This window comes from Dasypus novemcinctus, chromosome 4, assembly GCF_030445035.2.
Source record: "Dasypus novemcinctus isolate mDasNov1 chromosome 4, mDasNov1.1.hap2, whole genome shotgun sequence".
Lineage (NCBI taxonomy): Eukaryota > Metazoa > Chordata > Mammalia > Cingulata > Dasypodidae > Dasypus > Dasypus novemcinctus.
This window is the reverse complement of record NC_080676.1, coordinates 68346398-68634755: the sequence shown is the minus strand read 5'-3', so window position 1 is coordinate 68634755 and position 288358 is coordinate 68346398. Positions and strand designations below refer to the sequence as shown.

General features: G+C 40.2%; 2 protein-coding genes across 3 annotated transcripts in view; both read left to right on the top strand.

Annotated features, from left to right (window-relative positions):
- The first annotated feature begins 59939 nt into the window (after window positions 1-59939).
- Window positions 59940-180072, top strand: MB21D2 (Mab-21 domain containing 2). Its single transcript, XM_004460850.4, has 2 exons — window positions 59940-60473; window positions 175931-180072. Exons 1-2 carry the CDS (start codon window positions 60263-60265, stop codon window positions 177193-177195), a joined length of 1476 nt encoding a protein of 491 aa, XP_004460907.1. The 5' UTR covers window positions 59940-60262; the 3' UTR covers window positions 177196-180072.
- Window positions 180073-245704: 65632 nt separating this feature from the next.
- FGF12 (fibroblast growth factor 12) overlaps window positions 245705-288358 on the top strand; it is a 593543-nt gene continuing 550889 nt past the window's right edge. The window contains exons 1-2 of one of the 2 annotated variants that reach the window (XM_004460848.5): window positions 245705-246137; window positions 246305-246447. In XM_004460848.5, the coding sequence (XP_004460905.1) occupies window positions 246435-246447 (13 nt within the window). In that variant the 5' untranslated portion in view covers window positions 245705-246137; window positions 246305-246434. Of the gene's footprint in view, window positions 246138-246229; window positions 246448-288358 lie in introns of both variants that reach the window. The other variant, XM_004460847.4, reaches the window with a different exon arrangement.

The window sequence follows — 288358 nt, the reverse complement described above, 5'->3', positions numbered from 1 at the left end:
CATGGTATATTTTTTCCATTTTTTCATTTTCATCCTGCTTGTGTCTTGGCATTTAAGGTGAGTGTCTTGTAAACAACATATAGTTAGATCATGTTTTTTGTATCTATGTTGCCAATCTCTGTCTTTTGACTAGATAGCTTAATCCATTTGTATGTAAAGTAACAACTAATAATACAGGACTTTTTTTTGACATTTTGCTGTTTAGTTTTTGTAAGCCTTATAGACCTTTGTCCCTTAATTCTTCCATTAATACCTTCTTCCATATTTATTTGATTTTTTTATCATGTGCCATTTTGAGTCACTTCTCATTTTTCTTTATGTATTTTTCATATATGTTCTTTGTAGTTTAACATCATAAATCTGAAACAATCATGTTTGATTTGCTACCAACTTAATTTCAATAGCATATACATACACCATTCCTATACCCTTCCACTACCCCACCTTTTTGTTGTTTTTATTACAAATTATATCTTTATACATTTTGTTTCCAAAACCATAGAAATATCATTATTTTTATGTCTTTGCGTTTTAGAACACGTAAGAGGCAAAAGGTAGAGTTGCATACCAAAAGATACAATGCAATAAACCTGACATTTATAATTACCCATGTGGCTGCCTTTACTGGTCATCTTTTTCCTTTAACGCCACTTACATCCACTGTCTGGTGTTTTTTTTTTCAGTAGGAAGGACTTCTTTTAGCATTGCTTGTAGAGCAGGTCTAGTATTGATGAAGTCTCTCATCTTTCATTTTTCATGGAATGTCTTAATCTCTTCATTTTTGACCAATTGTTTCACCAAATATAAAATTCTTGGTTGGCAATTTTTTCCTTCTGCATTGTAAATATTTTGTTCCACTGCCTTCTTGCCTCTGTGGTTTCTGATGAAAAATCAGCTCTTAATCTTTTGGGGATTATTTTATACAAAACTCATTGCTTTTCTCTTGTACCTTTCAGACATCTTTCCTTGTCCTTGGCATTTGACAGACTATTATGTACTTGGGCATGGTTTATCCTGTTTGGAGTTCATTTGGATTCTTGAATAGGTATATTCTTGTCTTTGGTTAAATTTGGGGAGTTTTCTGCCAATATTTCTTTGAATATTTCTCTGCCCCTTTCTCTCTTTCTTCTCTATCTGGCTCTCCCATGACACCTATATTGGTATGCTTGATTGTGTCTCATAGGTCTCTTGGGCTCTGTTCACTTTTTTTTTTAATGATTTTTTTATCCTCCCCCCCCCCAAGATATCTTCCTCATCTCTTTGCTCATTGTCTGCTCTCTGTGTCTGCTCATCTTCTTTAGGAGACACCAAGAACAAAACCTAGGACTTCCATATGGGAGGTAAATGCCCAACAACTTAAGCCACATCCACTCCCTGCTAGTTGCATTGTCTGCTCATTGCAGTATCTGTGGCATCTGCTGATTGCAACATCTGTGGTGTCTGCTAGTTGCGGCATCTGCTCATTACAGCATCTGCTTGTTGCAGCATCTGCTCATTGTGGTGTCTGCTCATCTTCTTAAGGAGGCACCAGGACTGAACCCAGGACCTCCCATGTGGGAGATGGGTGCCCAACTGCTTGAGTCACATCCACTTTTTTCCTTCTTTTTTCTGCTACTCAGCCTGAATCCTCTCAATTGTCTTATCTTCAAGTTCATGGATTCTTTCTTCAAGCTCCATTCTGCTACTGAAAATTTTGAGGGAATTTTCCATTTCAGTTTTTATGGTTTTCATCTCCAGTAGTTCTTTCTGTTTCATTTCTTTTTTAAAAATGTCTCTTTATTTAGATTCTCATATTGTTTTCCTCTTATTATATGAGTCTTTCTCTGTAGTTATCTTTATCTCCTTGGGCATTTTGAGTATCATTCTTTTTAAGACTTTGTCCAGTATACCCATATTCTGGTCTTTTTCACTTTTATTTTATTCTTCAGGATGGGCCATCATTTGCTGTTTGTTTGTTTTATAGTCTTATTGCACACTGTACATTTTTAAATTTTAAGGTGTTAATTCAGATTTGTTCTCTGAACTGTCTGTTCTTTAAGTTTATATCCAGAGATTTCCTTAAGTGCTAAGAGCTAACAGAAACAAAACCTATGGGGAAAAAAAGGAAAATAACACCTTTCAGAAAGTGGATTTGGCTCAATGGATAGAGCATCTGCCTACCACATGGGAGGTCCAGAATTCAAATCCAGGACCTCCTGACCTGTGTAGTGAGCTGGCCCACTTGCAGTGCTGATGTGCACAAAGAGTGCCCTGCTATGCAGAGGTGTCCCCTGCATAGGGGAGCCCCACACGCAAGGAGTATGCCCTGTAAGGAGAGCTGCCCAGTGTGAAAAAAGTGCAGCCTGCCCAGAAGTGGCACTGCACACATGGAGAGCTGACACAGCAAGATGACGCAACAAAAAGAGACACAAATTCCCGGTGCTGTTGACAAGAATCCAAGCAGACACAAAAGAACACACAGAAAATGGACACAGAGAGCAGACAATGGGGTGGGGGAATATAAATAAATTAAAAATAAAGAAAATCTTTTAAAAAAGTACCTTTCACAGGCTTGGAAATTGTCTCTTGGCTGGTATTGTCTTTCAGAGTTGAGCTGTCTTATCAAGATCGGTCTGAGGTAAATGTGAAGTCGAGAGTCCTCTCCACCTTTTCTAAGCCTGTGTCTTGCCCTGTGCTTATACTTGCTGCTCTTGGCTTTTGAATTTTCCCATTTACAGGAATTTGAATGCCTCCTCTACTCACTATGACAGACTTTCTCCCCTACCCAGGTATTCTATTGACTTAAAGTGATTAATCTTTCTTTCAGGCTGCTTTAACTTACTATTTTATTTTATTTTTCTTGCACTGCTTTAGCTGTTAAGCTGCTAACTTGTCCTGCCTGCAGGACAAGTTCTGGAAGGGTGAGCCCAAGAAGAGTTTCCCAATCAGTCTTTAGGCTGCAACCTAGTAAGACTGGCACCAAGATACAGGCACCCCAGTATGCATGGAGGAGTTACTCTGTTCCCTCTGGAACAGGACCCTGGGCTCACAATGGGAATATATGCTGGCTCCACACTGCACAGGAGAGGGGGCGGTAGAGAGGCCAGCAAGGACAGCACAAGTTTATCCTACCACTTTTAAAGCAGCATTTTCTTGATTTAGCACTTGTCCAGTTACTGCAAGTAACTGTTTTCTAGAGTTTTGAGGAAGATGACTCTGCCAGCTTAGCTACTTATTCAAAGACTCTATGTGAGACTGGTACCCTGGAGCATCTTTTGCTGCCATTTTGGTAACCCTTACCTTTTAATAACAATCATATCTTACCTTAACTACTCTTCTCTCTGAGAAGTCTTTCATGAGCACTAACACCCTCTCCAGACTAGCTGAAGTTCTTATTCAGTCTCATATCTCCATAGCCTTCTTTCTCATTACATTATTATCTACTATTATATATCTATGATGATTAATGAAACTCTCCTCTACTAGATGATAAGTTACTCAAGGAACTGACCATTCTATCTCCAAGACTTAGCATATTGCCTTGCACAAAAAACAGTTGATCGGGAAGCGGCCATGGCTCAATCAGTTGGGCTCCCATCTACCATATGGGAGGCCCTGGGTTCACATCCAGGGGCCTCCTTGTTAAGGCAGGTTCATCCACACACTGCGGAGAGCCACCCCGCCCATAAGAGCCGCAGAGTGCCGCCCAGCCCACAGGTGCCACAGAGAGCCGCCCAGCCCGCAGACGCCTTGGAGCACCATCTGGCCCACAAGTACTGTAGAGCACCACCCAACCCACAAGCGCAGCAGAGAGCCGCCTCGGCAAGGTGATGCAATAACAAAAAAAAGGGGGACAAGCAAAAAAACAAACAAAAAAACCACAGGAGAGAGGGCACAGCAAATGGACACAGAGAGCAGACAGCATGCAAAAAAAACCAAGGGGGGGGGGGCAGGGGGGAGGAACAGTTGATCAAGTATTTACTAAATTAATGCTTCTTTACAATTCTTTACTCCTCAGATCAGATTGGTAAACATTCCTCACTTGACTCCTTTATGAGTTATGCCTTATCTCAGGCAGTGGTTGCTAAAGTGTGGTCCCTAGACCAGTAGCAGTAGTAGCATCTGGAAAATGGTTAAAAATGCAAATTTTTGGGCCCTACCTATACCTACTGAATCAAAACCTCTGGAGTTGTAGCCCAGCAATCTCTGTTTTAAGAAGATCTCAAGTGATTCTGATGCCCACTAAAGTTTGATATTACTGCTCTAGGGGATTAATAGCTTCAGTTTCCAACAAATCTCCAAATCCTCCAAAAAGTTTATTTCTCACTTGTATGAAAGTCCAACATAGGTGCTCCATAAAGTCATTCAACAACCTAGACTGACAGAGGCTCTTCCATCTTCCATATATGGCTTCCAAGATTGTCCTAAACTTTGAAATCCAGTGGAGGAAGGAAAATAGAGAGCATGGAGATGGTGCACTGGATTCTTAAGAACCATACACATCAAACAGAAGTGTCTTTGATGTTTATTGTTTTGAAATTTTGTTTATTGTTTTAAGATGCTAGCAATTTAGTAATTACCCAAATTCTGGCATACGTGCTCAAGGCACTAACTTGAAAGATAATCTCAACAATCTTCTGATTGTTAACCATTTTCCTTCAATACAGCTAGTGTGCCTGTCCTCTCTTCTCTCAGGGAAGTCTTCTTCTTTCTCAAGTATTCTGTCAGCAGCCTAAGGCATACAAGGGGAAGCCTGTCACTCACTGGTGAAGACTAGCCTCTGACTCTGGTCTACTCAGTTTCTATCCACCCCATAAGCTCTTTAACCCAAGCTTCATTAAAAGTCCCCTTGTAGGATGTATGTGTACACAAAACTAAGGCCCTGCACTGGGACAACTGGATGTCCACATGCAAATTAACTCAAAATGTACCAATGACCTAAATGTAAAATCTAAAACAATAGATCTCTTAGAAAAAAACAGGGATAAATCTGCATGATTTGGATTTTTTTAAGATTTATGATTTATTTATTTATTTATTGTCCCTCCTTCTCTCCTCCCCTCCTCCCCCACTGTTTTTGCTGTCTGTGTTGTCTTTTCTTCTCATTTTCTCTCCTCTAGGATTCACTGGTATTGGATCCTGGAGACCTCTGATGGGAAGAGAGGTTCCCTGTCAATTGTGCCACCTCAGTTCCTGGTTTTTGCTGTACTTCACCTTGACTGTCCCCTTGTCTCTCCTTTGATGCATCATCATCTTGCTGCGTGACTCACTTGAGCAGGGCACTGGCTCATGCTGTCACTGGCTCACCACACAGGCACTGGCTTACCACATGGGCACCGGCTCACCATGCAGGCATGCTTTTTCTTCTTCTTTTTCACCAAGAGGCCCCAAGGATCAAACCCAGGTCCTTCCATATGGTAGGTGGAAGCTCTATCACTGGAGCCACATCCACTTCCTGGCAATAGATTCTTAAAGATGATACTAAAAGCAAGAACAACAAAAGAAGAAAATTGGTAAATTGAATTCCATCAAAATTAATAACTTCTATACATCAAAGGCTATTATCAAGAAAGTAAAAAGACAACCAGCAGAATGGGAGAAAATATTTTCAAGTCATACATCTGATTAGGGTGTAATATCCAGAATATATAAAGAATTCTTGCAACTCAATGACAAAAAACAAAAAAATCCAATTAAAAATGGGCTCAGTTGATGTGGGAAAAGTAGGGGGTGTGGGGAGTGAGGCATATGGGAATCTCCTATATTTTTTAATGTAACAATTTATGTGATCTATGTATCTTTTAAAAAATAAATGAAAATATATATATGTTTTTTAATGGGCTAAGGACTTGCATAGATGTTTCTCCAATGAAGATACAAATGACCAACAAGTACATGAAAAAACTCAACATCATTAGTCATTTAGGGAAATTGTAAATCAAAACCACAATGGGAAATCACTTTGTACACTAGGATGGCTATAATTAAAAAGTCAGAAAATAACAAGTGTTAGAGAGGATGAAAAATTGGAACTTTCATACATAGAAAAAACAGTTTGGCAATTCCTTAAGAAGTTTAAGAATGTTATGACCTAGCAAGTTTCCTCCTAAGTTTATTCTCAAATAAATTGAAAGCAGGTGCTCAAGCAACTACATGTACATGCAGGATCACAGCAGAACTATGCTAGTCACAATAGCCAAAAGATGGACACAACCCAAATCTCCCTCAATGGATGAAGGGACAGACTCTGATATGTGTGTGTGTGTGTGTGTGTGTCTATAGGTGTAAATACATGTATATATAATGGAATACTGTTCAGTCATAAAAAAGAATGAAGTCTTGAAACACGCTACAACATAAGCAAACTTCCAAAACATGCTAAGTGAAAGAGGCAAAGCACAAAGGTCACAGATTGTAAGATTCCATTTATATGAAATATCCAGAATAGGGAAATCCATAGAGACAGAAAACAAATGGAGGTTGGAGACAGAAGCAAATGGAGGGCTAGGGAGAATGGGGAATGGGGAGCTATTGCTTAATAGGTATGGCGTTCTTTTTGGAACCATGAAAATGTTTTGGAACTGGACAAAGTGGTGGTTTGTACAACAATACGAATGTATTTAATGCCACTACATTGTTTACTTTAAAGTGATTAATTTTATGCTATATGATTTTCACTCAATTTTTTTAAAAATCTAAAATATCTGAGGCCCATACTCCTACATCCCAACTACATTTTTAAGAACCTCTAATTAATCATTGATTTAAAAAAAAGAAAAGAAAAATAACAAATCGAAACCAAAAAAAATTTTTTTTTAATAAGTTAGCTTGTTAGCTGGTGTTTTGATCTGGCTCTTCTAAATTAAGATCTGGTGCTAAAAAGCAATGAGAAACATTTCCAAGCAAAAATAAATAAAAATGCATTTGGATTTTAAAAATCACAAGCTAAAAAAACTTCCATTCTTCTTAATAAATATTGTAAAGATGTTTTAAAAAATAAACTTACAACTTATTACAAGATACTGAGATATGCTGAGACCCTATCTCAACATGTTGACATAAAATTCTAGAAGACTGTGAAGAACTAAGGAAAGTCTATTACAACAGACAATGTGGGGCCATGTTTGGATAGCAGAGGTCTATCATAAACACAAAGAAAGATCTGAATTATTGGAGGGTTCTTGGGTGTCCTGCGAGTGTGTCTGAAGGATATTATAGTCAAGGTCTGCGCTACGGGAGCCAGTAGTTCTGCAGTGATTAGTCACATCGGTAGCTTAACTGGCAAATTTGATGCCTACCTATTTGTCTGCAATAATTAGCTTTTGGCTACAACTGGACTAGTGATTGATAAGCAATAATGATGCCCATTGATTTGAACTCAAAAGGATGACGCTTCCTAGAAACTGGTACTTTTTCTCAAATCCTTACTTATTCTCAGTAGGGATACAACGTAGTTGACCTCAAAAGAAATAATCATTTATTTTTATATTATCTGCAGCCTTTTGCAGAACATCTTCGCCACCTCCATTTATTTTTGACCTTAGACTAACAGAATTGTTTTCTCTTTCTTTGTCCCTTTTCACTTTCTTTCTCCTTTTTCTCTTTCTCCTCCCTCAGATCCTTTTGATGCCAAGGCTTGGGGAGGTTGTGTACTGGCTGATACCAACTGATCACAAAATCAGCCCTCAGAGGTAGTCAGCTACATGAAACCGTGCTGTTGTTTCTTCCCTACTAAATTTAAGCTAACTTTTGGTATTCTGTGATAACTGATAAACGTAGGCACTGATAAAGAAAACCTGAAAGTTACTACTAGAATTCATCTTAGGCTCTCATTTCTATATTCTCACTTCCAAATGTTGAAATGGATGAATTTTAGAGTTTACCTCTTTTTCAATATCTGTGAGAAATATAAATGAGGTGTGAAATTAAACCAGGATCTGAAAGACCCAGACTGTACATTTTGTGCTCCTACTTTGAGACAGACAGTGAGCTAGACACCTGGAGTGGGTGGGACAGGGGTTGCCCAAATAAGTAAGGATGAATAAATCATGGCCAATGCACTCTGAGAGAGAGAACTTGCGCGAGGATTTGAAATCTGTGATTTTGACAGTCAGTACATGAAAAGTGGTTCTGTCACTCAGCAGCAGTAGTAGGCATATAATACCTAGACCCTTAAAATTTTGTTTGACTCTTTCTTATTTAAGGGCTGATTACCCTATCTGTTTATAGTCTTTAGTCATCATACAATTTAAGCTTTTTCTTTCACTGTAACAGATTTTCATCATTCCAGGTTTGTACATATTTTGGAAATTTAGTACAATCTTAAGCACTTGCTGATTACAGCTAAAACTGATTCTCCCAGGCAAAATACTTCACTCCCTCCTCTGGATTCCCATAGCATGCTGTTCACACCTTTATCTAACACGGATTACACTGTATATTAATTATCTTTTCCTTATTTTGGCTCCTTCGCCAGAGTGAGAACTTCTCACAGAAAGTGATCATATTTTGTTGAGACGTGAAAACACAGTGGTTAAGCATTTGGGCTCTCAGCTCCTTCAGCCCAAGTCAAATCCTTGCTCTACCTTTTCCAACCTGGCTATAGAACCTTGGACAATACAAATATATATGTGTTTACCTCTTTCTAATAATAATAAACCTACCTCATAAGGACATATTGTGAATCTTAGGTTATATAATATATAAGGTCAGTGCTTGGCACTAAATGGACTTTCTTATCCTGTAGCCCACAGTTCCTAGCGTACAGTAAGTATTTCATAGAAGTTCATAGAAATAGTAAGTGAATGAATAATTTACAACAGCTGCCTTGGTTGGGCTATAGTTTTAGCCTATTTTCCCTGACCCAAATTTACTTCGGATACAAAAAGAAATCCCCTTTCAGACACCCCATGATGCTGGGGTGACTCATTCATTTCCCTTTGGCGTGGTGGGGAAATGACGGTAACTGTTTCTTCCTCATCTTTCCCAGAAACTTCTGGACTCAGCTGAGAACTGAAGACAGGGAGAGATTGTCAGGTTCAGCTGAAAAGGAGGCCCTGGTCCTGCAGTTCTCTGAGGGCCACTCTTGACCACCCTCATGGAAAGACCATACTGTTTCTGTTAAAGGACTTCAGGTTCTCTACAAGAAAAATGAGATGCTAAAGGAGATGGTATTACTATACGTACTGATTTGTTAAAAGAAGTAAGTTTTCATCTGCTTCCAAGATGAGAGAGTGTTCCTCTTTTGTGTTAATATCCAAATAACAACAAATTACTAACCTTCACTGAGCACACAGTGCATGCTGGATGCCGAACTAAAAACTTCACATATATTAACTCATTTAATTAATGCAACAAATCTTTGAGGTAAGAATTATACCCCATTTTAGAGATGAGGAAACTGCAACACCCAACTCGTAAATGACAGAGCTGGGAGGTACACTGAGGCAGTCTACCGCAAAGTTCATGCATGTGAACAGTAGGTAAGATTGCCTCCCTGACTACTTTCATGTCACTTAGTCCAAACTTCTGCACAAACCCTGTAATTGCAGTTCTTCCCATCTGCCTCTCCAACCACAGTACAAGCTTCTGGAGAGCATGGCCTGTGTACTTATTGATTCCCCAGCTCCTGCCATAGTACCTCACACATCGGTGGTTAGAATTAATTGAGTAAATGGATGACTGACTAGATACATTGAAGGGTAGGGCTTTTGGCAAGGGCTATTTTGTTGGATTTGAGGAATAGTTGGAAAGCAGAGGATCCGGCTCTGCATCAGGCCCCTCTCATTGACCAAGGTCTTCTCAGAAGAAGCCTCAGCTTTCCCAGATTCAATGGCTCTGAGATGGTGAGACTAAGCTCTCCTCCCAAACCCTCATCAAAAACATTTTTAGCAATCATCAAATAGGAATATTTAACTTACCTTTCCCCACATGGGCTTCAGACTTCTACAGAAATGCTTCATTGTAAACTCAGAACAGTCCCTTGGTCCATTCAACTCTTCCTGGTGTGGTCCAATTTCCCCAAACTTTATCTGGCATAGTAACTGAGACTCTGCACATTTGCAAAATTCTCCCAAGGGAAATAATCCTCTGTGGCTGAAGATACAGTGTGTCCAATAAATGGATTTTTGAAAGTCTTTGAAAAGAAGTTCTTCAGGCTTCTGTCTTCCTTTTGTTACATATTTATCCGGAAGCTTGAGCTGTTTCTTCTGCCTCTGGTGCATTCTCTGCACACATGTCTGAGCAGAGAATTTGATTCTTCTACTGTGCTACCCTGTTGACTAAAAAATTCATTAAAATTTTAATGAAGATTAAAGACCCCATGGTATTTTCCCAAAGAAAAAGCTTGGTTTGTAGCCAGGAAGTTGAGTGTTTATAAACGACTTAAACTAGATTTTTCTCAGCAAACTCTCTCACTTCCATCTAGGAAAGATTGTCTCTTCTCAGGTTGAAGTTCCCTTTCTTTACAACTTCCTATGACCATGTGCCTGTTAAATAGAACTCCTTTCCCCAAGCCATAAAAATACACACACAAATACATTCACACTCACACTGTCATCTGTTCCAGAACAGATGCATCCAGGTGCTCATTCAGATGCTCATTCAAGTGATTTTCATTTATTTATAAGTAAAGCAAAGAAGCAAGGCAAATTTAGTAGTGTATGCAATTTCGAGTACCTTCATAAAACATTTTTTATCATCAACCTTTATAAAATTGAGTTAGTTTAATACATTCTCAGAAAGTATGCCAGTGCTACTTAATTTGTAAATAAAAAAGAAAAATTATCAATTCACTCTTTTTTAAAAATTTGTCCTTCTCCTTGGTGGTGTATTGATAGTAACAACAAAAATGATTTTTCTTTCACCTTTTCTTTCATATTTATTGCCCCTCAGTGTGTAGAACATGGTACGCTGTAGTGGTTCTTTTACCCATTATTCTGAGTAGCCAACTTAGAGACACGACTAAAAGTGAATTCATATTAATAAGGAACTAAAACTAATTTATGGGAGAGGTAGTACTCTCACAGGGACATTTAGAAATACTCATAGAAAACATTTTTACCAATGGCGTCCTAAAATTTTCTTTAACTTTAAAAACTCTTCACAGGAGTAGTGATGTCAGCAAGACGGCAGAGCAAGAAACTCCAATCACATACCTTTCCAGAGAACATCAAAAAACAAGCAGAAACTGCTGGAAAAAAACTTTCCCAGAACTACGGAAAACAGCCAAATGTATACAGCAACCAAGTGAACACTGAATCAAGACAACAACAACTGAAAAGTGGTAGGAAAGCTGTGTGGCACTTTTACGTGCCCTGGCCCTTGCCCTAGCTCTGGAACATGGAAGCGCATGTTCCCAGTGCAGATCCTTGGTATCTGATTATGGAGGGAGCAGAGCACACCTAATTCACAAATTTAGTATGCATATATCTGTTTCATCCCTTATGGCAGCTTCCTGAAATAGAACTCAAGATGTTCCTCTTTTTCATCTAACCCAGAACTCACGCAGGTAGAGAAGCAATGCTGTGTCAAACCGCAGGTGCCTGGGGTGAAAGATCGTGGTTGAGACATACAATGCCATGGGGCCTCGAAATAGAAGCTGGTGAGATATTTTGGGGGAAATTAGGACAGCAAGGTATATTAGTGCATACTGGGGAATTTTGAAAGCTACTATGTATGCCCCAGGCAAGACACCTGCTCAGAAATAATCAGGCACTGCTGGTGTGACTGTAAAACAGACAGCCTTTGTGGAAAGAAATCTGGCAACACCTAGTGAAGGTGTATGCCCTATGACCCACCAATCCCACTAATGAATATACCCAGAGAATTTCTTCCGTGAGTTCAGAAGTGGACACTTACAAAGATGTTAATTATGGCATTGTTTGTGGAATCAAGTATAGAGGATACCTGGCATCCATCAACGGGGAATCATAACTAATATGTGGTACAAGAATATTTTGGAACACAAGGCCATGGTTATTAGAATTACTAACTAACTAAACATATAGCCACATGGATAGATCTAAAATATAGCTTTGAATGAAGTTTTATAGCACAATGAACATGTAAGTTAAAAAAACATACATAAAAAGTATTTGCTTATTGAAGGACACTTCAAATATAGTAGAGCAAATCCAAAGGGAAGAAAGAACTAGGAATGAGAATTATGAATGAAGGAGAAAAAAATTGTATAATGAAATAAGAAATAGTCTGTACATGGACTAATGATGATCGTGTTCTATGAACCAAAGTGTAGTGTAGTTAAATAAATTCTGGGAACCTGGGGTTAAAAAGTAGAAAACAAAACAAAACAAGTTGAGCTATTGTTGGAAAGGTGAAGTGACACAGAGAGGAGTAACCTGTCCTTTCAGCACACCTGGGTTCCAGTCTGACTCTGCCTCTCATTTCCAGATACTTCCCTCTCTAGACTTCCATTTCTCCTTTAACGAAATGAAGATATTAGACTAAAATTGCTAAGAACCTTTCCATCTTTGTGCTTTGAGTACTTTTCTTTTTCCATTAATAACTTTTATAATGAGTACTTTTCTTTTTCCATTAATAACTTTCATAATGTCATAAGCAACAACAAAACCATATCAAATATTTCAGAACATTTTTATTCACATTGAAAAACAATCTAGCTTATATGAAATGTATTTTTCTCAAGTTTGTTTTCATACACCTGGCTGAGAGACTAATGTCCTTTCTTAAAATGAGTAGGTTTTGCCATCTCAAAGCAACAATTTCCCTCTTCTCTTCAAGGATCAAAGAACAAAGGGAGAAAGTAAAAACTGGCTTAAATAAAACTCAGGAAGCCTGAAGATACTATGGGACCTAGGAGCCCTTCTTGGACACAAGAGCCTGTTTGATGAGGCGGAGGACAATGACAACAATGATAGCAAACTAGATGAACATAAATCCAGGGAGACTTCCTTTTGTCTCTGCAGACGTCACTAGGCTCTTGCAGTGGGCCCTACTTTCCTTCAGATTCCACTTTAATTTACTCTAAAATATACCCCTAAGATATGGTATGGAAAGCATTATGAAATGAAGAGAGCTACTTTATTGGCCTGTGGACTCCATTTGCAAATTAAAACAACAAAATGGAAAAATATACACTACCATAGAAAATATTTTCTTCACCATGCTAGGAGGGATCCTTTTGCCCTCTTAAGAGCTCATTAAAATGCAATGGTTCTCATTTCAGCCAATTACTATTTTGACAATGAGTAGGAAAATATATGTGAATGACCAGTTCAGGACAAACTAAAACATTTGCATAACATTAGCTCCATCTTTGATTACATAATTAGTCATTTGGGATTTGTAAGAATAATTTTTCATTGTCAGAAACAGTGCTGTTTTACTTATTGAAACATTCTAAATCATAATTATAGCTATCATTTGTTGAGCACCCACTAAGTACCAGGCTTTATACACATATTAATTGTTATACTCACCACAACACAGCAAAATGAAGATTATTATACTTGTTTTTGAATTAATAAACTGAAGTTCAGAGAGGGTAATTAATTTGCACAAGATAATTAATGGTTCAAAGCTAAGTGTGGGGAGCAGAGGCAGCTCAGGCCATTGGGTGCCTCCCTCCCACATGGGAGATTCCAGGTTTGGTTCCTGAAGCCTCCTAAGAAGAAGACGAGCACACAATGAACAGACGCAGAGACCAGATAGCAAGCACAAACAACAGGGGGTGGAGAAATAAGTGAATAAAATAAATTAAAGCTAAGTATGACTGACTATAGAGCTCATGTTCTTTTTTATCATGACATGCAGCCTCTTCTAAAAATACTGACCTCCAAATAAATAATATTTTTTCTTTATTAGAGAAGTTGTGGATTTACAGAACAATCATGCATAAAATAGAGGATTCCCATATTGCCTGCTCACTATATGCTACTGCATATGCAATTTTACATTCCTTACCTCATGTATTTCACCACACATCCCTGTGAGATATGGATACCCTTATTATCTGCATTTAGGTAATGAGAACAGTCAGATTTAAAGAAATTAGTATCCGGTCCAATACCACACAACTAAAATAATGGAATTGGGATTTACACCCAACTCTCAGGAACCAGTTCATATATTTTAAATTTTATTTTGTAACTTGGTGTATAGTCCTTCTTGGTGTATAGATTTTTGAATTTTAACACGTAACAGAGTCGTGTAATCGCCACCACAATACAGAATGGTTCCTTCACCCAGAAAAGCTTCCTTATTTTACCCTTTTGTAATTATACCCTCCTTTCACACCAACCCTTGGCACTCACTGATTTTTCCTCATTTGCTCTAGTTTTGTCTTTCTGAGATTGTGAAAGAATTGAAATCATGCACTATGTAACTTTTTTAAACTACCTACTTTCGTTCATTATAATGCCTCTGAGCTGCTTCCATGTTGTTGCATATAACAACAGTGTGTTCATTTTTATTGCTGAATACCATTCGATCTTATGGGTGTATGACATTTGTTTATTCATTCACTTGTTGAAAGAAATTTGGTTGTATTCAATTTTGGTGATTATAGTTGAGTTTCTATAAACATTCATGCATAGGTTTTTGTGTATTACTTTAGGGTAAATACCCAAAGTGGGGTTACTGGGACATAAAATAAAGTTTTGTTTTACCTATCAAAAATGGCCAAAGTGTTTTCTAGAATGACTGTACCATTTTGCATTCTCTTCAGCAATATGTGAGAGTTTCAACTGCTCTACATTCCACATCAGCACTTGGTATTGTCCAATCCTTTTTTTTTTTTCAATTTTAGTTATTGTAATTGATATGTAATGGTATTACATTGTGGTATTAATTTATACTTTCATAATGGCTAATAATTTGAACATCTTTTTATGTGCTTACTTGCCATCTATATATCATATTTATTGAAATTTATTCAAGTTTTTTGTCCATTTCTTATTGGGTTATTTATTTCTTACTATTGAGTTTTGAGAGTTCTTCATATATTCTAGATAAAATTCCTTTGTTGGAAATATGATTAGCAAATATTTTCATCCAGTCTGTAATTTGTCTTTTCATTATCTTAACACTGTCTTTCACAGAGGAAAAGTTTTTCATTTCTGTAAAGTCCAATTTATCATTTTTTAATTTTATGTATTATGCTTTTGGTGTCATTTTTAAGAACTCTGCCTAACCCCAGGTCATAAAGATTTTCTCCCAAATCTTTTCTTCTAAAGGTTTCATAGATTTATGTTTTATATTTAGGTCTCTCATCCATTTTGAGTTATTTTTGATATAAGGTATGAGGTTTGATTCAAGATTCATATTTTTGCATACGGATGTCCAATTGTTCCAACATCTGTTTTTGAAAATGACAACAATACTTTCTTCATTGAATTACATTTGGAACTTTGTAAAAAATTGGCTATAATGATATGACTATATTTCTGGATCAATGTGTTCTATTGATCAACATGTCATCCTATCACCATACCACATCGTCTTGATTATTGTAGCTTCTTTTTCAGTCTACAAATATGGTCATTTGTGATTCTTAACGAACAAACTATATGGCACAAGTGGGTCTGCCTGAATGTCCTCTTTTATTAACATCTTGGTAGGGTGTATTTGTTTTTTTTGTTTTTATTTTACAGCAGTTTTATTGAGATATATTCACATACCATACAATCTATCCGAAGTATATAATAATGGCTTTTAGTAAAATCGCAATGTTGAACATTCATCACCCCAAAAAACTCTAGATCAGTTTCATTATCCCAAAAAGGAAAGCTTAATAAGAGAGTTTTTTGGTGTACAAAGGGGTGGAAAAGCAACGTATCTAACCTACTTTCCAGGTCAAGAGTGAGAAAAAAAAACTGTCTTTTGCACCTTCTACATTGGAAGCCTCTGCTAAATATACTACCACTAAGTATTCACATATTCACATAACATATTTATTCAGTGTGTCTCTATGGTGGGAAAACACAAGAAAACAAGACAAGGAAGAACAAGGTTTTTCCTCCTGCACCATATAACAACTGGTAAACAAGTAATATCTAAATAAATAACAAAATCAGATAGCTATCTTTCAAAAAACTAAAACTGAGTGAAGTTAATAGAGTATCTTGGTTACCTCAGATTGGGTGGCCCGTGGCTGTTTCTTTGAAGGAGAGACATTTACACTGAGAGCTGAATGACAAAAAGGTTGAGGGGATGAGTATTCCGGGCCTTGGGAACTATTCATCTGAAGAGTCTTAGGTGAAAACAAGTTTGGCAAACGACTAGACTAGTATAGCTAGAAAGTAGTGATCCAGGAAGAGAGGTATTTGCAACCCTGAAGAGAAGTTGGCTTTAACTCTGAATGCAATGGGAAATTATTAAAGGTCATTAACCAAGGTGGGTTCTCTGACCAAAAAACCATAGAACTGGGCTCCTGGACAATTGAGTGGGGATAGAGACCAGAGTGAGTGTCCTCAATCCCCATCCTCACAGAAAAATGTTCCTTGCCCACATTAAGCTATTTGCTCCTCAGAGGTGATAAGGAGGGGAGTGGATGTGGCTCAAGCAGTTGGGTACCCACCTCCTACATGGGAGGTCCCAGGTTTGGTTCCTGGTGCCTCCTAAAGAAGACGAGCTGACAAATAAGCAGACACAATGAACAAACACAACGAGCAGGGAGCAGATGTGGCTCAAGCAGTTGGGCACATACTTCCCACGTGGGAGGTGCTGGGTTCAGTTCCTGGTGCCTCCTAAAGAAGATAAGTGGACACACAAGCAGAGACAATGAGTAGACACAATGAGCAGATACTGAGCAGACAGAAAAGGGAGCAATCTGGGGTGGGGAGAAGGTGGCAGGGAATGTAACTCTGTAGAAGACAAGATCTCATAATTTACTTACTGCTTCTTCCCACATGGACCTTGTGGGGGGGTGAAGCAGCCTAGCCTCTCACTAAGCTGGTGATGTGCAGAGGAGATAGGGTCCTGAGTGTAAGTCAAAGCAGCCCCTAACGTGAGAGCCCCGTCTCCCTAATCCCTAACCCCTGTCTTGAATTAGCTAAATTAGATTTTAAATTTAGGTCCAGGTGGAGGTAAGGTACTAGATATTGGAGATCTACATAATAATGGATGCAAAAAAAAAAAAAGTTTATTATTTACATACCCCAGGGAGAGAGGGGTACAGCAAGGAGTTAATGGGAAGCACTATTGGCTCAGGTGGCTCAACCAGTGGGTGGAGAGGGCACAAGCAGAGCGAGGGGACCCATGGGCTTGTGCCTTTATTGGAGTCCAGAGGTAAAGATTAGTAGATTTCCTGTGGGAGTCAAGGATTGGTTAGTGTAAAGCCAACTAGCCTGAAAAGGGAAAGGGACTTGGGGCTTTCGGTGGTAGGAATGGTTAGCTCACCACTTGGGGTAGATAAGCTAACAGCTGTGTGGGTTGGGTGTGTGCTGTGTGAGGCATGTGGCTGGTGGCCACAGATGTGGGTTTGAGCTCTGGGGAACTTTATGCCCAAAGGGTAGAAAGTTGTTTATTAACTAGGCCAAAGTAGATGCTGAGGCAAGTGACAGACAAAGTGAGATGGATGCAGAGGCAGCACACAAAATTTTAGTAGTTGGAATACCCATGAAAAGTAGATGTAGAGATCCCTGTTTGTAAGAAAAGTGAGTCATATAATCACAGTTACTGCTCTATGGTTTCCAAACTTCATAAACAATAAATTAAAAGAAAACTGCTTTAAATTGTGGTATAAAAAAGAACTGTCCTGTGTGGGAGAATTTTCCAATTATGAGAAACTCTAAGCACCGGATTGGATTTCTGAGCAGAGGTGTATGCAGTGTCTCCATGAGACTGTATACATTCTTTTTTTCTTTTTTTAAATTTCTCTCCCCTTCCCGCCCCCCCCCCCGCCCCCACAACGCACCATTGTCTGTTCTCTCTGTCCATTCACTGTGTGTTCTTCTTTGTCCACTTGCATTCTTGTCAGCAGCATCGGGAATCTGTGTCTTTTTGTCGCGTCATCTTGCTGCATCAGCTCTCCGTGTGTGTGGTGCCACTCCTAGGCAGGTTGTGCTTTTTTCTCACGAGGCAGCTCTCCTTGAAGGGCACACTCCTTGCACGTGGGGCGCCTCTACCCGGGGGACACCCCACATGGCATGGCACTACTTGTGTGCATCAGCACCCATGGGCCAGCTCACCACATGGGTCAGGAGACCCTGAGTTTGAACCCTGGATCTCCCATATGGTAGGCAGACGCTCTATCAGTTGAGCCAAATCTGCTTCCTAGTATATGCATTCTTTAAGTTAAACTCCACTTTCTATTTTAAAAAGCCCTCTCTGGAAACAAACACAGCATCTCTTCTCCAGTAAAGAGTCACAATTTCTAACTCTGCCATCCCTTGTATCATCAGTGTATATGTATAATTTTTATGGAGTTATAATCCATATCATGCTTTCTTCCTAGTGTTCTATGTTTTGTGTTTTTGGCTTTAACATTATTTCACCTACATTTTTCCATGTAACAACACAGTGTAAATATTTACCATTTTACAGAGCTACATAGTGATATAAGAATAATAAGAATAGCTCACACTTATAAAGTAATTATTATAGTATAGTAAACTATAGTATAATGTAGGTAGAATTACTATATTCTAAGCCCTCTATACATTTTTACTTATTTAATGTTTCCTCACTACACCCCTCTGAGGTGGATACCATCTGTCAGTCTAACTTCAAAAGAAAGCAGAGCCTGAAGTAAAGGTTCTGTGTGACTACTATTTTATTCAGGTTGTGATCCCAGGGAACCGGGAGTGACGAAAAAGTGAAATGAGGCAGAGAAGGAAGAGGAGTCAATCGGAGCATATATTCTTAAACGAGTTACCACAAAGTGTGATGGATTGCTCCCTTTCACAAGACCATCCTTCCCCAAGGCCACCCTTCAAAAAGCCACATAAACTGCAAGACAGTCATACACAGAAAAAGGAGGAAGAGTTTATCTGCCAGCTCCTACCTGGCTTTTCAGTGCCTCCCCACCCTGCTGCCACACACAGGCACAGGTACACACTTCCGTGCTGGTACAATACGGCAGGGGAACCTGGTACAGCAGGACAGCCTCGGGGTAGGAAGCAAAGGCCAGGCACGAGGGCTTGAAGCTAGGTTCTCCGTAGTTTGTCTGAACAAAGTCGCAAAGTCATCAGAGCTCCCATAATCTGGTTGTGGCAGCAATGACTGAGACATTTAAGAGACTGAATTATGCTTGTTTGACAAGTGAAGCACAGCGAGATGAAGTACCCAGTCCTAAACTACACAGCTAATAACCGATAATGCCACAGTTTGAACATGGAAAGCCAGACACTTAAAATTAGACTAAATGATCTCTTTGATTTGGGTAGATCTGATTTTGTTTTAGTTTTTCAATAAGACACTTCAAAGTATAACAGAAAGATCATTGGACAGGAAACCTAGATTCCTGTTCAGGCAGGGCCCTGGGAAAACCCCATCTCTATGGGCCTCAGTTTGCTCATCTGGTTCTGAAGGAGCCACACTATATGACCTCAGAGGTCTCAAATCCTGAACAACATTTTTCTAAAAATATTTGAACAATACTGTTTCTTTAAAAAAAAAAAAAGAAAAGAAAAATATATATATATATTTCCTTAGGATTTATGTCCATAAATTAGATCACTGGATTATAAAGTAGAATCATTTTTATGATTCATGGTTTAAATTAATAGATTGCCTTTGAAAATAATCATACCTTGGGAAGTGGACTTGGCCCAGTGGTTAGGGCGTCCATCTATCACTTGGGAGGTCCACGGTTCAAATCCCGGGCCTCCTTGGCCCGTGTGGAGCTGGCCCATGCACAGTGCTGAGGCGCGCAAGGAGTGCCCTGCCACCCAGGGGTGTCCCCGTGTAGGGGAGTCTCATGCGCAAGGAGTGCACCCTGTAAGGAGAGTCGCCCAGCACGAAAGAAAGTGCAGCCTGCCCAGGAATGGCACCGCACACACAGAGAGTTGACACAACAGGATGATGCAACAAAAAGAAACACAGACTACCGTGCTGCTGACAGCAACAGAAGCGAACAAAGAAGAACACCCAGCAAATAGACACAGAGAACAGACAACTGGGGTGGGGGTGGAAGGGGAAAGAAAGAAAGAGAGAAAGAGAGAAAGAGAGAGAGAGAGACAGACAGACCGAAAGAGAGAGAGAGGGAGAGAGAGAGAAAGAGAGAAAGAAAGAAAGAAAATAATCATACCTATCTAATGCATTTATAATACCTTCCTTTCAGGAATATGTTGCTTTCATTGCAGCCTGACCATCACTGGAATTAAATAAAATGATATACAAAATATTTAATTTTCGGTAATTTTATAGATGTGAAGCAGTGTCTTACATTGTTTTTTTTTTTTTTCTTTAGTGATGGAATAGGCCAAGCATCTCTCCAAGCTTTTTTTCATATGATTTTCCTCTTGTGTGAATTTATTTTTAGGAATTTATTTCCCCTTTCTGGGCGATCCATTTTATCACTTCTAAAATGAGAAGGTATAATGAGAGGGTAGGTTGATGATAAAAAATGCTTTATGAAGCTACTCAAAATTATGAAACATTTGACACATTTGTGCTGAACTTGTGGTGACCTACTTCTAAATTTCAATCTTTTAGCAGATGAGATTAAAAATGGCCAAAGAAATGATGTCATCATTGTCATCCTTTGGAGATTTAAAATGAACTAGGACAACACTCTTGGAATTGCAGTGGAGTAAAAGGGGCTGGGGAACTGGGACTCTGCAAGCAGATAACCATGTTTCCATTTGGGACCCAAGTTAAAAAGGCAGGGCCTAGGGGAGGGGGTGTAGCTCAGTGGTTGGTCACCTGCTTCCCACGTACTAGGTCCTGTGCTCAATCTCCAGTACCTCCTTTTAAAAAAAAAGGTATACTGAGATCTCGAAGGTTGTACTGAAGGTTTAGTGAGACAACAGACTGGTAGGTACCTACCACAGTGCTTTAATGTAAGGTAAATGATTCAATAAATAGAAAAAGTGAGGGCTTTTCTATCTTCAGCATTTCTTTTGAGACTACAAACTAGCAAGCATGTCTCTTAACCAAAGACTCTAAGAAATACCTTCATCAACCAAATTCTCTTCTTTTTGGAATGGTTCATATTTTAACCCTTCCTAAAGGAATGGGAGATGAACTTAAATGACCTGCATTTTTTTTCCCAATCCAGTTATGTAGTTAATATCACTGAATGATGATAAACATATTCAATGCCTCTCCTAAGGTATCATCAATCTATGTTGGCTAACACTTCTAGTCTTGCTCTAAGGCTGGAGCTTCTGAAACATTTAATACATTTGTGCTGAACTTGGGATGACCTACTTCTTCTAAATTTCAATCTTTCAGCATATGAGATTAAAAATGGCCCAAGAAACGATGTCATCATTTTCAATCTTTGGAGATTTAAAATGAAATAGGATAATACTCTCAGAACTGCGGTACAGTAAAAGGGCTGGGAACTGGGAATCTGCAAGCAGATAGCCATGTTTCCATCTGGGGCCAAAGTTAAAAAAGCAGAGCCTAGGGGAGCGGGTGTAGCGCAGCAGTTGAGTGCCTGCTTCCATGTATGAGGTCCTGGGTTCAATCACCAGTACATCATTTTAAACAATGACAAAACAGGCAGGGGCTGATCCTCAGGGAACTCCTGTCTCCTCCCCCCTTCCGTGGTGCTTTTCCTCTTCACTTTTACTCCCCCTCTGTGAAAATCTGTTTTCAGATAGGTTCAGGCTCAGTCCTACCATTTATAGCTCTTCTTATTTTAAGTGAGTCTCATTTTCTTCACCTGTTCCCATGATTATAGTTCCTTTCACTGTTCACAGTCTCCACTAAGTAGTATGTGAGATTCTTGAATTAAGAGCAATGCCTTATTTATCTCTGTGCCATCCACAAAGACCCACCATAGAGCTTGTCATATAAAAATTCTCTCTCCTCAGTATTCAGAATTTTTATGAATTTCTCTTTACCCTGAGGATGAGAGCCACCATCCGTTCTTTCGAAGGTGCCAGGGGACTCTCATTACCCTTACTCCCCCTACACCATAGCTCCAGACCTTGTCTCCTGCCTTTCTCATGAAGAATCCTTTCCCCAGAATCAGACCCTCATTAGGGTCATGAAGGTCAACTTCATTATTCTGCTTAAAAATAACCTCTTCATCCTCTAACCTCTGTTCTACAGGAGACTGTCATCAGGCCAAGCTTGCAAAACAACAGCTTGGATCATTTCACTCTCCTTCTCAAAAACTTTTTGATGGCCCCAATTGCCTACCTACAGCATGATTCCTCAGAAAAGCATCCACAGACTTTTTCATATCACCCAACTTACCTTTCTATGCCTATCTTAGGACTCTCCTCCAGGCATACTTGTGGCTGTCCTTTAGTTCCATCACCTGCCCTTTTCCACCTCCGTTCTCAAATTCCTCCCTCCATATGGAAAGCCATTCTATCTATCACAGCATTTAATATTCCCACTATTTTATAAGCCCCTCATTTCTGAAGGCTGCCAATATCCCCTATCTCTACCCATTAAGTATTCATGTCCACTGCATACAACTTTGTTCCTCCCTTAAGAATTTTCAACTTAAAATTTAATTGTGATTATGCCTTGTCTCCTTTTGTTAAAATGTAAGCTCTTGCTTCCACAGGAGGCCCACACATACCATTGTTGCCGCCATCTTGTCTCTAGTGATCCCCAAGAATTTCCAGCACATTTTGAGATGACTCAACACCAACATGGAAGGGCGACAGAAATTAGCCTTTGCCATCACTGCCATTAAAGGTGTGGGGTGAAGGTATGCTCACGTGGTATTGAGGAAAGCATACATAGATCTCACCAAGAGGGCGGGAGAGCTCACTGAGGGTGAGGTGGAACACGTGATCATTATTATGCAGAATCCATACCAGTACAAGAGCCCTGGCTGGTACTTGAACAGACAGGACATCAAGGATGGAAAATACAGCCAGGTCCTGGCCAGTGGTCTGAACAACAAGCTCCATGAAGACCTGGAGTGACTGAAGAAGATTCAGGCTCACAGACAGCTGTACCCCTTCTGGGGTCTTTGGGTCCGAGGCCAGCACACCAAGACCACTGGCCACTGTGGTCACACCATGGGTGTGTCCAAGAAGAGATAGGTCTTGTCTATTAATAAAATAATTTATACACCAAAAAAAAAAAAGTGAGCTCTTAAGAGCAGGATCCCTTTATCATTTTCCCAATTTCTGGTTCTTTTTTTAAATCAATTTTATTGATACATATTCATAAAGCATGCAATCCTTCCAAAGTGTACAATAAATGGTATCTCGTATAATCACACAGCTGTGAATTCATCACTTCAATCATTATTAGAGCATTTTCATTATTGCAAAATAATAATTAAAAAAAAAACTCTACCCCTTAGTAATCACCACTCATTCTCTCTCTGTTTCCCCTGCAGTACATAGCTGCTATTGCTTCCATCTTTCTAAATTATTTGTTTTTATATTTTATATAGATGCAGTCAAACAAAATGTAGTATCTTTTGTCTAATTTCTTTCACTTAGTGGATTTCCCTTTTTATACCCTTAATGGAAGATTATTAATATATTACTATATATTACTATCCATATTTTGCTTTGGTTATATTTTTGCCTGATATTAACATCTAATATCTCAATGTAGGTTTTTGTTTTTAAGATTTATTTTTACTTATTTCAACTTCCCCCTTCCCCCTGTTGTCTGCTCTCTGTGTCCACCTGCTGTGTGTTCTTCTGTGTCTGCTTGTATTCTCATTAGGCAGCTCTGGGAACCGATCCTGGAACCTTCCAGAGTGGAAGAGAGGCGATTACTCCCTCATCCCCCTCACCTCCCTGTTCTGCTACATCTTATTTTCTCTCCTCTGTGTCTCTTGTTGCATCATCTTGCTGCACCAGCTCTCCACATAGGTCAGCACTCCTGCACTAGGCGGTTTTCCTGTGCAGGGTGGCATTCCCGTGTGGGCCGGAGCTCCACGTGGACCAGCTTGCCACACAGGCCAGTTTGCCCTCACCAGGGTGCCCTGGACATTGAATCCTGGGCCTTCTATATGGTTGACAGAGTCCCAATTGGTTCTGCCACATCCATTTCCCTCAATGTAATTTTTATTTTCCTAATTGCTAGTGATGTTTGAACATTTTTTCATGTTTTTTGTTGGTTGTTGTTTTTTGTTGTTGTTGTCTTTGCTATTTGTATTTCTTCTTCGCACAAGTCTTTTGCCCATTTTTTAATCGGGTCATTTGTCTTTTTATTGTTGAATAGAATATCTCTTTATTATTTTATTTTTTAATTTTTTTTAAGATTTATTTTTTATTTATTCCTCTCTCCTCCCCACCCCCCACCCCATTTGTCTGTTCTCTGTGTCCATTTACTGGGTATTCTTTTTGTCCGCTTCTGATGTTGTCAGTGGCACGGGAATCTGTGTTTCTTTTCATGCATCATCTTGCTGCGGCAGCTCTCCGTGTGTGCGGTGCCATTCCTGGGCAGGCTGCACTTTCTTTCACGCTGCGTGGCTCTCCTTACGGGGCACACTACTTGCTCGTGGGGCTCCCCTACGTGGGGGCACCCCTGCGTGGCACGGCACTCCTTGCGTGCATCAGCACTGCGCATGGGCCAGCTCCACACGGGTTAAGGAGGCCCAGGGCTTGAACCGCGGCCCTCCCATGTGGTAGACGGACACCCTAACCACTGGGCCAAGTCCGCTTCCCAGAAGTGTCTCTTTATACATCATGGATATTAAACCCTTATCAGATACGTGATTTCCAAATATTTTCTCCCATTGAGCTGGCTGCCTTTTTTCCCTTTTGACAAAGACCTTTGAGGTACAAAAGTGTTTAATTTTGAGGTTTACCTATTTTTTTCTTCTGTTGCTCAGGCCTTGAGTATAAAGCCCAAGAAACCACCACCTACCACAAGATATTGAAGATGTTTCCCTACAATTTCTTCTAGTAGTTTTATGGGCCTAGCTTTTACATGTTGGTCTTTAATCCATTTTGAGTTGATTCTTGTATAGGGAGTGAGATAGGCATCCTCTTTCATTCTTTTGCGTATGGCTATCCAGTTCTCCCAGTTCCATTTGTTGAAGAGACTGATTAGTTCCAGGAATGTGCACTTGATAGGTTTGTCAAAAATCAGTTGGCATTAGAGGTAAAGGTCTACTGCATGACTCCCAGTTCTATACCAATGCTCAGTGTGTCTATCTTTTTGCCAGTGCCATGCTTTCTTGACCACTATAGCTTTGTAATATATTTCAAGGTCAGGCAGTGAGAGTCCTTAAAACATCACTCTTCTTTTTTAGAATATTTTTGGCTATTTGGGTGTCCTTTCCCCTCCAAATAAATTAGGTAATTGCTTTTTCTGTTTCTATAAAGTAAGATGTAGGAATTTTGATTGGTATTGCATTGAATCTATAAATCAGCTTGGGTATGATTGATATATTCACAATATTTAGTTTTCCAATCCATAAACACAGAATGTCTTTCCATTTGTTTAGTCATCTTTGATTTCTTTTAGCATTGTTTTGTAGTTTTCCACATACAGATCCTATACACCTTTGGTTAAATTAATTCCTAGGCATTTGAGTCTTTTTGTTGCTATTACAAATGGAATTTTTTCCTGATTTCCTTCTCAGGTTGTACAGTATTAGTGAACAGAAACATTACTGATTTTTAAGTGTTGTTCTTGTGTCCTACCACTTTGCTGAACTCACTTATTAGCCCAAGTAGTTTTGCCATAGACATTTTGGGATTTTGTAAATATAGGATCATGTCATCTGTGAATAGAGAAAATTTTACTTCCTTTTTTCCTGTTTGGATGCCTTTTATAATTTTTTTCTTCTCTGTTTGCTCTAGCTAGAACTTTTAATCCAATGTTGAATAACAGTGGTAAAAGTGAATATCCTTGTCTTGTTCCTGATCTTATAGCAGACATTCTTAACAAGGGATCCATGAGTTTGAATTGAAATTTAAAAAAACATCTTTCTGGTGGAAATGTGTTGTTTCGGGTGTGATATATTTGTTAAATAATACACAGTATAGTGTGGACTTAATGAAGGGAGCATGGTTTTCACCTGACTGGCAAAGGGGTCCATAGAAAACACAAAAGTCTAAGAACCCCTGTCTTAGAGGGAAAGCTTTCAAGTTTTCCCTATTGAGTATGATGTTGGCTGTGGGTTTTTCATATATGCCTTTATCATATAAATATATTTTTTACAGCCTTCAGGGAAAAAGCATCATCTTTTTTTTTTAAGATTTATTTTTTTTATTTCTTTCCCTTCCCCTACCCTTTACCCCTACCCCCTACCCCCCCCCCCCACCACCCCAGTTGTCTGTTCTCTGTGTCCATTTGCTGCATGTTCTTCTTTTTGTCTGCTTCTGTTGTTGTCAGCAGCACGGGAATCTGTGTTTCTTTTTGTTGCATCACCTTGCTGCGGCAGCTCTCCGTGTGTGCGGCGCCATTCCTGGGCAGGCTGCACTTTCTTTCACACTGGGCGGCTCTCCTTACAGGGTGCACAACTTGTGTTTGGGGCTCCCCTATGTGGGGGACACCCCTGTGTGGCAGGGTACTCCTTGCGCGCCTCAACATTGTGCGTGGGCCAGCTCCACACGGGTCAAGGAGACCCGGGGTTTGAACCACGGAGCTCCCGTGTGGTAAACAGACGCCCTAACCACTGGGCCAAGGCCGCTTCCCCCTTTATCATATTGAGGATCTTTCCTTCTATTCTTATCTTTCGAATAGTTTTTACCAAAAAAAAGATGCTGGATTTTGTCAAATGCCTTTTCTGTATCAATTAAGATGATCATGTATTTCTTTTTCCTTCAATTTATTAATGTGGTATATCATGTTAATTGATTGTCTTGTCTTGTGTTGAACCACCCTTGAAGGTTGTCTAATTTGTTGGCACACAGTTTCTCAGAATATCCTCTTAACGATCCTTCCTATTTCTGCGGGGTCAGTTGTAACATCCCCCCTTTCATTTATGATTTTATTTATTTGCATCTTCTCTCTCTCTCTTTTATTTTCTTTTTGTTAGTTTAGCTACAGGTTTAGCAATTTTATCAATCTTCTCAAAGAACCACCTTTTGGATTGTTTTATTTTCTCCTTTTTTTTTTTTCAATTTCATTTTTTCTGTTCTAATCTTTCTTATTTCTTCTGCTTGCTTTGGGATTGGTTTGCTCTTCTTTTTCTAGTTTCTCCACTTGTTCAGTTTTCTAGTTTCTCCTCCTCCTCCTCCTCCTCCTTGTTTAGAAGTTTATTTCTGAGTTGCAAAGATTTTTTTCCCCTTCCCCATATTTTTAGAATTTCCCCTCTGTGTCCTCAACAACTAGTCACAATCAGTAGGTCGGGTATTTGACTGGTACCCAGGGTGAACAGTGCTGTGGCTCTACCTGGCCTGGAAGGGCTCATGGGACACAGCAGTCCAAATTTGTTGGCCAAAAGCAGAATCAGCCTTAGGCTGCATCCCTCTCTCTCCCCTTTCTTGGAAAGGGGGACCCATGTGGCCTCTTCTGTCCATAGCTGTTTGTCAGAGGCCAGAGGATTCAAAGCTGTCTGCTCCAAGGGTGGGGAGATGGCACCAGCAGCTGCAGCTGCAGCTTTTACTCACAGAGTTTTCCCCTCAAGAGTCTTTTTTTTTTTTTTTTGCCCTTCCCTCTTCTGGGTGGTGTCCAGCCTTTCCCTGGTGCCCTAAACCCTAAAACATTTTTTCCAGGATGTTTCTGTTTTCTAGCTATTTTTCTGGGAGAGAAGTGTATCTCTCTATTCCTCCATCTTCCTCGAATTCCCCCCTCCTCCCCAGTTTCTGGTCCTTAGAACATGTTTGATACCTGTTTCTAAGGATAGGAGGAAGGACAGAAAGGAAATTAGGAAGCAATTACTTTTCAGAAGATGCTTCAGGGGATGTACAAATATTTTGTATTTCATGAGTGGTCAAGCTGCTTGTGATAGTTTGAAGCTTTTGTGGACCCTAGAAAATTAAGCTCTTAAACTAATCCAATCAATGTGTGAACCCATTGTACATGGGAACTTCTGATTAAATTATTTCAGTTAAGGGTCTTTAATTAGATAACTTAAATTATTGCTTTCACAGACTTTAGCAAACTGGAACACTGGTAAAAACTAAAACTGTCATCTTTACCACTAAGTTCAAATTTTCATATTTATCAAACAGCTCCATCCTGTATAGTAAGTGAATATTATACACTTAAATTTACCAAACAAATGTATATTAATAAAATGTGTTTCCACTAGAGAGATAGAAACAGAATAGCAGCTCTGTAAGGCAGGGAAGAGATTGAGAGGTAATGAGTTTTTGTTTGGTTTTTGGTTTTTTTAATTATTATTATTGTAAAAAAGAAAATGTCCTAATAATGATTGAATTAATGAATACACAATTATGCAATTATACCCAATATCATTGGTTTTTCACTTTGGATGGATTGTATTTTTTATTAATATACATCAGTAAAATTGATTTGCTTAAAAATGTGTTTCCATTTTGTAGGTAGATTATGGTAAAACTTTGTTTTTCAAAGGATTTCATTTTTTATTATTTTTTTTTAATGTGAAAACACTATCTTGGTTTTCTTTATTGAAAACTAAGTATTATACAGTAAATACATGCTTTATTCAATGCTATGTACTTATTTGGACTTATAATGTTAAAGCAGAGGACTCACATAGCAAATGTGAAAATAGTGTCTTGATCAGTTTGGATTTCATTTTTAAAAAATATGAAAACCACCATAGCGGTGAGGCCATGTTTTACCCCTGGCCAATGAAGTATTTGCATTTCTTCTTAGACTCTTTTAATCCTCAGAGCCATAATGATGGTTAGGGCTTTTTTATCCAGTGGATGAGATTTAAAAGAGAGAGACAGTGGGAGGTCAGATAGCATAGCAGAAAGGTAATGCGCTTTGGAATCACAAAGACTGTGTCAACTTTGCTAGTTATTAACTGAGGAATTTGGGGGAAATTACCTAATTTCTCAAAACTTGTTTCTTTTTTGTTAAAAGAGGGATTAGCACTAACTCATAGGGTTGTTGAAAGGATTAAATAACACACTTAAAATGGCTAACATATGAGACAATAAATGACAACTACCTCAATTTTAAGGACTTGTTCTGGTGAGAAGTACCATGTTCTTTTGGCCATGAATTGCGTTGTAATTCTAGCAGGAGCTGAGAAAGTGGATGAGTTGCATCTTAGCCTCTAAATTGCCTCCAGGGAGTTAGCTAATGAAAAGCCAGAAGAGTGAATTATCTTCTGACTGCACTCCTTTGCAGAGGTACAAAATTACTTTTGTATAGATATCCAGTTTGCTAATTATCTTTTAAACATCAAATGGGAGTTCTTCCTATAGTCCTGGTGGTAACTAAGTAGATGTATTAAAGGAAAAAGCATCTGATTTTCCCCAAGAATCAAGAAAAACTCATTTGAAAATAAAATAGGGACTTAAATACATAGTGTTTGATAGGATTCTGGAGAAGATAAAATACTGTCTTGATTGTGATACCCTCCCCTAAGATATGGAGGAAAAAACACATTTTGAGAGACAACCTCACTTTCTTAATTTGGATCCTTAAAAGGAAGTCAGTTACTGATTTCTTCTCTTACCAGTTTGGTTTCAAATATCCTTTGTCTTCTTGCATGAGATTGCCCTTCCTTTTATTTTGTGGGCATCAGTGATCACTGGATGTAGAAATCAAAAGTAATGTGTGAAGATGCTTTGTCTTTTCCTGTGAGGGACTGATTCTAGTTTGACCCATTAGCCACACAGCTGGCAACATCCACATGCCGGTGGATGTACTTTCACTTTCATTTCCAGAAAAACTAGATTCATGCCTTTTCAGCCCTTGTCAGGAAACCCTTATTCCATGGGTGTGTTTCTAAATTTAACTTCCAGGTCAATTTCTCAGACAGAGGACCTCTTTATCTTGGTTGCCTTAGATCTTAAGAATTTCATCCACTGCCTATCCCCTTATAAAAGTTATCACCACTTCCCACTTCCCTTGGACTAGCCACCAGGACCCTAATTTTAAGGGTTTTATACCAATCAGAATAGGAAACAGATACTACCTAACAGAAGTTTCTAGCTTCTTACAAAGTACCTAGAATCAGTGGGCAGAGCTGTATTGAGTTTCTCATCTCCTTTTTTAGGAGCTTCTATCCTTTTCTTTCATTATTGCCTTTAAGTATTACCCAATTTCCAGTCTCCACACAGGGGTTGCACATACCCTCAAGTGCATACATACTCTGACACAGACACCCTCACCTTACATATATACACTCTGATGGGCAAAATTAAGAAAAACTAGATTTTTTTTTTCTAATCTGTGAACTCCAGACAACTGGGCATCTCTAAACTTTTCATAGGAATGGTTGACATGGGGCATTCTCAGTATTGTGGAAATGACAAGACTAAAATAACTAGGGGATCAGATTCTTTGGAGACTCTTCATCTTGCTCATTTTTACTACCCAACCTCTGGTCATCCTGCAAATCCCACTAGGAAGTTTGATTCTGAATCAAACCTGCCCCTTCCTGGTGGTTCTTCAGCTGCCTGGCTTCATGTCTCTGAGAGGTTTTTCTCCCACCCTTTAGACTGTATTTATAGCCATAGGCTGCTCAAAGCCACAAGCTAAACATGACATAGCTTCCTGGCCCAAAAATTCTACTCAGTAATAAGGAATTTAAAGCCCTATCTTTATATTGAAATAAACTCATGATTATTGAAAACAGAAAGCAAAGTTCTTATATTGGGTTGAACCTCTTAAATTGCCAATATCCAACCATTTTTGACCTGCAAAAATGACAATTGCTAATACATTTTAACATTCCAAAAACATTTTTCTTTGACCTATATCCCCAGATCCAAGAATAGGCCTTCTCTTTCTACTGACATTAGGGATGCTGCAAATACAAGTTTGAAAGCAACACTTTGCACAGTTAAATTTATTCAATTAAATTTAAATAATGCCTGAAACTGGGAATATTGGTTCTAACACAGAAATGGCTATCTTTCAAGCTAATTAACACTGGATTCTGGAACACTGGAAGGAAAATTGATTGGTTTCACTTTTTAAATTTTTCTTTAAAGCATCAGCTCTTTCAGAGCCCATTGTTCTCTCACCCATGGCAAAATTTTCCTTTTTCTTTTTCATATAGATTTCATATAGATTTCATATTCATATAGATTTATTCCACTTTTCTGACTTTTTTTCATTCCATTATCCATAGCCTAAGAATTAATAAAACATACAAGAATCTACATCATTTCCTAAACATGGATGGATATTTCCCTACTCATTCTCCTGTGAGTGAGGTAAAGACAGTATTTCCTTAGTGGAGAGAAACAGAGGAGAAGCTGTGCTGGTGAAAACAAGGTGCCTTTATTAAAAGCAGATGTGCGGAGCAGATGTAGCTCACGTAGTTGAGCATCTGCTTCCCTGTATGAGGTGCTCAGCTTCCCATGTATGAGGTCCTGGATTCATTCCCCAGTACCTCCTTAAAAAAAAAAAAAAAAAGGTAGACAGGGAAGACTGGAGGAAATCTGTAAAACCTATACTAAATTCTGTTGTTTTCACCCTCGTGATTCTGTCATTCTAATATTCCCCAACTTAAGTTTATTTATACATGTTAAAAACATGTTAAGAACAAAGGGAAAATGTGTCAACTGGACCTTTCATCAAGAGGGGACCTCAGCTATCGTCCTTGGTCATGGGTTCAACATATTTTTTTCATCTTTTACTGCATGTTTGCTTTATACACGTTAAGGTTTATCTGTTTTGCAAAGATTATTAATCCATAATATCTAATAAATGCAAAAACAATAAAGTATGGAAATTACTAATAAAAAGAGGCATATCATAATCATGTAAACAAAAATAAGGTATATTTAAAACATAAAGTGTCATTATTCACTAGACAGCAGGAAATTTTCTGAAGATAAAGAAGTATTTATAAAAACTTCCAAGAAGATGGCAGACTAGAAAGACATAGAACTCTTCTTTCCCAGAAAAATAGCTAGAGAACAGGCAGAAACAGCATGGGAAAAAATCTTCTAGGATTTAGAACACTAGGAGAAGGCGGGACAATGCCCAGAAAAGAGAGGGAAAACTGTGAGTTAAAAATAGCTGCAACTGCTGGCACCTTCCCCCACACTATATTCTCAGGTATCCAGGCTGGTGACAACAAAGGTGGCCCCAGGGATCCACCTTTCTAGGAAAGGGAAGAGAGAGGGATACAGCCTAAGGCTGGCTCAGCTTTTGAGCTACAAATTTTGTCTGCTGTGTCCCACAAGCCCTTCCAGGCTGAATGGGGCCATGCCATTGTTTGCCTTGGGAGCCAGCAAGAAACTAAAGAGATCTGACACTCACAATCTCCCTCTCTACCAACTGGGACTGGTTGTTGAGGATGCAGGGGAAGTGGAATTACTTCCTACCTGAGAAAAGGAAAGGGGTTTCCAGCAAAGGTTAGAGAACAGCCTCTGAGAATGTTTGAATTACAAGGCTCTTAGCCTCTAGGCAGGAAGTTCTGTCACATTGATCCGGTCTGTATTGCAGCAAATACACTCAACTAGGCATTGAACTGAGAGGGCTGACAAAGAGCACCATCTGTTCACAGATCAAAGAAGTACACATGAGGAAATTAAGAATAAATAAGTAAGAGAGGCTTTTTCTGGCCTTTGCAGCCTCTCTACCCAAGGCCCTAGGAAGCAACTCTGCAACCCATTACTAAGTCAGAGGCCCAGATATGAGGCACTAACAGGGACAATCCTAAAGATCCAGAACAGCTTGATCCAAGAATCAAATAACAGCAATAACAAGAAGACACTGAGCAAGCACAAAGAAGAATTTGAAAATCTGAATTAAAAAGTAAAACAGTAAATGGGACTGAAAGACATGATAGGTGAGATTTTTAAAAATTTACAACAGTAGACTCTAAATGATAGAAGAAAGAATAAGTGATATTGAAGACAGAACATCTGAAATTGAAGGGAGAAAAGAACAGAGGGGAAAAATGGAAAAAATAAAGCAAGGTCTTAGGGAATTGAATGATAACAAAATGCAGCAGCATATGTCTCATGGGAATTACAGAAGGAGAAGAGAAGGGAAACGGGGCAGAAAGAGTATTCAAGGAAATAATAGTTGAAAATTTCCCAACTCTCATGAAATAAATGAACTTATATGTCCAAGAAGTGCAGCATACCCCAATCAGAATAAATCCAAATAGAACTACTCCAAGACATGTACTATTGAGAATGTCAAGCACCAAACATAAAAAGAAAATTCTGAAGGAGCAGCAAGGGAGAAGCAAATCATCACATACAAGGGATGCCCAGTAAGACTTTGTGTGTCTTTCTCCTCAGAAGCCATGAAGGTGAGAAACAGTGGTATGATACAATTAAGATATTGAAAGAGAAAAACTGCCAGCTGAAAATGGTTTACTTGGAAAAATTGTCCTTCAAATATGAAGGTGCATTTAAAACATTCACAAATGAACAGAAACTAAGAGGGTTTATAAAAAAGAATCTACCTTTGTAGGGAATATTAAAAGAAGCCTTAAAGCCTGAAGGAAAAAGATAGGAGAGAGCATCTCAGAGGAGAGTATAGAAGAAAGAATAGCAGAAAGAGTAACTAAAAGAGTAAAAGAGGGACAAAAATAAGATATGATATATGAAAATCAAAGAATAAAATGGTGGAAGTAAATAATGCATTTATAGTAATATTATTGGATTTGAATGGATTAAATTCCCCAATCAAAAGACATAGATTGACAGAATAGATTAAAAAAAAACAAAAAATCATGAGCCATCTATATTCTGCTTATAAGAGACATACCTTAGAACCAGGGATACAAAGCAGCTGAAAGTGAAAGGTTGGAAAAAGATACTCGATACAAATAGTAACAAAAAAGAGCAGAGGCAGTTATACTAGCTTCAGACAAAACAGTCTTTAAATGCAAAAAAGAGTTATGAGATATTAATAAAGGGACAATCCAGCAGGAAGAAAAAACAGTCATAAATATCTATCCAATGAACCAGGGTGCCCCAAAATACATGAGGCAAATTCTGGCAAAACTGAAGGGAGAAATAGACTTCTCTACAATAATAGTTGGCAGTTTCAACACATTACTTACCTCATTAGATACAACAACTAGACAGAAGCTTAACAAGGAAACATAGAACTTGAACAATATGATAAAAAAAAAATTAGACGTAACAGACACATATAGAACATTATACCCAAACTCGGCAGATTATATGTTCTTCTCAAGTGTCCATGGAGCTTTCTGCAGTACCACATGTTAGATCACAACACAGGTTTCAATGAATATAAAAAGATTGAAATTATACAAAACACCTTCTCAGATCATAATGGAATGAAACTGGAAATCAATAATAGACAGGAAAGGGAAGTGGACTTGGCCCAATGGATAGGGCATCTGCCTAAAACATGGGAGGTCCACGGTTCAAACCCCAGGCCTCCTTGACCCATGTGGAGCTGGCCCATGTGCACTGCTGATGCGTGCAAGGAGTGACCTGCTACTCAGGGGTGTCCTCCACGTAGGGGATCCCCACGCGCAAGGAGTGCGCCCCGAAAGGAGAGCTGCCCAGTGCGAAAGAAAGTGCAGCCTGCCCAGGAATGGCGCCGCCCACACTTCCCGTGCCGCTGATGACCACAGAAGCAGACAAAGAAACAAGATGCAGCAAATAGACACAGAGAACAGACAACTGGGGGAGGGGGTGAAATAAAATTAAATAAATAAATAATCTTTTTAAAAATAAATAAATCTTTAAAAATAAATAAATAAATAATAGACAGGAAAGAGGTAAATTCACAAATGGGTGGAGGCTAAACACACTTCTAAATAATCACTGAGTAAAAGAAAAAATTGCAAGAGAAATAAGTAAATATATTGAGATTAATGAAAACGATAGTGCAACTTTGCAAAACTTATGGGATACAATGACAGCAGTCTTGAGAGGGAAATTTATAGCCTTAATTACCTATTTTTAAAAAGAAGGAACTAAAATCAAAGATCTAACTAAATAACCAGAGAAACTAGAAAAAGAATAGCAAACCATTTTGAAAGCAAGGAGAAGGAAAGAAATAATAAAGATTAGAGCAGAAATAAATGAAATTGAGAAGAAAAAAACAAGAGAGGAAGTCAACAAAACCAAATGCTGGCTCTTTCTGAAGATAAATAAATTTGATAAACCCCTAGCTAGATTAACAAAGAAAAAAAGAAAGAAGATGCAAATAAATACAACCAGAAATAAAAGGGAGGAAGTTACAACTGATTCCACAGAAATAAAAAGAATCATAAAAAGATATTATGAGAAACTGTATACCAACAAAATAAGCAACGTAGATGAAATGGACAAATCCCTAGAAATGCACAAACAACCTACAATGATGCTACAAGAAATACAAGAATTTAACAAACCAATCATATTTAAAGAGATTGAATCAGTCATCAATAATCTCCCAACAAAGGAAATTCCAGAACCAGATGGCTTCACACATGAATTCTACCAAGCATTTTGAGAATTAGCACCAATCCTTTTTAAACTCTTCCAAAAAACTGAAGTGGAGGGAAATTTACCCAACACATTTTATGAAGCCAACATCATCTCAATACCAAAGCCAGATAGAGACTATAAGAAAAGAAAATTGCACACCAATCTCTCTAATGAAAATAGATGCAAAAATCCTCAACAAAATACTTGCAAATTGAATCCAAGAGAATATCAAAAAACTTAAACAGCATGACCAAGAGGGATTTATTCCTGGTATGCAAGGCTGGTTCAACATATGAAAATCAATCAACATAATATATCACAGTAAAAAACTGAAGGAAAAAAACTAAACAATCATCTCAATGGACGCAGAAAATGCATTCAGCAAAATTGCATCCTTTCTTGATAAAACACTTTGAAAGATAGGAATAAAAGGAAAATTCCTCAATACGATAAAAGGCATATATGAAAAACTCACACCCAATATTATACTCAATAGGGAAAGGTGGAACAAGATTAGGAACAAGACTAGGATGACCACTGACACCACTGTTATTCAACATTGTACTAAAAGGTCTAGCTAGAGCAATTAGACCAAAAAAAAAAAAAAGGTGCCTAAATAAGAGGAAATAAAACCCTCACTATTTGTGGATGATATGACCCTATATTTAGAAAATTCTGAAATGTCTACAAAGCTACTTAAGCTAGTAAACGAATTCAGCAAAGTGGCAGGATACAAGATCAACTCACAAAAATCTGTAATGCTTCTGTACACTCATACTGAACAATCTGGAGACAAAATCCGGGAGAAAAATTCCATTTACAATAGCAAAAAAGAGATTCAAATACCTCAGAATCCATTTAAACAAAGAAGTACAGAACCTGTATGCAGAAAACTACAAAACAATGCTAAATGAAATCAATGAAGACCTAAACAAATGGAAAGACATTTTGTGTTCATGGATTGGAAGGCTAAATATCATGAATATGGCAATCTTACCCAAACTGATTTATAGATTTAATGCAATACCAATCAAAATTCCAACAGCCTACTTTACAGAAATAGATAAGGCAATTACCAAATTCATTTGTAAAGAAAAGTGCACTCAAATAGCCAAAAGCATTCTAAAATAGAAGAGCAACATGGGAAGAATTTCATTGCCTGACCTAGTACAAAGCTATTGTGGTCAAAACAGCAAGGTACTGGCATAGAAATAGATATATCAATCAGTGGAATAGAACTGAGAGTCCAGAAATAAACCCTCACTTCTACAACCAACTGGTTTTTTTTACAAATCTAAAAAGTCCATGTTGATGGGACAAAACAGTCACTTCAACAAATGGTGCTGTGAGAACTGGGTAGCCATAACCAAAAGAATGAAAGAGGGCCCCTATCTCACTCCCCATAAAAGAATCAACTAAAAATGGAACAAAAACCTAAATATAAAAGCCAGGACCATAAAACTATTAGAAGGATATATAGAGAAACATCTTAAAGACCTTGAGGTAGGTGGTGGTTTCTTGGACCTTATACCTAAAGCACACAGAACAAAAGCAAAAATAGATAAATGGGACCACCTCAAAATTAAACACTTTTGCACATTACAGGACTTTGTCAAAAGGGTGAAAAGGCAGCCAGCTCAATGGGAGAAAATATTTGGAAATCACATGTCCAACAAAGGTTTAATATCCATGATATATAAAGAGTTGCTACAACTCAACAATAAAAAGACAAACAGTGATTTAAAAATGGGCCAAAGGGAAACGGACTTTGGCCCAGTGGTTAGGGCGTCCGTCTACCACATGGGAGGTCCGCGGTTCAAGCCCCGGGCCTCCTTGACCCGTGTGGAGCTGGCCCATGCACAGTGCTGATGCGCGCAAGGAGTGCCGTGCTACACAGGGGTGTCCCCCGCATAGGGGAGCCCCACGCGCAAGGAGTGCGCCCGGAGGGAGAGCCGCCCAGCGCGAAGGAGGGAGCAGCCTGCCCAGGAATGGCGCTGCCCACACTTCCCGTGCCACTGACGACAACAGAAGTGGACAGAGAAACAAGACGCAGCAAAAAGACACAGAAAACAGACAACCGGGGGAGGGGAGGGGAATTAAATAAATAAAAATAAATCTTAAAAAATAAATAAATAAAAATGGGCCAAAGACTTGAATAGGTATTTGTCCAAAGAAGAAACACAAATGGCAAAAAAAACCCAAAACATGAAAAACATGTTCAACATCATTAGCAATTAAGGAAATGCAAATCAAAACTACAAGGAGATATCATTTCACAACTATTAGAATGACCACTACTAAAAAGAAAACTACAAGTGTTAGAAAGAACATAGAAATATAGGAACATATTCACTGTTGATGGAAATATAGAATAGTGCAGTCACTGTGGAGGACTCTTTGGCAGTTCTCAAAGAAGTTGAATATAGAGTTACCACATGACCCAGCAATACCACTACTGGGTATACACCCAGAAAAACTGAGAGCAGTGACAGGAACAGACATCTGCACACTAATATTCATAGCAGCATTATTCACAATCACCAAAAGTTGGAAACAATCCAGGTTGTTTCCATCAACTGATGAATGGATAAACAAACTGTGGTATATTCACACGATTGAATATTATGCAGTTATAAGTAAAAATGAATCATAAAGCATATGACAACATGAATGAACCTGGAGGACATTATGCTGAGTGAAGCAAGACAGACACAAAAGAGCAAATACTGTACAAAAGGGCACTACTATGAACTAAATATATTGTGTAATCTCATGGAGTTACTACCTTGAATATGAGTCATTAGAAAATGGAGTTTAGAGAATGGAAAGCTGAGAGTTAACTTGTTCAGAATTGGCAAAAAGGATGTGTGTTAATCTTTGGAAATGAATAGAAGAGTTGAAAGTACAACATAATGTTTGTAACTAACAGTACTTTTATGGTGGTATGACAGTGGTTGAATGTATATTACTAAAAGGAAAGCTAAAAAATGTAACATGGAACTCTATAGCATAGTAAAACTGCATGTGAAATATGAATATGGGTAAAATTTGCATATATAAGATTGGGCTTTTTTGAAGCTGAATAAATATATGTTAATACTATAAAATATTAATATTTGACCAGAAAAAAAACACATTATGCTAAGTGAAAGAAACCAGACAGAAAGTACTGCATATTGTATGATTCCATTTATATCAAATGTAAATATAAATGAATTTATAAAGATGAAATTAGATTAGTAGTTATGTACATATGGAGAAGGAATGCTAAGGGGTATAGAGTTTTTCTTTTTGGGATAATGAAATGTTCTAAAATATTTTGTGGTGATGAATGCATGACATTGTGATTATAGTAAAAGCCAATGATTATACACTTTGGATATATTGTATGGTATATGAATATATCTCAGTAAAACTGCTTAATGAATAAAGAGCATAGAGAAACTGAGAGGTGAAGAATTTTCTTCTTTGTCTGTTTTTATTCATTATTGTTACTGAAATAATGAAAATAATAATTACTGAAGTGATGAATGCACAACTATGTAATTATACCAAATACTATTGATGGTATACTTTGGATGAATTGTATGCTTTATTAATATGTAGCAATAAAATTAATTTTTTTCTTAAAAAAAGAAAAGATCTATCTGTACCTTTGCAATCATCAATAATCATTAAGAGCAAAAGAGAAGTGATTGACGAACCAGAATTTCATTCAAAAGAAGGCTTGGAGTTTGCTAAGGAATTCAAAGGCAAATCATGGTCAACCTGCTGCTAAAACTTGTCATGAGCCTTGGATAGTTTTTGGGTTTCAGGAGCCTAGTAAAGAGGGAGTGTGCACAGTCACAGTCACTGCTGGGGGTTCCTATGACTCTCAGGGAAATTATCAAAGAGGGAGGTAAACTTACTTAACAGATTTTCAGCATACAAAATAGATTGGTTGTTTTTATTTTTTCAAGAGGCTAGAGAAGCATATAGGTAATAAGGAGACAAAGTAAGTATCTGATTTTAAAGCTTTGAAGGTCATAGGTAAAGTTCTATGTGGTGGAAATTAGAGTGTAGACTGTAAGATTAAATCCCTCTGGGTTGGTTAAGATGATACTAATTCTCATCAGCCTAATAAGTAAAGGTTACTTCTCACTCATATAAAAATTCAACATGTGTGATGCTGGATGGGTGGCATTTCAGGTGCCCAGTCAGGAAGCCAGGAACCCTCTATTTTGTGGCTCAGCTTTCCTGCAGGTACTTAGAGTCCTTTCCATTCACCTAGCAGAGAAAGGGGCAGGGACAGAAGGCCCAACTGCTCTTAACCATTCCAACTAGATGTAACACATCATGTCCTCTCACATTCCATTAGCAAGAAATAGCCACAAGCCCCTGTATCAGCCTGCCAAAGTGGTGCTGATGCACAGTACCAGAAATCTGTTGGTTTTTACAAAGAATATTTATGTGGGTTAAAAGCTTACAGTCCCAAGGCCACGGAAAGTCCTACTCTAGGTAACATAAGAGGTGCTTTCTCTGGGAGGTGGATGTAGCTCAGGATAGGGCTTCTGCCTACCGTATGGGAGGACCTGGGTTTGATTCCTGGGTTCTCCTGGTGGAAGGGAAGAAGAGAAAGCATGCCAGAGTGGCAAGCCAGTGTCCACGAGAGTGCCCATGTGGTGAGCCAGTGCCCACAGGAGTGCCTGCATGGTGAGCCAGTGCCCGTGCAAGTGAGTCATGCAGCAAGATGATGACACAACAAAAGAGAGACAAGGGAAGGGTCAAGGTGAAGCACAGCAGAAACCAGGAACTGAGGCAGCACAATTGACAGGGAATCTCTCTCCCTATCAGAGGTCTCCAGGATCAAGTCCTGGTGAATCCTAGAGGAGGGAGGATGAGAAAAGAAGAAAACACAGACAGCAAAAACAGTGGGGTGGGAGGAGGAGCATGGGGGAAAATAAATAAATCTTTGAAAAAAAGAGGTACTTTCTCACTGAAGTCAGCTGCCATGTGTTGAAGGAAGATGGCAGGCAATCACTGCTGGGTTCAGCCTTCCCCTCTGGGCTTCCTCTTTTCAGCTGCAGGCTGGCACAGGACTTGTCTCTAAGGGCTTCTACTCCCTCCTGGCATACGGCTTGTTGCTTTCTGGACCTTCTGTATCAGTCTCAGTTGTTCTGTTCTCTTCCCAAGGTCATCTGAAAACTATCAGACGAATGACTCATCTCTTCGCAGGCCCCAGGATCAAAAATGACAGAGCTCTCTTTTCTGGTATGTTTTCTTGAGTGAGGGTCTCTTTGTATCCACCCACTAAGGGTGCGGGGACTAAACCTGAGTCAAGTCTTACTGATGTGGTAGAATCAAAGCCCTAATCTCAACAGGTAATTTAATCAAAAGTCCCTCAATTGAATCCAATCTAATCGAAGGATTATCACACCTGGAAGAATAGATTAGTTTACAAACATAAACTTTCTCTTTTTGGGATTCACGAAAATAATCTCAAACTGTCATAGGCCCTACCCGAATGCAGGGAATGGGGGACAGGAAATGTAATCTCTGGCTGGATTTCACTTTCTAACAACAGTCCTGTGGAGGTCTTTGTTAGTCAGCTAGCCATCTCCACCACATCTTTTTTTTTTTTTTTTTTTTTTTAAGATTTATTTATTTATTTAATTTCCCCCCCTCCCCTGGTTGTCTGTTCTTGGTGTCTATTTGCTGCTTCTTGTTTCTTTGTCCGCTTCTGTTGTCAGCAGCACGGGAAGTGTGGGCGGCGCCATTCCTGGGCAGGCTGCTCTTTCTTTTCACGCTGGGCGGCTTTCCTCACGGGCGCACTCCTTGCGCGTGGGGCTCCCCCACGCGGGGGACACCCTTGCGTGGCATGGCACTCCTTGCGCATCAACACTGCACATGGGCCAGCTCCACACGGGTCAAGGAGGCCCGGGGTTTGAACCGCGGACCTCCCATATGGTAGACGGACACCCTAACCACTGGGCCAAAGTCCGTTTCCCTCCACCACATCTTTTTAGGAGAACATTCAGCTATGAACAACAGAATTTATAACTAATATTTCAGAGCCTAACCTGTTTGCATGTAAAAGAATAGAGAAACATCTGTAGTAGGACTTCAGAATAATAGGTATGACTCAGAGCATGGAGTATCTATAAAACTAGTGAATAATTGTAATTTTTAAATAAAGAAAGAAAAATGAGGTGCTTTAATTGAGATTATAAGAATGTTAAAATCAAGCTTGGGGAATTACCTTTGTGTATGTATATGTTAGCCAGCATCTCTTCCATTGGGAACTATTCCATCCTCATTCTATGAATATCTTACTAAATTCTTGTGGTTAAAGGACACTTGTATCTTATATTGATATCTGGTTTTAGTCCATTTCTGTCTTTACCTATCTCAACCTCTAAAAAACCATATGTTAGCCCAGCTTCTTTGAAAATTATTACGGCATTGAGGGTAGGAACCATGTCTTATAGACACTGGTATTTATTTAACATTTATGCTCACACCTCTACCCCTTGTAACAAGCCAATTCTTAGCATTGTACAGAACCCATAAAACACTCGGCAAATGCATGTTGAATTGCATTTCCACAGTGATATTTCTCTGTGAATCAGACTTTAATTTTGAACAGTCTACTTTTTTTTCTTTCTGAGAGAGGAAAAACAATCTAAATAGACAATTTGGGGAGTGAATTTATAGCTTGCAAAAGGTGCTGAACTGACCAAAATGTTCTTGGAAGCCAGCATTAAGGTCACCTTTTTCTTTACTTTATTTTAAACACTCAAGATGCAATTCAGAGAGTGTTTCCCAGTAACTGGTCTAAGTGGTAATTTCTTTTAAATGTGAAAAAAATCAAATTCTTCACAGATCAGCTATTGTGAAGCTGTCAAATACCTGCCTTTCATTGTTTCAGGCACATGGAAATGTACAATACTTGTCGAATGAATGAAGAATCTCCTCCTTCTCTCTGGTTCTCTCCCCCAACCGTAGACCATATTAATTGCTAAATAATATTAGGAAAACATAAAATTAGGTCATAAAAATTTCTCATATCTGCACAGCGTTTTTATAGTTTTCATTCACCTACCATTTTCTACATTTCCTCCCTGACAACTTTGAAGCTTAGAGGGCAAAATAATGGCCATTTTGAAGAGGAGGAAACTGAGGCTCAGAGGGGCCAGAGAACCTAACATTCATGCAGCTGGCAAATGACAGATCCAAGGGGGCTGGACTCTTGACTCAGCTATCTCATTCCCCACTCACTGTCTCAGCATACCTTCTGGCAGGTGACTAGGAGGGCAACATAGATTTAGACTTAAGCAGACACAGATAAAAGGCCAGGTTTGCTGCTAACTGCCATGTGGCATTGGACAAGTTGCATGATCAATTCAAACCTCAATTTCCTACTCTGAATGTGGGAATGATATACAACCTCCTAAGATTATTGTGAGGACGGCATGACGTAGTGTCTGAAACTTGACTGCTCATCAAATACTAGCTATTAACAGCAAATTTGTTGGGGGTTCGGGTATTAGCCATGTGCAAGATGGTTAGCACAGGTCTAAAAACTGGACTTTAGATGTCCATCTAGTTCAAATAGGTTAGTTATCATGTCATTTTAATACACTTTGAAGGTCTGCCACTGTGGGAAGTGCCTCATCAAGAAGAGAAACCCTTCCATAATTTGTTAAGCTGTTTTTTGTCTGTTATTTTATTTTTTGAAGTTGAAATAAAGATTTGAAAAATGAAGAGAGACCTGGCATGCAGCTGCAACTCCTTGGAAGTCCCTGAAATATCATCCTATGTGAATATGTGAGGGAATCCACCAATTTTGTTAATAAACTCAGACTAAGCTCTCCCACTCCGTGGCAATGGCAGGATCAGAATCCCGGAGTGGAGGGGCTGAATCTGTGCTCTTCCCGTACCACCTGGGATTTCCTTTTCCCAAAGAAATGTCTTGCTTAAGCACTTGTGCACTCTCCCATATGACAGTACTTTCTCTTTTAATGATGACATTTGCAGTTCTTCCCACCACTCTCTGTGTGGCACAGTTAAGCTCTGAGAGACAAAGATTACTCACCCTGCTGGTAACACTCCCACCCACCCCATGGTCGGCCTCCGTGGAAGCAGGACTTCTTTCCTTGCCCATCTGAAAGTGACTCTAACTCTTCATGCTCTTCAAGGTCCAGCCCCAAAGGAATGAGGCTTTTTTCTCTCCACCTACTTCTGAACTGCCTTTTCTGAGGCCCCACCTCTGCCCTGGATTTCCCTGATGTTGTCAGCTCTTTTTAGGAGAGACTTTACCCTCAATCCAAAGGGATGTGACCTTATCCTAAGGCTAGAGTGAAACACAATGTACTGAACCTTGTTAAAATAGATTAACATCCACAGTGATCACCACTTTTTTAAATCAATTTTTTTAAAAAAATTTTAAATAAGCTTTAGATTATGTAAATGTTACATAAAAAATATAGGGGAGTCCCATATGCCCCACCTGCACACACACTTTCTCACATTAACAACATCTTTTATTAGTGTGGTACACTTGTTACAAGTGATGAACACATGTTAAAGCATTGCTACTAACTGTGGACTATAATTTATGTTATGACAAAATGTATAATAGCCAGTATCTGTCATTGCAATGTCATGCAGGACAATTCCAATGTCCCAAAAGTGCCCCCCCTACCCATTACACCTTTTCTTCCCTCTCCCTCCCTTCAGAACCTCTGGTAGCCACTGCCTTTATATCAATAATAAAAGTTCTTTCATTGCTAGAATAATAACAAATCTATAATAGAATAATAAGTCTACTTTAGTAAAATTCCCCAGTCTTGACAATTTGGGGGTGGTAATGCCCACTCTGTATCTAATTAAGAGGAGACTTAGATCCCATGGGGCAGATGAATGGAACTACTATGTTTGCAGTTGCAGACACTGTTCCTTGGGATGGGCATTGTCCATCATCATGTCCTTGTTAGTTGTGGCTGAGTCCAGTGACTGGAGAGTAGATGTTGCAACTCTGCTGAGATTCAGGGCTCAAATGGCACATGGATGAACCAAAGATTTAAGTCTCTGAGGCATATATTTAACAAGTAGACTATTTATTATAGTTTCAAATAAAAGGGGCAGAAGAGTCATGTGTAGGAAACTATTAATATAAACAAGTCTAACTATTACACTGGGGAGCATAAATTCCAAAGTAAGGGCCCACTGACGAGGTGCCTAATTCCTGAGTTTATCTGCCCTGCCTATAGTGACTGGATGTCTCTAGAGCCCTCGGGTACCTTGCTGTTTGAGGCACTGTTTACTGTGGCAGTCAATGAGATCCTGCTAAGACAAGCATAAGCATTACCTCTGGAATGACCTCTCTACTCACTTTGAAATCTCTTAGCCATCTTTTTCTGGATACATTGCTAGTTGGTGCTTGGTAATCTCTCAGGGTCAGGGAGGCTCATCCCTGGGAGTCATGTCTCAACTTGGGGAGAAAGTAGTGCATTTATATGCTGAGTTTGGCTTAGAGAAAGGTCACCTTTGAGCAAAGAGGAGGATTTCAGGAGGTAACTCTTAGGCAATATAATTTTACAAGGAAAGGTTCGTAAGTATAATCATCTATCAAGAACCTGCATAATGGTCTGTCTTCCTTCACTAGGTACTGCCCTTGTACTTGTGGGATTCTTGCTGTCCTGCTAGAGAACGTAGACATACTCCCAGGATGGGAATCTAAGATTATTTCTGTTATTGTGTGGGTCTCCACCCACGGAGACAATGCCCCAGGAACACTTGAACATATTCATACGCCTTAGAGGCATGTGCTAGGTGCACCCCTCCCCATACATCCCCACATCACCAATACCCCACGCAAGTGATCCTCCCTTGCCACAGCTGTGACCCTTCTATGATGCAAAACCTCTCCAAAAATGAAGCCAACAAAATAACCAAATAAAATTAATAAGAAAAATGAAATAAGTTTTTAAAATAACAAATATAACACAAAAAATAACAATTTAAAATGATATAAAAAATTTTAGACATTTTGTCTTTAATCACTGTAAGATCTGTTGTCCTATATGTACAGCGACAATTTTTTCTGTATATTCTCCCAGTGTCTAATTTTTTTCAATTTATCTTCAAGAAAGGTTTAGGTTACACTTTTATAGGTTTTGATAAAATTTAATATGGCTTGTATCCATTATTGCAAGATCATGCAGAACAATCCCAATGCCCTAAAAATGCCCTATGTTCCATTTATTTATTATTCTGTTCTTCCTTCCCCCTCTGGGACCTATGGTAAACACGAATTTAACTTTTGAAGAATAAGATTCATAATTACGTGCAACAATATTGAATGCTTGACACATTGGTCTGTTTTCTTTTATTAGGCACTGCCTGTGTTCTTGAGGGATTCTTGTCCCTCTAATTAAGAACATAGCAGGATGGGAATTTAATATTTTCTTGTTTATTGTGTGGGTCTCCACCCACTGAGATAACACACTATGACAAGATAAACACTTACATATTCCACAGAAGTATGCTCCAGGTGTGATCTATCCCATATACCCCCTGACACCCGACACCCTACACTAGTAACCCTCTCCTGCCATATTTGCCAAAAGAACATTCTCACCATTGTTTTTTTTTTTTAAATTTATTTTTTTCATTGACTTTGTAATAATATTACATTAAAAAAATATATATATATGAGGTCCCATTCAACCCCACCACCCCCACCCCACCTCTCCCCCCCCCCCCCAGCAACACTCATTCCCATCATCATGTCACATCCATTGCATTTGGTAAGTATATCTTTGGGCACCTCTGCACCTCATGGTCAATGGTCCACATCATGGCCCATACTCTCCCCCATTCCATCCAGTGGGCCCTGTGAGGATTTACAATGTCCGGTGATTGCCCCTGAAGCACCATCCAGGGCAGCTCCATGTCCCAAAGGCACCTCCACCTCTCATCTCTTCCTGCCTTTCCCCATACCCATCAGCCACCATGTCCACTTTTCCCAATCCAATGCCACCTTTTCTATGTGGACATTGGATTGGTTGTGTCCATTGTACCTCTATGTCAAGAGGAGGCTCAGATTCCACATGGATGCTGGATGCAATCCTCCCACTTTCAGTTGTAATCACTCTAGGCTCCATGGTGTGGTGGTTGTCCTTCTTCAACTCCATCTTAGCTGAGTGTGGTGAGTCCAATGAATCAGATTGTAGGTGTTGGAGTCTGTTGCATTCTCACCATTGTAGTTTTAACCACAGACCTGAAAATCTCCAGAGTTTACCTGCTCCTTCCTCCACCCCTCCCCCAGTTCCATGCATAGTCTAACCCCTCCCCCTATGCTACTCCTCCACACTCCAGCCTCACCAAATCCAATCACATCACTGCACCACTCTCATGCTCACCCACTGCCCAACCACACCTTTGTACCTTATTATAGACTTTGTCCATGTGGACATTGGCTTACCAACCTCTTCTCCCTTTCTGTCTTCTGTAAACCTATCTTCCAGACTCTAGCTCTGTGAGTCTGCTCAATTTATTTAAGTCATATCAGTGAGGTCACGTAATGTTTGTCCTTCAGTGCCTGGCTTACTTCACTCAACATAAAGTCTTCAAGATTCTTCCGCTTTATCCACTTTAATACTGCATTCCTTCATACATCTAAGTAATATTTCATTTTATGTATATACTACAGTTTGCTTATACTTCATCTGATGATGGATATTTGGGTTGCTTCCAACTTTTGGTAATAGTGGATAAAGCTGCTATGAACTTTAGTGTGCATGTATCTGTTCATGTCCCTGCTTTCAATTCCTGGGTAAATACCCCACAGTGGGATTGCTGGATCATATGGCAGTTCTATAGTTAGCTTCCTGAGGAACTGCCAAAATGCCCTCCACAATGGCTACACCATTCTACATTCCCAGCACAGTGGATAAGTATTCTCTTTCCTCCACATCCTCTCACACACTTGTAGCCCTCTCTTTTTTTAATAGCTGCCAGTATAATACATGTAAAATGATATCTCTTTGTAGTTTTGATTTGCATTTCCCTAATAGCTAGTGATATTAAGCATCTTTTCATGTGCTTTTTAGCCATTTATATTTCTTCTTTGGAGACGTGTCCATTCAAATCTCTTGCTCTTTTTTTAAAATGGGTTATCTGTCTTTTTATTTTTGAGAAGTAGGATTTCTTTATATATGCTGGATATTAGGTTCTTATCAAATAGATAGTTATCAAATATTTTCTTCCACTGAATAAGTTACCTTTTCACTTTCTTGATAAACTCCTTTGCAGCATGAAAGTTTTAATTTAAGATTTATTATTTATTCCCTCCTATTGTTTGTGCTTGCTGTCTGCTCTTGCTTTCTGTGTCCATTTGTGCTCATCTTCTTTTTAGGAGGCAGTGGGAACTGAACCTGGGACCTCCCATGTGGGAGGGAGGCACCCATTGGCTTGAGCTACCTCTGCTTCCTGCTTGTTGTGTCTCTTCATTGCGTCTTCTTGTTGCATCAGCTCGCTGTCTTGCTTGTCTTCTTTAGGAGGTACCTGGAACTGAATCTGGGACCTCCCGTGTGGTAGGCAGGAGCCTAACTTCTTGAGCCACGACCATTTCCCCACGAAAGTTTTTAATTTTGAAGCGGTCACATTTATCTATTTTTTCTTTCATTTTGCACTTGGGGATTACTACTTTTTATCTTTACCAGTACCTCCCTGTCTATCTCCCCATACCTGTCCTTCTGGGGTACACATGGGCACGATCCTAGACACATTCCTCCTCAGGTTTATTGGCATGATGTGGAGGATTGAACTCTGACCTCCAAAATGTGATCCAACAATGTGTGAATCTACATTTCCTGTCCTACAGGATTGTTGTGGGAATTAGCATTAAAATGAGACAGTATGCAATAAATCTAAAGCATTATGTAAAGTATTATTATGATTCTAAGGCTCTAGACACTTTCTAGGTCTTTCCATCCTTGGAAAAGAAAAGAAGAATGTCACCACATGTTGAATGAACACCACATGTTGAAGAATGTCACCACAAGACGAATGTTCAGTTACCCACTGAGGAAGTTGAACTTTGATCACCCTTAAGCATTCCACACATCTGCTAACATCCACTCCCCTGTGATATTCATTATTTTAATACCTCTGATCAATAACCTCATTCACCCTCACCCCAAGTACCCCTTTGACTAGTCTCTTTTACAGATTTCATTAGAGTAATGCACTTTATGGGGCTATGAAAGCAGGCCCTTGATGATGTCACTTCCTGATTGAGGTCCACTGCTTCCCTTTCATAAAGTGGAAAGTAGGATGGGCAGAGTGGGCAGGAGAAGGACTGTTTGTTTCTGCTCAATTCACAGTAGTATGATGCTGAACCAAGACTGGTCTGGAAGGTATCTTTTATCCTGTAATTTCTATAATTAATTTTTTTAAATGTTTTAAATTAACCTCAAAGCCAGGCACATTGTTTTGAGTGCCACAAAACCACCAGTTTTGGAAACAAACCCATGAGTGGTAAGTTCATTGGTAGAAAGTATGAATTCCTATATAGGCAAAAGGATGATTGAATTTAATGCAAGGATGGGAGAAGCAGGTAGTGGAGTAAGGCAGAAAACCTGTCTATTCAATAGTGATTTGCTAATTCACCCTGTTCTTTGAAAATAGGGAGGGGCTTGGGGCCTGGAAATTACAAGGCTGAAAACACTGTGACAACACAGGGGTCGTAGATGAATCGTACTTTCTTGTGAACCCCGTGGCTGTTGTATATATAGTCTGTCTGTGCACACTGTTCTTCTGGTCAAAGCAGTTTATTGTGCAAAATTCAAAACTAGCAACAAAACAGCCAAAAAAAAAAAAAAAAAAAACACACACACAAGGAAAACACCCCAGATGTGAGTGATGAGGGCAAGAAGGTTTTAACTTGATGATATATGAATCTCTGAGTATGTAGTTTGGGGCCTCAATAACTATATTTTCATTAAAATTTTGGGGCCTAATTAATTTATCATAGAATAATGTGACTTTTTCAAAGATAGCTAAATTGAAACAATAGAAGGATAGTGTTCCTTCCTCAGATATGGTAAAGCTCATTTTGAACAGCAGTATCTAGCTTCTGTAAGAAATGGCATTTGCTTGAGTTGTGAGTATAGGGCCCTAGGGGTTTTCTGTGTGACTTTGGAGGGGCCCTTGATCTCTCTGATTCATCTGCAAATGTGTTCATATCTTTGGAATGAATACATGAACAAGCACTGAGTAATCACTGGCTAAATAAAAGAAGTTTTAATGAATGCTCTGATATTTACAGCCAAACTGAAACACTCAGTGTTTCTATATACATCACACATTTTCCTGACTCCACACTTTTGCTTATGCCATTTCTTCCACTAGGAATGCCTCTCTCCTGTTTTCCTATGTTCTCATTTTACGTATTCTGCAAGGACAAGATCTTTTCTGTTTTCAGCTTTTCCTGATTTCTTTACTTGGATGTACTGCTGTTTCTTCCAAACCCACCAGGACAGCACTGTTCTTTACATACTAGTTTGCATTAATTTAAATAAATGATTTAGGGCCTTTCTTCAGAGGGTAGAGAGAATGCATGATTTATCTCTGAACTTGGCACATGATAGGCTTTTAATAAATGTTTATTGTGTAGGTGGAGAGGTTAATTTTTGTGCTTACAATATAGTAAGTTGATTTAAATTAAGAGACTTACTTGAAATGTAAGCTCCAGGAGGACAAGGACTTTTGCTTTGTTCACTGTGGTATCCCCTAGAATAGACCCTTCTGATACACAATAGGGGATCAATAGATTTTTTTTTAATTTACTTATTACCTGCCCCTCCTTGTTGTTTGTGCTCACTGTCTGCTCTCTGCACCCATTTGCTGTGTGCTTTCTGTGTTTCCTTGTCTTCTCTCTAGGAGGAACCAGGAAGCAAACCTGGGAACTCCCATGTGAGAGAAACGTGCTCAATAGCTTGAGCCATCCTCAGCTCCCTGCTTTGTTATGTTTCTCCTTGTCTTTCCTCTTTGTGTCTCTTTGTTGTGTCATCTTGTTGCATCAGCTTACCATGCCTGCCCATTGCACCAGCTTGCTGTCTTGCTCATCTTTTCCAGGAGACACCAAGAACCAAACCCAGAACCTGCCATATGGTAGGCAGGAGCTCAGTCCCTGGAGCCACATCAGCTTCCCAAAAAATATTTGTTGAATGAAGGAAGGAATAAAAGACAGCGTTATGGAAAACACTACTTTTGGCTATTTACTAATAGCTGTAATAACAATACAGTTTTTGGTTGATGATTGATGCACATGCCCTCACATCTTTTGACTCTTGCAGCAATACCTGTGGTGGAAAGAATGTGTGTTTCCATTGGCAAGTCACTTCCTTTCTCTGCACCTCATCTTTCTCATGTGTATGATTAAAATGTTAAATTGATAGAGCTCTGAACTCCCTGCTACCCTTTTCTAATATATGTGATTTGTAGGCATGGCCACATACCTAATTTTGTGTCTATTTTCTTCATCGTACACACTTTAATGTGATTTATTGCATGATGATTGTTATTTCTTTCATTACTAAACACACTCTCATCAATTGCAACCTGAGACTCCAAAAGACTTAAAGAAAACAGCAACTCAGATGTGTAGGACTAGGCTTCTTCCATATCTCGGTTGTGAAGAAATGAAAGGAACTCCTTAAGACTTTTCCCCCCAAACCACAGCCCCCTTGTCCTCAGATAATTTATAAGTCTGCTTTCCGTATATAAGTTTCTCCTGCACCTCAGCTTCAGAACCTCAAACCCTGGCTTCTAATTTTATAACTATTTTATAGCCTCTTGTAAATACTTCCTGGGGTTCTTTCTTTGGGCACTTTTTGTGTCCTCTCATCCTGTTAGGAGAAAGATTTCTGGTATCTGAAAGCACCTGCTGGGTGGGGGATGGGCCCTAAGGACCCAGAGGCCGCATATCCACACCCCAGGGCCAAACTGCTGAGTGAATTTCAGCAGCTGGCTTTGCTCCATTCTCCACCAGTGGAGAATAGGGGCAATAGCCAAGATGTGCCAAGGAGGGGTGTTTTAAAGCACTTGAAGATTGTCTTCTCTTTTAATTTCAGTTCACTTCTTTTAAAGTAATGGTCCTTAAAAAAATTCCCAGAATGTTCAACTGTGGAATGTCAAGCTGTGCAAGGATAGACTGGGGAAAAATAAACGAATGAATAAAACGTATGCCAAGAAAGTGTACCAAACGTAAGAATGCTTCATTTGTCTTTTCACATAAGAGTCACAGTCTCAAAATGGCATGCATCTGTGACACCTTATTCTACACACAAAGAGAAAAGGAGGTTTGAAGAAGAGGAGAGGCTGTTCCTCTGATCATGGAACTAACTGATGGCGAGAGTAAGACTAGCACAGAAGTGTCCTGACTTTCAGCCTACTGCTTTTATCTGAATGTATTTATTCACAATGTATATCCACCACTCCCTCAAATATCTAAGACGGTTCATAATAAAATACATATCTTCCTTCCTCCCACCCTCCCGCCTTCCCACTCTTGCTTCCTTTCTACTCTTCCTTCATTTCCTTCCTCCCTTCTTCCCTTCCTCCCTTCTTTCCTTCCCTCCACTCTCTCTTTTCTCCTTTCTAGCTTTTCACCAGACTTCGTGGCAGTGCTGGGGAATGTAAGGGGTTTAAGGTTGATTTTTTCTGCCTAGAAACTACTAATAGAAAAAACAGAATTAGAAGTCTTGGTCCAGAAAGTATATTTACGGCTGTATGTGATAATGTTGTCAGAGCTGAAGGAACATCAGCACTTTCCTCAAATGCTCTCTCTCCAGGTTTTGCAACTTAGAATTTAAAATGAGCTTTGGACCACAACTCAACACACCAGGTCTTGGATCAGGGGAAACAACTGCTTCTATTAATGTACTGCACTGAGCCATGGTTGGAAGAAGGAAAAAAAAAGCCAAGTTTTCAATAAACTTGTTGCAGTGCGGGAGAATCATTCTTTGACAGGTTTCAGAAAACAAAACAGGCAGCTCTACAATTCCCTTGTCAATTTTATAGGCCTGCTCAGGGAGTCAGCTTCTATGATTATAAGATGTGGGTGTAAATTAATGGACAATGCTGTTAAAGGAGGATCCTTTCTTTTCTTTTCCCCTAGAGCTTCTCCAGATGTGAATTTGGGGTGTGGAATATATGCATGATTATATGGTATGCATCCCTTCCGTAGAACTTCTTTTTACTAGGTGGAATGAAATAACCTGTTAGAGTTGAGTGTATTTCTTTCTTTTTTATTTTTTTAGGAGACACTGGGGCTTGAACCCCTGGACTTTGTACATGGGAAGCTGGCACTCAACCACTGAGCCACACCCAATCCCCTGAAATATGTAGTTTTAGCCTTAAAGAGAAAAGACACAATCTCTTATCTTTGGCTTTCATGTGAAAATGGATGTAAAACACCCCGTGTTTAGAGTACAGAACATAGTTTTGTCAGGAGATGTGGCTTTGTAGGAAACTAGTTCTCAGTTATTCGGTTAAAGTTCACCAAGATGGTATCTTGGGGGTCGTAGCTTCTCAGAGAAGAGGGACACCTCTGGGGTCATCTAGTCTAAGCTCCTTACCAGCTCAGGAACCTCCTCAAGCATAACCCTGACAGATGTGCTACTCGGCTGTGAGCACTTCCCATGATAGGACTTTACTAATTCATAAGGCAGCCTATTCTGGGCAGAGTGGCTCTCACTGTGAGAAAATGCTCTGTATACTGACCTGAAGCCTTTCTTTCAGTAATGCCAGGCTCTCTCCTAGTTCCACCCTTTGTGGATACTCCTTCTATACCCCACCCCCAATAATCAAATCATTTCCCCTGTTAGAGCCCTTCCTTTAACTGAGCACAACCAGGCAAGCCAAACATTTCCAGTCTTCACATTGTTGGAAGAACGCACTGTGTTCTGGGCTTCTAGGTTTTTGGCTTATGTCACATAAAAGAATTTAAGGACATGCCATGGGTAGGCAAGGGAGTAAAGAAATTATTAAATATCCTGCCATAACCCACTGAATGGACTGGGAGAGAGTGTAAACTACAATGTAAATATTAATCCATGTGGTGCAGCAGTGCTCCAAAATGTATTCACCAAATGCAATGAATGTGCCACAATGAAAAAAAAGAAACAAGAAAAGAGTACACGATCCAGAACAGGGACTCTCAGCAAGGTGCAGGGTGAGATTTATGCTGGGATCCCCGGTTAGGCCTTTTTAAGATTTTTACTCCTCCCCCTTCATAATGTTGGGGTGGGGCCCCAGCTGTTTGCTATTCTGATTGGTTGCTCCACCTGTCATTTCCCAGGGGGCCAATGACGAGGCCTTTTGTTTGAAGGTGTTTGGGGCTTCCCCTTGACCCTGGAAAGAGCTCCAAATGGGCTCTCATGGCCCTGGCTGTGAGGAATCTTTCCACAGCCTTCCCCTCAGGAGGCTTTCTGGCAGGGTCTTCAGGCCATGTGGTCCAGCAGCGGTGTTGTCTGCTAGACATGCTCCCTGCCGGGACTCAGGCGCCTTCCCTGTTTCCTATACTAACCTGCCTCAGCATAACAAGGTATCAAGACTCCTGCCTACAGGTCAGCCCCGAACTACAAAGAAAGTAGGATATGGATTGCCATGGAGGTCCTAGAGCTGGGCCTTTTGGGAAGTTCCAGGGCTACTTTGGTGGTGTGACTGTGTCAACAGTGTGTGGGGATCAGTATGAGGGCCCCACAGTTTCCCCAAAACAGTTGATGGGGTTAAGGCATTCACATAGAAAGAGGATTTCTTTTTTTTTTTTAGATTTATTTTATTTATTTATTTCTCTCCTCTTCCCCCCCACCCCAGTTGTCTGTTCTCTGTGTCTATTTGCTTCGTCTTCTTCTTTGTCCGCTTCTGTTGTTGTCAGTGGCACGGGAATCTGTGTTTCTTTTTGTTGCGGCCATTCCTGGGCAGGCTGCACTTTCTTTTGTGCTGGGCAGCTCTCCTTCCGGCGCGCACTCCTTGCATGTGGGGCTCCCCTATGCGGGGGACACCCCTGCATGGCAGGGCACTCCTTGTGCGCATCAGCACTGCATGTGGGCCAGCTCCACATGGGTCAAGGAGGCCCGGGGTTTGAACTGCAGACCTCCCATATGGTAGGCGGATGCCCTAACCACTGGGCCAAGTCCGCCTCCCAGAAAGAGGATTTCTAAGGTAAGTTCTTGCCTAATGTGGAGAGGTCAGATAGATGGGGTTTCCTCTATAGATAGAAAAGCATTGCCAATTTGGAATTAATTTTTTAAGTTATTTTTTATATTATAAAGTTTACTCAGCAAATGATCTGAGATTAGATTTTAAGGTAGAGAGAAGAGGAACAAAAAGTGTTGTTTGTAGCAATGAAATTTGAATCAAGTTTTGGGTTCAGATTAGAAATGTGAAATGCTGGGTAAAGTGTAAAACTGTCTATAAATAGAAGAGATTAGATATCCAATGGTTGCTATTAATAGTCAGTGAGGCTGGAGGAAAGATGTGAGTTGGGGGCCTGATTCATTCATTTAATCTTTCATTTATCAAACATTTATTGAGCACCTATGCTTTGGTATTCATAGGCAGGGGTGTTTGGTGTTTGATAGGCAGGGGAAAACATCTGGGATTAGGATAGACAGGGTCACTGCCCACATGGAGTTTACATTTTTGTAAGGAGACAGATAAGTTATCAAGCAGCTGCAATGCAGTGTAAAGAAAACAGAAGATAGAAGTCCATAAGCAAAGAGAATCACTTAGTACCCTATCTGACCTAGACTTGGGTGTGTGGGGGTGGAGGAGGTTCAGGAAAAGCCATTTGCAGGAAATGACATCTAAATAAAGCACCGAGGGATGACAATTACTAGCTGGTGATTTCACCATCTCCTTGAACTTTAGTTTGCCTCTAAAATGGGATTTTAATATCTTAACTAGCATACATGAATCAGAGGTTGTGAGGATGGTAAGGAATTGTTAATAATTATTATGAGATATTGTTATCTCCTTTCCTAGAATTTGTTTTCTTCTACTCACATGTACAGAGTTGGCTCCCCTGAGTCTAGCAGGGGCATAGAATAAAACAAGGCATTGGGTGGAGAGTTTTATATTGCTACAGTTTATTGTAAGGCTAGACCACCCAGGACCTTGACATTACTGGGGACCCATGGTTGGTGGAAAGGGTAGGAAAAGGCCCTTCCAATAGCATGGATGTATAGGAGGAGACGGGCTGCACTTGAGGCCGACTTTGTAAGAACTGAATTCTCTGAGTGAAGAGGGTTATCCATACTACTCGGAGGCCCTCAACAACATTTCAATGGCCTAATTTCACCAAAGGCAAAATTGCCTAACTTGCCCCAAGCAGGGGTATGTGAACCGGAACTATTTTGTTTGTGAAATCCCAAGGAGGTTCTGCTGTAGTCCCAATTATCCACTTCTTGCCTTGAAAAAGCAGTAGCCAAGTAATTCCAAATGTCAGTAATTCCTGGTTTATTGAGATTTAACTTTCAAGTGCAGTGCATGTATTTTGCTCAGGAGCCACTCTCTTCTTTTTGTTTTATCATGCTTCTGGTCAAAACTGATGATTTCCCATGTATCCTTTGGCAGTCTGGACTTGATAACTGTATGTCATAGTTTCCCAGCAAATGGATAAGCCATGGTAATGGGAAGTTAACTATGGCAGTAGTGAAAGCTTGTAGAAATAAGAGCTACCACCTCTGCCATTGTTTTTATGAATTTCCTGCTAAATTATCATCATTTTTAAATGTTATCAACAGAAATATAAAGAAAAAGCATGTTTTCTGCTTTAGCTAAAAACATCAAATTGTGGTTCTGGAAACACAATGAATACTTACTAAATTTGTAGTTGGTATGAAAACTAGAAATAGCACTGTCTCTCTTACTTAGGCAAGTCTCTTTGCCCTTTCTGTGCCCCAGTTCTCCTATCTACAAAACAAGGATGATGAATGGGTTTTATCTCCCAAATCCCTACTTTATATATCTGTGATATTGGTCTATTTCCTGCCTACATTTTCAAATCGTAGGAAACCTGGGCCACTTTCATTTGTTAGACTTTTCTTGAAAATCTAACTAGCCCAGGAAGCCCAGATCTTAAAACCCGGACTGCTATTTAAACCACATCTATTGTGTGGATATGGTACTTGCTATTTTTAATATATGCTCGGCACAGCCCAGTTTTTCAGCCAAGAGTTTGCCACAGAAACTTCAGAGCTGTATTTAAAAACAAACTACTAAGGAGAAGCAATAGGATGTTTCTTTTTCACAAGCTGATGAAATTTGAAAGTGGAGGCTGGGGGCAAGTTCTTCATGTAAGTGGGACAGCAGTTTGGAAACCCAGGGAATTTTTAATGGTCTGTTGGATGATGCAGGAACAGGTGAAGGAAGGTCCCATATTAATGCTTATTTTGATGGTAGACTCCATTGCCTTTCCTTGAGTAATTTGTTAAAACTCTAGAAATAAGTACTTTTAATACAAGGCTCAAACACTCTAACATTTTCTGATAATTACTCTCTTTTTTGCCCACCTTTCTCTCCATCTCCCTTCCTTCTCTTAGGTCATGTAAAATGTACAGAAAGAAAAAATCCATGAAAATAGAAGCATTTAGTTAAACTCAAGCAGGAATATCTACATTCATAACTCTTGAGTGATAGTTGGGGAACCATGGAAAGTTTATTTCGATACATTTAATTGTAGCAATAATCATCTCAATACTGACTTCCCGGACTTTGGGGGATGATATTAGTTTATTCATTTATATATATTAATTAAGTTCATCAAATGAGCAAGGAACTACATTAAATGCAGAGTTTACAAAGGTGATGAGACACAGCTCTTGCCCTCAAGAAACTCATAGGCTATTAGGATTCAGAGATTAAAAAGCCTCCCAGGAGACCAATCTAGGAAATTATGGTTCCTGACCCATTTTTCAATTTTGTCAGTTCAATGAGGTATATTTATATCATCTTATCAGAGTTCTACAAAAGGTACTTATTTTGTACTAGTCAGCTAAATTCTCTAAATCTAGTTTCACTGAGGGCCAATCGTTCACAGAGCTCTGATGTGGCTGATAGAAAGTAGAACACACATTGTAGAGCAACAGAGAGCCTATTCATTGACACTCATCCAAAACACCCAAGGCCCAGAGTTAAGGCTTAAACAGAGCAATTCTTGTTAATTACCTGTTTTCTCTTCATGAATATAAATACCACAAGGAAAGGTAGTCACAAAGGAAGAGCAATGGCTCTTTCATGTTTTTGGAAATTATGAAAAAAGTGTCTTGACTTTTGGCTTGACTTTTTCTAACTGTACTTGGGAGACTGGAGGGTGTTGCTCGCCAGGATGAACTAGGCCCATTTTGGTCCATGGGATGACTGGGTTTTAGCCGGCTGTCTCTCAGATGCCTGCAGTGATCCTGAGAAAAGCACTGGCAGACAGGAGTGAGGCAGTTTGTGGTGGAGTGGAGGCCCAACCTCTTGCAGAGTTGATACCACTGTCCAGGTGATGGTGACTCCCTGTTAGGATGAGAAGTCAGCATAGCACAGCACAGTACTGCAAAACTGCAAAAGCCAGAGGTTTTAAGCAGATTCCTTATGGCTCCAACAGTATTTTTCTGGGCATGTAAACTCCATCTTTAATACTGAATGCCTGAGAAAGCTTGTTTTGCAGAGTAGGACACCAAAGCAAGGGAAATTAACTGACCATGCCAAAGTTCTTTACATCATTACTTGATTCAGTAAACAGAGGCCCCTCCTGTGCATGGGCAGTACTGCCCATGAATAAGATGTCATCTTTGATGAATAAGATGTCATCTTTGCCCTCAAGGATCTCATAGTCTGAAACCTGCATAAGCAATGATAAGGCCAGGGCCAGATTGCCAATGTCATACATATGAAAGGTCCTGAAAGGCTGCAAAGGGGAGGGAGAGGATGTCACCAGCCTATGGGGAGGGTAGGAAAGGCAGGTATGGAAAGGGGTTTGGTGTAAGGCTGGAAGAGGATGAAGAGAAGAGGAATTCCAGGGAGGTGTCAGTGACCAAATCTGTGTTTTATAAGATCATAGTGGCAACAGTGTAGAGACTAGCCTGGAAAAGGGAATGAATTAAGTTTATAGCAACAATAGCAGCAGATGATAATAGCTAACATTTATTAAGTGTTTATGTCAGGCATTGTACTAAGTGCTTGATCGGTTTTATCTCATGTAATCCCTAAAGGCAGGAATTATTATATTATATTATATCCATTTTACAGGGGAAGGCATGGCAGAGCCTATACTTTTTTCCAGGTCTAACAACACAATTTGCATTCTTGGCCATGAGGCTCAGGTAGAAAATACATAATGCCTAATCTAATCCAGGGACTGTGGAATAGAGAAGGGATGGATTTGGGGGAATTAAGGAAGAAGACAACCTTTGTTTCTAAGAACCAGTGGGTCTCCTGAGTGTTTGTGTCAAAGTCTTCATAACCTCTAAAAACACATCTGAGATCTTATTCTGTCTAAAGGTCTGTGACTTAGATGGAGTCTGCCTTTATCTAAGTGTAAGTCCATTGCAGGAACCATATCCTTTTGCTTTTCACTATCCACCAGATTCTGGCACTGTGCCAGGCGAATAGTGGGTACTCTCAGACTATTGGTCGAATGAGAGAATTTTCACCTCATTATTCAACCTTCAGTGGAACCTGAAGCAATTCACATTGCCACCCTCTCTTCCCCCTCCCCCCTCCCTTACTCTTCGTTTTCTGATCTTTATCTAAGAGCAGGTTGGAGCTGGTTAACTCGTATATTCTTTAAGTTGAATAGGCTGTTATCTAGAAAAATTAATTATAGGGAAAAAAGGTAAGGATACCTTAGTGGCTAATGGGAGTGTCTACATGGGGCGAGGTGGGTAGCTTCTTTTTAGATATGCTTAATCCCATCGTACCTGGCAATCTATATAAAAAAGGGCAGACGATAGATTTCATATTCCTTAAGGCAGGTTCCTGGACCATCTAAGGGCACTGGAGTTCTTGGGGTAGAGATGGAAACGCTCAACATTCTCGCCCAGGACACCGCCCTTAAAATCAGATCGAGGGAGACTCCCTTCTCTTTGAATGCGTTTAGCAATCCCTAAACCAAAGGTATGTAGATGGACAAAAATACGACCGCACCTCGCGCGTCTGCCCGAGTACAGATCGGCGAGTGCAGAGACGCACAGACCTCTGTCATTTATTTATTTTTCTTTCCACTGGGTGCGCTGTCCCTTTAAATGGGGACGCTGGTGCTGGTTCCGTAGCAGGGGAGCCGGCAGCTTGTTGATTTCAGAGCTGGTGAATTTCACATTGTTTCCACTTCACTTTCCTCGCCCGGGTAGAGGCTCCTGTGGGCTCTAGCACCGCTGTCGCTGCTGCCAGCCGGGGCCGGGGAAGCGCACAGGACCCGCAGCATCGCGGCCGGCGTGGGGCCGGAGGAAAGGGTGTCGGGGCCACACGCGCACCCTCGCTGCAGTCCAGCTCCTCCCGAAGCTCGGACGCCCGGAGCGCCCGGAGCCGCGCACCGCCCGCCTGGACGCCCGCGCGCCAGCCCGCCCACGGGCCGGGGCCCCAGCCCGGCAGCCTGCGAGGGGAGGAGGCCCAAGGGGGCGGGGTGGGGGGCGGGGGTGGGTGCTGCCGCCGCCGCGGAGCTGCTGCTCGGCGCGTTTTGCATGAAGATGGCGGCTCCCACCGCCAGCAAGGCAGCCTCCGTGGGCTGTAACAACAAGCCTTCGTTCCCGGAGCTGGATTTCAGGTCGGGAGCTCGGGTGGAGGAATTGAACAAACTCATCCAAGAATTCACGAAACATGACCAGCGGGAATACGACGACCAGAGAGCGCTGGAGATTCACACAGCCAAGGATTTCATCTTTTCCATGCTGGGTAAGGAGGAAAAAGGGGCAGATGTGTGTGTATGTTGGGAAAGGGGTAGACAACCATTCCCCTTTCTCGCGCTCTTTCCTCCTGGGTTTCTTTCCTGGAGCCGGGTGCCTGGGGTGGAACGTACCTCCATTCGGTCCCTTCCCTTCTTTCTCCGTCGCGGGCTGCGCTGCCGCCTCTCCTCTGGTTACTATACTTGCCCTTCCCTCCTCGTTACTATACTTTGCTCCGGGTCCCTTCTTTCCCCTTCGCTGGCTCTTTTGTTAATTTCTCCCCGGCGGAGTCTCGCGGGCCGGTGAGGTGTAGCTGGTGAAATGTGTCGGGGTTGGGTGAAGCCCCTGGAAGCAGCGCGGTCCAGGTGAGACCCCGCGGCGCCCGCAGGGATTTGGCTCCCGGAGGCTGGGACTTGCGCCTTCCCGGGCCAGCTCTCGCGTCCTCTCCTGAGCCGAGGCGCGGGAGGCAGCTTGGGGCTCTGGCTCGGAGCCCGAGCGACAAGTTGCTTCTTTAGTCCTGCGGCGCGGCGCTGTCACGCCGAGCCCCCGGTGGCCAAACTTGTTGGGTGTTCCAAAGTAAGCCGCTGAAGTAGGCTGGGCGCCCGGAGTTCCTGCAACTTTGATTTGCAAATCGACTTCCCTTTGAAGCGGTCGGAAGCGTTTCCGGTGCTTTTCCCGGGCTCTTGCTGAGCTCGGAATTTCTAATTCCCTGTTCGAAGATGTCCCCTCTCAGAGCCCTGACCCCAAGGAACGCCGGCCGCCTGCTCTTTGTGTATTGTGTGTGAGGTGCCCTGCGTTTAGAATGCGGGAGACATCCGAGGGAAAAAAAATACGCGTCTCACCCCTACCCCCTAGCCGAGCAGAGAGAGCCTTCAGCTAATTGCTGAATAAGCCTGCCCTGGGAGATCGAGCCTCTCCCCAGGTGTCCTGTTGGGATTATTGCTCTTGAGGTTTAGTGCGAGTGACCGCTTGTGGGAGCCTTCGGTGCAGCTTGCGGGCAACAGTGGAACGGGGACTGTCATGCAGTACGTGGCTCGTCGTTAACATTCCGCGGAACTAGAACTCTAGCGTGGCGCTGCCCCTACGCGCGTGTCTTTGCGCTCCCTATGTAAATACCTCTTCAGCCAGTTTTCCTGGTAGTGGAATAGGTGCTTGGAAAGGGTCTTTCAGCTTTTGCCTTCCTTCTGCCACCTACTTTGATTCAGCCAGTTGTTGTGGCTCTTTTCCTGGGATGCATTCTTCCCTCTAGATTTTCTTCTCTCCCCTCAGCTCAGGCAGGGGTGATACAAACCGAAAGGTTAGGCCGAACGTAGTAGTTAACGCTCCGGGAAGTTGGATGAAACAAGTTAAAGCTTGGGACTTGTTTATTTACTTTTTGCTCTGGGCTCCCCAAGAACATCCTGGGTTGTGTATGGGGTTGACAAGCTCTCTATTGAGATTTTTGAGCGTTCTTTAGATGTTTATAAATCTTTAACCTGGTGGAAGTGAATTTACAAAGGTTACAAATCTGCTAGATCTGAAAGCCAGGACAGGTATTGCCAGGAAGGTGGGGACACGTAGAGAAGGTTCCCGGGGCAGTTATTTAAGTTGCTTAATCATGGCCTTTCTCTTTGCCTTGAGTAATGGAAGTCTGCCATTGTATTATTATAGCCTCTACATCACTTCTCGTGTCTCCTGTCCTAAGTCATTCACTGGAAAAGGCACTGGGTCATGTAGTCAGGATAGTCATGGCTCAGAAAATGGGAGGATGGGGAGGAGTGAATTTAAATGCGGAGCTCATTAGGAACTTCTATGCTAAACACACAGCTGACACACTGAATTAGCAAAACCTTTATCCCCATATGAAGGATAAATTATTCTAGGGTACTTAATTTATTCATGTGTTTAATGTCCTTGGTGGTGGCGTTGTGTTGACAAGTAAACTAAATTTGCATTATACCCATTTGACCTTGTAAAAAGAAGTCTTTCTTGCCTCTTGGGGATTTGGTGTTTCCCACCTGCAGGAGAGCATCCTTTAAGGCTCTTGCGCCTCTGGACACTAGAAGGCAGATGGAGAAATAAGCTTGCCTGTGTGTGGTGCTGCATTCATTTGTGAGTTCCTTGCTTTTCTTTAATGAGGTGCTGGCGGGTCTAGACAAGTGAGAGTTTGGCAACAGCAAAAAAAATCCTATGTGGATTTACTTTTTCTAAAGCAGAATTTCTTTTTTTTTTTTTTTTATTGACTTTGTAATAATATTACATTAAAAATATATATGTGAGGTCCCATTCAACCCCACCCCCCCACCCCCCCTCTCCCCCCCCCAACAACACTCGTTCCCATCATCGTGACACATCCATTGGATTTGGTAAGTACATCTTTGGGCACCTCTGCACCTCATAGACAATGGTTCACATCATGGCCCATACTCTCCTCCATTCCATCCAGTGGGCCCTGTGAGGATTTACAATGTCCGGTGATTACCTCTGAAGCACCATCCAGGGCAGCTCCATGTCCCAAAGACGCCTCCACCTCTCATCTCTTCCTGCCTTTCCCCATACCCATCGTCCACCATGTCCACTTTTCCCAATCCAATGCCACCTCTTCTATGTGGACATTGGATTGGTTGTGTCCATTGCACCTCTATGTCAAGAGGAGGCTCAGATTCCACCTGGATGCTGGATGCAATCCTCCCATTTTCAGTTGTAATCACTCTAGGCTCCATGGTGTGGTGGTTGTCCTTCTTCAACTCCATCTTAGCTGAGTGTGGTAAGTCCAATAGATCAGATTGTAGGTGCTGGAGTCTGTTGAGGCTCAGGACCTGGCTATCACATTGTCAGTCCAGAGATTCAAATCCCCTAAATATATCTTAAACCCCAACATTAACTGCACCTCCAGCACATTAGCATGAAAGTCTTATGAAGGGAGATCCCATCTGAGTCCAGATTCATCACACATAAACACCATTTCCAAAGAGGGGCCATCTGCCCTGGTAGTTAACCCCATCGGCCATGACCATAACTCCCATGGGTCTCTTTAGCCCTCAAAGGAACCAATATCTGGGGGTTGTATCAAGCAGAATTTCTTTTGATTTTAAAAAACAAAATCTCTTTTTGTGTATTTTGTTTCACTTACCACAGCCTTGGGTCTTTCATGAATATTCGAAAGCAGTGTCTTAACGAACCTACCAGTTAAGGTGTCACTCACTGGAGGGGCACCAGGTGCTCATTTCTGGGCTTGGTGGCGGTGGGGTGGGGGTGGGGGTGTCGCCTGGGCTTTTTCCTACCTCTGCTGGAGCTGCACCTGAGGATTGCCAGCAGCTTAAGAACATTATCCCCTCACACAGAATAAGATGGTACAGGAATTTGGTAAAAGCTTTTTTTTTTTAAATGTTACATTCAAAAAATATGGGAGGTTCCCATGTACCCCCCGTCCTCCACCTCCATGAAGCTTCTTTAATGGAGCTGTGGATAACGTTGCCTCTATTTTCAGGCAGTTGGTGGGGAGGGGCAATCGCTCTCTTTCTGTACAAGATTGTTGACCTGGATGAAGCCCCTCCAGCTTTGCAGGGCCTTTTCATTTGTCTAGTTTGGAGGCAACTTTACATAAAAGAGCAAAGTAGTGGTAGACAGTTATCATAATCAATGACCTTTCAGCACCAGGAAACTCCATTGTCCTACCAAAATCTGGGTTCTGCATAGGCTGTGGTGCCTACGGGAACCCGCTGGCTGTATACTGTGTTCTCCATGCTTTTTTTGTACAGAGATTCTGATTCCATTGGAGGCAGGTTTTAGCTGGAGTCACCTGGACTCATACCCGTTGTTTATCTATACCTTGGTTTTCAGGAGAATGATTGCTGTTATTATCTAGTTAATATTTGAGAGCCTAGATTGTGTGAGAGGCTGGCAGTGCATAATAAACAGCATTTATCAAAATTCAGGGAAATTGCCAGAGTTCATTAATGTTTTAATAATATTTGGTATTTGCATAATGTCTCTGCCAGCTCTTTTGTTATCTTTATTCCCTGGCAGGGTTGGCTGGAGACTGGTTGTGTCCCCATTGAACAGATGCAGAACAGGGGGTATTCAGAACATGAGAGAAGGTGGGAAGGAGACAAGCACAGTTGCTTAATCTACAGACTAACTGGACAGCATTACCGTGTGGTTATTAGAGTAGCTATCATTTACTGATCACCTTCGCATTCAGTGACTAATCTTCACACAGCTTTAGGATTGATTAGGTATTACTTTCCCATTAGTCAGATGAAGATGTTGAATTTCAGTGGAATTAAGAAACATCCAACGGTAAGCAGATGGGGCCCAAGTGGTTGAGTGCCTGCTTACCATGTATGAGGTTCAATGTCCTGACCTTCTTGAAAAAAAAAAGAAATATCCAGGGTGGTTACATGGCAAATAAAGGTAGTGCTGTTACTAAAATTTAGGGCTGCCTGACTCTAAAGCCTGTTTCTTTTCTCCTGCTTGGGACTGTTAAGAATAGAGGCATGAAATTCAGAGAAGGTGCTTTGTTTCCTGTTCTTGCAGGATTAGTTTCTGATTACAGCTCTATATGTTAGTGTAGTACAAAGCATTCACGGTAGCTTCTGGAGCAGCCTGAGTTCAGGTATTTTGTTCCAGAATAACATCACCTTTTCCAATTTTTGGCTGAAAATGATGGATGCTATGATAAAATGTTGAAACCTGTAGCTCCAATTCCAATGCCGCCTTTTGCTGATTGTTTGGTCTTAGTTTTCCCATCTATTAAACATGAATCAACAGTAATACCTCATTTAAAAATTGTTGTGTGTGAATGAGAAATTATTTTGTAAATGGAAAAAGAGTGTATACGTGATTTTATTGTTTCTTTAAGGAAATGTACTTTATTAGAAATGCTAGTAGATTTAAGCTGAACTTGTTTCTGTAGCTTGGCATCATGAAATGAAATACAATTGGGGTAACCTAGGAAGATACTGGGTTGCCTGTAGAGGACATGATTAATTCTAATATGAATTGCCATTTGTAAGTGCATATTGTCTACTGACCATGGTGCTAGTGACTTTGCAAGGATAAGTATCATTATGTCTATTTGGAAAGTGAAATATGTGTGATACTACCCCCTTTTAGTGATGGAACACTGAGACTCAAAGGCGTCATGTGCTTGTGCTCACAGCTAAGTGACAGAGCTTGTGTTGGAACCCAAGTGTGCCTGACTCTTGTTCCTTCCACTGTCCTAGCGGTCAGTTTCCTTAGCTCTTGGGTCAACCAAAAGGCCCCACCCTCTTGGGAATGCCATACTCAGTAGCCTGCTTAGCCTGTAGGAGCAGGCCTGGTTTCTCATTGTCTGTCTTTATTTCAAGCTTTCAGCAACTATTTACTGAATATTTACTCTTTGCCAGGCAGCGTGCAGGGCTCTGAGGATAAATTAGTGAGCAGAAACTTTGAGAAATTCTTAAGAGCCTTTGGAGACCCCTCACCCATATCCTTTGCCCACCAACTCCAGGTGAATAGTTTGCTGGCTGTTGTCTCCTCTCAGGCCAGTAAATACCGTGTGACCATTTCTAAGTTCTCAACTTATGGTGTGCTGCTTCTGAATGCTGCTGGACCTGCTGTACTTTTAGGTACTTAGTGTAGTGTCAGAGTAAGTCATTTTCAAGCCCTGGCCTTTCCAGTATTAGAATGTCACTTTTCTCTTAATGAATTAACCCAACAGTATTTACTGGGGAAATTTATTGTGAATTGTCAGAGTTCTTGTCACTAATGTGCTATGTCTATATAATGGACGAGATAATCTCTGAAATCTGTTCCAGCTCTGAAAAATTACGCATGTAGGACGAGGAAGTCTCTCTGAACGGTTTATTTCTGCTGCTAGTTTGGGTTGGAGTCCATTCTTTCTCCACGGTTCTGGACAGTTGCTGCCTTTCACCCTAGAACTATTAATGATCCTGAGTCTTCCCATGATTCCCTTGTGGTGCCACCCATTAGATTATGCATTGCTTGAGATAAGGCTGGGCCCCTTTTCTATGCACTAAAGTATTAGATTTCCTCTTATCTTGTCAAACTGAGAACTTGTCCTTGAATGTTAGTCCTTTAGACTCTCCTGGGGAGAGCATTTTAGCAATTCAGAATTTCAGGTCCCATTTCAGAGCTATTGAATCAGAATCCCTAAAGATCACCAGACTGGCTGCTCAGCATGTCAATATCCTACCCTGGGTTAGCCTTGATATTGTCCATTCTTTACTCAGTAGAGCTGCTCCTAAGCACATGATCCTGGTTGACTTTTGAAACTAGAACCAAGCTGCTGAGCCTCATGATTAGATATGTCTGCTGGATGTCGGAAGGTGATACTGGTGCCTTTTACCTTGGAAAGAGAAGGGAGATGTAGTGGATTGGGATGGTAATGGTGTTTGCCTGCATTTGTTGAGTGTTTTCTCTGTGCCAGAGATTGTAAGGTCTTTATTTCATTGGATCATTTAATCCCTTTAAGGTAAAGTACTACAGGGAACCCCAGGATTGGGTAAATTCAGGAATTTGCTCAAGTTTACCAGCAAGTAAGTGGCATAGCCAGGACTTGACCAAGGTCAGGCTGATGTTAAAGCCTTTTCTTTTACCAATGGCAATATTCTGCCCACAGGAGGAACAGAGACACAGATTCTGGCCCTGGCTTCTCCAGTTATTTAATAGTTGCTGTGTGGCTTTGCACAGGTCAGTGGACTCTGAGCCTCAGTTTCTGAATATGTAAGATGGGACTAATTATTAGACCTACATCATGGGATCAGGTGCATTTACTGAATCTGAAAGTTTTTGGACAGTATAAAAGAAGGACATTTCTGAGTTCTAGTACAGCTCTGCTTTGTACTGTGTGTTACCCTGAATAAGTTTCCTAACCTGTTTTGGTTCTCTTTTTGCCCATTTTACAATTATTTAAATGACAAAGTAGAAAGCAACGTCACCCCAAATTCTAATCATTATTAGTATTTTGGTTTGTGTTTTTCCTAGACATTTTTGTTTATACAGGTGCTCTCACCCACACATACTTACATGCATACAGTTTTACATAACAGGGGAGAAGTTCTCTTTTTAAAAATTGAATGATCTGCTGTCATCTGCCATATTTTAAAAGAGGAGCTATAACCTGAACCCAGTGATATGGTCTCCCAGCTTCTTTCATTTATCTCCTTTTATTCTAAAGAGGATACCATTCTGGAGCTTAGAGCATCTTCTGTGATTTAGTCATTGTGGCTGATGAACTCCGCTTTGGTTTCTGAGGGTCTTACCTGCCTTTCAGTGCCATCTCTTTATCTGTCTCTCTGCATGTTCTAAATGGTCACTTAACTCATCTGATATTTCTCACCTTCTTCCTTTACTTAAGCTGTTTCTCTCCCAGAGGTTTTTAATCTGGGTCCATGGAAACAGTAACATGAAGTCTGCGAATTGATGGGAAGAAAAGTACTTCTTTGTTTTTATTAACCTCTATTTGAAATTTATTGTTTCCTTCCATTCTGAATGTAGGTTACAAACCATAGTAGTAATAGCAGTACCTTTATTTTTTTTGACAATAGAGATCACAAATAATTTTCGTTTCATATTATATTTGCAAATATCTCAAAATACCATTTATTGCTGCTTTGAAATTACGGTGAATATTAGACTTGCTCCTAGATTGTCTTATTTAATGCATTAATGATCACCTGTATTATCACAAATTTATTTTTTAAAACACATTCTGTATTTTAGTATCGGTTTTCTTTGAAATCTAGTGTGTTTTATCATATTCATGTAAATAGACTATTTTGTGCAGGGATTCTTGGACTTTTCCAGCCTGCCAAGAGGATCCATGGCACAGAAACAGTTAAGAACCCTAGCTTCTACAACCTTCTGACATCTTATCTCTGCTTTGCTAGTCTCTCTCAGCTGGAATGCCACTTGACTTATGAAGCATTTGTACATCTCCCCAAGGAGAAAAAAATTACCTTTTCTCCAAGTTCTCACACTTGGTCTCCTCTTATGACTCTTAGCACATTCTTCCTCATGCTGTAGATTAAAGAATCCCTGGCTGGTATGAAGTTGTGTACATAGTAGGTGCTCACTGAATTTTAAGCCACTCAGTTCACTCTTTGAAAGAGCTTTTTCTTATGAAGCTTCTTATTTCAGGCACTATTAAAGGAATGCACCCTTTCTGACATTTTCTTATTATGATTTTCCTATTCCATTAAGCTCTGCTATATCATCCTTTCAGGAGACAAGAAAATCTTAATCTTACCTCGTTACACCCAGAGGGGTGTCAGGGAACTTTTTTCCATTCCACGAATAATACCCTTGCAACTATCCTAAGTCAATTTAAGAAATGTCCAAAGTGATTGCTGAAGCTCGTTGTCAGAGTCCCAGCAATGACTCCTGGGAATGTTCTTTTTCTTGTGGACATGACTTTTCTTCCATGGCCATCCAGGGCCCTCGTGGCCCTCTGTCTCCCCTGCCATACTCGGGGCTTTACAGAATGCAGAGAGGGCATACTTACTGTTCTTCCTATTAAGATGTTTTGATATGCTTACAGTCAGCCTGCAAGTGTTCAGATGTCTGCTCTGGGGTCCAAATTGTAGCAGTTCTTTATTATTACAACCTACTGTTATTTGCAACCAAGAATAATTTACTTCTGCACAGTGCTTTATAAATTGCAGTACATACTCACATCTGTTACGGTATTATTCTTTGGGACAGGGCTTTGAGAAAGACTCTGTAGGAAATATTAGCCCTCATTTACAGATTTTAGTGCCAAGTCTCCAGGAGGTGATGTGACTTAGTCTGTGGTCACAGAGGAAGTAATATCAGTTGCTGGGGTGAGGGATTCTTGGACAAAGTTAGGGGTAGCAGCTTTCATTCCCTTTTTGCTCTCCTCCTGAGCTGAGGCTACACAGTGGGTGAGGATGGCTCTGCATGGCATGGGTAAGTACATGTATTCTCTAGATCCAATTGTTAGGCCTTGCCCAACTGGTTCTTAGGGTCTGTGACGTTGTTTACAATGGACCTGGGTAAGCACTTGCCATCTGAGTGATCTCTTTAAGGGCAGTTCGTGATTATGTCATTATGTGGGACCTTGTCTCTAGGAAGCAGCTATCTGGTTTTCATCCACTTAAGTGCCTTTTCATTAATTCCCTCTGCACCAGATAAAGAGACAGATAACTAGGGACAGTACTGCTATGAATAAAGCTGACATAGGGATCTGTTGTTCACTTTTTGCCTTTTTAAAAAATATTTTTCCCCCAACAAAGCAAGACTTGATTAATATTTTTGAGTTGCGTTCAGTCAGTCTTGTCTAGGTTTTTGTTCTTCCAATCAGTATTTGAATATCTATAGTGTACATAACACTGTGTTAAGCAGCCATTCATTCATAAATTCATCACCCTGTTGGAGTGCCTGCTATGTGCCAGGCACTGGTGTAGTTACTGTAAATGCACAGTGGCGAATAAGAGAAGCACCACTTCTATAGGGCTTCTGTTCTCTGGGGGTATTCAGCACAATTTAAGACTGCAGATAAATCCAGATATGTGCTATAACAACCACAGAGTATTATGGCAGTATTCTAGTGGGTAGATGAAGTGAAGCGTGAAAGAGAACGCCTCTCTGAAGCAGAGGCATTTGAAATGGGAGGATAAGATAAGAGTTTACCATCCTAAGACTTGATGTAAGGGTGTTGTAGGTAGATACAACAGCAAGTGCAGAGACCCTGAGGTGTGTGTGTGTGTGTGTGTGTGTGTGTGTGTGTGAGAACTTGACAAGCTTGAAGCATGAAGAAAAGGCCAGTGTGACTGGAGTAGAGTAAGACAAGACATGAATGAGTCTTGAGTAGAATGAGTAGAGTAAGACAAGACATGGCAGACAGAGAGGAAGACCGAGACCATGGCATCCAAAAGGTTTGGAACACAACCTCTGAATTGAAGGAGATTTCAAATTGGCTAGAGAGACATATGTCGGGAATAAGGCTTATTTAATAAAACTTATAAATATACCACCAAATCATGTTTGATTGGAGGGGTGTGGGCATTAAGTGTTCCAAGAATTCAGAGGGGAGGGAGGAAAGCGTCATGACTGGAGAAGAGTGGCATCAGACAGGAACTTAATCTGAGATTTTAAAAACTTCTTTTCAAGGTTCTGTGATCAAGGAAAGTTTGAATGGAAGAAATGGGAAGGTGGAAAGAGGGAGTTTAGCCCTAGCATAGGTTTCTCTACAGGGCAGAGTCCCAGAGCTGAGATGTGTAAACAACCCAAAAGGGACAAAAGACCTAGTTATTAAATGTAGGGAGAATCTGGCAAGAGGGCAAAAGTGATCAAATTCAAATGAGTTTAACTGAGCGTTTTAAGGGGGCGGTGGGTTTGCTGCCTTAGACATTTGGTTCTTGTTTGAAATTCGTGAGTCTGAGTGTGTCTTCGAATAGCAAAAACTGTTAATTTGCCTGTTGAGAAACAGAGGTTAATATCCAGAGAGGAATTCTGTCCTTGCTTTCAGGGCCGCTTAAATCATAGTCTGATTTGACCTCTGTAAGGAGGAATGGTCTTATGTTCAGATTAACCATGGAATGAGCTGCCTGCCTTGGACAATAGTGGGCTTCCTGCCAGTGGAGGTTTTCCAGGTGGGACCACCCTTTGGCCAGGTTTTTCCAGGGTCTGAAGGGAAAGTTTGGATTACAGGTTTTCTAAAGGTTCTTTGTGCCCTATGATTCTCAGATTTCCACTCTTGATAGCCTAGATAGGCTAGAAACAGACTCTTACCTTAGATGATTTTTGTGAGGAATGGCAGCTTTCATGGGATAATAATAAAAAGCCTTTATATTTATCTAGTCCTCCACAGTTTACAAAGTGCTTTCATATGCATAATCTCATTTTGATTTACATAACAGCCCTGTGAAGTAGATATTATTTCCTCTTAATAGAGGAAGAAATGGGTGATAAGATAGGTTAACTCATCCACCATCACTAATTGGTTAGGCTGGAAAGTCCTTGAAGGTAATCCCAAAATCTTTGTATTATGTTAATTCTAAAAACATTCTTCCCCACCCAACCCCATCACAAAGTGTGGAAGGAGGAGGATTTCTGGTCTGGAGTGAGGGACTGAAGATCAGTAGAAAGAACCAAGCCAATACACCACAAGTCTGCACATGCCTGTTTATGGGTATTCAACTTGTAAGCATTTTTCTAAGCTGCTTCAAGATCACCCTTTTAGCAGCTGCAGCTGTTCTTAATAGGAGCTGCTTGTGTGGATTGTGTTGTGTATTAATAAACGAAACTCAACAGTTTGTTCTTTTCATTTCAACTGTGCCCTTGGTGTGCACAGCCTGCTTCCATCCAGGCTATGTTTGTGATTTGGAACAACACTGTCCCACTGGCATATGTCCTGGGGCCATAATCCTGTTGTGGGAAGAGGTAGTCCTGCTGCTCAGAGCTGGTGAGTCAAAGGCCCACCAGGGATGGGGTGGTAAGGATGGTGTTTTAGTTTCCTGGGCTGCTCAAGCAAGTACCATGAAATGTGTCGGGTTAAATAATGAGGATTTATTTTCTCATGGTTTTGGGCTAAAAGAAAGTCCAAATTAAGGCGTCATCAAAGTGATGCTTTCTTCCTGGTGATGATTGGCCCTTAGCTTGTCACATGGCAGTACACATGGCAGTATCTCCTGATCTCTCTCCCTTCTTTTCTACGTTCTGTAGATATTCAGCTCCTGGCTGCTCTGTCTGTGGCTTTCTCTCTCTGAGTTTCCTTTTGCTTATAAAGGACTCCAGTAACAGGAGTAAGACCCATCCTGGTAGAGGTGGGCCATACTTCATCAGAAGTTTCCGGTTCCAATGGGTCCATACCCACAGGAATGGATTAGTTTAAAGAACATGTTATTCTGGGATATACAAACCTTTATACCACCACAGATGGGTACTGTGGGCTGCTTGGTAGATGCCAGCTGGTCCTTGGTGTCAGAGGCAGGGATGCTGGGGAGGGGGGACACAGTGCTGAACAGGAGGTCATCTCTCACTTCTCTGAGATTTATCTAAAGTGCGCCCCTGCTGCCCGACACCTGCCAATTGCTCCTCTGCTGCAGTGGTTCTGGAACTTTGGTGTGTACAGAATCTCCTGCAGGGCTTGATAAAACACAGATTGCTTCGACTCCATTCCCAGAGTCCTTGAGTCAGTAGGTCTGGGACAGAGAATTTGTATTTCTAACACCTTCCCAAGTGATGCAGCCACTGGTCTAGGGATCACACCTGGAGAACCAGTCAAGGGTCCAGGGTTGATAGAGGTTTGGATGTTTATGTGAAATCTCCAGGTTTTCAAATATTGAGAACAAAATCAAACTGAAAAGAAATACAGTGTGGTCCAAAACTGCAGGCCTGACATAACACTGTGTCTGTCAGTTTATCACCTCTGGCTTGAGTACTTGTGCTGTCTGTCCTGAAAACTGAGGGTTAGTTCAGCTACAGTCTTACAGCTGGTTTTGGGTAGAATCATGGCTAGAAGCCAGGTTTCCTGCTTCCGAGCCAAGTCTGTGTCTCTGTGTTTGTGTGTTCTTAGCTTTGACATGCTGTCTTCTAAATAAATTCTCTATTTGAATAGAAAAACTAGCTATGCAAGTTTGAAGGAAATAATAACAACACTTCAATAATACTTACCCCGTGTCAGGCACAGTTCTGAGTATGTCATGCTTTATATATATAAACTAAGTTAATCCTGATAACAACCTTATGAGGAAGATACTATTATCCTTATTTTACACATAAGAAATCTGAAGCACAGAGAAGTGAAGTAATTTGCCCAAAGTCAGAGTTAGTGGTGGGATGAGCCTTGAACCCAGGTAGTCTTTTTTTTCTTTTTTTAATATTTATTTTATCTTTCTCCCTCCCCACCCCCCAAATTGTCTACTCTCTCTGTCCATTCACTGTGTGTTCTTCTGTGTCCGCTTGCATTATCAGGTGGCACTGGGAATCTATGTCTCTTTTTTGTTGTATCATCTTGCTGCATCAGCTCTCTGTGTGTGCGGCACCACTCCTGGGTGGGCTGCATTTTTTACACACGGGGCGGCTCTCCTTACGGGGCACACTACTTGCATGTGGGACACCCTACGCTGGGGTGCCCCTGCATGGCACGGCACTCTGAACGTGGCAGCACTGCACATAGGCCAGCTTACCACACGGGTCAGGAGGCCCTGGGGATCGAACCCTGGACCCTCTCTATGGTAGGCAGATGCTCTATCAGTTGAGCCACATCCGCTTCCCCCATGTAGTCTAGTTTCAGGCTGAAAACAGCAGAAAACTATGAACTTTCTTCTTAACCTCCTTCAAAAAAACAGACAGCTTTTCTCTGGCAAAGTTGAAATCATAGTTGGAATCCTATAATTTTAATGCCACTGGAACACTTGGAGTTTAGGTGGCTTGGCTTCCTGCCTCCTCAGTTTTACAGAAGTGGAAACCAAAGCCCAGAAAGGAAAGAGGGTGTGATCCTGAGCAGTAATTTTACTTGGGCACAGTGGCTGATAGGTAAATGTTGGGGTGAGACTGCTAGCTGAGAAAAAGGTGCTTGCCTCTGAAAAAGTTTACTCATAGCATTTGCTCCCTGGAGGGGACCTGCCTGGCTTTGAAGAGGGAGGGAGTCCCATGGAGAGGGCTGTGCTTCAAGGTAGGGGACATTTCCCTTTCTTCAAAGCCACCATGCAGTTTGAAGTTTTCCTTAATTGCTGTTAGATGAAGGATGCTAAATAAATAACATTGTAGGCAGTGTGTTTCTGGTCTGTTGTGTTTGCTTTGGTCTTTTGATTGTTCCTTGTCTCCCCTTTTCTGGTTTCTTTCCTCTGAAGTGTGTCCTTTCTCACATCTGTGCTGCTTCCACAGCTTTGAGTATTGTAATGAGTATTTTGAGCTCTGAATAGGCCAACTCTGTAAGAAGGAAGAAGGCTGACTGGGTGGATGACAGTACTTTGGATCCAGGCGGAGCTGAAGCTCTAAGGTAGGAGTTCTTAACAAAGGGTCCATGAGCTTGAGTTGAAATTCAAAAAAATGTTATTCTTGTGGGGACATGTTGGTGTGGGTGTGATATATTTATTAAATAATACATAGTATAGTGTGGACTTAGGAAGGGGTCTGTGGTTTTCACCTGAATGGCAAAGGGGACCGTGGAACAAAAAAGGTTAAGAACCCCTGCTCTAAGGGTTAGTATACCACCTGAGGATCTGAAGTAATGAAACTTCCTTCCCTGCTGCTGGTTACATAGCTCAAGTCATAGGATTTAGAGTTGTGGTAGGATTCAAAGAATTGAGGACTTTTGCCCAGTGGGGATCTTCCAACCCATCATTTTAATTGATGGGGAAACTTAACCCACAGTGGACGGTGACTTGCTACCAGTCGAACAGTGGTGATGATGATAATGGTAATATGGGGAGACCTCTATAAAGTCTGTTCCCCATGCCCCCTTCCCCTCTGCTTGCCAGAGTGCTGGTTCATTAACGATTGGGTCCTCACAGCAGTCCTACAATACTGTGGTTACCACCCTCATTTCATAGATGAGCTAACTAAAACCAGTGACTTGCTCTAGCTAGTGTTAGAAGGTGGATTCAAACCTTGGCACTCTGCTTCCTTCCTGCCTTTCCAAAATACATTTTTAGCACCTCACTATACCAGACTCTGTGTTGGTTGCTGGTGTACATACACAGGATGTTATCAATCCTTGAAGCAAGGGAGAGTGGAAGCGAGGGGATGATGGGCAGAATGGAGCCAAGGGTGGCTTTGCTCTCCTGGAAGGAAGCCAGTTGTTCATATGCTTCCTCTGGCTCCTAGTCCCTACTCTTTCATTGGCCTTCCTTGGCAGCCCTCTGGGCCAAAGTTCTTTTGATGCTTGTGGTTTATGCTTATTGAAAAGTCCTTTGTATGAACTCTCATCTACCCACAGCCTCCTCATTTTAAAGTAAGAAGGTGTGTCCCAACTAATTGATTGATGGAAGTCTGCATAAAGGTTAACTGGGACCCTTGATGCTAAGTAAATTAGGGCATTCTCCTCTTCTCCCCTCCTTTCTGAACTGGGTTTCATTCCTTATTTAGAACACTTAATTAGGACAGAGTTAATGTAGTTCTGTCATTGTGGGGAGAAAGAGGATTAGATTTTTAAAAAATTTTCTATAAGAGGAAGATGTCAAATATTACTTTGAAATCAGAATTTAGAGTTTGAACTGGTTTTTTTGTGAACTTAAGGATCTGCTTCTTAAGTGCTATAACACCTTTTGAAAAGTGGGTTTTTGTTAAAGTAAACAACTCTATCCAGTTTCTCTCCTTTGTAAAGGCTAATGTCTGGACATTGCCTTGTCCTAAAGGATTGAGGCACACTGCTACAAACTCAGTCACTAGGAAGAATAACTCTTTGAGATCCTGGGTGCTCACGATGCAGAGGGTTGGGATTGGAATCCTCAGAGAAGCCTCATTCCTAACCCACTGACTCATGGGTTTCCTGTGATAAAATCATAATGGGAATGGAAATATCTTGGATTAGTGAATCCATATGTGCAATGTGGAAACTCAGGGACTCTGTCCAGCCCCTTCTCTTTCTATAAACTTAGACCAGAAGTGTCTCTAAGGAGTCAGCCTCTTGCTGCTTGCTCATTCGATTGCATAACTATTGCCAAAGCCTTGTCCCAAATAGTGGGCTCTTTTGACCCCCATTTCATATTTTGAAAGGATTTTAAAGGAAAGGGAGAATTTTATAATCTCTGGTCCTTGGGGAGAAGGATTGAAGGAAAATGATCCTACTTAGTATATATCTTTGTGTCATCCCAGAGCAACGAACCCTGCTTCCTGTCTCCTGGATCCTATCTTCTGGACTGTCTTAGCCTTCTCTCCTGGTGTATTATTCCCTCCCCCTTCATCTGCCAGTTTTCCTTTATCACTGATTCCTTCCCAAAGCATCATGCATGCATTCGTTATGCATTCCTTCAACAGATACCTTGAAGAACCTCTAAGCTACAAGCTCTGTTGAGCAGTAGGAAAACATGGAGAGCATATCTTCAGGCTGTTTATGCCATTTTAGGAGGAGATTGACAATGATAAGAAAATTTTTAAAAAGCAAACTTTAGTTGCCTTTCTTTAAACTCTTTCCTCCCTTGGCTTCCATGACAACAATCTCTTCTTGGTTTTCTCCTTTTACTCAGTTTCCACAATAAGTTGTAGACGTTTATGCCTTTGCCTTCCCTTGTATTAGTGGAAGGCTCTGGGTCCTGGGCCTTTAGGTTCTCTCTCTCTGTCTTTCTCTCTCCCTTCGCGCCCCCCCCCCAGTGGCGCAGGAATCTGTGTTTCTTTTTGTTGCGTCATCTTGCTGCGCAGTGCCATTCCTGGGCAGGCTGACTTTCGTGCTGGGTGGCTCTCCTTACGGGGCGCACTCCTTGCGCGTGGGGCTCCCCTACGCGGGGGACACCCCTGCGTGGCAGGGCACTCCTTGCGCGCATCAGCACTGTGCATGGGCCAGCTGCACATGGGTCAAGGAGGCCCGGAGTTTGAACCGTGGACCTCCCATGTGGTAGACGGATGCCCTAACCACTGGGCCAAGTCCGCTTCCCTCTAGGTTCTTCACTATGTTGCATAAAAGAATTTAAGGATGTGTCATAGGGTAGTGAAGAGTGAAGAGTATTAGGAAGCAAGAAAAGAGTACAGAGTCTGAAACATAGATGGTGGGTGTGCTGCAGGGTGAGTCGCACCTAGTTAGGACTTTTTAAAGCCTTTACTCCTCCTGCTTCATAATGTTGGAGAGGGGCCCCAGCTGTTTGCTGTTCTGATTGGTTGCCTTAAATCTTGGGACCAATGTGAGGTCTGCTTGGCGTTATCTGGGGCTTCTCTTTGAACCCAGAAAGAGTTCCAAATGGGATCTCATGGCCAGGGTCTGGGTGGGGTCTTTCCTACTTTGTTCTTAGTAGCAGGGGGTTTCCAGGAGGGGTCTTACGGCCCTGTTCTCTGCTGGGTCCCAGCCACCTTCCCTCTTTAACTCTATTAGCCTGCCTCACTTGGTGACTGCATCTGTCTCTTCTCCTTTCATACTTTCTCTGATGTATCTTAAGCATTCATTTCCTCTTTCTGCTGCTGTCCCAAGGCAGTGTCCCAGCCTGACCTCTCTCTTCATTGCCTCTCAGACATTTCCACTTAGATGACCCAGAGGTGCTACAAATTGAATTCCAAAGTGAATTTGTGTGTGTCCCAAACCTGCTCCTACTTGGGACTCTCTCAGCCAGACTCCAATACACCACCGTGCCCAAGACAGCAACTTGGCAGTAATCCTGGTTCCCCCTCACTCCCCTACCCCAAAGCTAAAAAGGGACTGAGGCCCTCCTAGTTCTGCTTCCTCAGGATCTTTTTTAACAAATCAATTTGATATATATTAATAAAGTATACAGTTCACCCAAAGTGTACAATCAATGGTATTTGGTAGAATCACATAGTTGTGCATTCATCACTTCAGTCATTATCCTTAGTATCTTTATTTTTTTTAAAGATTTATTTTATTTTTTTCTCTCCCTTTCCCCCCCATTGTCTGCTCTCTCTGTCCATTTGCTTGCATTCTTGTCATGCAGCACCAGGAATCTGTGTCTCTTTTTGTTGCATCATCTTGCTGCGTCAGCTCTCTGTGTGTCTGGCTCCACTCTTAGGTAGGCTGTGCTTTTCTTGCACGGGGTGGCGCTCCTTGAGAGGCACACTCCTTGCACCTGGGACACCCCTACATGGGGGACACCCCACCGTGGCACGGCACTCCTTGTGCATGACAGCACTGTGCGTGAGCCAGCTCACCACACAGGTCAGGAGACCCTGGGTACTGAACCCTGGACCTCCGATATGGTAGGCAGATGCTCTATCAGTTGAGCCACAGCTGCTTCCCTATCCTCAGTATCTTCAGACTTTGTTTTCTTCTCTCCATAACCACTCTTTACTTAGTCCAGGTAAGTGCCATCTGAGTTGCTGCAATAATCTCTTTATCAGGTTTTCTCTTGTGTCCTTTCAATCCATTCTCCATGTTGTCATCTTTTAAATATGCCCAGAACTTTTCAGTGGCCTCCAATCATTCTTCACATAAAGTTCAAACTCCTTGGGAGACTTTGGGAATCCTAGCTACTGCCCATGTCTCTAGCTTCATTTCCTGCCACAACTTCAGAGATTTCTTGAATACAACTGCTATGTGACAGACTCTGTGTGAGCTACTGACATTGTGGTGTATCTTTAGGTAAAACCTAAAACATACCAAACATGATTAGAAGGGCTCAGTGCTGTTTCCTGCCTCTTTGGCTTCATGTCATACCTCAGATGCTCTCACTTTCAGTTTCAACCACACTGGCCTTGCAGTTCTTTGAATATACCGTGTCCCTGCCCACAGCTGGCCCTTTGCAGGAATGCCACATCCCACTTACCACAAATACGCACACACCTGGTTAACTCTTGCTTTCCCTTAAAATCTTAGCCTAAGCAAATCGCTATTTCTGAAGCCTTTCAGGCTAGCTCAGAATAGGTTATATTCTCTAAAATACTATTATAGCCTCACAGATTTCTTAGCTGCATTGATACTTGTTGCAATTATTTGCAAATAGGGTTTAACTTTTCCCACTGCAATGAAGCTCAGTGATGGCCTGTTGTGCTTCTGTTTTTGTTTGCTTTTACTTGCCTGGAACACAGTTCAATAACTATGTAGGAGGAGTACCCTAAATATTGTTGGTGTTGTTGGCTAGTTTGCTTTCATTCTTGAACTTGGATATCTGGGTGGTGCTCGGGTCACATGAGGCATTGAGATGGCTGTGTGTGTCCTGAGTTTTAAGTATATATCTTGGTGTGTGGAGGGGTGGGACTTCTTCCTTCCCCCGTTCCCACTTCTCTGCAGTATATAATTATGGAATTATAGGAATGGTGAATTTTAGAAATTATCTAGTCCAATCATTCCCACACTTTCCATATATGAAGATCTTTTTCTTTTTTTATAAACCTGTAAGTCAGCGAGGCCTCCCAGCATTCTCTGCAGAAGTGCAGAAGTTTGTGAGCAGAAAGTGTTCTGGGCCAGGACCCAGGAAACCTGGGTCCTTGATTCCTTTTGTTGTGGACTAACTTGGTGATGATGTTGAACAAACTGTGTAACCTCCAAGCCCTAGTTTCGCCATATGTTGCTGAGCTCTAATAAATGCCTCCTGGACTCCACAGAGCCCATCTACTGAGTTAGATCTCCAAATACCACAGAGGAATAGAGTATGCCTTTTGAGATACTCAGTAACTAGCCAGTTGTAATTACTGAGGTGCAGTTATCCATGGAATGCTAACAGGCTAGCATGGAGGATTTAGTTTTCAGCTGCAGTGTCCTTGTAGGCAAAATTTGTGTTTCTGTGTTAAGTTCCATTGTCTGGGATTGAACAAAATCTATGCTTTTGTCCTTTTGGATCTGTAGGGAGGTAGGGGCAGTGCCACAACAGAGAAAACAGAAAGGAGTGTCTGTTTCTGAGGTAACATGAAGCAGGATGGTGTGGTGGAAAGCAGGAATATGGACTTTGGAGTCAGACCTGGGGCTGCCCTCTGGTACCTGGGTGACTGTGGGCAAATCTTTATCTTTTCAGAGACTTAGTTTCTTTATCCATAAGTTGGGGACAGAAGACCTGTTTCATCTCTTAATTTTATAACCTTTATTTTTTAAAGATTTTGAATAAAATGCCAACTTCATACCACTGTCAAATAAGGTTTAAATTAGTTCACTTGCAGTATATTTTATGAGCAGCAAAAGGCTGGGCATTTCAGTGCATAAAACTGCCCTTCCCTTCTATGTTTTTGCTCAAAGTCCTTGTTTTCCTTCCTGTCTAAATAGGATTAGTGGGGCATCCTGTGAACAGAGAAGTAGCATAAAGTTGTCTGAATAAAGATCTAGTGGTGATTCTTTGTACAAAAGTTTCGGCTTAACTGTTTCTTGAGTAGAGTAGAGTTCCTAGTGATTTAAGTGTTGTAATAGACAAAAGCTAGGTTTTCCTGGGAACTAAAAGAAGTTCCTTCTGAGTTTAATAATTTCCTGTACATTTTAAAAAGTAGGGTTGGCCTAGTTGGATGTTTATTCCGGCCACTCTGTTAATCAGTCTAAATGGTCTTTTGGAGAGAAAGAGCCCCTCCATGCAAACACAATGGGCCATATGGATTGAAAAGCTCTTGCCTGGCTTGGTTGGAATAGTTGAAGTAAGGATGAAATTTTAAAATCAGATGCTTATAGTAATCATTTTTACTTAGAAAAGAAGAGAGAAGTAATTTAGAGGGGACAAGATTGGGGTATAAATTTCATTGTGGGAGAATGTGAAACTTCCACTCTTAAGTCTGCATATGGAGTTCAGGTTATATCAGTCCTCTGGAGGATTTAGGAGTGAGCCTGGAGGTTGGGCATCTGCTGGTGAAATGAAGAAGCTAAACTTCCCCCAGGTTCCTTGAGAAGTGGAGATCATGGAGAAATTCATTAGCAGGTCACCTTTTCCCTCCCACCACTCAGTTTCCTTGGTTTCCTCTTTTGTAAAACACCATGACTAGTTGTATGGGGAAGGCTGATGAAAAAGGGGTGATGATGAGTTGGAGACCAGAGTCTTTTTAGAGAGACTGAGAAGAGCTGGGAAATTGGCTTGATTTCAAACAAGGAGGAGGTTTCTTACCATTGCTTATCTTTCCTATCAGTTCTAATCTTTTGAGTTGTGATTAGGTGAGAAAAAGCCTAAAGGAAATCAGGTTTTCTTTTGAAATGGATACACCCCCAGCCAGAATGCGTGATCCTATTGCTCAGGCGGGAGGGATGGGTGCCAGGCTAGATCAAAAAAGGACTTCTTAAAGGAGGTGGGGGCAGGGTAGAGAACTGGAGGTTCCTCTCCAGTTTCAGAAAAGTGGAAGCTCCGATTACTTATTTAGAAAAAAAGACCATTCATTATGCACTATGGACAAACGTTTGTAAGATTTTAGGCACTTTAAAACTTTCTTGGGTTTGTTGTTCCAGTTACCTCTTGCCTCCCTGTCGTGATGTGTGTAGAGACCTCTAAGCTGGAAAAGGCTCCTGTGCTTGTCTTCAGGGGAAGCCGGGAACATGGTTGGGCAAAAAGCTGGGGGAGACCATGCTCTCCTCAGCCAGGCTGAGAGAGAAAATCCTAGATGGGACAGATTGGGAAGACGACGGTAGGTAGCGGCAGCTTTGCAGAAGAGGGGAAAGTGCCTGCCTGGGCTGGACTCTGAGAGACAGCCAGACAAGGCTGCCTCCACAGAGCTAAGGAGCGTGAAGTACATTTCCTAGGTATTTCAGGAATGGAGTTTTTCGGCTTACTGTCATGAGGTGTTTAGCCCTTGCTAATTGTGTCATCTGTAGCAAGTAACTTCTCTTAGCCCTCACTTTCCTCATTTATAAAATGAGGAAATTGGGCTCTCCCTCCTCTCTGTGATTTTAGAATTCCAGAAGTAAGAGTCCTCTCTCTCTTATTTGTATCAGAATGTACATCATACTTTGGAAATTCCTGGGATAGAGGTGGAGATTTGCTGGGGTAGTGGTTTGGGGGCAGTGATTTCAAGGGCCTATCTAGAGAGCAGTTTCTGCTCTCCTTTGAGGAAGTCAAGGCGACATATCACGGGACACACAGGAAGCCCAGATGGCTTTCAGAAGGGTGGCACATTAAGCTCCAGGGGAGCCTCTACCCTGTTGGGAGGCTACTAACCTGGCCCCTGCTGCTGCTACTCAGTGCATTCAAAGCTACCAGGAAGGCCCTGTGCAATTTATACTGAAGGCGACAGCAGCATACTTCCATGCAAATTATATAGTACACCAAATGGGAAATTCATCTTAATCTGCTTTAAATACTTACTGTTCATTTGCCAAGGTTCTAAGTAATCCAATTTTTGAAGGTTCAGAGGTGTCTAATTCAATCCCCTCAACTCCGTACATAATTCTGTGCCTATTGTATAACTCTGCCAGAAACATGAGGGTAATTATTGAGCTCCTTTCTGCTTTGCAGTTGCTGTAATGTTGGCCCTGAGTCTGTCTGTACTGGCCATATTAATAAGCAGTGACAGAAAATTAAAAAGAATTCAGCAGTCTCCCAAATTAAGGTTTTTGTGGGCCTTTCTCCCTAGCATGTATGTGTTGCGGCAGGCAGGCAAGGTGGTACATGAGCATGAGCTTTGGGTTGGGAGTTTCTCAGCCCTCATCCGTAAAATGGGGATGAAACTATGTGAACTTCGGTCACTGGTGGTTGTGAGGATAAGTGGCCCTACTGTGTACAGAAGCTCTTTGGAAGCTGATGATGAGCAGTACAAATATGAACGGTGAGCATTGTTTCTTCGCACAGTTCCTGAAGGTGGGACAACAGGAGCCATCACTTCCGGATGTGATTCTAGGCAGTCTTCACACTTGTGTTTCATGGAAGAGAAATTTTAGCTTAATATTTGGTTTAATTGTTGTTATATTTGACAAGTAGTGATGTACAAAGTACTTTTTACCTCCCAATCCTGTGATTTAAATTGTTACAACCAGGCAATTAGGGTGAAGAGTAATATGCCTAAAGTGAAACTATTTGAAAATAATTTGTTAAAACTTTTGGCTTGTGTTTCCAGCTTTTGGAACTTTTCTTATTTATCACTCTTTACTTGGGAAGGGTATCCCATCACCTCAGTAACAAAAACAATAGCTAGCATTTATTGAAGTGTTGTATGTGCCAACACATTTTACGAACTGTGGCACAGAACTGTTAAATAGCTTGCCAAAGGCTGCACAGCTAGTGTGGCAGATCCATTTGAGCTTTTCCTATGCTACTAATAAAGCATTAACACTTACTGACCATTTGAGGACAGGCACTGTGTTAGACTGTGCTCTTTCACAATCTCAGTTGGTGTTATACCAGCCTGTGAGGGCATGTGGGACCTCGTGAAAATGTTCTGCAGATGGGGAACTCACTTTACCTACCTACCCTCTGCTGTAGTGGATTTGCGAAAATCCCCATACTGCTTTTCTCTTACCTATTTGGAAACAGCAGAAAAGTTAGTGCCTCTTTTATTTTTCTTCTCTGTATTCATGCTGCCTTTAGCCTGAATTTGGTTGGCAGTCTTATCTTTTTGGCCCTCATATTAAGCTCAAATAGGCGATTGACTTAGATGGCAACATCTAAAAACTTAGGTGATTTTACATAAATCTGGGTTTATGGTTTTTCATGAAAAATTGTTGCAATACTGGGTCCACTTACCTACATAGCAGCAACAAGCTGCTCCTTTTAGACTGGAAATAATATTTTTTTTTCCCTCTCTCTCCTTTCTCAACTTCCCCCTCCCCCCACTCACCTACCAGACTGAGGTCTTTGGGAGCATGTACTTACTCTTAGAGAGAAAATAAATAATTCTTGGCACAGAGAAAAAATTTGGTAAATGTATGCTGAATTGAATCAAAGTTGGCAGCTTGAGAAATAGACTTAGTTTGGGAACAGAATATTTGCTATTTGTGAAGTGACTTGTTCTCATGGTAAGTTTTTGCACAGATGGGCTTTTTAGGCTTAGTCTGTTATGCAAGGGAAGAAGGACCATATCCCACTAACTTGAAGGTCTGTGACTCATTGAAGTTCAAAGATCACATACTTACACCTACTATTGACAAAACTATTTTTTATTGCACTACCTATTATAGCATTTGCAGATATGAGTAGCCAGTATTTTCTTAGAGCAAACCATAGATTTGATGAGTTAAATGAGATAATGTGTGTTAAAGCACTTTGTATTGAACTAATAAGTTATTAGAGATGTTTTGAGAACAGGATCACCTTGTCATCACATCAGGCTTAAGCCAGACTTTTTGGATCTTTGATCTCTTGCCATTTTTCTACCTAGCTGGGCAAGCCACTGAACCTTCTCGAGCCTTTTGCTTATATAAGAATTGTCAAACATTCTGTCCCAGCACCTATTACGTGCCTGACATAGAGATGGGGTTAAAATTCATGTTGGATAAATGAATAAGTAAATATGGGGATTTTTGAGAGTTTTTTGAGATAATGAACATAAAACATCAAGCAGTGTGTCAGTACCTATTAGATAGCTTACAGTTTTTAGTAATAGGGTTTTAGGGTTTTTTGTTTGTTTGTTTGTGGTAAAACTGTCTCCTGGATGCACGCTGGGGGATGATTTCTGTTGTTAGATGATGGAAACTAAAGACTAGTGAGTATACAGGGAACTAGGGAACTGGAGGGCATGGAGCTCCAGCTATGTGTGAGACCCTGGATGGGTGGAATTTGTACACGTGCCAGAGCTACCCCTTGATGTTGCTTTCGTGCTCAGTTTCTGATCCCTGCCCATTCTGATCCAGGGCAGGCCACAGGCAAAGGATTGGGGAGGGACAGGATGAGTACAAACATACAGAATTCTGAAACCTGGAGATGGGAACTATTGGAAATAGTAAAATGTTAAGGGCCTTTTGCAGTCAGAAGGTTCAACACCTTCTTTTTACTAATGCCTGTGGAGGGTCATGGAAAAAGCAAAGCGCCAAGGACTTGGGAGTTGGACTGTCCTTGGTCTGAATCCCTGTGCTCTCTTTTTCTATCTAGCTAACTGTTGACATAATCTTTACTTCCTTGACCCTCGGCAAAACACTGGGTGTCTGTAAGGTTTAAATTGTGGAAGACATTCTTAGCACAGTGTCTGACACTTAGAGGGTACTAAGAAAAATGACAGCCATCATTGTTACTGGAAGGAAATGGAAGCCCAGAGAGATGGGAGTGGTTGGGTGAAAGCACCAGGTGGTGGGGTGTAGAGCTGGTGCTGACACAGATACCTCTTGACATGGGTGTGTGTGGGGAGGGCAAGGTGACGGGTGAGGGAGATGTGTATTTGTGTTGGTTCTGAGATGGACTTGTCTCTTTTGGGGAGTGAGCTAAGAGTGTAAGTCTAGGACTATCAAGGCAGGACCTTACCCACCTCTTTGAGATAAGATGGTTCACCCAATTAATTTGAGCAGGAAACTTCCAGAGGAACTTTGTGCAAGTCAGGAGATGATGTCTATTTTGTATACTAAATAAATCTTTGCTTTCATCTTCACCTTGAGTGGTGTTCTTGTTCTTGAGATAAGCTGTTTAAAAAAATGATGAAAATGACCTCTAAAAATATGACTTTAGATTTGACTAGAGCATGTCACTGTCATTTTTCCCCTATTCAAGACAGCCTTTGAATTTTTGTTATTAATATTTTAAAAGCATTCTTCTCTCTCCCTCTTCCCATTGCCCTGCTTGGACCTGATATTTAGGGACTGCAGATAGGTATGTAGAACCTCTGTCAGTACCACCCGCCATGAGAGATAGGAGGTCGGCCCTGACAACTTTATGACTTAATGCCATATCCTCACAGCATATATCATTTTTTCAGAAATTGACTTGTTTCAAAGGTTTTTTTACAAGATAGCAAAATCACTTGGCTTTATGGCTTTCAGAATTTATGGGTTTGTACCTGTGCAGTCAGAAAGAGGCAAGTTATGCCAACTGTTAACAATAGGTTAGTTTTTTTTCTTTAATCATCTCTTTGAGAACAGATTGGATGCGACTTTTTTAATGCAAGAAAATTATCATGCAAGATACACAGGTTTGCTTTTCTCATGATTAAGGCTTTAAAAGCTAAGACCGACTTCTTCTAAACCCAGACTTTGTTTTCTGGTGTTGTGTTTCCAAGATTCATCCAAATCATGATATCCCTAAGTATATAGAGTTGAAAACACTAGGAAAAAATCCTTGGTCCTTTATTGTTGATAGGAAATTTCCCTGACAGCTGTGATCTGTGAGAATAGAGTATCATCTATACAATGATGAGACTTTTTGTTTTTTTGTTTGCATATCACTTTACTACCGACTACTTTTATATATTATTTGATCCTTACACCTATCTTGTGAGGAGGCAGGAACATGTTCTAGTTATTTATTCCAATGAGGTGTTTTTCCAGAAACACTGCAGGATGTCAAGAAAAGGTTTCTCTTGGATCTCGTGTCTCTGTATTCCGAAAATAAATAAAAGTGAAAAGGACTAGCTCTAGCTTCAGAAATCTCATTAGACATTTCTTATTTCTTGAGATCCATGTTTCACAGAGAAGACAAGACATTTCTAAAGTCTGTCTTTGGATATTTTTGGTATTCTTAATAAGCAGCATTTTTGGTGGAGAGGTGTGTATTTGTTTTGGGAACCTTGGCCTTGCTGTCTGGATGTGGGTGTTCAAGGACCTTAAAGCTTTCTATGTGAGGTCTTCATGCTGGGTTTATTTTTATGAGTGGTAGGGCCACTTTTCATTGTTGAAGAAAAGCATCTTCTCTTACCATAATGCTTTCCATATGTGCTTACCATAATGCACATTTTGCAGATTAGCCACAAAACACTTTTGAAGTCCTATTCTGGATGCTTTTTTTTTTTTTTGTTTCTGGATCAAGTAATTGGGTGGCAGTTTTAGCTTGGGTTTGAGGCACCCATGAAACAAGCATCTGGAAACCATTTATGGATGAATTTCTTAAGAAGTGTTCTTACTTTCCCTTGATAAACTGTTAGCCCAGGGCAGGTAGTGGCCTGGGCTGGGCAGATGTTGGAGGCTGCAGCCTCAAAGAAATGCTTCTGCTGCATTTGGGCTAGGTACAATGAGACTTTTAAAAAGAATTGTATCTGTTAAGTAAAACTTAAGTATTACTTAACAATCCATTGCATTTTCTTCTTCTAGGACTTAGCAGTGACTGGTTCTACATTCCAGCCATTCCATGCTGCTCACTGGTCTTAGTTCTCACATACCTGACATACCTTGGAACCTTAGTTCACGGTTTTCCTTCCGCTTAAAATACATTTTTCATCCTTTATAAGTCCCTGTCTTTCAAGGCCCAACCCCCAAATGACCTTCTTAAAAGAAATGTCCTTGATCTCCTTGTCAGAAGTATTCTCACCTCTGTCCTGTAGGGAATAGATAGGGTGCACACATGTGTGTTGAGTAAAGAAATAGAAGTGTTTTAGTTTTTCCGCCTAGTGACTTCTCTCCTGGACTACATGCTTGCTGAAGGCAGGGCCTTCAACTTGGTACCCCTTGCAATGGTTGGTTCTTTTTTTTTTTAAAGAGTTTATTTTTTTTCTTTATTTTCTTCTAAATGTTATATTAAAAAAATATGAAGTCCCCATGTAATCCCCACCCCACCCCACCCATGCCACCCCTCCCACATCAACAAACTCTTCCATCATTGTGGCACATCCACTGCACCTGGCAAATACATTCTGGAGAACCACTGCAGCAATGGACAGTGGTCCACATTGTAGTCCACACTCTCCTCCAGTCCAGCCAGTGGGCCACTACAGGACACACAACGTCCAGAATCCGTCCCTGCAGCACCACCTAGGACAACTCCAAATCCTGAAAATGCCCCCACACCATATCTCTTCTTCCCTCTCCTGACCATCAGCAGCCACCGTGGCTACCCTCTCCACATCACTGCTACAATTTCTTCCCTTACTAATCACAATATTTCCCCAACAGAACTCCAGTAAGTCCACTCTAATCCATACTCTATTCCTCCATCTTGTGGACCTGGGATGGCTATGTCCAGTCCCCCTCTACATCAAGACGGGGCTTAGATTCCACATGGATGATGGATGCAATTCTGCTTGCAGCTGTAGTACTCCTGGCTCCCTGGTGTGGTGGTTGACCCTTTTCACCAGAAACCAGAGGGTAGGAGCTGCAAGTCTGCTGAGGCCCAGGGCCTGGCCATCACATGGACAGTTCAGAGATTCAGGTCTCCTGAGTATACATCAACCCAAACGCCATCCACAGGTCCAGGAAAAGTAACAGAAGAAGCATGTGTAGAAATGTTATATCTGAGTTCAACTCCATCACACTCAGGAACACAAACTCCAAAGTAGGGCCAATTGACATGGCCCTGAACTCCAGTGCCATTTGCCTTGACCATAGAACCTGTGGGTCGCTGCAGCCCTCAGGAGAACCAGCACCTGGGTTTCCAACTACCTTGGCTGTCTCTGGTACCCTGCTGAGGCATGCATAAGCATCATCCCCTGATGACCTCCCGGCTCTCTTTTTTGGAGACTCATAGCCATATAAACTCATTTGTCCTTTCCATTTCCTCCTTTTATTGAAGGTCAAAATGCAGTTTTTAACACCTGATATCACATGTAGGCTAAGATATTCTGCTGGTCTGAGTTGACCTCTTTGTTCATGGTCTTTTTGTAGTTACATCATCAGCTGGTGCTTGGTAGTAATCCCTCAGTGCCAGGGAGACTCATCCTCGGGAGTCATGTCCCACGCTGGGGAAAAGGCAATGCATCTACATGCTAAGTTTGGCTTAGAGAGTGGCCACATTTGAGCAACATGGATGCTCTCAGGAGGTAACTCTTAGGCACCCCAGAGCTATAGGCCTAGTTCATATTTCAGGCACACAGGCTCATAATTGGAACCATCAGTATCAAGGGCTCGTCGTTGGACCATCTATCTTTATTGGTCTTTGCCATTGCTCTTACGCTTGTGCAAATGGAGAGGGGCATGGTCTGAACCATCCCTCTAGGCTTCGGATAGCGGCAGACCTGGAGTTCACAGGGAAGAGGGTGCAACTCCTCCTTTACATCATTTCCTGCAGAAGGGAGCAAGAAGGAACATTTTAGGGAAAAAAACCTTTATAGAGGGGAGGGATTTAGAATCATATAATTTGATTTCAAAGACAATGAAGACAAAACTTAAGTGAAATAATTCATATAAACAACTTAGCACTTGCCTAGCACTTAGCAAGTTCTCAACAAATGGGGCTGTTCTGAACATATGATAATGACTTAATCACATATAGTATGGCTGAGTTTAGGAGCTGGCCAGTTATAATCCTTTCTCTGGGAACATGCAATAGAGCAGTGTTGAGGAAAGAAGACTGTTTAAGCCAACCTGATGAACATAAAACATTGGAGGAAATAATTATATTTACATTAATTTAATTACATTGTGGACAAGATATATATTTTTTTCAGATTTATTTTTTATTTATTTCTCCCCCCTCACCCCAACACCCCCAGTTGTCTGCTCTCTGTGTCCATTCGCTGTGTGTTTTTCTGTGACCGCTTCTATCCTTATCAGTGGCACCAGGAATCTGTGTTTCTTTTTGTTGAGTCATCTTGTTGTGTCAGCTCTCTGTGTGTGCGGTGCCACTCCTGGGCAGGCTGGACTTTCTTTTGCATGGGGCGGCTCTCCTTACGGGGCGCACTCGTTGCGCGTGGGGCTCCCCTATGCGGGGAACACCCCTATGTCACACGGCACTCCTTGCATGCATCAGCACTGCCCATGGGCCAGCTCTGCATGGATCAAGGAGACCCGGGGTTTGAACCACGGACCTCCCATGTGGTAGGCGGATGCCCTATCCATTGGGCCAAGTCCGCTTCCCTGGACAAGATATTTTATGAGTAGTAATTCATTTATTGATTCTTTAGAGATTTGATGGTTTAAGAATGCATATGCTTAAATGAATTCTATTTTTTATTTTTAATTAATTATTTATTTATTTTGAGGTATTGGGGCAGGGAATGAAACCTGGAACCTCATATGTGGGAAGCCAGCACTTAACCACTGAGCCACATCGGCTCCCATGAGTTGGATTTCTCATTTGTTGCTTGTTTACTTTTGTTTTTAGGCAGCACCAGGGATTGAAGCTGGGACCTCTCATGAGGGACATAGGCACTCAACCACTTGAGCCATATCAGCTTCCCTGAATTTTATTTTATCAGATGGAATTTACTAGAGTATTCAAGATATATCCACTTTTACGTTAGGGTATGTTAATGATTCCCAAGTCTTGGCTGGGCCTCTGAACTTTGACCTTTAGACATAATTCTTTGGCTTAGTCATTACTTAATAGATTTAGCAGCGGAATCTCTCAGGACAGTGATTTTTTACTGTTATTTCACTGGTATGAGTTTAGATATGAAGGCTGGCCTTCAGAAAACAAGCCTGACTGCTAGGATTCCTCTGCTTTTTGTACGCTCATCATTTTGGTGGTCACCACTCAGTGAATAATGAACCTGGTGCTGGAGTCCAAAGGGGCAAAGTGGTGAGGAGACTTGTCTCCAGGACAGAGCCGCAGTGTTTGTGCCCTTCTAGTCCCCAAATAAGCAACCTGAATGAAGCTTTGCTGGCTTCTCCCCTTGTAGACACTTGCTGCCTTTTAAGTCCCTTATTGCTTTGCTACTCAAATTGTGACCCATGGGCCAGTAGCATCACCTGTGAACTTGTTAGAAATGCAGCCTTTTAGGCTCTACTCCAGACCTACTGAGCAGAGACTGCACTTTAACAAGGCCCCAAGGTGATTCATACCCACGGTCTAGAACCACCACAGGTGAAGCAGGTCTCAGGACTATTAGTAGATGGAAACTAGGCTTTTTTTTTTTTTCCTATTTAAAGCAAAAAAATATTGTTAATGAAATAAAAATCTGTTTTGTGGGCTAAATCATTTTTTAAGACTTTATTTTAGAGAACTTCAAACATAAAAGTAGATAAGTATAATGAGCCCTCATTTACCTATCACTTGGCTTTTACACTTATCAACTCATAGCCATTTTTGTTTCATCTATAACCCCTACTCCATCCTGGATTACTTTGAAGCAAATCCAAGGCATATAATTTCTCCTTAAATACATCTTTTTCCTTTTTAACATAACTGCAGTACCATTTTCACACCTCAAAAAAGTTGACATTATTTTCTCAATATCATCAGATAATCCAGTTGGTGCTCAGATCACTCAGACAATATTTTAGCTTAAAGAAATCTAGGCATTTAGTTTAGCAGCTTCTCTACAAGAAATTTGTGGCCTTCTTTGTATAAGAAAGAATCTAGAGCCAGTGGAAAGATTGGGGTCTTTTTTCCTTTCCCTAACCTACTGCCTGGCTGGATTTTATATGAGAACTATGATTTCCAGTCTACTTCTATTTTCAGAATTAGAAAGGACTAGAAAGCAGGCACCAAAAAGAGCATAGACTTTGAGTAAGAAGAACTGAGTCTGTTGCTTTTTCTCATCTCAGTCACAAAGTTGTGAAAATTGAATAAAAATTATAATACCATACAGCAATTAGAAGGAAAGAACTAGTGTCTTATTTCCAACAAGGGTAAATCTCAAAAATAAAATTTAGAGAGGCAAGATGTAGAATGATTTGCACAACTTGATACCACTTACTTGACGTTAAAAGTCATACTCTAAAAAAAAAGAGTGATACTTTAAATTATTTATGAATACACACATGTAGTCAAAGTATAAAAACATTCATGAGAATGATCCCCCTGTGCAAACACACTCACACATATATTTCAGGGTAGTAATCACTTCTCTAAAAGGGCAGGAAAATGGGATGGAAAATTGGTTCTGGGATTGTGTATTATTAAAAAATCTGATGGAAATGTGGCAAAGTCATGATTTAGTACAGCTGATTAATGGGTACATGGATATTCTTTATATTATTTCTTGCGTCCATGGATATTCACTAATTATTTTTCTTGTGTATGGAAATAAAATGATTACTTCTTAAAAATTGGTCAACTTATGTGAAAATATTTTGTAAAAATGTTAGTATGTGTATTTACATCCCTACCTTATAAACATTTTGATACTGTACAAAAATTATGAAGATCATTCAACTAGTAGGGTTCCTGGTGGGATGAAAGATACAAAAAAAAATTATAACCCAAAGGAGCCCCTTGTTAAGTGTGAATTAGTCTTCTGTTAATCTTCATGTGCCCTGGCCACCTAAGATTCTGGTGAAGATCCAAAGGGTTATGATGGTAGGTTTGGGCCACTTTTGTTATTAGAATTTATAGCTCTGCTCTTTCCAAGGAAGATTTGAGGTGGATTTGAGGTGTCCAAGTCCCAGCTCTGCTGTGGCCTTGTAACCCTGAAAGCATCCTACCTTCAAAGAGTTTGCACATTCCTGTCCATGTGATTTGTGATTTCCTGTCCCATCTCTAGACAGAACTGCTTCTGAACCCTCTGAGACAGAGGGTGGTTTTAAAGATTGCTAAGAAGGAGATTCTCTGGGGCTTCCTGGAGAACTGTTGAGTGTTTAATGGCCTTTCTCCTGTCAGGTTTTCCCTGCTGTGCAGGTGGAGGAGGCTGAGTAGTGCTCTCATTATAATAAGCCTTCACTGGAGGGGGTGTTAAAGGTCAGAGATTAGATATTTATTCATGAGTATAGAACTGGACCGGTCAGTGTGGATGTTCTTTCTGGCTATGGTGTAGCCTTGGGGTTTTAAACCAGAGTGTGTGTTGGGGCAAGGGAGCTGAAATACTGTTAATTAAGCCACGTTGATGCAAATGATAGACTACTTCCTTAGAGTTTAAATACTGTGCTCATTCTTCAGGTTGTCTAGCATCAAGATCTCGTGGTTGTGGATTTTTGATGGTTAGTAATTAGAGGGAGCTTACATCTGTAGTCACATCCGGAAAGACACAGCCTTAAGGTCTGCCTCTGGTCAAATCTGACCTTTGCTACTGTGATTTTATTTCCCTCACAGAACTGATTTTTGCCCCCTTAATCATATTCATTGCTCTTATCTCAACTCTCAAGTATCTGTAATCTTACAGGAACATATATAATTATCTTTTAACGGTCTGAATCTGCCAGATGTCCTGGAAGGATTGCTTCCTGGCTCTTGCAGACACTCAGTCTTTTTGTTTCAGGTTTTACCTTTTGAGAATAGGAATACTGCTCTCTCCTTTACTTTCTCAGAGTGATGCATGGATTTGTCCTCGCATTCAGATAGTCCTCAGCTGTGTACCGATCTCCTCCCAGGCATAGGGTGTTGGTTGGTGCTAAGAGGGAGACAAAGCCCTGGAAAGGAGAATGTCCACAGACACAGACCTTCAGAGACATTCCCGAGGCACTGTCAGAATTACTGTTTGATTTTGACCAGGACAGAACTGCTGCTGGTTTTGGAACAAACCCATGTACCGCTGCGTACCTCAACTCCCAAACCCTGTAGAGGTTCATTTTAATCTTCAGTCACAGATAGTTAATAGGGAGAGAGAGAGGGCTGCTGCAGAATCAAAGAACGGCTTACTGTGTTTGAATGCTGGAGGAGTTAAGGGATGATTGGTTTAGAATATAAACAAAGAGCAACTAAGGAAATGTAGTCAAATTGAGTCTTAACAGCCTTGCCTAGACACTGGACCCTGGCCGTGAAAGGAAAGGAAGTGCCCCTCTAATAGATACTTGTGCCAAGGGCTTTGGACCTCGTTTTTTCTTGTGTGGGAACATGTGTCCCTGTAAGTGTTTCTGACTCTTCTCTAGTTCCTTTGCTGTGACAAGGAGTCTCAGATGCACATTGACAATCACAGAAACAGACCAAGCCTGGGAGGGTTGAGATTTCATCCCGATTTGATTGTTACCTTCAGGCAGCTTCCTCAGCATTGATTGGATTGACTTTTTAGCAAGTAAGAGACTTCCCCGTCTCTTTCAGGGGGTGCCTTCTAAAGGGGATTGAAAGAAGCTGAAACTTACAGTGAATTAACTCTCTAAGGTCAGGCAGTTATTCAGTAATCGTATACCCTGGAGTGGAGAACCGGCATCCAGAGAGAAGTGACTCTCTTGGTATTATTAATACAAAGGCATCCTTGGGACTGGAATTTCTATCTACTGACCCTTCCCTCTAAACCAGGTGTTCCTAACCAGGGGTCCACGGACCCCAAGAGGTCTGTGGAAAGATTTCAGGGGGTCCGTGAAATTGAATTGAAAAAAAAAATCAACATATTAACTTTATTTTCTCTGACCTTCGATGTTGAGTGTCATAAAGCTATCTGCCTCTACATTCTGAGAAGGGATCTGTGGTTTTCATCTGACTGACACAGGGGACTGTGGAACAAAAAAGGTTAAGAATCCCTGCATTAAACTGTAGCAGAGATACAACCATTGTGTGATGTTTCTAGGTACCTCCTAATGGCTTACTTCCTCCCCCTCTTCTTTTCAGGAATGGGCAAGGATTTATATCCCTGACAATAAATACCAAACCTAGCTGTGAACTCAGCTAGGAGCAAATGCTTTAATACCCTACACTTCTGCAGTTCTTTATATCCATCTTCTGCACTTACCCTTTCTAGCCTAAAATATAAATATATATGTACACATCTTATGCTCATGCTAGACTACATACTAGATGAAGTTTTTAATTGTGTTTTTTTTAGTGTATAATTTTTTAAAAGTTGTAATCTTGACTTCATACAAATATAAAATGAGCATTTATCAAAGGTGGATTTAACTCATGAATGAGGGAACCAGTAGGACGATAAAGCTGGCTCAAAGAGCATTTGAAGAACTGTGTAGTTATAGGCACTGAAGAATGTCAGAATAAGATTGCTAGGTTAGATATGAAACTGGTTAATGCCCTATAGGGCAATAAAACAAAACCATCTGGAATCATTTCTACCAGTCTGAAATCATTTTGCATCTCTTATGGATAAAACCTATAAATTACGATATCTAAAACACACAAAAAGTTTAGACCCTAATCAGACACAGATACATTTCCTAGACAATCAAGTACCCTTGGGTGGGCCTGGTAGACAGTACTCTAGCATGGTATTGAAAGAATATTTAGCTCTCGCCTTATTTCCAAGTGGTACATAATATTTCTTCATGTCATAGCATTTAGCTAAGGAGCACATGCATTCATTCGTTTTGTTAAATAATTATTGAAAGTCAGTTCTTTGCCAGGTAGTCGAATAGGCACTAGAGATGCAGAATTGAATGGGGCAGATGGTCCTTGCTATGTGGAGTTCAGAGGCTACTCTTTTAGCATCCTGAAAGTAAGGCCTGCACAATTTCTCTTCAGGAATGGAGTTTTAGCAATGGAAATCATCCTGGTCGGTTCACAGTTCCTTGAGATCCCAGTGCTTTTTAAGACTTGAAAATGTGCCGCTATCACAGAGAATGACAACCGAAGCCCAGTGTTTTGGGGGATAAGAGCAGACAAACACTGATTCTACTTTTCTTTGTTCACCTGGCATTTATACCTCCCCCGGGATGAAATTTCACTGGATCAAGTTTTTGCCATGTGACACGAAGGGTACCGGACTATTTGCCAGTTCTACCAGGCTTCCCCAGAGGCTTCTATTGGTTCAGAGGTGCTTATTTCCAGTTTGACCAGTTCATGACATAAGCTTCAGCAACTTCTGTAGCAAAGACCTACTGAAGAGACTGCTTTTTCCCAGAAGTGTTATGGTAATTGGTAATGTGTTATGTGTTATGGTAATTGGTAAAGTGTTATGGTAATTACCATTTGACTGTCAGTACAGTTTTCTTATGGCACGTCTACATATTTATTTAGGGTATTTTGTGTGCTTGTCAGTTAAACCTTACTTTCATCTCAGTCTCAAAAATAATGGGGATGGGATAGGGTAGGCTGTGGTGACTGACATTTGTCTTTATAACCATAAAACATTGAACTGGAAGGACCTGTGGAGATCCTCTGTCACCTCAACCCTTGTTTACATATGGGTAAACTGAGGTGCAAATCTGCCAGAGATTAGTACCATTGTTCCCGGGACAAGTCACTCACTGCTGGATTCTTGATTTGTGTCTAGTTTTGGTTCTTTCCTCTGTAGTGATGGTTCTTACCTGGACTCATGAATGGGACATAGAAGTCATCCAGAGAGGAAAAGGATTCTTTGGTTTTGAGTTTACAGCTCTGTACCTGTTTACAAAGATAGTCAAATGAAAATCCAGGTGATGCTAAAAGGTATTAAGAAGAAAGCAAAACTCTTTTGAAAGTACTGTACTCAGAGATAATTACATTCCTCATTTTTGAGAACATCCTTCCAGATACTCCTATAGATGTAAATCTCTAAATAATATCATTTTCAGGAAATGGGAAGAGCAAAATTTTCTTGCAATTGATTTTTTTATGTGAAAAATGATTGGCGACTCATTCTGAGTACAAGTGGAAATATGTTCTTATTGGTATGTATTTTACTCACTAATAAATTCACAAAAGTATAATCAAATGTTTACTGTTCTTAAATGTAATATAAATAATAAATGTATTTAAGGTGGATATGGTAGCCGCAGAGGTTTACCACTCAGATTCTCTTCAGGGAGGTCTGGCAGCTGGCTGCTGGGAGGGCCATGTGTGGGCAGCCACCAGGTGTCAGCTCCTGAGGAGCTGCCTCAGCTGCAAAGAGCTGCTTGCTCTCCATCAAGCCCTTTGTGGGGCAGCCACCACTGGTGACTGAGCGAGGCTAGTGTTCAGCTCCCCGTTACATTGGCTGAGGCTTTGTCTGGCCTACTTCACAGTTTACCTTCTTCTCTGCCCAATCCTGCTTGTTCCCCTCCCTTTACAAGTGTTCATCCGTAATTAATGCTTTGAACCCCAAACTCCATTCCGACGCCTGCTTCTGTAGAACCCAGCCTGCAACAGTGGGCTTTCTTGTTTGTCAAGTGGTTCAGTAGTGATTGGTATGCAGGAACTCCTAATGCAGCCCCTCTTGTTGGTATGTTCTTGGGGACCACTGGGTTCCTGGGTAGCTCAGGATCTAATCTCTTACTCTGAGCTCATCCTCTCCTTCTACCCCTTGTGAGAGTTTGGCATTTGAAGAATTTGGCCTTGGGCAAGGTGCTGAAGCTGTCTGCTTTATGATTTTAAGCTAAAGCTTAAAAGGCTTCCTTGCTGTGGGTATACTCTGCAATGAAGACTCACTTTAATTGTCTAGGACATTAATCAATTAAAGATTTATTTGCTTTGGGAGAATGTCTCTAGAACAGCTGTGAAAGCTCCCACCTTCTTGATTAAGAAGGGTATTTTCACCTCTAACAGATACTGCCTTTCCTGCTCCTCCTCCTTCCAACCTGCCACTTGGTGCATAGGTTCCTCTCTTGGGCCCCCTATTTGCACAGCCTCCCCAGTCACTCTTTAATTTCCAGCAAAAATTATAATCTCACTAATTAGCTAGCAAGGGGATTGCTAGAAAGGGATATGGGGACAAGAGTGTGTAGGAAGCAGTGCCTGCCTTTTTGAGCCTAATGGGGCTGTATTCTAGTCCCTGCATTTGCGCAAGTGCTTTGTTGTCTTGGGTTAGGGTGGGAGCATCAAGGGACCCTGCCCCTCCCATCTTCTCCAGGTCTCCTTGGAGACCCTTACTTCAAGGCTATTTGTTTTTCCTGCTCTGTGCTGGTGGCATCCTATTTACAGAGTCACATGCATTCTCTGGTCTCTTGGAATCCTTCTCTTCCTTAAGTGCAATTAGAGGGCAGAGTCATTCTTGATCTTGCCCCCATGCCTGACTTTATTTTAGTGCATTTACCTCCAGCCTTAATCAGGGACCATGGTGTGGATTTTAGGATCTGTGTGAATTTTAGGGAGATAAGGAAGGCCTGTGGAAGGGCTTGGCCATTTCTTCTTCAGCACCTCTTTGTCTTTTTTTGCCTACCTCTCCCCTGGAATTTTGCTGACATAGAATCTTGCTCTTCAGCGAAGTGCCCACCACGTGATCAGCATGTTAGCTAAGACTGAGTGGAACTGAAATTTTCACAGCAAGGTCTGAAAGACATAGTTCATGTATATGCAGACATTCAAAAACCTCACTTGCTTAATGGATGATTTTTAAAGCTATAAAAGAGTAAGCTTTTCATGAAAGGGCAAACTAGACCAGAAGATGCTGCTGAATAAGTCTTTCTTCTGTAGAAGGTAATAGGTAAAGACCTGCTACCAAAGAAGTTGTTAAGCTTTTTATTTCTTGTCTAATTTTCTCTCTAGGGGGAGAAGGGTCTATAAAGGCACTCATCTGTGTCCACCTTCTTAATAACTGTCCTGCCACTGAATTTGCCTCGAGGCAGGGAACACGTAAATAGAAAATATACTGCAGAGGCAAAAAAACCCCTTTTGAAGTCATTTAGTTCACGCTCTTCATTTAGGGTGTTTGGAGGTGGGTAGAGGGCAAGGGAATGCTTGAAGACACATTTTTGCTAGGGGCAGTCCCTACCTATTCCGTGTCTTCTCCCCACTGCCTTTTAGTGTTTTTCCCTTTTTCAACTGTGGGTTCATGTAAAGGTAGGTAATGAGTTATTTTGGAACCCCATATCCTAACAGCTGGTTTCTTGAACTCTTTAATGTTCTGATGATGAAGATACCAGAATTTAGGAATGGCAATTTCTGAAGGGAAAGATGTGCAAGACACATGCCTGTGAGCTTGCCAATCCCTCAGCTCCCAGTCTGAGTAATTTGGCGTTACTCAGCTGTTGTTAGTAAGGTTTGGCAATTCTCTTCCCCTACATTCCTTAGGCTCCAAAACTCTGAGTCTCTTTAGCTTTGGTGAAATTGTTTTCCCTGTGGGCAGCCTTTGTTAAGGAGAACAGACTGCCCTGGGTGTCTTTCAAAATGCTTACCCAGGGGAGCGGGTATAACTCAGTAGTTAAACACCAGTTTCCTTTCCATGTACAAGGTCCTGGGTTCAATCCTCACTCAGTATCTCCTAAAAAAATTTTTTTTTTTTACCTTTTCTCTCCCCATGCTGGAAGCCTGAGGGGAGGGCATTCACGTGGAGAACCTGGCTGAGCTCTTGGTTCGAGCCAGGAAAGCTTGGGGACCACCCTAAAACCGGGGTCACCAGAGTCTTTAACTCTCAAACCAGGTCACAGTGAGCTTCCAGCAATCAGTCAGTTACAGTTCAAGCGTTCTCGCTGGTGCTGGCTCCAGTGGAGGGTTTCTGTTCCTAGGTTTCTTATACAGGTAAATTGTTGGTTTTCTTTATTGTCTTTATTGTCTGTCTTCTGTTTTCAGGCTGTGATTTGCCCTGTGATCTCAATTATCAGATGGACCTAAGAATTGTAGTTTTTCAATTTGTTCAGTGTTTCTCATAGTTGGAATGGTAGAGATGATGTCCAAGCACAGTGTTGATTATTCTTAGTAATAGAAATGCACTAATGGCAGTTTGACCTTGCTTCCTTGAGCATACATTTGAGTCAGTACAGATAAACCTTGTACTATATATATGTAATGTGTAGCTATAGATATGCAATATGTAGCTATAGATAAGTGGTGTATATTTGAGTAACTGGAGGTAAACAGTGTACACTGTGGGAAGATCTCCCTGAAGTGCTATGGGAGCACCGTGACCGTGACTAAACTACCTTTGGTGTAACAGACATGGGGGGCCAGGGAAGCCTTCATGGATGAATTGAGATTTGAGATGGGCAGAACTCACAATATAGAAGTGGGAATGGATGAACTAAGTTTCAGATGTTGTGAAAATACACACATGACCTGTTGGAAGGGTACTGGTTTTAGATGGTTCTGGAAACTCAAAATGAATGCTAGATTTCATTTCTTTGATAATCGCACTTCAGATTTTAAAAATTACGACCTAGACAATTATGGCTGTTCCTTTAAAGAAGTGCTCAGAATCATTGGAAATGATTTGGGGATAATGCTGTTTGAATATAAAATAATAGTTTGAATATAAAATAATAATTAGAAAACTAAGAAAATCTAAGTGTCCAGCCAAAATCTTTGCAGAATCCCTGGGATCCTGGTTAACACAAGCTGTATTATGGTACTGGGTCTTGGGCCTGCTTAAAAACTGATTACTTTTCCTCCCTCCCTCCCTCTCTTCCTCCTTCTCTTTCCTGAATTCCACCAAATATGTCTTTTGGGGGAGGGGGCGGGTACTGGAGTGGGGGATTGAACCCAGGACCTTGTTTGTGGGAAGTCGGTGCTCAACCACTGAGCCACAATTGGCTCCCCCCAAATATGTCTTAATTACTCTCTGTGGTCAGAAACTATTCTAGGCCCTGGGAATAAGTGACAGACAAGTCTCTGCCCTCAATTGCCCTCAGAAAACAGACCACTACAATTCTGAATAGAAAGATTCAGCTGCAGTGGCAGGTAGAAATAAAGCTGGGGCCTACAGGAAGGAAGTAGTATGAAGTAGCCAGACCAAGGAGGAAGAAAAGAAGTGCATTCTAGCCAGAAGGCATATTATGTTCAAGGACCATGAACAGGAGGAGAACATGACCACTGGGGGAACCACAAGTAACTTAGTCTTGATTAGGCATTGGAATGAATGAGTGAAGTGGCGAGTGAGGCTAAGAGAGTTAGCAGTGGCTAGATGATGAAGAGCCTCCCATGGCAACCTAAAAATTTAGGGCATTATCTTAAGGGCAATAGCTACTCTTGAAAGATCTTAAGCAAGGGACAAAATGTAATTTAGGAAGACCACTGTGGCTACAATGCTGAGACTGGACCTAATAGACTGAATGGAGATGGGTTTGAAGTATGTTGCAAAAAGTCTAGGAGAGAGATGATGGGAGCCTGAACTGGGGTAGGATCAGTGATGATGGACAAAACTGGACAGAGATAATTAAAAGGTAAATTTGGTTAGAGTTGGTGTTTTGGTGTGGTATTAAAGGACTGGCAGAAATTCAAGATGGTGACTTGGTTTCTGTCTTGAGCACCAGAACACATGGTGGAGCCATTCACAGAAAAGGAATACAGAGAGCAGAGGGGAGCAAGTTTAGGGGTGAGATAGAGTTTGGTGTTGTTCCTGTTGAGATCACAGTGCCTGGGGGGGGGACAACTGAAGAAAATACTGATAGTCTACTTTTGTCATCAGGTGTCCTCACACTCGAGGTAGCAAGCACAGAACATCAGAGCTGTAGGGACTTGCGGTTTTGACAAGGAAGCCCTAATTCTATGCATGAGGAATGCTGAGTCCAGAGAAGTGGAACAAGGTGTTGAGGAATCCACAACTACTTAGTGCTTGATCTGGGACTAGTACAGAAGTCTCCAGCATCTCAGCCCAAGAGTGCTTCCACACCTGCTGTTGGTTTAGTAGCCTCAGCAAAACATGTAGAAATAAGTCAGTGTAGCCACATTGTCCCTTGCTTTGGAAGAATTGCTAACAGTGAAAATGTGTACCATTAATACATGTGGGGACTATGCCCCGTTTGCATCTCATTTGATTCCATCTGCCCTATCTTAACATGATTATTGAAACTTTGTTAGTCAAGTGGCTGCTTAACACAGTGGAAAGTGTTAATTACTCTTTAATAGTTATGTACAGAGGGAAAGTCAGCTTTTGTGTTTAATCATTTAGTTGCCTCTTGAAAAAGCTTATTTTAGTATTCTATTTGTGTATCCATAAAATATATAAATGCATATTTGTTACATTTCAATTTCCATCCCAGATTTCAGTGACACCAAATATTTTCTTTTTAAACTATTATTGGTGTATAAACATAACAAATTTAATGAAAATTTTAAAACCCACCCACAGTCTTTCCATAATAACAACAAAAAGTAAGGAAGCTTTATGTATTTTTACGCCCTTTCTCTACATATCTGTATGGTATCTTGTATTCACTTCTTAAAAACATTTTTTCATCAAACATTTTACCCTGTTCATTCATTCGTTCATTCATTCATTCATTTATGCAACAAACATCCCCTTTTTATTTAGGTATAGGTTACCTTTGGTAAAGGACAAAATCTTTGTACTAAATTAATTTTTGTGCGCTTATGTGCACCCATATGCACACACACCTACCTATGTAACTACTACCCAGATTTAGATATAAAACACTCTAGGAGGCTCTTTTGTGTCCTTTCCATTCATTCCTCCCTCATCTCCAGAGTAAGCAGTGTGGGCTCTTTTATTAGCATCAGTGGATTTTGCCTGTTTTTAATCTTCATATAAATCCAGTCACATACTATACCTTTTTTTGTGTCTAGCTCCTTTCATTTGCCATTATGCCTGTAAGATTCTTCTATGTCATTTGCATGTAGCCATACTTAATTCTTTTTCATTGCTAGGGTTTCCATGGAGAATTCCTTCATGACATTTCTCAGATAATTTGTTTTTCTGAATCCTGAGAAAAGTCAGTGAAGAATTTGGGAAAATAAGAAAAATATAATTGTCCTGTGAGAATTAAATCTTGACAATCAATGCATAGGCATCCAGTCAGTCATGTCAAGTGGAAAGCAAGAGCAGCACTTGTTAATCAAAGAAGGTTCACCATTCCTGGGAACTGGGACAGTAACATGTAGGACAGAAGTGGTCACAAGCTGACCGGTCAGCCTTGCTTTTGTAGCTTTGTTCTGAGTGTGTGTTCCTGGCCCACTCTGCTGTTAATGATGAGTCATTTTTTGAATGAAATAAATATGATTTTTAAAAAAAGATTTATTATTTATTTATTACTCTCCCATACCCCCCTACCCCCAGTTGTCTGCTCTGTGTCCATTCGCTGTGTGTTCTTCTGTGTCCACTTATATTCTTGTTACCGGCACTAAGAATCTGTGTCTTTTTGTTGCGTCATCTTGCTGCGTTAACTCTCCGTGTATGCAGTGCCACTCCTGGGCAGGTTGCACTTTTTTCATGCAGTCAGCTCTCCTTATGGGGCACACTCATTGCATGTGAGGCTCCTGTATGCTGGGGACACCCCTGCGTGGCACAGCACTCCTTGCGCGCATCAGCACTACCAGGTGGGCCAGCTCACCTCATGGGTGAGGAGGTCCTAGGTTTGAACCATGTACCTCCCATGTGGTAGGTGGACGCTCTGTCGGTTGAGCCAAATCCACTTCCCAATATGAGTGTTTTTGTATGCATAGTGTGCTGTGTAAAAATCCTATGATAGCAAATTTTGGAAGCAGTATCAATTCTTCGATTGGCTATTTCAAATGTGGTTCTGTGCAGGGCTGTTACCTTGTTAGGAGATGCTCCTGTTAGTTTTGCCTACTACCCAATAATATTCATTAGTGTTTTCCAGTGTTGGAATGCTTGTTATAAGTTATAGTGCTTGGTAAATAATACTAAACTTAATGTTTCTTATTTACTAAACAGGTTTTATAGATATCTTAATAATGAGTAAAGAATATGAAGAATGTTGTATTTTAAAAATAATAATTTCAGGAATTTTGAATTTCCAGGAATTCCATTTTCTCATCTCTAAATTCAGAAAGTTAATATTTGTCAGGAACTTGGAAACACTGGTCATGTGTGTATGAATATAGCGTAACATTTAATTATCCCTTCTATTGTTGATGGGCCATTTAGGTTGTTTCATTTGGAGGCTGTTAGGAATAACGAACATTCTCGTGCATGCCTTTTGGTGGACATAAGTACTCATTTCTACTGGGAATTAGTAGACATTTTTAAAGCACCTTCTCTGTGGTACACAGACATTGTACTCAGAGCTGAAAATGAAAGAAAGTAATATTCTAGGTGAGTTTTCTGCCTCCAGAAATGAAGTTGACAAGCTGAGACTGAAGGTAGAGAAAGTGGTAAGAGGAGGTGTCATAGGGGAGAGGCTGTGAAATGGGCAGAGTGGTGGAGGGGGAAAGGCTGGACTGAGCCCAGTTGTTCCCTCAGGCAGGTCTTTTCAGTCTTGGGCTATGGGTGGATTATATAATAGATGGAAGACCCGAGGGGCACCAGGAGACCTGCCAAGGCTCATTACTTCTGGCCCTGAGAAACCTGTTCCCCTTCACGGTGGTTATCATACAGCTAGAGCCACACCCTTTTTTTGCTCTGACATGATGATGTTGGGAAAGTTCCAGGGGCTTTTCTGGTCATCATGTTCTGCCATTATAGAAATTCTCTCTGTAGTTCTGAAGCTATACACTTGAGGGTATCCAACCCTCATTTATCTAGTAATGCAATCGTACCAATAGTAATACTTGGTTTGTACAGCAGCTTTTCCCTTGTAGCCAAAGTATAGGAAGGAGGCAGATTGGGCAAAGGGTGAAGGCTTCATTTCTGCGAGCGTAGGGGGAGGGAGGCATAGAAGCACCTTCCCCACTAATTGGTATAGATTCTATACCCCCTCGACTGCTTACCTGGTGTGCTTCCAAACTGTGGATTTCAGGTTTGCTTTTGCTGAACATAAGCAATTTTTGGGATCTGTGGCCTTGCACTCGTGGGAGCTAAGGAATCACTGTTGCTGAGGTCTATAAAGGAATAGGGGCCAAGGTCAGAACCCAGTGCCACTTTTAGTGGCTACGTGTGTGTGTGTGTGTGTGTGTGTGTGTGTGTGTGTGTGTGTGAGATTCAGTGAATGAAACCCTGGCTGTGGCCTTTGCTCTCAGAGGCTAGGGTGGGGCCTTTGCTGCCAGCAATTTAGTGATTTTCCATCGTTTTTATTCTGTTTTGCTCTCCTAGTTGGTAGTGGAGTAGGGGCAAGGAGTTGTCCAAGGATGAGCGGTTGTCCAGGGATGAGCCCAGGAGAGAACTTGGAAGCTGATTCTGTTCCTTAATTTGAGTAATGCCCTTAGGAGACACTGCCCTTCCCCATGATTCTTTTCTCTGTATTGAAATTTTCATCCATAAAGTCAGAGCCTCACAACTCTTGATACTGAGGTCCCAGGAGTAGTGCAGGATGGCAAATGATTAGCTTCACTTTAACATGGGGCGGATTTTGGTTTGTTTGTGTCTCTCTACTTTTTTTATTGTTAACTCCTTTAAATCTTTTTTGGAAATAGGTGAGAGTTTAAGTAATAAATGACTAAACTTTCTTTTACCCAAATCTAATCATCTAGAAAGTCAGACAAGGGTTCTTTCCAAACCTTGGTTTTATGAGAGACAGAAAAATTTGGATCAGGATTATTAAAAAAAGAGTGAAACCTCTATGGACATGCCATAAGATTTAGGTCAGCTGTGCCTCAGTCTCCTGTACTGTTTGATTGCTTTTCTTTATATTGCAGCACCATGTACCCAAAGGTATTTGTAGTTACCCAAGCACCTTTAGAATCATCTAAGAGTGAATCCAAGTAATTGCTCCCCACAAATATTTGCCACCACTCCCTTCCCATCACCCTGAGCATGTCACTCCTCTTAAAACCTTTCATAGCTTCCCTTACAATTAAGTTAAAAAACACCCCTGTTAACTTGGCTATATGAACGTGCCTGACCTCTGCTCACCTCCCCAACCTCATCCTCTGCCACCATCCTCTTCACTCTCTCCGTTTGTCGTTCCTTTGAAGTCCTTTAGCCTGTCTCATTTTCTCTTGACTTCCAGCCTTGGAACACGCTACTCTCACTGCCCTCTCTCTCTCTTTTTCTCTCTATTCTTAGGGTCATCTTCTCTGACCCCATAGGTGGGGCTAGGATTCTCTGATTCCATCTCTGTTCCTTTAATACTCATTGGTATTTCTTAATCCTTATAAAATGTCTCTTCTCTGTAGAAAGCAGTTTCCATAAGGTCAGATATTTGGTGTTCTTGTTTACTACTGTAACCCTAGCATCCTGCTCAGTGCCTTTCAAACAGTACATGCTTAAGAGAGATTTATTGAAAAAATGAAATGCATGTTTTACAGTAGGCAAGATTTTGACATGAGCAGTCCATATTTACCAGGTCCTTTTAATTCCTGGGTAACCAGTGTTTTGAACAAGTTAGTATTCCTCCTTTCCTGTAGGCTTGGATATATTCCACCTGTAAATATGTGTAACTTTGCATGGGAACTGGTTGCCATTGAGTGGGGAAGGATGGAAGGTGAATTGTGTACAGGAGTGACCCCCCATAATCCTGCCTTCATCAACATGTGGTTTGAAGCTTCATCGTTTGCAACTTTCACTTTCACCCTCTCCCTTGATGGCCTCAGAGTAACCTTTGGTACTTGACACAATAAAGGTCCTTATCCCCATTTTACAACAAAGAGATACCCCTAAAGATATCAGAATAGCGTCTGGTCAAGAAGTTGCATCAAGCATTTTCTCTGAGGATGGTGATGACCAATCAGGCCACACTGATTGGAAGGTGAGAGGTATAGATTACACTAGTCACAGGAGACCTTTCTCAGTTTGAAAGTACAGATTTCAGTCTTAATGAGGCATATAGTGAGGAATTACCTTTGGGCATGTACTAACTTGGGTTTTGTGCTTTTAAGTCCATGGGGCGAGGATTTGGCAGATCCAGAGCACTCGAGTGCTTATTAGGCTCAGGGCTTTAAGTGTTCTAGTTTATTTACCCACTTTATAGATGGGGAAGCCGAGAGTCAGACAATGCCATTTATCTGGGTAACTGAACTGGGCAATAGAGCTGGGCTTCAGAACCTGGAGTCCCTGCTAGGGACTCACGTTAAGGAAGTCCTCCCTGTGGCCCTGACTGTGTGGTTTGGGGGTTATTGTATGTCTCAGCAATTCTTGGCCAAGGTCATCAGTATTTGGTTGTGTAATCTATTTCCTGATGATTATTATTAGCCTGCTTCTTCAGCTTAGCCTTTCTAATAAATTCCAGGACCTTGCTCTACTCTTACAAGCATCATCTATCCAAGTACTATTGCTGTACAATTTATTTCCCTCTGGGAATTGCTCTTCATGGCTCTAATATAATATGAAGGCTACAGCAGCAGCCTTGTTTCCTGCTGTTCGATTCTCTTTCCTAGCTCGGTTCAGCAGGTTGTAGACAATGCTGGTGGACGCCCAGAGAGGAGTGATCTTTTCAATTATTCATGATGTCAGGGGCATGTTGGCTGCTTTGGCCTGTGCAGGCTGGAAAAGGCTCATTGATGGCAGCAGAGGCAGCTAAACTGCTCTTCCTTTCTGTGGAACCGGCCCTGGCCCCACGTGGAAGTCGAGCCAAGTGGCTGTTGTGGGTGGTGGTGCGGTGCGGAGCAGAGTCTGGTCTGTGTGGTTGGCAGCCTTTGCTCTCCTTTGGTACAGTCAGAAGGCCAGGCTGTGGTTAGAGACTGGGTCAGGTCAAGCACATACTCTGTGACTGTGCATAGTTGTGCTGGGGTTTGTTCTGGTGATGGGGGAGACAGATTGGGTAGAGCATCAGACCTCAGATGGAGCCAGCTTTCAGCGTCTGGTTTGTTTCATTCATTGTGCCTTTGTCTCCTCCACCACGCGATCCAACCACATGATTCCTTCTCTTATTTCATTATTAAATATAGTACATTTATTTCAACAACTGGTCTACAGCCTACTTAATCAATTAGTATTTATTTTAGAGACATATTTTCAGTTAGTAGCATTGTCCCCAAAGTTACCATTATACTGACTACATCATTTCCTGCTGTGCTTTGCATCCTAGTTTGTTTAGCTAATTTCATCAGCTGGGTTAGCTCTGGTTTTTTCAGTTTTTCATGATTATGTGTGGCAGTAAATAGCATGAAAAACTGAAATAGCATGTGAGTTGCACTCACAGAATCCTAGAGATGTTAGAGTCCTTCCTTCCTTGGACATAGTGTTGTAGTATAATTCTTTTCATTTGATAGATCAGAAAATGGAGCTCTGATGTTTTTTAGAACTTTTCCTGCATGTCCGTCCTCTCCACTTCCCTTTAAGATGATTTCTTTCTTCACAACTGATAACAGATTGGCCAGTGTGGTAGATTGAACTATGTACACCGCCCCCCCCCCCAAAAAAAAAAGTCATGTTCTTAATCTTAATGTGTTACTGTGGGTGTGAACCCTTTTGTAAATAGGACCCTTTGAAAATGTATTATCAGTTAAGGCATGGAGTCATTTGTGGGATAGGAGCTTCAAGTATGGCCAGACTGAATCAGAGAGGGCCTTAATCCATATTACTGGGGGCCTTAGAAAGAGAGGAAATTCAGATGCAGCCAGTCAGAGAAAGCCACAGAAGAAGCCAGAGGTCAGCAGAAACTGGAAGAGTAGTTACAAGGAGAGAGAGGTCGCCTGTGACAGAGGGCAGAGATGCAAGTCAAGGAACCACAAGGATTGGGGCAAGCCAGCACCAGAACACTATACTTTGGGGTGGAAGTGTGGCCTTCTCTATGCCATGATTTTGGACATCTAGCTTCTGAAACTGTGAAACAATACTTGCATCCTTAAGACAACTAATGTTTAGTGTTTGTCATGGTAGGCATGGCAAACCAAGAATGGGATGGAAAAAAATATTAGTGGTCAGTGACACCTCTTTAAGCCCCATTAACTGGCAGTTAGGTGTTTGATCAGCAACAAAGTACTGGAAAACCAAACACAAACTGGCTTAAGCAAAACTGCAATTGATTGACTTGTATCTCTGAAAAGTCCAGCAGTAGTCTAGCTTGATCAAGGAAGTCAAATGATGTGATCAATCTTTGTTTCTCTGCTTTTCCCTGGTCTTTTTCCTAGTGCACTGACTCCATTTTCAGAGGGGTTCTCCCCGCATGCTCTAGCCACCTCTTCTCTGTTTCAAGTCCAATGGAGGAAAAGCTCTGCCTCTCCTCCAGCATTCCTGGAAAATGCCTCTTTATGTCTGTGGGCTCTGAGTAAGTCAGGTCCTTACCCTAAATCAATTATTGTCATCAGAGGGATGATCAGGCCACTTGGCTTAGTGGGTATGATCATCCTTCAAAACAATGGGAGGTGAGTACCCCTACTTTTTGTGGACTGAGCGTGGGGAAGGAGTGGATCCCTAAATGAATATGGGATGATAGACGCTGAAGAATCAGACAAAGAAGGTCCAATGTAATCCTGTACCCAGCTCCTCCAGTTTCTGGTTTTGGCCGTCTTAGGGAGAATGGACTAAGAGGAGGACCACTGAAATGTACGAAGATCACAAAATCATAGAGTTCATAGAGCTAAAAGGGCATATGGGTTACTGTTTCGGTTACTGATTGCTGCCTAAAGCTGCCCTAAAACTTAGTGGTTTGAAATAATGACTTGTTCTTAAATATTATAATTCTGTGAGTCAGAACTTCTGACCAAGCTTATAATTGCTTCGCAATTTTTGTAATTCAACTGGGAGCTGACCAGACATCTCTGACTCTCTGTCCTTAGTAGCTCTCTTATCTCTCCATGGCCTTTCTTTATTCTTTTAACTTTATTTTGTACATTTCGTAATTGAAAATATGAACATTTAAAAGCTAAAAAGAAAACACAGTTGAATAAAAACATAACATTTCTCATTTAAATGTACTGGATACATATAAATTTTTTTTGAATCATACAATATGTTGCACATATATTTAGTTCATAGAAATGCAATCAGGGAACTGGACTTGGCCCAATGGATAGGGCGTCTGCCTACCACATGGGAGGTCTGAGGTTCAAACCCCGGACCTCCTTGACCTGTGTGGAGCTGGCCTATGCACAGTGCTGATGCGCGCAAGGAGTGCCCTGCCACGCAGGGGTGTCACTCGCGTAGGGGAGCCCACACGCAAGGAGTGCACCCTGTAAGGAGAGCTACCCAGTGTGAAAGAAAGTGCAGCTTGCCCAAAAATGGCACCGCATACATGGAGAGCTGACACAACAAGATGACACAACAAAAAGAAACACAGATTCTTGGTGCCGCTGATAAAAATAGAAGCGGTCACAGAAGAACACACAGCGAATGGACACAGATAGCAGACACCTGGGGGGGAGGGAGAAGGGGAGAGAAATAAATAAAAAAATAAATCTTTAAAAACAGAAAAAAAAAGAAATGCATCATACAGTATTTACCCTTTTGTGTCTGGCTTGCTTCACTCAACATAGTGTCCTCCAGGTTCATCCATCTTGTCATATGCTTTATAACGTCATTTCTTCTTACAGCTGCATAATTTCCATCATGTGAATAGACTACAGTTTGTTTATCCTTTCATTGGTTGATGGACACCTGGGTTGTTTCCAACTTTTGGCAATTGTGAATGTTACTGTGAACATTGGTATGCAGATGTCTGTTCGTGTCACTCCTCTCAGTTCTTCTGGGTATATACCCAGTAGTGGTATTGTAGGGTCATGTGGCAAGTCTATATTCAACCTTTTTAGGAACTGCCAAACAGTCCCCCTCAGTGGCTGTACCATTCTGCATTGCCATCAACAGTGAATAAGTGTTCCTATCTCTCCACATCCTCTCCAACATGTGTAGTTCTCTGTCTTTTTAATAGTGGCTATTCTGATAGGTGTGAAATGATATCTCATTGTAGTTTTGATTTGCATTTTCCTGATCATTAGTGATGTTGAGGATTTCTTCGCATGTTTTTTTTTTTTTTTTTGCCATTTGTATTTCTTCTTTGGATAAATGTCTATTCAAGTCTTTTACCCATTTTTTAATTCGGTTCGTCTTTTTATTGTTGAACTGTGACATCTCTTTCTATATCCTGGATAATAAACCCTTATCAGATATGTGATTTCCAAATATTTTCTCCCATTGAGTTGGCTGCCTTTTCACTTTTTGACAAAGTCCTGTGAGGTGCAAAAGTGTTTAATTGTGAAGAGGTCCCATTTGTCTATTTTTTCTTTTGTTGCAGGTACTTTGGATATAAGGTCCAAGAATCCACTACCTTCTACAAGTTTGTAAAGATGTTTTCCTACATTTTCTTCTAGTAGTTTCATGGCTTTTCTTTTTAGGTCTTTGATCCATTTTGAGTTGATTCTTGTATAGGGAGTGAGATAAAAGTCCTCTTTCATGCCTTTGGTTATAGATATCCAGTTGTCCCAGCACCATTTGTTGAAGAGACTGTTTTGTCCCATTAACATTAACTTGGTAAGTTTGTCAAAATCCAGGTGACTGTAGAGGTGAGGGTTTATTTCTGGGTCCCCATAGCCTTTCTATATAACTAACTTGGTTTTCCTCACAGCATGACACCCTCGGTTTAGGTCAGACTTCTTACATGGAGGATCTGGGCTCCCAGAGAGCATGCTCTGAAAGGCAGAATGGAAGCTGCCAGTTTTCTGTCACTGGCCTGGGCCTGAAAACTGGCACAGCATTACTTCTGTGGTATTTTATTGGTCAAAGTGGTCCCAGAGCCTGCCTAGGGTGAAGGGGGGAGGACCGATGCCACCTCTTGATGGAGCTTGTCTAGAAAATGTGCAGCCATACTTAATTTGCCACAGTGTCTAGTCATTTAGTCTTCTATTCACAGATGAAAAAAAAAAAACCCAAAAACGGAGGTCCTAGAAGGAACAGTGTTGGCTCCAATTTCTCCAAACCCTCTTTTCAGAAAGAAAGTGGAAAACGAACAACCAGAACAAAAGCCCGTGCCTATCCAGTCGGAATAACTGTAGTCTCCATCTTTTGCTGCCTTCTCCTTTTGCTTTGTATCAGTGAGCCATGGGGGGCCCATAGCAGAGTGAGCCAGGGCACATTGTTTCCTCTTTGCAAATAAGATGCTGACAAAAAGCTGCTTGTCAATTTTTAGGGAGCTGCTTTTGCATCAGCCTCAGGCTGCTTGGCTCAAATGGGATTCATCCCTCAGCCAAGAACTGAAGGGGAGAACCTGATGTGATTGAATAGAGTATTCTTCCCTCTGCTTGTTGCATTTCCCCACCCAGGAAGGGGCATGGAGGTTGGGGATTGAAGGGGCTGAGGATCCTGCCTTCTGTTTGTTGTCTGAGCTGCCTCTTCTCCCTTTACCCCAGCCCTCCTCCCATCAGTCAGTGGGCTGCTGACACATTCCTGTTTGAACGTCAGTCATTCCGTAACCTAATATTACAATATTTTCAGGGTTTGTAATCTCCCTCCAACCTGCGGCTTTGCACCATCTGGTGTGCACGCCTGCACACACGGGAGGGAGATGAGAGGGAAAGGAAATAGCTCTCTCCATTTCTTCTCTGTTCCCTTGCTCTTCTTGGGGGCGGGGGAAGGGGGGAGAAAATTTGCAGCCTTTATTCACTTAGGATATTTCTAGATGTGTGAGGTGGGAGGAAAGAGATGGTCAGGAAACATGGTAGCCCATGTAAAGATGGAAGCTTTTTTCCCCTCTCCTTCTGAGTTATCTTATACCTGATGTAAGGTTAGATTATTTTTTATCTCCTTAAGTTTCATGTGATTGCCCAAAATGCCTCAAGAGCAGGCTCTGATGTCTCCATGGATAGACAAGTCGATTAAGTAAATTTATAATTCATTTACGACCCAGGACACTTGGAACAGAATAAATTGCTCTGCAATTCAGAATCAAGCGTATGTGCACACTAAGGAATACTGTGTCTTTACACATTATAGATGAGGCAAGAAGAAATTCCTAAAACACATATTGGACTAGGGGTTATCTTGAGGTGAGGGGATTAATTAAACGTAAGATCCATTTATTTCCTTGCATCAGTTTCCTTCCTAATCAGAGAAAGGAAATCTTATAACCAGAAGATGCTAATTGATGCTCTTTTTGTTATTATAATCTTAGAATTTAAAGGGGTCTCACTGGTAGCATTTTCTGTGCTTTTTAGGAAGAGTGTGATTCTTGCTTACACTGGTACAATGTAATAATCTTGTGTATTTTAATATACAAGATGTATATTTAATAATGTATATTTAAATAATGTATATTAATAATGTATATTTAAAATTTTCTGTTGCTTTCTTTACCTGAACATTTAGGGGAGAAATTCTAAGCCCTAGAAATGAACCGTTAGCTTTATATGAAGCTGTAATATTTAAGGAAGAGTCCAATGAGGCCCAAGGGTGAATGGCTCTGTTTTCCATTTCTGATGAATTGATTAAATCATTACTTTTGAAATCAGCTCCTTCTAGGTCATTTTTTTCTCAGCAATGTGGGGAGAGGGGAAAGAAGGAGCCAGCCAGTAGCATCCCACAACTTCATTTCCTTACCTCTCCCAACCACTCTGAGACCCCCAAATTCAGAATGGAGAGTCATGGTTTTGTGAGAGAAACGTCTCTTACTTGTTAAAAGGAGGACAGCAGGACTTGCTTCTTTTGCCCTTCCAATGGAGTCTTCAGCCATGTAATTGGAATGATTTTCCATTTACTCCTGAGTCTAGAAGCCTCTTTGCTCTTTACATGCTTCAAAAGAGAAAACTAGCAAGAATGCGCAGGGTGACGACATCCTGATGTTGGGAGACTGAGTTCAAATCTTAGGTCAGCCTCTAAGCTGCAGTTTGCCGAACCTGGGCTTCTCCCAGCCTCATCAGCACTGTTCAGCTCTCCTGGTTGCTACGAGAATAAAACCCAGTGGCATTGTGAGAGTGCCCTGAAAGGGTGGAAAACTCTCTATGCAAGAGGTTATATAATTATGTTCTAAGAATGCTCGCAGCTGTCAAGTGTGACACACTGACATCTCCCATGCTCCTCTGCAGTTGGGAAGCAGCTGTTAGTTTCATTTCTCACTCTCCCTTCTCCATATGCCAGAGTGAGGGAAAAATGAATGGATTAAAAATATGTTGGGGGAGGGGGAAACCATATGAGGTATCTTCTGTCTAGTTTTTCATCACTGAGTATTTTAATTTTGATGGCCCCATTGAAGCAGCATGGTGGATATGACTGGTAAAGGAGGAGAGGAATATGGTGCTACAGTCACTCCGAAGTGAAACATGGAAAGTAGCATAGTGCCCTGGGTTGTGAGAAGAATAATTAATAGGACTGTTAAAAAATTGGAGTTATTGTCTAAACATCCGTGGAGGTTCCTAGACTAGACTGACTACAAATTGAGATGCTTCTACATAGCTCTTGCCGTTCTCTCCTCCTCGCCTTCATCTACCCATATCTGGCTGTGAGTAGTTACGTGAAGACCTTTGAACATGGGTTGTCATGCCTAGAAGGTGGTAATCTCCCTTGTTTGCCAGGAGAACACCTACTTATTTAAGATTTTGTACAGATGTTATCTAAGCAGAAAAGTCTTCCCCAGTATCCACTCTCACAGATGATCACCCTTGCTTTTGGTTTGCTACTGTGTTTGTAAATGCTTCATTGGGTTACAGCATTCATTGCTTATGTAAAGATGTCAGTCCTGTTATGGTCACCTTGGTGGGTGGTGAGCTCTTTGAGGGCAGGAATCATGTCTCCATCTGTGTCCTCAGGGCCAAACAGAAATCTTGGCACATATTAAGTACTCAGTAAATATTTAACAATTGCATGGATGACTTAAAAAGAGGAAAACAATACGAAACTAAACCAGTTTTTCTAACATTCCTGTGGATTCAAACGTTAATGTTAGTGCTCCATCAGAATTCCTACCTGGAAAATAATTGTCAGTTCAAAGACACAGATGGATTTTCAGTAAGTCCAGATGTTGGTACACTGACCTCTTATATAATCTTGACTACTTTCCTCTTCAGCCTCTTTTCCAAGTGGCTGTTCAAGTTTTGCTTCAATATCTCCAGCCCTGGGTTGCAAATTTCATATATTAATATTTGGGCAGCAGTATCTTTCAGAAAATTTTTCTTTTCTTTTTTTTAAAGATTTTCTTTATTTATTTCTCCCCACCTCCTTGTTGTTTGCACTAGCTATGTCTGTTCATCTTCTTTTATTTCTTTAGGAGGGACTGGGAACTGAACCCGGGATTTCCAGCATGGAAGGGAGGTGCCTAATCACTTAAACCACCTCCATTCCCTGCTTTGTTGTGTCTCTCATTATGTTCTTCCTCCTGTGTCTCTTGTTGCGTCAACTTGCCATGCCTGCCCATCGCGTCAGCTCGCTGTCTTAGCCTGTCTTCTCTAGGAGGCACCAGGAACCTCAGCTCCCTGCTTTGTTGTGTCTCTCATCATATTTTTCTTCTTATGTGTCTTCCTGCTCCATCTTATATCAGGTTGCCATGCCTGCCTATCATGCCAGCTCCTGTCTTCTTTAGGAGGGACCGGGAACTGAATCACAGACCCCCGATGTGTTGGGTGGGAGCTCAATTGCTTGAACCACATTTGCTTCCTGAGAATTTCTTTTTATCGGGCGCAAATCTACCTCCCTGATATCCTAATTCTAAAATTAGGGTGAATATGGAATAATAAGCCTGCTCTGTTTTTGGGGGGAAGGGGTAGCTTTCTGTTTTAGAAGATGGAATCCCCAAGTCTTCCCATCTCTAAATATGCCCAGTTCCTTTAAGTCTTATTCCAGGGTGTAGGTTCATTACCACACTGGCAGAACTTCTTGTTGACCAGTGTGTTGTGTGACAGATCTTCCAGATGTAGTGTCCACACCACAGACTAAAGCAGACATGTCTCCTTCTAGGGAAATGCTCTCTTCAGGAGGCCTCAGTCACACTAAATTGCCTTGTTGGTCAGAGCACATCCTTGAAGCATTTTAACTTACTCTTGGTTGCATGGGATGCTGCTAAGCCCTGTTCCTTTCATTTAGCATTTTGACCCCAAGATTAGGGGGACATTTTTGTCCTGTTGAACTTGGTTTATTGCACTGTCCCGCAGCTCTGGCCTGTTATCACAGATTTGCCTTTGCACATTGGATGATAATGCGCTGTGATGGGGAGAGTGAAGGGAGTCCGTGGCTGTAAATGCATCTGTGGAGAAGTCCCCTTGCTGCTTCTCCGTTCCCAGATAACTTATCAGAACAGGACTCAGATGTAATTTGGGGAGAGCTCTGGAAAAGGGTTTCGGATCTTCCATTGCTACTCCTGGTCTACCGATGTGTGAACTGTTCCTTCATACCTTTTTTGGGGGGTGGGGCAGGGAGGGGATTACTTCTCTGACACTTGGGTACTGGTTAGATAATAGACCCAGGTTGCCTCAACCCTTTCTTTTTGATGCATTTACTCAGATGAATAAATGAAAGCCATTGGGTTGGGATTAAGAATGTGAGCTCTGAAATCCGGCAGGTGTGGGTTTGCATTCCAGCTCTACCTCTTGTTTGTGACTTTGGAAAAATTACATTGTAAGATGGGGTTAATAAAAGTATGAATTCAGAGGATTGCTGCAATTTAATGAGATAATAGTATCCATTTCATTTTAGCTAAGATGCTATCAGGAACGGAGTAGTCAAATGATTTGCCCTAGGGTGTTTGGTGGGTAATGCCCCAAATCAGGAACGAACATCAGGCTTTTTGGTCCCTAGTTTAATAATGTTCTTTCCTCTAAACCATTCCAGCACTTCAGAATCCATCAGCTTAAGTTATTTATCTACCAGTCTGCTTTTGTGTACACAATAAAGGGAGGAAAATAAATAAAATTGGCATTTAAAACACATTCACCTGACCGCAGTCTGGTCTTACAAGTGAGAAACTGTTGCTCGCTGAGACAGGACTGTAAGTGAAAAAGTTGTTCTAGACCTTGATTTCTCCAAGACTTTATAATGTCTTCTGCTTCTGCAGGGTGACTCTGGCAGGGCTGGTACCGGGGAGGCTGGCACAGTGCAGAAGCTCTCTGTGCACATTCAGCAACTACCTGTATCCTGAGCCATGTTATCGCCATTTACTATGTAATGCAGTTTACATTTTCTTTCATTGTCCTGTGAATTGGAGAGGTACATTGTGCCAACTTCCCAAAATTGCCACAGTCAATAGTCTATTACCTTTATTTTTATACATGCTAATGAAATTTTCCCCTTCTTTTAAAGTATACATTTCCCTGATCAGTCTTTGCAACATTAAAAATAATTAAATGAAATAACTTAAAAGGATGTGTATTGAAGTCCTGTACAAAGGGGTGCGTTTCTGCCAGGAGTTTTGTGGCATGAATCCGAACTGGAAGTCTAAAACACTGCCCTCCTTGCAAGAGTGACTCTGGCTGGCCTTTATGGGTCAGCCATCTCAGAGCTGGGGCATGTGGCTATCAGGGCTTTGGCACAGAGAATCACAGAGTCACGTGGGAAACGGCTGGAAGTCCTGTGTTAGTCACTGGCTTTCAGGAATCCTTTGTCCCCTTCAGCTGAACTGCTTTCTAAGAGGGCCTGTCTGACTTTTGGGGGCACCAAGTTGGTCTCTTGAGATTGGGAGGTAACCCTGCACTGCACCCCTGATTATACAGAATTATATCTATAACGTTTTAGTCAGATGCTTGTGACTCTATTCTATACTATCTTTGTTTTAGTTTTCTTTATAAATCTTACATTTCAGACTGAGGAACACTTGCTGGTCTCATCCAGTCCCAAATATCCCACTATCTAAATACTTTTCCGCATGTGATTTCTGACTCTGGTACCTACTTCCATCTCACTGTCTGCTTTTTCTATATGGTATCCATTACTTAAGAATAAGCTCAAATGCAACCTTTTTCCTGAGGCCTTCTCTAATTTCTATTTTACTTTATTTTATTGTATTTATTATTTTACTTTATTTGATGTTTTATTTTATATATTTTTAAATTAAATCTTATTTTATTTTAGGAGGTACTGGAGATAGAACCTATTCCCTCATACATGGGAAGCAGGGACTTAACCACTTGAGCTACATCTGCTCCCTTCTGATTCCTTTCATAATTCATTCATATGTTAATTCTTTTCAAAAAATATTTTTTTGAGTACCTAATATATGCTAGGTGTGTGCTTGGTGCTGTGGATAAGGCACTGAAGAAAAACAAAGACTCCTTACATTCTACTCAGAGGAGAGAGAGAGAAAATAAGATGTTAGATGGTAGAGAAAAGTAAAGCAAGGAGGTGGGAGAGATTGCACATACTGGGATTGGGATTGTAATTTTAGACAGGATGGTCAGGGAGGGAGGCCTCACTCAGAAGTTGATATTTAAGTTAGGGTCTGAAGATGGATGTGCTGATTTCTTCCTCATCCGTGATTCACTTCTATTGTGGGCAGGAACTACGGGGGGAGAGAGAGAGACTGTCTACACGTACCTGCACACATCCCATACCACCTAGCATTTTGTTTCATGGTACTTAAAAAATGATTTTAGAGCAACTATTTTGACTCTTGTTTACTGCTGCTCCCAGTGAGGTAAATCTGTAGATCACTCTTTATTCTGTACTTTGCAGTCTTGCTCCAGGATGGATCAGGGGTCCCTTTGGGTCTATGGGTCTTTGTAGTGATGGTTCTGGGGTTGGCTGACCACGGCTTTCCTGTGGAAGCTGCTGTGTGAGCCCAGTACACAGGGGCCTCTTCCTCAATCTCAGTTTTCTCAACCTTAAAATAAGGAAGTTAAATGACTGACTCCCAAGAGCTTTCCCATTCTGAATTCTGAAATCCTAGTTCAAATCTCACCTTGTGCAGGAATCCTTTGCTGATGACTCCAGCCCGCCGATGACTCCCATTTTTTTGTGACTGTAGTCTGTACCTTGTAAGTAGCACCCAAGGGTATACTGTCTTCTGTACTCTGTATTCTGGGAGAGCATCTTCTCCAGTTAGATTTTTTAAAAAATTTCTTTGTCGTTTTTTAAACGTTACATTAAAAAATATGAGGTCCCCATACACGCCCCCACCCCTTTCACCCCATTCCTGTTAGATGTTAAGTATTTACATGGGCCTGGGAACATATCTTAGCCCCTTTATGGCCTGCAGTAAAAGACTCTGTATTTAGGGTTAATTGTTTCATAACTCTATCCATTTACCTGTCCATTATTTATTGAGTGCATAGAAAATATGATTGTCCCTGCAAGTTAGATCCTGGAAATACAAAAGGAGGGAAAGTGTGAGCCCTGCTCTCTAGAAGTTCTCAGCATATCAGATTAGTAATAGTATTTATAAAAAGCTTGGTCGTTTGCATAGTGCTTTCACATCCATTTTACCATACTGATCTTCAAACGAGGCTATAAATGAGGCAGGACTTATAATATGAAGTTACATTTATGTGCCCTTTAAATTGCAGAATTTGGCAATTTAATAATATGGTATGGAAAAAATTGAGAGAGAAAGAAAAAATGTAAGGCGGGGGTTCTTAACCAGGGGTCTACAGACCCCAGGTGGTCTGTGGAAAGATTTTGGGGGATCCATGAGCTTGAATTGAAAAAAATCAACTATTATCTTTGTTTTCTCTGACCTCTAACCGAAATCTAGCATTTCCTTTACTTAAGAATGTATGTAATAAATAAGTTACAGTAGTATTCATTTCACCTGACTGGCAAATGGGTCCTTGGAACAAAAAAAGGTTAAGAACCCCTGATTTAAAGGGTACCAATGACTTGGGTTCTGGAATTCCATTGTGAGGCATTGTCCTAAGGGGCAGGAGATGGCTGATGGCAGGCATAAATAAGTGTGTTCTCTCCTTTGGCCTCAGTTCCCATGCACCTCTTATGGTATATGCATTAAAACATGTTGACCTAAGCGATCTTAGAGATTTCCAAGGTTTGCTTTTACTATATGTCATTTTTGCCTCATTTAAGAACTGAATTCCAGGTGTTACACATTTCCACTTGTTCCTAAAGAGGTTTCCTCTTGTTTCTGCATGAAAGGCAGAGTCAGGATTGATCGCATACCTTCCTCCTCTGCCACCATGACTTTTTCTTCTTCTGTCTTGTTCGGTAATTCTGTGGTGATTAACATACATGTTTGTTAGTAATGCCTCCTGGAGGAAATGAGTCCAGCAGCTGGGCAAGATATGCATGATGGAAGGGTCAATAAGAGTGGCTTCCCTTTGAGTCTCCACCAGCTCTGGACTGCTTTAGGTTCCTTTTAGACCTGGGTTGGAGTTGCCTATTTGGAAATCTGTAGCTGCAGCTTCTCTGGCATCTAATGAATTCTGATTGGCTTAGGCTGCTTCTCTGACTCGACTGCAGTTCTTTAAAGACCATTTTCCACATAAAGTTGGCAGGTTCACTTAGTTGTCTGGGAGCCAGATAAAAATGCTTTGTTCTTTGTTCCTACATTATGCCATTTCAAAATAACTCTTCTCCTACAGATTGCTGAGACTGTTCAATTTGGACCTTCGATTAGTTCTCTCTGAGCAGATTTTTCAATTTATATTCCAAAGCCTATTCTTTTTGATTAGGCATTTAGGGTATCAGTTAGATTTCCTAATCTATTCCTTCATATCTCTTTTCTCTTTTCTCCCTTCAAATCTCTTCCATTGTGAAAAGCATACAGTCATGGAAGCTATAATAAAATCCAAGTACTTCTTTTTCTTATGTCCCACTATATTTAGTGACCTATTTATATATTTATTTATTTTTTTGCTTAAGTTTTAGGGTGGAAATAATTAATTTCTTTTGTAATTAATTCCTACTATGGGCTCTCAACCAGACCAAAGATTATTAGTGGACAAAGAAAAACACCAGAATACCTTGATCCAGACTTCAGAAACTGTGCCAAGCACAATGCCTGGTGCTGGGATGCAACTGTGAAAAACTGGGTCTCTTTCTTTATGGTGCTTATAGTCTGGTTTCCTCTATGTTTTCTCATTTCTCCTCCTAGTAATCCTGTGAGAAGGGCATTATATTTCTCATGAGAAATCTGAGACTCAGAGTGCTGACATGATCTGCTCAAAGTTGCACAATTAAAAAAGAATCAGAGCCAGATTTTAAAATGTGGAGACTGCAGATCTAGTGTTGGAGTCTGTATGCTTAAGGAAGATATCCAGTCTTACTACACCAAACTTCACCTCTAATAAGATGGCATAGAGGCAGCTCCTTCTTTGAGTGCGAAGGCTCTTCCTGAATCACTTTGAGCACTGGGAATATTAAGGCATGGAAATCTCTGGTTCTTCCTTTATCTCGCTTTATAATTTAACTTTTCTGAAGCTTCATTTTTCTGTCCATTAAAGGAAGAGATGGAGGGAGGGAGAGAGAGAAAGGAGCTTATAATATTCAACAGAATGGCATTGAATCCTGGCACTGCTACTCTTTATTCTGTGATCTTGAAGACTTGAACATCAGTTTCCTTATTTGTAAAATGGAGATTATAATACCTATCTGAAGGCTCTGGAGAATTTAATTTAAATAAATAAATAAAAAACCAGAAATATATGTAAAACACTTAGTGTTATGCCTGGCAGTTAGCATAGTGCCAAAAATATATTATTTTTTTCTTTTGGTGAAATTCATTCATTCATGTGCCACTCGGGTTGGAACTCTGATTTTGGTCCATCATAGGTACACACTAAGGCATTGTAGATATAACACATGGTCTAGTCTACAAAGATCTGAAACTTTGTAGGTGTGAAATGATGAAAGTCACTTTGCATTAAATGCTACCATAGCGGGAGAAACCACTTGTCACAGAAGCGCCTTGTAAAGAAAGGAGTGTTGAATTCTGACAGGGTCATCATGGAATAGAGTGGCTGTGTGATGTAGGGATGTGGACACCCGCGGCCTAAAGTGGGAGAAGAACCTGGAAAAGTGATGTGGTTGGTAGGTATGCTTAGCCTTAAAGGCCAGGCTAAGGAGAGTAGGCTTCATTCATTCGTAATGCTGGGGCTGTATGGAAAATCAGTCAGAGAGTCCATATTCTGAAGATAAACCAAGTCAAACTCTATTAAATAATGTTTTCAGAGGGAGAGAGATGATGAGAGCTGGATTCAGAGGAGTGGTAGTGGAAAAGATAGTGAGATGAATGAAAGATGCTGCAGAGATGTTTTTAAAGTACTTTTAAGAACCTGAAAGAAGCAGGCAAACCCAGGTTAGTTTGGAAGTGCTATAAGAATGCTACAGAGAGAGGATAATGGAGACCTGCAAAGGCTGTTCAGAAGGTGTGTGGTGGGGAACTACTTCTGAAACTTCTAGGGCACAGTTGGAGTATTTGCTAGATAACCAGGCTTTTCCCTGGTCCTAGTAGTCATCCATCTCATCTTAATTATGTCTAACCATACTGAAAAATGGACCTTGGCTTTTATTTTGGTCTGATTATTTTCCATTTCATATATTTATAGCCTTTGGATTCTGGAAAATGTGAGAAAAAAATATTTTCTCTCTCTACCATGAAGTGAAGAGAGTGTTTCCCTTCTCTTACTTAATGCTATATCTCATCTACCCTCTCGCTACCCTTTAAAATTTTCAGCTAAGGAAATGACGTCTAGAACATGTATATGGAACAGGTTGCAAGGATGGTTCTGCTGAGTGCTGTAATATATTCAAGAATTTTTTCCCACCCATTCAAGCAAATAAACTGCTTTGAAATGTGGCTAGGTGTTTTCTCTGGTATTCTCCTTCCTAACAACCCTCTTTTCCAATTCATTTATTTTTGTAGCCACTAGAGTTACTTAAGGGAGACTATATAAATAGGCGTATGTGTTGGAAATTGATGCTGTGCATGCCGATTGCTGTCTCTGATTATAAACCTAACTAAAAGGATGAGGTAGCTCGTTCACCCCCTTTTCCATCCCTTAACTGGTTTGCCTAAAATCTGCATTTTGATCTTTTCCCCTCTTGGCCAAACCTGCCTTTGACTGTAGCCATAGTGACTCAGGTATGCTGGCACTATCTCAAATGCCTTGGGGATAAAACTTTCCCAAGTTGGCCAGTCGTTCTTGGCACTTGTTAGGTGGTCATAGTGTTTGTTGATATTTCCTAGAAATTTTTGGCTCCACATTTGTCAATACTTAGTATATTTGACATTTAGCTTGTCTTGAGTTGTATTGCGTACTTTAGGAGATACAGAGATACATGAGAACTGGGCACTGTCTTCATAGAGGAAGAAAAGAAGGAATAATACCATTTTAAGCATATAGTTTAGTGGTTTTTAGTGTATTCACAAAGCTGTGCATCAATCACCACTATCAAAATCCAGAGTATTTTCATCACCCCAAAAGAAACCCTGTACCATTAGCAGTCACTTCCAATTTCCCTCTCCCAGCAGCCTCTAGCAACCACTAATCCACTTTCTGTCTCTATGGATTGTCTTTTCTGGACATTTTATATAAATGGAATCATACAATATGTGACCTTTTGTGCCTGTTTTCACTTAGCATAATGTTTTCATGATTCATCTATACTGTATGTATCAGAACTTGATACCGTTTTATGACTGAATGGATATACTACATTTTGTTTATAGGAGCAATTGCCTTGAGTGTTTGCTTTGGTTGTGTTGTATGTTCATTGTTCTGGGGGCTTTACCTTTTTGGATTTGTCCTCCTGGTACCCCTACTTGATATAGGTATACTGACCATCTACATTTTCCAGTAAGGGAGTAGGCATGGATAGATCACACAGCTTGTAGGTGGCAGAACAAGCTTGGTTTAACTGGAGTCCGTGCTCGTAACCACCATACTTTAACCCTCTCCCAAGTCAAACAGAGGCTATGAGACATATTTTAAAATGACTCTACAACATAGAAGAAGTAACAAAGGTGTTAAATGTATGAAATAAACCACTGTGAGAGTTCAGTAGTCAGAGCTGGGGAAGGGGGGTGACACGCAATGCCTGTTGCACTCTGAACCGTTCTCACAGTGCCCTTTGTGTTAATGATACACAGTGGATGTAGGGCAGTTAGAGTGATCTGGGCCACGTGGTCATGGGTGGGGTTCCTAATCCACTGTCACGTTTGGTCATGGCTGACTCAGACTCTGGGCTGGGCTGAGCCTGAGGCCAAAGGTTTTCACTCATGGTATACCTGTGTCTGGGTGAGGCTGAGGCAGGCAGGGACTTGATAGCCAGTGTTCTTTTCAGCTAGAATATAGGGGAAAACTGGGAAGGCTGTGCCTGGTGACTGACTCACAGGCTGGATCCCCCACCCATGTGATGAATGAAGGAATGAATGAGAGATAAGGTGGGTCGAACCAGATTTGAGAGCTGGGTTTGAGAGCCTTGAACATCAATTTAAAGTCTTTGCAGTGGGGTGCCTGGGTATGTGTTGCACCTGGAGTGATATGATACTTGATCTTGGGATCTGTGTGGGTTGAGTATGTATGGATTAGATTGCACAAGTCCTTCCCCATTTCTTTCACCGTGTTTGAGCTTGCTGTACAGCCCAGGACCTTCCCTATGACTTTATAGAGGCTCTCTATAATGCTGTGGCTGTACTTGGATCTTATCTATTCTGGGAAGATTTAGAAATTAGTACTGAATCATTTGTATACCTCAAGTGTACACTTTAAGAAATAGAGATATATATGTACATACAGGTAACTCCAGAATGCTTATATATAAAACTGGTACAGGTTTATTCCATTTGACAAGGTTCTCTTTAGGTTAGAAATAGGACATCAAAAGCATACTTGTAGCCAGCAAAATACTGGGTCTATTACACAATCCCAACTTGCTCCTTTGGGAGTAGGAAATGGGTCAGACAGTAGTCACATTATCTGTTATATGAGGGCAGGCTCTGTGGCATCAGTGTATAATAGTACTGTATGAAGTGCTGACATGCCTTATTTTATCTGGCTTGATTTGGGACCTTCTCTGGACCAAATTTATTTGAAAAGTGCCTCCAAATTTCGAAATTCACATTTGAGTTATTTTACTCCCTCCTCTCCTCCCCATTAGAGATTTGTGAGATAGTTCTTTGGCAAAGTGTCAGCGCAAACGTTTGTAAAGGTGGGTGAATGAATTGAAAAGCAAAGTAGGCATTTAACTGGCAGGCTGCAAGGAAAATGTCAGTTTCCGTGGGTTAAGCGGGATCTTTGCAGCATATTTAGCACTTGACTTCCTCCAAATTTGCCTACATGAAATAACCTCTCTGTTTTCACACATGAAATATTTGAATAACTTTAAAATGCTGGGTATGTAACCAGATGGAAGAGCACATCTTGGCTGATGAGTGTAAACAAGCTGCCATCACTGTTAATGTTTCAGCTGTAGTGCAAAGTTTATTTTGGTCTTAGTTTTGAGACTGTACAGTACTTTGAAGTTAAGCCCAAATTGAGTTTCCATTTGAATTTTTTGCTGTAGCCTTCATATATCTATTTTAGCTGCTCTTACTTAATAGAATATTTAAACCCCATGTAAAATGGATGCAGCTGTTTACATTTTTAAGATAGTGTCCAAATAGCCATTTCCATCTCCATTTTCCCAGGGAAAAGAGCTGTCTAAACAGCCTCAGGATGCTATAGCCAATTAAAAGTAAATGTCAGGAAGCGAGGCAGCTCAAGTGATTGGGCTTCTGCCTACCCTGTGGGAGGACCCAGGTTTGATTCCAGGGGCCTCTTGGTAAAAAAAAAAAAGGTGTACCCATGCAGCAAGCCAAGTCCCCGGGTGGGCGGCAAGCCACGCAGCGAGATGATGATGCAACAAGAAGAGAGATGAAGGGGAGCATCAAGGCGAGATGCAGCAGAAACCATTGGAGGCCCGCAGGATCGAATCCCGGTGAATCCTAGAGGAGAAAACAAAGAGAAGACAAAAAGAGAAACAGATCACAAAGTGAATGGACACAGACAGCAAAAACAGCGGTGGGGGGCAAGGGGGGAGGGGGAAAAAAGTAAATATCAAGGAGCAGATGTGTAGCTCAGTGGTTGAGGTCATGTGTTCAATCTCCAATACCTCCTTTAGAAAAAAAGTAAATGTCAGCTAGGTTGAGAGTTACTCAGTCTATAAAGTCTGGGCAGCTGACCTGCTGCTGTGTTGAATTGGGCACTGTTTTGTCATGAAAGAATTCTGATTTTGGGGTGTTATGGTGAGTGGACTTCCATTGTTATAACCTGAAATGAAGGAAGGGGTGCTCTAAGATGATAAAGCATCGAACTGTCCTGTCCCATGCCATCTTGCTTAATCTTAACTTTTCATGCAAGTTGATCTTATTTCTAATTTATAATAATTAGTCTCTGAGAGACACCATTTTCAAGATCACCGACCTTGGCTGAGCCTAGATTTGGACCCAGCTTTACTTACTCAAAAACCAGTGTTCTTTTTACCATATCTCACCACTTCTAGGGAGGGAGCAAGGTCATGGCGATTGTCAAACATGTCCTGAATGATTGGACCTGACAGGTCTAATGCTTCCTAATTTGTAGATAATTAAATGGAGAGCATATGCCTTTGCCTGATTATGAATTTATTTTCAACATTTGATCAGCAAAGTACTATTGAGTCTGTGAGACTCAATCATCTTGATCTTGTTTTGACAAATATAATTGTGTTATTGAGTTGAGGACTAATGAAGTCTTCAGTTCCTTTTAGCTCTAGTGACCTTAAGACCATGAAAACTCAGGAGAGTATTTCTAGAGCTTCTGCCTCCAGGTGGTAGTGAGTCTTCCCCAATTCAAGTCTAATAGTCACCCACAAATTTAGTGGTCTAGCAACTCTTGAAACCAAGTTACCTGGGAGATCTTAAATGACATTTAAGTAAAATGTTTCCAGAATCCAAGATGACCCTGCACAGTTGCCTGTGTATGTACCCACCTCAGCATCTTGACACAGGGATGATACACAAGTGAAGATGAGAAACTCCAAGACCACAGACTAAAAACATCGACCGTAGGAGGAGCAGTAATGATAGGTGGTCCCTAGCTTTTTTAGTCTAGAGAGTTCTTTCCACTAGTGAATGTTCTGAATGTGGCTTGGTCAAGTGACAGCTCTTTCTCTGATTCCAAATGAAACCATATGTTCTGGGTATTTGTTGGTATGTTTCTGACAGAGAGCAATTTGTCTGGGATCTGAAATCCCTGAGTCTCATATAGGAATTTGATGAATGGGCCAGGGAGAGGAGTGGGCACAGTGTGGTCAGATCCCAGGGTGTACATTTATGTATGAGCACATGAATGTGTTGGTCTAAGGGTGTGGTTTGTGCTATGGGGAGTGGGGAAAGAAGGAGCAGTGGACTAGGTAATTAGATGAGCCCCTCCCCCCCCAAGTTTACTACCTACATCATAGGATTATTATAGTTTTATTTTAATTAAATGTATATAAAAGTGCTTTTAAACCTGGCACCTATTAAGTACTTAATAAATATTATTTTTTTTATGTTATTACTATTGCTTTTATGACTGTTATTATTTTATGTATGTCAGATACACACGGGAGAACCACATATATGAGTTAATGAGAGATGCTCTGTAAGTTTTATTGGGACATTTATAACTGATTGAATGGGATGATGACTGTGATTAGGTCTAGCCAGAGAGGCTAGAAGATTGGATATCCAATCAGAATTTCATAATGATTTGGCTGAAGGCATCATTTTAGAGTAGGGGTTCTTAACCTTTTTTGTCCCACAAACCCTTTTTGCCAGTCAGGTGAAAACCATGGACCCCTTACTAAGCTCACACTGTACTGTACATTATTTAATAAATATATCATACCCACACCAACATGTCCTCACAAGAATAATGTTGTTTTTTTTTTAAATTTCACTTCAAGCTCACTGCTCCCTTGTTAAGAAACCTGTTTTAGAGAATAAAATGAATACAGACTCTCTTGTGCCTCTCTACCCCTCTGGTAGGAGGAAAAGAGAGTGGGCCAAGTGAAATATGGCATTTCAGTCTCTACATTTCCGTTCTCTTGCAAAGTGTTTTGGTGGGGGAAAGCAAAGATTATTAACCCATCAGGGTACAGAAACATACTGTTAATAACAGCTGAGTTGAGAATTATGGGAAAAGGAGCAATGGACAAGGCTTTCCTCACTTTTGCAACCCTTTTGTCTCATGGTGGAAATTTATAACTGGAGCTAAAATGCAATGGTCACCTGAACTCTTTGGTCAGAATTACTCAGGAAATACTTAAAAGCTTAGCAAGTCACATGCTCAAAGAACACATTCGACATGGCGATTGTGATTCAGAGTTGCAAGATGGTCCCCACTACAAAGGTCACCATTGACTCTACTGTGAAATGAGAACCTTTTTGGATGCCAAGACCATTTGCCTGAGTTAGGGATGGCATTTTGTTTTTCTGAGACTTGTAACTGATGTGAAAGTGTTTGGAGTTACTTTTTCCCTTCACTCTTAATTACAAGGGACTGAAAAGAAAAAAAGCCTTAGTAAATTATGTCATTTGAAGAATATGCATGGGCACCCTGTAATCCTCCTTTTGTAATTCTTTGTTTTTCCATCACATAGTCCTCAACTTCCGGGCTTCCCAAGGAAATAGAACAATGAATACATGTGTTTTTTAAATTTTGAATCAGACGTTCTTAGTTGCCAAATCTGTAGTTCATAGTGGATCACTCTTGTTTAAGAGGCTGTTAATCACCAACTGTAAAAGCTCCAAGTGGTAAAGAAAGGGGTAGAGCTTTAATCTTGTTGGCCTTCCTTTGGAGGAAAAAAGGAAAGAGGCTGCCAACCTCTTGGCTGAGAGACTTAGAAGTGGACTTTCTCCAAAAGATCAAAGGAGGGCTGTCTGCTTATTCAAGTTTTTCTTTTTCAGGCAAAATATGGCTGGGTGTGAATGGGTGTCCTTGTAAAGGAAATGGTTGAAACTAGACCATCATAACTCATGGGTCCTGTGGGGATGGGGTCACGGAGGGCTGGAGGTTTGAAGCATTTCATTTCCCTCTGGTTTCCCCAACTTGTGTTAATTTAAGAGCTCAGGTACAGAGTTCCCTTCAGTCTCTCCATGCAATATCTCTGGTGGGTTTTGCTAGGTCTATTTGCCAAAGAGAATTGACTGGGGAGAGTGGTGTATGGTGCCATTTTGTTCATTCCCTCATCTTTTTTTTTTTTATTGCATTCCAAGCTTTGCATCCCTTGACTGTAGTCTGGCATATCTGCTTATCTACCCCTTAGCCCTTGGAAGCAAGGGTCAGGGAATGGTAAAGAGCAATACAGCAGGAGAGGAGACTGGAGATTGCCAGACGTTTAGGGGAAAAGGTACTTATGCCTGTGAAACAGCCTCATGAGTGAGTATTCATCTCAACAGGGCAATGAAGACAGGGAGATTTAAGCCATGTGAGCACTAATACTCAGGGACAGCAAAAATGGCCTAAGCTCATTCCCTCCGAAAACTTTGAAAGTAAATAAAATAAAGATAACTGTTGATGGATACTGTGTCTATGCCCCATTGTCCCTGCATTGGAGACAAAGTAAGTGAGACTTCTCTGTTGCCTTAAATGTTCCCTGGGGCTTGGCTGGGAGAACAAGACCCTATTCTTGTGGTTTCAGGGTAGGTTTTGGCTAAGGGAGGCAGAACTAGAAAGAACAGCTGAGCAGAAACCAAAGCTTTGAAGGCTAACTCCATATCATAATCAGCAGATGAGATGAGCATGGTTTAGGAGGAGGAATGGTAACTTTGGAGCTGGGAGATGGGAGGCAGGGCCAGGATCTGTTGCCCAAGTCTAGCAGTTGAGGACTCAGTCTGTAAATGGAAAGTAAGTTCCAGGAGATGCCTTGTCTGTATGCTTGAAGGATGGCTATTGTTGCATTTTTCTGTTGTCTTCTTGACAGATGGGTGAAGTAGAGGGTTTCTGTTTTACAGATGAGGAAGCCAAGGCTCAGGGAAGTAAAATAACATGCAGGTTATATGAGTGGTAAAGTGGCAAAGCCAGGATTTAAATGCAGGCTTTCTGTTATGAAGTCTGGTGTTTTTCTTCCATGTCCCAGCTGTCTTATTGTTTATATGTACATAATGTACACACTTTGGCAGCTTTCAGTCTGATGCTCAAATAGAGCTATATTTATATTTCCAATTTCATAAGCAAATGTCCCTCCTCAATTGCTTTTGAGCTAGAAGGAGGCTTAGTGTATCTGTGGGTTGAACACGACTGTGATGACAGTCCCTTGTCTTACAGCAGGTGGGAAAGCACAGTGTGCTGAAGCTGGCCTCTCAGCACCTTTCCTTCCCAGGAAGACTCATCAGCCTTTGTCTGGAACACAGCGAAGTCAGAAAGGAGCTTTCTTTCAATACTTCCCTTTTGTAGTTTTGCTGATAGGATCAACTTAGTGACAGGTGATCCTTTAGCAAGCTACAGATGTGGGTGATTGAGCCGCTCCCTGTCCAGGATTGAATCATGTTACTCTCTTAGTTAAAGATATCCATGTCTCCCCTTTGGGTCAAGTTCAAACTTCATCTGGAATTCAGAGCCTCTGCAGTTTGACTTGAAGCCTTGCTTTGCAACTGATCTCCCAGTACCCTCCCGGCCGGGTCTCCTTAAGTCCAGCCTGCCCACATCTGCCCTGGACTTCCCAGCCTTTCTGAATGGCCTTTTCTGTCTCCTCCTGTGGAGGTACTCACTGCTCTCCAATGCATGCTGAACCCTATCTAGGAAGGAAAGGCCATCTGTGCTTTATTCCACTCTGAAGTCATGTTGCTTCTTTTTTCCAAGTTCCTTAAGTCTTCTGTTAGTCAAAAACAGTGTGTCAAAAGGCAGGGCCTGTTTATTCGTTTTCCTGCTATAGTTTCACTTGCATGGCCCTAATTGCTCCTAACGTGGACAGCAGATTGACAGCCTGTGAATAATTGGACAGTGTCCACTTCCCCAGAGCAGGGTGCCGTTAAACTAAAGAACCTCAAAGATCCTAGGATCTAACTATTCTTTCAATATCCATGGGCATTTTGATGACTTTTCCTCTGTTACATAGGATGACTTGATGAGATTGATAACACTAATATTGTTTCTCGGTGCTTGCCTCTTCAGCTCTGTCATGGTTGTGAGGAATTCTTTTTTGAATTCTGTGTGTATCACTTCCATAGTGAGTCCTCGTTTATTATTATTTGACTTTATTTTATTAAAGATAACTGTAATTTGGAGTCTCTTCTTGAAGTTGAGGTGATTTAAGAAGAAACAAAGCTTACACATTTACTATAATTTTGTGCCTCTAACATCTACAATATTTATGGTATTAATTTTGTAGTGTGCTGTGTTGTATAATGGAACAACATGTTATATACATGAATGGTGGCGCTTTGACTGAAAAATGTGTCCTGTGGTAGCTTTGTCCTCAGGCATGTAGCTCAATACGCACACAGATTAAATGACCAAGTGAGTGTTCAGAAACCTCAGGCCTGGCAGGCAGCTGTGGGAGGCTGGTGTTTGGCGTGATGGACAGTGTCATGTTGTGTCTCTCATTCATCTCCTTTCTCCATTCTGACTCCAGCTTCACTCTATTCTGTTAGCTCCTCATTTCCTCCCCTGGATCATTCCAAAAGGCTTGTGTTTGTTTGACTTCCCTGCCCTTGGTCCTTGTGTATCTTATCCTCCTACACACCTATCAGCGGGTGTTTCTCAGTCTTAGTTATACCCCATCACTCCCTTGCTCAAGGACCCTGCTTGCTCTCTATTGCCTCCATCGTCAACAGTGGCCCAGCATCCATGTTCCACTACACACTGTCCACTTGTCTGATATGCTCTTGCCCCTTTGCCTGGTTCACTCTTGCTCTGTCTGGAGCATATTACCACTCCCACTTCAAAGAAAACAAACTCATCTTTCCTTCAAAACCCCCTTCTTCAACAAAGAACCCGCAGTCTTCAGGGATCTTCTCTTTTTCCAAACCCTGTAACTCTTAGTGTAGCCTAATATGTTATCTGTTGCTGTGTAACAAGTTATTCCACAACATAGTGGCTTAAAACAACAAACACGTATGATTTCCTATAGTTTCTAAACGTCAACAGTCTGGGAGTGGCTTAACCAGGTGGCTCTGGCTCAGGGTTTCTATTGAGTTGCAGTCAAGTTGTTCACAGGGGCTACCATCCTGTAGGACTAAAGGATCTGCTTCAAACTCATTCACAAGGCCAGTGGTTAAGAGACTTCATTCTTCACCTTCTGGGCCTCTCTATAGGGCTGTTCAATGACATAGCAGCTGGCTACCCCAAAGTAAATGATGAGAGAATGCTTGAATTAGAAAGAGAAAAAGAGATTGAGAGATTGGGAATAAGAATGGATATAAGATGGAAGCTACGATGTCTCCTGTCATCTAACTGACCCACTCTGGTATGGTGTGGGAGGGGACTGCCCAAGGGTATGAATACTAGAAGGTGAGGATCATTGTGAGCGTCACTGGAGGCTGGTACCACACCAGCTTCATTCTTTGGCATGGATATATTCTGTTTTTCCAGCTAGCCTGGGAACTGAAATCAGAGGCTGGTCTCAGTCATTGTTGTGGCTCCCTCGGTCCTACGACTTACGTCATACAAAGTGTTTTTTATGGCAATGCTTAGTTAGCCTTTATAGTAACTAATAAAATGAAAATCACAACAAAACAAATTGGGAAACTAATGCTTAGAGGGGTTGGTTATCCAAGTCAATCAACTAGTGTGACAGAGCTCATGAATTCACTCCTAGATCTAAGACCTATGTCCTTTACGTCATACAAATGGTTTGCTGATAAGCTGATTTTAGTTTCTCTAAAACATTTTCTGCCACCTGCTTCTTGTCTGTTAGTTTCAGTGATAATTGTACTGGTTTGTTATATATCAATTCTAAGATAGGAAAATTTTCTAAGAAGTTGTTTTAACCAATGGAAATCTTTTCCTGGCCTTTCATTTTTCAGCCTCTCCAAGACCCTTGATTTTTCTACACTGTTCTCTTGAACAAGGGCCGCTTTATAGGCCCCTATCAGTGTCAAGATTTAGCAGAGTTTTTTGTTCTTCAGTTATCTGGGGAGAGCCAGTCTAATACTGCCTGCCACAGGTGCTTTTCTACCATAGGGCCTTGCTCATCTGTTTCAGGGAAGGCTCCCCAGAACAGATTGGGAATTTTCTAGAATTGGTAGTATTGGGACTTAATTTAAATTTGGAACATCTGATAAAACTGTCCCAGATACTGTGACTCAGCTTCAGAGGGGCATGGGGGGGTTGGGGGAGAAAAAAAAAAAGAAAGGAAAGAAAAACCCTTGCTGACTCTCCAGTGAGAAAGTTATGGTGGTTGAATTGAACAAAGGAGCTTTGATTTTCTTATTCATTTTGAACAAAATTCTGGCTGCCTTTAGTTGACTTTCAAAATGTGGAATGGGTATAAGTGTTTCTAAAGTGTTTCTAATTTCAGTCAATGTTCCTTTGTTCTCTGCAAAAAGGGGCTCACTGCAGGTGGCTTCCTAAAACTTGTTGAACCCTTGAGGTTTTTGTATTCCCTCTCATGATTATCTTTTATGTCTGCAGGGGACATTTAGACTTCTTGGGTTTTTGGTTTATTGGCTAGAGTAACTTTTTTTCCTTTTTAAAAAATATTCTTGATTCAGTTTGTCTTTGAACTTGTGCTCTCTATCCCCAATGGTAGGAGAAGTTTTGAATATTGTTTTTCAAGCTCTTTTCCTATCTCTGCATGGGTGTGCTTTTTATGTTTTTATTTTTTCCTGTAATAGGGTGGTTTAATATTAGCTATCTCACCACAATGATGAGTTTTCCCAAAACTGTGGAATTTTTTTAGTCTCTTTAAAGAGTCTAAAAAATCTTCACTGGGGAAGAGGAAAGGATAAGAAGGGGATTTGAAAAAGAATTGGAGATGACCTTTCCCAGATACTTTGATACTCCATTGTGGTTATAAGGTTGTTTTCTTTGTAGATTGACATTTTCTTTAGCAGCTGTATTCTAAGTCAAAATTTTTGAGCTCTGAGGAAATTTCCATTCTAATGGCAGTAGACTTCTGCCTTGATATTTTGTTTTAATTTTTGCTATATCTTGATCTAGATAATAGTTCTTCAATAGTACTTAATTTATATATATAAACACAAGCGTAAAATATTTCCACAATCCTCTTTATTTATTTGCAGTTTCATTTCGCTCTGACATTCAATATAAATTGACATTTAAAAATGCAAGGTAGCTAAGTCCTTGAGAGCAGTTACCTGCAATAGCTTTGGGCATTTGCTCACGTATGTTTTATAGGGCCTGTCCAGTCATAAGGCATAGGCAGAACATTTCTACAAGAGAGAAAACACAGTTTGGAACAAGGAGATGAGTGTCTTTTGGGTGAGATCTTAGAGAACAGCAGAGTGCTGCTTTGTCCCTTGAAGGATGGTCCACAGGTATATACAAAGGGAAATGCGGTGACAAGAGTGTATTGACCTCTGGTTCTGGACACCGTTGCTTGTAAGCATGCTAGTTATCACACTTGTTAATATGCGATAGTATGGTTTGTCAGGACTGGTATGGGTTTTATCTTCTTTGGCCAGCCCAAATCCCATGTCGCCCCTATTCTTCCATTCTGAAGTCACAAATGATTTTCATTTTGTGAAGGGGAATGAGAGTAGTAGCTTAGTGGCTAAGCAGTGTACATAATGCAAAGAAGAAAAGCAGGGTCTTAGACCCAAGCCTTTTAGCTTTCTAGCCCAGCATACTTAATGAGCCAATGATACTAAACTAACTGGGCATTTACTCGCTTGACTTCATAAGAGGAGAATAATAAAATAGTACTCAGATTCTCTCTTCTGCCTCTGCGCCCAGATTCCATAAGGTCAGCAACACACCATATGTGTTTTTGTATCTCTAGTTTCTACTTAATTCTTAGCATATGACCAAAACATGGGATAATGTGGTAGTTTAAAATATGTTCACAAATCCTTTGACATGTCCTACAAAGGAGGCATCCTAATTCTCCTTGAATGTGTGTTGGACCTAGTGACTTGCTTCTAATGAATAGGAAAAGGTACAAGTGACTGTACAATTTCAGAGACTAGACCATAAAAAGCACTGGGACTTCACTCTGGGGTAAGGTAGCTGCCATGACACGAGACACTTAAGATGTCCTATGGGGGGGCCCATGTGGCAAGGAACTGAGACCTTCTTCCAACAGCCAGTGAGGAATTGAGGCCTATTGTCAACAGTTTGGAAATGGATCTTTGAGCCCCAGTCAAGCCTTCAGATGACCGCAGCCCCAGCCGATGACTTAACTGCAGCCTCATGAGAAATCCTGAGCTAGAGCCACCAACTATGCTGCTTCTGAAATCCTGACTGACAGAAACTGAGGGCTAATAAATGTTTGTTGTTTTAAGTCACAAAGTTTGGGGATATTTTGTTATGCAGTCTTAATAATTAATATGAATGGATGGATGGATGGATGGATGGGTACCTCAAGGAGATGTACAGTTATGATGTTGCAGATTGTTAATGACATTGACTCGGAGAGATTAACTGTGCTCTCTAGACCCCGGCTGCTTCTCAGTTGTTTTCTTTCAACTCTGAAAATGTACAGCAGTTGTGAATGTTTCCCGAATTAGGTATATTATCATAATTCCCTAGGGGTCATTTAAAAAAACACAGCCTCTAAAGCCCCATCCCTTATCCATGAAATGAAACTTCCCAAGATTGCTGTTTTTCAATCTATATTAACAGAACAAAACTGGATGATTCAGACACTCTAGACAACCTAAATTCATTCAAGGATTGTCATTTGGAAACCACAGAACTCTCTCCTTTTCCCTTAACTTAGTTCTGATTGATAGTTTGCGGTGTGATAATTCTGTCTTAGTTCTCTTTCAGGGACTCATCTTAAGGCCTTCTGTGGTAGGGGAGCTTCCTTGGAATGATGAACTAAAGTTCTCCCCTTGATTTCCACCCTTTGCTCAGCATGGAGCCCGTGTCATCCAGAAATGACTGGGACTGGAGAATGGGGATGGGTTCCAGGGCTAATACTGAGTCTAATGCCTGGGATTATTTTCATAAACAGGTATGTTTATGTGTGAGTGTCTCTGCATGTACACAGACTTCAGAAGGCCCATTTGGGAAAGAAAAGCGCACAGGAGAGATAAGTAGCTATGGAGAACACTCTCTAGGGGGAAGTTGTTGGCCTTCCAGAGTGAAGGGAGTAGGCCTAATACCTACTCCTCTGGCCAACAGGTGCTGATAGTTCTGGGGACAAAGGGCAAATTTTAGATTCGCATGTTAATTCTTCAACGAAATGCCATAATCCTAATATAAAGTTCGTTTTTCAGGCATCGTAAGTGTATGCTGGGTCTGGTTTCTTTGATGTGTACAGTTTGGATGTCTGTGTCGTGTATTTCAGTTTGTATGACCTTTATTTTTTTTTTAAAGGTTTAAAAGTCCAGGTGGTTGAGACTACCTGGTTCCCTTTTCTGGCAGTAGGTAGCTTCATGGCCTTGGAAAAGTTCCTTTCCTGCATTAGGGTTAAAGTCTTTTAATGAGAGAAAAGGAGAGCCCTGGGCAAGATGATTGTTCTGAGTTCTCATCTATACAGGTAAACCTGTTAGGCACCCAGATTGCCTTTGGATGCTGGAGTGAAGTGTTAAGCAGTGGTGGGGGGTGGGTGCAGGGGACCCTCTGTGTATGCTTTGCATATCTGTAGCTTTCCTAAAGGCATCTGGTCCTTTCCCTGCTTTCCCAGAAACAAGCTCTGAAGGTCTCTATATTTTATGTGTGATGATAGTCAGAGAATGTTAGTGATGAAGGGGAGCTTTGCATGATGCCCCTTATTTTATATTAGTGGAAGCCTAGGTCCAGAGAGGGATTGAGCTATGTCTGTAATTAGGTGTCTTGATTAAAACCCTGTTCTATCCACTCAAAGACAAATAAGAGCATACGACCATATGCTGGCCCGCTCTTGCCACATTCTAAAACCTGGGAGACACCCCAATGTATGAGCGGTATGCCATTTTTTTCCAAACCTCAAGATGGGGAGGACACAATGGTACTTCACTGGGAATATGCTAAAAACATTCTAATAATAGGGACATCCTGTAATCAAAAGCTTTTTGTCTGAGGGAGGGCTTTTTAAAATTTTTTATTCCTGATGTGTTACTTAGCTGAGATCCTCCTTGCTACTCAATAATGAACATTAATTTCATTATACACACAGAGCAGGTATCATTTCTGTCCATTGTGGATCTTTTATATGGTAGATGATGAGGTATGCCTTATGGATGCATCTGCATGAAAGTGACACTGATTTGCACATGTTGGCCACCCTTTATTGATGGTCCAACAATATTCTTTATTCTGGATCACAGACCTGAACTAGAGAAGAGTAACTTCTTATGTTTTTCTGTCCATGTTTCCAAGGTGACATTACATATATCTCTGTTTGTGCTTCCAAGATGACATTTACCAAATTGTTGATTTGTAAGCCCCAAATGACACCTTGTGTTTGGATGGAATCAACTCAACTTTCAAAGGATGGCATGTTTCTCACTTAAGAGTTGTTGGATAAAGGCTAGTAGTTGTGTAACTTGGCGGAGTTTTGCTGTGTTTACACAAGTAAAGAACAGAGGGAAACGGACTTTGGCCCAGTGGTTAGGGCGTCCGTCTACCACATGGGAGGCCCGCGGTTCAAGCCCCGGGCCTCCTTGACCCGTGTGGAGCTGGCCCATGCGCAGTGCTGATGTGCGCAAGGAGTGCCGTGCCACACAGGGGTGTCCCCCGCGTAGGGGAGCCCCACGCGCATGGAGTGCACCCATAAGGAGAGCCGCCCAGCGCGAAGGAGGGAGCAGCCTGCCGAGGAATGGCGCCGCCCACACTTCCCATGCCGTTGACGACAACAGAAGCGGACAAAGAAACAAGACGCAGCAAAAAGACACAGAAAACAGACAACCGGGGGAGGGGAGGGGAATTAAATAAATAAAAATAAATCTTTAAAAAAAACAAAAAACAAAAAAAGTAAAGAACAGAAACATACAATTGTAGAGGCAATCCATTTTATTTTTAAATTTTATTTCAGAGATGGAACTGGAAATTTTTGCTGATGTCCAGTTAAATAGTTTTAGATTTAACAGGCTGTTAAAATGTTCTAAGGAATTACATCAAATTATCATCAAGATTCTTTCTTTCTGAAATCTGTCAGTGACTTGGGAACCAGAAATGTGACATGGCCCTTTATCTGGGTTAAATGGAATAAAATTTGCAAATGTGTGCTCTTAAGATGCTTTCTGTAGATCAGTGGGCAAATCAAGTGAGAACAATCTTCAGATATCTGTATCTGTGGTAGAAAAGAGTTATATACATAATCCAATGTTCATTTCAGCCTGTTCTTGGAAGAAAATCTGTCAGCATCACGTTGATGTTCCCAGTTTTTCTTACATCATAAAATAAGTAGCATTTCTTTCTTGTGAAATCATTGAAAGAGAAAGGCTGCCTGGACTTTTGCCAAGAGTATGACACAGAGACAGTTGAGTTTAAGCACCTGCTACAGGTTAATTATAAAGTGAATATCCACATGAAAATAATCAAGTTGTCTTTTAATGTTTTACGAGAATGATTTGCCATTTTTCATTGTTTCTCTGCTATTCATGAGACAGGGTATCTGTACCACAGACCCAGTTCCTGTTTTGGAGAACTCCTAAATGATTTATTCATTCGCCAATTATTTATTGAGGCCCTCTGTGCTAGGCACTGGGAAAATAGCAGTGAACAACAACAGCAAGGACACGGTTCCTACTCTCAGGAATTTACATAGTGGGGAAAAGAGCCATTAATAAAATAATTGCACTTTTAAAAGCGTTAACTGCGAGTTGGGATAAATTTTCCAAATGAGAGGAACTTGATTCTAGAGGATAATAAGGGAGTCAATAATAAAGGAGAAGGCCCCAGGCTGGAGGAGCTAGGGAGGCCTGAGGGCGGATTCTGGGCCCAGGAGTGAAGAGTGAGGAGGACTTAAAAACCGAGCTGGGGAGTCAGGGAGGCGATGGCAGAAGAATGTTCAGGCAGGGAGACTAGTGTGTGCAAAGGGGGCCATGTGGGAAAAAGCAGTGCATTGGGGATGAGGTGACTTTTGATTTTTATCTGGGTTTTTGTTTTGAGGGGATGTAATTTTAGGGAAAATCACTACGTTTTTGGGCCTCATATCCTTATTTGCATAACTTCAGAATTGTTGAACCACAGAATCTAAGGGACCTTAGAGTTGCTGAACTAGATTCATTCATTCACACAAACTGAGCACCTAGCATGTACCAGGCAATGTGCTTGGTTGTGGAATTCAAAGAAGAATTAACCGAAATCACTGGCCTTAGGGAGCTTGGTCCAGCAACAGAGACAGACCTACATGGCAATTAATTGTGTTGCCATGTGATGAGTGTCAAGGGAATACAGAGTAAAACACTTTTCCCGGAGGAGAAGAGGATGGTGTCAGTCTGTGCAGCCAGAATGGCATGAACAAATTCATGGAGATGGGAATATTCGTTGGAGAGACAATGAGTAACACATCACACTCTAAAGGACTGGTGACTTTGCCATGTCCTTTTGAAAAGTCATGTCCACCCAGATCTCCAGGGTAGATCAGAAGTTTGGCGGTCCTTGCCCACAGGCTTCTTGATCTGTAGAGCTGAAGAAGCATAGAAACTGCTTCTGTGTTCTGGCATGCTTTCCCATCTGTCAGAAAATGCCCTTTTCACAGCAGGGTTCTTGTGACTTAATTATTGTTTGTGGGTTATTTAGAAGTTCAGGTCAAGGATGAATTTCTGTTGGCAGAACTGAAGGCACACGGGTGAGATGTTTAAAAATGAAATGGAAGTAGGGTTTTTTTTTGAGTGTGTTTTTTTGCAGGGAAGGATTTTAACCACCTGAATGTGCTGCCATAGTTGGGTCAGATTGTCAGAATATTACGTTGTACACCAGAGAGAGACAAGAAGAGAAGGTGCTTTAAGATTATTTTTTGTTTGTTCTCTTAATTATATGGTCTAAATAGGGCATAAAATTTCCTTGTCAGGTTAGGGTTAGCGTCCCTGCGCTGTTTAAAAAACTGGCTAAATTGGCATTAGAGGAGACAATCCCAAGCAACTTGGGAAATAGCTGCTAGAAATTGGGTCGTAGTCATTTAGTCTAAATGCAATCACAAACAAAACCAAACTATTGTAGCATTACTGATTTTAAAATTTGTTCCCTGCCTCCTTTCACAGGGATTTGAGGACCTTCAAGAAAAAGATATGACTCTAACATAGCCATTAAACTACAGGGCAGAGCCAGCATCTCACAAGAAGACTTGTGCAACAGCAGCCATGTTTTATTTAACTTACATTATGTAGCTATTGTCAATATTGTTACTGATTTAGGCCAGGGGTTCTTAACTTTTTTGTTCCACAGACTCCTTTGCCAGTCATGTGAAAACCATAGATCCCTTACTAAGTCCACACTATACTGTGTATTTTTTAATAAATATATCACACCTGTACCAACATGTCCCCACAAGAATAATGTTTTTCTGAAGTTTCAGTTCAAGCTGTTGGATGCCCTGAAATCTTTCCCATGGATCCCTGGTTAAGAACCCTTGGCTTAGGCTGTGCATTTTAGCAGAGAGATTCCAGGCAGTATATGCAAAAAGGGAAATACAGGCACCTAGCAACTTTTATTGACTGATGAAAAGGAAACAAGTCAGCCCTTTCAGGAGATATATTCTTTAATATATTTATTACATGGATTTCTTTTTTTTTTTTCAGGAGTTATCAGGGATTGAACCCTGGACCTAGTGCATGCAAAGTAGGTGCTCAACCACTGAGCTACACCCCCTCCCCTATTATGTGGATTTTAATTCTGTAAACATAGAATGGTATAATTTGCCATTCTTTTACCAGGTTGCAGACTCTCCTTGATATAAGACAGTTTCTTGCATTGACCTTCAGTAAAATCTTAAACTTAGTTGAACAACTTCTTTGTGGAGACATAGTTAAGACAATACAGGTGTGTATTATTACAATTGGATGCAAGGAAAAATATCAGTAAGCAGAGGGATATTATGTTGCTTAGATCAGTGTTTTAAAATTGGTCTTTTCATCAGACCGTCCTAAGGGCCCTTGTCAAAACACAAATTCCAACACCTGCCCTAAATTTACTGACTCAAAGTTTCTAGGCAAGGGGACTGGGAGTCTATATAATTAGCAATGCAACAAGGGATTTCCTGTGTTCCCGCAAATTTAGGGAACATTGCCTTAAATGGTTTTCCTTGCTGCTGAGCTTTGCAGCAGTCATTCTGAGCATAAATTGTGTTGGTAGCCTGGGGCACTGGCATTAAAAGTATAGTGATGAGCCCAGCAGAGCCACTGTCATTAGCTGGCCTGGACAGCCAGAAGGCAAAGTCTCTTCATCAGGTCTTATGCTTCAGGATAGGGCCCATCAGTTCCTTCAAGGAATCTTCTCATCTCTTATTCAACTGGTCCTTACAATCTTCTCATCTCTTATTCAACTGGTCCTTACAATATTGCTGTGTGATAGGCCATACAAACATGATAACTGTATTTAATTAACTTTCAGTTGCACATTTTTCCCACAGTTTTATATTTTTAAAATTAGTATTCATTTTAGAATTGATGATGTGTGAATTTGATGGCATTTTCTGCTGTCTTCGTGATACATAAAATTATGGTGAATCTTATAATCAAAGGTGTTAAAGATTTGATGAACTGACTCCTTTTATACATGAGACATTTGAGACATTCAGAAGGTGACGTGATCTTGGGGAGTCACTAGTAGTTGGGGAACCCAGGTCTCACATCCACCTCTTTGCCCATGTTCTAGTAATTTATTGCTAAAGAACTACTCCAAAACCTGGTGGCTTAAAACAGCATTACACAGTTTCTGAGGGCCAGATATTCGGGAATGGCTTAGCTTGGTGTTTCTATCTTGGGGTCTTCCGTGAAGTTGAGGTGTGTTTGCTGGGGATGCAGCCATCTGAGGGCTTGACTGGGTCTGGAAGTTCTGCTTACAAGCTGGCTCACCCACGTGGCTGGCAAATTGGTGGATTGTGGTCAGAGGCCGCAACCTGCGTCAGTTAGGGTTTTCCAGAGAAGCAAAACCTCCAGGATATGTGTGTGTGTTTGTAATGAGAGATTTTATTTTAAAGAATTGGCTTGTGGTAGTGGGGGCTGGCAAGTCTGATTTTATAGGGCAGACCAGAGGTTAGGAATTCTGGTAAAAGCTGATTTTTAAGTCCTGAGGCAGAAGTTCCTGTGACCTCTGAAACCCTCAGTTTTTGCTTTTAAGATTTCTTACTATTTGTATGAGGCCTATCTGTCTTATCGAGAGTAATCTCGTTTATTAAAGATCAACTGATTGTAGTTTCTAACACCATCTATGAAATACATCTGGAGTAATAACTAGGACAGTATTTGGACAACTGGACATCGTAACCCAGCCAAATTGACACATCATTAACCACCACAGGGTCTCTGCTCAAGTTCCTTTGTGTGTCCCCACAACATTGTGTCTGGCTTCCCTCAGAGCAAGTGATCCAAGAGACCAAGGCAGAAAAAGTTGCAAATACCTTTTATCGCTTAGCTTCAGAAAGTCTCAGACCATCACTTCCACGCAATCTGTTTGTCCCACAGACCAATCTTGATTCAGTGTGGGAGAGGCATACACAAGGGCATGAATGCCAGGAGGTGGAAGTGCATTGTGGGCTGGCTGTTTCCCTACATCATGCTGCCTCTCCAACGTAGCTTTTGTTGTTATTGGTTTGCTTTTAATTATTTATTTTTTTATTTTAAACATTATTTTTTTCTCTATGCATCTTTTTATTTTTTAATAGATTTGTAAATTTACTTTTCTAAAGATACATAGATCATACAAAATGTTACATTAAAAGATATAAGAGAATCCCATGTACCCCCACTCCCAATCCCCTTTTTTCATTTTTAAAGAAGCTTTAGATTACATAAATGTACATAAAAAATATAAGGGGTTCCCATATATCCCACTTCCTTCCCCTCCCACACATTCCCACATCAACAACATCCTTCATTAGTGGCACATTTGTTACAATTGATGAACCCATATTGATGCATTGCTACTAACCATGGACTGCAATTTACATTATAGTTTATACTCTGTCCTGCATAATTTTGTAAGTTATGACAAAATATACAATGGCCAGTATCCATCATTTCAATGTCATCGACAAATAAATCCAGTGTCCCCAAAATGCTCCCATATTACAACTCTTTTCTCTCTTATCCCTCAGAACCTTTGGTGTCCTCTGCCTTTACATCAATGATAAGAATTCTCCCATTGCTAGAATAATAATAAGTCTGCTTTAGTCCATTGCTCATTCCCCAGTCTTGAGGATTTGGGGGTGGTGATGCCTACTCTGCTTCTAATTGATAGGCAGCTTAGATCCTGTGGGGCAGATGGATGGCGCTATCTTGCTTGCAATTGCAGACACTCTGTTCCTTGGGATGGGCGTTGCCCATCATCATCTCCTTGTTATTTGTCCTGGGTGAGTCCAATAAACTAGAGAGTAGGTGTTGCAACTCTGTTGAAATTCAGGGCTCAACTGGCCCGTGAACGGACCAAAAATGTAAGTCTCTGGGACATATATTGATTATCAAGTATAGTGCTTATTTTAGATTCAAATAAAAGGGGCAGAAGAGCCATGTGTAGAGGAATTACAGTGTAACTCTGTTACACTGGAGAGCATAAATTCCAAAGTGAGGCCCACTGACAGGGTGTCCAACTTAGTTTTGTCCTAATCAGCTTGTGCATCTTACCTTTAGGCCAGGTTAGTAAATGAATGAATGAACCCTCTTTGGGGTGTGTGTCCCATCGTAACACTTCTGAAACTTAAATGTGTCTATAAATCCCCTGAGTCTCCTATTGAAATGCAGATTCTGATTAAACAGGTCTGGGGTGCAGCCTGAGATTCTGCATTCCAGCAGCCTCCCAGATGTCGATAGCAAAATGAACAGAGCCAGGCAGAACTCCAATAACACTGTCTGGGGCTGCTCTGCAGTGTGATGTAGGGAAACTCCTTTCTTCTCCTCAAGGAGTATGTTCCGCCTCTTTTTATTTTGGCAGAAGACAATGGTTTGAGAGAAGAATGTGGGAAAGCAGGGCAGTCTGCTTGGTGAAGCTGGTTAACAGAGAGGGAGTTATGAAGCAGATATGCGCCCATGCATTATTAGGTAGGCAGCTTGCTGCAGCTGGGAGCCTCTTCACAGTGAAGGTCAGGTTTCAGACAGCAACAGCTGGGTGCTCAAAATGGTGAGGTAATTAGCTTTGCAGGGTAGGGGTGGGAGCATAGTGTTTAAAATGGAAACGTGTCAATGTATTCAGTGCCCAGATGCCCATGGGTAGATCCTCCCAGCCTCCTTTTCCCACCTATCTCCTCTCTCCTTCTTGCACATTAACACTCAGGAAAGCTCTAGAGCCACAATGCCTTTCTCTGAATAAAATGAAAATGAGAGCTGAAGCAGTCCCCCGAATGCTGCTGCACTTTAAACTGCCTGGCCAAGAGCCAGAATACTGTCACTGGCACTCTCCTTTTTTTCTTGCCTGCGGCCAAACTTCTGTCCTGTCCCACACATCAGTTAAGAGGAACATATTAGGCTGTAAGTGCAACAAGAGAGAGCACTGCCTGTTTTGTTCATCAGTGTATATTTGTATATTTGTGAAATGAATGGATTAATAGAGGAATGAACAAACCATTGGGATATATGGTAAGAGAGAAGTTTTGAACCTTGTGAATTTTGCGGGAAACATGGTGAGGTTTCCGCAGTGGAGCACAGGGAACTCGGTTTTCACATTCTAGTGGTTGTTGGGAACCTTTGGAAGGGGACCAAGTTCACTCACTGCCTTCCCATCAGCCATGTCCATCTATAACTGTAGAAACTAAAAGTTACTATTTACTGAGCTCTTACTATGTGCCAGGTGCATACATTATACCATTGTCTTAAGAGGAAGGTAATTTTCACTCTCAGTGTGACAGGCAAAGGCATTTATGTTTCACAGCTGGTAGGTTGGTGGTGCAGTCATCCAGATGGGTTTCAGCCTAAAACCAGTGCTTAGTGTCCATGGTCACAGAATGAGGCATTCAGAGGAGCATGATAGACTGTGAAAACTGGAAGGGCCTGTCGCATTTAGTCCAACACATTTATTTTGCATCTGACTTTGGTGCAGGGGGAGGGAGTGTTTATACAGGTGCATTTCACATGCCCTCTGCTCCAGGAGAGTACATTTTAACAGGCATTGATTTGTCAAAAGAGCACAGTTTTCTGCGGCTACTCCTTAAATATCAACTAGTACCTGTGTTGGTGGGAATGCAAAATTTGGGAAATAATGTGGCACTTTCTTAGAAAGTTAAACACACACCACACGACTTACCAAGTGATGCAGAAGCAACACCACTCTTAGTATTTACCTGAGAGAACGGAAAATATATGCTCACACAAAAGGCCGGCATGTAAATGTTTACAGCAGTTTTATACATGCATGGAAACAACTCTCCATCAGCCGGTGAATGGATAAACGACTGTGGCACATATATATAATGGAATAGTACTGAGCAATAAAAAGGAGTAAGCTACTGATGAATTCAAAAACATGGATTAATCTCAAAAGCATTGTGCTAAATGAAAGCAGCTAGTTATCATGTCTGTGTATAATTCAGGAAAAGGCAAAATCATAGGGGCAGAAATTGGACCAGAGATTACCTGGGATGGGGATTGACTGTGGAGGGACATGAGAAAATGTTGTGGGGTGATGGAAATCTTCTATATCTTAATGTTGGTGATGGGTATAAAGCTGCATACATTTGTCAAAACTCATGAAAAGATATCTTCGAAAAGGGTGTATATATTTGTCAGACTGTTGGGGATTAAATCATACCCCCACAAAAGGAATGTCCAGGTTCCAACCCCTGGTCCTGTGGGTGTGGACCCATTTGTAAATAGGACCTTTGAAGATGTTGTTAGTTAAACTGTGCTCAGACTAGATAAGGGTGAGTCTTAATCCAATATGGCTGAAATCCTAATACACAAAAGAAATTAGACAGGGTAAGAGAAGCCACAGGAGCAGCCAGAAGCTGGAGTCAAGAGAACCCAGAAGAGAAATGTGCATTGCCATGTGATGGAAAAGCCAAGGGACCCAAAGGTTGCTAGCCAGCGAGAATATAACTGACTCTGAAGGAAACAAGCCTCCTAGCATCTGAAACAGCAAGCCAATAAAATCCTGTTGTTAAGCCAGTCCATTGTATGGTATTTGTTTTAGCAGCTGGAGACCTAAAACAAACTCAAAAGGGGTGTATTGTAAATAAATTATACCTCAGTAAACATGGCTTTAAAAAGTGTACCAACCAGTCTAAGTCCATCATTTTCAGACAGGGAAAGAGGCCCTGGATGAGGCTGTGACTTGCTATAACACATGTGACTTCTGGAACACAGCCCTTTTGACCCGCAGGCAGGAGGCAGCAGTAAACTGGAACCTGTCCTAATCCAGAGCACATTCCAGAAAGGACTTGAGTGCTGATTCTTAGCTCTCAATTCCACACTCTGTGTGTGGTTTTTTAAAATCCACATTCTATGGTGCTACTATCAGGCTTTTGACCTGCAAATTGGCTTGAGGGTTCCTAATTAGAAAATGTGATAAATTTGTATTCAGCCAGAATCCAAACAATATAAAGCTCTAATAATGAACTTCCATTGACATGCTCCATTCTACTTACATGAAATGGAAAAAAAACAAAACTGTATCAATTTATTTGGAAGAGTGCCTTGTAAGGTATTGCTACCCAGTCAGTCTAGATTTTTGACTCTGGAATGAACAAGAGATTTCCCAGAGATTATACACCAATATCTTGTATCAGAAAGAAGATGGGATTTGGAATGAACAAGAACTGGTTGCAGTTCCAGAATCTTTTACTTCCTAATTTTACAACTTTTAAAGTACACATTGACTTCTCTTTCTGCAAAATAGTGACCATAATTTCTACCTTGAAGGTTTTCTGTGAGGTTTAACGAGAACCTGGAAAATGGAGCTAGGTGAGACTTCTGCATGCTCAGCACTGGGCCCTGTGCACACACAGGCCCTTTGATCCTCAGCAGGCTGCTGTGGGGTGAACCAGCCCAGTGTAAGTAATCGATCTAGAATTATTTCACATGTCCAGAACTTTTGGGCTGCGTGTAGATCTCAGGAAATGACTGTGGACTCTAAATTAAACCTTCTTTATAAAATAATTGTTTGGGGAGGCTTTTCAAGGGGTGAAATTCTGCTGCTTCTGAATTCGAGAGAAAGCCATATTTTATAATTTTTGCTTTTTAAGCAAGACTGGAAAAGCAAGTGAGGTAATGTCAAAGACCAATCTCATATTCATTCACCTGCCTCAGCTGGTCCAGGAACAACCGAAGAGACCCTGGGCTCTTTCTTTAGGCCCTGCCTAAATCCAGAGAGCCAGGAACATCTCCACCTACCCCTCAGCAGAGTGACTGTCAGGTCATTCTCTGTCATCTCAAATCCTGTCTGCTGTCCTAAGATTTAGAGGCTAGTTTAATACTAATTAAAATAGCGTCAAGTAGACTTAGAGTTGACTACTACTGAATTTATTTATTTTTCCCCTTTTACAGTTGCAGTTTTCTGGAATATCGATTTTCCATTTTCACTTGAAAATACTTCTTTTTGTCACAGCAGTGTAAGCCTAGATGCCTAGATGTGGAAAACATCAACCCTAATTGTACTAGCCTAAGTAAAATACAATTGGCAAAATACTTCCTATACATATATGAGAGTAAACATACAAAAGACAACAACATTGGTCTATATTCTATGTATGTTTAAATTTTTTCATTATATCCTTCATGTGCCTTCACTCAATTTTCCTTTCCTAACCATTGTCACTCCAGTATTAAAAGGTCAGCTTGACTAAGGTGCCCTATTCAACATATTGTTCTATTTTGTGTCGTGGGTGTTAATACTCAAAGGAAGTTATTTGGGCTGAAAGTAAGCATACTTGGTTCCAACATAACAGTGATCATGATAAAGGGTGAAAAGCTGTGTGGGAAGAATAAAGCACACAATTGTCTAGGCGCTAGGGATTTCTCTACTGCCTAGGGCAGAATTACTCTCCTTTTGGAAAATTTAGGAGCCTGAGGACCAGAAAAACAAGAGTCAAGGCTAGTGGTCCAAACGGAAGAAAATGAAGACAGCCTGCCAGCACCAGCCCAGAGTGCTTTCAGCTAGCCCACACCACATTCCCTTTGTGTAGATTATTTAATAAATTCATTTCACAACCCGTAGAGCACAGTAGGAAACAGTGCAATTACTGAACCATAGGAACGCAGCTGCCAACATCTTGTTGATTCAGAATTGTCCAAACACTTCCATGTGGGGGCGGGACTGATGCAATTTGCTGGTTCAACAGTTGACATTGATAAATTGGAGTTTCATTTCCTTTGCCTTCTGTTGGAGGTGCTAATGAGCATTGAAAGGCTGGAAAAATAGAGAAGGGAGAGGAAGGAGGATCTCACTTAATCTGCATACTAAGTAATTGAGCCTGGAGGATGTAAACTTGACACTGCTAGGTAACAGGTGGAGAAAGACACATTTGGAGGCACAAATAAAGGCCAAATAAAATTAGTTCTGAAAATTTAAATTATTTAAGTTCTACGTGCAGATTGTGTAGGCTGGTATCGTCTTTTATTAGAGTGTTTGATTTTCCTAATATTCTTTTATATGTTCCCTTGAAATGTTCTTTTATATTTTGTGGGGCAAAATGCCAAAAATTCCTTGGCTTCTGTAAAATTAGGGGGTTGGACCAGATGATCTCTCAGATCTCTTCCATGCTCAATTTCTTTTACTTGTTCTGGCAGGATAATATGCCTGAAGTGAATTGCATTCCTCTACACACACGTTTACCCAGGTCCTTGCTTTCACCATTCATTTTCTCACTCATTCAAGAAGTATTGTGGTTGCTAACTCTGTGCCAGTTATTGGGCTAGGAAATAAAAAGAAAGTAGGGAATAGGACAGACATCATCAGGCCCCTACTTGGTATGAGGCTTTTTTTTTTTAAAGAGGTACCGGGTGTTGAACCCAGGACTTCAAACATGGGAAGCAGACGCTCGACCACTGAGCTACATCTGCTCCCCAGGGAAAGTTGGTTTTTCCTTTGTTTTTGTTTTTAGGCGGTACCAGGGATCAAACCCTGTACATGGGATCTTGTACATGGGATACAGGCATTCAGCCACTTGAGCTACATCTGCTGCCCACAATATAAGACATGCAAGTCTTTAACAGGGAGACATGCAAGTATCTAGTAAAGTGCTACAGAGATATATGACGGGGAGTGCAGGCAGTATGCAAGCACAAAGGAGTGTCCAAATCTAGACATAATCAAGGAAAAGCTATTTGGAGGTGGTAATATCATAGGCGGACCTTGAAACAAAAAGATGTAGATTAGGAAGATGTGGCAGTTTGGTAGTGTTTATGAATTCCAAAAATAGATACTGAGTTTTGTTTGTAAATTGTTCTGTTCCTCCGGGCATATATTAGATTGTATTACATTTAGAGGTTCCACTTGATTAAATTATGATTAGGGTTTTGATTCAGCTGTGTCAGTAGGACACTGAGTCCCTGTCCCCTTAGTGGTTGGGGACTCACAGAGAAAATGACAGGGCAGAAGAGGGAGTTGGAGTTTTGATGCTAGGACCCCGGGAAGTAAATAAACCAGAGAAGAACACAGAGGAATAGAGAGGGCTCCATAGACACAGCAGAGGCCCTGGGAAGAGAGTGAGCCTGATAGTCTACAGGTGACCTTGACAAAAGAGAGCAGCTGAGCCTGGAAAGAACCAGCCCCAGAGAGAGAGACAGACAAGCCTTATGCCAGCCTACAACTGAGACCGAAGAAACTGGGACTACGGAGCCTGAGAAGGAAGAGGAAGGCTGAAGCCTCACAGAGACTGACAACCATCTTGGTACTTGTGGCAACAGACTTTGGTGAGGGTAGTAACTTAAGCTCATCTTCCCTTCAGCACTTTTGAGCACCTGCTCTGTGTGAGAGCGTCATAAAACACAGGCTTTGCTTGGTGTGGGAGTACAAAGTCAAGCGACAAATGAATACATTCTGGAAAATGGGTGACAAATGGTTAATACTCAGATGACATTATAAAAAGATGAAATTTTTGAAGTAAAAGAAAATATTTTATACATGTTTTATAATTCCCACCTTAAATACAAATGTGGGCCACAACTGAACTCAGCACATCTTTATGATCATCCGCTATTTTAGTCAAATTAAGAGTTGAAAAATACTGTAAAAATTGTCCAAACTCATCATTTCATTTGGGCAAATGATGCCCAAAGTGGCAGATCCAGTTCTAGAATCACATGCCCCCCCACCTACTTATAAGGAGCAACTCAATATATTCCCTCTTCCTGGAAGCTACCAAACTATCCCCTTGTTTTCTGTGAAACTCCAGCTGTTTTCCCTCATTTATTATAACAACAAAAACATTTGTAAAATATTTGAGGGCTTGTTTTAACCCCCAACATACGTTAATAATTTATATTTCCTTTTATGGAAAAAAATGTTCATTGAACATTTACATGGGGGACTTATGGGGAATGGGGACCTCAGGCTCTAAGGCACTGTTCTTGCCCCCACAGAGCTTGCAGCCTAGGAGAGCAAATGGATAAGTTGGTTTTAAAGGTTGAAATGTTATGTTCTTCATCTACAACTTAAGACCCTCCATGATCAGCCACTATCCTTACCATCCAGGTTCTGGGAAACAAGCGACTGCTACTTTTACTCACAGAGTTCTCATAGAAACAAATTCCTGCTGAACATGTATAGAGAGGAGATGCAGTGAGTTTTAATTGTCTTTTTTGCCCTAAAGTCCTTAAACTCACTGTGGGATATTCTCAGAAGTTTTCCTGTGTTTTTTGTTTGTTTGTTTGTATGGGGGACAGTTGTTTTGTATTTTTTCATTCTTTTACTTGGTGAATTTTATTCAAAGAAAAAAATCCATTTGGCTAAGGTAGATTGACATGAATAGCAGGCTTTAAAAGTTAACCTTTTAAATGTACAAATGTGTGTCTCTAAATCTAAGTCAGCCAAGTGCTTCTTTCCCTGACTATTCAGCTTTTTTTTTTTTAGATTTTATTTTATTTATTTATTTATTTTTATTTCTCTCCCCTTCCCCCCCACCACGGTTGTCTGTTCTCTGTGTCTATTTTGCTTCATGTTCTTCTTTTGTCCACTTCTGTTGTTGTCAGTGGCACGGGAATCTGTGTTTTCTGTTGCGTCATCTTGTTGTGTCAGCTCTCCGTGTGTGCGGCGCCATTCCTGGGCAGGCTGCACTTTCTTTCGCACTGGGTGGCTCTCCTTACGGGGCACACTCTTTGCGCATGTGGCTCCCTTATGCGGGGACACCCCTGTGTGGCATGGCACTCCTTGTGCGCATCAGCACTGCGCATGGGCCAGCAGTACACGGGTCAAGGAGGCCCGGGGTTTGAACCGTGGGCCTCCCATGTGGTAGACAGATGCCCTAACCACTGGACCAAGTCCACTTCCCTGACTATTCAGCTTTTAGCCAGGATGAGTAGACTTGTCTAGGGGAAATGCATTTTGTTAAGCTACAGATAGATGCAGTTAGGAGTTCCCTAGTTGCAAGTAATTTTAGAGATTATCAGATACTTATTTTCTCAAAACATGTTTAAAGCAAATTGGATTTGTTTTTGAATGGCATTAATTAAAATTGATACCTCGTTCGTCTTAAACAGAGTTTCTTTGCAAGTAATCCTCATATTATTTTTAATATCTTTAGTTAAAGCCATCTATAAATAAATTAGAATTCAGGATATTCAGTCTGAAAAATAATAGGGATATGTTTAAAAACAAATGAATACTGGCTTTAAATATGTATCAGATGATAAGATTGTATGAAAATGAATTCTCATATAGCGAGCAAATGTGACATAATTTTGTATTATATTTTATTGTATTATATCTGCTTAGTAGAAACTGTAGAAATCACATGCCATTTGGGTTGAATGTTGACATTAGGGTGATGGTCAGACTGCCCTGCAAGGATTTGGTTTGTAAATTTATAACCTATCCTCACTCCCTCTATCATGGTAGTATGTGATATGTCCTTGGAGCGCTGGTTTAAGAATTAGGAGACCTCAATCTAGTTTTGGCTCACACACTAACTAGTTATGGGATTTTTAACTACTAGCAGTACCTCTCTGGAATTCAGTGTTTCCATCAGTGGTTAGACTTGGTGGCCAGGGGCAGCCTTGAGATGGATGAGTTTGAGCAATAGAATGGTTCCTTCCATTCTGTACCCAGTAAAGCAAGAGCCATAAAAGACAAGGTGACCTGCTCATGACCTCAGTGGAAGCCATCAGCTCAACAGAAATAGATCAGGCTTTTTCAAATATTTAGTCCTCTCCAGCCCATTGATCCTCATTCTCCCTCTCAGCTACCCTGATAGCACCTCGTGGGTATGGGACTCTTGTTCACAAAGCCCAGTCATTTGTATTTGCTCTTGCATCTGTTGGGATAACTTCTAGATGGATATTTAAAAGGGATAAGAGGAATAAAGTTAGTTGGCAAGTTTCCAGTCTAATGAATTCTTTTCCCTACATGCCTGTGAAGATTAATGTCTGAGATGAATTTATATTATCTTTCCTAGTGAATCTTATTTGGGGTAACCAATAATTAAAGTAAAACAGTATAAGCTACCCTCCTGGGTATCATAGGGCTTAGCTGAATTTAGAAACAACTGCTATTAGGAAAGGGGATTTGCAGATTCCCCACTCAAGCCTTCTACCTGTTTGGGCACAGATTATCTGCCATGAATGACTCAGATCACATATGTCCATGTAAGATGTTATAGGGATACCTAGGTTCACAGGTGCCATTTCAACTCAATTTTCAGCTGAACTGTAATAACTCCTCTTGTTAGCTTGGGTCTGGGGAGGGAGAGGCAGGCCAGGGAAGACGACGAGAGGAACTGAGCAGCTTTAAAACTGGGGACATATCTCCTTGTCACTGCCTCTTGCTGCTTTTGATTTCTAATTTCTGTCCTCAGGGCCTTCAGCATCCTGAGGTCCCATCATGGTACTTTGTTCATCTCCAAATTACTCAGTCAACGCCGAGTCAAAGCTCACAGTCGGGCAGGGCAGGTGGTCTCTCTTGAGGTGAGACTGGCACACGTGATTGAACACATTTCTACTACGGAGCAAATGGTGATTAGTGCCGTTAACTTCCAAGAAGCAGTGGACATTTTCACCTCCTTTTCCTCCTCCCCCTCTTCTAATTGTGAAACTGAATCCAACTGGTAGAATTCGAGGCAAGATAGAGGTACAAGACAAAAAATGCTGGCCTGGATGTCTGCCTCTGGGTTCAGCTCCCCTTCTCTGTCCCTGGCTTTCCTAGCTTCTTTCATTTCTGGACCCGCTAGTGTTTTTTGAAAATTTCGGTTACTTTGCCATGTCCCAGGGCAGTCTGCAGAGTAGTGAGAATGAGGGTGAGGACTGGGGGAGGAAGGCCTGCTGGTAGTCATCATTTACCTGGGTGAGGTGTTTATAGCTCATCTCCGTCTTTGGAGTCAGACACCTGCTTCCAATATCAGAGCCACTAACGGTGTGACTGTGGGCCGTTGGTAACCTCAGAGCCTCCATTCCTTCCTACACCCGAGGGTATCATCAAGATTAAAGATAATTTATGAAAAGCCCTTGGCCCAAAGCAGATGTTCAGTAAATCAGTTTTGTTTAGTAAGAGGCCTGGGCTGGTTGGACAGAGACTTTAGCAACATCTGTAAGACAGCAGCACAGACTTGTCAAAGAAATTATTTGTGCATTGTTATTTGAAGGGACCATAATGTCAGGAACTATTGTGTTTGCCTTTAAATAGATTTCTGGGGATGGAAAAGGTACTGCAGGCGTACGTCCAAATGTGTGCGGTGCAGCAGTGGGAGCTGCTCTGAGGCTGGAGCCTTAGTAGAGCAGGCCTGGGCTGATGCTGGGCGAGCCTTTCAGGGGCAGACCCCGCACATTCATCAGCAGTCGCCCGTCGTCTGTGCGGGGAGAATCAATACCAGAAGGAGAAGGCGGCAAATGATTTCATTGCCAGGAGACTGGCTTTAAATCCAGAGCCTGTGATTTTCTTTCTAACCATTTTAAAGAAACTTCCACACGTGTCATTTCCCTGTAACACGGAGCTGCATCCTTGCACGTGGAAAGGTCCTTGAGAGGTCTGAAATCACCTTTTGTCTTACCAGGAGTTGTTATCTCAGAGAGATCAAAACTGTTTCGTACTGTGTAAGTTGTATCAGCATTTATGTTTTGTCGTATGCGTGTGTGTGTTTAAATCCTCAGTGCGTACTAATTTTAGAGGAGTATTCTTTCTGAGAGATCTGTATTTGCCTTTCTGTGTGCCTAGCAGCTCACTGGTAGCAGAGGAAACAGAGTCCTGGGGAGGGATGACGGTCTCCCCAGAAAACCAGCCGCAGGGCAGGGAGGTCAGCATCTAATCTGCTTCTGCTTCCACAGGTGGATTTCGGGTGCCTCCAAAGTTCCCGCACCATCTCTGACGTGGGTAGAAATAGTCAAATGAGCAAATAAAGTTGGTAAAAAGTAAACTATTTTTAGACAGCTTTGAAATGATTAGAGCAGGGGATTGGGGACCCCTCACCAGCATTGCTTAAAGTAGCTCTTCTGTAAGTGCTGATTTATTTGTCTGCTGAGGGCCAGCCTCAGGCAGAATTGGGAAATAGACATCTTGGTGTGATACAGTGATTTTTTTAAACCTTTCTTCTCCCCTTTTAAAATGGTGGGTCTCTTTCTTGCAAATAGCAAGCCCAAGATGTAAAACAGATAAAAATGGCTGAAGTGGGCTGGGAGCCCCTGTTTCTGCCCATTTAGCATGCACATTCTTTTCCTTGCACTTCTGGGCTTTTGGGAGGTCTGCAACCCGTGCCTGGCTGAGCTGGGAAACCACCATAGCAGTGAAAAGCCAGAGCATTTTGGATTCACACAGCCCTGTGTTCTCCATCGTTGGCACTGAGCCTTACTTTCTTTCCTTATAAATTGAGGCCAGTAGCATCAAAGATTTTTATATGTAAATATTAAATGAGAGAGCTTCTGTAATATTCCTGGCTCATAGCAGATACTTTGTTTATTTTTTTTTGTTGGTTTTTTTTTTATTTTTTATTTTTTTATTGATTTTGTAATAATATTACATTAAAAATATATATGTGAGGTCCCATTCAACCCCACCCCCCCACCCCACCTCTCCCCCCCCCAGCAACACTCGTTCCCATCATCATGACACATCCATTGGATTTGGTAAGTACATCTTTGGGCACCTCTATCATAGCAGATACTTTGTAAGCATTAATTCCCATCTCTCTCTGTATCTTTTCTCTCCCCGCCCCCCCCAGCCCCCCACCTTTTTTTTTTTTACCTTTTCCTCCCTCTGACATCTCTTCCACCTTAGGAGCCCAGAGATCTCAGACACGGGCCTTCTTCAAAGATGCTCAGCAGTCCAGGAAAACTGGTCACTTACATTCTAGTTTTGAATAAAGTCAGCTCTCTCTTTCCCAAGAGCATTTTCATTGGCAATTCCAGATTTTAGTCAAAGAGCTCAATCCCCACCTCTGTGATATTCAGTTGAGAGCTGGACTGAACAAATTGATATTCAAGGGAGTTGGATTGAGACCTGTAACACTCCCATCTCAAGAAGAGCAAGCTGGCTTCTGTCCCTGGTTGAGGTTGAGTGCTAGCCTAGGCATTTGTGAAATAATACAGTGTACACATTTCTTTAAAATCCTCACCTTCTGCAAAATTGTGTTCTAAACAGCAGGACTTGTGAGAAAGATAGGGTTATGAGCAGATCGTTCAAATTTACTTGACTTTGTGATCAGGACATTAACAAAAACAATAACAATATTGAAAAAATAACACTCTAATGTAGGACTTTATCCTTAGAAAAAGGTTGAATTAGATTGATGAAAAGGGTTATAAGAAAGGGATGAAGTTGCTGAATTTTGGAGACAAGGACAGAATACACTAAACTTATAGAAAACCATTGTGAAGAAAAAGACATTTCATGACAGGTCACATGCCAAAGAAGAATGCAGGCATCGTTCTCGCTTTGGGTTGCTGTTTCCGCTGTGCTTGAGTGTGTTTGTTTAGCTCACTTCTTCTTTGGTTGTACAAAATAGTAACATTCTGGGAAAACTGCTTATGAAACCAACACTAAACTTTTATTATGCCGATGTAATTCTTCTGTTTACCAGTCTCTATACAAGCTTATCCACATTACAGTGATACTTTGTAGCAGGACAGTTTCTAGATGTCAGTGGCCTAATCCCCAAAGAGCTCAGGGACACAGATGAGTAAGATTCCATCCTCGTCCTCAAAAAAACTCATGGTCTGTGTGGGACACAGGAATGAACTCAGCTGTAATAAAAGTCACATCATGAACATCAGAAAATACCAGGTTAGCTAAAAATGCTGTGCAAAGAGGAAAAAGAAACAGTATGTCCCCTTGTGGGGGATTAGAGGCAAAAGCTTTTCAGTGGGGCTAGAATTGGCAGGATTTCACCAGACAAGGAGTGGGGAGGCAAAAGGAGAATGAGCAAAGGATTGGGGCACAAAAGCACAGGACGTACTTGGGGGATGAGCATGTTTTCAGGGATCCATTTTGGGTCTGGAGCCAAGCAGGAGCATAAGGGAGCAGGTAAGACAAAGGTGGAGGTGAAGTGGAGATTGGCATCAGGATGGTTGGGGACCTTGATTCTTGGAATGGGGGAGGGACCACCCAAGGATTTTGGGGGAGTGATGTGAATAGAGCTGTCCTTTAAGATGCTCCTCTGGTAGTTTATGCTGGGGGGTGTTGGTGGGAAGAGAATCCAGTTAGGAGACTTTGTTCCGTGACAGAGGCTAAGGCCCTGAGCTAGACTGAGAGTGAGACCCAGGAACTCAGGTGTTTGCCAACTGAAGGGATATGAAAGGACTCCAAGGGGAACTGACAGAATTCACTGCATTTGGTACTGTAGCAGTTTGATGTGGTTATGAATTCCAAAAATAGGTATTAGATTAAATCTGTTTGTAATCTGGTCTGTACCTGGGTGTGATTGAGTTAAAATTGGGGCTTTGATTGGGCCACGTTATTAGGGCATTAGGGGTGGGGACTCACAGATAAAAGGCATGGCAAAGGACAGAGTTGAGGGTTTCTGATGTTGGAGTTTGATGCTGAAGTCTTAAGCTAGGGCCCTAGGAAGTCAACACGCAGAGGAAAGAGAAGCAAGCCCTGGGAAGAGAGGACCTGAGCCAGGAGAAGAACTCAAAGGAATAGAGACAGCTCCTAAGACACAGCAGAAACCCCAGGGAGAGAGACAGAGCCATTCACCTGATGTTCTACAGCTGACCTTGTGGAGAGAGGTGAAGTCTAGAGAACCTCATAGTCTCCAGCTAACCTTGTGGAGAAAACAGAGTTGCTGAGCCCAGAGGAACCCAGGAAGCCTGAAACTTCACAGAAGTTGGCAGCCATCTTGCTCCAACACATGGAAATAGATTTTGGTGAGGGAAGTAACTTATGCTTTTTGGCCTGTTATCTGTAAGCTCCTACCCCAAATAAATACCCTTTATAAAAACCAATCAATTTGTGGTATTTCGCATCAGCACCCCTTTGGCTGACTAATACAGGTACTAATAGCCAAAATGGGGCTCGGCTTTAGAATGCTGGGGGCCGGCAGGGGCTCCTGCACACCAGGGTTCTGTGACTGATCCGTTTTGAAGTGTGGGCAAAGCTGGGTGGTCCATCCAGACAAAGTTGAATGAGCTTGCCTCAGTTCCAGAAGGGGAGATGGCATTCCCTAGGTGTCCATCTGCCCTGAATTCCAGTTCCAGGCTGACTCTCTTTGCTCATGTTCTGATCATATCACCATACATAGCATTTTTATGTAGGAAAGACGTCAGAAATCATCTCATCAAGACCCCGGCTTTCTAGAAGGAAAACTGTCACTCTCTAATCTTCAGAAAATCCTTATGTAATGGCCGTTTGTAAGTGTTGATTGTAATATTGTTCTTACAGAGCATTTTCTAATTTTTTCTAAGTTTTTGATTTACTGGTTTCCCCTTTTGACTTTCACTTGACATTGTTCCTCTTAACAGGTCAGCTAAGGGAAGTGGGAAGTGGGATGGGAAGTGAGCCTTCCGATGGGAAGTGAGCCTTCCACAGCCTCACATGGTGACTTAATCAGGGCTAAAGCCTAGGTTTCTTATTCTGGTTCCATTTTGTTTTCCAAAGGTATATTGTGAATTCTGAGACTGTGCTAAACCAAAGTGTCATCCTGGATCTGCAGCATCTGCATCACCTGGGAACTTGCTGCAGATCCAGATCCTCAGGCCTCATCCCAGACCTCCTGAGCCAGAAACTGTGGGCACAGATGGGCTCAGCAATCGTGTCTTCCTAAGTTCTCCAGATGAGTCTGCATACTAAAGTTTGAGAATCACTGTGCTAAAAAGACAAAATCCATTCAGTATCCAGGATTTCACTACATTAAGTGTTTTCTGCCCTTGGGAAGCAGGCAGCGTTGTCATGAGATTTCTTTCATTCAACTCACATTAATGACACTAGCAAAGGACTACAGAGTAATAGAGAAATAAACCAAGCACAAGCCCTATCCTCAAAAGCCGTGTCTACACTGTTGAATGTGAACCCTGTGACTGTATTTATTACCCATTAAAGGCTAAAATGAAAAGAAAACAGGAAGGAAAGGAGGGAATGACTGAATAGCTAGAAAAAACTGGAATATTTCTTTAACAAAAGTCGTATGTCCAAAAGTCATAAAAACCAGATATTTTTAATTGACCTAGAGAAGTGTGAATGGAATAGTATTTTTAAAAGATTGCATTTTCTCAACATCTTCAGAGTTCCAGGAAGTGTAACAATTACCTCATGAAAGAGGTAGTATTATTCCCATTTTTAAAGATGAAGAACCTAAAGTTTCAAAAGCAAATAATTTACCCAAATGTCACACAGCTAATAAATCACAAAGCTAGGGTTCACATTCAAGCTCATCTGTATCCTAAATTCATCTTCTTCCTATCATGGTATTCATGTGCCTTTTAGGGCATCTTTGTTTTACGTATGCCGTTTCATCACAAAGCTGTGGAATTTTACCTGTGCAAGTATGACACACTACCATTCCAATAGAACTGCTGCAAACAGCAGGGGTAGGCATTAGGGATTCACCAGCGGGAGGCACTGCTTCTGAAACCCAGATCCGTTTCTGACTCACTTTGAAAGGCTATCAGTAAAATCAGTTGTGAATTTAAAATTTATATCCAACCTTCAGGCCTTTTCCTCTCCTTACTCTGGGTTGGAGTCTGTCAGGCAACTGTAAAGAAAACTTAGGAAGGCACGACCTCTAGTGGAAATGCTTAAAACTTCTAATGGTCTTGCTGGAGGGTTTCCCTTCTACCTCTTTGGAACAGAGTTAGGAATTTTTTTATTGGAAAGTTACTCTCAGAGCAAGCCTTGGGTTTGTTTCCACATGTCAGTTTTGTCAAAATTTCTGCATCACAATCACACCACACCTGAGTTTTGGATCTTTTTAACACCTTTCTCAAGCAGGCACCATCTTTTAGAAAAATGCGTTCACTTTTAGTCTTTTCCCACTTAACTATAAAACCTCACTTAACTGGCATTGTGATATGACTGTTTGTATTTAACCCATCATGTCTAAAATTCACCTCTGGGATAGCTTGTATTGTGCACCTCTCTTCAGAGAGGCGGCTTTGGTTTCAAGGACTGAGCTGTAATTGCGTTCACCTCTGAAGGCTCATTGCTCAGCTGCCAAGTCAGCCTCTCACTCAATCCTCACTGACCCATATATGTGCTCCAGGGTGAGGAGTGCTGTGCTGGCCAGCTGTCCTTAAGGAGTCTCGGCTGGTTACATAATCGCTTTGTCATGTTTAAGATTGAACACAGGACAAAATCAGCCATTATCTGATGAATGGAGGGAGGCAGGGGATGTGAAAAAATAACAGAAATCTAACAAAAAGGTACTTGTTTTCTTTCACAGCAAAATGAATAACAGGAAGATTTGAGATGTAAACGAATTCCCCAGTTGTGAGGAAATGAGAGATGCTATATCTCTCCTGAATCTTGATTACCATCAGGTTTCCCAAATTTACCGGAGTTGTGTCTTTCCTGACTTGAAGAGCAACTAATCTAGGCTCTTCAATATTTTAGAGAATTACTGGTACAGTAAACCCCTTCCTCTGACTTGATAGATTGGCCTTTCTTAATTCCATGCAGTTAAACTTTCTGCCTTGAAATTGATGGAGGGAGCAGATGGTCTCATTTTTTAAAAGCATTTCAGCATCGCTAGTTTAAAACACATACATGTCTCCTCAAACATGATGCTTCAGTCCTTCTAGAGTGGAACATAGGGACCTGTATTTTTTTTTTTCTCTTTAGTTTTTTAATGTTACATTCAAAAAATATGAGGTCCTCATATATCCCCCACCCCCCTCACTCCACTCCTCCGCCCATAACAACAACCTCCTCAATCATCATGAGACATTCATTGCATTTGGGGACCTGTATTTTTAACAAACTCCTTGGTTAGAGAGCCATGTGTGGAGTGGAGAGAGCCCTGGATTGAGACTCAGGGACTTTGTTTTTGTTGGAATTCTTTTTCCAGCACCTGTACATAATGTGTCACCTTTGCCTTTTTGGCCTCAGTTTCCTGATCTGTACCATGACAGCTAGAGTAAATAAACTTGAAAGTCAGTTCTGGCTCCATTTATCTGTGAATGATTCACTTTTTGTGTAGGGGGACACGTACAACTTGGACTTTATCCTCTGGAGTCTTAAGAGTAACAACTTGCAGCTGATTTGAGCAGCATCCTTCCACACTATGAAGTAAAAGCAAATCTCTTATTTTTCTTTTAATAGCCCCCATTTTAGTAAATAATTTCTGACTAGGGTATTGAATCCACTTTTCGTACATCACTCCTGACTCTTGCTAGATTTCTAGATGTTGGGGGTTAATAGACAGACCTTCTCTCAAAACGTAAGTTTTTCACTTCAGTGTGTGAAGAGAATAGAGTTCTGAGTACCCACTCTTTGCCTTTTACTTCTTTATTGAGTCAGGCATGGAATTAAAAACAACAGCAACAATTGTACCCTCTTTCAGATGATCTACTCATGCCTTTAAGCAGAGAATTTCAGCCTCCCAATAGTGCTTTGGATGGTTGTGCTTTAAGCCTGGTATCTTTTGATGTGAGCATTTTTCAAGTTCAAACAATCAAGTATATTTTTAATCAAGCTACTGAAAGTAATTATCAGGTAGACAGTTGTGTCTCAGAAGAATATTCTGCCCTTTATTAGTCTGTCAGGTTGTCAATACTTTTTTTTACATTTTGAAAACCATGTTTGATCCCTTAGTCCTTCCCTGAACTATAGTTATGGGTGTAGTTGTACTAATTTGAACTTTTGTATGCAATTCTCCAGTTTTATACAAAGGAAACACTTTTTTAAGACTAAATTGAGTCATTTTTAAATTATTATTATTTAGGCAGTACCAGAGATTGAATCCAGGACCTTGTTCCCCATTGAAAATTCGAGGTTTTTTTTGTTTGTTTTTAGGAGGTACCAAGGGTCGAGTCTATGACTTCATACATGGGAAGCCGGCACGCAACCACTTGAGCTACATCTGTTCCCTCAGTCATTGTTTTTTGAAATAACGGTTCAGGATGTTACTGTTTTGTTGTTTGGAAACTTGATTGAGTAGTAGTGTTTGAAATAACATTGTACTGGTTTAAATGAAGGTAAAAACAAATATAGGCAAGTGATCATTTTTGGTATATTAGGTATTAAAACATGAGCTACACAGAAGATTCATTAATCATTACTAAGCATATAATTATCTGGCACTTCAAGATAAGCAAGTTATTTCCAGGAATGATGTGTGTTTATTTTGCTGGTATATATAGAGCAAGGAGCATTTAGTTAGTAATCTAGCATAGGCATAGGCCTATAGGTGTACCAGCTATAGATTGCCCCCAGCAGTGCAGGCTTTACATTTTGAGCTCTTGTCTTTCTTGCCTGCCCATCCTGCAACAAAAGTTACAACTTTGTAAAGAACCCAAATGATACCCCCTACCTTCCTTCAAAATACTGGTGCATGATCTGATTGATTCTTTGTCTCATTTAGGCCAGAGAACAGTGTAGATATCTTGTGTCCTCTTGGCTGACAGTCAGCTGCCAAGAGCCTCTGCTTCCACAGATGTACAATGAGAGATGTAATTCCCTTCACAGAATTGTCAGATGCAAATGAGTAAATGATTGTGGCCATTCTCCGTGAACTGAAAATCATCATATATTAAATACTGTAAGGGAATACTTGTTTTGATTCTTTATATGAAATCAGGTAGTTTCAAAATCAATTTCCTTAGTGTATTTATTTGTAGTTGAAATGAAACAGTTTTGAAGAAAGAATGCTGCCTTACTCAAGGACTAATTCCCCTGCCTCTTATTCTTGGCACCTTTCTTATTCTTGGCACCTGAAGTGTTAGTCCTGAAGTTTCAAATCTCAGCTGCAGCAAATGTGAGCTGAAACCCCATGCCCTTGCATGAGGGTTTCAGTATGTACTGGGAATCCATTGTTAACCACTTTGCCTGCCAAGACAAAGAATCATTCAGTCTTGGTTCAGCACAGACTGAGCCTGTCAGCTCCTGAATTTCCAGGATGATTTCCCCTGGGGAACCTAAGGGCAGAATTATGAGTCATTGGGTTGTGTCTGGGGGCAATAGACCCAGGGTGATGCTTTTAATGTAGTCATATCAAGCCTTAGCTCCCAGCTAGACTGCATTTTCCCAGAGGTTTCCTTGTAGGATTTTGACTTTGGAGCCCAGCTAGAAATTCTCAGTGAGTGGAGTGTGGGTGCCATCTACTGGCAGGTATTGAAAATTGGCTAATATGAAGGAATTAATTTATTTATAGGTTCTATTCATACATCACATGGTTATAATTTTTAGTTTTTTTGAAGGGGGAGATATGTGTCAGACTTTGATCTCTGATCATGCTATAATTACATGGTAGCTTTTCTCCTAACCCTTCTAAGATTGGTCACTGAAAATTGATTCTCTGGAGAATATCCTGAAGCTAAGTCATTCTCAGAACAAGAGGAGATGCTTCTGAGATAGCTAGTTAGTTGATGGTCAGCTCTTTAATAGGCTTCTAGCTTCTCCCTGCCATCTCTTCAGTGTTTGTAATGTGATTCTTTTCCTTGAATATATAGTGGAGTCTCTCATCATTGTGGAAATGACAGTATCAGATGAATTCTGTCAGTCTAAGTGTATCACTCTGACAGTTTTCATTCTAGAAGAGTCCAGTAAACTCTGTCTTTAGGCCACACTATTTGTTTATTCCACTGACATATTTTGAACCCTTTTGTTTTAAGGTGGGAGATATACTCGTTCAGAACCAGGATACTGACCGGTAAACAAATAATTGATAGATCAGGATCAGTTCTACTCTAAAGAGAGTATGGACAGGATCAGTAAATGGAAAGATTAAATATATTTTTCAAAATATATTCCGTACAGATTGGAGGAAAAAGACAGAATAATCCCAAACGGGGACTGGAAGTAAAACACTGTTTTGGCTTTTGAATTTGATTTAAAAACTTTGAATATGGACAGGTGGGTCCATTTGAATAAAGCTCTGTTCTGAGGGTTAGATTCTTGGAGTAAGCTGGGAAACTTAAACCTTATTCCCCATTTTTTTTTTTGCAATTTGAGGAATGACCCCCCCATCCCCAAATTATATATATATCTTAAAAAATACTTAGGTTACATAAATGTTGCATAAAAATATAGGGGATTCCCATATGCCCTGCTCCGTACATCTCCCACATTTTCCTACATTAACAACATCCTTCATTGTATGGAGCATTCATTATAATTGACATTTTGGAGCATTGCCACTAAGCATGGATTATAGTTTACATCGTAGGTTAAACTCTCTCCCACACTATTTTGTGGGATATGGCAAGATACATAATATCATTCAGGACAAACCCCAAGTCCCAAAAATGTCCCCATATTACGCCTGTTTTTCCCTCTCCCTGCCCTCAGAACCTCCAGTAGCCACTGCCTCCACATCAATGATACAATTTCTTCCATTGCTAGAATCACAATAAGTCTATAGTAGAATACTAGGAAGTCTACTTTAGTCCATAGCTCATTCCATAAACCTGAGGATTCTGGAATGATGATGCCCACTCCACCTCTAATGGGGGGTGGGGTGGGCTTCGATCTCATGGGGCAGATGGATGGGTCTCTCTTGTTTGCAGTTATACTCTCTTGGTTCTTGGGATGATCGTTGTCCATCATCATCTCCTTGTTACTTGTCCTGGGTGAGTCCAATGAACTGGAGAGTAAATGCTGCAACTACGTTGAGATTCAGGGCCCAGCTGGCACATGGACAGCCCAAAGATTTTAGTCTCTCAGACATACACCTATCAACCCTAGTACTAATATAAGGGACAGAAGAGCCATGGTTAGGGAAACCACAATTGAGTCCATCTCTGTCACACGGGGGAACATAAATTCCAAAGTAGTGCCCTCTGGCAAGGCATCAAAATCCTGAGCTATCTGCCCGGGCTGTAGTGTCTGGATGTTTCCAGAGCCTTCAGGAGCCCCACTATTTGAGGTGGTAATTACTTTGGCAGTCAGTGAGATCCTGCTAAGACATGCATAAGCATAACCTCTGGAATGATCTCCAAACTCACTTTGAAGTCTCTTAGCCATATAAACTAATTTTCCTTTACATTTTCCTTTTTGGTCAAAGTCTTTTTCCAGTAGAAATGCCCCCCCTTTTTTTTAAAGATTTTTTTAAATTTATTTCTCTCCCCTTCTTCTCCCCCTCCCACCCCAGTTGTCCATTCTTTATGTCCATTCCCTGTGTGTTCTTCTGTGTCCGCTTCTATTCTTGTCAGTGACACCAGGAGTTTGTGTCTCTTTTTTTATTTATTTTTTATTTTTTATTTTTATTTCTCTCCTCTTCCCCTCCCTCCCCACCCCAGTTGTCTGTTCTCTGTGTCCATTTGCTGCACACTCCTCTGTGTTTGCTTGTATTCTTGTCAGTGGCACCCAGAATCTGTGTTGCATTTTGTTGTATCATCTTGCTGCGTCAACTCTGTGTGTGTGCAGTGCCACTCCTGGGCAGGCTGCACTCCTTTCACACTAGGTGGCTCTCCTCCCGGGGCGCACTCCTTGCACGTGGGGATCCCCCAGTGGGACACCCCTGCGTGGCAGGGCACTCCTTGCGCACCACAGCACTACGCGTGGGCCAGCTCCACACGGGTCAGGAGGCCCTGGGTTTGAACCTTGGACCTCCCATGTGGTAGGCAGATGCCCTAACCACTGGGCCAACTCTGCTTCCTCGTGTCTCTTTTTGTTACATCATCTTGCTGCATTAGCTCTCCATGTGTGTGGCCGCCACTCCTGGCAGGCTGAACTTTCTTTCGCGCTGGGCGGCTCTCCTTACAGGGCGCACTCTTTGCGTGTGGGGCTCCCCTACGCGGGGGACACCCCTGTGTGGCACAGCACTCCTTGCGCGCATCAGCACTGCACGTGGGCCAGCTCCACACGGGACAGTGAGTCTCTGGGTTTGAACCGTGGACCTCCCATGTGGTAGGTGGACGCTCTATCTGTTGAGCCAAGTCTGATTCCCTGAAATGCCCCTTTTTAAGAAGTATATGAATCTTCATCTCTCCAAAGTTCTCTAGAGCTGGAAGAGAATCTAATTTGCCCCTCAGGAAATGAAGAGAATTGAATATCAGTAATGCAGGATATAAATGGGCAGGGAACTCGCTGTAAATGCACTGGAAAACAAAGTTTACTGAGCTGGGAAAACTGATGAACACACTTTGAGAACTGTTCTCATAGTTTCAGAAAATGGTCTTTGAATGAGCAGATTAATCTTGTGGGACCTTCTGGAGAGTTGAGTGGAACTATCTCAGAACTTGTCAGCACTCATCTCAGAGTGTCCCAGCTGGGGAGGCTGGAACCTGTGTCTGCTGATTCCTGTCCTTCCTTGATTGAGGTTTGCCCCAGCCAGGGTATTAGTTCTCCTGGTTCATTTTCCTCTGCCCAGAGCAGACATGGCCCCCTGATGAAGGAACCAGAGGGTCTCTGGCTCTTGAGGAGGAAACTGCCAGCTTTCAGGAAACCACCTACTGTAGCTCCAAGTTAACATGGGGATGGACTGGGGACACAGGGCAGGGCATTCGCGGCATCTGTTACACACAGATACACACTCAAGATATTCATTTAATAGGTATACACGCGTATTAAGAAAAAGGTAAAATTAAGTGGTCTGTCATAAGTTATTGTTAATTTTGTTTAGATGTGAGAAATGGCAGTTATATTTTTTAAAAGTCCTTTGTCAGTTAAAGAAATACATTAACATGTTTATGGTTGAAATGCTATATGATGGCTGGGTTTTACTTTAAATATTACAGCAAAAAAATTGAAGGGATAAATAAAACAAGAAGGGCAAACTTAATTGTTGAAGATCAGTGATAGGCACATAGCGAATTCATATTATCTCTTCTGTTGTGTGTACTTAAAATTTCCAAAGTAATTTAATTTGAAGACAAGGCCTCTGTGTGTATGCCCAGAAGCTTCTGTTTATTTGATTGCCAACTATGAACAAGACCATACACTGAGTAATTTGGTGTATGTTTTCTCATATTATCTGCATGACTACCCTACAAACTTGTAGTTGTTATTCTCAATTTCATTTAAGGTCACTGAGGCACAGAGTGGCTAGTACATTGTTCATGGACAAATTGGACCTGAATCCAGGTTACCTTGTTCGTTCTATTCCAACAGCTTACTATCTTGTAAGCTATCTTGTATCTGGTCTTCAGCAAAGACCATCAATTTTTAGAATTTTAGGTTTAAGTTTTAAAAAGGAAGATAGTAAAGAGTTAGACTTTTTTTCCCCACCCAACTTTTGGATTATTAGTAAATGGTTTTATAGACATATGATGACACATTTCATAATGTGTAGCCCCAGTTGCATTAGGGTTGATTGGAACAAATGATTACAGTCAGTAAGCGGTTGCCTTCTAATACCAAGGTATGTACTAGTCACTGCAGTAATAGAAGCTTGACTCCTTAGCAAAGAGACTAATGACTGTGATAGTGTCTCTCGGTTGCTGAGTGTCTCTTTGCCAGGTTCTGTGCCAGCTGCTTTGGTATCTCATTTGGAAGGGAAAGTAAGCCACAAATACAGCCCACTAAGACAGGAGATACAGCATGAGTGCTAGGTGCCTTGCACAGGAGTTGGCAAGGGACTTGGGCAAGGGCGCAGGGAAGGGCTGAGCTCCAGGATGCTTCCATGCAGAGGAAGCACCTGGACTAGCAGCTGTCCTGGTCCAGGCTGGGAGAGAGAATGCTCCATTCCTTTCTCTTCATCTAACATGTTTTCTATGTCTTGTTTGTGCTAGAAGCTTTTGATCATCTTGTTTAATTAAATCTTCAGACAAACTTGGTGGAATAGGTTTTGTTTGCATTCCAATTTTGTAGATGGCAGAGAGAGGAAAGAACATGGAGAGTGGGGACTAAATATCCATTATTGGGATTTTGTAACCGTATAAGGAAGGTTTTATCTTTTTATTTCTTTTTTTTTTAATGAGGAATCAGAAACGGATTAAAACTTGCTGTGCTCATTTAAGTAGTACATGGCAAACTTCAAATTCAAACCCAAGACCGTCTTACTCTGAGTCCAATGCTCTTGCCCCACATAGTGTCAAAATGAGGAAAGATCAAGGAGACTTCTTTGAGAAGGCATTTTCTGAATCAGACCTGTGTACTATGTTCTGATTAATAGGCACCACATGCATGATTTGATCCGTTTTCTGAGAGGTTAAATAAAATTAAATGCAGTTATCTCTGAAATTATGCCAACTAAAGCTGACTTTTTGACTTATAAAACATATTAATATTGTTGTTAATATCAGTGGTCATTCAGCAGGAGATTATTGAAAAGCTGGTACATTCATTGGAGTCAGACGTACTTGCACAGTATCTTACAGTCTATTTCTTTGGGAATATTAATGGCATCTTGTGAGGCAGATCAGGCTCATTGTTCCTAATGGTAAATGTATATAGTTAGACACATTTTGTTTCTTGCCCAAGGTCTCACTAAAGCTTTGACCAGTAAACGCACAAAGCTGGCACTTTGCACTGAGACCTCCACTTCTTACCTTCCAAAAACCATTCTGCATTCAAGTCTAATTGCATCACTGTCGCAGGGAGAAGAGAATATGTATGTGGCATTCTGACCTTAGTAGCAAATGGAGGAATGTTTAAGACGCCACTGTTAATCTGCCATTAAGGCATTGTGGCCTTGGATGAGTCATTTGTTCTTTCTGAGCTGCAGTTGGATTTTTTTTTTTTTACTGACAAAATGAGAGACTTCAGAGAGATGATTTTTTAATTTTATTTTTTAAAGATCCTTAGATTACATAAAGTTTACATAAAAAATATAAGGGATTCCCATATGCCCCACTCCCCACATTTCCCACATTTTCCCACATTAACAACATCCTTCATTAGTGTGGTACATTCCTTGGAATTGATGAACACATTTTGGAGCATTGCCACTAAGCATGGATTGTAGTTTACACTTAGAGATGATTTTTGGCCATGAACCAGGAAACCTGTTTAAAGCCTTCCCAAAATTGGAGTCATTAAAAATTCCATACCGTGATAACCTTCTAAGAGGAAGGTATCCATGCCCATGTCTGAGAACGTTTCTCAGAATGTCAAGTAAGTATGACAATATTTCCTCCTATAAAGAATAAATTATATTTTTATAGGAAGATTTTTTTAATTAGAGAAATTGTGAGTTTACAAAACAATCATGCATACCATAAAGGATTCCCATACATCACCTCACCAGCGACAACCTCGCATTGTTATGGAACGTTTGTTTCAAATGGTGAAAGAATATCATCAAAATATTACTGCTAAGTATAGTTCATAGCTTGTATTTGGTATATTTGTCCCACAAACTACCCTATTGTTAGCACTGTCTGTTCATATTGTGAATTTGTTATAATTTATGAGAGAACATTCTCATATTTGTACTTTTAATCACAGTCCATTTTCCACCTTGGGGTTCACTGTGCTGTAATATGGTCCCATGCCGAGTACAATCCATCCAAATCTCATTGGCTCCCAGTTTCATCACACTGTCATCAAGTCAATTTTAGAATGTTTTCATTACTCCAAAAGGAAAAATCCATATCTCCTCATGCCCCCCGTAATTGACCCTTAGCATTGATATAGTACCATCTTTGCCAATGATGCAAAAAATTACACTCTGTTAACTATAATACATAAGTTACCTTAGTTGTATTTTCCCCATGTTTCACCATATTCTTTTTTTTCACCATATTCTTAACACCTTTTGTAGAAGAATATTGTTATATTGTACTATTAACAACAATTCTTATCCACCACTGAGTTCACTATGTTATACCGTCCCTAGATTATCCCCTTTCTTTCAATTGACATTTACATCCCTAGACTACTACCCCTTTAAGCCACATCACATTTATAAATCATCAGTGTTAGTTTTACTCACTGTAATGTTACCGTCAACTCCTATTTCCACACATTTAAAATAACTTTATTAAAAATTCTACATCCAGTAAGCATCAGCTTCACCTTTTCAACCCTCACTCTATATCCTAGTAACCTATATTGTAGAGTTATATTTCATGCTTCATATTTAAATCGCATTAGTGGAACCATACAATATTTGTTATTTTGTGCCTGGCTTATTTCATTCAACGTAATGTCCTCAAGGGTCATCCATGTGTCCCATTTCATTTCTTCTTACAGCAGCACAGTATTCCATCATATGTATATACTACTACAATTTGTTTATCCATTCTTCGGTTGATGGACTCTTTTGGACTGTTTCCATATTTTCACAAAATTATGAACAATGCCTCTGTGAACATTGGTGTGCAAATATCTGTTCATGTCCTTGCTTTCAGTTCTTGAGTATGTCTAGTAGCAGGATTGCCGGATCATATGATGGATCTATATTTAGCTTCCTAAGAAACTGCCAAACTGTCTTCTACAGAGGCTGCGCCATACTACATTCCTATCAACAGTGAAGAAATGTTCCTGTTTCTCCACATCCTTTCCAGCACTTGTAGTTCTCTGTTGTTTTTTTTTAAACAATAGCCATTCTATAAGGTGTGAAATTATATCTAATGGAAGTTTTGATCTGCATTTACCTAATAGCTAGTGATGTTGACAATTTTTGATGTGCTATTTCGCCATTTGTATTTCCTCTTCGGAAAAATTTCTATTCAGGTCTTTTGCCTATTTTTTTATTGGGTTGCTTGTCTTTTTATCGTTGAGTTGTATGATCTCTTTGTATAATATGGAAATCAAACTCATGTTGGATATGTGGTTTCCAAATATTTTTTCCCATAGTCTGCCTTTATACCTTTTTGACAAGTCATTTGAAGCACAAAAGTGTTTAATTTTGAGGAGATCCCATATATCTATTTTTTTTCTTTTGTTGCTTATGCTTTGGGTGTAAGATTTAAGAAGCTACTGTCTGCCATAAGATCTTGACGATATTTCCCTACATTTTCTTCTAGAAGTTTTATGGTTATTGCTTTTATATTTAGGTCCTTGATCTCTTTTAATTTTTGTGTGAGGTGTGAAATAGGGATCTTCTTTCTTTCTTTTGGATGTGGATATCCAGTTCTCCCAGCACTATTTGTTGAATAGACTCTTCTTGCCCCAGCTGGGTGGGTTTGACAGCCTTGTCAAAAACCACTTGACCCCAGATGTGAGGGTCTGTTTATGAACTCTCGATTCAATTCCTTGGTCCCTATGTCTGTCTTTATGTTAGTACCATGCCAATTTCATCACTGGTGCTAAGTAATGTGCTTTAAAGTCAGGCAGTGAGAGTTCTCTAATTTTCTTCTTCTCTTTAAAGATATTTTTGGCTATTCAGAGCCCTTCTAAATAAAATTTATAATTGACTTTTCATTTCTAGGAAAAAAGGGTGTTGGAAGTTTTATTGGGATTGTGTTAAATCTGTAAATCAATTTGGGTAGAAATGACATCTTATCAATATTTAGTCTTTCAGTCCGTGAACACGGAATGTACCTCCATTTATTTAGGTCTTCTCTGGTTTCTTTTAACAATGTTTTAGAATTTTCCGAATAGAGGTTCTTTCTGTCCTTGGTTAAGTTTATTCCTAAATACTTCATTCTTTTATTCACTGTTATAAATGAAAATTTTTTTCTGACTTCCTCCTCAGATTGCTCATTATTAGTGTATAGAAATGCTGCTTCGTAATAGATACCCAGCAAATGCGGGACAAATGAAAATCACTGCCATCCTGGGCTTCATTGTACTTATCTGTAAAATGGGGATAATTCCTCATGGGTTGAGGGAATTTACTGAAAAATATGTGTCTGATGGTATGAAATGGATTTCTACAACATGGATTAGTATGAGAGGATTTCTGAGTTTCAGAAAGTCCCAAACTTCAGCTTAAAACTTATAGGCTATAACCCTGCTTCTGAAATGTTCATAGTACATATTGACTTGGAGGAATAATGACAGACTCTGTAGACACTGGAAATATTTAAGAAATCATGAGTAATTATATATTTTTTAAAACACACTGTTTTCTAAAGTTAGTTAATTGTCTAGATTTATGTCAGAACATTTGATTATAATTTAATCTCTCACCTTTATTTTTCACAAATACATCCAAATATTAAAATGTGTCAAAACTAAAAAAAAAAAAAAAAAAAAAAAAAAGAAATGCTGCTTGCACCTTGCCACTTCGTTGAACTTATTAGCTCTACTAGCTTTGTTGTGGATTTTGGGGGATTTTCTAGGTATAGGATCAGATCATCAGCAAATAGCGCAAGTTTTATTTCATTCTTTCCTATTTGGGTACCTTTTATTTCTTTTTCTTGCCTAATTGCTCTAGCTGGAGTCACAGTTCAAAGCAGGGCCCTGCTATCCAAACTCACTGAAGAGAAAACCACACTCTGCCCCCTGCTACACCGTCTCTCTTCCCAGGGAGGACTACATCTGTTCTCTTCTGAGTTGGCCACTGTCAGCCACAGGTTTTACCGAAGCTGGTTGCCTGCAGAGTAAGGGATTGATACCATTCCTGGCACTGGTTGAGTAACTCGGGGCACTGGTTGAGTAACTCGGGGTTTTGCTTTCTGCCTCTTGGTCTGTCTGTCCCAGCTCCTCCTGGATGATGCACGCAGTGCTCTACTGGTCTGCAGACTCCCAGAGCAGCTTCCGCAGACAGCTTTTGTCCTTCCTCTGTTCTTTTTTGCAGGAATTAAACCCTGCCAACCTATTCTGATGCCATTTTCACAGAAGTCTGAAAGACTTTATATTAGTTATCCACTCCCCTAGGGGATGTATGAGAATCACAGAAGGGCTTTGTCAACATCATCCCACCCTGTACCCTTAACCTAGCCCCAAGAGTCACCATACTATTAAAAATATCACTGACATAATAAAATGCTGTTTTTGGTGTTCACCACATAAATTGGGGCCAAAAAGAGGTAACTCTTTTATATGAAACAGTGAATAATATTGAGATAATCAGGTACCCAGAAATAGCCTTTTTTATACACATAGTCAGAGATATAGAGACATAGTTAAATTTTATCTAATTCTAAGTTTTAATTACATGGCATAAAACTTTACCTCTTTTTTGCTTCAACATAGGTAAGGTTTTCAAAAAGGAATCTATACAAGTACTGATTTCACTTACCTAATTAATATTTATTAAGCTACCTCCTTAAATTGAGTAAGGAGACCAGACCTTCTGTGATGGGGCTGTGAAGATGGGAGAGAGCAGAAATATGATCCTTAGTTCTTGTGCTCTGGAGTTAAAAATCTGGTTATGTATGTTTGAGGGATGTAGGTTATGTGATTTGAATTCAGTGGAATGTGATAAAGTTTTATTCACCAGAAGATGAGGAAACCAAGTACAGAGTTTGGGTTTCACTTAAAATTCTAAAGAAAATCCACAAAGAATTAAGTGGATTATAGGAAACGTATTCCTTAAACTCGAAGCCCCAGTACTTGCATAAAAGAACAATACTGTCTTAAGCAGAAACTGAAATAAACTGAAATTAAGGGGTGGAAAACTTCAGGCAGGGAGATTGGGAGGCAGCTTTACATTAGTGTTTTTAAGAACAAACATATGCAAAACTTGCCTGAAAAGAAGAGACCCACTCAGGAGAAAAAGTTATTTCTCCATCCCTCCTTTTCTTCAGTGAAGACAACTCAGGGGTGTGTACATATCTTCCTTTTGTTCTCAGTCGTGATTTTGGATAATTTAATTGCTAACCAAACAGCTAGAATCTTTGATGTCTTACCTTCACATATTTGCACAAAGAATAGCGAATCAGTTCAGTTGTGGCACTTGTTGGAACTTGGATTGGCTCAAGGTCAGAGTGTAGCTGAATTTTTTTTTTTCTTCCTCTTTTTCCCGCCCAGTCTCTGGCCAATTCTGTAATTCAGTTGCATGACAGCTCCTTTTGGCATGATAGCTGATATTGGCTTATTTTCACCTTAACTTAGCCTAGGAAAGTTCTCCAGGAGGACATATGGGCTTTTAGAATGCTGGGGAAGGCTCCAGAGTGTGTCACCAAATCACTTGTAAAACTGCAGACTAATGGGTTCAGATGGGCTAAATGTAAATACAAATGTCACAAGGGATTATTGGCCAAAACAATGTGGCCTTAGGACTTTGTTTCTAACTTCTGGTGGCTTAGCAAGTGAGCCTCTGCAGTGGATCCCTCTGCTGCTCAAGTTCTCTTTGCTTTAAAGGAAGAAGTCTCAAAAAATCCCATGACTCCTGAATATTGGAATTTAGCCAAATACTTCTATGGCCTTTTTGAAACAAAGGCCAACATTTTAACAAGGTGTATAAACAGCAGTTCGAAGGAAAAAGACTATTTTATCATTGGCAGGAAAGTGCCTAGTGTATATATTAATAGGTTAAAAACTTTTTCTTTAATCCAAGAGAGGGCAGAAGGGAGTTTTAGCTCATTTCTCCAAACAAAATTGTGACAGTCAAGGCAAAATTCAGTGACATGTTTGTAGACTTAATTATCCCCTGACTGTTAATGTACAATTAACTGTGTTTGTGTAGAGAGGTTCTAGCTGTTGTGCTCATAGCCAATTTGATTCTGTCTGGCCAAAAGGACATATAGAATTTTGTGTTATTTATCCCTAAAAGAGGACTACAACATGATGCCCAAATAATAATAGCATCTCTAATCTAATCTGATCTTAATTTATTACCCATGAAACAGCATTTCATGATTTTTCACATATATCTCTTTGAATGTAACTGCACCTACAGGTGAGTGTATAAGGAAAATGATTTTCATAACCTGCTTTAGAATCTGAGAAATCCATCAGCTCATACCCAGGGTGGTAGTATTTTTTTACATTGTAAAGAGGAAGTTTATATTGAAACATTATGACATTTGAGAAATACATTTTTTTGGTGTTTATGATAAATACCACTCTTTATTGCTAAAACTTGCTTTTTTAAAAAAAACACTAAAAGCTGAAAATAAATTTTCCATGCTGAATTTGCAGTGAAGGTTATTTTTGTTCAGTTAATATGGAGTATTATACATTGGATTCCCCAGGAAGCAGTCTCTGGAATTGGATTAGCATGCCAGGTATTTATTAAGGAACACCCTTGGGATCAACACATGTGGAAAGGGAGATGAAGGAAGCAGGATCCAGCAGAGGGAGAAATGGAGTTTCCCTTCAGGCCCAATGTCAGCCTTTGTTGACCCCACAGAGAAGTCTGGCTTAGAATGGCCCTTCAGTGTATGCTGCGCTAGGTTACTTCCGCATTGATCAGTTATTGGCAGTGCACCCACCCCATGCCTAACCATGGGCCCCAACGTTGGTAGAAGTGGCTGTCTGCAGCTGAGACGATCCCTAAGGTTTTGGGGATCCAGGTGGTACATTGCAGCGTCCAGCACATGTAATCTGAGAAACAGCCCAAGAGGCCAGGTAAACTGGGTTCTCTTTCTGATTACTTGTTGATTCTAGCATTGGATAACATTGATTGCATTAAAGAGAAAAGTGGTAACTTACTATATTCCTATCTGTATGGAAGGAATTGGTGCTAAATAAAAGATTTCATGGTTAATATGGTTTGGAAAATATAATTTTAAAGAGTGAAAAGAAGATATTTCTGTAAATGAGTGCCAAATTTTGATTTATAATGATAGAACAAGCATGTATATGTGGTTTATTTATTTGCATTGTGATCATCCTATGGAACAACAAACTACAATGATTAAAGTAAACCATTATCCATGTGGTGCAGCTGTGCTCCAAAATGTATTCACCAAATGCAATGAAAGTCCCATGATTATGAAAGAGGTTGTTGATGTGGGAGGAGTGGGTTGAGGGGGTGGGGAGTATATGGGGACCTCTTATATTTTTTGAATGTAATATTAAAAAAAAACAACAGAAAAAAACAAAACAAAACAAAAAAATTAAAAAAAGAAAAAAATAATTGCAATGAATAATGGGATAATAGTTTGGTAGCTTTTTTGCCATCTTTGGGGGGTGGGGGGAGTTGTTAAATCCCAATAGTGTTGCTGAGAGCTTGTCAGACAATGAAAAGCGAGAAAGTATATAATAAAAGGGCAAGAGGCAGGGGATATAAATGTGCAAGTTGTTTGTGGAAGTCATTTAGTCTAGACTTTTTAAAGCACTTGACGTTTGAGCCCTATTAATTTCATCCATTCCTTCCTTTATCATTCAGTTGTAGCTTCAGTTGTGTGCCCCCTCGTGAGACTCTATGCCTGCTTAATACAATTTGAGGCTTGGTTCTCACCCTTAAAGAGCCCACAATCTCAGTGAAAATCACATTCATTACTATCACCACCAGTCTCTTCAGTAAAGTCTGATTTAGGAAGACATCAAGCTCACAGTGCAGGACCTGAATTTTCCAAAATTCTAATTTTTCACTTGAAAGCTCCAGTTTTATCATTGTCATTAAATATTGTTACATTCCTTTCATAAACATGAGCTCATTTCATTTTTTTAAAATTTCATTTTAAATATTCATACATGAACATACATAAATAATAAGTATATAGTAAAAGTTATGAACTTACAAAATAAACATGCATAACATCATTCAGGGGTCCCCAAAAGAAAATATCTGTCAAATACCCAAGTTTGGGTAACCATCGTTTATTAGCTTATCAGCTATACTTTAAAGTAAAAATGGTGTTCCATGAGCAAAGAGATTGGCTTAGCTTATCTCATGATTCAATCACGTAAGTACAATTTCTGAAAACAACTTTTGTGTTTGGGTGTACAGCAGAAATGCTTTCTGGTTACTTCCCACATTGTTACCCAAGGTATTAGAAAGATATGTGTACAAGGGTACGTTTTACTAAGCTCAATACATTCTGTATTTAATGCATAAGACTCCTATGTTTGTGCTTCCTAAAATGGCATTTTCTCTATCTGTTCCCAGGAATGGTGCAAAAGCTGGACCAGAAACTTCCAGTGGCCAATGAGTACCTGTTGCTCTCTGGAGGAGTCCGGGAAGGTGTGGTGGACCTGGACTTGGATGAGCTTAATGTCTATGCCCGGGGGACTGACTATGATATGGACTTTACTCTTCTGGTGCCAGCCCTGAAGCTGCATGACCGTAATCAGCCTGTGACACTTGACATGCGCCACTCAGCCTTGTGCCACTCCTGGCTGAGCCTCCGGCTCTTCGACGAGGGGACGATCAGTAAATGGAAAGACTGCTGCACCATCGTCGATCACATCAATGGTGCTACCAACTACTTCTTCTCCCCCACCAAAGTGGCTGACTGGTTCTATGACTCTATCAGCATTGTCCTGTCAGAGATACAGAAGAAACCCCAGCGAGGGATGCCAAAGGTGGAAAAAGTAGAAAAGAACGGGACCATCATCTCCATCATTCTGGGTGTGGGCAGCAGTCGCATGTTGTACGATATTGTCCCTGTGGTCTCTTTCAAAGGCTGGCCTGCGGTGGCGCAGAGCTGGCTCATGGAGAACCACTTTTGGGATGGGAAGATCACTGAAGAAGAGGTCATCAGTGGGTTTTACTTGGTGCCTGCTTGCTCCTACAAGGGTAAGAAGGACAATGAATGGCGGCTGTCCTTTGCCAGGAGCGAGGTGCAGTTGAAGAAGTGCATCTCCAGCAGCCTCATGCAGGCCTACCAGGCGTGCAAGGCCATCATCATTAAACTCCTGTCCCGGCCCAAAGCTATTAGCCCCTATCACCTGCGGAGCATGATGCTCTGGGCCTGCGACAGACTTCCTGCCAACTACTTGGCTCAAGAAGACTATGCAGCACACTTTTTGCTGGGGCTCATTGATGACCTGCAACACTGCCTGGTCAACAAGATGTGCCCCAATTATTTCATCCCTCAGTGCAACATGCTGGAGCACCTGTCGGAGGAGACGGTCATGCTCCATGCCCGGAAGCTGTCCTCCGTGCGCTCAGACCCTGCGGAGCACTTGCGCACCGCCATCGAGCATGTCAAGGCCGCCAACCGGCTGACACTGGAGCTGCAGCGGCGAGGCAGCACCACCAGCATTCCTTCCCCGCAGTCCGACGGTGGCGATCCCAACCAGCCTGATGACCGTTTGGCCAAAAAACTTCAGCAGCTAGTGACTGAGAACCCGGGGAAGTCCATCTCTGTCTTCATTAACCCTGATGATGTCACAAGGCCCCATTTCAGAATTGATGATAAATTTTTCTGAGCTTTTGGCTGTCCCTCCCACCCGGTTCTAGAACTCTCATAATGTATAGTGTGGTTTGCAATGCTGTCTTTCTGTTTTTTACATATCCAGCCTAGATTGGATCTGTTGAGAACAAATTTTAAGTTTCCTGGTTCTGCAGGATGGTGCAGGCTCTGAAAAGTATATTACTATTTCATATTCTGCCTCTGACTTTTTTGTCATTGTTATTGTTTACTTGTTGTCATTAATGTCATAGAGTATTTTTTGTCTAAAGGAGAACTTGAGCCATAGGTGAAAATGCCCACGAATCCTCTTGCATTTTTCTGTTTCATACTTTGTGCAAATTTGTTAAGGGGGATAGAGAAACAATTGCTTTCTGACATTTAAGGATTCTATTCTTTTTGTTATTTGTTTCATTTCTTTATTTTTTAATGAGCTTTCATTACTTGAGAGAATTGTCTGAACCTGGGGACGACCTGACATGTTAGCTGGATTTCTCTTCCACCAGTGGCCAGAGTATCCCCCTTTTTCCACCAAACATTGTAGACTTTGAGCGTGAATGTGCTACAAATGGTGTTTTGCAGCAACTTCACTGAATGTAATGGTCCTCAAATCAGAATTTGGGTGGCTTAGAGGATGTGGTTAACAGCTTTCCAAATAGAATTAAGGTTTCCTAATGTTAGTTTTTGCGTGTGTAATTATTTGAAGCCTTATTTAAATCCTATAAAGAACATACCATTATAATTGTTATTTGCACTAATGACATCTTTGCCATTGTCAGACTTCCCATGTGTGTCTCAATATAAAATTAACATCCACTGTGGAAATGCTGTCATTTTTAGTTGTAGCCCATTTCTCTCAATCAATAGAACGATTCTTTGCATTGGTTTAGCTCTCCTTTAATTGTGGGGTCCCGTTTTGCCCTCTTTGATTTTCTGGTTCTTTGTTTTAGAGAAATTTTTCAAGCTTTATACCTGTTAATTGACTTTATCTAAAGCTGGAGGAAATATTTACTTGATAAAATGGTGTCTTTGTATTTATTACTCTCTTACCTCCATAGAGGTAAGCTTTTTTGTAAAGTCCTCTTTACCTTTGCTGAGAGTTTTGAAGAAAACTGGCAGGAAGAATTATAACCCCCCAAATAGAAGGTATGCCTGTTAGAAAGCAGGCTTTGCCTTAGAGCAGGAACCAGGAAATATCCATGGGCGGCAGCTTTGGTATAGGGTGTCTAGTCTTTGTGAATAAAGTTGCTTGCCAGATTGAGGTGCTGGGAGGCATTGGCTCCCTTATTTGATGAGGACTCGTATCAGACTGTGGTCTTTGAGAGGTCAGGGGCCTGCCCATCTCTCAAGGACACCCATGATGTCTACTCTTGGAAAGGTCAAGCAGCGTTTTGGTTTTGATCTTGAATGTCCAGATTTATTGGTTGAATTTTGGCTGATTAAAATCAGGCATATGCTGTCTTGGTTTTTGCATGGGAATTAATGTAATGCTTATAAATGAAAATGAATTCATTCAACCATCTTAAGTCAAACACAAAAGTAATAATAATAAAACATACTGGCCTTGGAATTTGTTGTTGTTTTTGCTAGTTTGTAATCTGGAAATTATTTGCTTCCTGGCAATACTGACAGTTTTCAGTGAATACAGCCCTGTCCTCTATTGTCTGCAGGCCATGTGTCCATGTATGGTGGACATCCAGCATTCATTCTTCCCTTTCTCCAGATTTTTCCTGCTAGTATATATCCATCCTCCACATAACCTATATCCTTCTCAGAATATGATTCCATGCCCAGCTCCATACATGTATCCTGATTGGCATAAACCAAACAATAAAAATCATTTCCCTGGTCACAGTTATTCATTAGGATTGGCGTGTGATGTAAGCTGCTCCAGTTGGGAAGGCTCTCGGGATTCAAGCTTAGAATGCTGGGTCAGAAGTCTGTACTCTCCCTGGACATGAAGGGGGAAGGCACTTGTCTCCTGTTACTCTTGGTACTGTCACACAAGCGTGGCTAGACCTTTAGGATGAAGTTCACGTTGGGTGGCACCATGGAGACATGGAAACTGGCATGAGCCGCCAGATCCGCCCTCTCAAGTCATGTCTCCTTTTCCACTGGACTTTCTAGTTGAGACAACAAATTCCCTGTGTTATTTTAGCCCATTTGAATATGGTTTGATCAAAATATTTAAATTGGTATACCAAGCTATTTCCCCATTACTTTTAAACTTTTGTAATTGATGTTTGTCTCCTTTCTAGGGGGAGATATCAGGATCCTGTACGTTTTATCTAAGATCTGGTTTATGCTCTCTGATTTAAGTCCAGGGAATAGCATAGCCTCTGCCAGTAATAACTATGCACGTGGAATAATTATACATTAGTCATTATGTTAAACTTTGCAGGTAAATAGAAACTTTATAAACCGTTGACATAGAATATTCCAACAGTTGTTGCTTTAAATTATAAATTGCTGTAACTGTGCTTTGACATCTCAAATACATTTAGCAACATCTGCAATATTTTTCTGTGTTTTCAGACAAAATTTCAGATAAGAACCTAGCTTCAGAGACCCTCAGTGCATTTTTTCTTAGATCCATGCCACCTCTTTGTCCAAGTGGAGGATACTACAGATTCTTGGGTAAACTTGAGAAAAAAATCCAGAGACTCCTGGCCTCTAGTAATTTTAAACCTATTTTACTCCTTTTAATTTCTGGAATTTGTTAGTATCTTAAACCTAGGATTCTTGATGAGATACTATGGATATGGGTAGAAATGGGGTATATTCTCATACATTTTGTCTGAAACATAAGCAAATCATTGAGTTACTAACCATTTTTTCCTTCTGAGTCCCAGAAGATTGGTTTTAAAAAAATAAAACCCTTCTGCTTCAAGTACAATATGACACCTTACGCCTGGAGTGATGATTTCAATGTTATTTAGGGCTGAATTTTGGGGGTATGGTAATTTACAAGCTGTAACTCAACAGGGTTTCAATCCTCTGAGAGAACCTGGTCTCACATATTTCCAGACTAGATTATTCTCTGCTCTCTGCCTTTCTATCCTTCTGAAATGGAAGCTGCAAAGCTGCAAGGGAAGGTTGATTTGAGTGGATGGAGCCAATTAGAACCAGACATTTTAAAAATAAGGATGTCTTTGAAATTACACTAGAATTATTTCAGAGGAAAAGGAGGCAGACTAAATTGTCTATGAAATATGTGAAAGCAGGGAACACGCTTTGGGGGTTGCTTCAAGAGATCCTCATCTCTTCTGTACCGTCCACTTCCACAAACACATGTATACACACTTGTTTTGCTTTACCAATTCTAGGTTTCTTTAGGCTGATGGGAAGAATTTAAGCCCATTGACCGGTCACAGCCAAATATTTTTTGGGTCAGATCATCATTACCTTGCTAGCAAAAGTTTCCTGACGTGGAGTTCAGTCTTCAGAGGGGAGGCTGGGAAAGAAAGGGAGGCAGCTATTGGATTTCTAGAGTCAGGTGGCTCTCTTATGCTCCAGAGCCCCTCAGTGGTCTTTGGGGAAGGTAACTGAATGTCCTTCCTAACAAACTTTCTCCAGAACCTCTTTGAGTTGTCCAAAGCACTACTTGTATGATTATTTCACTTCCAATCTGGTTATTTTTAGGGATCTTGGAAAAACTTTATTTCACATTCCCCATATAGTGACCTCAAAGGTAAACCTATTTGCCATTAAATGGAGCACAAAGTACTATATGGACTACAGGAAGGATGAATATCATTTCCCATTACCCTGCTATCAGTTAATTACAAATTTTTTAACATTAATTTGATGTTAGTTAATGTTACTCTGAGGAAAATGGCTAACTTTAAAAATGTACCTCTGGGGAAAGCGAACTTGGCCCAATGGATAGGGCGTCCCCCTACCACATGGGAGGTCCACAGTTCAAACCCCGGGCCTCCTCGACCCGTGTGGAGCTGGCCCATGCACAGTGCTGATGCACGCAAGGAGTGCCGTGCCATGCAGGAGTGTCCCCCACGTAGGGGAGCCCCACGTGCAAGGAGTGCGCCCGTAAGGAGAGCCGCCCAGGGCGAAAGAAAGTGCAGCCTGCCCAAGGATGGCACCACACACATGGAGAGCTGACACAACAAGATGACGCAACAAAAAGAAACACAGATTCCCGGTGCCGCTGATAAGTATAGAAGCGATCACATAAAAATACACAGTGAATGGAGACAGAGAGCAGACAACTGGGAAGGGGGGTGGAGGGAAGCGGAGAGAAATAAATAAAAAATCTTTAAAAAAAAAAATTGTACCTCTAGGAGTGGATGTGGCTCAAGCAGTTGAGCACCCACCTCCTACATAGGAGGTCTTGGGTTCAGTTTCTGGTGTCTGCTAAAGAAGAGAAACAATGAGCAGATATCAAACAAAAACAATGAGCAGACGAGCAGATGACAAGCAAAAACAAACAAGCAGGGGGAGTGGATGTGGCTCAAGCAGTTGAGTACCCGCTTCCTCACATGGGAAGTCCTGGGTTCTTGTTGCTGTTGCCTCCTAAGGAAAAACAAACAGACAATGAGAAAAACAACAAGGCAACAAGCAACAAAGAATGCATGATCTAAAACTTATTAGAATAAGTATTTAACAAGGGAGAATTTTTTACAATATGTCTGAAATTTTATCTTCTGATATACATATATATACATTTAAATTATTAGACATGGTAAGATCCATCTGTAATAATTTAGCTACATGCAATTGTCATGTTTCTTTTTCCCCCATATATAGTGATATCCTACTAGCAAATTCAAAAGCAGCATGTTTCATAAACTGCACCATTTACTCTATTGCACTAAACTTTTATAAAGATGTAGTATGACTCTGGTTTTGTAAGTTTGGGTTAACAGTTTTCAATCCACAAATTGGGTCCTAACTTTCAGAATCACAGAAACCAAAGGGCTAAGTGTGGGTAGAGGAAAAAATCTGGTTTCTTTGACTTTACATCTTTATAAAGTGAGGGATTGAGGCAGCTCTTGTATAGCTTCCAGCTTTCACAATATAAGATTGCTGCAGTTTCCAAAATAATCTCAATTTTAGATTTAGTAACCCACCTATATAAATATTTTAGTATTCATCTTTAAAATACAATTGTTCATGTAGAATTTGTTCATTATTTTTTTTTAAAGATTATTTATTCCCATCCCCCTTGTTGTTTGTGCTCACTCTCTGCTTTCTGTGTATGTTGTGTGCTCTCTGTGTCTGCTCATTTTCTTTTTAGGAGGCATCAGGAACTGAATCCAGGACCTCCCATGTTAGAGGGAGGTGCCCAATTGCTTGAGCCACCTTTGCTCCCTGCTTGTTTTGTCTCTTATTGTGTTTCCTTGTGTCTCCTCGTTGTATCATCTTGTCAGCTTGCCACATCAGCCCATCGCATTGGCTTGCCGTCTTGCTTGTTTTTTTTAGGAGACACCAGGAACCAAACCTGGGACCTCCCATGTGGTAGGCAGGCACCCAACAGCTTGAGCCACATCCGCTTCCCAAAATGTGTTCATTATTTTTAATGCAGCAGCCTGTACAGTGGGACACAGTCAACAGAGCACCTGCTAACTAGTACAGATATTCTTGGTAGGTGCTAGATGCTTGGTACTCACAATAGTCTCACAATAACTCAAATAACTCAAATTACATTTAAGGAAATCAAGACTCAGAAGTCAGGCAACTAATCCAAATTTATATAAAGGTAATTAAGAGGTAGGGTAAAAATAGGATATGAACCCAGTTTCTGTTTCCAAAATTAAGAGATTTTCTACTATGCCATCTAATCCTAGTCGATTCTAATATCAGAATCTACTCTTCTTATTTGGGATAAATTCTATTATGTGCAGTCATAGAGGACCTATCTGCATTTAGATAAGTGGTAAATCACAACAGAACTTGGAGCCAAATTTCCTTCAGAGCTATTGATCAGTAGAATAGATGGATCATTTAGAAGAAGTTAATTTCTTTTCACTGACAGATCACCAGCACTGGAAAAGTTCTGGTTGGGGTAGGGAAGTGTACCAAATGACTACCGTAACTATGATTGCTGAGTTCAGAGGAGAGGACATTAGAAGATCCATTACTGTTAGCAAAACACTATTTTTTTTCCTTCTTCAAGATGCAGGAAGACTGGTTTTATCTTGGAAAAGGAAAAAATGTGTAGTTGGAAGCTACAAATGAAGGGTAACCAACAACTTTTGTGGACCTTTCATCTGACATTGATGTAAAATGAAATAAGCAAACAGACAATTTTGTATTTTTAAGATTATTTCTTCACTATTTTTGGAATATGATGGTGATGTTAAAAATTTCTGGGCATATGTTAAAAGCTTTGGTAGACTAAACCCCACTACAAAATATTGCCATTTACATTTTTTAATGCTTTTTTTTTTCAGGAGGTATCAGCTATTAAACTCAGGACTTCATACATAGGAAGGAGGTGCTCAACCAGTGAGCTACATCCTCTCCCCTACCATTTACATTTATAAATCTTTTTACAGAAGTTAGAATCTGAAACCAGCTTTCAGAGGCTGTCATAAAAAATTGTGAGGTATGGTTTTTATGGTGACCTAAATGGTTGACTCAAAGGACAAGATGCCGCCCCTTGATTATGACAACTGTAGCTATCTTGAAATAAACACGTTTCTTTTCTGATTTCTTCCAACATTGACCAGTCTGTGCTTGTAATATTGAAGTACATATCTGTCATCATGAGCCAAACTGTCCTTCGTTGATTGAAATAAATGCAAAAAAGCTTCCTATTTTATGTGATAAAATGATTAAAAATAAAATCAAACACGTTTAATCTTTCATTGTGATTGGCAGGCAGTTTCTGTAATGTTTACTGAAATTCACAATTGATTGTCGTCTGAAGACGAATCTGTTGAAGGAAGAACATTCTCTAGTAAGTGGAGAATATCAGGCTGAGACAACCTGGTAGATGATTAAATAGCACACTAGAGTAAGAGCTGAACCCCTTGGATTCAGTCAGTTCTGACATTAGCTTTTGGGCTAATCCCTTCCCTTCTATGAGTTTGCTCTTACCATTGTATATTCCAGTGTGATCAGTGTGACCATCAAGGACCCCTCCATAAAGAGTTGCTGGCTAGAATCATGAGGTGACATTGCTTTTACTTATCCTGTTTTAAATTTCACTCCAGGGAGGTCTAGTTATTCTGAAAACTCCCCAAAGCCAGTCTTTTGGTCAGATGCAGATCTCACCATGTCTTCCTCACAGCTGTATTTCTGGCATTTTATAAAGGTACTGCACACAGAAGAATTTTACTGGAAAATTGAAACCTTTTTTGCTGCTAGGTCACTAAGTTGCATTGACCTTTGCTAACTCATTCATCAGGGTTTTTTTTTATTTTTTTTATTTGCTTTTTGCTTTGAGAATTCTGAGAGCCATTTGGGGGTTTGTGTGACAAGAAAGCATAAGACCAGAATGGGTGTATAATCCTTTTAAATTTAGATTCTACCCACCAAGTGTTCACCTTGTGGTAGAAACCTTTGGGGACAATGCTTCCTGTCATAATCCTGTGACTCTGACAAGAGCTCAGCAGGACTCTGGCCACCTGAACACTTTCTTGTAGTGTATTGACCTTCCAGTCATCTTGACTTTGTGTTTTTCTATGCTAATGATGTGGACGAAAATTATGGTTATAACAAAGCCAACAGATAGTCTAAGAATGACTTTCTCACCTTCCCAATGAAGGTTCTGGACTAGAAGATCTCTGAACTTCAGCATTGGCTGCCTGTTTATTTTTCATAAATTCTGTGCCCAGACTCAATCCTCCTAATATTGTTCTTTTTTTAAAATTTTTTATTTATTTCTCTCCCCCCACTCCGCTGTCTGCTCCCTGCGCATGGGCCAGCTCACCACATGGGTCAGGAGGCCCTGGGTTTGAACCCTGGACCTCCCATGTGGCAGGCGGATGCTCCATACGTTGAGCCAAATCTGCCTCCCTTAACCGGGTCATTATAGAAAGTTCCTGTTTCCTACAAGTATATTATTTACCCTGGTATCTCCCAACCTTTAAATATCCTGCAGTCTTTAGATAAACACAATCTCATGCTTTAACCTCTCCTCCTGTAAGAGTCTCTCAGAAGCCTGTCCTCTTACCCCTTCCTGTTATTTGTTGGAGAATTGCTGTCTTCTAAGTATTCTCACCAACTAGTCAAAAATATTTCGACAAGCTTTCTGAGATTTGCTTTAAGAAAATTATAGGTATGAGGGAGTTTTAGAGATAAATTTATAGACTGTGCTTTTTCAAACTACACATACTCCTAATTTAAGATTCCAGTGTGTAACACCTTCCTCTGCCCCATTAAGAATCATTTATTTACATTGAAGGGCAAGTAGATATTGAAGGACTTTTCTAAATTTCTTCTACATAAACTGATCTCAGAAAAACCTGTCTCACTGGAAGAATGTTTCACAAAGAAATATCTCTAGAGGTAGTTTATCCACAGATTTTGTCCAGGTTTTGAATGTCCCATGGTGGGGACAGGCTGGGATTCTAATCCTACATTTATTAGCATAGTGTGATGTTAAATTAGTTGAAAAATAGGAACCTTTGTTTTGCACCTCTCTTTCAAGGTACTCAATGAAGCAGCTTCTAGTAGTGACCTAACCATCTACCAGTACCTAGCCATGTGACTTTATTCTGGTTACTTTTTCTCTCTACTTTGATTTTCCCTATTGTATGAGGGAATGATATCTATGGTCGGTGGTTTTTTAATGCTGCACAGGGGTTATTACAATGTGCTGGCAGATCCTCACCTTTCACTCAGTGGAGCAGCTTTATTTTCATCTCTCTCTCTTTTTTTTAAAGATTTATTTATTTATTTATTTATTTATTTATTTATCTCCCCTTCCCCGCCCCCACCCTCCCACCCCCGGTTGTCTGTTCTCTGTGTCTATTTGCTGTGTCTTCTTTGTCCACTTCTGTTGTTGTCAGTGGCACGGGAATCTGTGTTTCTTTTCCTTGCATCATCTTGTTCTGTCAGCCCTCTGTGTGTGTGGCACCATTCCTGGGCAGGCTGCACTTTCTTTCATGCTGGGCGGCTCTCCTTATGGGTGCACTCCTTGCGCGTGGGGCTCCCCTACGCGGGGAACACCCCTGCGTGGCAGGGCACTCCTTGCGTGCATCAACACTGTGCATGGGCCAGTTCCACACGGGTCAAGGAGGCCCAGGGTTTGAACTGCGGACCTCCCATGTGGTAGATGGACACCCTAACCACTGGGCCAAGTCCACCACCTATTTTCATCTCTTATGTGATGGAATTTCATATATGTTATTTGAAGAAAAAGTGTCACTCTTTTTAAGAAATGCTACAGGGAAACAGACTTTGGCCCAGTGGTTAGGGCGTCCGTCTACCACATGGGAGGTCCGCGGTTCAAGCCCCGGGCCTCCCTGACCCGTGTGGAGCTGGCCTAAGCGCAGTGCTGATGCGCGCAAGGAGTGCCGTGCTACACAGGGGTGTCCCCCGCGTAGGGGAGCCCCACGCGCAAGGAGTGCACCCACAAGGAGAGCCGCCCAGCGCGAAGGAGGGAGCAGCCTGCCGAGGAATGGCACCGCCCACACTTCCCGTGCCACTGACGACAACAGAAGCGGACAAAGAAACAAGACGCAGCAAAAAGACACAGAAAACAGACAACCGGGGTAGGGGAGGGGAATTAAATAAATAGAAATAAATCTTTTAAAAAAAAAAAAAGAAATACTACAAAGTATGTACATAATGACATCTGTTAAGGACCCTCCAGGTTTCAAAGAGTCAGTATTTCTAGATAGCAAATATTAAATCCCTGTGCACATGTATTGGGGTGTGAAAGAGGAGTGGCTAACACTTCAATACTTATTCATTCAACAAACATCTATTAAGCACCTTGGCAAAACAAACATTTACTGAGCACCTTAAGGAAAGTAAGGACCAGTTTCCACCTCATGGGACTTTTAGTGGAATGGGGATGAATGTAGGGAGAGAATATCAGTCCTAGATGCTCAAATATAAAAAAGAGCGGTCATATGGAAATTTCTAATTTGGAAGAAAAAAGTTTTTCACATTGGCACAGTAAATCAGGGTTCATCAACCTTAGCACTGTTGGCATTTTGGCTGATTCTTCGTTTTGGAGAGCTTCCCTGTGCTTTAGGATGGTTATCAGCACCCCTACATCCTGCATCTATCAGTTGTGACAAAATGTCTCCAGGCATTGCTAAATGTCTCCTGGGGAGCAAAATCACCCCAAGTTGAGCACCACTGCAGTAACTAATTCTACCTCACCTGTAATTTCTTGGAATCAGTAACAAGTATGGATTAATTTTTATGACTAGCCAAAGATAAGTACATGCACAGTAAATGTTGGTTGAATTAAATGTGAAGTGTTAATGAGTCTTTCTGTGTCCTTTATCCCTTTTATATTTGTAACCATTAAAATATTTGCCCAATCAATCAACCCAAATTTTCCACTGTACCACATACTGCCAATAGAGGCTGTGGGTTATACTCTTCAAGATGTAGCTTTTTTCATCACCGAGTTTGCAAGGTATATTGGAGAGCTATTGATTGTATAGGCAGAAATACCATAAGCTGCAAGTGGAATACACAGAAAGGGTTAAATGAAAGACCAGATAATAGTCATTACAGGAGTTGAGCTTAGGGGGAAATTGTGGACTGAAATGTTGAGAAAAGCTTTTGAAGGATAATAGGATTTACAAAAGTATTGAGATGGTTGGTAACGAATTGTAGAATGATGGAGAAGCTTGGGGAAGGAGGCAAGGAAAGGCTACATATGGGAATGAAGGACAAAAAATATAGATAGTCCCTTTCTTTCACACATTGGGGTCTGAAAAAATGCTGCTGAAGCTGTAGTTTGAACTCTGAAGATATATCCACTACAAATTTGTTTGGAAATGGAATCTTACTTGTAGTTTCAACTTTTGACAGCATGGGGAGTAGACAGAGCAGATTGACATTACTTGAGATTCAAGCAACATTATTTGTGACTTTACTGAAGAATAAATTCCACATATAAGTACTGTTTGGCCTTGTTATTTTTGCCTGAGTTCATTAAGAAACATTATCGTGTCTGTGGCAAAAGTTAATTTTCAAAGCCTTTCAATGTTCAAGAGTAGTGGTGGAGGGCAACTGTTCTCATTCAGAAAAATTTCTATCTCAGCCCTGTGTTGAAAAAAAAGAAAAGCAAAAACATGTTAGCAGTGCTAAGCCATTGAACTGCTGTGTGGTAGGACAAGCAAGGATATTCAACTTTTATTTCTAAGCAAAAATTCTCATAACTGCCAATCGTTAAATGTACAATAGCAAATGAAGTTCACTGTTGATGCTACTGGTTCAATAACATGTGAGTGATTAAAATATGGTCCCAATGATGAATAGTACAATAAATAATAATAGGTTTAAGCAGCTTACACTTCCACAAACTTTGTATAGTTGTTCAACTAAGCTTTATTCTGTGCCATACATGTTTTTAGCACCATCACTTGCAATATATCTTAGCAGATTCCACTTCAGGTTGTACAGAATTAGTTTTTTCTCAATTTCTTTGAAAATATTCTCATTTGTGGTGTTTTAATTAGACTAACAGAGGCTAACTCTCTTGTCATGTCAAACTCAACATTGATTTCTCAAATAAGCAACATCACCTGAGCAATATCAGTATATGCTGTGGACTCATAAAGAAACAAGGAAAACCTCTCAAAACCACTTGTCTTATTTTTTAAATTAACTATTGATTTGCTCCCAGTGTCATTTTCTTCTTGCCTTTTGTTTGGATACCACTCCCAATTTTTTTTTTCATCAGCATTAGCATTAAAATTCTATATTGAGATATGTTTTGGTTTTGTCCATTCTTGGAAAATTTTACCAGTTCTCTGGAGTTTCAGTATATATAATCAAGAATCTTATCTTAAATTTCAGAAAGGCTTTCTTGAGATATAGTTTTAAATATTTGTTTTATATCATTGTTTTGATTTTTTGCTCTGAGGTCTGATTAATACATATATTAGATTTCCTTTGCCAGATTTTCATATCTGTCATTGTCTCAAAATCTTGTTTTTATTTTCTCTTTTATTTATTTTATTTTTATTTCTTTCATGCCATTTTTTCACTTTCCTTACTGTCCTTTCTATGTGACTATCTATTCTTATCTTCCTTTTAATTTAATCTGTAAAATAAAAAAACTTACAGAAAATTTGCAAGTATTCAGTATAAAGACATTTTCCCTGAATCTTTTGAGAGTAAGTTGCGATATGATGCCACATCACCACTAAGTACTTACGTATATTTCCTACTAAAAAGGACATTTGCATACACAACTATAATACAGCTATCAAGACGAGAGAATTCACACTGATACATCTAATCCCTGAATACCATTCACATTTAAACAATTTTCCTAATATCCTTTGTAGCAAAATGATCCAGTCCATATTCTTACCTTGCATTTAGTTACCACATTTCTTTAGTCTCCTGTTATCTAAAACTATTTCTTGGTCTTTCCTTAATTTTCAGGGCCTTGACAGTTTTGAAGATGACAAGACTAATCATATATACATGACTTGGGGACATAGGTATTTCCTAATTTTGTCTCAGAAGGAATTTTTGCTTTTTTTTTTTCACTTTTTTTGTTGCTTTCACTAGATTAATGAAAGTAGTGAGCAAAGATATCTTTACTTCATCTTACAACTCTTTAGTTGGTTATTGTTTGTGTGTCTTCAAGTAGAGAAGTATCGAGTATTCAGATGTTTTTATGTAAAATCTACCAATATTTTCATTTATGATTCCTGATTTTAAATTTATTTTTAGAAAGGCCTTTGATTATAAGAATATTCAAATCTATTTTCTTTTATTGTTTTATTGTGTATATTTTAAAAATATTTAATAGTCTAATTCTATTGGAATTTATTTTTGTGTAATTTACTTATTTTAAAAATTATTCGTTTGTTTTCTCCACACTATTTTTTTTTTAAGATTTATTTTTTATTTATTTCTACCCCCCCAGTTGTCTGCTCTCTGTGTCCATTCTCTGTGTGTTCTTCTGTGACTGCTTCTATCCTTATCAGCAGCACCGGGAATCCGTGTTTCTTTTTGTTGTGACATCTTGCTGTGTCAGGTCTGTGTGTGCGGCGCCATTCTTGGGCAGGCTGTGCTTTGTTTCACACTGGGCGGCTCTCCTTATGGCGCGCACTTCTTGCACGTGGGGCTCCCCTACGCGGGGGCACCCCTGCGTGGCAGGGTGCTCCTTGTGCGCATCAGCACTGTGCATGGGCCAGCTCCACACAGGTCAAGGAGACCCTGGGTTTGAACCGCGGACCTCCCATGTGGTAGGCAGACGCCCTATCCATTGGGCCAAGTCTACTTCCAACACTATTTCTTTATATCTGTGTTTTTACCACTAATATATGATGTTATACAAAATGTATTAAATTCTAATGTAGACTTTCTGTAGTTCAATGTACTATTATTCTGTTCCAATTTCATTCTGTTTCTGTTTCAGACTCTGTATCTTGAATATTTATTTTATCCTATGAAAGAATGAGTTTATCGCAGTTTCTTTTTTACTTTTCCAAAAATTTCTTAACTGTCCCAGAGATTCTTGAGATATTTTATTAAATTAATAGATATTTTTACACTCCCGAGGATCCCTTTCAGAAACATGAATTGTTATTTCCATTATGTCAGTACATCAACAAAATTTTCTGATTTTATTTATAATTTCTACTACTGCAAATATGATTTCCACTCTTACTCCATTATATATCTTCCCAATAGTTACTGCAGCTGTCAGAAAATGTATCAAGTATACTGTTAAGGTAAAGCTGGCCTTGAAAAATTAATTGAAAAGAGTTCCACTTTAAAAAAATCATTTATAAGGTTTAAATAATATAAGAATTATCCCATGAGCATTTGAAGGAACCTCCATTAAAACCATCAATGATTAATGTATTTAAAGAAAAATTTTAATAGATTTTTATAGGGCATAAGAAAGAGTCACCTAATGAATTCAGTCATTTAATAAACAGCATATGCCAGATGCTATGCAAAGTATTAAGAACACTGAAATAAGATGTTCTTTCCTTCCTTGAATTTCAAAAATAGTTAATTTTTTTATTGCAGAAGATGTGGGTTTACAGAACAGTCATGCATAAAATACAAATTCCTATACACCACCCCATGACCAATACCTTGGATTGGTATGGATATTACCAGTGATGATACCACTTTTTTGTAATGTGCTATACTTTTTTTTTTTGAACAGTAGTCAGCTATGTTGCAATTGATGAAAGATGATTAAAATAGTACTATTATCCATAGTTTACATTAGGTGTATTTTTTCCCATATACCACCCTATTACTTTGTATCAGTATCATACATATGTTATAATTCATGAAAGAACATTCTTATAATTGTACGATTAACTATAGTCCATTGTCTACAATAGGGTTCACTGTGTTGTACAGTCCTGTGTTTTATCTTTTAATTTTTATTCTAGTAACATATACAACCTAAAGTTTCCCCTTTTAATCACATTCACCTATATGACTCAATGTTGTTAATTACAGCCACAATAATATGCTACCATCACAGCCAAACTGGATTTTTTTGAAATGAGGGAAAGGGTAGAAAAGTGTGATGAGGATATATAATCTTTGAATGAGTGAGATAATACTTCCAAGAGCAAGCATTGGACAGATAATGAAAACACAGTTCCTATAGAATATTTTAACACTATCTTCACTGTGAAAAAATGTACATATGCAGCATAACTTTAACATTTTTGTAAAAGTGAGCACACATGTAACCGCCCACAGGTCAAGAACAAGAGCATTGCCAGTGCCCTTGAAGTCTATCTATGCTTCTTCCCTATCACAGCCGTGCTGCTCCCTAACAAGTTAACTATGCTATATTTTATGACAATCCTTTCTTGACGTTTATTTCTAGTTTTACCATCTATCTCTGCATCTTTAGATTATATGGTTAAGTTGGACTGTTTGGAGATTTTATGTAAATGGAATCATTGTTTTATGCCTGACTTCTTTTACTGAACTTTGTTTGTGGAATTTGTTCATGTTGCTGCATGAGTATACAACTACTTATTTAACTGTTCTACTGTTGGTGAATATTTGACTTCTTTCCAGTGTTTAATTATTATAAATAATACTGTCACAAACATCATTGTCCATGTCTCCTGGTACTTATATGCACACATTTCTGTTGGGCCTATACCCAGGAATGGAATTATTAGTTATCAGTATTTCAAATGTATTTTCCCACATTGAGACATGTTTTTCATTCCCTTAATGATGTCCTTTGATAAGCAGAAGCACTTAATTTTACTTTAATGTAAAATTTATCAATCTTTTCGTTCCTTTTAGGAAATTTCTTCCATATTTGATTTTCCTGTAGTATCGTCTAAAAATATTATGATTTTGCTTTGCAAGTTTATGTCCACAACCCACCTGGAAACATTAGAGTTGTTTCCAGTTTTTCCTTGTTTTTAAGTTTTTTTAAAAAATCATTCCCCCTCCCTGCCCCAGAGATGGCTCCCTTGTCGCAGGCACCCAACCACTCGAGTGACATCCACTGCTCCCCAGCAGTTTTTTATGGTAAGGATTAAAGTTGCTATGTACATCTTATACATGTCTTTTTATTGGACATATGTACACATTTCTCTTGGATATGTATCTAGCAATGGGATTTCTAATTCATAAGATAGGATAATTCCAAATAATTATAAAGTGTTATAGCACTTTAAACTTCCACCAGCAATGTATGAGATTTCTAGTTGTTCCGTATCCTCTTGTGGTAGATTAATAGTGGTCCCCAAAGATATCCAAGTCCTGTTCCCTGGATCTGTGAATGTTACCTTGTATGGAAAAAAAAAGTCTTTGGAGATGCAATTAAGTTAAAGATCCTGAAATGCGGAGATTATCTTGGATTAACACGTGGCCCCTAAATGTATCATAAGTGTCCTTTTAAGAGAGGCAGAGGGAGATTTGACCACAGAAACAGAGAAGTCAGTGTGATCTTGGAGGGAGAGATTAAATTGATACAGCCACAAGCCAAGGAATGCCAGCAGACATCAGAAGCTGGAAGAAGTAACAAATAGATTCTCTTCTAGAACCTGGGGGAGGGAGCTTCAGTCCGGTCAATACATTGATTTTAACCTAGTGATACTGATGTTGGACTTCTGACCTCTCTGAACTTCTGATTTTGTGATGCTCTTCTTTTAGTAGAATAAGACATAATCTTGGATTTGATCTATGATCTTAGAATATATATTTTTAAAAAATATTTGGTTTCCTCTGTGACTGTTTTCTACACTAATTTAAATTTAGATAGCATCAAATTTAAGACTAAGATTTTTCCCATATCTGGGATATGAAACATTACAAAAATATGTGTTACTTACTTTTCTGCAGGTTTTACTTTAAATTACTGGTAAAATATAAATGTTCCAATCTACACTACTCTATTCCTTGGTTTCTGTTCTTTCTGTGATAGTTATTGGGATGCAACTATTTGAAGCTTCTAGTCTTCGTAATAATATAGAAAATGCTTTGCATTTATGTTCAGTAGTTCCTTTCATCTGAGTTTCTCACAGTACTTTATAGGCATTTTCTGGTAGAGAGTGTTACTAGAAAGAATCCACTACCAAGTATGATTGTACTTTTCTTGGCTACCTTCATTGTACCTTTCTTGGCTAACAGGAAAAGAAAAAGAAACTAAATTCTCAGGAATTTGGAGGTCTAATCTAGTGTTTCATCATCTATACTTCTTCTGGGCTCATGAATTTGGACAAATCATTTGAAAATATTAAATATTAACTGGAAGGAAATGTACAGAGAGTAAGGAAGTCCAACTGTCCCTACTTTATAATCCTCTTCAGGGTCTGAGACCTTAGAGATAGCTCCACATTACAGGAGGCAGTTCCAACTTCTGAGGCTTAACCTACTATATATGCATATTTTTTAGTTACCAGAGACAAATACAATTCTGTTCTCATAGTTCCATCTATTTGGATGCTTCCTGGATGAAGTTCATTAAGTCACTGCAGCAGAAGTCTGTCCATGTTAGCCGAGGTCCCCTAGGGGGCAGCAGAGTAGCAGTTGCCATCTATTTGGCAGTTACTGCCAGAGTCTGAAGGAGTCCCATGGCTGTAGGGAAAACCCAGTCTGAGGCAAAGACCAGAAGACAACAAAGAATAGAAAAGTTTAGAATTTTTGGATCAAATATGAAAATGTGACAGTAAGAGAAAGTGATATTTACTTTTTCAGCAAATGTTTCCTGGAGATCTAATCTGGGACAGGCCCTGGGAAGTGGGGTGGGTTGGGGTGGGTGACAAGGATTTCTCTAGGCTCCACTTGGTATTTAGACATATTAGGGGAGCAGATGTGGCTCAGTGGTTGAGTGCCAGCTTCCGATGGACCGGGGTTCAATCCCAGCCCAGTATCTGAAAAAACACATGTAAACAACTAATTAAGTACAATGTGTCAAGTGCCTTGAAGAAATCCACAATTGTTGAGGGAACTCAAGAGTAGTAACTGGGGGCTTGGAGCTAAGAGGTGAGGGAGGCAATGGTGGGAAGGTAACATTGGTACCTGGTCTTAGAAAATGAGTAAAGGAGGAGTCTGGGGGAAGGGTAGAGTATGCACTTCATGTCTGGGTAACAGCGAGCTGTTCAGGTAAGCTATAACAGTGTCCACTGAGGGAGTGCTGTCAGCTTCGCCACCTGTGATCTCCCCTCTGAAGCATAAGGATCTTTGTTAATGTGCTCTGAGGAAAAGTTCCATGACCTTCTTCATCACTGTTGCCAGTGTTCATGGCTCTTTGGGGTTCTTCCATAAGAGAATGAAGACCAACTTGGTTTGCAGAAAATCGGGAGGTTTTACTGTTTTGCTAAAACCAAGGGAGTATGAGCGCTTGTGTCTGTTGCAACACTGCAAGGCAAGGACCTGCAGGTGGAGAGGACGGGCTTTATCAGCAAAGGTCAAACATGTCAACTCATCATGCTATCTTAGGTCATTGTTCCCCTTGTATCTTCTCTTTTTTTGAGCTCTAGGAATCTTGTGACTCTCTGCATCTAAGAACTAAAGATATCTTGACACAGGTTGTCCCCCCTCACTCATCATCAATGGGTCTGAAGAATATCCAGAAATTATAGATCTTATGAGGCAGCAGGGAGAGAAGTGACACACATTCTATGAAAGAGTGAGTGCAGATTTTTACTGGCTAACTTGTTTGATATTTGATGTAATACGGAATAGGGATAGTAATTTTTTTTTTTTCCAGAGAGTTAATACTCTAGATTCCCGTTGCCTAACTGAGATATTCCAGAACATCTCCCCAACTCCAGCTAACACAATTTTAAGGCTAACCTTAAAGACAAATGAGTTTATATGGCTAAGAGACTGCAAAGTGAGTTGGGAGGTCATCGAGAGGTATCGCTTAGGCACGTCTCAGCAGGATCTCATAGACAACCAAAGTAGATACTATCCCAAATAGTGGGGCTCCTGAGGGCTCTGGAGACACCCAAGTCCTACAGTCATGGCAGATAGCTCCGGAGTTTGGTGCTTGCCAGTGGGCGCTACTTTGGAGTTTGTGCTCACGAGTGTGACAGAGTTGGACTCTGATGTGGCTTCTCTACACATGCCTCTTCTGTCCCTTTTATTTGAACTTATAGTTGGTGCTGGAGGTGGTAGCTGACAGATTCAGCTCAGACTTGAATCTCTGGGCTGTCCATGTGCCAGCTGGGCCCTGAGCCTCAGCAGAATTGCAAACACCTACTCTCCAGTTCATTGAATTCACCCAAGACAATTAACAAGGAGGTGAGGATGGACAACTACCACACTAAGGAACGGAGAAAGTCAACAACTGCAAGGAGGAGAGTCCCATCCATCAGTCATATGGGATCAAAGCCCCCTCTTAATTAGAGGTGGAGTGGGCTTCACCATGCCAGAATCTTCAGGACTGGTGAATGAAATATGGACTAGAGTGAACTTACTGGTATTCTATTATAGACATTGTGATTCTAGCAATGGAAGAAATTATATCATTGATGAGGAGACAGTGGTCACTGGAGGTGCTGAAGGCAGGGAGAGGGAAAAAGGGGTGTAATATGGGGGCATTTTCCAGACTAGGAATTGTCTTGAATGACATTGCAATGACAGATTCAGACCATTATATATCCTGCCATAACTATAGAACTGAGTGGGCGAGAATGTAAACTACAATGTAAAGTGTAATCCATGCTTAGAGGCAATGCTCCAAGATGTGTTCATCAATGGCAATGAATGTACCACACTAATGAGGGAAAAGTAGGGAAAATGTGGGGAAAAGTAAGAGGTATAGGCATATGGGAATCCCTTATATTTTTTAAATTAACATTTTATGTAATCTAAGTATCTTTAAAAATATATTGAAAAAAACAGTTAACCTTAGTGCCTGGTACAGGATAGTTACATGCATGGTCAATGGTTGTCAGATAAATAGATGAATGAAACCATCAATCAATCAGTTGGATAATATGAAACCAAAGATATCTGTGAGGGTTCTTAGTCCTCAATTCAATGCTGTCTAGCTCTTGCTGAAAACAAATTTGAGAACATCAATACTTGTGAAAGACAGTCATAAAAACATGCTAAAAGACAAGTTACTCAATGCCCTAAAGCAGAAATTCCCAACCAGTGTGCTGTGAATGGTTTAATGGGTACGCTGTGAGGAACTGATCAGCTCTGTCCTGGGTATGGCTAGCAAGCTCTGCCACAGACAGAGATTTGGAAGCCACTTGCTGCAGGTCATAAACTGCCTCATCTGAAGCTCCTTAGAGGGCAGCATGATTGGAGAGGAATATGAAGGTATGTCCCGTCATTCATACAAACTTGAAGAATCTAAGCCAACATTCCCTGCTCTGACAGAAAATGCTGGGAGGTTAAGGAAGGGCTCCTGGACCTGGATTTCTACCTCAGCAATCAACTGTGGAGTGTGGCTGCCTATTTTGAACAAGAGGCACGGAATGGTGAAGGAGTTTGTGTTCCAACTGGCCAAAAAGCAGGGCATACAGCCCAAGGTGCAGTCAGCTGGGGATTGTGAACTGCTGTGGGCACTTGGCGGGACAGTTCTCAAATCCGTCTTCACTCATATCTGATATCTGTGTTAGTTCGTGACTGATGGACAGTAGAGTCCAAACTAGTTCCAGTCTGCCTTTTCAAACAATATGAGTATGGTCTGAAAGTTAGAGCATCATCATGAGTTTGAAATTCTTGATATTGAAAAAGTTTTATTGCATTCAGAACCCACTTACATTATCACAAGGAAATTTACCATTGCATTTGTGAATGGAAGCTAAGGAAAAGCTGTTAGATTTTTTTTTTTTTAATGCAAGTTTAAAATATTTACATGGTTGTTAAAAAAACAGTGGCTTTAAATTTTTTACCACCTACTTTTGCAAATGGATTCTCATCAACAATGACTATCAAGCATTTGAGTTCATCATGAAGTCTTGTCAGAAGTTGGTGGACATATTGAAACTATGGAAGTTTGATATTAGACTTTTCAAGCATGAGACCTAAACTAAAAGTTTTATGTTCACAGACAAAACTTCAAATTTCTCATTAAATTTTGGGAAAGATTTTATTTGGAAACTTGATCAAACTTAATTTTTAGTATCATTTCCTAAAATATGATTTTATTTTTCTTATTTTTATATATTAAAAGAAAATCTAACATTTTTCCTTTCTTAAATCTTCTTTTAAAGATACATAGATCACACAAAATAAGTCTAACATTTTTTTCACCAAGCTTTCTACAGAATCTCCAAACTAGCTTCCAATTTTCTTTAGTGTGCCACACAAAATTATAATTAATTCTGAGTACCAAGATGTGTCCTCTTTCCCCAAGAGGATGAAAATGTGCTCTAAATCTGAGACCAGTTAGATCATTTAGCTTGACTTCTTTTGCCCCTGATAAAACTGTCTTTGGTCTTATGATTCAATTCTTTGCATTTGACTTATGGTAATGATCAGAAAACTGCTACATTTTGAGTGTTTTTGATATTGTTTATTATTAAGCTATCCAGACTGCATGTAATAGGAACATTTTTAAATGTTTTATTCTCCTAAGGGACAAATATGATCTGATAGGAATTTCTTTTATCATGCAGTGGGAACCATCTAACCATTTTATTTCTTTTTTGCATTAGCTTCCAGGAAGATAATTTAATTCTCAACCACACTATAATTATTAAGACGTATTGGAACAAAAGAAATTTGATATTAGAGTAGAATGGAGTAAATTATGCAGGCAAGCAGTCAAGAGTTGCAGTCCACCAATCATTGAAAAGAACTTGATGTTATCTAAAGATAAAATTACCCAGATTGATTTGAATACAGATTTTCCTTTTCTTTCTTCTGTTTTTCTCCAAGATTTAAAAAATAATATATTTAATATAACATCTCATATCATTCTTGCCTGATATAATCCTGACAGAAAAACACACTATTTCTTTTTACCCCAAATACATAAAAGTCAGGGAAGCGAATGTGGCTCAAGTGATAAGGTCTCTGCCTACCATATGGAAGGATCCAGGTTCAGTCCCTAGGACCTCCTGGTGAAAAAGAAGAAGAGAAAGGGTGCCGGCACAGTGAGCCAGCATGGTGAGCCAAGTGCCTGCGCAGTGAGCCCAGTACCTGCGCAAGTGCCCATATGGCAAGACAAATGCCCACATGGCCAAGCCAAGTGCCAGCGTGAGTGCCCACGTGGTGAGCCAGTGCCTGCATGGTGAGTCGAGTACCCATGCAGCAAGTCGAGTGCCCACACGGAGAACCAGTGCCCACGCAAGTGAGTCATGCAACAAGATGATGATGCTACAAAAGAGAGAGGAAGAGCAGAACCAAGGTGAAGCACAGCAGAGACCAGGAACTGAGGTGGCACAATTAATAGTGAACCTCTCTCTGCATCACAGGTCCTCAGGATTGAATCCAGGTGAATCCTAGAGGAGAAAGACAAGAAGAGAAGACAAAAAGAGAAATAGATCCAGAAGATCACACAGCGAATGGACTCAGACAGCAAAAACAGCAGGGTGGAGGAAGGGGAGGAGAGGGGAGTCGAGGGGTGGGGAGGGGAGGGGGAGAAAAAAAGAAATAAGATATTTAAAAAATGTTAACTTTGGTTCTGTAAAAACTAAGCTGCTGCTTTTGACAGCTGAAATGGTCTGAAAATTGGAATATGACTTAGCATTGATGCTTGCAAGAGAAAAAAACTAAGATCAATCTCTGGAAAATAAGGGCATTGAAAGTCTTGCCTCCTGCTGCACTTAGAAAAGAATTTTTAAATTAAAAAATTGGGGTTAAATTTCCTATCTTTGAGACATGCTAGAGGTGTCCCATTGTCACACTGTGCCTTTCACAGAGTCTCTCATTACAGGAGCATAACAACATTTCCCAGACAACTGTAAAAAACAAAACCTCGCCTTTCCTAGGTGGCCCTTGGAACCACTGGTTCCTCGTATCTTGCCCCCTCTTCTGCATTGTATCTGACACACCTGTCCTCCACTGTGTGTGGTGTTTATTGTAAGGGATCTTAAGTTGTGAGGAGGGGTAGAAATTGGTGGCTTACTTATTATTATATAAATGTATTTCTTAGGATTATATTTGCTTAAGATAGTGCACCACTATTTCCTTCTGTTACTCTAAATAATTAGAAAAAAGCTGCATTTTATTTTCTCTTTCATGTGTGTCTATCTTGGTTCTCTTGTTGGATTACAATTCTCTTTGAGAGGCGGCTGACTTGGCCCAGTGGATAGGGCTTCCATCTACCACATGGGAGGTCCGCGGTTCAAATCCCCGGGCCTCCTTGGCCCTTGTGGAGCTGGCCCACGTGCAGTGCTGGTGTGCACAAACAGTGCCCTGCCACGCAGGGGTGTCCCCCGTGTAGGGGAGCCCCACGTGCAAGGAGCGCGCCCCGTAAGGAGAGCCACCCAGCATGACAGAAAGTTCAGCCTGCCCAGGAATGGCGCTGCACATACAGGGAGCTGACGCAACAAGATGACACAACAAAAAGAAACACAGATTCCTGTGCCGCTGACAACAACAGAGCGGACAAAGAAGATGCAACAAATAGACACAGAGAACAGACAACCGGGGTGGGGGGTGGGGAAGGGGAGAGAAATGAATAAATAAATGAATCGTAAAAAAATCTCTTTGAGAACATTGCTTAGATCTCTTCTTCAAAAAAAATCTAGTAACCAATGGGTCTAGCATATATGTTTAATAGATGCTTAATATCCCACTCAACTCTATTTTGTGTAGTGAAACATGACTTTAAAAGAAGTTTGGGCATGTCAGGAGTCACAGTTCTGGGAATTAGGAGAGCCCTGGGTTTCCAAATCTAACAGATTTTTGGCAGATTTTCCCATTTTCCAGTTCTGTTTTCCTCATCAGTGAAAACTAAGGGATTTGGACTAGATGTTTTATAACATCTCTTTTATCCTATAGTTCTGATAAAATTCTATAGTTTTGAGGAAATAAATTATTAAATGTATTTAATAATTTTTTTGATTAGCACTAATTATAGTGAACATTGAAACCTGAGTCTACAAATTTTTTTTAAAACCAGGAACATTAAGAGCCTGGTAAGTCGTTGACATAAGTGCTTTTGAGAATGAAAAATGGATTAATCACTAGCTTTTGTTTAAATAGGCAAAGGAAAAGGTTAGTAAATATTTACTTATCATCATTTACCACAAAATTTAAGTAAATCTGTACTTACTTATACCTAGTCATTTAAAAAATGGCATGTATATCTCAGTTTACTAAAAGGGGGGAATAGTTTTCCTTAATATTTAAAATTTTCTTTAATAATTCAAGGGCAGTTACTTATAACCTTGATATTAAAGATATTTGTTATAATAAAATACATTTGATTAAAATACTTGTTGTAAAAACCTGTTTATTTAAAATTGTAGACTGTTCATCATGGGAGGTTGTGCACGTGCAAAACAGTGTAACAATTAACCTGGGCTGACCTCACTGATTTTTCATTAACTAACCCAACAAGTATCAAAACTGTGTAGAATCTCTTAGAATAAGAAACATCTGAGGTACTATTCCTAGTAAATAGTCATTTTACAAGTAAAATAAATTTAATAATATTAAATATAAGTCCGAATATTAATTTTTTGCAATTGATGCTAATATGTTGTTGAAAATTGAACAACCTAATGACCTCTCTTTTTTTATATTTTGACAAAAAGTCTCACACTCAGAATATCTTCAATGAATTTGTTGCATTTCCAGAAAAGAAAAACAAATTTCATATTTGGTTTATGATAATTCAAAGCAACTAGCAAATATTCATGACATAAACTTCCTTCCTCATCACTCAACCCCTGCAAAAGCAGTGTTGTTGTGACTCTTGTTACAAGGGATCTAGTGTTAACCTTCCCATGACCCCGTCACACTATCCCAACTGCTGGTGGGTGACTACTGAAACTCACGCAACTCAGAGAGAGGGTTAGGAATAAACTGCCCAGCATGGTTCCTTTGGGGATTGAATCATGTCCCTTACAAAAGGCATTTGCAGGTCCCAACCCCTGGTCCTGTGTGGATCCATTTGTAACTAGGACCTTTGAAGATGTTATTAGTTAAGGTGTGCCCAGACTGGATGAGGGTGGGCCTTGGTCCAACATGGCTGAAGTATTTCTAAGCAAGGGAAATTGGACATGGAAGGAGAAGCCACGAGGATCAGCCAGAAATTGGAAGTCAACAGAACCCTGAAGATAAAGAAGAAGACACTGCCATATGCTGCCATATGTTAGAAAAGCCAAGGAACCCCAAAGATTGCTGGCTAGCCAGAAGATACAGATCCTGGGAAGAAGCAAGCCTTCTTGCCTCTGAAAACTTGAGTCAGTAAATTCCTGTTGTTAAGCCAATCTATTGTATAATATTTGTTTTAGCAGCTGGGAAACTAAAACAGGTGCTTTTTTACCAATAACAGCATATTTACTGTTATTTACACCCTCCTGTTGTCAAGGGCTGATATTCCCAGCTGGTACAGGAAAGGAAGCTGAAAAAAGTAGGAGAAAGTTTGGGTAATCTATGAGGGAGTATAAGAAATGTATAGTTAGTAATCATATTTTTGAGAATATATACAAAAATTTGCTACTTAGCTTGAAACAGAAGGTGTTGAAAGATAATGAATTTATATAAAAATCTATCTCCCCATTGTCCATCTTACATGTAAAACAGTTATTCAATGCACTGAATTAATATGAGTACAAATCTGCTTCGGGAATCGGACTTGGCCCAGTGAATAGGACGTCTGTCTACCACATGGGAGGTCCGCGGTTCAAACCCCGGGCCTCCTTGACCCGTGTGGAGCTGGCCCATGCGCAGTGCTGATGGGCTCAAGGAATGCCGTGCCACGCAGGGGTGTCCCCGCCACGTAGGGGAGCCCCACGCACAAGGAGTGTGCCCCGTAAGGAGAGCCGCCCAGCATGAAAGTCCAGCCTGCCCAGGAATGGCGCCGCCCACACAGAGAGCTGACACAAGATGATGCAACAAAAAGAAACACAGATTCCCGTGCCACTGACAACAATAGAAGCAGACGAAGATGACGCAGCAAAATAGACACAGAGAACAGGAAGGGAAGAGAAATAAATAAATAAATCTTAAAAAACAAAACAAACACAAATCTGCTTAGAGTTGAACTTCCCAATTTTCCCATTACAACAATATCCCAAATTCATTATCTTTAAATTATTCCAAACACTCCAGAAAATAAATACTTTTTCCTTTGATTACAAATACCAACCTTGTACACATGAAACCTAGAACTTTATTGATGAAATGGTAACCTAGGGAAGATATTCTAAGGATTCCTTTTCTGTAACTGTCCTTTTCCTCATCAATTTGCTTATCAAGAAGATCACTGTATTAGTGAACATTGACTCTAATTGTTGGGTTGGGGGTGGGCACACTTACTCTAAGCCAGGTCTGAGTCTCTTTTTTTTTTTTTTTTAAAGATTTATTTATTTATTTAATTTCCCCCCCTCCCCTGGTTGTCTGTTCTTGGTGTCTATTTGCTGCGCCTTGTTTCTTTGTCCGCTTCTGTTGTCGTCAGCGGCACAGGAAGTGGGGGCGGCGCCATTCCTCTGCAGGCTGCTCTTTCTTTTCACGCTGGGCGGCTCTCCTCACGGGCGCACTCCTTGCGCGTGGGGCTCCCCTACGCGGGGGACACCCTTGCGTGGCACGGCACTCCTTGCGCGCATCAGCACTGCGCATGGCCAGCTCCACACGGGTCAAGGAGGCCCGGGGTTTGAACCGCGGACCTCCCATATGGTAGACGGACGCCCTAACCACTGGGCCAAAGTCCGTTTCCCAAGGTCTGAGTCTCTTTTCTCTGAGAGTTTTGATCTCCAGGCCAAGAATAGGGTCAGCATCTCTGTAGGCCTAAAGGTTAGTGTATTAGTCTGCCAAAGGGCTGCCGTTGCAAAGTACCAGAAATCTGTTGCCGTTTATAAGGGCTGTTTATTGGGGGTAAAAGCTTATAGTTACAAGGCTGTAGAAAGTCCAACTCAAGGTTGCCTTCTCACCAGAGTCAGTTGCCATGTGTTGAAGCAAGAACGTCACTTATCTCTGGTTGGTCTCTGCTTTCCTCTCTGGGCTTCCTCTTCCTCTTGAGCTCCATGGGCCCAGTCTCTTGAGGCTTCATGCTTAAGTGATCCTGTAGCTTTCTCTCTCCTGGCATAGGGCTTGTTTCTTGCCCAAACTGCTATATCAGTCTTAGTTGTTCTGCTTTCTTCTAGATCTCAGCTCTAAGCTATTAAGGAAAAAGTCTCATCTCTTCCTGGGGCCCCAGCCACTCAACGCTTCTCCTTTCTGTTACATGGCAGGATCAAAAATGGATGGAGTTCTCTCTTCCATGTGTCTGTCTGTGTGAGTGTCCTTTTATATCGGACCCAGCAAGGAGGTAGAGTGTGGGAGGAAGGGCGCCCGGCTTGCCACAGTAGCAAACGGTGCGGCAAGAAGTGATACCGCCTCTGCCCACTGGGCCTAGATAAGGTGACCACGCCTGACTAGGCCTTTGCTGCTAACGGCTGGCCGGCGCTGCCCTCCCCCTTTTTATCTCCCGCCTAGCCCAACATCCGGCCAGCTCTCACTCCCCCTTTCCCCTCCCCTATTCCAAACCTCTCCACCAGCCCTCTGCTTAGCAACCGCTTACAATCACCTATCAGGAAGCAGTACCCGCCCGCACCTATCAAATCCCTCCACGCAGTCCCTAACCCTATAAAGCTATGTCCCCTTCCGCAATAAACCGGACTTGCGTACCAGACCTGGTCTCCGCGGCATTCTTCCTCCCCTCGCCGTGCGTCCTCCACGCCTGAGAGCCCCTCTGATGCTGTCTGCCGTAGCATCAGACGCCACTGCGGTCTAGTCTGACCCCTCCAAACCCCCCCATCAGCATCGGGGTGCAAGCCGCCCCAGCCGCAACTGGCGCCCGAACAGGGACCGGGGCCGGTCCGACGTGACCGCTGCCTCACCCCCGTGGGACCTCGCTCCCACCCCTTCGCCTCGCTCTCAAGGTAAGGACCCCCGTTATCGGCCCCTGGCAGAAAAATGGGCGGGCGTCTATCTTCCCGCCAAGCGCCGCAAGTCAGAGCACTTGCTGGCCTACTAGCCTGCCACCAATGTAAAGTTTCGGGCAGGCAACTCCAGGCTTACTGGGATCTACTGGTCCCCTTCAACCCCTGGCTTTCACTGCCAATCTCTCGGACCCTGATATCTACCTGAAATTGGCCCTGCCTATCAACAAGGCCAGCCACAAGCCCGAAAATCCACACAAGCTTATAAGGCAATCAACTCTGTTCCAGCAAACGCCCACCCCTTTTCACAACTCTTTGGGCTCCCTACTATCTACATGACAATGTATCTCTGGGCTAGTGAAGGCTGATATAATTAATCCACTGGTATGAGAGAAAAACATGGCAACATTGGTGTTCTGTTTTATTTCCATGCTAATTCTAATTGGACTTCTTTAACCAAAATATTAAAATTAGTACAAAAATTTTATCAAGGTTTAAAAAGAAATTTTCAGTTTTAAATCAATAGTTTACTCCTGAACTTCAAGTCTCACTATAGTCTTACAGTAATTATCCAAAAATGTGTGCTAATGGTCTGCCTAACTGCTGCTCAAGTTATTTTAGCTGATTGCTGATAACTGATAGGAATGTTTCCGAGTACAGGCTTTCGTGTTGCAGGCAGCATGGATTCCAGAAAAAAATCTTGAAAGGTACAATCTAAAATGTGCTATATAACAGAGGATTTAAAAGCAGCTATACTAAGAAACTAAGAATTATGAGTTAATTGTAAACTGTATGTTTCTGTTACTGTGTTGTGATTGTTCTGTGTTTGTCTGTTCATTCAATGTCAGTGTATATTTTGATACCTCCGGATGGTAAATATAAATTAATAAAAATTTATAAAAGAGCTCTATACAAATGGCCAAAAATTAAATAAGCGCTTATATTAATACTTAAGTTTATTATATCAATACATGAGCTTAAATGTTAATAAAATATCTACAATAATAGAAATCGTAAGTCTTGATTGACAAGATTAACTGTACGTCTTCATAAAAGGTTGTTCTTGCCCAGATTAAAATGAATAACTTATTTTTCTTCACAGGATAATATAAAGAATGTAAAGCTTAAATGAATATTAAAAAAGGTTAAAAGTTTGTGAAAATGCTAACTGAAATGTAATAAGTTTTGCAAAAAGGCATATTTTGTCCCAAAGTAGAATAGCTAATTTTTCATGAACTCTTGAAACTTAATTTGCAGATGGCAAGCTGTAAAAGGTATTGTGATAACTTTAAGTAAGGGAATGTGTTCTATAAACATAAAATTTGTCTTCAATAGTCTATATGGTTATAAATAATTACAAGAGGTTTAATGAAGCATTGTTTACATTAAAGTATTAAATGGCTAATTCCAAAAGGTCATTCTTAAATATATATAAAACTGAATTGATGATGATAATAATAAAAGGTAATTTTATAACAGGAAAGATTGGCAGCAACCAGCCTCCCCACCGCCAAACCCTGCCACCCCCCAACCCTCTTGTAGCCCTCCTCAATGCATCATTTATCTCCTTAAACTTATCCCAGCCCAACCTTACACAACGTTGCTGGCTCTGCTTCTCCGCCTTGGCTCCCTTCTATGAAGCCATAGCTACCAACGGCGCCTATCGCACCTCCCCAGACTCCACCAGTACCTCTTGCAATTGGAACCAAACAAAAAGAGGACTCACCCTCCGATCAGTTTCCCAGACTGGACTCTGTATAATAAAAATCAGCGGCAAAGTTCTCCCCTCCATGTGGTCCCTCTGCAGCCTAACTCACACCCCTAATGCAGCCGCCAAGTTCCTAATTCCCCCTAATAACACCAAATGGCTATGTTCTTCCTCCGGCCTCACTCCATGTCTCAATGTTCAAACCCTTAACTCCACCAGCGACACCTGTGTGCTCATACTCATTGCCCCCCGCGTTCTCTTTTATACTGATAACCAATTCTTTGACTCCTGGCAGCACTTCAGCTCCCCGCAGCACGAGCAGAAACAGGAAGTCTTCACCGCCATCACAATTGCCACCCTTCTAGGTCTTGCCGGCGCAGCCACTGGAGCTGCAGCTCTCAGCCTCCAAGATAATTCCTTTTCAACCCTTAGGCAAGCTGTCGATGCAGACATCGCCCGCCTTGAGACTTCCATGGCCCACCTTGAAACATCTCTCAACTCCCTGTCCGAGGTCGTTCTCCAAAACCACAGGGGTCTAGACCTCCTCCTCCTAAAAGAGGGGGGCTCTGCGCAGCATTAGGAGAAAAATGCTGCTTCTATGCTAACCACTCTGGCCTCATTCGAGATAACCTCGCACAAGTTAGGGAGGGCCTCCGCAAGAGAAAGCAGGAACGTGAAGCTGGATGGTCTTTCTCTTGGGGGCTGCCCAATGGAATCCTTTCTTACTTTCTCCCCTTTCTAGGCCCACTCCTCACCCTTGTCCTCCTATTAGCCCTAGGACCCTGGATCATCAGGTGAATTGTCCAGCTTGTCAAAAGTCAAGTTAACTTTGTCCTTAGTAAGCCCATCCAGGTCCGGTACCAGCGAATCCGCACCACCGACGAAGACGCACCAGGAGTCTCCATTAATTGCCGTCCTCCCCAAATGGCCAGCCGCCTCTCAACACACCCAAGCCCCAGCTCCCCTGCCCCTACCCCTTCTCACTGCCCATCCTAACCCCTTACCCTTACCCTTACCCTTTCCCCTCCCCCTCCCTGTTTATCTAAGGCCGCCAACATTCCATCGAGGCGCTGGACTGGTTAGCCAATGACGGGCAACGGGATCGGCCCGCCAGTCAACCTAAGGCAGGGACACGGCCTTTTGCTGCCGCGCTTCCCCATGACGGGTAAGACTGGCCACCTGTGTGGCACGGGCATTGCCCGGCTGGGCGCAATCCTGACCTAAGATAGACACAGTCCCCCTCCCTCCTCAAATCAAGCTTTTCGGAGGAGCTTAATAAAAACAAAGGGGGAAATGTGGGAGGAAGGGCGCCCGGCTTGCCACAGTAGCAAACGGTGCGGCAAGAAGTGATACCGCCTCTGCCCACTGGGCCTAGATAAGGTGACCACGCCTGACTAGGCCTTTGCTGCTAACGGCTGGCCGGCGCTGCCCTCCCCCTTCCTATCTCCCGCCTAGCCCAACATCCGGCCAGCTCTCACTCCCCCTTTCCCCTCCCCTATTCCAAACCTCTCCACCAGCCCTCTGCTTAGCAACCGCTTACAATCACCTATCAGGAAGCAGTACCCGCCCGCACCTATCAAATCCCTCCACGCAGTCCCTAACCCTATAAAGCTATGTCCCCTTCCGCAATAAACCAGACTTGCGTACCAGACCTGGTCTCCGCGGCATTCTTCCTCCCCTCGCCGTGCGTCCTCCACGCCTGAGAGCCCCTCTGATGCTGTCTGCCGTAGCATCAGACGCCACTGAGGTCTAGTCTGACCCCTCCAAACCCCCCCATCAGCATCGGGGTACAAGCCGCCCCAGCCGCAGTAGAGACTCAACCTGAGTCATGCCCACTGACATAGTCAAATCAAAAGTCCTAATCGTTAAGAGGCATTCTAATCAAAGACAACTCAGATGAATTTAATTCAATCAAAGAGTATCACACCCAGAGGAATAGATTATTTTACAAATGTAATTCTCTTTCTGGGATTCATAGAATAATCTCAAACTGCCACAGTTAGCATGTAAAGACGTCACAGGTATTGGTAGTCATATTTCAAAGTGTGGAGAAAGGTGGTCTCTAGCGAGAAGATTGGAGCCAGTTCCTAGGGAGAAGCAGAGAAGAGAGACGGAAGGCATCCTGAAGACTCTCAAGTCCATGATTCTAGCTGTTCCTGAGGTTTGCTTGTAATCCGTTCTCCCTATGGCTTTACTATTCAATTGTTTTACAAGATACTTCTGTATCCTTCCATTATATGTTCATTTTGCTTAAGCCATTTTGAATGTTGTCATACCAATCAGAATCTAACTCACACAGTTCCTTTCATTACTTTTTGTCTGGATTATAGCAGTGTTTGATGAAACTAGACTGAAATACTTTGTTACTAGAAAGGAATGTGATGTAATATTCATGGTCTCTACAGAATGAGCTTTATTTTGAAGTGAGGGTTATGAAAACTAATCGACCAATAGTTTCCTATTTATCAGTATATTCATAATTTGAACATTGAGTTAACTTAGAATAGTGAAAATAAGTACTCAAACATAAGAGGAAATAATGATATGGGTCTATGTGTGAACTAGTCATGTATCTCTTTAGGGGTGAAAAAAGTTAAGAAAAATCACATTAAAGGTGTTCTTCAAGATCATCTAATTCATTTTTGTCATTTTTTTTTTCAGGTGGACAAGAATGGAGAACTGACTTGCAGTAATTATTAAAAATGTTACCATGGATGCTTACTATAGTAGCTCAGGGTTCCTGGTGGATTTCTCTGTAGATGGAAGTATACTAAATTGTTGCATGACCTTCTCTTTTTGGGTCTCAGTTTGTCCTCTATCAGCTAAGTAGATAATACCAGACAATCACTAAGATCTATTCTGGCTCTAATATTCTATGAGTCAATGAATTTCTGATGCATAAAATCATTATACAATGTTTATATAATGTCAGAGGACTTTGATTTTTGTTTGACTATCAATCTGGACTGAAATTCTATTAAAAATGAGAGAGAAAGAAAAGGCTCAGAGAGAAGAAAAGCTAGGACAAAAGGACAAAAAATCCACAAGTAGCACAAATTAGGACCAAATATGATTGATTTGTTTGCTGGAAATTTACAAGTTGAATCATTATAGGCTTTTTAGGAGTCATCCTGCCATTTACATCTGGCTAACAAACAAATTTTTGCTTTTTTTTGCATTTAGTCTAAGTACAATGTTTTATGGCATTAGCTTTGAGGATGAAATGTGTTATATTTTTTAGGGCTTAGCTATAAGATACTACCAAATTAGTCATATCTTAAAGCAAGTTATAAGGAAAATATTATCAATAATGTATTTCTAGGTAATGTCCAAATTCCCAAAACATTTTAGGAAGATAAATTCAAACATGATCTTTTTATTTAAAGACTAAGTTTGAATCTAAGTGTCATTACTTATCTGTGTGTCATTGGACAAGTTATACAACCATTCTAAGCCTCAGTGTCTTTCCTACACAATGGAGATGCTATTTACACCTAATACAAAGGATCGTTGTGTGTATTAAATGAAATCATGTATGTAAAAACTTAGCATGGTGTTTGGCATGTAGCAGGTGGTCAGTGGCTGCTCCCACTAGTAGGATCTATTGAAATAAAACATTTAGACTGTGGATAACTTTGAAAAGAAGAGAAGTCTTCAAGCAAGGTAGAATCCCTGCTTCTATTGAATTCTCCTTAATAAATAGCCTTATTAAATCAAGCACATATATCTTAATGAATGAGAAGGTTTCAATCCAAACATATGTTAGATCATTGAAAATAGAACTTAAGGGAAGTGATCATGGCTCAACTGATAGAGCATCCACCTACCATATGGAGGGTCTAGGGTTCGATACCCAGGGCCTCCTCACCTGTGTGGTGAGCTGGCCCACACGCATGGCTGATGTGCGCAAGGAGTGCCATGCCTCACAGGGGCGCCTCCGCAGTAGGGGTGGCCCATGAGCAAGGAATGTGCTCTGCAAAGAGTCACCCCATGTGAGAAAAGCACAGCCCGCCCAAGAGTGGAACTGCACACACAAAGAGCTGATGCATCAAGATGATGCAACAAGAAAAGAGACACAGTTTCCCGGTGCTGCCTGACAAAGCAATCAGACACAGAAGAACACACAGTGAATGGACACAGAGAGCAGACAATGGGGGCGAAGGGGAGAGAGATAAATAAAATAAATCTTTAAAAAAAAATAGAACTTAAGATTTATAGAGTTGTTTGTAGTTTACAAATGCTTTCATATATAAATAAATATGTGTGTATGTTTATATATACATAATCATACATACATATATATGATTTTTAGTTTTGTCCATTCAACAAATAACCATTTATAATTTCCACTCTTTAGATGAAGAAACTGATTTGGAGATTTGATATTCACAAATCTAGTCAGTGTTGGTACTGGCATTTGAAATTAGGTCCTTTGACTTCTGCCCCAGTGCTCTATTTAATGAATATTTATTGAGAATTTATTAGAATTAAAGTGCTATGATACTTTATATGAGAGGTACATTGTAATGAACACCTATTGATTTGTTCATCCAACACTTCTTCCTCTAATTTTCCTTGAGAGGAGTTTTCCACAGTTTTCTGAGAACTGCCAGTTCCCACCAAACTCTAACCATAAGGTGACAAAGGGAGCTTCTATGTCAACTTCATCCCAGCCATAGGGACCACCTGGCATAGAAATGAGAGATTCAAAAAGTCTTCAATAGACTCTGCTCTCCTTGCAATAGTTCTTGGTAGAGAGCGAGAGCGAGAGAGTGTAAGTTTGTATATGTCTTTATTTGGGGGAGAGTAGACACATGATGCTCCTTCCCAAGTCAACTTGAATCTTTTCCCTGAGAATTTGGACCTATGAAAAAAGAAAGTTAAATAAGTCTGTGTCTGAGTATCTGGACTAAAATATGCCCCACTTGGGAGATGATGTTGGTCACATTTTGCTACTGAGCAGAGAAGGAAGTCTGCCTGAGATGAGGCAGAAAAAGTAGATATTCAGAAGATGCAAGACAGAAAGAGTCCTGAAGGTGACTTCCTAGTTGTTCTTGAGTTCATTGCATTCTTTCTTGGGGTTCCAAGATCCACTCCCCTGTCCTTACAATAAATCTCCCTTTTTGGTTAAACTAATTAGAATCATATTTATGTTATATACACCAAGATGTGTAATCAATACCAAAAATCAAGATTAAAGCTATGATAGTGCTGTTTCTCAAGCAAGAAACCAAGATTAGTATTTTCCCAATGACTAAAATTAGGCTGATTGCCTCCAAAGACTGATGAACTTGTTAAACTTCAGATTCTAAGGCACCATCTTCCAGAGGTTCTGATTCAGAATGTCTGCAATGTGACCTGGAAATCTGTATTTTTAATGAGCTTGTCAAGTGGTTCTGATTCACAGCCAGAATTGGAAACCTCTGGCAGAAGTACTTTTGTAAATGTTTTGAGGACCATGTCCATGTGACTTAAACATGGCACAGGCTAAGCCAATTACCATACAGTAGCTATAAGGCAGCTTGAGTACCGATTAAAGGCTAAAATTAAAACATTTCTTCTTAAGGGGAATTATCCCTTTAATATATTAGGATGAGGGGATGAAAGTAGACAATGCAGACTTGGGGAGGAGGCATTTTGAGGAAAAACAGGGAGGAAGTGAAGATCAAAATGGAAGATGTTATGCAGGAGTAAGAATGGGTGGTCAGAGGGAATGGAGGCCCTCCTCTGCTGATTCACAGAAACAGTTACAGCATTAAGCATCACTGGCTAGAAGCAAGGGGGAAGCAAAAACAGGACAAAATTTCTTTTGTTGGAAGAAGTGATTTCCATACTTTTGTGTCTCCTACCTTGACCTGACCTCTACTGGGAAGGTAATTTGTAGACGTTGAGGCTGATATTTACCTGATCTTGTGGACTACTGTCAGAGGGGCATCTTGGGAAGAATTACTTCTCAGCCCAAAATTGACTCTATTGTAATTTACATTTACCTCAGCATCTTTTAGAAGATGAGGCCATCAGCAATGCACAGAGCAGCTCTCACCACAATCAAGCTATCAGGACACTTGTGAGAAGCTTTTCCATCTGAGAAATACAAACAGCATTATCGATCTTACTAACACCATAGAGGTAAGTGTGAGAACAATAAAAAGTGTCTTGGGGGAAGAGTGGTGGGAAGGATGGCATAATGATTCTTGAGTTGTTTCCTGGCTTTGCCAAAAAGCATTACTGAGAAATGGAAACTGGGTGTGGTTAAATTCTCAATATCTTAGAATGTCATTGCAGGAAGGAACCTCAGAGATTATCTAGTCCATAATTCTCTTTTTACAGTTTTAAGAAACAGCCCCAGAGAATCATAGTCACATGTCCAGGTTCACATATCTAGTTGGTGGCAGAGTCAAGTCCAGAATTTAGATCTCCCAACATGTTGCTTAGGTTCAATTAATGGTCTACAATTAGCATGACTTTGTACTATGTACCCAAACAAAATTACTATGAGTAAGAGCTATGACTGTGTATAAGACATGAGAAGACAGTCAGTCTGAGAAGCAGAATTGTAACAATGAGCATCTTCAGAGAGTCCTCATCCTTCTGCCCCTCTGCACATTCTGTACTATGGTCCCACTGATGATTTAGGGCGAGGGAGGTACTTACACTCACTCCCTACAGCAAAGGTGCTGCACTGAAAGGGAACTAGGAAGCAAAAGTACATAACACTTTCTGCCTATTTTATTTTCTATAGTGTTTCTTATGAAGACAGGAAAGGTCCACAGGAAAAATCATCTCAGTTCAAGTCGACTAACAAATGGAGTCATTGCAAATGGAGTCAATGTTAGTCAACTCGAACGGAGTGGTTTTACAACCTGTGTACGGGTCCACAATCCCTTATCTGCAATTCTAAAACCCCAAAAGCATGGAAATCGGATTACTTTTCTGTAAATGTGCAGCAAACTCACTTGGTGCCAAATCCTGACCTGTCCTGATGTAAGGCTATTTGTAGTCTCAATTTAGCCCACTTGTTCAGAATATTCATATATTTTGTTGAGGAAAAATTAAAGCATTTCATTATGGGTTCTACCATAGACTCTGCTGAGGTGTTATATGATACATTTAGAAAGGCAGTGAACTATCTTTCTAAAATCCCAATAAATATAAATTCTCGTAACACATCTGGCTACAAAAGTTTTAGACAAGGAAATTTGGTTCTGTGCTATAGTGCATATTCTATTCCAGGAATTGAAATTATGCATGATGTGGTAGGGAAAAAGGCAGGTTTCAGCAGAAATGATAGTTTGTCCCAACTTCCCAGGAAAAGAACCAATGCTGAGGCTGACAGAAAGGATGTAGGTGAGGTGACTGCATTGTGTGGGATTGGCAATTCTATATCTGCCTGACTGCTAGTGGGGTCATGGAATTCTTCACATGAAATTATTAGGTCACAATCTATTGATCAGGACTGTATAGTCTTCTGAGGAAGAAAGGCATGGTGATTCTAAATAGTAATAGAAGGCAGTCGGTTCAGGAATTTGGTGACAGTGTCTTGTGTGGCAGATTCACCTCCAGGGAGGAACTGACTTTCTGCTATTTCCTTACTCCTCTCTTCTTGTTGGAACTTGGCCAAGTCACATTATCTATATCCCTCTTCTTTTTCATTGTAGGTGTGGATGGTGGCAATAGCTTCCCTTTACTATGTTCAGGATCGATATGTCAAACATAATGTAAGGAAAACTTAGGTTCTTGTGTAGGCCTCCTTGGGGAGGTCTCTGGACAGTGCAGCCTTCATTGTAGAGAAGTGACTTCTGGGCTAGGAGTCAGGAATTGTGGCTTGGGTTTCAGCCTTGGTGGTAATGTCCAGTGTGTCCTTAAGCATGTCACTTCCCCTCTCTAGATACGTTTCCTCATTTTGAAAACAAGAAGCTTGGACCTGATGGTTTCTGGTTTCTTTTATGGTAAGTTCTGAACCTTTTAAAAACAAGATAAGTAATGGTCATTATACCAGGACCTCAGTTTGTTTAGCAGTTTGTAGTTTACAGACAGTATTAATATCCATTAAATCATTGGATCCTTAAAGCAGAACTTTTAATGTATGCCAGGCAAATAGGTATTATTACTCTTTTCTAAAGAAGTTCAGAGAGAGGGGAAGTTACTTAACCAAGGTCACGAAGCAAGCTAGAGTCTATTAGAAGGCCAGACCGGGTCTTCTAATGCCCTAACTGCCTACCCTGTGTCTTTCCACTTTGATTCATTGCTTCATTGGTTTCAGAAACCCTTGCTCAATGGCATCATGAAAATGCAATCAAATTTGTGTATTCACAACAAAAAAGAGCTTTGATTATGACTAGTTGTAGGCAGGAAAGTTACACGTATTATATTCTGGATGTCAATAGTTGGCGCCAGACTACCAGCAAGGGATTAAGTAGTTAAAATGGGTATGAGGAGGACCTGAGTGCTATTGCTTCACTGAAATGCTCAGCCAGAGAACATCAGGGAAGCGGATAGACGAAAACGAGGAATTTCAGCCTGGGAAAGAGGTCCTAGGGCCAAGTGGAGTATTCCCAGACTAACCACAGTTATGACCTGCCTCATGTCCAGACATTTTTAAAGTCTAGTGTGGCTTTATTGTACTGGTGAGAAAACAGCAAGAAATATTTTAGCTTTTTTTTTTTTTTTACCAAGGTGCCAGTTTTCCTTGTTAGTTGGGAAGGCTTTAGCAGATGCAATTTCAGAAATGTACAAGCGATAACAAAAAGAGAGTCACTCACCAATCTGGGCCCCATTTCCCTATCTATAAATTCACTTTGGACTCAAGGCCTTCCCCCATCTGGCTCTGACTTTTTGTAACACCACTTCTCTCTATATATTCTATTCCACAAAACCCAACTTCTCCCTCTTGTCCACGAGAAAAACTGACTCTTCTTTTGCTTGAGTTTCTCTGTTCTGGATTTGTTCACTTCACATATTCTAATTCTCCCTGTTTCTAAAGCCAGCACAAATATCATAAAGCTTTCTCTGAACTCCCCAACTGGAAACTGGCACTCCTTTATAACCCACACAATCATTTGTTTGATGTGTCAATGATGCTTAATAATTTCCACCTCATTTTATAGTTGTTTGTTACTTCCCTGTATCATTATTTGGCTGGGTTTCTTCATGACAGAGTCTATATCAGACATATCACTCTGTCCTTTCCCCTTCCTAGGGTTGTGCACACAGTGAAGTAAGAATTTAGTAAATATCTGAATAAATGAATGATAACTAATTTCCCTTCTAATGCTAAGTCTCTGTGATTTCCCAGCAACATTATACCTTTCCTGAAGCAAGGATAACAGGAATACTTTTAGAAGTAAGATACTGTTTACAAAGTTATAATTGAGACTTATCCAATTAAGAACTAATCCTTTTGTCTAAAGTATTGTTATTTATTTTAAAAGAAATTAATTTAATCTCCCAGTTGAGCATTATATTGGTGTAAGATGCTCAAGGGTGCTGTTCCCCCCCCCCCCCCCCCCCAGAATTCTTGAACAACTAGCAAAAATTGGCAGGACCATCTTCCTCAAAAGTCTGGAAAACAGTTAAAGGGTTGCAATAACTGCATAAGTACCGAATCAAGAAAGCACAGCTTTAAAAAATGGTAGAAGAAGCTCCTGACACCTTTGCTGGCCCCTCATCCATCTTCTCCTTAGGATAATGTGGAGTTGGCTTATGCTCCCATTGTGGGTCCCTGGCCCTGTTTCAGAGGGAGCAGAATAACCCCTATGCACATAATGGGGTGCCTGTATGTTGGTGCCAGTCTATCTAGTAGCACACTAAAAGACTGAAGCAGGAAACTCATCTTTGGCTTGCCCTCCTAGAACTTGTCCTGTAAACAGGAGCTTTCAGTCAGCTGAAGCAGTGTAAGAAACATTTAAGTAAAAACAGCCTGGGGCAAAGGATCACCTGCTTTAAGATATACAATAAAGCACCCAGGGAGTGGGGCTCTGTTTCTTAGGGATCAGAGAGACATTTGGATTCCTGTAAATAGGGGAGTTCCTAAGACCACAAGCAAGCATAAGCCCAGGACAAGATAAAAACTCAGAAAAGACAGAGAAGACCTTGTTCTTCACTTTTGTCTTGGGCTTATTTTCTTGACAGGAGGCCTAAACTCTGAAGGAGAGTATCAGCCAAATGCAGAGTCAATTTGCGAAGACTGTGAAAGGTGTTTTTTATATTGGTTTGCCTGTTTTTGTCAGCTCCTGGCACTTAATGAAATCCCTCTCCTATCACTAGTTGGATACTCATTTAGGGAATAGACAACTCAGGGACTAAATCCCAGAGTTAACATATTAAAATATCAAATTTACAGTGTGCAAAAAAAGATTACAGGGCAACAAAGAAAAAGGAAATGATGGCCCATCCAAAGAACAAGATAAAACTGCCAAAATCATCAATAAAAAAAGACCAGATTTCAGACATACCAGACAAAGATGAAAAAATTTACTTTCAATATACAAAAGAAGATAAAAGAAAACACAGTGAAAGGACTAAAGATACAAGGAAAATGATAAATGAACAACATCATAATCTCAAAAAAGATATAAATTTTTGAAAGGAACAACAGAGAAATACTGAAGTTGATGTAACTGAAGTTAAACATTTTAATAACTGAAATGAAAAATTCCCCTGAGGGTTTTGTTTTAGCTTGCCAAAGGATTGATGATGCAAAGTATCAGAAATGTGTTGGCTTTTTAAAAAGGTATTTACTTAGGGTAGAAGCTTACAGTTCCAAGACTATCAGAGATGCTTTCTCACCAAAAGTCAGCTACTATTGATCCTGGTGTGTTGCTGTGTAGCGAAGCAAGATGGTCATTGATCTCTGCTGAGATTTCACCCTTTTGCTCCAGGCTCGGTCTCCTCTTGAACTTCTCTGTGGGCTCAGCCTCTTGGGCCTTCATGCAACTGAATTTAATGCAATCAGAGGGTATCACATCCAGAGGAATGTGTTAGTTACATTAGTTTACAAACATAATATCTCTCTTTTTGGGATTCATAAAATAATTTCAAACTGCCACAGGTTTCAACAGTAAATTAGAGCTGTAGAAGAAAGAATCAGTGAACTTGAAGACAAGACATTTGAAATGACAGGCTGAGAAGCAGGAAGAAAAAAGAAGTTTTAAAAAATGGAGAGAGCCTATTAGAACTTTGGAACACCATCAAGGGTACCAATTTCTGCATTATGAGAGTGCCATAAGGAGAAGAAAGACAGAAGGGGACAGAAGGAATACTAAAAAAATAATGGTAGAAAATTTCTCAAATGTAATGAAAGATATGAATATACACATTCAGATGAGCCCGAAACAAGAAATAGTGGAAGAGAATGATGCCCAGAAACACAGTAGTCCAACTGTGGAATGCAGTGACAAGGAGAGAGTTCTGAAAACTGTAAGAGAAAAGCAATGGTTTTGTACAAGAGAGCCCCAATAAGATTATATACCAATTTATCACCACAAAACCATGGAGGCATAAAGGCAGTGGATGAAATATTTATTCATTTTTTTTTTTTAAAGAAAGTATCATGGATTGAACCCAGGACCTTGTACATGGGAAGCGGGTACTCAACCAACTGAGCTACACTCTCTCCCCAAGAGATGAAATATTTAAAGTGCTGAAAGAAAACAATACCAAACAAGAATTTTATATCCAGTGAAACTTTGTTTCATTATGTAGAAGAGATTAAGATATTACCAGATAAACAAAAGCTGAGGGAGTTCATCATCACTAGACCTGTCCTATCCTACAAGCAATGCTAAAAGGTGTTCTTCAAACTGAAAGGAAAGGACAGTAGATCAAAGAGGCATAGAGGAATAAACCCTCCAATAAAGTCTAACTGTTATGGTTTGGAGTTATGTATCCCTGAAAAACATATTCTGAAATTTAATTCATTCCTGTGAATGTGTATCCATTGTAAATAGGATCTCTTTAAGATGTTACTTCAATTACGTGTGACTCAAATGAATCAGTTTTGGCTTTAACCAACATTATTGGAGTCCTTTACAAGTAGAGTGAAAGTCAGAAAGAGAGAGAAAAGTCAGAGGGAGCAACCAGAAGCTGGAAGTCAGAAGAACCTAGAAGAGAAAGGCAAAGCTAGGAGAGGCCACCATGTGCATTACCATCTGACAGAAAAGCCAAGTGGTAAGGATTTTTGGCAGCCAGCTCCAGACTGCCACATTCTTCTGGGAGAAAGCATCTTGATTTTAGGCTTTTCCTAACCTCAAAACTGAGCTAATAAATTTCCATTGTTTAAGTCATGGTATGGCAAGGTATTTGTTTGACAGCTAGGAAAGTAAAACAGTAACCACATGGCCAATTATAAGTGCCAGTATTATAGCTTTTTGTATGTAACTGCACTTTTTTTTTTTTTAAGATTTATTATTTATTTAAATTCCCCCCTCCTCCTCTGGTTGTCTGTTCTCTGTGTCTATTTGCTGCGTCTTGTTTCTTTGTCCGCTTCTGTTGTTGTCAGTGGCACGGGAAGTGTGGGCGGCGCCATTCCTGGGCAGGCTGCACTTTCTTTCATGCTGGGCGGCTCTCCTCAGGGGGCGCACTCCTTGCGCGTGGGGGTCCCCTACGTGGGGGACACCCCTGCGTGGCACGGCACTCCTTGCGCGCATCACCACTGCGCATGGGCCAGCTCCACACGGGTCAAAGAGGCCCGGGGTTGGAACCACGGACCACCCATGTGGTAGACGGATGCCCTAACCACTGGGCCAAGTCCATTTCCCCTGTAACTGCACTTTTAATTCTTACAGTTTTTAAAAGGCAAGTGGATAAAAAGTCATAACAAATCTATGCTTTGGGACATACAACATATAGAGATGTAATTTGTAACAAGTAGAAACAAAGATGGAGGGATGGAGGGTTATAGGACCAGTGTTTGTATATACTATTGAAGTTAAACTGCTATCAAAACAAATTTGATGGGAAGCAGAATTGGCCTAATGGATAGGGCGTCTGCCTACATATGGGAGGTCCATGGTTCAAATCCCGGGCCTCCTTGACCTGTGTGGAGCTGGCTCATGCGCAGTGCTGGTGTGCGCAAGGAGTGCCCTGCCATGCAGAGGTGTCCACAGCATAGGGGAGCCCCATGCACAAGGAGTGCGCCCCATAAGGAGAGCCACCCAGCGTGAAAGAAGTGCAGCCTGCCCAAGAATGGCGCTGCACACACAGAGAGCTGACACAACAAGATGACACAACAGAAAGAAACACAGATTCCCAGTGCCTCTAATAAGGACAGAAGAAGTGATCACAGAAGAACACACAGTGAATGGACACAGAGAGCAGACAATGGGGGTGGGGTAAGGGGAGAGAAATAAAAAATAAAATAAAAAAAAACAAAAACAAATTTGATCAGTATAGATTTGGTGTGTTAAATTTAAGTTCCATGGTAACCACAAAAAAAGATCTGAAAATATATACAAAAGGAAATGACAAGGGACTCAAAATGGTACATTATAAAAAATCAAATAACTATGAAAGTGGGCATTAATGGAATAATTGAGGAACAAAAAAGGTATGAGACAAAGACAAAAGATCACAATAGCAGAAGAAATTCCTTCTTTATCAGTAGTTACTTTAAATGTAAATGGATTGAACTCCCCAGTCAAAAGGCATAGATTGGTATAATGGATAAAAAACCTGACTCAACTATTTGCTGTTTTACAAAAGACTTACCTTAAATTTAAAGACATAAGTGGGTTGAAAGTGAAAGGATGGAAAACTGTATACCATACAACTAGTAACCAAAAGAAATCTGGGGTAGTTATACTAATTTTAGATAAATAGACTTTAATTCAAAAGCTGCTACGAGGAACAAAGAAGGTCACTATATACTGATAAAGGAGTCAATTCAACAAGAAGACAGAACAATGATAAATATACATGCACCTGATATGAGAGCTTCAAAATATATGAAGCAAATACTGACAGATTTGAAGGGAGAAATAGATGGCCCTATATTAATAGTAGGAGACTTCAATAAACCATTTTCGTTAACAGAACATTGGGGCAGAATATCAATAAAGAAATAGAAGACTTGCACAATACTTTAGACCAACTAGATCTAACAGACATAAATAGAACACTTCACCCAACTGCAGCAGAATACACATTCTTTTCTAGTGCATGTAAGTCATTTTCCAGGAGAGAGTATATGTTAAGACTTAATAAACTTAAAAATTTTGATATCATACAATTTATATTTTCTGAGCACAATGGAATGAAGCTATCAATCGACAACAGAGGAAAATTGGAAAATTCACAAATATGTGGAAATTAAACAACACACTCTTAAACAAGCAATGAGTCAAAGTAGAAATCACAAAGGACATTAGTAAATACCTTGATGCAAATGCAAATCAAAACACAACATACCAAATATTATGGGATGCAGTAAGGCATGGCTGAGAAGGAAATTTTTAGTTCTAATGCTTACAATATAAAAGAAGAAAGAGCTTGAATCCAAGACCTAACCTCACAATTGGAAGATCTATAAAAAGAAGACAAATTAAACCTAAAGTGAGCAGAAGGAAGGAAATAAATATTAGAATAGAGATAACTGAAATAGAGAATAAAAAACAATAGAATCAATGAAACCAAAGTTGGTTCTTTGAAAAGATCAGCAAAATCAACAAATTTTTAGCTAGACTGACAGAAATAAAAAGAGAGAAGATGTAAATAAATACATTAGAAATGAATGGGGAATATTATTACTGACCCCACAGATGTAGAAAGGAGTATAAAAGGATTTTAAACAACTAATTAGATAACCTAGATGAAATGAACAATTCCCTAGAAACACACAAACTACCTATGCTGACTCAGGAAGAAATGGAAGATCTCAACAGATTGATAACAAGTAAAGAGATTAAATAAGTAATCAGAAAGCTCCGAACAAAGAAAAGGACAGGACCAAATGGCTTCACTACTTAATTTCACAAACTATTCCAAGAAGGATAACTCCAATTCTGCTCAAACTCTTTCAAAAATTTAAAAGGAGGGCATACTCCCTAACTTATTCTGTAAGGTCAATATTACCCTAATACCAAAAGCAAGATAAAAATATCACAAGAAAATAGAACTACAGACCAATATTCTTTATGAATATAGATGCAAAAATCCTCAAGAAAATACTGCAAACTGAATCCAACAGTATATTAAAAGAATTATACATTGTGGTCAAGTGGTTTTATCCCAAGTATGCAAGGGTGGTTCAACAAAAGTAAATCAATTAATGTAATATACCACATTAATAGAATGAAGGGTAAAAGCTACATGGTCATTTCAGTTGATGCAGAAAAGGCATTTGACAAAATGCCTTGATCAAAACAAAACACAACACTTAGAAAACTAAGAATAGAAGGAAACTTCCTCAACATGATAAAGGGCACATATGAAAAACTCACAGCTAACTTAATATGTGATGATGAAAGACTAAATGCTTTCTCTCTAAAATAAGGAACAAGACAAGGATGCCCACTGTCACAACTGTTATTCAACATTGTACTGGAAGTTGTATCCAGAACAATTGAGCAAGAAAAAGAAATAAAAGGTATCTAAATTTGCAGATGACATGATCCTATATATAGAAAATCCTGAAAAATCTACAACAAATCTACCAGAGCTATAAACAAATTCAGCAAATTGGTGGGATACAAGAGCAACTCACAAGAATCAGTAGTGTTTCAATATGCTAGAAATTAACTATCTGAAGGACAAATCAAGAATAAAAATTCTATTTCCAATAGCAACTAAAAGAATCAAAGAGCTATGAATAAATATAACTAAAGATTTAAAGGACATGTATACAGAAAACTACCAAACATTGCTAAAAGGACTCAAAGAGGACCTAATAAGTGGAAGGATGTTCTCTGTTCATGAATTGGAAGGCTAAACATTGTTAAGATGTCAATCACACCCAAATAATTTATATTCAATGCAATCCCCATAAAAACTCCAAAAACCCATTTTGCAGAAATGGAAAAGCCAATCTTTCAGTTTGTAGGGAAGGGTAAGGGGTCCCAAAGGGTCAAAGCCATCTTGAAAAAGAAGAATGAAATTGGAGGACTCACACTTCTCAATTTAAAAACTTGTTACAAAACTACTGTGGTCAAAACAACTTGGTACTTGCACAAGGATAGATGTATAAACCATGATGGAATTGAATCAAGAGTTCAGAAATAGACTTTCACTTCTATGGCCAACTGATTTTTGACAAAGTTGCCATTTATACTCAATTGGGTTTAATATCCAGAATATATAAAGAAACGCTTCAACTTAATAACAAAAAGACAAACATTTTTCAAATGGTCAAAAGACTTGAACAGACATTTCACCAAAGAAGACATCCAAATGGCTAGAAGTCACATGGAGAGATGCTCAACATCATTAGCTATTAGGCAAATGCAAATGAGTTACCATTTCATACCCACTAGAATGGCCACTATTTTAATAAATGGAAAATAACAAGTGTTGCAGAGGATGTGGAAAAATAGGAGCATTTGTTCTTTGTTGGTGGGAATGTAGAATCATATAGCTGCTGTGGAAAGCAATTTGGTGGTTCCTCAGAAAGTTAAGTATAGAATTACCATATGACCTAGCAATCTCACGTCCAGGTATATACCTAAAAAATTTAAATCAGGGACTCAAACAGGTATTTGAATACCCATACTTATAGTAGCATTATTCACAATTGTCAAAAGAGGAGGAAACCCTAGTGTCCATCAGCAGATAATAGATAAACAAAATGTGGTATATATATATATAAAATGAAATACTATTCAGTCATAAAAAGGAATTAAGTTCTGATATATGTGACAAAGTGGATGAATCTTGTAGACATATTGTTGCATGAAATAAGCCAGTCACAAAAAGATAAATATTTTATGATCTCACTGATACGAAATAATTAGAATAAGCAAATTCATAGAGTCAGAAAGTGGAATACAGGTTATCAGAGGCTGGTGTGGAGGGTGAGAATGGGGAGTTAGGCTCAATTGGTACAGAGATTCTGTTTAGGGTGATGAAAAGTTTTTGTAATAGATAAGAATGATAGTAGCACAACATAATGAATATAATTAACACCAATGAATTCTATATTTGAATGTGGTTAAAGGGGGAAATTTTAGGTTGACTATATGTTACTATACCCTATAGTAAATTATGGATTATTGTTAATGTATAATTACAATAATTTTTTTTTTATCAATTGTAACAACAGTACCCTACTAATGCAAATTGTTAATAGGGAAAACTGCATCTATGTGGGGGATTATTTGGGACCTCTACATTTTCTGCATGATTTTTCTGTAAACCTACAACTTCTCTTATAAAAATAAATAAGTAAATTTTTAAAAATCCGTTTAAATGTAGGTGCTGGTGGTCTCTGTTTTAGTAGCTCTATGACTTCAGACAAGTGAAGTCACTTTTTTGAGTCCAGTTTCTTCAACCAGAAACCAATGATCTCTGTTTCACAGGGTTGTTGGGAGAAATGGATGTGGTAATGGATATGAAAGTGCTTTTCAAACCGAAATGAACTCCACACATAAAAGGGGTTATTATTATCATTATTATTTTAGAAATCACTTCCATGGGATATAAATGCAGTCTCCACAGCTCCTTTGGGCCTCTAAGTGTACAGACTGTATTTAGACATTAATATCATACCCAAATGGGGTTGAACAACAGCCAAGACAATGAATGCTAATAGCCCTGGCTCCTAATTTGTGGAGTGCCTTTCCTCTGAGATCAAGAGCCGTTAAAAACTGGATTAATCATTTCTTAATTTCCATTCAATCACTCATCTGACAAATTTTTACAATATGCCTACTCTGTGTCAGGTGGCATTTTAGGCAGTGAGTGAGTCCTTGATATTGTTACTGTACTGGTTACATTAGGGGAAACTGTAGATTCATAGAAGATCAACTCCCACAAAGGTATGTGGGAAAGGCAGGGTGGAAGTGGGAAGAGCTACCCAGAGCTTAGGTGGATAGCGGTCCAACTTGTGCTAACAATAATTGTTCCATGAGCTCAAGCTGGGTATCTTTGATTTGAGTCACATATCTTCATCCACAGCAAACTGGGCTTTTGCTTTATTGGCCTAAAATGAGAAGTGATGTCAGTGGCTGACTCCTGAAAGGCACATTGTGTGGCCAAGTTGCATGGGTTAGGTTTCTGAACAGCTTTGGTCTGCTCAGATGCAGACACTTTGGAAAGGAAAGTTTAAATGTAACTATTGATTGAGAGAGATTTGAGTCTGTCCAAGAGCTGGCTCCTGCAGAGTCCTGCACCTGGCTGCAGACACATTTCACAGAGTTGCAGTTTCACTTTTATCCTCCAGAGAGAACAGGCTCTTGCTTCCAAGTGGAGGATTTTTAAGAAGCTGGTATAAGAGCTCCCTTTCATGTGGGAGTGACTCAGAGAGCAGGGAGTCAGCAAGAATGGTGAGCCAGCCTGAGGTGCTACAGAGTAGCATTCGGCATGCTTCCTGTTTTCAGCCTTGTAGCCTCTCAAAGACATGTCCTTCCAAAGGGTTAGGGTGAACTTCCATTGCTTTGGAATATCCCTAGCAGTTTTAGCTAAAGCAGGAAGACAATAGAGATAATTTGTGCCATCTACAATGGTACAATTGTTAATAGTAAATTTGACACATTTGCTGCAGAATTCTGGAAGCTGAAGAAGACAGAGATGATAGGACCATCTCCTTCCAAAAACTTACTTACGAGGCTGGTTAAGGACATCTAGAAATAAATAGAATAGAAGGGGCCACTTATTCAACAAACAGTTCTTGACAATTAGTTCACCTAATCACTCTTCAAAGAGTAAAAAGGATTTGGTGGAGCTAGGAAAGGCTTTGTTTTGCTTCTTTTTAGTTGTTATTGTTGTTGTTTTGTTTTTTCAAGGCAGTACCAGGAAACTCCTACATGGTAAGCAGGCACTCAAATCACTGAGCTATGTCTACTCCCCTGTTTTCTTTTTTAAAGTATGGTATCTGGGATCGTTTTGTAGGTAACTGAGAGGAGTTTTGGAAAAAATAAAAGATGGGATGGGAAGGGACATTTCAGAGTAAGCAAAGAGCTGGAGGCAGGTTAAGCATAGGCTGTGTCTTGACACCCAGACTGTTCTTGTTAGGATACATTGAAGGGTACAACAGGCAAGTGGTATGAGAAGAGATCCTTGTGAGTAGCCTTGACAACTGCTTAACTTCACTTAATTGGATAGGCAATACTGTTAAACTTGGAAAGTATGATTTGAAGGCATGTAATAAGTGTCCATGTACAACCTAAACCCTCAGTCTATAGTAACTATCACCCAATTCACCCAGCCTCTTATATGTAATAGAAAGATTCCACCAAACAACTGGAAATGGTCCTCTTCTCAAATAATAAATGTCATTGTTATTCCTAATGAATGAAAGCTCAGGAAAATCTACTACAATGGTTTTTCAGCCATACTTTATTTAGAATTTGGTATGACTACCATGAATAATTCCCTTGTTTTCGGTAAAATAGTCCTAGAAAGTCAGTAACCATAATGGGTCATTGGCTTCATTTTGATAAATAATGTATTGGTTTGGATGAGACAAACAAAAAAGGAATCTCCCTTTTTTTTCACTATTCTCTGTTGGATCTCAGAATCACCTTTCTTAATGGTTTAAGTTTAAGTATCCATTCTAATTTTGAAAATAGTTTTCTCTTGTTCTTCACTTAATTGTTATAATATTCTCAGTGATTTAGGAATTAGTGTACTTAACTAGGTTTTATCAAAGCAATGTATTCACTTTTAGGTTTTTAAGTGTTTCTGTTTCTAATTTCTTAAGAAGTTTATCAACTATATACATATATGTTACATATATGTATGTGTATATATCTAACTCCAGTCTTTTAAAAATATACAGAGCCCTAAACTAGCTATAGTCAAAGCAGTGTAGTTTAGTGGTTAGGCCCCTATCTCAGTATACAGGAGTGACTCTGCCACTTATCAGCTATGTGATGTTGGGCCAGTCACTTCCCTGCTCTGGGCCTTTATTTTCCCCGTCAAGAAAATTCCTCCCCCCTTTCCCGCCTTCAACTCTTATTTGTTGACTCCTAGGCGTGGCGCACTGTACTAGCTACTGTACATACAACTGTATGATGCTTTCCCTTAAGAGCTTAAAGTGTAAAGCGGAAGACCAAAGCTTACCTAGAATTTTAAGTTATTACAGAGGAATGCTCAAGTTTCTTTGAGAGCCCAAAGTGAGAAACATGGAATCAAGCAGGACGATATGAGATGGCTTACCAGAGCCAAATGCCAGAGGAGCTGGCATTTGTGCCTAATTTTGAGTGAGCTAGGAAGAGAAAGGACCATGAAGTGTTTACAGACAGATTTGGCATCTTGGCTGAGGGCACAGAGGCATGGCACAGCATGGTGCACTTGGGAAAACAGTAAGAGGCTTGTGGTTGGAAGGATCAGGATGGGGAAAGGTGGGACATGACTCGAAGGGCAGTGCTGAAGCGTCTTTTAGGCTAAGGAGAAAATTTCACCACAACAAGTTAAGCACATTTGAAGATGTTAAAAGTTGGTAAAGCTAGTATTTTGGAATACCTAGCTTTTTCCCAAATAATCACTGATAGTACATATCACACTATTTCTCGGATATAAATAAGTATTAACCAAATCTGCTGGCTTAACTGAGATTGAGTAACCATGCCAAGAGATGAGGAAGTATGGATATGATGATGTCTTTCCATGATATAAAATTTTATAACTGTTTATTTGAAAATTTACCAAGGTGCTTTAATAAATTAAACCCAATCATAGCATGCCCTTAAGAACAATACTATGGAGTTCAATAACTCCACTGTATTTATACTACTTTAGTTCTCCTGAGCATAGACACTCAGGATATTTTTCACTTGTTGGCACAGTTTTATGAGCATTCAAATTAAAATGAATTTTTCATGTTTATTGTAGTGGTAACATATTAAAAACTAAACAGAAAACAAAAAGGAAAGAGAAGTTAAAGTTAGAAATTATAAAGGGAGAGATGTGTTAAAATGTAGTATACTATTCAGTCAAACAATGGTTACCAAATCCAACCCCAAGTTAAGTTCAACCTCTTTTGTTAACTCTATTTATTTGGTCTACTTAACTTTAGTAATAATCATTCAAATAACCATTGTAATAATCATTCACAGACTTGAAGAGTTGTCGGCAACAGAGATAATAAACACAAAGTACACAGTATATAGAATAAGTGGTTAATAAATTTTACTTATCATTTATTAGGCTGGGGGAGCTGAAAGTGCTGCTACCCTGAAGGTTATTTCTGACCACATAGAGTTAAGGAAGAGAGAAAAATGCACAGCTGGAAGGAAGGAGAGGTCAGAAGTTGGCTCTGGAATCCTGCTGAGTTAGGGAGGTCAGATGCAAATGAAAGTCAGATGCAAAGATGGTGGCCAAGTAGAGAGAAAGAATCCAGGATCAAATTGCTGAGTGGGTGAAGTTAAAGAATGAGGATCTAAAATTACCATGTGGTCAGGATTTCTTTTTGCAGTTTCAACTACTTGGAAAGTCAGGGTTGGACCCTGAAAGGAGCTGCCCTGGGGAAAACATTAGTGCAAGATTCACTCCCTGCAGTGAAGGAACTGATAGGACAAGTCAACATAAAAACAGTTAATGCCAAGCCCAAGGGAGAGCATGCTAAGGACTTCAGTAGAGGTAAGTAAATAAGTTACACTACGTACTAGGCAACTCCTGTGATCCAACACTAACATTAATCCAAAATGGTCAAGGCTATTGGGACAGAATTTTGAATCGACCCCTTAGTCACCATAATGGCTATATTTTAATTAGAATCCTCGGTTTAAAGGCCTCATCCTCAATCTACATCAACTCTCAACCCACATCAACTATTTCTCTTCTCATCTTTTCTCCACTCCAGCAACACCAGACTATATGCCCCAATTCAAATCCACTGAGCCTTTAATGCTGAAACCTTTCTAACTTTTAGTGTTGAAACCTCTCTCCACTAAGTTTTAATGCTGAAACTTCTGCCAGAGATGACTTTCTCTTCTTCTCTTCTGAACAGGCCCTTTTGTCCTTTATCCTGCTTCCTTGTGGACAGGTCAGATAATGCACCTCCCCTCTTGTGCTAATATTTATCCAAATATTAGTGGAAGAAGATATCTCACCTGCCAAATAGATGTCCTTGCGGAATGGCACAAAGGCCAAACATTTAAATTCTGTAGGTTATTGCTTGAAATTTTGACTCTACAGCTCACTTGCTCTGTGTTTTGGGCAAATGATATCTTTGTTTTTATGGGAATTTAATAATAGAGTAGATATAAAGCACCCAGCATGAAGTTAGACAAAAATTAGGATGCTTTGATAAAATCAATTTGTTGAATTCGTAGTATGAATGAGCCTAGTTAAGTGCCTTATACTGGGTTTTAGGCATTACTCTCAGCTTTAGAAAGAAGTTTGATTTCCTAAATCAATACACTGTCCCTTTGATGAATTTTCTGATCCCATGTAAGGACAAATCATTCTCCTTTCTTGGCAGTTTTACTATAGTGATAAAATGCAGATGCTTTAATCTTATTGGATATTTAATTCACAAAGAAAGATGTTTAAATTAATTTCATAAATTTATTTGATTTTCTCAGTGTTGATCTCTCTTCTGAATTCTGATTTTCAGTTTTCATTATGTGGATGACCTATTCCCTTTCTTAGTTTTATTTCTTCCAGTTTGTTTGCATTCAGACTCCCAAGATCCTTCAGTTAAGGCCTGGTGATATCTGTTGCATGATCTCCACCCTATAAAATAATAATAAAAAAAGAAACTAAGTGTAGAGAAGTCACCATTTCTGTTGGCAACTCTCCCATCTCCATCTGTGCTGCCCCGCAGTGTCTGCTTTCTGTACTTACAAGACATTAGTCTTTTGGCACTGTTAACCTGAGCAAATAATGCTGAATATAATAATAGCAAATGATTTGGCATGCACATCAATGTGGAAATAAGGTTCACAAATGCACAGTAATGTATCCTGTAAGGATACATCATTATTTTAAATGTGCTTCTTGAATATACTTATGTTCAGTTGAGAAAGCACCACATCCATTACTAGAAAGGTAGAGCTTCTCTTTGGATTCTGGGTGGATTCTTGATAGATGGTAGCTATATTTAGCCATGGAACCAACATCTCACTTAAGGGGGAAAAAACCCTCTCTGTTCGTGGAGAAAACCAAGAATGGAGGCATTTTAAGTTCCCTGCTTAAAAGAATAAATAAAACCGTGACAAAGCTAGAGGAAGTAGATAAAAGGATCAAAGAGTAACATTAAGCTACTTTCAGGGATTGAAACTAGAAAACTGAAATCTGTGGAATACCAGTCATTCATGCATTCCTTTGTCCAAATCACAGATTGTTAATGATGATATTGAAGCATAATTCTGCACATCTGAGTGTGTGTGCTGGAGAGGTGGGGAATGCCAAGGCCAGAAGAACAAGATGGTAAAGAGTAAAGAAAGTCCAAGTCTAAGAGAGCAAAACTGGGAAACTTTGGGTCACCAACCTGGAGATTCTGGGAGAAAAAAGCAAGAGTGAAGCAGGTTGAAGGGCAACCATAAAGACCTAGAACACTTGTGTAGAAAAAGCACTGCTCCACAAAGCTCACTTTTATTTGTACCTGGGGCGTAGTGCATGAATGAATCACCTGGGGCATAATGCTTGAATGAATCAACTGGTAAAGACTCAGAAACAGTCTGGATCTCTTCATGAACTTAGTCACTCACTGACTGATTCATTAATGAAATCAGACTATATTTATTTACTCTCTACCCATTGTTGTGGTTTGAATTGTGTCCCCCCAAAAGATATGTTGATGTCCTGACTCCAGGTACCTGTGAATGTGACCCTATTTGGACATAGGGTTCTTGCAGATATAATCAAGTTAAGATGATGTTATACTGGACTAAGGTGGACCTTAATCCAATATGACCATTGTTCTTATGAGATAAAGAGAAGAGACACAGGCACAGATAACACAGCGGAGAAGACCATGTGAAGATGGAACAGAGACTGGAGTTATGCAGCTACAAGTCATGAAGCATCAAGGATTGCCATCCACCATCAGAAGCTAGGAAGAGACAAAGAAGATTTCCTTCCACAGAGCCTTCGGAGAGAGCATGGCCCTATTGACACCTTGATTTTGGACTTCTAGCCTCCAGAACTATGAGAGAATGAATTTCTGTTGTTTTAAACTATCATGTTTGTGGTACTTTACCACGGTAGCCCTAGGCAGCTTATATGCCTACTATGTGCTGGACACTGTGCTATGTGGTAGGAATACCCCACCCTTTTAGAGAGAAGGCATATAAATAAATAAACATGAATGAAAAGTACTGAGAATCCCATGAAGATTCAGAGAAGGCTTTTCAGAGAATATTTTTGACTGAGTTTTGAAAGTTGAGTAAGTTTCCTAAGGCAAGCAAGAGTGAACTCAAAGGTCCTATCCAATCCTGTAACTCTGTAAGATTGAATTTGTCCTCCCTTCTATATTACAGCCTTGCATCCTCTGTCATTTGGGTTGTTGGTATGTTGTAGGCGGTGGAAAATAAATAGGTGAAAAGATATACAGGAGAAAGAGGTAGGGAGGCAGGTAGAAGGACACAATTTTGATGGAGTTTGTATCTCCTCATTCAGTAGTGGATTAGCATCAATGGGGCCTAGTAAACTATTCTTTCTTCACTTCAGTGTATTTTCTATTTTGGATTCATGTATCTTGGACTTCATAAAGCATAGGGAATGGCCAAGTGGTGAAGAGTAGTATAGGGTATTGGTTAGGAGATCCAAGATTCTTTTCCTCTCTTTGCCTCAGGTTTCTCAAATATAAAGTGAAGGGGTTGGAGTAGGAGTTCTAGTGGCCCTGCCAAGACTGCCACTGATGCCCAAAGGGATAAGCCATTCCTGTGTGGTAACCAAGGGCCAGCACACTTCCCAGTGAGGGGTGATGCTATGGGGGCACATACAGAAACTTTCAGTGTTTGGGCTGGAGGGAGCCTTACAGATGATTTTGTCCAAGTCTCTTCTTTTGTAGAGGAAGAAACCAGGATTAAGTCTCAATCATTCCCAATTTTCTTCTGTTGCATTTAAATATTAATAGATTTATATTCTTCAGAGGGAAGAAAAACTTTTATTGGATGAATTTGGAAGTGATTGGATAAGCCAAATGAAAGGTTTTCCACTCATAATGTGTAGGCATCCATGTAAAATTAAATGAAAAGCATAGATATTTTAAACTGAGACAGACTTTGGAGTGTAGCATTATAGTCTTCCAACCTCTAGACTTGGAGATTGATATAGGAAGAGAGGTCTTTGTGCAGAGCAGGAGTCTTGGTTTCACCTCTACCAACAAACCTTGTCTTTGCTTCCTCAGCAGCTAGTCCAGTAGAGTTATCTCACTGGGGTAAAATGACTCAGAAAAGAAAGACAATTTAAGAAGCTCTGGAAAACAGTTTAAAAAAAAAAAGATAGCAAATACAAAATCCAATTGCCCTTTTTTATAAATTGTGGAGTGTCAGTAATATTAACAATTGAATCATGAACCCCAAACCTCTGCTATTAATGCCCTTAGGATTATACACCTGTGGGATCCATTATACTATTGTATTCTCTTTCTGTTGTTTAATTTCAATTGGTTGAAATTACTCACTAATCTTTTCCTCCTTTCTTAAAAGTACCAGTAATATGGCTAATTGCTTCACTTTGCCTGGGTAGCCACAACCACTATGTGAATTGGGATTTGAGTATGAATATAAACTAGAAATATTTTCACGGTGTAAGAGTGCTAGTAATGAAAGAAAGCTTTACTATTATCCATCCCATAAATAACACACTTGTGCCATATCAAGCAGGCATCATGTAGAATGCATTATGGAGGTTGTTTATTGCTGTCAATACATTTAGTACAGTTACCATTCCCTAACCCTTCAATAGGGACTTGTGCCTGTGTTTACCGAGTGAAATGAATTGAGTTCTGAAATAATAATTTACAGTGTAATACAAATAGGAAAAGTCTTCCAACCAAAGAAAGCACACAAATGTGAATACAACAACAGAGGAGGCAGTAATAAGATGGAGCATCAGCAGACTTCTGGTTTTTTTGTTACTTGTCACGTGACTTGGAAAAAGTTGTTTTTTTGTTTTTTCCTCCTGTGTAGTCACTCCTTTTTAACTTCTGTCTAATAAGAATTTGGAATACAAGATTTATGAAATATTTTTAGTTGTAAAACTACAATGTAAACTCTATGAAGTCATAGGCAGCTGATATACCTTGACACTATGACTAGTACCTGTCACATAATAAGTTCTCAATGAATATTTGTTGAATGAATGAATGTCAAGCTTTGGTTATGTTTGTTAACAAATAAGTTTGTTAAGATATTCGTGTCCTTCTTTTATTAAAAAAATATCAAGCATCCATGTATTTGAAAGTGGGGGTGGGGAATATAGCATGAGAAATAGCAATAATTTGAAAATGTTTACATTCCTTTGAGGCAGCATTTTTACAATGCATTTTTGGACTGAAACTTGAGGTACCTTTGGTCTAATCTTAGCACCAGATCTCAAAAAACATTCATTTAGTCTTCATAATGATCACAGTCAGACTCAAGGCGTTAGTTTTGAATGGCCATGTTCTTTCTTATCCCCAGAGTGAATAGGGAAACCAGCTGAAAAGTGTTATTTCCCAATGTCATGGTTGAACTGATAATTTCAGTGTGTCTACTTGGGATCTAAACATTAATGAGTTTGCACACCACATTTTAAGTGAGCATTATGCCATTGCAACAGATGGGCCTTGAAATTGTCAGTTGATAGCTTATGTATAAATCTCCAATACTGTTAAGTGGACAAAGTCCTTAAGAAGAAATGTCAAGTGTTTGTCAGTTGGTCTCCAGATGCCTCACCCATGCATCACTGCTCTGCCACACTACTCTGCAAGTCTCTTTTTTCTCTTTTGAAATACCAGGGCCAAGGATTGAACCAAGTACCTCATATGTGGGAAGCTGGTACTCAATCACTGAACCACATTGGCTCCCCTGAGTTGGTTTTCTCGTTTGTTTGCTGTTTTTTTTTCAGGAGGTACCAGAAACCAAACTTGTGACCTTCCATGTGGGAAGCAGGTGCTTAACCGCTTGAGCCACATCCACTCCCTCTGCAAGTCTCTTTAGACTCTAGAGCTGCTAGAAAAATCACTGTTAAAACATGTGGTCAGGTAACTCCTAGGAAAAATATATCCAGATGCCCTGCATCCACTTCTGCCCCTTTCCCATTTTTGATAGGATGTTCCTTTACCTCCATCCCCTACTTGCAACCTGAATAATTTCTTTTGAAACAGTGTCACTTGCCATTTTCTTCTTAGAAAGACTACTCTTTCTTTGTTACCCAAGGAAGAGAATGAACACCATGCAATAGTAGATAATCAAGGTATGTTTTCTCTCTGAATGACACTATCTAATCTCTACAGCATCGCCACTAGCAAGTGGTTTTGTCACATCATCTTTTTGTCTTTTGAAGTTTTTATCCACCCGATTATTTTATCTTCTATAGCTAATTTCTTTCAGCTTTCTAGGCTCTTTGTGAAGGCATGACCCACCTCTTAACCTAAGAGGAATACCTGAACTCAAGTTCAAAGATACCCAAACCTGGGCCTGATTATTTATGGTCTCTGCCTAGCAGTAAACACCAATCATATTTGTTACCAGACTTCCTGTTCTTTCTATCTCTTTCAGGATACTTATGACCAGTTTATACCATCAGGATTACTGGTCAACTCTTAGCTGCTAGGTGAACTGGCTTTGTGGCCATGTTTGTAGCTTTATCCCATTAAACTCATACTTTGACTCATCAGGTCTTACATAACCCCTTCTAAGTATCACACTTCTCAAGATGCTACAAATACAAGATGAGCATTGATACAAGTGAACAAGATGTATCAGATTGACATGGTCCTTATCCTTGTGGAGCATACATTCTGGTGACAGTTTGGAACTGACATCGTCATTGGAGTCTATGAATTGACCATGTGTCCTATCTTAAACTACTTAGTTTTGGTGAGTACTCATTTGTAGAGGTGAACTGACCTCAGTATCAGCACTAAAGAGTTCCAAATGATCAATTATTATTTTTTATAATAGATCATTCAGTTATAAAAGTTGAATAGTAAGAAAATTGGATACAAAGAAAAGGTCACAAAATCCATTCAAATTATATTCAGCACTTCTGGATGAGCTTGGTGAGTATATGGAAAAAGGGTGTGAGCTGTTAATTGATATGACATATTAGGAAGGCTCTTTAAGTTGTTATTTGTAATGTAATGTATTGCTCATAATTAATTCCAGTTATATTGTTTCTGTCCATTCTAGAGGAACTAAACCTAGAAGAATCTGAATATGTACATGCAGTCAACCAATTGCATAGGTCAACCAGAAATAGGCTGGAGTCTCAGCATTTATGGTGCTATGCTCATTAAATTTTGTCGGATAAATAGCATGACCATAAAATCTATTGTTCAAACTATGAAGTTTTTGAGAGTGAAAGGTGGCACTTTTGAAAATTATGTGGTGACAATGAGAATTAAAGGGAAATATCCTGAGCAAACCAGGATATAAAGTCACCCAAATGCAAGGAACCTATTTACACCTAATTATTGACAGTTTGAAATAGCTAACTGTCAAACTACTGGCTTGTTTACATTTTTCCTTTCGGTTATCAAAACTAGGCCGAGAGGAGAGGACTGTGGGAAGATGGCAGAGTAGGAAGCCCTAGAATTCAGTTCTTCCACTAGAACAACCAACAAACAGAAACTGTCTGAAACAACTATTTTGAAACTCCAGAGGCCAGTGGAACGCTCTAAAGTACCCAGGGAAGAGGAAAGGGTTGATGAATTATGGTAAAGATCAGTAATTTTCTCTCTGTGTGTGGCACTTACTGGTGCCAATCTACCAGTCTTGTGGCAGGCTGCTATGGAGTATGGCCATTAGCTAGCTTGCTGGTGACAGAAAGGGATGTAAAAATCCTCTTCCCCAAGACCAGGCTGGGCATGGTAGATCATGAATCATGGATTTCAATTAGTGACTTGGATCACTGAGGGTCCAGGTCTGAAAGTGGCCATTGTTCTAATCTACCCTGTATAAAGGTGGTTGTAAAGGAAACTTAAAGACATTGTACTACCTCAGGGCTGAGGGGGAAGTTAGTTGAAGGACTACATTTGCTGGGTGGGTCAAGAAAGCTCAGCTTTGGGAAGCAGTGGAATAAGCTCCTGGCACCCTTCCTGATTCCCTGCCTAGGACACTTTGGAGCCAGTCTGTATCCCCTTCATGGGTCCCAGGCTCTGTTTGTTTCTTGCGTGCCCACCAAGCAAAAGAAGCTTGAGACAGCAAGAGGAGTATAAGAAATTTTAGAGGTGGACAGACGGGGGCAAAAGCTTGCTTTCTTTAAACACTCTGGAGAGGAGGTCTGCCTCCTGCAAAATAATGGGGGGAGAAGACACAGGCCCAGAAAAGGCAGGGAGGACCCTAATCACTGCATTCACCTCGGGTAGATCTTCTTAATAGGAGGACTGAAGTGTCATCACTTGATGGTCATAAAATCAAGAAATAGCTATCTCAGGGAATAAGTCCTAGTGTTAACATTTCAAAATATTAAAATATATAGTGTGCAACAAGAGTAAAAGACAAACAGAGAAACAGAAAATAAAGAGGCAGAGGATAAAAATCCAAAAAACACCAAGGAAGAAGACCAGAATGTGGGCATACCAAACAAAGACTTAAAAAATGATCTTAAAAAAAATCCTCAAGGAGATGAAAGAAAAAGCAAAGAAAGAACTAAAGGATATCAGGGAAACAATAAGTGAGCAATATATAAATCTTAGTAAAGAGATAGGAACCCCCCCCCCTTTTGTGGCTTTTTTTGCATGCTGTTTACTCTCTATGTCCATTCACTGTGCATTCTTCTGTGTCTGTGTTTATTTATTTATTTTTTAAAATTTCCCCTCCCCCTTTGCATCTTGCTTGTTGTCTGCTCTCTGTGTTCATTTACTGTGTGTTTTCTATGTTTTTTGATTGTCTCCCTTTTTGTGTGTGTAGGATTCAAACCCTGGGTTTGAATCCCAGGGCCTCCCATATGGTAGATGGGCTCCCAATTGATTGAGCGACAGTCGCTTCCCAAAGAGATAGAAATTTTAAAAAGAAATCACACAGAATTACTGGAGTTGAAGAAACAATACCTGAAATGAAAAATTTCCAGGAGGATTTCAAGAGCAGATAGGAGCTGGTAGAAGAAAGAATCAGCAAGCTAGAAGACAAGACAATTGAAGTGGGTTGGGCTGAGGAAGGGAAAGAAAAAAGATCATAAAAAGCAAAAATAGCCTAAGACACCTCTGGGACACAATCAGGCATACCAATATACATATTATGGGAGTCCCAGAAGAAGGAGAAAGAGAAAGAAGAAGGAATAGTTGGAGAAATAATGAGAGAGAATTTCCCTAACTGAGCAAAAGAGGTGAATATGCTCATCCAAGAAGCCTAGAGAACACTAAATAGGGTAAATATGAAGAAAAATACAGTCCCATCATATACTGATCACACTATTGAATGCAAAAAACAAAGGGAGACATCTGAAAACTGCAGTAGAAAAGCAATGTATTATGTACAAGGAAGTACTAATTAGATGAAGTGCTGATTTCTCATCAGAAACCATGGAGACAAGAAGGCAGTTGACAAGGAGACAAGAAGGGGTTGAAATACTTAAAGTGCTGAAGGAAATCAACTATCTAGCAACTTTTCTTCAAAAATGAGGAAGAGATTAAAGTATGCCCATGTAACCAAAATCTGACAGAGTTCATCATCCCTAGCATTGTCCTACAAGCAATTCTAAAGGACACTAGACAGTGGTGCAAAGCAGCATAAAGAAGTAACAAGGCCTAGTAAAGGTAACCATATGGGTAATTAGAAATGCCAGTATTCTTGTCTTTTATTGTTTGGTATATAACCCACTTCTTACTTCCCACAGTGCTAAAATGCAAATGCAAAAAAAGTAATAAAATACCTATGGTTTTGTCAAGTTTCCTTAAAAATAATGAAAAAGAAAACTATGGTTTTGGACATACAATGTACAAAGATATAAGTAAAAAGAAAGGTGGGGGAATGGGAGGGTATAAGAAAAGTATGTATGTACAGTGTTGAAGTCAAATTAATATTAAATCAAATATGATTGTTATATATTTAGGATGCTAAATTTTAATTCCATTGGTGACCACAAGGAAAATCAATGAAAAAGATATGCAGATAGCGAATTGAAGGCATACAATATTATACAGCACATACAATCAAATACATATAAAAGTAGGCATTAGGAAAGCAGTTGTGACTCAATTGATAGAGCATCTGTCTACCTTATGGAAGGTCCAGGGTTTGATCCCCAGGACCTCCTGACCCTGTGGAAAGCTGGTCCATGTGCAGTGCTGAGGCGCACAAGGAGTGCCATGCCATGCAGGGCTGTCCCTGTGTAGGGGAACCCCAAGCACAAGGAGTGTGCCCCGCAAGGAGAGCCACCCCATGTGGAAAAATTGCAGCCTGCCCAGGAGTGATGCCACACACACGGAGAGCTGATGCAGCAAGATGACACAACAACAACAAAAAAGACAGTTTCCCAGTGCCACTGGATAGTGCAAGCAGGTGCAGAAGAATACACAGCAAATGGACACAGAGAGTGGATGATGGGGGGGAGGGAAAGGGGAGAGAAATAAATAAATAATAAATCTTTAAAAAAATTAAAGTAGGCACTAATGGAAGAATTGAGGGAATAAAAGATATAAAACAGAAATGTCAGAAGACTGTCCTACATCATGAGTAGTGACTTTAAATATAAATGGATTAAATTCTCAAGTCAACAGGTAGAGATTGGCAGAATGGATAAAAATGGATAACCTAACTGTATGCTGTCTGCAAGAGATTCACTTTAAATTCAAAGATGGAAGTAAGTTGAAAGTGAAAGGATGTAAAATCAATATACCATGCAAGTAGTAACCAAAAGAGAGCTGGGATGGCTATTATAATATCAGATAAAATAGACTTTAATTCAAAACTGTTGCAAGGGACAAAGATGGTCATTATATACTGGTAAAGGGGTCAATTCAACAAGAATATGTAACAATTATAAATATGGATGCACCTAATAGCAGAGCTCTAAAAAATATCTAGCAAATACTGACAGATTTGAAGGTAGAAACTGACAGTTCTGCATTAATAGCAGGAGACTTTTAACACATTTCTTTCAATAATAGATAGACTACCTAGTCAGAAGCTCAATAAGAAATGAAAACTTGAATGATACAAAACAACCAGACTTAACAGACTTTTATAAACCACTCCATACAACAATGAATACATATTCTTCTCAAGTACATATGGGTCATTCTCTAGGATTGAATATATGTTAGGTCACAAAACAAGTTCTCAACAAATTAAAAAAATATTGAATTCATACAATGTATCTTATCTGACCACAATATAATGAAGCTAGAAATCAACAAAAGAGGGGGGAATGGAAAATTACAAATATTTGGAAATTAAATGACATACCCTTAGACAATTAATGAGTTAAAGGGGAAATAAAAAATAGAAATTAGGAAATACCTTGAGGCAAATAAAGTTAAAAATATACTCAAACTTATGGGGTGCAGCAAAGACAATGATGAGAGGCAAATTTGTAGCTCTACATGCTTATATTGAAAAAGAAGAAAGACCCCAAATCAGAGACTTAACCTCAAAACTGGAAGAACTAGAAAAATAAGAACAAATTGTACCCAAGGTGAGCATAATTAAGGAAATAATAAAAACTAGAGTGGCTATAAATGAAGTAGAGGAACAAAAAATAAAAAACCCAATAGAATCAATGAAACCAAAGTTTTTTCTTTGAAAAGATCAGTAAAATTAATAAATCTTTACCTAGACTGACAAAGAAAATAAAGAGAGAGAATACAAATAACAATAATTGGAAATAAAGAGGAGGTATTACTACCAACCTGCTGAAAAAGAGGATACTAAGAATAACTGTATGTCAATAAATTAGATAAATAGATGAAATGGACAAATTCTTAGAAACACATAAATTATATACACTGACTCAAGAAGAAATAGACAATCTTAACAAACCATTTACTATTATAGAGACTGAATTAGCAATTGAAAACCTCCCAACAAAGAAAAGCCCAGGATGAGATGGCTTCACAGGGGAATTTTACCAAACATTCTAAGAAGACATAACTTCAATTCTGCTCAAACTCTTCAAAAAATTGAAGAGGAGGGAATATTCTCTAATTCTTTGAAGCCAACATCATCCATACAGAAAGGCCAGATAAAGATACTACAGAAAAAAGGTACAGATGAATATTGCCTGTAAATATAAATTCAAAAATCCTCAACAAAATACTAGCAAACCTAATTCAACAGCATATTAAAAGAATTCTACACCATGATCAAGTGGGATTTGTCACTGATATGCATGGGTAGTTCAATGTAAGAAAATCAATTCATGTAATAAACCACATTAACAGAATGAAGGGGGAAAAAACCCCCAATGATCATCTGAATTGATGCAAAAAGAGGCATTTGATGAAATCCAGCATTCTTTTTTCATAAAAACACTTAGAACACTAAGAATAGAAGGAAAATTCCTCAACATGATAAAGGGCATCTATAAAAAACCCACAGCTAACATCATACTTAATGGTGAAAGACTGAATGCTTTCTCTCTATGACCAGGAACAAGGCAAGGATGCCCCCTTTTGCCACTGTTATTCAACATTGTACTAGAAGTTCTTGCCAGAACAATTAGTTGAGAAAAATAAATAGAAGACATTTGCAGATGACATGATCCTATATACAGAAAATCCTTAAAAAAATTCACAACCAATCTTCTAGAGCTAATAAATGAATTCAGCAGTGACAGGGTACAAGATCAACACCCAAAAATTGGTGGTGTTTGAATAAATAAGCAAAGAACAATTTGAAAAAGAAATTAAGGAGAAAATTCTTTTACAATAGCAACAAAAAGAATATCAAGGAATAAATCTAACCAAGGTTGTAAAGGACTTGTACACAGAAAACTATAAAACATTGCTAAAAGAAATCAAAGAAGACCTAATAAATGCAAGGACATTCCATGTTCATGGAATGGAAGAGTAAATATCATTAAGATAGCAATCCTACTCAAAGCTATATATAGATTCAATGCAATCCCAATCAAAATTCCAGCAGCTTTCTTTGTGGAAATGGAGAAGTCAATCATCAAATGTATATGGATGGGTAAGGGGCCCTCAATAGCCAAAGCCATCTTGAAAAAAGAAGTATGAAGTTGGAGGAGTCATACTTCCCAATTTTAAAACTTATTACAAAACTACTGTGGTAAAAATAACTTGGTACAGGCACAAGGAAAGACATTGATCTTTCAACTCTCACATTTATGGGCCAATTGATTTTTTGATAAGGGGGCAAAGACCACTTAATTGTGAAAGAATAGTTTCTTCAACAAATGGTGCTGGGAAAACTAGATCTCCATTTACGAAAAAATGAAGGAGGACTCATACCTCATATCTTATACAACAATCAACTCAAAATAGATCAAAGACCTATATATAGAAGCCAGAACTGTCAAAGCGTCTTCAGGATCTGCTAGTAGGCAATGGTTTCATAGACATTACACCCAAAGCATGAGCAATAAAAGAAAAAATGGATAAATCAGACCTCATCAAAAGTAAAAACTTTTGTGCATCAAAGGACTTTATCATGAAAGTAAAAAGACAAACTACAGAATGGGAAAAAGTATTGGGAAACCACAACTCTTGATAAATTTATAAAGAAATCCTGCAACTCAACAACAGAAAGACAAATAAACCAATTAAAAAAGGTCAAAAGATGTGAACAGACATTATTCCAAAGAAGAGGTCCAAATGGTTAAAAAGCACATGAAGAAATGCTCAACATCTTTAGCCATCAGGGAATGGGGTATCAAAACCACAATGAGATAACCATTTTACACCAATTAGAAAGGTTGCTATTAAGAAAAATGGAAAATGACAAGTGTTGGAGAAGATGAAGAGAATTAGAAACACTTATTCTTTGCTGGAGGCAATGTAAAATGGCCACTGTGAATGATAGTTTGGTGGTTCCTTAGCAAATTAAGTAGAGAGTTACCATATGATCCAACAATCTACAACTAGTTATATACCCAAAGTAACTGAAAGTGGGAATTGAGTAGATATTTGCTGATGTTCATAGTGGCATTATTCACAATGGTTAACAGACTGAAACAACCCAAGTGTCTTTCAACCGATGAGTGGATAAACAAGATATGATATGTACATACATTGGAACATCAGTCAGCCATAAAAAAGAATGAAGTTCTGATACATGCAACAACATGGATGAACCTTGAAGACATGGTATTGAGTAAAATAAGCCAAACACAAAAGAACAAATATTTTATGATCTCACTGATATGAAATAATTAGAATAAACAAACTCATAGAGTCAGAATGTAGAATATAGTTTATATACAGGGTTCCTACTCGGAATGATGGGAATTTTTTGTTAACGGATGGTGGTGATTGTAGCACAACATTGTGTACACAATTAACAGCACTAAAATATATATCTGATTGTGGTTAAAAGGGAAAATATTATGTTGTATATATGTGAAAAGAATAAAAAGTTTAAAAATAATCCATGGAACTGCACTACAGAAACAGTGAACCCTAAGTTAAACAATGGGCTGTAGTTAATAGTACAATTACAGACATGTGCTTCTATCAATTAACAAATGTTCCACACTAATGCAAGGTGTTAATAATAGGGTGGCATATGGAAATCCTGTATTTTATGCATGATTGATCTGAAAACCCACAACTTCTCTAATAATAAAAAATTCAATGAAATATAAAAAAAGAAAATATCAGGTTCAGTGATTTCTTGTCAACATGAAACAGTTCTTTCCTTAAATCATCTCCCACTTTGGGGAAATTAGACCTTTATTTTTGTTGAATGGGGGGAGGGGTGGAAAGGTTGAAGTCTCTGCTCCTTAGCCCAGATGGATTCAAGACCCTAAAAATAAATACTTTTTTTGAAGGGCCAGTATGTCTTATACACTTTGTATGTTTTATGGTCAGTCCTTACAACCACCCTGACTTGAGGATATTATTTCCTTTCCTGAATGAAGAAAGTAGTAACCACAGAGATAAATTAAGTTGTCTAAGGTGATACAATGAGTAATCATGAGTGAGCTGTGTTTGAACCATGTCTACAGGGTTCCAAAACCTCCTTTCTTTTCATCATGCTATAATGTCTCTCTCCCAAAATTTATAGCAGAAAACAGAGGTGAGAAAAAGAGCTTTAATGTCTTCAAGTCCCTCTGTGGTGGGGATTCTGGCCCCAGACCTATGCTGTGCATTCTCTGCCTCCTTCTACTTGCTCTCACACATTGGAAGTTCATATCCGGTGGAAAAACCTAGACAAGAACAATAACCTTTTTTTACTGTTGTTTTTTTGAGGTACTGGGACTGAGGATTGAACCTGGGACCTCCCATGTGGGAAGCAGGCGCTTAACCGTTTGAGCAACATCCACTCCCTGACATGTGGTGTATACGTGAGTGTGTGTGTGTGTGCCTCACTAAAGTTGCTGGGCTCAATTACCTGTCTGAACATGGGGCAGTAATAGCACAGTGCTGACTTTACCCGACTCTGTGGGAAGCAGAGGGGATAATGCCTAAGAGCCAGCCTCACACCCACCTGCACCTCACCTGCCCCCACCTGGCACCCCTAGCTGGCTCACTTCCCCTAGCCTGGAACCTGGCTTTGGTTCCCCATTATCTCCTGGGCAGGCACTCCACCTCATCCTTGTCTAACCTGGGACTCTTACCTGATCTCACACATCTGCATCTCCCCTCAGATCTCCATTACTGGCTTCGAAATTGGGTTAGCAAATATGTAGTAGCAACTTAGAGTCCCACACATCAGACTCCTTAACCTGAGGGGTTCATTCCCACCTGTGTTAATAAAGGTATGAAAAAGAAAAAGCTTGTCATTTGTTTATGATAATGGCAATTATTGGCCAGGAGTCAAGCTTGGAGAAGACTTGAAAGGTAGGTTGAATCCAGATCATGGAAAGGCCTTGAATGTTGGGTCACATATTGTACATTAAATTTGATTTATTTTCTAAATAATAAAGCATCTGAGGTTTACAAATTATATAAAAAATAATGAAAATTATGAGCATGGAGGCTCTGTCTGTGCTCCTTCACCACTGATCATGGGAGGCAGTTATATAAAGAAATCATCGTGGAGTGCCAGAGGGCGTGCCCCTGCCTGTGAGGCAGGACCCTGGGATTCTGGGCCTGGTTCTGTTCCTCCACGTGATGCTTATCAAGTCAAGTAACCTCCCTGCCTTTGGTTTCCCCATCTCTAACATAATTAATATTAAGAGTTGGTATAGGTGAACTCTAAAGGAATCTCCTATCTTAAAACTTTTGTTTTATATGTGTAACAGGATGCAATATTAGAAGCAAAACTTATTTCAATGAAGTAGGCCATTATTCTTAAGGAGCAACTCCATTCCCACCTTTAGCCTATTCCACCTTTAAAAGAAATCATAAGTTTGGTGATTCTTCCAAATATTTACTTGGGCATGCAATTGGAGAGCCTAAGGGTTAGTAGAACCTGGGCTGTGGCCTCCACACGTGAGTGTTTTAATTACTGGGTGCTGAATAGATGCAGGCTTCGCTGAACCACAGCAGTTCGTCCACAGGGGCCCTCCACTAATAAATGTCCATGTCTGGTGGAACCATCATGATTATATTTGTAATTATAAGGTGTTGGAAAATCCCAGGAAGCTTTCTGAATCACCAGAAAAAGATTAAATTATAGTCAGTCTCGGGATTCTCATTGGGAGTGCATTTTATTGTATTTAAATACTTTGAAAAATGGCAGGGAAGTCTAGTGCATTGGAATATTTGTGTAATCTGGAGTGTGTGATAAATCTACACATCTCTTTCCATAGTCTTTTAGATAACAGAAGTTCCTGGTTTGTTTTTATACCTGTTTGGAGAATTTGGACGATTGAAAAAAACGAGGGTAGTGAACATACCACAGTTATTTCTTATTAGTCATTTTGGAGATTAAACAAATATAGTGTGATATTTTAAAACATGTTGATATGAAATTACTATTTCCATGGAATTTTGGCTTTGTGCCTACTTGCTCTCCTCTCCACCTTCATAAGAGTAATCATGGGTGGGGATACAAGGGGATATGGAATTTTTCATTTTTGAGTAGAGAAAACTTTCTAAAATTGGTGATGACAGTACAACTTTGTGATTAGACTGAGAGCCATTGAGTGTATATTTTGGATGGATTGTACAAAGCACGGGACTGTATAACATAGTAGACCCTGTGGTGGAAGACGGACTGTGGTTAAGGGTACAAACATATGAATGCTCTTTCATGAAGTATAACAAATGTACAATACTGTTACATGGTGGTAATAATAGAGCGGTACAAGGGGAAAATACACTTAATGTAAGCTATGGACTATAGCAATATTTTAATACTCATTCATTAATTGTAACAAAAATACCATATTAATGCAGTGTCAACAATCGGGGGGTGTATGAGAACGTCGTATTTTTTGCATATCTTTTCTGTAAACTTATACCTTTTCTAATTTTAAAAAATATGTATTATGGTTTAAAGTACTGATTAGCAATAAGGTTTCCCCAGCTTTGGGGACTCTTTTTCTTGGTAGAGGATTGCAAAGAGCACCTCAAAATGTCCTCAGTAGCATTGTCTGGAGAACTTTAGAAGACTTGGAGCCTGCTCAGGAACAGTTCTGAGGTGAGAGGGCAAAGGGATTTCTGGGATGCAGGAAAACGCTGAGTTAGGTGCACAGAAGCGGCAAATTGTTAACCTTTTGGAAATTCCAGGACTACTGCCACCTACTCCAGAAGCAAAATAACATAAATACAGACATGTAAAGAGAAATATGAAGTCAGAAGGGAAGGGTGCTGGGGGCGGGCGGTGGGGAAGCAGACACCTGGAAAGTTACTGCAGCAACTATTTAAAGAACCCCGGATTGTGACCATTAAATATGATTCGTAAACCCTCGTCGTCGCTCCCCTCCTCTCTCTGCCTTCTGAACAAAACCATACCTAGGTGGGAGGCACTAATCTCTTAGGCCTCCTGGAAAATCTAATGGGACTGACGCACAGACCCAGTCCAAATTCATTTTCTAGTTTGCAGAGGAAAATCCGGTCCGGCGTTTATTTTTAGCAGCGCTTCCCTGTGACCGAATGCTACAGCTCTTCAGCTGGGATCACTGAGGACCGTGCAGGGGAGCGATGCGAAGGGGGGCGGGGTAGCGAGGGGCGGTGAAAAGGGAAGGAGGGACGCCCTGCGCATGCGTGCCAGCGCCCATGCAAATCTGTACATCCAGAGAGCAAAGTGGGATGATCTGTCACTACACCTGCAGCACCACGCTCGGAGGACAGCTCCTGCTTGCAGCTTCCAGATTCAGGTAAAAAAAAAAAAATAATAAAAATCTGAGCGGGCACCGGGCATGCATTTCTAAACCAGATGCGCATTGCAACCTATCTATCCCCTGTACAGGCAATCTGCTTCTGCTGCTAAGTGTCCTTTGGTGGCTGATTGCAGCTTCAGGGTTTAAGAAATCCCATCTTTCAGGAAGCCTGAGGGGAAGGAAGGAAGTACGGGCGAAATCATCACATTGGTTTCCCAGATTTCGGAATCTGAAGCGGGCCCACATCTTCCGGCCAACTTCCACTGAACTTCACAGCACTCGAAAGGGACCGAGATGGAGAGCAAAGGTATGTGACTGTCCCCATCGGGGGACTTCCCGCTGCATGTGCGTGTGGCCAGGGCAGTCCTCAGCGAGGGGACTGCAGTGCTTGGGAAGCGAGCATCATACTAGGTCGATAGGAGGAGGAGATGCTATGTCCGTTGCAGCACCGGGGAAGTGTGGCAGGAAGGCGAATTCTTTTTTTAACTCCCACAGCTTGGAAGACAGTGTTTAATACTCCATCAGTTGCGTAGTGAAGTGTGATGAGTTTGTTTTTTGCCTTTTTTTTTTTTTTTGAGAGGGGGTAAGCTTTCGATGGTGGGGGAGGAAAGATATCTTGGTAAAGCAATTTCTTTTCTGTAGAATGGATGGGCGCAAATAAATATTTCATTTGCTTCAGGTTTGTCGACAAGCACGTTTGTATCTGATATCCAATAATGCATTGCTAAAAGATGTTTGGATTTCTCCACCCCCACCCTATGAAGATGGTATTTCTGGATGTGTATGACCACATTCTACTGCATTTTGAATATCTATCAGCAGAGAAATTGGGTCTATTTGAAACAGCGTGCGTTAGAACTGACCTCTAAGATGAACACTGTATCAGAGTGCTGCTGGGCTCCCAATCATGATGCATTTACTAGTTCTAGATATGTGTATATTAATATTCTCCTCACCAAATCTACAAAATATATATACTAACTGGTGAATGAACTGTAAAAATCAACTTCTGATGGCATATTTAATGCACATAAACAAAGTGACTGCTAAAATTGTAAGACTGGATATCTTTCGGATTTAACCCTGTCCATGCAGGTCTCAGTGAGCTTCTCCTCCACTTCCTCCTTAAAACGCCCACCAGGTTCCAAGAGCCTTGAGTGATGTGATCACATATCCAGTAGGAATGTTGGATGTGTTTAATTATGGTGAAATCAGAAGAAATGATGTCAACTTTTATGAAACTATATTCATTATCCAGAACTCAGGAAGCTATATTTGAAACAAGGTTTTATTTTTAAACCAGGGATGTCAGTCATTGTGGTAATGTGCTAGGATGAGGGAGTGGTTGTGGATTATCTAGTTCTGGGCTGATTAATAAAATTGAATGATAAGAGATATATGTTCAATAAAGTACTTTTAATCTTTAATCAGTAGGTTTTAAAGATTATGAACCTAAGTAAGCATTTATAGTATGAAAATAACTAAATTGACATAGTTTCAAAATAGCTGGCAATTTTCAGTTTATACAAAGTATTCTTATGATACACTGATGGGCATGTCATGTATAACAATTATATACTTATATGAGAGAATCCATCACGTTTATAAATATACTTGAGGCATATATTTATTAATTCCATTGTAGAATTCATTTTAAAATGAAAAGCCATTCTTTCTTAATTCATAGAGATCTGTAATGTTTCTAACTGATTAGGTCTCTCTGGAACATAAGGTTAACAACAGAAAGAGACAGCATCATTTGCTATGAAGCAGTTTTTTGTGTGTATGCTAATATAACACTTGCTATTTGGTTATTAAACTTGATTATTTGTCCAGGGATTTTGGTAACATTTTTTGCCTCCAATTTATATACTAATTCCTGAATCATCATAAAAAGAGGCCATATTTCTCAGTAATAGTCTTTTATCTCCTTTCTTTGCCAATAAGATATGCCACATGTCACTCAAAGATCCAGGAGATTTATCTCACATTGATTACAATAGTGTTTTAGACGTTCTGTCATTTCTGGGAGTTCAGAAAGGAGAACAAATCTCAGGACTGTATCTGAAAGGAATCAGACCAGAAGTTATATGCCAATCCAGATAGCAGTGATACAGACATGAATCACAGCACTGACCCAAAGGCAATGAAGAATTTTGTCACGAGCCGATATTATGGTCATTTTGCAAGGGTGTCATAATTGCCTCAGGCAAAAACCATGGTGGGAGTCCTTATCCATGTTTGTTCTTGGATCCCTTTAGGAAGAAGCTGAGTTAGCCAGCTGGAGATCACATTAAGAATGGCTAATTATTTGCTCCTTGGCCTCACTTTCTAAGTTGATGCAAATGGGCCAGCTAAAAAAAATGGTAGCTATTGTGAAAATTTTGTTATATAGAAAGGTTGCTCTGTTCTCATTGGTACATCTTTCATTCTTTATGCTACTATGTGCATTCTTATTCCCCCAACAGATTCACAAGTAATTCTAGGAATATATATATATTTTTTTCTGTTGGAAACTCTTTTTAAGGTAGATTCAAAGAGTCATAGTGCATGAGTTCTCCAGCCCAGAAAAAAATAATCGAATGGCCCATTTAATCTTGAATCCTGCCTCCAGCTTTTGGCAACCTTTACATTACCTTTCTTAGAGTACTTGTCCAGAGTATCCAGAGAGTAGGACTTCAGTTATTTACAAACAGGATCATTATTTTCTTGCTTGCTTACTTATTACTTTGTATCACTTCCTATCATACAGGGTAAGGAGGAGAGGAAAATAAAGTAATTAATCTAATGATCAATTTATGATCTAATTTCAGTGATCTTTATGCACCTTGGTAATTAATGCTGCCTCAAAGATTTGGGATGGTGCACAGTCTGAGCAATTTTGACAGACTATGTGCCTTGTGGGTCCCAAAGACTCTAGGTTCCCAAATGACTTAAAGTATTAATTTTTAAGCCAGTGGTTCACACACTTTACTGCACATTAGAATCCCGTGGCATACTTTTAAAACAAACTCATGTCTGAGTTGCATCCATACCAATTAGATCTGAATGTCAGTATGAGAAGAGTTATAGTTATTTTTTAAGGATCCCCAGGTGATGACAATGTGTTGCAAAATTTGCAAACCACTGACTTAGACTGGTTTGTAGACCAGCTTTGTTTTCAGAACTGCAGAATCTTGATCCCTACCCAAGGCCTATTGATTTTTAACTAAATCCTTAGGTTATTTTTTTGCACATTAAATTTGAGAAGCATCGATATAGAGTAAGGGAAAAGGTTCTCTCTCATATGTACACGCTTTCTATTTCTCTCTCTCTCTCTGTCCCCCACTCCTGTCTATATATCATCTTTCATTGTCTAATGAGGTAGCTAAGTTCTCAACCTCAGGCTGGCTGCATATGAGAAACACCTGTAGAGTTTTTAAAGCATTAATATGCTTGGGCTGCATCACTTAAGGTTCTGGTTTAAGTGCTGCTGGGACCTGAGCACAGGTTTTTTTTGTTTTTTGTTTTTAATGATGCTAATGGATAGCCGGAGTTAACCACTGGTTTAGACCCTGCTGCTCAGAGTGTGGTCCACGGACCAGCAGCATTAACATCATATGGGAACGTGTTAGAAATGCAGACTGTCTTGCTGAATCTGGATCTTCATTTCAACAAGGTCCACTCACAATCCATATGCACATGAAGTTTAAGAAGCTCTGGTCTGGATCTTAGGGAACTGATCCTACCTGAGAATAACACCACTCCAGGCATGTAGTGGAGAAGATTTGATGTCATCTAACTAATGAGTATAGAAGCTCATGGATATGTGATCACATCTGGGCCTTCTGGTTGCTTTTGGAAAGAATGAAAAGAAAATGGAAATAAATTGCCCACTTTGGGGTTAGTGCAGAAATTGACTCACTATTAAATACTCTCTATCCCTATTCCTCAAGCCATTTACTTTCAACTACCAATTGCCTTTGACATTTATTCTCTGGGTTCACTTTGAGTTCCAGACAATGTCCTGCTATTAACCACTATACTGTGACAATATTAGGGTGCTTCAATCAAGGCATTTCTTAACAGAGTGAATATAGCTTTGGCCTCTTCCTGTTCTCATGTGTCTCTGCTCAACTCCTTTGAGATTCATTGGCTGTGTTACTTTCTCTATGAAATCTTCCCTGACCAATTCTACCTCTAACTAATGTTTGATTGGCATTCTTTATGTGACCTAAGTACTCATTTGTTTCTCACATAGGTAGGGCATTTCTTACAATCAGCATTGTAATTTTTGTTTAGAAAAATATTTATCAAGTACCTGATATGTGCCCAGTGTTCTTAGTTCTGAGGATGTAAAAGAAAATTAAGATTAAATCCCTGATCTTAAAATGTCACTCTCCTATCTTAATTTAAGGTTAACCTCCTTGTGGGCATAATCTGAATCTCAAAGATCCCCCAGTCACCCATCTGGATAATTCAGGCGGAGCATTTTCTTTTACCTAGTAGGAACTCGGATTATATGTGTTGAATTCAATAGCCTTCATGATTTTATCATGCCATGTTCATGCATCTAGGAGACTGCAGATTGAAAGAGGTGAAAGAAGTTTGGCTACCAGACACAGTTTGATTTGAGGACATAGAGGGCAGGAATCTGATCTGCTTTCTTTATAGGGACCTGTACATAGATTCCCAACAAAGGTTCAACATCCTGTTCAGGGTTTTGCACCAGCCCTGAGAGTCCAGCCAAGGCATGAGCTAACATATTTAAGTACAGAAGAGTCATTTCTCTAAAGTCATGCTAGTTGGCCTTGCAGTGGAGAAAGGGAATGTCTGTGCAGTCGTCAGTTTAGCAGAACTGAAAAGAAAAGCTATTTTGTGGTTAAAAACAAAACCATACTGCACTGAGGCCACTGTGATGGAAAACTAAAATATAATGCAGTAGAAACACAGTGTGTTAGAATAGGCATAGGGCATAGGAGATCCAGGTTCTTATCCCAGCTCTAATAGTGGAGCCTTGGATAAGTCACTTCCCCACTCTGGGTTTCAAGATTCTTAAACGTTAAAAGAGGTAATTTAGCTCACTTTAGATCAAAATATTTACTGAGATGCCACATTGTTCCAGGCACCTTGCTAAATGTTGGAGGAAAAGATATAAAGAGAACATTGGCCTGCCCTCCAGGAGCTCACAGGCTGGATGCTTACTCAAGAGTGGTCTGTTTCTAGCCTTCTATGTCTTTTCTTCATTCATTTTCAGAGTTCTAGTAGGCTACTCAGGAGGCTAGAATATAAAGTCTTACAGTGATTGATGACCTGCATAGAGGCACTTAACATTTCACAGCCATAATGTCTGCTTTTGTTTCCTTTGTTTCTTTAGACAAAATTGTTGGGTGAACATTTGAACTCAAGCGCTATCTACTCTAAAAGCTGGTCGGACCGACTTGTTATCTCGCTAGTAACCTATTGTCTGACTTCGTTGGTTATTATGAGGTTTGCTAGTAATGAGTCTGGGGTGGCCTGTTATCTCCTGTCATTCCCTAAACATTTTCCTCCTATGCCTTTAAGCTCCATAATACTGACCCCATTAGGTCATTAGCTTACCGGGTGATCAATAGCAAAAGTTTGTTTGCTTTGTTAATATCCAAAAATATGTGATTTGTCACATATTAACAACCATAAATAACAATCACGAGATGCTTTGTATTAATTTTTTCAAAAGATTTTTAATAGGTGTCATCTCCCTTAAAACCCTGCAGCTAGGCATTTTAACTTCATTTTATAGATAAGACAGAGGTCCAGAAAGATTTAGGGACGTCAGTAACTCCTTTTACCTTTATTTCTCTGCAAAATAAGTCCCATACCATTATGTCATGCTTATGAAATAAAAATCATACCAATAAAGCATTTTGAGTCCTTTAGAATCAGTCTGACTTTCATCATCATTAACTCTATTTGTCTTTTCCACTAGACTGTGACATCCTGGTGGACAGAAAGTGGTCTTTTTCCATCTTTGTAGTTTTAGCAGCAAGCATGTTGCATAGACACTCAACAAATCGTCCTCACTGACTTCCACAAAGGCTTTACTTTAACAAAAGAGATTTATTTTATGCTTATTCTACATTTTCGATAGTAACTCCTCTAATATCTGAGGTTGTCTCTGTGTTGCTAGGACTTAGTTTAGAGGCAGTTTAAAAATCTTGTGGGTTTGGATACAAATACATTGGGTCAAGTATTATTAATAAAAACTGGATGGTTTAAAAACATTAATTGTGTAAATTCTGGTCACAATAGTGATTCTCAATCAGGGGTGCATATCAGAATCACTGGGTACCCTGTGGTACATGGGACCCAGTTGTTTGATTAGCAACTTATGGTTAGGGTGTACAATCTCAATTATAATACATCAATAAGCTACAAGGTGATTATTCTGGAACTGATATGAGGTCCCGTGTGATCAGGAGCATTGGAGGAGTCCTAATGCCTGGGACTTGCCTTACTATCACCATATTCAGTGTTAAGAGAGAGTATATGTACAGGAGACCTTATTCCTCTGCTATGGGTTGGGATAGAAAATGGACATAGAATAGACATGTTACTTTCCCCAACGTCTTCATCCTCATCTTCTTAACATCCTTGCATGTGAAGCATGGTAGGATATTTTTCAGGATCCATGTGTATACTTTTGATTTTAGCATGATCTTTTCTCTCACGCTGTTTTCAAACAGTCTCTTTCTTCTTGTCTTTGGAATGTGAGACTCCTACCGAGGGAGGCCGTGATATTTAACTACCGTGATACAACTGATGGTACCTTGGGAGAAGTCCCAAAAGACATCTTGGCCCCTCCACAGACCTTTTCTTTTTCTTTAGCACATACTGTTGCCTGACTTTTACTGAAACACACCCACCACCAATAATTCAGAGAGCACAGATAATTGAAAGCGGGGCTTTAAACTCTGTAAAAGAAGTAAAGGGAAGCTGCTATTCTGTGGTTAGATATTTGTTTCTCTCCTATTTGTGGACCAGCCATTAGCCTGGGAAGTAGCCCAAAGAGATCAGACTACAGAAAAAAATCCAGAAGCTTTCCGAAGCCATTCAAGAAGATAAGTAAACACATCAAATCTTCCCTTAACAAGCAGGCAAAAGGAAAACCAATCTGCCAAATATGATATTCATCTCTCCATACCTCATTCACCCCCACGATCATCACCAATGTGGAAAAATAGGTTTTTCTCAAATCCTTAAATGCTGGTTACATTCAGACAGATTGAACAAACCTCACCACAAGGCAAACTGGGAAATTTCCTTTCTGTTATTTGAAACTGAGAGTCTAGATATATTTCTGGCTTCAAAAAATGTTGGGGTGTTTTTGGCCTTAATCTCATTCACATACTAAATTGTGTTTTGATGCTCTACAAATAAGATAATTACACAAAATTTATTATGTGATCACTCTAATTGTCAAAATTTGTAAAGTTTAAAATAAGATTATTTAAGCAGTTTCCTCCAAAGGCTCTTCTTTCATTTCAAATTTATTTTCAACATTTCCAGCACTATTTACAATTGAATTTGGTTTACTTCTTTCCCTCTCTTTGATTTAAAGGAGAAATATTTGCTATTTGACAAGAGAAAGGTCACCATGTAAATGATGCTTTAATTGCAAGTCTACAAATAATTCAAAATAAGATGACACAAGTACTTTTTACCCATGGACTTTGCATCAGCATCAGCATCAGCATAAAAAGCAAAATGATGATGCAGGTATAGCAAAACCTTCCATAAGCTAAAGGAAAGGAGACCAAAGAAATGACAAACTAATTTTAACAGCCTTTAAAAAAAAGATGATTAGTTGATGGATACAATGGACAGTATTTTTTTTAGTACCATCTATATGTTAGATGCTCTAAAGCTAAGTTTTTCCAACCAGGATATACTGGGGGGATTATGACATTGTTGCTGAGGTGATACACTGAGGCATAAAATAAACATAGTGCACATACAGAAGAAATGAAACTAATATAGACTAGATGCTAGAAAACCTGGATTCAAGTTATTTTCTCTTTATTTATTCCATAGAAGAAGCTTAAAGGAAAAATGTCTTCCTTCTCCTCTCTAGAGCTCAGTGTTTCAAACCACTTTTTAAAACTCTATTTGCCTATTGATTTATACTTTTTTATTACAAAAAAAACTGCGTTTTCATCTTGTTGGTATTCTTTCTTTACTGGATCCTTTTAAGCTTGACTTCTATAGAAAATAAAACAATATGGTCATAATTTTTTAAAAGATTTATTTATTTATTTCTCCCCCGCACCCCCCTCATTGTTTTGCGCTCTTTGTCAGCTCTCTATGTCCATTTGCTGTGTGTTCTTCTATCTGCTTGTCTTCTCTTTAGGCTGCACTGGAAATGGATCCTGCGACCTTCTGGAGTGGGAGAGAGGTGTTCAATCTCTTGTGCCACTTCAGCTCCCTGGTCCGTTGCATCTCTTATTGTCTCTCCTCTGTGTCCCTTTTTGTTGTGTCATCTTGCTGTGTAAGCTCTCCACATGGGCCAGCACTCTGTGCAGGCCAGCACTCCTGCATGGGCTAGCACTCTGTGTGGGCCTGCTCTCCATGTGGGCCAGCTCTCCGTGTGAGCCAGCTCTCCACTCAGGCCAGCTTGACACATGGGCTAGCTCACTGTGCCAGCCAGCTTGCCTTTACCAGGAGGCCCCAGGAATCAAACCCTGGACCTCCTATATGGTAGACAGGAGCCCAATCGCTTGAGCCACATCTGCTTCCTTATGGTCACAATTACCACATCAGTTTTCAAAGATCTAGTGTAGGTTTCAGCTAGCTTTTTATGTTGTGAGTTGTGTGACTGAAATTGTTGGATTCATTACTGGGTTGAGCAATCGACTATGGTTGTGAGTGAGAAAGCATTTAGGCACGGGGAATGTTACTATGTGGCTGGAGTTTGTAGATGGCACTGTTGCGAGTAAATGTAGACTCATGTATTTGTCTGAATTTATGGGTGGCTGTTGTGGTTTTGTAGGAAAGATCCCACAGGCTTGGGTGTCTGTAGACCTGGATTTGAATCCTGATTCCCACCCTAAGTCATTATGTATATTTGAGCTGGTCACTTCCTTTCTCTGGCCTTATTTTCTTGTATGTGAAATAAGGATGGATTAAAGGCAAGATATTTTTTTATCTCAGGGACCCTGAGAACCACATTTATCAAGTGTTTGCGTAGGGACTCCATGTGTTCTGTTTCATGAGTTATCATTGGCTGCTACTCTTGTGGGTTTTCTCCTTCAACTTGTCTAATTCCAGTTCACTAATTTTTCTCTGGTTGGAAACTCCAGAATGCCATATAGCTGAGGTATTCAGTTGAAAACCATAGTTTTCAGACTGGTTCAGTTTATGTGATAAAAGCCAAAGAGCAGTGATGTGGATTGGGTAATCCACTGATCTTTTTTATCAGAATTTTATGAATTTGTTCCTGTTGCTGGCCTAAAATGAAGTCCAGTTTCCTTAGAAGATAGAACTTGACTATTGTGATAGCAATGCTGGCGTTGTTGGTTAGGTCCAGGAAATAGTCCATTGTTCATGTCAGAATAGTGAGGATGACTTTCTGCCCAGTTGTCCCCCACTGTAGATATTCAAACTTGAGCATGCATCACAATAAACTGAGGGATTGTTAAAATACAGATTGCTAGGCTTTACCCCCATAGTTTCTAATTTAGTAGGTAGAGGGTGGGCCCAAGAATTTTCATTTCTAACAAGTTCCCAGGTGATGCTTATGCATTAAAGTCTAGGGATCACACTTTGAGAATCACTAGTGTAGACAACTGAGTCCCTCAGCTCTTGTGGTTGGCTATTGTACTTAGAAACAGATGAATATTTCCTGATTATTCAGGAAAGACACTGAGGGACCATGAAATAGCATCTGCATGAGGAAAGTCCACAGTATAAAAGAATAACCAAGATCATATCAAGATAATCTGCCCAACATTACCACAACCACATTGGTTAGTAATTAATACGAGGATCCATTTTTGCACATTTATCTGTGCCATGCACATTGCTTGGCATTGGGAATAGAAATGAAAAAATGACAGTTTCTGACCTCGATAACCTTACAGACTAGCTTTGAAGATAGACACAAACCTAGGAAGAGCTGACAGCTGGCAATGCATGTGAAAATTTAAAGTTTAAATTTACTTTCACCATCATATCTTCTGTGTCAGTTGCTCTGGCTGTGTCTTATAGGCCAAGCCCCAGTGAATAAGTTCTACTATTACACCGGATGTTGAAATATAATCTGTGGGAACACACAGAGAGAAACTGTGAATCTGGAAAGGAGTTGGCATTTGAGCTAAGTCTCGTAGAAAGGATGGGGATAACAGTGTAAAATCATTCCAGACTGATGGAATAGTATAAGCAAGTGTAAGGAGGCCTGCATATGTATACAGTGACTAGGGAAAGATTAATTGATTGGTTAATTCCTTCATCTAGTAAATGTTTTAGGTGCCAGACACTGTTCTATGAGGTGATCACAGGGAAAAGACAAAGTCCCTATCCTCATAAAAGAGCTATAGCTGGTGACAGGATATAGAAGATGATAAATTGTTAAAGAAAGATTGGAGATGTGTGAAATTGTGGAGGCCCGTTAGAAATTACATAATTTAGGGAATGATAATTTACATTTCAAAAATATAACTAATGCAAATATCTTTAAAACAGTATATTCCTAGGGCTTTTAGAATGCAATTCCACTTGCAAAAATCTTCAGTAATTCCCAAGCTTTTCAAGAACACATCTATTGTACAAAGTAAGGCATACCTATAGGCACAGCTGCCATGGCCAAAAGAAATACTGTTATCCAGTATTTCACTCTATGACTTTTGCCAATTTCTGTTGCTGACACATTTCCCTTGCTTAATGGAACAGTGAGTTTAATTTCTGTATCACTTTTGGCTCTCAACCCCCTGAAATTCCACCTCAGAAACATACAGATTGGTATTTTGAAGGGAAGATCAAAAAATTCTTTAGAAATTCCAGACTCAAAATTTGCTCCCTGAAGATCAATAAATTATTATCAAGTCTCAGAAATATAAAAATAGGAAAAACTATAACAAGTGTTAAATACATGTATTTTACAACTAAGTTTTATGCGGTTCCTCAAACTCTTTTATCCTTAAAAATATGAAGATTCATGAGAGAAAAATCTTTGCCTTTTTACTCACCCTCACTCTTTCATATATTCTGATATTCAGACTACTTTTCTTTTAGAGGAAATAGGGATGTTAAAAGAGCAGTTCCTGAAATCAGCTCTGGTCTTGATTTTTGTCTGCCTGCTTCCTAGCTGAAGAAGTTAGTAAAGTCCCTAAGCCCTGTAATTCTAAATTTTCTCATCTATATAATGGAAATAATAATACTTTTTCATAGAATTGTTTTGAGAATTTAATGAGATAACATATGTAAAATGTTTACCACACTGCTGGGCATAAAGTAAGCACTCAATGAAAGGTAGCTATTATTTTAAGTATACCAACATTGCTTCATTTTAACCTCTGGTACAAAATCTAAGCCATGACTCAGATGGATTCAGGCTTGCTGAATTGTTTAAATGAATTCAAAGCATAACACTTCCAGTTGGAACCGTTAGTTGTAACTAAGCCCATCTTCAACACAGAATTGTAAAATATGGTAACTCCACAAATATATTGCTTTTGGATCAAAGTCTTTAATCTAGTCCAGGAAACATATCCTGCCAAACTGGACAGCCATATTCAATGGTTGCAATCTCGAATATTATCACGTATAGAGAAGGATTCAGCCTGACTCCTGAAAGATTTATGAACAAGATTTTGAAAATTAAAGTCAGCGGACGATTTCACTTAATAATCGTAAGGAGTGGTTAGACAGATGGTAAGAACAGCCTGGTCTCTTCTCAGAGCAACCTTTGTTGATCTCGATAGACCATTGAATCTTGTCTTAGCAAAGCCGGGAGGGTGTCAGGGAATGCACTGCAGGGTCCTGTGGTAGTCATTCCTTCAGAAATATTTCTAAGCATGAGAAGTATAAAGACAATCCCTCATGAATAAAGGTTGAGGTGATTTTTTCCTTCTATCTTTTTTCACTTGTTTTTGTCACAGTTATAGAAGGTATGTTATCAAAGATAGCAGTTCCTTGTCCCATTCCCTATTTTATTTTTCCTTTTATAGATAATCACTTTCAACTCTTTTTGGTATTTATTTCCTAAATATTTCTAAATAACATTCTCTTATGAACTCTCAATTTCTCAGCTTTACTTATTGATATCCTACCACGGAAATGAACTTTTCATCTTTCTCTCTCATCATCCCACTCTCACCTCAACATGCATCTTTTCTATCACATAATTTAGCCAGTACTCTTACATTATTATTTGAGTTAGCTCAGTATTTAGTGGCTACATTATGATGACTATATAAATAATTTTCATGACTATGCCAATTTAAGCAATTATTCTTCCTTTCCTTCTAAGCTGTTGTTTTTCTTTAGTTGATAAGTACCTTGGTTTTTGTTTGCTCAGCTTTCTATGTACTTTTCACCATGTAACTCCAACTCTCTGCTAGTTTTCTGAATCTCATCTCAATGCATTCAAGTATACAGATCTGTCCAGTTCATCTTGAAATAATATGTCTCAGAATCTTAAGACTTGGTGCTATCTGCAACTCTCTTCCTTCCATGCCCTGGACACTGACTTGATCCTGAGATCTCCCTTCCTGCCACCTTGGAAAATCTCTGCAGTATCTTGATTGGATCTCTTATTACCCTGTAACTTCTTTATTATTTTTTCTTAGTTTATTCCTTTATTTTGGTAGAATACGTTCTCTAGTGGCTTCCTGAAAAAGAATATATATATATAAGCTGACTTTCCTGAGACTTTGCATCTCTGAAAATAACTTTATTCTTTCCTCATATTTAAACAATAATTTGGGCAGTTGTAGAATTCTAGGTTTAAGATAATTTTCCTTCAGAATTTAAAAAGCATTACTACAATGCCTTCTTTCTTCCAGTTTTGTTGTTCATGTCTGATGTCACTCTGAGTCCTTATTTTTTTCTTCATGCCTGATTTTTTGTCTCTGAAAATTTATAGGCTCTATTCTTTTGTCTCCCCAACCTTCTGAAAATTTTGTGATAATTTGCTTTGTTGTGCTTTCCTTTTCACACACTATACTGGGTACTTTGTAGGGTTCTTAAATGTGGAAACTTATGTTCTTTAATTCTGAAAAATTTTCTTGAATTATTTTATTGATAATTTCCTATTCTCTGTTGTTTTCATATGTTTGTTTTTGTGCTAGGTTTCTGGAAACTTTGATATTTGGATACAAATATTCTGGAATGTTCATTATTTTTCATATATTATTTCTTATTTGCCCATCTCTTTTCCTTTTCCTTTATTTTCTGGGAGATTGGTTCAACTATTTCTCCCATTCTTTCAATTAGATTTTGTTTTTCATATCTGCTATCAGATTTTTCATTTCCAGGAGCTGTATTTGGATTTGAATATTTCATTTTGTATTATCCTGTCTTGTTTCACTGTAGCAATATTTTCTTATACCTTGCTTAAAATATAAATGATATATTTTTAGAGATTTTCATAGCCTCTGTTTTTAATTGTTTGTTTTGATTTATATGGTTCATGCTAGAGACTTTCTATAGATTTTTAATATTTCATTGCCAGTTCTTTTTTAAGAGTGGGTTGAGGTGGGGTGCTAAAAAGTTGACTGAAAGTTCTGTACACATGGATGGGGCTTGTTGACAATAATCTTTGTTACAGGTAATCTTGCTGGACTTTTCATTTTAGAACTCCTAATGTCTTTAGTTTTACCTCTTATGTTTACCAGATTCTTCAAAGATGATCCTCCCATTCTCCTACCTGGAGAGTAAAGATTTGGCTGCCATAAATTTGTAGGTCTCAGTAATCTATGAAAAAAATTTTATTTAATCTTCCAGTTTTTAATGTGGTACTCATTCTGGCCACTGTGCAGATAGCTCTGTTATATCCTCTACAAGTTAAAACAAAACAAAACAAAACAACTCCATTCTTCTACTCAATTGAGGAGGGCAGTTGCCTCTATGCTTAAAATTTTATCAGAGGGTTTAAACATGAAACATCTTCTTAAAAATAATCCTTCCACCAATCCTGCGGATTTTTCCCCTTTTGCTTTAATCCCACTTCCAGACAAGCCTGGTGCTACCACTCTCTAAACTTTTGGAGATACTGCATTATAAGTTGGTTGCTTTTTGGCTTTCCCCACTGCTGACTTAGGATTCCGCATTCTCAGGTCTGCTAAATGTTTTATAGGGTCACCAGCTGATTTCTAATTTCTAAAATTTTGTTGCTATTGTCTTTTCTCCATTTTTTCCCATTTTTATATTTATGTGCACATACATACACACCTCTTTACTGAACTTTTTAATTGTGTTTCAGGTAGGAATGAAAATAGAAGCCTGTGTTTAACTTTCATCTTTACTTAGAAGTCTTTTTGCTTCAAAAAATTCTAAATAACCTTACTGAAAGATAATCTTAGTCCAGAGGCCTTGGATACAACATTTTGTGGAATCCTCCATGGTACTTTGGCCTGCTTTCTCTGTTCAACCCACATACTTTAGGTTATCAGAAATCAGGGTCTTTAAAATAGTCTTCCCATGGGGAAACACCATGTAAATAGCTTGAAAGTTACTAGTTTAAGGGAATTAACAATATCATTCATAAGACAGTTTTAAAATATTACCTTTCATAGACACACCTACTCATGTATTCTTCTACTCGTCTGGTCATTGGATCCTTACCCTTGGCCATCCATGCACATGGTTGGCCCTTGGTGAAACAGAAGAATGAATAAAATCATTCCCAATTTCACGAGTGGAATGCAGACACTCATAGCAATGCCCAAGATGCAATATGGTAAATGCCATAATAGAGATACTTACAAGTCCTAGTGGCCCTAGGGGGTGGGCGTGATCAAGTCTGACTTGAAAATTCATGATTAGAAATGTGTCTCAGCTCCCACTACTTAGGCAATAATTTCCCAGAGAATCCTCTTGCCAATTTGTAACTGGAAAGTTACTGATTTCCAGTGATGTAATAGGGTCTTTCAGGTCAGAAGGGAATTTGGAAGTCATCTTAGCCCCTTCATTTTACCTGAAAATATAGAGCTCTTAGAAAAAGTGGCCCAATCCTGATGAAGTCCGGAATGAAACTCAGGTTTCTTGATTCCCCTACTAATGTTCTTTCCACTAAACCTTATTGATTCCCACCCAGAAGCCCGTTTATCTATTAATATAATTAAAATAATGGTTCTGAGTCTTGAAAACCCTTAGGATTTCCTTTAAAACAGAACTTTAAATAAAAGAGCTGTGCTTTGGACATAGGGACAGGACTCTTAAAATCTTTCATGTAAAGAGATTCTTTCGTAAGGGGAGAATGGCTTGGAGTTCTCATTATTCCTTTTGAAAGCAGGGCTACAATTCTGAAACCGGAAGAACAGGGCTCTTTTTATTTGCATTGGTTAGTATTGATTAAATTAAAATGCGCTCAATAGTAGGGGTTAGCTTCCCAAATTGAGCCTTGGTTATGACATTTTGAAATACATTTTTGAAATCTTTCCATGTTTACATTGTCTTGAAAGCACACAACAGATGTACAAACATAGAATTTAAATATTTTGGAGAGGCGGAGAATGTTGTCTTTAGTGAATGCTCAAGACCGTAATGTATTTGGTTAAATTTATGGTTTCAGGACTTAATTAACCATTAGCAAATGGTATATTATGGGGAAGTTAGGAACTATAAAGAAGCATATTGTTTAATTGTCAGTTCTTTATCAGTAATATAATACTAGCTATAATTACATTACTCATTGAAAATAACACAAAACAACTTGAAAGAGATTATACTGTCTTTCCAAAGTACGTTAACTTTTTATATACATGAAGACTTAGATTGTAATGTTCTCCATCAAGTTCTTCTTTGCTGAGCAGTGTCTTTGCTTCCTCTGGTCCTCCTAATCTCTCCTGCAGGCCAGAACCTGTAATTCCTTGTCATGCCTTCTTTTCTAGGCTGTGAAATTCATGAAGGCAAGGATGAAGTTGTTCTTCTTTGTAATCCAGGTGACTTGGCTCTTATTAAACACACAGTAGGAAGTTAATTGAATGAATAAATGTATAAAGCCCCTGGTATATAATACTATTTATTTATTTAATTTCTGTAGCACTTTTCATTGTACCCTGGGCATCAAATAGCTAGAGACTTATGCTTGTCTCAACTTCCCCAGTCTCTTCCCCTTGAAACAGTGCTTATTTTTCATCCTGAGCTCAAATAGAACCTTCTAAATCATGGATCACAGTCACTGACTCAACTTTCTTTTGCCCATGGAAGAGAATCATCAATCCTCATCCCTGGGAAACTTAATTAGGCATAAAAACTCCCTCCTCTACTTCGTTAGAAGCAATTTCCCTGCTGTTTCTAAAAGTGAGAAATAAAATTTTCTCTTCTCCATTGTTCTCATCTGTGTACAATGGGGAGTGGCACAATTTCATGGTGGGGTGCGATCATCACTATTCGTCTGTGTGAGTCCTGTCACCAGTCTTCTGGTTCTTCTCCCTTCTGTCAAAGCCTGGATGTGCTGATTCTTATCAGTTCCCACAAAACCAACTCTGAACAAACACATCCTCACATTCTCAGTCTTGTCTTTGGTTACATCCCTGACCCACGTGACTGGGTGCAGATCAGATGGTACTTCTCAGCAACTTTTGTTCAGTGCCTGCAAAGAGACTTCTACATTGGTCCAAAGAGGTGGCATTTCTGGAACCAGGAATATCATAACTTTTGGCTCTTCCAGGTACACTGTGTTTTCTGTTTTCTGTTTCCTGAAGGTTGGGAGCAGAGATGTTTCAGTTCCCTTCAGCTCAAAGGGAGGAGCTGATATAAGTGAGAAATTAAGACCTTTCTTTCTCTTGATCTCTAAATCACTTTACTGACCGTGCAGTTTGCTGGCTGTCTTCTCCTTTTCCCCCAACTACTCATCCTATTACTTTTGCATGGGCTATTCATCTGGTTAGTTTTGAAGTTCTTTCACAGTCAGCCTCTCTCTTTGTAAACCATTCACAAAGTGACTGAGATAAGCCTCTCAGAACCTTGGCTTAATAGGATGCAAATGAGCTTTATAGTGGAATAATTTTTTCTCTTACAGATTGCATCTCTGGAATATGTACAGAGAACTGATTTATAGTAAGAAAGCCTGGGTTCAAGATTAGCTCTGTGACCTTGGACAAATCACTGTACCATTCTAGGCCTTCAGTTGCTTGTAAATGAAGGTAAATTTCCTGCCTCTGGGGTTTTGAGAAGTCAAGGAGAGAAAGCTTAGGAGAAATGCTTTGTAAACTCTATAGCACTGTATAAAAGCAAGTTGTTATTAATAGAGATCTGACTATTCCCAATTGTTTCTGCTTGGCCAGTTAGTTCTGAGTGAATAAATCTGAGAGGAGAGGAAAGAAGGAAATGGCACTGGACTGGGAGTCGGGTGATCTGGAGTCTGTCCTGGTGCTAGCAGATCAGCATACAGTCACTGACTGGACGTGACCTTGGCAAAGTCACTTCACCACATGCACTTCTGTTGCATCATTAGTAATAAGCTGTGGGTTAAAGAAAAAGTGATCTGAGTCTGTTTTTCAGTTTAAAAATTCATGGCTTTCTAAGTCTAGGTTATAAGAAATTATTTATTTAAGGCTATCATTATGTTTAGATTATAAAATCTTTATTATTTGTGAACCCAAATATTATGTTTTGAATATATGATTTTTAGGAATTACTTTAAAGAAAATCTCAAAGTTTAGTATTGGAAGCACTTAAAAGGAACCGAAGGACTTTCCTACCCACTAGTTTTTCCTTTTGTATCTGACAGGGAGGATAAAATTAATAGATGAAATTCTGTATGAGAAAATCAATTATGTTTGCAACACCTAAAATATATTTTAGAGTGATATATACCTTAGGAACTTTAAATATATTTCTTTTCACTCATTCAACTAAAAATATTGAGCATTTATTAAGACTTGAGCACAATGCTAAGAACTGTAGATGCACAAATGAGTAAGGTGATTCCTATTATCAGGGATGTTTGTTCTAGTGTAGAAAACAGCATATGTTAAAAATTATAAAAGAGGTGAAACAAAGTTCTGAAAGTACAAGGTGAGGGGAGATTGATTTTGCTATAGAGATGGAGGAAAGGTGAAAAAAAAGTAGCATCTTTCAAATGCTTTAGAGACTATAAGTGTTTCCCCATATACTATCTTATTTAAATAATACACAGACTTTAATTGGCATAGAGCAAGATACCATCTTTTGGAAATCATTTTGATATCTGAAATTCCTGAAGCCCAAGTAACATAGAAAAAAAACACCACTAAGACATACTATTATTTTTTAAAATTTAGGTAGGTAGCTATAATTAATTCTTCCAAACCTCTGAAAGCCTTGTCCAAAGTGACTTGGACCATTTTTTATATTTGAGTATGAATGTCATCCTATATAACTATTTTAAATGAAAAGACTGTAAGAAACTTCTCAACTTGTGTAATGTAGGTATTTAATTCCATGTACATTTCTAAGGTGAATTTGTCTAGTACTTATGGCACATTAGTTTGTGATCACAGAGCTAGATGAGAATTTATTTTAATTGTTTAATTTTACAGATAAGAAATATAGCATGGCCTTTGTACAATGAATGAATGAATTGAAAAAGAAGTCAAATGTCTTGCACAAGCTCAAAATCAGGGCTAATATTATGTTCTCCTGGACCAGTTTCTTTGTCACCATACTGCAGCCAGAATCTGATTAAAGATTATAGCAAGTAGATCTTCATTTGATGTGAGAGATGCCAGTTATCTGTCTCCATTTTGCTGCCCATACAGTATTTTTCCTATGAATATCTTTTAAAATAATTAATTCTGTGTTCAAAGTTCCTACTACTGTGTAATACTAAGAAAAGTGTGACTATTTTGTGGCACCAAATACTTTTAATGATATATTTAAATATGTTAGGTGACTTCTACTCATAGAAAGAGGAAAGATGGTGCAGAGAAGTCATTGACTCATCTGTCTCATTTTTAGAGAGAAGTCTTTAAAAAAGGAAAAAAGTGTCTTTTCTGTTATGATGCTACAGGGCTTTTTCTGGGTTTGTTTTACTGCAAAGTAAAATTCTAATTTTATTTTATCTGAGCACATTAAATATAGTGAATCTGAAATTTCAATAATTGTGGCTACAATTTAATTTTATTTTAAGTAGCATGATTTTCTGAATTCATGAATATTATCTTTGGATATTTCTATACTATGTAGATATTTTTAAAGCATTGTGTCCATTTTGGTATTCTGCACTTTAGACGATTCTAGTAAAAATAGAGAGTAGGCAAGTGAAATGAGCACTTTAATGACAGGTTAAAGGAATTGGAATTGGTTAACCTGAAAAAGAGATAGCTTAGGAAATGTGCTAATTACGATCCTCAAGCATTTCAAGCTATTTTATGAGCACTGAAGTTGCCCCTTCCATTTAGAAAGGAGGCATTTTGGTCCTAGATTGTAGAGAACTTCTTCTGTGTAAGTAGTAATGGGAGGTAACAGAATTCCTGCGAGACAGAGTGGAGTTCTCGTACATAAAGATCTCTTAAGAAAATAATTGATGACCCATGGATTTTTATGTTTTTTTTTCCTTATTTCTGCATAAAATGATCTCTCAAGTTATCTTTCAGTTCTTTAAGGCTGAGAGATCCAAACTTGATTTCTTTTGCGATGAAAATGATTAGTTATAATGAAACAACTGACTGAAAAGGATGTAGAAATTGTCTTGCCAGTCTCTTATCCTGCAGATGAGGAGCAGAAGCTGAAGAGAGAACTTGCATCAAGGTCTGTTGATGCTTATGTCAGAGTTTTTCCATTCCTTGGCACTACTTCTGAATACTTACTGCATGATCTAACATGCAAAGGACTTGATTAATCATTAAGCAAAATTAAAATAATGATTGGAATGGAAGGTCAAATTCTGGATAAATTGAGAAATGCACCTTTTTCCAGGGGATGGTTTTTCCTGTCAGGTCAGAGACTGTCTGCCAGTGTGGCTAAGGAAGAATAAATCTGTGAATTGTAGGTAATTAGCAGTTTGAAATCATGAATATTTTTATATGTCCTAGATCATTGTGCTTTTCTCTCATGAGCTAGAAATAAATGTAGGGGGTGGTTATCTTTTACTTCACCACAACCACCGGTTACTTGGAATGGATTTTTTTTTTTACACCCAGCAGTAGTATTAATGTCTAAGCAGGTGTAGTTTTCTGAGAGCCAGGATAATCCAGACTCAGTCCTCTTTTATGATTTCAAATTGTGTAGGAAAGAACAAGGCAGATAGGTGCAAACAGATGTACTTGTTGTGGAAAACACTAAGGTCTAACAAAGTGATAGAGTTGCAAATGGCATGGATATTGCTCAGCCCAACTCTGCATCTGACAGATATGAAACCTGAAGAAAAAGAAGAAGAAGGAAAAAAAGATGTGGCTGGTAGTTAGTGGCAGAATGAGGATTAGAAATAAGAAATGGGAAGAAAACTCATTTGAAAGTTACAAATGTGTTATGGGATTTCATCAGGAAACAGTGATAGCAAGTGTTTTAAGGACTAAGACATCTCTTTAGACATGATGAGTGAAGACATTTCTCTCCTGATACATAATTCTCTTTATAGCCAAAAAGATAGAAGAGCTATTCCAAAAGGAAGAAAGGGACTCTTAACTTTAAAAGAAAGAGAACAGTGTGATGAGGGCTCTGAGAGACCAAGGAGCCAGTGAAACGACTCAGGTCCTTCTCATTGGTGTTTTGTGGTTTCTCTTTGAACATCAGGTGTGAACATTACCTTTTGGGAGAAAATGAAAACAACTGTAAGATCTCTTTGGCTAGCTGATCCTCTTTGGCAAGAATCTAGCCCTTTTAAATCCCCAGAGAACCAGAAGTGAATTATAGAGCTGGCAAGAATATTAGATTTCATCCTCCCTGCTCAATGCAGGAATCTATCTTTTAGATTAATATTTAACTTTTCATTAATTTTCATCTTTTCTATCCATCCAGTTGGTAGTAAGTAAGATCTAGTGGAGGGCAAAGTCTATGTTTAGTCACCTTTATGGCCCCAAATCCCTAGTACAGAGTCAAGCACCTAGACAATACACAGCCAATGAATAGTTGCATATGAAGCTACAGCCATTCTTATTTTCAGTATTATAAAATATTGGTGCTTGAAGGGACTTAAGAATCCTTTATTTTGCAGTATGCCAGGAAAGGGATGTATCAAAGTTTATGGGGCTACGTGGCTGTGGACCATAAACAACTGAGATTCCCAGCTTTATCTCCTAGTCCAGAACACTACATTTTTAAGTAGAAAGCTTTGTCAGAAGAACTCATATGCATAGTTGCGATGAATGTCCACATTATCTGACATTCAAGACTTTAATAGCCTCACTATTAATTAATTAATTAATTAAAGGATGTGTTTATTCGTTCACCAATATTTCTTCATAATGATTGTGTACTGAGCACTATTCTAAATAGAGTGATGAACAAAACCAACAAAATTTCTGGATTTCATGGCACTTACCTTCTGTGACGGGAGAGCGGCTACCAAATAAATAAGCAAAATATTTTATGTCAGATAGTGAAAAGGGCCATGGTGAAACTATGTGCAGGAAAGGGTGTCAGGGAGTGCTAGGAGGCACTGGGGAATGATTTAGAATTTTATTTGAGTAGGTCAAAGAAGGCCTCACTAATTGAACAAAAATGTGAATTAAGTAAGGCGGCAAGCAATGAGCAAGGAGAGGAATACCTCAAGGAAACCCATTCTGGGTGGAACAGCAAGTGCAAATCCTCTGAAGTGCGAGGTGCCTGGCGTGTTTGCCCAACATCAAGATGGCCAGTGAGGTTAGTGAGGGAAAGCGTGGTGGCCGTGAGGGTCAGTGAGTCCACGGCACAACTCCTTCCTCATTTCCCCTTCTGACTGGTGGCTTCCATCCCAGTAAGATCTCAGATGTGAAAAAGAGGCCACTTCTGGGACTAGTCAGTCCACACTCTCCCTACAGGGGTGGTGCTTCCCCCACATCAGCTCCTACAGACCATATCTGAGCCTCTTCCCAGTTAGGCAATGTCTTTGAAATTCTGAAGCTTGTGCTGGCAGTTGACCTTCCATGAATGCCCCTGCACCCCAGAAATTTGGGACAGTACTGATCATTTGTGAACATCTCTTCTGATGTTGTGAGAGCCTCAGATTGTTGGCAGGAGAGAGAGAAAGGCAAACAAATTTGCAAAACATGAGTTTCTATCCTGTTTCTAAAGGCAATACAAACCCAATGAGCTGTTGTAGACAGACCCTGTTTTATTTTAAGGGAGCTGTGTTTCTTTCCCACAAGGTTCCTCAAAGTCCCCCACCCCCCTTAACCTTTGGGGATTCATTGCATTGCTAAATCACTGCATCAGTCTGCTGCCTTCTGGAGAAAGCTAATCCCACTGCTTCTGGAACCAATCTGCATTGAAGAGAACAAACAGAGAGGTGGAGGGGGGTGGGGAGGCCCTTATAAACAGAATTTATCTTCAGGGTTGGAGGCAAGCAATACTGGGAAATGCTGTATTGAAGTAAACCCAGAGAAAGCTCCTCTTTCTATTATTGCTAACCATAACAATAGCTTTATTTAATATATTACAGTTCAAAGCACATTTTCCTATCCCTTATCTCACTCAGTCTCCTACATGGCTTTGTTATCAAAATAAGGTCTACAAACCAGCACATCCGCATCATACAGAAGCTTGTTAGAAATGCCCCACTCAGACTTACTGGGCCAGAACCTGCATTTGAATAAGATGCCAAGTCCCTTAAAGCTTAAGAAGTGCTGCTCTGAGGTCTGCAGGACAATCATTTCCCAGATTGCAGTAAGGAAACAGAGGCTCAGCATGGTTGGGTGACTGACCCAAGGTCACCCACTCAGTGAGTAGTGAAGTCAGAACTCACAGCCAGGCTTTGTGCCTCCTGGTCCAGAAATCTCACAGCAGTAATCACTTCTCCCCACCCACAATCCCTTTGTGGCATACATGAGATGTACTCGTTTTTGAAAGAAAAGCAACCATTCTTCTCTGAAACCAGACTACCACCTTCTCTCATTCTCTCCACCAGCTGACCAAGCTGCAGCATTGTCCACATGGAGCCCATAGTGAGGGAATCTCTATAAGAATTACTGGCATCAGACACTTGCTCTGGTCTTCTCTGCAAAAACTTTCCAGCTTCGCTGAAAGGACGTGGTGCAAATTCAGAACAAGACAACTGAGGAAGCACAGCAGGGACACTCTCATGGGTACAAATGGGGTTTTGCAATTCTTGCTCATGGTTATAGGACGACAGATGATGTCTAGCTTAGCACCAAAGAAAAACACATGTATAAAGCTCTCTCACATCTGCAGTGTGCTTTCCAGCCCGCTGTTCATCATGGCTTACTGCAGTCCTGAAAATATTAGCATTCCCATTTTAAGAATATAAAACTATGCCTGGATGACACTTAGGTGACACTCAGAAAGCTAGTGCCTCGTCCTTGCTGACTAATTGACTGACAAGTAAGCGAAACTGAGCTTGCTGGGTAAATAACCCTTCATCTAGAGGAATCATACTTTAGGTGAGGAAAAATTCTAACAGAATTTAAAAAATGTGATTCACAGATCCCAACCTATGATTCTTTAAGTAGCTAAAGCTCACTAACCTCAGGTTGAATCTTCCTATTATCCTAGTAAGTATTTTCACTGAAAAACGATGTAGAACATTTACTGTGAACCTACTGTGTGAATGAAGTCAACACAGTGGGTGATAGGAAGGGTTCGGCAATGAATGAAAAGTTAATAGCGTGCAGTTTATTAGAACACGTACACGTAGAGGACTAACTATAATTGGAGACAAACAAGATAACTTCCCTCCTCCTCTCTCCTGCCTCCCTAAAAGATTGAGGGCTGAACCTAGGATGTGGTGGTTGAATTCTTTCTGGGCGGTAAGGTAGGCTCAGAGTCTCCTCAGCTTCTGGGGAGTGGAAAAAGTCATTGGCTGTGGGGAAGGGAGAAGTGTGGTAAAAAACACAAAAGATGAAAGATGGTAGGGTGGCATAGGGAGCAGCAAATAAACTCTGTATTAAATAGCCACTCAGAGGCAAAAGAAATATGACTTTGTTTCCTTAAAATTAAATTAACCAAAACCCTGAGTTGATTCCCTATGCCTGGTGGTAAATTCATGGTTTGTCGTTATTGGGCCTTATCCCCCCTGCCAGATGAAGTCAAGGTCCTGCCTGGGTCTTGACAGTTTCAGAGCACTTAGGGTCATTGGTCACTGTAGTAGAGTATGTGCCATGCATGGAACGTGAAAACCTTTATTGCTTTGCTACCAAGTACTGCTCCTTGCCTGGAGTGCAGCAATCCAGGCAGGTTGAGCAGCTATTCAGCAACCCAGAGTGCTACTACTCACCTCTACCCTGCTTCCCTTCCTTCCACACCTCCATATGGTTTTAGTCCCAAGGGAAATATTTACCCCATCTAGAAGCTCTCAAAAGACCCTTTTTCCACACATACCCTCTCCCTAAACTTTATAGTCTCTTTGATGAGTTCAGTTTTTTCCAAGATCTTCAGAGAACTTTAATTTCCTTACTGCAAAACTTTCTGAGTCAAAACTTCCTATGACCTACTTCAAACCAGCAAAAGAAAAAGATAAATGTAAGTTAATATTTTAATAAACCATGCCACATTCAGAGCACCTGGGGCATGTGGTGGGAAGGAGAATGATGAGCACTCAGGCTATGTCTTAGTTTTCTGGCTGCTACAACAAATACTACACAGTGGGTTGTCTTAAACATTGGGAGTTTATTGGCTCACAAAATTGAATATAGGCAAAGTCCAAAATTGAGGCATCAGTAAGGCAATCTTTCTCCCCAAAGACTGTGGCATTCTAGGGCTGGCTGCAGGCAACCATGGCAGTATCTTCCTTCTCTTCTGGGTTCCCTGACTTCCAGCTTCTGGCCACTCCCGGTAGCTTATCTCTCTGTGTCCAATGTCCTTTGCTCATAAGTGCTTCAGCCATATTGGATTAAGGACCACCCTCATTCAGTTTGGGCACAGCTTAACTAATAACAACTTCTAAAGTCCTTTTTACAAATGGGTTCGCACCCACAGGACCAGGGGCTGGACCTGAACATGCCTTTTGTGGGGGACGTGATTCAATCCCAATAGTGTGGATACCTTGAATGGGGAAAGGGGGAGTGTGGAAGGTATCTCCTACTTACTCCATTGACTTACCAATTGAGGTCGTAAGGGCTTACTTGAGATCTGGATCACAACTTACTGACCACTTTCCTCATACATGAACTTACTTCCATCTGTGCTCATCCTTATTCCTTGTTCAGCACAAGAATTGGCTTTCTCTTCATTCTAAGCTGGTCAACTTTTACCCTCAATCTCATCACTTCCTTGTGCACACTGAGTCAACATTTAATCCTACAATTCTGGTATGTTCACATTCTCTCTCTCTACCAACTCCCAGCTCATCAACACATGCAAGGCTATCCTATTTAGAAACGAAACCAGCAAACAAAAAATTCTGCTCTGTCCTTACATCCCTTTCCAGCTCCCTCATTGTTCTTCTTTTCTCCACAAAAGTCTTGACTGTCCTCACTTCCTTTGACCTCCACGGCTATGGAGTGCATGAGAAACAGCCTGTGAGTTTCATCTTGGAGAAAGGTGGACTCTGCCACTCAGGAGATACATTTTCCTTGAAAGGTATACTGTAAAAGTCTTTGTAAGTCTGAGTTTCTTAATTTCTAAAATGGTAACAGTGAGGTCAACTTTTATGTACTATTGTCAGAACTCAATAAAATATAGAAAAAATATTTATTTAGAATGGTCTTGGTATATAACCAATACTAATGATATGACTATTATTATTATTCACATACAGTGAACCCTTGACCTGAAATACCTACTCTCTCATCCCTCCACTTTTCCTACTGTTCCTTTAACACTCCAACCTCAGCTGGTACCTGCCTTCATCTCTGTCTGTTCCCTTCCCTCTAGTCCAATGGTCCCCTACAATTCTTTCAATGTACATAAGAAACTATCCTATATTTGTTTAATCTTCTGCTCCCCTCTCAACAGTACTCTGGGAGCTCCTTGAAGGAATGTGGCTAACCTATTTCCAGTCCCTTGTTAAGGATTTAGCAAGCACTCAAATGCTCGTTGAATTTAATTTTATTTCTCAGAAATTTTAATAGTTCTTACTCTATTCCAGACACTTTGGAAATATTAACTTGTTCATCCTTATAGCAACACAATGAAGTGGATACTTATTGCGCAGATGAAAACTGAAGCATAGGGAGGTTAAGTTGCCTACGGCTGATAGCAAGTAGGGCACTAAGATTTGAACCCAGGCTGTCTCCCTCAAGCTAATGTCTGGGTTTAATACTACCTGTCCTGATTAATATTATCTGCCTTGCCTCTTTGAAGGATTGTCAGGAGGACTATGACAGATATAAGTGAACTTTGTAAGCTGCAAAATAGAGAATGAATAAGGGAGGTGAATTCTTAAATTTGTGCTAAAAATGCTCTCTGAATATATATCATGACAATGACTAAAAAGACAGCCTTATAAATGTAACATTTGAATGATCATCATCAAAGATCTGATTTTCACCCTTCCTTGAAATTACTGACAGGAAAGACTACCATTCATGTTTTCCATCAAAGGAAAGCAAAGAAGAGAAAATAATTTAACATATGTCACCTCTGGAGTGTGGCCCCACAGTCATTTTCTGCAAGGATCAATTCTACTTGTGAGCAGCTGTTTTGAACAGATGAACTTCCTAAAATGGCCCTGGTGAGAAAAAAGTAAACGGGCAGCTGCTTGACCTTTTTCCAAATGAAAAAACAGACCCTGATCACTTGGTCTTGATTGGCATGTGCAGAGCTGAAGAGCCTTTGATCAATGTTTACAACAAATCTCCCGTGATGATTACTCACCCTGCACTAACATTAGGGCACAGATCTTCTGGTGGGTCTGATGCATTTCCATTTTAGCTCTGTAAACACAGTCAGATGTTGACAATGTTTGCCGGTGCTGAGCCAGTGATGGCCTATGGGGAGAGGCAAAGGCAATATTTCTCAGTGTTTCTACAGTCCACCTATATCAGAATTACCAAAGAGGGCTGAATAATGCAGGTTTATGGGACCCAATTTTGTCTGACTGAGTCAGAATATCTGGCAGAGGATTCTAAGATATTGCATTATAGGCAAGTGCTCCCAAAGGTGACTGTTGGGACCTGGAGTCTGAGGACCCCTGAGTTTGGACAGTCATCTTTTACAGTGTCGTGGAGGGGGGGAACAGCTTTTGAACTTAATTTCACCTTTCCCAAGAGAATGCCAGATTTTCTCTTTTTCCTGCTGACTGTAATCAATTAATTGATGTTTATAACTGCACAGGGGCTTGGGGATTGAGTATGCATATAGAACAGAAAGATATTCTAAAATCAGTTTTGGCTCCATTTATGATAGTGATATCAATTCTGTTGTTTTGCCTGTAGGAAGGTAAAAAAGGAATGAATTTTCTGGATGACCAACATTTGAATTGCTTGAGAATGATAAAAAATAAGCCCCACAGAGTTGTAGTTAAAGAAATGATATATTAGGCAGGGCTCTAGTCAACACCTCAATGATTATAGCTGCCCCCAGAAACTTTTTTTTCAAACTTTGTAACAGCTGCCTAATATAGCAGGAAACATTTCTTTTTAAAGCCCTGTTAGGAGGTGTCAGTGCAGATAAGTGTGTCCTCTTTGACATCTCGAAACAGTTTTTCATGTCATTCATCACACCAGTATAACCATGATTAAAAAATGGTGGCAGCAGCTAATCTCTTATAATCACATAACACCTATTCTGCTGCCAAACCCCAGAGCACACCACTAACTGTAAGCCAGATAGTGCCTGTAGAAGGTGTTGGGAGCTATTCATTTGTCTAAGGACATACGTGAGTTATAATTATTATCCAATAGACCTACCCTTAATTTCTAGAAAATTATATTTCAGATAAAATAAATCCTAGCCATTGGAACCTTGTACAATGTTAGGGAGGTATGAATCTTGGAAATGACTTAGCCCAAATCCCTCACTTGACACATGAGGAAACTGAAGTTCAGAGGAGGTCATATATTGAGTAAACAGCAGAGAAGGTACTGGAGTCATTGTCAAGTTCAGGTTTTAGTATCTCAGTCCCCAGGCTTGGGACCAGGATAAAAAGTTTATATATACATACATATTCATGTGGAAAACAATGGGGATTGGAGGAAGGGGAGAGAGAGAAAACACATGTGTGATTGTGTGCACATAGAGGGGCTTGTAGTAGAGATTCTTGAGCACCTGTTGTTTACCTTGCTTGTGCGGCTGCTATGTGGTTAATAAAGTGCTCTTCAGCCCAATGCTGGGGAAATTACTGAAAACAGACAGCCTGGTAAATGTGTCACTGTTTCTCCTGGCCTAAGGAAACCTTGTTATAAAAGAAGTTGAGAGCTGGGGTTCTGTCTCTGTTCTGACTCTCAGTCAACTCATTGGAGAACGATGGGAAAACAGTCCTACCTCCCACTGGCTTAACTTCCCCATTTTCATAAAAAGAAGGTGGCAAAGAATAGCATCACCTTCTGGCTCCCAAGATTTTTTTTTTTTTTTTAATTGAGGCAGAAATAAAAGGAAATGTAAAGAAAACAAATATAGTCATCCTATTTTGGCCCTGGGCAAGAATCTTCTTCTCCTCTTCTAGATTGAGGGGGTTGAACTGACTTGTTGATATATATGACCCCAACTGGCTTTTATAACGACTATCTGGGCTGTCATCATTGCCCACTGTATTCCTATCTGCAAGACAAGAACATAGATATCTGCTTAAACTAAAAGGAAGATTTATGTAATGTTTGGGAAAGAAACAAATTTTTTAAAAAAATGTCATCTGGCTAGCTGATGGTTTTCCCCCTTCTAAATCTCTAGGGTAAGTGCCCTCTGCTGTTGGCCTTGTCTTTTCAAGAGAAGAGAAAAAGGTAGGCATAGGCTAGTCTACTCCATGCCTGGTGAAGATATCACCCACTCCTTGTCTTCAACTGCCTCCCAGATCCCTATGACATATATATTTCCAAGCCAGAATTTTCTCCTGAGCCTTCAGACCTAAAGCACCTCAAACTTTACCCATTCAAACTGAGCTCTTTATCTTGTACCCACTCACCCCCTCTCACTGTTTTTTTAACTTGGCAAATGCCACCACAATATAACCAGGCATTCAAGGCGGAAATTTAGAGTCATCCTTCAGGGCCCCCTTTCCCTAACTGCCTCACCTGGTCTGGAGCCAACACCTTTTGAGTCCATGTTTACTCTTTAGCACTCTAGTTTAGATTATCGCGTCCCTCTACTGTGTCATCCAGGCTCAGGACTCTCTCCTGGTCTATGGCAGGTAACTAATAGGCCTCCCTTCTTCTGACAGCACCCCTCCTCCCTTCCATCATTTACAATAAAACACAAAGTCTATGCTCTCTGTTATATGGAGCCAGGTGGCTGTCATGCAGAAACAGGATTTAATGAGTGAAATGTTTACCAGTGTGTTCTTGAGCTGGCTACATTTTTGACAACAGAACGACTCAAGGGTGTGTTCAGCTGAGCCCCCTGTCAAGCCCTTAATAAATGTCTCTGTGTAAATAAATTATTTACCCTAATTTGGGCAGGGCAGGCTCCAATTCTTTTCCATTTTGTGGCCCGAGCCACTTGTAAGGTTGATCCTGAAAGGGAGGAACGCTTTACCATTGTGGTTTTAGAATCTAACTACCCGTGAATAGTAGGTACTCAAGGTGTTGTGGACTGGATGTACACAAGAATGTGCTTCCTTATGTACTTGAAAGCTAGTAGGACCCTCAGAGAAAATATGGTGGAATCCACTCATTTAAAGATGTGGAAGCTGTGTTGAAAAGAGAGGAAGCCACCGGCCCATTGTCTTTTGTGAACCAGAGCCAGTCCTTTGGGCTGTCTTGGTGCCTTTCACATCCCTTTTGGGTTTCCTTTCTGTGGCGGAGTGTTTTCTTCTGTGTGTGCCAGATCTCACTTCCCAGTCTGACCTCCTTGGCTCTGACCATATATTGACCTGAATGACCCCTCCATTAGATTACCCTTTTCCTTATTTTCCCTTCCTAACACCTTCTCCCAACCAAAGGCCTCCATGTCCTGCTTTCCTGCCTGGGCCCATTTGGGTTCAGAGCACCTCCAGCCCTTGGCCCTCTTCATCCTGGACCCCGGGCACAGTCTCGTGCCTCCTTTGCTCCTCCTCCTTCTATAGCAGCCTCGCTCCTCTCAGTCTTGTTTTGGACCTGAATGTGGCATGAATCTTCTACCCACTCTCACTCTCTCCAATTCCTTCATTCAGAGAAAGGTTTGGAGTAGTGATGCTAACTTTGACATTTTGCTGAGGGTCCAAAAAATCCCTCCCTGCCCCTGCTATCCCTGTTCCTGACTTTTAAAAACTGGTTTTGTAGCATTAAGTAAGTGGGGAACATAGAATAAGCTATTTTTTTCTAATGAAGGAAGAAGCCTACAGTATGGAAATTTTTGCCAACATGGGAGCCAGAGAAAGGTTTGTTTTTGTTATTTCCATTTTTCAAAATATACTGTTTTACTAGCATGCATGTGCCTGGATGCAAAAAGAATGGGAGAGAGTATTTTATGCTCCTCCAGCTCAGGAAGAATTACTCTCTCTTGTCCCATCCATTCTGAAATGCAACTCTTCAGGCTCCAAATCTGCCTGTTCAGCAGGACCCAACAATATTGCACAGCTGTATCGAGAAGCCACACAAAGCAGCCACAATGGTTTAGATGCTTTAGAACAATAAGACATTTGGCCTTTAGTTCTGGCCTCGGGAGAGGGAAGCAGGGAGAGTGGCAGATGGGGCCTCCCTGTAGGAGAAGGGGAATCCTAATCTCTTCCTCATCTGAGGATGCAGATGTTTATATTCCGGGTCAAGTCCAGTTTTTTTTTCTTGTCTTTTCATACCCCACTTCACACATCACATACCCCTGCCTTACCCAGCTATAAAATATTATCTGCCTCAGTATGCACTTCCATCCCCTTATTCCACTAGGAAGTTTTTTACTCATCTACTTATTATTTCATTCTTAAAATACTTACTCTTCTCTGAAGCTGGGATCTAAGGCAGTGATTCTCAAAAGTGTGGTCCCCTGTCCTGTGGCATTCATCTCACCTGAGAACTTGTTAAAAATGTAAATTCTCAGGCTCTACCCAAGCCCCACTGACTCAGAACTCTGGAGAGAAGCCCAGCAATCTCTTGTTTAATAAGCCCTCCAGGTAATTCTGAGGCCCACTAAAGTTTGAGAACCATTGATCTAGAGTGCATTCCAAGCTCACCATGACTCCCAAAGAGGACAGTTATTGGTCCCATTATAGTGGACGTAAGGTAAGGTGGGCCTGGGCTTGCTTTCAGGAGGGCCCTGGCTTCTTTGTCATGCCATAGCACTGACCTTGCTTTCATATATTCCATAAATGTTTATGCAGTAAACCTTACTGAATGCAAGTGAATGTGGTGGGCTTTGGGGAAGCTTCAGAGAGAATTAGTCATGAGTTTTTGCACATATATAGTCCATGGGGAAAGGAGAGGTTTGAGATATGCAAACAACCACAAGGCAGAAACTGGCAAATGATCTAAGAGAGAAACTAAAGAAAGTTGAGAGAAGGAAAAGAATGTTTTGTGGTTAGGACAAGGGGACAGAAATGAGTTTGAGTTACTCAAGAAACAATTATTAGCCAAAGGATGAAAGCAACCCAAGTATCCACCAACTGATAAAAGGATAAACAAACTGTGATATACATTCACAATGGAGCATTATTCAGCCATGAAAAGGAATGAAGTTCTGATATGTGTTACAGCATCAATGAATCTTGAAGACATGTTGTGTGAAATAAGCCATACACAAAAGGACAAATATTGTATGATTTTGCTGATACCATAATTAGAATAAGATAACTCAAAGAGTCAGAATCTAGAATATAGGTTATCAGGGGACAGGTTGGGGTAAGGAATGAGGAGTTAATTCTTATATGGTACAGAGTTTCTATTTGAGACCATTATCTCAAATGGTTTTGGTAAAGGATGACGGTGATGGTAGCTAAACAGTGTGAACATAGTTAGAAGTACTAAATTATATATTTGAAGATGATTAAAAGAGGAAATTTTTGGTTATATGTATGTTATTAGAATTAAAATTTCTAAAAAATCCATGATACAATTCAACACAGTAAACCCTGAAGTAAACTATGGACTATAGTTAATAATACCACTATAAAGATGGGCTATCATCTATTGTAACAAATGTACCACACTAAAGCAAGGTGTTAATAATAGAATGGTTTTGGGCAACTCTGTATTTTATGTTGGATTTTTCTATAAACTTCTCTAAAAAATAGAAACAATCACTAAATGTAGGTGATTGGTTACAAAGGCTGAGAGAGGAATAGTCTCTGATTTCAAAAAGCTTACAACAGGGGACAGAGAGATGCAAAAACAAATGATGGCCACCAGTGTAAGAAGCAGTCTAGATGGTCGTAAAAGCGTGAGCTCTGAACCCAGATCTGCCTCAAATCCTCAAACTCTGCTTCTGCCATTGATAACTATGTGACTGTGAACAATTTATTTAACCATGGTGTGCCTCAGTTTCCTCATCTATAAAGTGGGGATTAAAAGAGTACCCACCTCACTAGGTTATGGTGAAGATTAACATACAATAATAAGTGAAAAACATTTAGAACAGTACCTAGCACATAATAAGGGTTCAGTAGACTTAAGTTCTTATTTTGCAATTAGACATTATTTTTTTTTTAATTTTTAATTTTTTATTGACTTTGTAATAATATTACATTAAAAATATATATGTGAGGTCCCATTCAACCCCACCCCCCCACCCCCCCTCTCCCCCCCCCCCCCAACAACACTTGTTCCCATCATCATGACACATCCATTGGATTTGGTAAGTACATCTTTGGGCACCTCTGCACCTCATAGCAATGGTTCACATCATGGCCCATACTCTCCTCCATTCAATCCAGTGGGCCCTGTGAGGATTTACAATGTCCAGTGATTACCTCTGAAGCACCAACCAGGGCAGCTCCATGTCCCAAAGACGCCTCCACCTCTCATCTCTTCCTGCCTTTCCCCATACCCATCGTCCACCTTGTCCACTTTTCCCAATCCAATGCCACCTCTTCTATGTGGACATTGGATTGGTTGTCAAGAGGAGGCTCAGATTCCACATGGATGCTGGATGCAATCCTCCCATTTTCAGTTGTAATCACTCTAGGCTCCATGGTGTGGTGGTTGTCCTTCTTCAACTCCATCGTAGCTGAGTGTGGTAAGTCCAATAGATCAGATTGTAGGTGCTGGAGTCTGTTGAGGCTCAGGACCTGGCTATCACATTGTCAGTCCAGAGATTCAAATCCCCTAAATATATCTTAAACCCCAACATTAACTGCACCTCCAGCACATTAGCATGAAAGTCTTATGAAGGGAGATCCCATCTGAGTCCAGATTCATCACACATAAACACCATTTCCAAAGAGGGGCCATCTGCCCTGGTAGTTAACCCCATCGGCCATGACCATAACTCCCATGGGTCTCTTTAGCCCTCAAAGGAACCAATATCTGGGGGTTGTATCTGCTTTATCTGTCTCTCTGACTCTGCTCAGTTGTGCATGAGGGCAATCCTTCTGCCAGCCTCCAGACTCTTTTTTAGAAACTCGTAGCCATATAAACTCATTTCTCCTTTCCATTTCCCCCTTACTTTAGGTCAAACAGCATTTTAAAGTCATGTTATTTTATGTAGACATGGATATTCTGCTGATCCGCATTGAACCTTCCGTATAAGGTCATTTTCCAGTTGCATCATCAGTTGGTAGTTGATAGTGGTCCCTCGTTGCCAGGGAGGCTCATCCCCGGGTGTCATGTCCCACGCTGGGGGGAAGGCTTATTTTGCAATTAGACATTATGATAACAACTTATATAATACACTTGAAAATCCCAAAATGGGAGCCATATACTATATAGAATATAGTATATAGAGTAACTGGTCTTATGAGGTTTTACTCATGATAAAATAGAATAGCTCTAGAAAGCATTTAGACAGTAAGCTCAACTTGGCTCAATGGAATTACTTTGTATTGGTCAAGAACAACTGTTAGACCAATTTAGAAATTACTTCAAAGCTTTCTCTTTTGGTGAATGGATTCTCAGCCTGTTTCAAACTTACGGGCTAGTACTACCTAATTCAGAACTTCCCATGCCAGACAGTCCATTGAGGGTACAACCTCTGAGTGAGATGGAAAATGTGCCAGAAGCTGTCTTTTACACCTTTCAAGGCAGATTGTATTGAAAAATATAATGAGTGACTCAGGTCTCATGGCATCCATTGGTGCCAAGTCATTTTGCTCAGGCACAGCCCAAGTGGCTTTTTCTCAATTTGCAATTTTAGAGTTTCCTATTCTATGGCATTATTTACATCCTCTTGCTAGAAGAAAGTAAAGACAATGTATTGAACTAGCTCTTAACATAATTAGAGGGAAGCAGATTTGGCTCAACTGATAGAGCATCCACCTACCACATGGGAGGTCCAGGGTTCAAACCAAGAGCCTCCTGACCCATTGGTGAGCTGGCCCACATGTTGTGCTGATGTGCGCAAGGAGTGCCGTGCCATGCAGGGGTGTCCCCTGCATAGGGGAGCCCCACACGCAAGGAGTGTGCCCCGTAAGGGTAGCCACCCCTTGTGAAAAAAGCGCAACCTGCCCAGGAGTGGCACTGCCCACAGAGAACTGAGGCAGCAAGATGAAGCAACAAAAAAGAGACACAGATACCCACTGCCGCTGACAAGAATCCAAGTGGAACAGAAGAACATACAGCAAATGGACACATAGAACAGACAATAGGGGGAAGGGGAGAGAAATAAAAAAATAAAAATAAAAATAAATCTTAAAAAAAAATGATTAGAAAATAGTAATTGTATTGTTGCAATTGGAAATATAGTTCAAAGAGAAGGGAATTCTGTCTTTGTGTATAGACATATATAATACCCTAGGGCAGAACTCTGTGACTGCATGTCCTGGAGTTTTCCTGGTTCAACTTCCATAGTTTCACCCTGGCTTAATCTTCTACAGAGCTGAGATAAGGAATGGAAAGTTGGGGCAAGTTCACCTCAATCCCAAAATTCAGAATTTGTGATGAATGCTCAGGTTTACCTGCAGAACTAGGCTCAGTTAACTCTCAATGTGGGAGTTGAGGGAGTTGTGAGCTGATTGCCTGGAGTGCTATAGTTTGAAAAGTGAAGAAGGAATGAGGTCGTTGTTTGTCATGCCTTCTTTAGTGTGTGCTGGGGTTATGAGTTTTTCATTCTACACAAAGTCAAGCAACCTCTGTGGCATGTGTTTAGGCAGGGGTTGGAAAGACAGCTTGTCATTCTGGAATGAGGAAATCCAGACTGCAGATGAGGGATTTATTAGAAACTGGGGAAGCACAGTATCTCTGTTCCAAACTCATATATCATGAACTCACTTTAATTCAGTTGTCCCATACACTATTAGAAAGAGAAAGGATGAGTGAGACTTGGACAACAAAACAGGAAGACTGAGGGGTGATTTACAATGTGGTTCAGGTACATAGACTCTGAAGCTTCTTCCCATGATATAAACAGAGGTCTTGGCATTCTCTTAGTTCTCTTTCAACTCTAGTCTTCTAGAATTCTGTACCTTTTTCTCTAAAGTTCTTGTGTTCTGTCCAGGGAGTTTTATGTTGGTTAATATCATCATACTTACTGTATTAGTCAGCCAAAGGAGTGCTGATGCAGAATACCAGAAATTGGTTGGTTTTTATAAAGGGTATTTATTTGGGGTCAGAGCTACTGATACCAGGCCATAAAGCATAAGTTACTTCTCTCACCAAAGTCTATTTGGAGCAAGACAGCTACCGACATCTGTGAGGGTTCAGGCTTCCTGGGTTCCTCTGGGCTCAGCTCCTGTTTTCTCCACAAGGACAGCTCTAGACTATGAGGCTCTCTAGGCTTTGCCTCTCTCCACAAGGTCAGCTGTAGACTGTCAGGCGAACAGCTCTGTCTCTTTCCCCAGGGCTCCTGCTTAAGAATTCAGCATCACACTCCAACATTAAGAACCCTCACCTCTGTCCTTTGCCATGCCTTTTATCTGTGAGTCCCTACCCACCAAGGCATGGGGACTCAAAGCCCTAATCATAACTCAATCGTGCCCAGGTACAGATCAGATTACAAACATAATCTCATATCTATTTTTGGAATTCATAACCATATCAAACTGCTACACTTACCCTTTGGCTTGCAGTGATTTGAGCTAGGCAAGAGACTGCCCTACCAGAGAATTCCAAGCATTTTTCCCTGTAGGGGAGAAAGGACTGATTGATGCTTTTTTGAACTGTCAAGAACAGCTGTGTTTCCTTCTGGTCTTGTGCATGTTTGATGGGATCCCAAATGTGCCCTCATTTTCCTCCACATTCTCCTCACTGACAGGCTTTGTCAAAAGCATAATATCTCCAGCCTGGCATTACCCAGGATAGGTCACCTTGAATGAGCCTGACCACCTGAGGTGTGTGTTGAGTTGACGGCACTGTTGGAGTATGGATACAGGTAACTCTCGCAAAGTCTTCATAACTAATGCAAATGGCAAGCCGCACCATACGTAAGGTGTTCTCAGTGCTCGGCTCAGCGATTCTTAAGTGTCTTGTGAAGCACATTTGGGGAAGGTTGATTTTCAGACATCTTAGTAACCTATTTTGATGTGCACATATGATGTTTTGATTCTTAATTTGCTTTTTAATGGTCCAAATGTGTATGTATGTTTTATTTTTTATTTTTTTTAAAGAAAATCAGGCTTTTTTTTTTTTTTTCAGGAGGTACTGGGGATTGAACCTAGGGCCTCATACATGAGAAGCAGGCACTCTACCACTGAGCTATGTCTGCTCCCCCTGTATGTTTTATAAGAGCACTAAAACACTATAAAGTGTTTTAAGCTTACTATCTGTATGTCTTGGGCAAGGCATTTCACCTCTCTGTGGATCCAATTCCTCATCTGTAAAATAGCCATTAAAACCCCTATTCTGTCCTCACCTTAGAACGGTCAACATGAATCAGATGAAATGATGGATAATGAGTAAAAGGTTTTATGGATAGAAATCATATGTTCCTCTTTATATCTATTATCCTGGGGCTTATTATTAATAGTATCAATCATTTACTCTCAAATATGTCTGATTTGAATAACAAATTATTTGATGAGGTTATAAAAGAATAAACATAAGGATTCTTGGTTTCATCATTCATGTCACTGTATAGACAATCTCAAACTTGCATATCCTAAATGTTCTCAATTAAAAACATTTTTTTAATTAAAAAATTAAAAAAGACTTTTTTCCTTGCTCACTTTGAAGGACAGAATGACCAGCTTAATATGGAGCTGTACACTCCCACACTCATTCATGTAATTGACTTTCCCAGACCCAGCCAGTGCTCAGGGATCACATTTCATTGAGCCTTCAGGCTTCAGTTGCTTAACTTATGCTCCTCTACCACTTACTCTAGCCCTTGGACTGGCTATAGGGTAATACTGGCTTCTACAATTCCCCTTTTCCTTTCTGCTACTAATGACAAGTTCTATCTTCACAAGTCCATTTTGAAGACAGAACTACTGATCACACTGGTAGACAGATGGTGATAAATATAAAAAACATGGGGAGGCTGCAAAACTTAAGAGGGCTACTGGGAAAATGGACTTTGGCCCAGTGGTTAGGGCGTCCATCTACCATATGGGAGGTCCGCGGTTCAAACCCCGGGCCTCCTTGACCCGTGTGGAGCTGGCCATGCGCAGTGCTGATGCGCGCAAGGAGTGCCGTGCCACGCAAGGGTGTCCTCCGCGTGGGGGAGCCCCACGCGCAAGGAGTGCGCCCGTGAGGAAAGCCGCCCAGCTTGAAAAGAAAGTGCAGCCTGCCCAGGAATGGCGCCGCCCACACTTCCTGTGCCGCTGACGACAACAGAAGCGGACAAAGAAACAAGACACAGCAAATAGACACCAAGAACAGACAACCAGGGGAGGGGGGGAAATTAAATAAATAAATAAATCTTTAAAAAAAAAAAAAAAAGAGGGCTACAATGTTCTTAGAAAGGCCCTGATGTATAGTTCTCTATACCCTTGCTGTGACAATAGCTGCATACTCCACTGGGCTCCTATCCTTGGTATTTATGTGTGAGACTAAGACTCATCACAGTTCTCCTCTTTCTTGGACTCCATTTTCTTGTTTGGGAAGAAGTATGTCTCCATCAAAGTTTTGTCCTCAACTAAGTCTGAGTGTTAGGCTATATTATTTCCTTGAAAGAAAAATTTGCATCTCCAAGAATCTCCAGACTTCAGAGACTTCATTCATCTAACTTTATATTTATTATTATTATTATTATTGACATTTTTAGCAGTGGAAAGCAGCTTAGGGGTCACAGAATATAATGCCTCCTCCTAACGTACAAAGTTTGAAGAAACAGATGCTCAAAGAGAATAATGAGTATCTTTTTATCACAGAGCAGGGGCAGGGAGTCAAGTGGATTCTCATCCCAAGTTTCTAAGCTCAAGATTTCTAACATGTATTCATAATCATTTATTTACCTTTTTTGTTTTATGTCATTTATTGGACACAGTAAGTATTCACCAATAAATAATGAAATTTTATATGGATTGTGGAGTTTCTAAAGATGCATCAAAAGAGCTGAGACTCTGGATGGTATACCTCTTGCTTCTATGAATTATAGTAGCCAGGCTTTGTCATAAGCACTTCTAGTTCATGTTTTTGGCTATTCGCAAAGCAACTGACCAGTTTCTGCAATGTAACAATTTGCTGTGAGAATGGTAACTACATCTCATCTCATGAGGTGAGATTGGGCATGAGAAAATCCTGAGCAGAATGGGCATCCCTTGAGCTGCAAAACTATACGAATGATCACTTAATGAGAGAGCCTAGTTAAAAATGCCTGGCGTTGGCATTTGATTGAATTGGATTCAAGGACTGGGTGATTTGGAAAGGCCAATACATGTAGTGTTCGTGAATGTAACTGGTCTTTGTAATACTGAAGTAATGTATTTCTGTCATTGCCTTCTTTGCATTTCTATCTCTCTCTCTTTTTTTTGGAGGTACTGGAAAGTGAACCCAGGACCTCATACATGGGGAGTAGGAGCTCAACCACTGAGCTCTATCTGCTCCCAAATGAGAGTTGGTTTTTTCATTTGTTTGTTTTATCTTTAAGAGGTACCAGGGAACGAACCTGGGATCTCGTACATAGGAAGCAGGCGCTCAACCACTTTAGCTACATCCCGCTCCCCTGCATTTCTCTTGCTAACATCCCAGACCTCTTGTGGTTTTTCTTTTCTGGGCCTTCCCAGGGCAATGTGTTGGCACTGGCACATTACCTGCAGAGAATAACCCAGTGCTTACAGCATCTCCTCATGGTCACAAGGCCCAGGGAGGTGAATCACCTGGATTTGCACATTTCATAGGCACACACTATCCTTCTAATTTCTAATTTCCTTATCAAGGCCTGGCTCAACCACTGTCTTCTCCCAGCCAGAACCTTCACCTTGATATGATTTCTCATTCATGTAACCCCTTGCAGGACTACCTGGAATTCTCTTATGCATGCCTCATATTGCCTTTTATGTTGTATACAAGTCTATGCTCTATTTTTTCTATCTCCCAGCATGCCTTGCAGAGTCTGGCACATAGTAGGAGCTCATGAAGTGTGCCCTGGAATTGAGTTGAGTGGGGAAGATGAGGTGAGGGAATTCAATGGATCAAGGCCAGCCCTTAATCCTTGCAGTGGAACACTTCCAACTGTTCTCATTAGTGTCAAGGGCTCAGAACCTCATCTCTAGACATAGGCTCATTGCTATGGCCTTGATGACAGCAGAGGAGCTCAACTACTGAAAAACGTATGGAAATCTAAGTGAATTGGTTACTAAAGGGAACAAAAAGAAGCCCACACAGACTTGTCCTCCCATGCTCCATTTCTTTTAAAGAAACCTGTTTGTGTTATCACTTCAACAGTTTGGTAAATAACTGTGCCTTCTCACTGATCTGTCCTCTTGGACTTGCAGTGGTAAAATGTGATGATTGGTCATGGGTAAAAGCTTTATGCATCTTTCCAAGCTGCTTGACAATATGTATGCAGGAATTTGAGGTAAATAAAGATAAGTGCTTGTGTATCAGCTTAGAGTGATAATTTGAATATGTATTCATTGGCTTAGAATTTTTAGGTTTGTTCCCACCAATCTTTTAAATAAAAAACACTCTGATACTGTAGTATTGGTTGTTTTATTGACAGCAGCATAACCTTATATTTGTTAATACTTTTATTTTTAAAAATCCAGAATTGCCTTTGAAGAAGTTGGGCTGGGCAGTGTGTGTTGGAGGGGTTGTCTCTGTTTATAACCTCCTCTCTCTCCATCCCAGACCCTTCTCACAACTGCAGGATTCTATGGAACACAGATTATCTCCACATAATTTCCTGTCATTGTCCCATTATCACAGCCCTGCAGCTTGTTATAGAAGGCTCTTGGACTAAAAATCAAGAAAGCTTAGTTTTAACCTTGGCTTGGTCATTGATTTAATATTATGTTCACTAAGTCAAATTCTCTCCCTCACTTTTTTCATTAGTAAAATGAAAGAATTTGACTACATGAGCTCTTAACTATAGTGATCTTAGGATTGATAGTTTTATTTTTGTCAAGTATAGAATGAACAATTATTTATTATTTCAAACTTAAATCACATGATTTCAGCATTGAGCATGGGTTTGGTCAGTTTCAGATTGCTTAGATGATCTTAGAATTTTATTTCTTACTGCTAGTCAAGAAGTACATGATGTTTTGCAGAATGCCTTCACTTTGCAAAAGCCTTCAGATTCTCACCTAACTATAGGAATATTTTCAGTTTGCAAAGGGCTTTGTCATTCATCATCTCATGTGATATTTACGGAAAGCATTTCATGTCCATCTTATAGTGAAGGAAAGGGCTGAAACCACCCAACTGGCCCAAAGACACACAGCTGGTAAATGGCAATGGGTATTTCTGCTTATTTGTACAGTCCTTCTAACAGCATATTGGACTAACTTTTGACTACTGGGAAGACAGTGGTTAGAGAACATAAAGCAAACCATGAACTTTCCATTGAATGTCCCATTAACTTTCGGTCTTTAATAATTGACTTCTATGAATCCTGGTTTCCTAATCCAGAAGATATGGTGAGTGGGTCATATAATCTCTAAGGAGTTTCATTAGTTCACCTAATCTCCTGAACTCTGTTCCTGTCCCTCCAATATATCTTCCACTTTAAACCAGAGAGATTTTTTTCTAAAGCACAAAAAATAAGCAGATCACTCTCCTTTAATGTTTTCTTACCATCCAAAATCTATTTTTACACTCATGATATTCTAGTTTCCATTCTAGAGCTGGGTGAAAGCCAATCAATGAGATAAACTTAGATGATCCCCTATGCGAGAGAACCGTCTACAATCCAACTGAGCCCAATGTCAAGTATTCTCTCAGCCCAGATTGCACTCCCATTTCATAGCTGCAAGCACCTACTCATCTTCCAGAACTCAACCTCTACGACCTCCATGAAACCTTTCCTTGATTCTCAAGGGGAATCAAATTACACTATCATTTTTACCCCTGTTGTGCTTTGTATAGACCTCCGTGATAGTATCAGTAACATTTTAACTTTATTCACTGCTGTACAAGACTGCAGACTCCTTGAAAGAAGGATTCAATAAACATTTGTGCAGTTCTTTAACAGTTTGTGAGTCAAATACCGCATGATAATAAACCTCTGCCCAGGAACACAAGTCCATTTACTATACTTGTATTATTTTTAGAAAGGTTGCTCTGACTGGAGATAAATTCTGAGGTATTATGCCAAGTGTTAGATCATCTATTAGGTGATTGTCCATTGCAGCAAAGTATGCTGGGACTCTTGGCCCCTGATGCTGACTTGAGGTTAACCTTCAGAAAACCACAGAATGTGGA

Bases quoted from the DNA above. Each gene is read 5' to 3' on its own strand.
- MB21D2 (XM_004460850.4), top strand. From the start codon at position 60,263: ATGAAGATGGCGGCTCCCACCGCCAGCAAGGCAGCCTCCGTGGGCTGT. The intron at 60,474-175,930 runs GTAAGGAGGAAA...ATCTGTTCCCAG, and splicing joins TTTCATCTTTTCCATGCTGG to GAATGGTGCAAAAGCTGGAC.